General features: G+C 52.9%; 20 protein-coding genes and 3 long non-coding RNA genes across 69 annotated transcripts; 12 read left to right on the top strand and 11 right to left on the bottom strand.

The window, feature by feature from the left end:
• Positions 1-23,076: 23,076 nt before the first annotated feature.
• Positions 23,077-47,727, bottom strand: F11R (F11 receptor). 3 transcript variants are annotated; one of them, XM_045455255.1, is made up of 10 exons: positions 47,559-47,725; positions 27,824-27,892; positions 27,550-27,657; positions 27,216-27,362; positions 26,695-26,897; positions 26,200-26,302; positions 25,955-26,062; positions 25,723-25,735; positions 25,339-25,387; positions 23,077-25,205 (listed from the first exon to the last, which is right to left on the bottom strand). In XM_045455255.1, the coding sequence occupies exons 1-10, from the start codon at positions 47,617-47,619 to the stop codon at positions 25,170-25,172; spliced, it is 897 nt and encodes a 298-aa protein (XP_045311211.1). In that variant the 5' UTR covers positions 47,620-47,725; the 3' UTR covers positions 23,077-25,169. The 3 variants fall into 3 exon arrangements, 2 of the variants coding, with proteins under 2 accessions (XP_045311211.1, XP_045311212.1); XR_006706706.1 differs by lacking the exon at positions 25,955-26,062 and adding an exon at positions 25,836-25,906 and having other exon boundaries at positions 24,956-25,205; positions 47,559-47,727; XM_045455256.1 differs by lacking the exons at positions 23,077-25,205; positions 25,339-25,387; positions 25,723-25,735; positions 25,955-26,062 and adding an exon at positions 25,835-25,906 and having other exon boundaries at positions 47,559-47,727.
• Positions 47,728-47,843: 116 nt separating this feature from the next.
• On the top strand, positions 47,844-48,647 carry LOC123586255. Its single transcript, XR_006706707.1, has 2 exons — positions 47,844-47,944; positions 48,270-48,647. It is a non-coding gene; the product is annotated as an uncharacterized LOC123586255 (long non-coding RNA).
• Positions 48,648-66,164: 17,517 nt separating this feature from the next.
• On the bottom strand, positions 66,165-67,516 carry TSTD1 (thiosulfate sulfurtransferase like domain containing 1). 2 transcript variants are annotated; one of them, XM_045455257.1, is made up of 5 exons: positions 67,406-67,516; positions 67,120-67,242; positions 66,455-66,617; positions 66,251-66,360; positions 66,165-66,200 (listed from the first exon to the last, which is right to left on the bottom strand). In XM_045455257.1, exons 1-4 carry the CDS (start codon positions 67,479-67,481, stop codon positions 66,309-66,311), a joined length of 414 nt encoding a protein of 137 aa, XP_045311213.1. In that variant the 5' UTR covers positions 67,482-67,516; the 3' UTR covers positions 66,165-66,200; positions 66,251-66,308. The 2 variants fall into 2 exon arrangements, with proteins under 2 accessions (XP_045311213.1, XP_045311214.1); XM_045455258.1 differs by lacking the exon at positions 67,120-67,242 and having other exon boundaries at positions 67,406-67,512.
• Positions 67,517-67,771: 255 nt separating this feature from the next.
• On the bottom strand, positions 67,772-73,702 carry USF1 (upstream transcription factor 1). Of its 9 annotated transcripts, none has more exons than XM_045455252.1 (12): positions 73,563-73,702; positions 72,818-73,111; positions 71,723-71,815; positions 71,260-71,309; positions 70,743-70,858; positions 70,290-70,391; positions 69,843-70,038; positions 69,531-69,618; positions 69,337-69,395; positions 69,115-69,209; positions 68,736-68,864; positions 67,772-68,550 (listed from the first exon to the last, which is right to left on the bottom strand). In XM_045455252.1, exons 3-12 carry the CDS (start codon positions 71,728-71,730, stop codon positions 68,461-68,463), a joined length of 933 nt encoding a protein of 310 aa, XP_045311208.1. In that variant the 5' UTR covers positions 71,731-71,815; positions 72,818-73,111; positions 73,563-73,702; the 3' UTR covers positions 67,772-68,460. The 9 variants fall into 9 exon arrangements, with proteins under 9 accessions (XP_045311208.1, XP_045311209.1, XP_045311203.1 ...); XM_045455253.1 differs by having other exon boundaries at positions 72,818-73,018; positions 73,563-73,697; XM_045455247.1 differs by having other exon boundaries at positions 67,772-68,652; positions 73,563-73,691.
• A 959-nt stretch (positions 73,703-74,661) lies between these two features.
• Positions 74,662-91,230, bottom strand: ARHGAP30 (Rho GTPase activating protein 30). 2 transcript variants are annotated; one of them, XM_045455241.1, is made up of 12 exons: positions 91,017-91,230; positions 85,398-85,500; positions 82,529-82,673; positions 81,554-81,636; positions 81,288-81,395; positions 80,594-80,721; positions 79,683-79,854; positions 79,501-79,604; positions 79,334-79,411; positions 78,381-78,781; positions 77,341-77,430; positions 74,662-77,077 (listed from the first exon to the last, which is right to left on the bottom strand). In XM_045455241.1, the coding sequence occupies exons 1-12, from the start codon at positions 91,111-91,113 to the stop codon at positions 75,446-75,448; spliced, it is 3,141 nt and encodes a 1,046-aa protein (XP_045311197.1). In that variant the 5' UTR covers positions 91,114-91,230; the 3' UTR covers positions 74,662-75,445. The 2 variants fall into 2 exon arrangements, with proteins under 2 accessions (XP_045311197.1, XP_045311196.1); XM_045455240.1 differs by having other exon boundaries at positions 77,170-77,430.
• Positions 91,231-92,137: 907 nt separating this feature from the next.
• On the bottom strand, positions 92,138-110,228 carry NECTIN4 (nectin cell adhesion molecule 4). Of its 4 annotated transcripts, none has more exons than XM_045455244.1 (9): positions 110,080-110,228; positions 100,207-100,566; positions 97,646-97,936; positions 96,579-96,699; positions 95,543-95,691; positions 95,147-95,303; positions 94,667-94,754; positions 94,206-94,280; positions 92,138-93,916 (listed from the first exon to the last, which is right to left on the bottom strand). In XM_045455244.1, exons 1-9 carry the CDS (start codon positions 110,099-110,101, stop codon positions 93,692-93,694), a joined length of 1,488 nt encoding a protein of 495 aa, XP_045311200.1. In that variant the 5' UTR covers positions 110,102-110,228; the 3' UTR covers positions 92,138-93,691. The 4 variants fall into 4 exon arrangements, with proteins under 4 accessions (XP_045311200.1, XP_045311198.1, XP_045311199.1 ...); XM_045455242.1 differs by lacking the exon at positions 110,080-110,228 and adding an exon at positions 108,831-109,160; XM_045455243.1 differs by lacking the exon at positions 110,080-110,228 and adding an exon at positions 108,831-109,157 and having other exon boundaries at positions 94,679-94,754.
• LOC123586258 lies at positions 96,728-104,759 on the top strand. Its single transcript, XR_006706709.1, has 3 exons — positions 96,728-96,744; positions 97,421-97,425; positions 104,188-104,759. It is a non-coding gene; the product is annotated as an uncharacterized LOC123586258 (long non-coding RNA).
• LOC123586256 lies at positions 109,102-110,620 on the top strand. Its single transcript, XR_006706708.1, has 2 exons — positions 109,102-109,210; positions 109,766-110,620. It is a non-coding gene; the product is annotated as an uncharacterized LOC123586256 (long non-coding RNA).
• Positions 110,621-118,945: 8,325 nt separating this feature from the next.
• Positions 118,946-120,624, top strand: KLHDC9 (kelch domain containing 9). Of its 2 annotated transcripts, none has more exons than XM_045455259.1 (4): positions 118,946-119,463; positions 119,773-119,932; positions 120,026-120,224; positions 120,343-120,624. In XM_045455259.1, the coding sequence occupies exons 1-4, from the start codon at positions 118,946-118,948 to the stop codon at positions 120,507-120,509; spliced, it is 1,044 nt and encodes a 347-aa protein (XP_045311215.1). In that variant the 3' UTR covers positions 120,510-120,624. The 2 variants fall into 2 exon arrangements, with proteins under 2 accessions (XP_045311215.1, XP_045311216.1); XM_045455260.1 differs by having other exon boundaries at positions 120,347-120,501.
• Positions 120,625-120,833: 209 nt separating this feature from the next.
• Positions 120,834-131,611, bottom strand: PFDN2 (prefoldin subunit 2). Its single transcript, XM_045455271.1, has 4 exons — positions 131,506-131,611; positions 122,108-122,196; positions 121,873-121,996; positions 120,834-121,143 (listed from the first exon to the last, which is right to left on the bottom strand). Exons 1-4 carry the CDS (start codon positions 131,578-131,580, stop codon positions 120,967-120,969), a joined length of 465 nt encoding a protein of 154 aa, XP_045311227.1. The 5' UTR covers positions 131,581-131,611; the 3' UTR covers positions 120,834-120,966.
• Positions 131,612-131,625: 14 nt separating this feature from the next.
• On the top strand, positions 131,626-134,645 carry NIT1 (nitrilase 1). Of its 6 annotated transcripts, none has more exons than XM_045455262.1 (7): positions 131,626-131,731; positions 132,341-132,439; positions 132,693-132,947; positions 133,079-133,182; positions 133,392-133,525; positions 133,694-133,819; positions 134,104-134,645. In XM_045455262.1, coding segments are annotated over exons 1-7 (987 nt in total). In that variant the 5' UTR covers positions 131,626-131,729; the 3' UTR covers positions 134,371-134,645. The 6 variants fall into 6 exon arrangements, with proteins under 6 accessions (XP_045311218.1, XP_045311217.1, XP_045311219.1 ...); XM_045455261.1 differs by having other exon boundaries at positions 131,656-131,762; XM_045455264.1 differs by having other exon boundaries at positions 131,672-131,778.
• A 280-nt stretch (positions 134,646-134,925) lies between these two features.
• DEDD (death effector domain containing) lies at positions 134,926-146,539 on the bottom strand. 4 transcript variants are annotated; one of them, XM_045455267.1, is made up of 6 exons: positions 146,404-146,539; positions 144,557-144,589; positions 137,823-138,211; positions 137,518-137,625; positions 136,959-137,105; positions 134,926-136,116 (listed from the first exon to the last, which is right to left on the bottom strand). In XM_045455267.1, the coding sequence occupies exons 3-6, from the start codon at positions 138,145-138,147 to the stop codon at positions 135,740-135,742; spliced, it is 957 nt and encodes a 318-aa protein (XP_045311223.1). In that variant the 5' UTR covers positions 138,148-138,211; positions 144,557-144,589; positions 146,404-146,539; the 3' UTR covers positions 134,926-135,739. The 4 variants fall into 4 exon arrangements, with proteins under 4 accessions (XP_045311223.1, XP_045311224.1, XP_045311226.1 ...); XM_045455268.1 differs by lacking the exon at positions 146,404-146,539 and adding an exon at positions 146,245-146,347; XM_045455270.1 differs by lacking the exon at positions 146,404-146,539 and adding an exon at positions 146,092-146,179.
• An 18,720-nt stretch (positions 146,540-165,259) lies between these two features.
• UFC1 (ubiquitin-fold modifier conjugating enzyme 1) lies at positions 165,260-169,408 on the top strand. The gene is made up of 6 exons (XM_045455277.1): positions 165,260-165,919; positions 167,706-167,773; positions 168,014-168,077; positions 168,373-168,449; positions 168,675-168,765; positions 168,969-169,408. The coding sequence occupies exons 1-6, from the start codon at positions 165,797-165,799 to the stop codon at positions 169,047-169,049; spliced, it is 504 nt and encodes a 167-aa protein (XP_045311233.1). The 5' UTR covers positions 165,260-165,796; the 3' UTR covers positions 169,050-169,408.
• Positions 169,409-170,017: 609 nt separating this feature from the next.
• On the top strand, positions 170,018-176,140 carry USP21 (ubiquitin specific peptidase 21). Of its 5 annotated transcripts, none has more exons than XM_045455274.1 (13): positions 170,018-170,233; positions 171,050-171,673; positions 172,494-172,553; positions 172,723-172,843; positions 173,042-173,153; positions 173,328-173,483; positions 173,994-174,058; positions 174,297-174,400; positions 174,590-174,676; positions 174,957-175,035; positions 175,263-175,370; positions 175,478-175,592; positions 175,767-176,140. In XM_045455274.1, exons 2-13 carry the CDS (start codon positions 171,071-171,073, stop codon positions 175,855-175,857), a joined length of 1,701 nt encoding a protein of 566 aa, XP_045311230.1. In that variant the 5' UTR covers positions 170,018-170,233; positions 171,050-171,070; the 3' UTR covers positions 175,858-176,140. The 5 variants fall into 5 exon arrangements, with proteins under 5 accessions (XP_045311230.1, XP_045311232.1, XP_045311228.1 ...); XM_045455273.1 differs by having other exon boundaries at positions 170,026-170,233; positions 171,050-171,745; XM_045455275.1 differs by having other exon boundaries at positions 170,028-170,233; positions 171,050-171,412.
• Positions 176,141-176,873: 733 nt separating this feature from the next.
• Positions 176,874-180,581, top strand: PPOX (protoporphyrinogen oxidase). Of its 8 annotated transcripts, none has more exons than XM_045455279.1 (13): positions 176,941-177,057; positions 177,239-177,344; positions 177,483-177,617; positions 177,715-177,863; positions 177,985-178,117; positions 178,421-178,565; positions 178,673-178,863; positions 179,314-179,374; positions 179,557-179,675; positions 179,756-179,866; positions 179,966-180,115; positions 180,237-180,279; positions 180,363-180,581. In XM_045455279.1, the coding sequence occupies exons 2-13, from the start codon at positions 177,258-177,260 to the stop codon at positions 180,503-180,505; spliced, it is 1,467 nt and encodes a 488-aa protein (XP_045311235.1). In that variant the 5' UTR covers positions 176,941-177,057; positions 177,239-177,257; the 3' UTR covers positions 180,506-180,581. The 8 variants fall into 8 exon arrangements, with proteins under 8 accessions (XP_045311239.1, XP_045311240.1, XP_045311235.1 ...); XM_045455286.1 differs by having other exon boundaries at positions 176,982-177,057; positions 177,748-177,863; XM_045455283.1 differs by lacking the exon at positions 177,239-177,344 and having other exon boundaries at positions 176,874-177,057.
• Positions 180,582-180,676: 95 nt separating this feature from the next.
• B4GALT3 (beta-1,4-galactosyltransferase 3) lies at positions 180,677-186,383 on the bottom strand. Of its 5 annotated transcripts, XM_045455294.1 has the most exons (9): positions 186,254-186,320; positions 185,649-185,834; positions 185,308-185,453; positions 184,666-184,940; positions 183,894-184,129; positions 183,112-183,302; positions 182,856-182,978; positions 181,594-181,698; positions 180,677-181,463 (listed from the first exon to the last, which is right to left on the bottom strand). In XM_045455294.1, the coding sequence occupies exons 4-9, from the start codon at positions 184,925-184,927 to the stop codon at positions 181,190-181,192; spliced, it is 1,191 nt and encodes a 396-aa protein (XP_045311250.1). In that variant the 5' UTR covers positions 184,928-184,940; positions 185,308-185,453; positions 185,649-185,834; positions 186,254-186,320; the 3' UTR covers positions 180,677-181,189. The 5 variants fall into 5 exon arrangements, with proteins under 5 accessions (XP_045311250.1, XP_045311248.1, XP_045311251.1 ...); XM_045455292.1 differs by lacking the exon at positions 185,649-185,834 and having other exon boundaries at positions 186,254-186,383; XM_045455295.1 differs by lacking the exon at positions 185,649-185,834 and having other exon boundaries at positions 185,308-185,382; positions 186,254-186,376.
• Positions 186,384-194,635: 8,252 nt separating this feature from the next.
• Positions 194,636-202,808, bottom strand: ADAMTS4 (ADAM metallopeptidase with thrombospondin type 1 motif 4). Its single transcript, XM_045455278.1, has 9 exons — positions 201,666-202,808; positions 200,222-200,545; positions 199,847-199,979; positions 199,115-199,285; positions 198,107-198,393; positions 197,813-197,999; positions 197,411-197,586; positions 196,346-196,521; positions 194,636-195,843 (listed from the first exon to the last, which is right to left on the bottom strand). Exons 1-9 carry the CDS (start codon positions 202,287-202,289, stop codon positions 195,417-195,419), a joined length of 2,505 nt encoding a protein of 834 aa, XP_045311234.1. The 5' UTR covers positions 202,290-202,808; the 3' UTR covers positions 194,636-195,416.
• A 3,108-nt stretch (positions 202,809-205,916) lies between these two features.
• Positions 205,917-215,761, top strand: NDUFS2 (NADH:ubiquinone oxidoreductase core subunit S2). Its single transcript, XM_045455287.1, has 14 exons — positions 205,917-206,089; positions 206,911-207,017; positions 209,785-209,975; positions 211,941-212,061; positions 212,234-212,346; positions 212,610-212,684; positions 212,840-212,917; positions 213,094-213,179; positions 213,588-213,707; positions 214,385-214,514; positions 214,791-214,886; positions 215,066-215,149; positions 215,292-215,349; positions 215,542-215,761. The coding sequence occupies exons 1-14, from the start codon at positions 205,917-205,919 to the stop codon at positions 215,577-215,579; spliced, it is 1,470 nt and encodes a 489-aa protein (XP_045311243.1). The 3' UTR covers positions 215,580-215,761.
• Positions 215,762-216,300: 539 nt separating this feature from the next.
• Positions 216,301-220,347, top strand: FCER1G (Fc epsilon receptor Ig). Its single transcript, XM_045455303.1, has 5 exons — positions 216,301-216,457; positions 219,127-219,218; positions 219,390-219,425; positions 219,802-219,822; positions 219,959-220,347. Exons 1-5 carry the CDS (start codon positions 216,409-216,411, stop codon positions 220,019-220,021), a joined length of 261 nt encoding a protein of 86 aa, XP_045311259.1. The 5' UTR covers positions 216,301-216,408; the 3' UTR covers positions 220,022-220,347.
• A 1,976-nt stretch (positions 220,348-222,323) lies between these two features.
• Positions 222,324-235,334, bottom strand: LOC123586272 (apolipoprotein A-II). 4 transcript variants are annotated; one of them, XM_045455288.1, is made up of 11 exons: positions 235,140-235,256; positions 234,608-234,747; positions 234,051-234,181; positions 232,763-232,932; positions 232,408-232,547; positions 232,006-232,151; positions 231,793-231,909; positions 231,516-231,621; positions 223,797-223,900; positions 223,426-223,558; positions 222,324-222,556 (listed from the first exon to the last, which is right to left on the bottom strand). In XM_045455288.1, the coding sequence occupies exons 2-11, from the start codon at positions 234,712-234,714 to the stop codon at positions 222,439-222,441; spliced, it is 1,272 nt and encodes a 423-aa protein (XP_045311244.1). In that variant the 5' UTR covers positions 234,715-234,747; positions 235,140-235,256; the 3' UTR covers positions 222,324-222,438. The 4 variants fall into 4 exon arrangements, with proteins under 4 accessions (XP_045311244.1, XP_045311246.1, XP_045311247.1 ...); XM_045455289.1 differs by lacking the exons at positions 222,324-222,556; positions 223,426-223,558; positions 223,797-223,900 and adding an exon at positions 230,386-230,627 and having other exon boundaries at positions 235,140-235,334; XM_045455290.1 differs by lacking the exons at positions 231,516-231,621; positions 231,793-231,909; positions 232,006-232,151; ... (3 more) ...; positions 234,608-234,747; positions 235,140-235,256 and adding an exon at positions 224,029-224,087 and having other exon boundaries at positions 223,797-223,872.
• On the top strand, positions 226,447-231,448 carry TOMM40L (translocase of outer mitochondrial membrane 40 like). 5 transcript variants are annotated; one of them, XM_045455298.1, is made up of 11 exons: positions 226,458-226,597; positions 226,925-227,075; positions 227,366-227,433; positions 227,719-227,811; positions 228,097-228,198; positions 228,342-228,447; positions 228,633-228,755; positions 228,871-228,947; positions 229,159-229,261; positions 229,633-229,738; positions 230,853-231,448. In XM_045455298.1, exons 2-11 carry the CDS (start codon positions 226,961-226,963, stop codon positions 230,932-230,934), a joined length of 975 nt encoding a protein of 324 aa, XP_045311254.1. In that variant the 5' UTR covers positions 226,458-226,597; positions 226,925-226,960; the 3' UTR covers positions 230,935-231,448. The 5 variants fall into 5 exon arrangements, 4 of the variants coding, with proteins under 4 accessions (XP_045311258.1, XP_045311254.1, XP_045311255.1 ...); XR_006706715.1 differs by having other exon boundaries at positions 226,471-226,597; positions 226,825-227,075; positions 229,633-230,674; XM_045455299.1 differs by having other exon boundaries at positions 226,471-226,597; positions 226,825-227,075; positions 229,633-229,819.
• An 8,972-nt stretch (positions 235,335-244,306) lies between the features above and the next one.
• On the top strand, positions 244,307-269,451 carry PCP4L1 (Purkinje cell protein 4 like 1). The gene is made up of 3 exons (XM_045455305.1): positions 244,307-244,559; positions 267,718-267,772; positions 268,370-269,451. The coding sequence occupies exons 1-3, from the start codon at positions 244,551-244,553 to the stop codon at positions 268,510-268,512; spliced, it is 207 nt and encodes a 68-aa protein (XP_045311261.1). The 5' UTR covers positions 244,307-244,550; the 3' UTR covers positions 268,513-269,451.
• On the bottom strand, positions 263,001-263,544 carry LOC123586277 (60S ribosomal protein L32-like). The gene has a single exon (XM_045455304.1). It carries the CDS (start codon positions 263,483-263,485, stop codon positions 263,078-263,080), a length of 408 nt encoding a protein of 135 aa, XP_045311260.1. The 5' UTR covers positions 263,486-263,544; the 3' UTR covers positions 263,001-263,077.
• Positions 269,452-270,114: the final 663 nt, after the last annotated feature.

Below are 270,114 nucleotides of genomic sequence, written 5' to 3' on the forward strand. Positions count from 1 at the left end.
CGGCCATTGCTCATTTGGCCATTGCTCGGGAAGACCCTCCCGCAGAGGGGCGGAGCGGGTCAAGGCCGCAGTCCTTCAGAAGTAAGGGGCCGGGGAAAACAGCCGCGTCTGAGACAAAACTCGGGAGAGAGCTGCTGCCTGGGACCTGGTCACGGAGAGTGAAGAAGCGGGGAGTGGACGAGAGCTGAAGACAGAGGACAGGTGCACTGATCCAGAAGAACAGACGGGGTAGCTGGGTGGCGCCATTTTAACCGCTCCCGCACATGCGCATACGCACCTACCAGCACCGAAACACTCCACCCCAGTAGGCTAGCAGCGCCTTCTAGTGGAGACAGGAGCTGTTACACTGAGCCCCGCCCAACTGGGCCAACTTCACTCTTCAAGAACACAAGTCTCACCGCCGGCTTAGTTTATGGACTATAAAGCGCTTCATAGTCTGACAGCTACAGGAAAACAAAGTAATTTCAGTCCTATTTCAATCTGTTAGCAGGTCCATCTATGCAACTTTCTTTTTTTTTTTTTCTCTTTTACACTACTTTTCTTTTTCTTGAATACAGAAAGAGAAAAAATTCATTTTTATTTTCAATTTTTATTAAAAATATTTTTCTTTAATTTTCATTACTATATTTTTTACTTTGTGTAAATTTTTTCAAATCCTATTTTACTTCCATCATTTTATTTTAGTCAACTTCAGTGTATTCACCTTTTCAAATTTTCAAACGATTTCCTTTTTTTCTTCTTTCTTTCTCTTTTTTCCCTTTCATTTCTTTTTCTTGAATGCAGAAAGGGAAAAACTTCATTTTTACTTTCAATTGCTATTAAAAATATTTTTCTTTAATTTTTTTACTATACTTTTTGCTTTTATGTAAATTTTTTCAAATTCTATTTTACTTCCATCATTTTATTTTAGTCTACTACAGTGTATTCACTTTTTCAAATTTTCAAAAACGATTTCCTTTTTTTTCTTTTTTTATCTTTTAATTTTTTTCTTTTCTTTTTCTTGAATACAGAAAAAGAAAAAAATTCATATTTATTTTTAATTTTATTAAAAATATTTTCTTTAATTTTTTCTACTATATTCTTTACTTTTGTGTGTATTTTTTCAAATTCTATTTTACTCCCATCATCTCATTTTAGTCTACTTCAGTGTATTCATTTTTTCAAATTCTCAAATGATTTCCTTTTTTTTTCCCGCCCCCCCCCCTTTTATTCTCTAATCTGTCAAACCACTTTCAACACCTAGACCAAAACACACCTAGGATCTAGCATCATTTATTCGATTTGAATGCGTGTGTTTAATTTTTTAATTTTAATTTTTCTACCTCATTAATTCCTTTTCTCCCTTCAAAATGACAAAACGAAGGAATTCACCCCAAAAGAAAGAGCATGAAGAAACGACAGCCAGGGATTTAACCAACACAGATACAAGCAAGATGTCTGAACCAGAATTTAGAATCACGATAATAAGAATACTAGCTGGAGTCAAAAATAGATTAGAATCCTTTTCTGCAGAGATAAAAGAAGTAAAAAATAGAATGAAATTAAAAATGCTATAACTGAGCCACAATCACGGCTGGATGCCAAGTCGGCAAAAATGGATGAGGCAGAACAGAGAATCAGCGATATAGAGGACAAACTTACAGAGAATAATGAAGCAGAAAAAAAGATGGAGATTAAGGCAAAAGGGCACGATTTAAGAATTAGAGGAATCAGTGACTCATTAAAAAGGAACATCAGAATCATAGGGGTCCCAGAGGAGGAAGAGAGAGAAATAGGGGTAGAAGGGTTATGTGAGCAAATCATAGCGGAAAATGTCCCTAACCTGGGGAAAGACACAGACATCAAAATCCAGGAAGCACAGAGGACCCCCATTAGATTCAACAAAAACCGACCATCAACAAGGCATGTCATAGTCAAATTCACAAAATACTCAGGCAAGGAGAGAATCATGAAAGCAGCAAGGGGAAAAAAAGTCCCTAACCTACAAGGGAAGACAGATCAGGTCTGCAGTAGACCTATCCACAGAAACTTGGCAGCCCAGAAAGGAGTGGCAGGATATATTCAGTGTGCTGAATCAGAAAAATATGCAGCCAAGAATTTTTTACCCAGAAAGGCTGTCATTCAAAATAGAAGGAGAGATAAAAAGTTTCCCAGACAAACAAAAACTAAAGGAGTTTGTGACCACTAAACCAAGAAATTTTAAGGGGGACTCTCTGAGGGGAGAAAAGATGAAAATGGAAATAAATAAATAAATAAATAAATAAATACCAAAAGCAACAAAGATTAGAAAGGACCAGAGAACACCACCAACTCTACAAGCATCATAATGGCAATAAATTCCTATCTTTCACTACTCACTCTAAACGTCAATGGACTCAATGCTCCAATCAAAAGACATAGGGTAACAGAATGGATAAGAAAACAAGATCCATCTATACGCTGTTTACAAGAGACCCACTTTAGACCTAAAGACACCTTCAGATTGAGAGTAAGGGGATGGAGAACCATCTATCATGCTAATGGTCAACAAAAGAAAGCCAGAGTAGCCATACTTATATCAGACAATCTAGACTTTAAAATAAAGACTGTTATCAAGAGATACAGAAGGGCATTATATCATAATCAAGGGGTCTATCCACCAAGAAGACCTAGCAATTGTAAACATTTATGTGCCAAATGTGGAAATACCCAAATATATAAATCAATCACAAACATAAAGAAACTCATTGATAATAATACCATATTGGTTGGGGACTTCAACACCCCACTTACAGTGATGGACAGAACATCTAATCGAAAAATCAACAAGGAAACAATGGCTTTGAATGACACTCTGGACCAGATGGACTTAACAGATACATTTAGAACATTTTATCCTAAAGCAGCAGAACATACATTCTTCTCCAGGGCACATGGAACGTTCTCCAGAATAGACCATATACTGGGACACAAATCAGCCCTAAGTAAGTACAAAAACACCGAGATCATACAGTGCATATTTTCAGACCACAACGCTATGACACTCGAAATCAACCACAAGAAAAAATTTGGAAAGTTAACAAATACTTGGAGACTGAAGAACATTCTACTAAAGAATGAATGGGCTAATGAAGCAGTTAAAGAGGAAATTAAAAAGTATATGGAAGTCAATGAAAATGATAACACCACAACCCAAAACCTCTGGGACGCAGCAAAGGCGGTCATAAGAGGAAAGTATATAGCAATCCAGACCTTCCTAAAGAATGAAGAAAGATCTCAGGTACACAACCGAACCTTACACCTTGAAGAGCTGGGAAAAGAACAGTAAATAAAACCCTAAACCAGCAGAAAACAAGAAATAATAAAGATTAGAGTAGAAATTACTGTTATCAAAACCAAAAAAAAAAAAGAAAACACACACACACACACACACACACACACACACAGAACAGATCAATGAAACCAGAAGCTAGTTCTTTGAAAGAATTAACAACATTGATAAACCACTAGCCAGTTTGATCAAGAAGAAAAAGGAAAGGACCCAAATAAATAAAATCAAGAATGAAAGAGGAGAGATCACAACCAACACAGCAGATATAAAAACAATAATAAGAGAATATTATGAGCAATTACATGCCAATAAAATGGGTAGTCTGGAAGAAATGAACAAATCCCTAGAAACATATACACTACCAAAACTGAAACAGGAAGAAATAGAAAATTTGAACAGACCCATAACCAGGAAGGAAACCAAATTAGTAATCAAAAATCTGCCAAAAACAAGAGTCCAGGGCCAGATGGCTTTCCAGGGGAATTCTACCAAACATTTAAGGAACATTTAACACCTATTCGCTTGAAGCTGTTCCAAAAAATAGAAATGGAAGGAAAACTTCCAAACTCTTTCTTGAAGCCAGCATTACCTTGATTCCAAAACCAGACAGAGACCCCACTAAAAAGGAGAACCATAGACCAATTTCCCTGATGGACATGGATGCAAAAATCCTCAACAAGATATTAGCCAACCGGATCCAACAATATATAAAAAAAATGATTCACCACGACCAAGTGGGATTTATACCCGGGATGCAGGGCTGGTTCAATATCCGCAAAACAATTAACGTGATTCATCACATCAATAAAAGAAACGACATGAACCATATGATCCTCTCAATACATGCAGAGAAAGCATTTGACCAAATACAGCATCCTTTCTTGATAAAAACCCTCAAGAAAGTAGGGACAGAAGGAGTATACCTCCAGATCATAAAAGCCATATATGAATGACCCAACGCTCATATCATCCTCAATGGGGAAAAACTGACAGCTTTCCCCCTAAGGTCAGGAACAAGACAGGGATGTCCACTCTCGCCACTGTTATTCAACATAGTATTGGAAGTCTTAGCCCCTGCAATCAGACAACACAAAGAAATAAAAGGCATCCAAATTGGCCAGGAGGAGCTCAAACTTTCACTCTTTGCAGATGACATGATACTCTGTATGGAAAGCCCAAAATATTCCACCAAAAACCTGCTAGAATTGATTCATGAATTCAGCAAAGTTGCAGGATATAAAATCAACACACAGAAATTGGTTGCATTCCTATACACCAACAATGAAGTGATAGAAAAAGAAATCAAGGAATCGATTCCATTTACAGTTGCACAAAAAACTATAAAATACCTAGGAATAAATTTAACCAAAGAAGTGAAAACTCTATATGCTGAAAACTATAGAAAGCTTATGAAAGAAACTGAACAAGACACAAAAAAAATGGAAAAAGATTCCATGCTCCTGGATAGGAAGAGCAAATATTGTTAAAATGTCGATACTACCCAAAGCAATCTACATATTCAATGCAATCCCTATCAAAATAACACCAGCATTCTTCACAGAGCTAGAACAAATAATCCTAAAATTTGTATAGAACCAGAAAAGACCTCGAATAGCCAAAGCAATCTTGCAAAAGAAAACCAAAGCAGAAGGCATCACAATCCCAGACTTCAAGCTATACTACAAAGCTGTAATCATCAAGACAGTATGGTACTAGCACAAGAACAGACACTCAGATCAATGGAACAGAATAGAGAACCCACAAATGGACCCACAAACATATGGCCAACTCACCTTTGACACAGCAGGAAAGAATATCCAATGGAATAAAGACAGTCTCTTCAGCAAGTGGTGCTGGGAAAACTGGATGGCGACATGCAGAAGAATGAATCTGGACCACTTTCTTACACCATACACAAAAATAAACTCAAAGTGGATGAAGGACCTCAATGTAAGACAGGAAGCCATCAACATCCTCGAGGAGAAAGCAGGCAAAAACCTCTTGGATCTTGGCCACAGCAACTTCTTACTCAACACGTCTCAGGAGGCAAGGGAAACAAAAGCAAAAAATAAACTACCGGGACCTCATCAAAATAAAAAGCCTCTGCACAGTGAAGGAAACAATAAGCAAAACTAAAAGGCAACCGACAGAATGGGAGAAGATATTTGCAAATGACATATCAGATAAAGGATTAGTATCCAAAAATCTATAAAGAACTTATCAAACTCAACACCCAACGAACAAATAATCCAGTGAAGAAATGGGCAAAAGACGTGAATAGACACTTCTCCAAAGAAGACATCCAGATGGCCAACTGACACATGAAAAAATACTCAACATCACTCATCATCAGGGAAATACAAATCAAAACCACCATGAGATACGACCTTAAACCTGTCAGAATGGCTAACATTAACAACTCAGGCAACAACAGATGTTGGTGAGAATGTGGAGAAAGAGGATCTCTTTTGCATTGTTGGTGGGAATGCAAACTGGTGCAGCCACTCTGGAAAACACTATGGAGGTTCCTCAAAAACCTGAAAATAGAACTACCCTACAACCCAGCAATTGCACTACTAGGCATTTATCCAAGGGATACAGGTGTGCTGTTTCAAATTTTTTTTTTAACGTTTATTTATTTTTGAGACAGAGAGAGACACAGCATGAATGGGGGAGGGGCAGAGAGAGAGGGAGACACAGAATCGGAAGCAGGCTCCAGGCTCTGAGCCATCAGCCCAGAGCCCGATGCGGGGCTCGAACTCGTGGACCGCGAGATCGTGACCTGAGCTGAAGTCGGACACTCAACCGACTGAGCCACCCAGGCGCCCCAGGTGTGCTGTTTCAAAGGGACACATGCACCCCCGTGTTTATAGCAGCACTATCAACAATAGCCAAAGGATGGAAAGAACCCAAATGTCCATCCATGGATGAATGGGTAAAGAAGATGTGGTGTATATATATATATATAATGGAGTATTACTCGGCAATCAAAAGGAATGACATCTTGCCATTTGCATCGACGTGGATGGAACTGGAGGGTATTATGCTAAGTGAAATTAGTCAGTCAGAGAAAGACAAAAATCATATGACTTCACTCATATGAGGACTTTAAGAGACAAAACAAATGAACAGAAGGGAAGGGAAACAAAAATAATATAAAAACAGGGAGGGGGACAAACAGAAGAGACTCATAAATATGGAGAACAAACCGAGGGTTACTGGAGGGGGTGCGGGAGGGGGGATGGGCTAAACGGGGAAGGGGTACTAAGGAATCTACTCCTGTAATCATTGTTGCACTATATGCTAACTAATTTGGATGTAAATTTTAAAAAATAAAAAATAAAATTTAAAAAAATTAAAAAATAAAGAGTTGACAAGACAATAAATTTTTACATCGGCTACACATTTTGGCTACACACACCCAAATGTGTTAATTTCACCTGTTCCTTTGTGTTTTATTTTATTGCTTTTAATGTTTATTTTTGAGAGAGAAAGAGTGAGACAGAATGTAAGCAGGGGAGGGGCAGAGAGAGGGGCAGAATCCGACGCAAGCTCCAGGCTCCAAGCAGTCATCCTAGAACCCTATGTGGGTCTTGAACTCACGAACCGCAAGATCATGACCTGAGCCAAAGTCAGATGCTTAACCAATTTAGCTACCCAGGTGCCCCGGAAAATTGTTTTTATTCATCCTTATTATCTCTCAATTTTTTAAATATAATTTATTGTCAAGTTGGCTAACATACAGTGTATCCAGTGTGCTCTTAGTTTTGGGGGTAGATTCCTGTGGTTCATCACTTACATACAACACCCAGTGCTCATCCCAGCAAGTGCCCTCCTCAATGCCCATCACACATCTTCCCCTCTCCACCCCCCCATCAACCCTCAGTTTTTTGTCTGTATTTAAGAGTCTCTTATCATTTGCCTCCCTCCCTCTCTGTAACTATTTTTTCCCCTTCCCTTCCCCCACGGTCTTCTGTTAAGTTTCTCAAGTTCTACATATGAGCAAAAATAGATGATTCCTGTCTTTCTCTGACTGACTTACTTCACTTAGCATACTACCCTCCAGATCCATCCACGTTGCTGCAAATGGCAGGATTTCGTTATTTTTCATTGCCAAGTAGTATTCCATTGTACACATAAATCACATCTTCTTTATCCATTCATCAGTTGATGGGCATTTAGGCTCTTTCCATAATTTGGCTATTGTTGAAATCACTGCTATAAACATTGGGGTACATGTGCCCCTGTGCATCAGCACTCCTGTATCCTTTGGATAAATTCCTAGTAGTGCTATTGCTGGGTCGTAGGGTAATTCTATTTTTAATGTTCTGAGGAACCTCCACACTGTTTTCCAGAGCGGCTGCACCAGTTTGCATTCCCACCAACAGTGCAAGAGGGTTCCCATTTCTCCACATCCTCGCCAGCATCTGTTGTTGCCTGAGTTGTTAATGTTAGCCATTCTGACAGGTATGAGGTGTTATGTCAGTGTTGTTTTAATTTGTATTTCCCTGATGATGAGTGATGTTGAGCATCTTTTCATGTGTCTGTTGGCCATCTGGATGTTTTCTTTGGAAAAGGGTCTACTCATGTCTTTCGCCCATTTCTTCACTGGATTATTTGTCGTTCCAGTGTTGAGTTTGGTAAACTCCCTATAGATTTTGGATACTAACCCTCATCTCTCAATTTTTGACTATGACTTTTTCACACAGATATAATTATAAAATGGATGTATTTTGCATTCTTAATAGGTATATATGTAAAAATCATAAACAATATTCATGTTTTTACATGGTGCTCATAATTATCATTTTTAATAGATGCATAATATTTCATGGGCTTTTGTGTTCTAACTTAACAACTTGCTGATCGTTGAGACTTTGGTTTCTTGCCAACTTTTTACTCTTACAAAGCATGCGACAATGAACATCTTTCACACATATATGTATATGACCTCTTGCTTCTGTTTGATTATTTCCATAGGGTGGATTCCCAGGGGAGGGATTACTGACCTTCATGGTGTGAACATTTTTATGGCCATTGAAAGGTGCTGCTGTTATGTGTCCAAAAAAAAAAAAAAAAAAAAAGGGGTTGTAACCATTCACACCACACCACCAGTTCATGAATGTGCCGCTTCCCAGAATGCCCCTGCCTTCTTGAAAGAGTGTCTGGGTTTTGCTATAAAGTAATCAATGCAAAAGAGATTCTCAACGTAAATGCTGCTTATAATTTCCTGTTTTCTTTCTGCTTCCACAGTAGAACAGGCACTCTGGGGCATCTATCACAAGAACGATTCCTCGTCTGGAGCTCCCCATTGGAACGGAGGGACCGACCTAGGGGAAATGTAAGCTTCAGACGACTTCCACAGGAAACAGCCTTAGCTGTAGAGAAATGAATGAGCCCCAGCAGGGTCTGACTCCAAAACACAGGAGTGGAGCTCGATACCGGTGTGTGGGCAAAGTCAGACTGAGCTATGAGTCAGGGATGAATGGCAACATGGAATAATGCCGAGAGTGTCCTCCTGCCAAGTTCGGAGCGCGTTCTGTAGGCACCGTCCTTAGATACAACTGCACTGGTTTGCTAGAGCTCCCATAACAAAATACCCTGGGGGAGGCTTTGGTTCGGAGGCTGGAAGGCCAAGATCACAGGGTGTGGGCAAGTTTGATGTCTCCGGAAGCCTCTCCCGGTGGCTTGCACAGGGCCCCTTCTAGCTGTTTCCTCACATGGTGGGTCATCCCTGGGTCTGCATTTATATCCTAAGTTCTTCTTCTTATAAGAACTGCAGTCACATTGGGTTGGGGTCTACCCTAAAAACTTCGTTTGCCCTAAGTATCTCTTTAAAGAGCCCATCTCCAAATATAACCATATTTTAAGGGTCTGAGGGGTTACAACTTGTTTTGAATCGGATGGGGCGAGAGGAGGACACACGCACAGTCCAGCCCCTGACAGTTTCAGCAATATCTGTTGCAACTTGGTACACGTAAAAATTTTTTAATTGGTAAGGTTGGAGCTCAGTGGTTAAGCCTCCGGCTTTGGCTCAGGTCGTGATGTCGCAGTTCCTGAGTTAGAGCCCCCTGCGCTGACAGCTTAGAACCTGCAGCCTGCTTTGGATTCTATGTCTCTCTTTCTCTCTGTGCCCCTCCCCTGTCCGCGCTCTGTGTGTGTCTCTCTCTCAAAAATAAACATTAAAAAAAAATTTTTTTTTTAAGTTGGTAAGACTAAGGGCCCCCAGAGGGATAGTATTTACAAATTCACAATTAAGATGGGCACAAAATAATTAGGAAAAAAAAAATCCCTCTTTATAGTGTCCTGCAAAGAACATTAAACGGGGATAAATCCTCACTATCGCAAAGTCTTTTCGTAATCCCCTTTCTCCCCCCACTCTGTCCACATGCAGAAAACAACCTGCGCACCCAAGTTCCCCGCTGCTTCCCCGCCAGGCGCTTTGTGACGTGGGTTTAGTGAGCCCCTCACGCTCCCGGCGCGGGCTTTCCGCACCGGCCGCTTCTGTGACTCCGCGCGGCCGAGCGCAGGGGCCCGGGGCCGGGACGCACCGCCGAGCGCAGGGGCCTGGGGCCGGGACGCACAACCGGGCGGCGGCTGCAGGGCGGCGCAGCAGGTGTCGTGGGCGCGGGAGGCCCCCCGGAGCAAGGAGGCTGGCTGGGGGATCGGATCTGCCCTGGGGTCCCCGAGCCCGCCTCCGCATCCCCACCCCCACCCCCAAGAAGCCCAGCGTCCCGGGAGCTCCCGCCGCCTCCCCGGGGCTCCTCTCTCCGGAGACCTGGGGGCCGGGGGAGCCGCGGGCGGAGCCCTCCTCCCACCACGCCCGGAACCCGCACCTTCTCCGCGGACTGATCCCCACGGGGACCGATGTTGGGCACCACGAGGAAAAGAAACAGGAAAAGAAGCAGCCGCTAGATGTCCCCTCTGCCTCACCACAGAAACGCAGAGCGCGGCCAGCCCCCCCCAAGTCTCGGTATTCATTTGTCCCCAGCTGGGGCCGGGGGACGGGCTTCACGACCGCCCCCCGCCCGCCCCCAGTGGGAGCAAATTAGGGAGCCTGGTGTCCAGGCAGAGCCCTCAGCTAGCCCCCGACAAGTGGCCCCCGCGGGAGCTGGAGACCCCCTTGAACGCACCCCGCGACCTCACTGCCGCAGCTTCATCTTTGGGGGGGGAGGGTTGGAGTCAGACCTGCGTCCGTCCCAGGTCCCCAAAGGGACACACCCCTGGGACAGGAGAGCGGTCTCCGACAGAGGGGGAAGACTGTGTTGTCTCCATCCTTCTAGGCGACGAGAGTCTAGTCTTTCATTTTTGAAGTATTCAAATTGGAGGCAATTGATAGACGTGTAAAATTTACGACTTTCTCCCCTCCCCCAAATCAGTGTCACCACCACTTAGGATTCGTTTCAACATTCTTTTACTGCCCCTTTAATCCCCCCCCCCCCCCCGCGCCTGCTGGCTCAGTGGGAGTAGCCTGGGACTCTTGATCTTGGGGTGGTGAGTTCCAGCCCCACGTAAGGTGTAGAAATTACTTAATAAAGAAAAACCAGATAGATTTGTTTTTTCTATTCTCGCTTAAACCAGTTTTGCTGCCCCGCTTGATTCTCCCTTATGAGTAAAATAAGATCTTTAACCTGGGATCATTTTTATATCTTGTAGGGCATTCATGATTTTACCTTTTTCTGAAAATTATCTTTCAGCAATGGTAAAGGGGCAGATTCACTGTGATGTTTAAGGTTACGCCTCAGGACCTCTTCCAAGGCCTTCTACCTAATGCGTTATTTTTCTTAAGGAGCCTCCCTCCCTCACGCAACTTGTATAAACTAAACACCCACCAAATCTACATCCACACCTGCTACTGACTGCCAGCCCCCTCAGCCCCCACTAGGCAGTTGAAAGATTTTAATTGTATTATTATTTTTTTTAAGTCATCTCTACACCAAACGTGGGTCTCGAACTCACAACCCTGAGATCAAGAGTCCCATGCTCCACCGACTGAGCCATCCAGACACCCTGAAAGATTTTTTTTAAGTAAAATCATAGAAATATAAAATGAGCACATTAACAATTAGTCATTAATTACTCCTATAAAGCAAAAATGTAATCTATGGGATCTTCTTTCTATTTTTTTTTTTTTAATGTTTATTTATTTTTGAGCGAGTAGGACAGAGTGTGAGCAGGGGAGGAGCAGAGAGAGGGAGACACAGAATCAGAACCAGGCTCCAGGCTCTGAGCTGTCAGCACAGAGCCCAACGCGGGGCTCAAACCCACGAACCGTGAGATCGTGACCTGAGCCGAAGTCGGATGCTTAACTGACTGAGCCACCCAGAGGCCCCCGAATCATCTCCTTTCTCAACCGGAAGGCAATCAGATGGGTACCAGACAAAAGTCATTTGCGTTTCTATGAACATGGGTCATTTGCAACATCGGTCTTCTCGGTAAACTTCTCTCCCTACAGAGCTGCAAAACAGTCAGACAATGAGGAATGCAAATCCCCACAGAATCAGGAAACTCCACAGAGGGGGTCCTCCGGTCTAGAAGAATCCTAGTGTTCCACTGGGAAGGATGCTCAGTATTCGCGCATTTCAAAATCCTCCACAATTTTTCCTTAATTAACAGCAGGAGTTTGAGTAGCAAAAGTCACATGCTGTTTGTTATTTCCCGAGTGTATTGCTTCTCACGGAGCCTCCCTCCGTGTTCCCCTGTATCCCGATGGCTGGCAACTTGTGGAAATTCTCCCTACGGCCTCCAAAGTGGTGCTTGCTTTTGCCTGGTTGTTGATGCATGTTATGAACGGGGCCAAGAATCATGTGGATGAAGTTTTGGGGTGACAGTGAGGGGTTCAGAGCCGGCGGCCAAGAAAGAATTCTTGAAGATGTCTTTGGTGCAGAAAGGTGATTTTATTTTTTTTTTTTAATTTTTTTTTCAACGTTTATTTATTTTTGGGACAGAGAGAGACAGAGCATGAACGGGGGAGGGGCAGAGAGAGAGGGAGACACAGAATCGGAAACAGGCTCCAGGCTCTGAGCCATCAGCCCAGAGCCCGACGCGGGGCTCGAACTCACGGACTGCGAGATCGTGACCTGGCTGAAGTCGGACGCTTAACCGACTGCGCCACCCAGGCGCCCCTAAAGGTGATTTTATTAAAGCATGGGGACAGGACCCGTAGGCAGGAAGAGTTGCACTGGGGTCGTGACGGGTAACTCATTATATACCCTCAGGTTGGGAGGGCGTTAGGGACAGAGTAAGTCTCTAAGGCATTTTGGAAGCAAGGTTTCCAGGACCTTGAGGGGCTAGCTGTGCTTTAGAAAAAATGCCATTTATTACTGTTTAGTAAAACCTCAGCCATGAGACCCTTCAGATGTATATCAGGGGGTCATAAGCTTGGATTATGATTGCCAGCATATATCTTGGGGGAGTTGAGATGAAGTTTCCAAAGGAATTTTTATGTTGGAGTAGACTTACAGGAACCTCGAGGTTGGGATGACGTTAAGGTAAGATTCTCTTTTGCCCCTAGCAAAGTGTCATCATGGAGGCAGCTGAGCTTCTAGAAGGAGGTCACTCTGCCAGTTTCAAGGACTTGTCATTGGGGCCTGTAGGCAGTAAGGGAATTTAATTTTTCATTTGCCTTAGTTTCCCATATCACCATGGCAAGCACTCAAACCCCTTTTCTTTGTGTGTGGGTAGCTGGGAGTGTCTGAGGAATATCACACATATCCCATCTGGGGGGTGGAGCCGGGGGGGGGGTGGTGGGCAGGGAGGGTTGCTAGCTTGTACTTGGCCCCCAGCTTGCCACATGCTCCCTCATCGCTGTCACTGTTCACCTACCACACGCTGGCTCTGGGGCCTGAGACAGCACTGCCCACACAGGCCAGGTGATGCAGACTCTCCTTGACCAGACTCTACTGTGACATTCTCCCCCGCCCGTGGATTGCTTTCTAGTAAAATAAAGGACATCGAATTCATTACTAAATTGTATTATTTTTGCCATTTGAGACTCCTTACTTTCTAGTTCTCGGCTTCCAGAAACTTTTCCCTTTAGTCAAACACCTAGCGGTTTTTAGGTCCGGCTCGTCACCCAGCATGTTCAACGGTCGCAAGAAACACCTTCTCCCAAAATGTGCGGTCCTGACTTGAGACCTTTGCTTTTCTTTGTCTCTTTGAAGACTGCCACAGCTCCCGCATGGTCAGCCCACAGCTCCTTTCCCACTGTTACCAGACACTCCCATGTAATTCATCTTTTTTTTCTCATTGATTTATTTTTTTATTAATGATTTATTGACTTTCCAAATTGACATCCAAGTTAGTTAGCAAATGGTGCAACGATGACTTCAGGAGTAGATTCCTTAAGCCCCTTCCCCATTTAGCGCATCCCCCCACCCACAACCCCCCCCCCATCAACCCTCTGTTCATTCTCTGTATTTAAGAGTCTCTTCTGTTTGGTCCCCCTCCCTGTTTTTGTATTATTTTTGTTTCCCTTCCCTTCTGTTCATCTGTTTGGTCTCTTAAAGTCCTCATATGAGTGAAGTTATACGGTATTTGTCTTTCTCTGACTAATTTCACTTAGCATAATATCCCCTAGTTCCATCCACGTAGTTGTAAATGGCAAGATTTCATTCTTTTTGATTGCCAAGTGATATTCCATTGTGTATATAGACCGCATCTTCTTTATCCATTCATCCATCGATGGATATTTGGGCTTCTTCCCTACTCTGGCTATTGCCGATAGCGCTGCTATAAACATGGGGGTGTGTGTGTCCCTTTGAAACAGCCCAGCTGTATCCCTTGGATAAATGCCCAGTAGTGCAATTGCTGGGTCGTAGGGTAGTTCTGTTTTTAATTTTTTGAGGAACCTCCTTACTGTTTTCCAGAGTGGCTGCACCAGTTTGCATTCCCGTGATTTATTTTTTTAATGTGAAAAACATCAAGATGGTTCTGTTAAAACCATGGGCCCCAAATAGTGCCACCTAGGTTAAGGCCCCAGGTCGGTAAAACGAGACTTACTACCTAACCTCACTGTAATTTCAACCCCCTAAAATGTAACCTTTAACCAGTCAACATGGGATTTCCTGGTCAGCACTATGAATTTTACTGCTAGACCCCTCCTGTTCCTCTAAGGAGGGCGACCTCGCCTGAAACAATGGATTCCTTGTTATTTCCTTTTCCTCACTCTCTACCTTTAAAAAACTTGCCTTTTCTGGAGCTCCTCTCTACTTGCTGGATGGGACGCTTCCTGATTCCTGAATCGGTTAATAAAGCCCGTTAGATCTTTAAAATTTACTCGGGGGGCACCTGGGGGGCTCAGTCAGTTAAGCATCCCAGTCTTGGTTCCGGCTCAGGTCATGATCTCACGGTTCTAAGTTCAAGCCCCACGTTGGGCTTTGTGCTGTCTCTTCCCCTGGCTCTCTGCCCCTCCCCCACTTGTTCTCTCTGTCTCTCTCAAAATAAATAAATAATAAACTCTAAAAATTAACATAAATTTACTCGGTTGAATGTTATTTAACCGTTCCAAAAGTCGAAAGCAGACGAAACAGTATACTCCCAGGAGGTGAAACTTCATCGCCTATCTCTTTCACCCGGATCCTATCACCTCTTGTAGGTAACCAATCTCATTAATTTTTATCTTCTATCTTGTGTATGTTTCTGCAAAAACAATACAGTATGCTTTCTTATTCTATCTCCTTTTCCTACCAAAATGTAGCTTTGTGCTTTTTTTTTTTTTTTTTCTTCATTTAAAAATATGTCCCGGAAAATACTTCAAGTCAGTTAATACAATTAGGGGAAGAAAATTTTTTCCTTATTCTTTTCTAGGTTCTTTGGCTGTTCTAAAAATTAAATTGAGATTGAGATTTTTTGTGTGTTTGTTTTTTGAGAGAGAGAGCAAGGGAGAGGGTCAGAGGGAGAAAGAATCTTAAACTGGCTCTATGCTCACAGTACAGAGCCCGGTGCAGGGCTCGAACCCACGACCCTGGGGTCATGACCTGACCTGAAATCAAGAGTCAGACGCCCAACCGACTGAGCCACCCAGGCACCCTTAAGACAGGTTAACAGGAAAAAAATCAAACAGAAATTTAATGGCGTGTATACCTCCTGTATACAAGGGAACACCCAGGAAAACTGAGTAACTCCCTGAAAAGGCTGAAGCTGTTACATTAAAAACAAAAAAAGGTGTTGGGGATGGGGAGTCACTTACAGGAGGTGACCCGGAGAAGCACAGTAAACAGGAGTGAGGTTGTTATCCAGGTTTACTTGGTGGTCTCCTCCACTGAGAAGTTTCTAGAGATTAGGTCACCCTCCCCCCCCACACACACACACCCTCCTCCTGGTACATGGAGGGGGACAGTCTTCCAAATGGAGATTTCCCTTATGAATGCAAAGGTCTCTTACAAAAAGATCACTTCTCAAGTTTTCACAGCTTCTCTCTTGTCTGAGTTCCTTAAAAAAAAAAAAAAAAAAAAAAAAAAAAAAAAACCAGTTTAGGGGTGCCTGGGTGGCTCAAGCATCTGACTCTTGCTTTTGGCTCAGGTCATGATCTCATAGTTTGTGGGATCAAGGCCCGTGTTGGGCTCCACACTGACAGCACAGAGCCTGCTGGGGATTCTCTCTCTCCCTTTGTCTCTGCCCCTCCCTCATTCTCTCTCTCTCTCACTCTCTCAAAATAAATAAATTAAAAAAAAACAACAGGGGCCCCTGGGTGGCGCAGTCGGTTGGGCGTCCGACTTCGGCCAGGTCATGATCTCGCGGTCCGTGAGTTCGAGCCCCGCGTCGGGCTCTGGGCTGATGGCTCAGAGCCTGGAGCCTGTTTCCGATTCTGTGTCTCCCTCTCTCTCTGCCCCTCCCCCGTTCATGCTCTGTCTCTCTCTGTCCCAAAAATAAATAAACGTTGAAAAAAATAAATAAAAAAAAAATTAAAAAAACAAAACAAAACAAAACAAAAAACAACAGTTTAAGTATTTAAGCAATCAATATGCCAGAGGTGCATTTCGGGGTGGTGTATTTTTTCCCCTTCAAGATCTTCATTTTTTTTTTTTTTTTTTTTTTTTTACAGTTGCAACTTATTTCATCGTGTGAATATACCGGAGTTTATTGACTCAATTGCCTATATTTGAACTTTTGGGGGCAGTTTCCAATACATTGCAATGACAAAGAATGCTGCAAGTAACTTCGTGTATGCGGATGTTTGTATTGTCAGGGGTGTAGCCTCAGGGTCGATTCCTAGACGTGGGGTTGCCAGGTCAAACGTTACGTGTATCTGTGGTTTTGTTGAGATATTGCCAAAATGCTCCTCATCAGAATGACGCCCTTTTTTTGTGCCCGCCGCACAGTATCCACGTTACTCGTTCCCCACAGCCTTGCCAGGTGGGGAAGCAGAATACGTGACCCCGAAAGTGTGCCTCTTTGGCATAAGGATTATCTTGAGCTGGTTATCTTCAAGAAAACAGTGGATCCGGGAGAAGCTGTGAAAACCAGATGGCAGGGACCCTTTGTAAGAGACTTTTGCATTCGGAAGGGAAATCTCCACTTGCAAGGACGGGTGTCTCCCTCCCCGAACCCGGAAGAGGAGGAGGACCTGATCTCTAGAAATTGATGGAGAAGGTAACGACTGAAATCCGCATGACCTCCTCACCCTTGTTTACTGTGCATTACCTGAAAACCTCCCTTAACCGGCTCTCCCCCGCCCCCAACATCTTTGTCTTTAGCTAGAGATAATATTTAAGATGATGGCTGGGACCGTTTGGGGGAGTTACTCAGTTTTCCCGGGCATCTCATGCTTACGGGAGGTACACGTGTTACTGAACTTGTTTTTCTCCTGTTAAATTATCTTCTATGACGATGGGGTGGGGGTGGGGGGGGGTCTCCACCAGGAACCTACAAGGGTAAAGGACGATTATTTTTCTTCCCCTACACAAACATTTTAACTTTTGCCGATCTGATGGATGAAATTAACCATTTTTAATCCCTCCTTCTTAACCGAGTCTCCAGCAAACCACGCCTGTCATTTACCCTCAGGTTTGGAAGCGCCTTCCGGGAGGTTCTAGCTCCACCTGGCGGTGGCTTCTAGTCGCAGGAATTCGTGCCTTTGCGCTTACTTTTCCTACAAGAGCAGCCTGGAGGGGCGTCTGGGTGGCTCAACCGGTTAAGCTTCCAGCTTTGGCTCAGGTTCATGAGTTCGAGTCCCGCGTTGGGCTCCGTGCTGCCGGTCCAGAGCCTGGAGCCTGCTTTGGATTCTGTGTCGCCCCCTCTGCCCCTCCCCTGCTCGTGCTCTGTCTGTCTCTCTCTGAAAAAATAAATAAACACTAATAATGCCACCCCTTCTCAGCCTGGACATCCTTAAGGATTTCAACCTGTGTCTCGCGGGGTACTGCCCTCCAAAAAAAGACACTGAGACAGGGCAGAATATGCCACCCTAAAGACACCATTTTGGCATCTTGATCATTTTGAGCTGAAGGCAAGTAAGAAATAGGTACAAGAAAAGCTCTCTGCCCTTTCCCTATTGGCCTAAAAGCAGGACATCAAGTCATAAAGGTGACCCCCCGCAACCCCCCCCACCCCCACCACCCCCACCCCCACCAGGAAGGGGAGAAGTTAATCACTGGCAACAACTCTAGACCCTTAGTCCAGAGATTGTATGTAACAATCCTTACTAAGTAGATTCTATGTAACAATCCTTACTAAGTAGCCCTTACCAGAAGATTCCATGTAACAATCCTTACTAAGTAGCCCTTACCAGAAGATAACATGTAACAATCCTTACTAAGTAGCTTATTGGGGCGCCTGGCTGGCTTAGTAGGTAGAGCATGCAACTCTTGATCTTGGGCTCATAAGTTCAAGCCCCACACTGGGCATAGAACTTACTTTAAAAATAAATAAATAAGGGGGCGCCTCGGTGGCTCAGTCGGTTAAGCGTCTGGCTCTTGATTTCGGCTCAGGTCACCATCTCACGGTTTGTGGGTTCGAGCCTCACATCGGGCTCTGCACTGGCTTGGGATTCTCTCTCTCCCTCTCTCTACACCTCTCTCCCTCAGGCTCTCACTGTCTCTCAAAACAAATCAATAAAACCTGAAAAGGTTTTTAAATTTTTTTTTTCAATGTTTATTCATTTTTGGGACAGAGAGAGACAGAGCATGAACGGGGGAGGGGCAGAGAGAGAGGGAGACACAGAATCGGAAACAGGCTCCAGGCTCTGAGCCATCAGCCCAGAGCCCGACGCGGGGCTCGAACTCACGGACCGCGAGATCGTGACCTGGCTGAAGTCGGACGCCTAACCGACTGCGCCACCCAGGCGCCCCAACCTGAAAAGATTTTTAAAAATAAGTAATCACATAAGGACAAAGAAAAAAATATTTTTAAAAAGTAGCCCTTCTCATTCCATTTATTCCCCCCCCCCATATTTACTTTCCCGTAATTTGCCACCCTAGAAATTCAAGCCTTTTTCCTTTTTTCTTTGTCTTATCACTTCCCTAAAAATGTGTTATTCTTTTGTGAAGATGCCACAGAAGCCCAAGTTGTGTTGTTTTGTTTTTGTTTTGTTTTGGGCAACCTTTTCACCCAACATGGAGCTCAAACTCCTAGAAGCCTGAGTTCTACCCACTGTGAGTTACTCATCTCTGAGTGCTCCCGTGTGAACGCGCGACGCGTATGTTAGTATGCTTGTTCATCTGTCTTTTGTCACTCTGCTTCACAGTCCCCGACCTGAGAACCTACAGGGGTAGATGAGAAGAGAAAAGACTTTTTATTTCTTCCCCTACAGAAACGACATTGATTGCGGGTGTCGTGTGTGCAAACAATTAAAGTCACAAGCCTGTTAGGAATGTTGCTAAAACATTGGTGAGAATGGGTGAGGAAGGCCTGGGAGCCTTAGGAGTTGTCCCTGCTCCTTATCTGTTCCCCTGGCTGCACGGCCCGGCCAGGCTCCCTCCCAGGCAGGTGGAGAGTCTCATTCTCAGCCCTTAGCCTTTTTTGTGGAGGTTGTCTCCCTCAGGGGAGTTTCAGTGTGGTCCTTACTGGCCACCTCAGCGCCTTAAACCATGGGCTGGGCTCCAAGGTAGGACTAGGGCTGAAGCCAGGAGTCCAGCACCCTGGAAGGCACTCAGCATACCAGAGATAAGTAAATGGGCCCACTTAATCTCTTCTTTGGCCCTGCACCCACCTCCGCTGACTCCACTGCCCACATACCCAGAGGAAACAAAATGTTTGTGGTGCCAGCATTTAAAAATTCAGGAGGGGGGGGGCGCCTGGGTGGCTCAGTTAGTTAGGCTTCGGCTCAGGTCACGATCTCACGGTTTGTGAGTTCGAGCCCCCCGAGGGGCTCTGTGCTGACAGCTCGGAGCCTGGAGCCTTGCTTCCGATTCTGTGTCTCCCCCTCTCTCTGCCCCTCCCCCGCTCGTGCTCTGTCTCTGTCTCTCAAAAATAAATAAACATTAAAAACATTTAAAAATAAATAAATAAAAGTAAAAATTCGGGATGTGGGACCCCCTGTTCCCCCCATCCGTCTTCCACTTTTCACTTGGCCTGCACACCAATAACGAGAGGTAACAACGCTCGTGACAGCCCGTGACAGCCGACTAGCCGCAGCAGCTCCTAGGTTATCGGGATTTATCGCATTCGAGTTTTGTAAACGGATCCTTATTCATCACCATTTGTTGATGGGCACAGAGTGCCAGACTCTGGGTACATACAACAAACAGAACAACACAAGCTCCCCGCCCTTAAGGAAGTTGGTGACATCAGCTAAGGAGCAGATTTGTGGCAGAAAACTACTGCATGATTTGTACGTAGTTTAAAAGTTTTTTTTTAACGTTTATTTATTTTTGAGACAGAGCATGAACGGGGAGGGTCAGAGAGAGGGAGACACAGAATCCAAAGCAGGCTCCAGGCTCTGAGCTGTCAGCACAGAGCCTGACGCGGGGCTTGAACTCACGAACCTCGAGATCACGACCTGAGCCGAAGTTGGCCGCTTAACCCACTGAGCCACCCAGGCGCCCCGCCCCCGATTTCTACGTAGTTTAATGACCTACTGCGAATCAACTAGAAACAGAAACTGGGTATAAGTGTTGTTCTAGAATGACTCAGTGGGCGTGGGTCTCTCCTCCGGTTCCGTTTTCCCCCCTGCATCACTGCTCCCTGGCACGTTGGTTTTCCACCCACCCCTTTCTCTCCTGCAGTCTCTGAGGCTTTGGCCTTCATTCTTGTCTAGCTGCTACCACCCACTGTCTTCTGAGTTCCTTTCTCCCCGGGGATGTCCGCAGACATGACCAAAGGCATCTTAAAGTCTGCATCCGGGGTTAACACCTCTCAGGATGAGCCCTGAGTGATGTTGAATCACTCTATTACACACCTGAAACCAATGTAACACTGTGTGTTAACTATACTGGAATTAAGATCATTTAACTAGAAGACAAATGGGTTCGACTGCTTTCTTTTCACTCCAATGATGAGTCAAAACAGCCATTGCTCGCCCGCTGTTTTTGTGCAGCCTGGGATCTAAGAATGCTTTGTACACTTCTAAATGATTGGGGGGCTGGGGGGGGGCAGGGAATAAAAAGTTCCTTATTTCAGGACATGTGGAAATTATGAAATCACAAAGAGACCATGGACAGCTCTTGCGTGAGGTGACATAAAGTGCTTCCCAAATCTTGCCTCATTTGCTTCTAAAAACTTCATTGGGTGAGGCTTTTAGGTGACAGAGACTGACAGGAGAAAACCTTGCCAACATCAAAGGCTGGAATCAGGTGAGGTCTGCGACCTCAAAGCTGGCAGTCTTTCCAGTACACGACACCCTCTTGAGAGGTCTGAAGGGCACAGTCTGAATTATAACCAGTCTCCTTTGTTGTTGTTGTTGTTTTAATTTTTTAAATGTTTATTTATTTTTAAGAGGCACAGAGCACGAGCAGGGGAGGGGCAGAGAGAGAGGGAGACACAGACTCTGAAGCAGGCTCCAGGCTCTGAGCAGTCACTCAACCGACTGAGCCACCCAGATGCCCCATAACCAGTCCCCTTTGGACAGGCAACTGTTGGTCCCGATCCTCCGTGAGGCCATCCATACAGTAATCTTCAAATATCTACAGGCTGCCATTTTGTCTTGCTGGATCTTTGATTCTCAGCTTGACTCTTGGTCTCTTTACCATCGACAACACTTTTATGAACACGTTCCAGTTGGCCTATAATCGCTTTAAAGTGTAGCACCTAAAGCAGCCTGATACAGGGGCCCAGTGCCATGAGCGGACCGCCTGCCTCTCTAGGTCTAGACGCTCTATATCTTTCCATCTTTATTCATGACTTGTTGAACTTTTTGGACCCAGAGGCAGAATCGTCCACTTACTACTACTGAATTTTGGTCTAGAAGACGGAGTGTATCATTTGTGCTGAGATTTTTTAATTCCAGGGTACTTAACGGTGTCATAGAAGTTTAGGTGCGCAATGCGGTGGTTCAACAACCCCATCTATTACTCAGTGCGCTTCTCTTGGTCCCCCTCACCTATATCTCCCACCCGCCTCCCCTCTGGTAACCCTCTGTTTGTTCTATTGAGATGCTTGAATTCTCATTCTGCAGCCTAAGTTGCTGTTCTCTTTTGCCATCCACAAATACGATATGTATGCCTTCTGATTTTCACCTGGGTCACTGGCAAAAATGCAGTGGGCTTTACCCTTCCTTCCAGAAGGTGGCACTCATAGGCCCTCCATTTTACCAAGAGCTTCGTATTTGTTTCACTGCGTCCCCTGGATCCTGTTGGGGTGGCAGGCTCAAGTGAAATCACGGTTCAGAGGAAACCCCAGGTAAACATCATTGCTTTCAGTGTCCTCTCGGACACCCACAGGGCCACTTCGAAGGAGACCTTGTCTCCTCCTCCTCCTCTTCCTGAATTCTTTTCCATTCAGGGTCACTGAGAGTGGGACAGTCTATCTGATCTTCTCTCCCCAGCTCTCTCGAGCCCAGTCCTCCCACTTGTCCAGTACTGGTTGTGAATTTGGACAAGTAACTTGGCATGTCTGTGCCTCTTTTCCCCATCTGTGGCCTAGGGATATTAATAATAGCCAGTAAGTAAGTTAATGGGTGATGATAATCATTCAACAAGGTACCCCTCGAAAAAGATAAACTTCCATTTCATGTTAGATTTTTGTTCTGGGGGGGGGGGGGGGGGTACCTGGCTGGCTCGGTCAGTTAAAGCATCTGATTTCGGCTCAGGTCATGACCTCATGGTTTGTGGGTTCAAGCTCTGTGCTGACAGCATGGACCTCGCTTGGGATTCTCTTTCCGTCTTTCTCTGCCCCTCCCCTGCTTGCATGCATTCTCTGTCTCCTCTCAAAGTGAATAAACTTTAAGGAAAAAATTAGGCTTTTTTCCTTAAAGTTGTACTTTTTCACTTAACACCCCCCCCCTTAAGGTGTCCCCATGCCCCATAAAGCATATTCTCCCTTCATCCAGAAAGGGACCAAACCCATTTCCCCTCCCCTTGATCTGTAGATTCTGTTAAGACAGAACAAACACATCCTTGACAAGCATTTTATCCGCAATTACAGTGGGTTCGTGTCTCAAACCACGAATCTCCATAGAATTCCTCCCTCCATGTGTCACTTGAAAGAAACGTCCACTTGAGTCATTCCCATTCAAGCACGAGCCAACAGTAATTTTGGGAGAAAAGTTAACTATCAGTCTCCGTGGAAGGAGATCTCAAACCTCTTAAGACTATCGGGAAGGTTTTGAATCTCCAAATCCCTCTGGAAGTCCCAGCTCGTTTACCACACAGAACTTCAGGCTGTAAACAAACTCAATGTGAAAAATAAACATTTATTACAAAATTAGCCTTGACATTTCGAAATGAAAGCAGGCAGGGTGTTTTCCAACTAAAGGGGACTGTGGTAAGCTGGAGAGGTGACTTCCAAGGCTGGTCACGCATGACTTCTGTTCATCACAAGTGACCGAGAGGGTGAGGAGCCACTCACCTCAGACCTGACGGGACAATGAGTCACCTCTGCTTCCCTGTGGCCTTGTCTCCGCGTCCCTCCCACCCCGTCTCCCAACCAGGAGGCTGAAACACGCTTTAAAAATCTCTTTCTTACTGAACCATTTCATCATCTCTGCTTTTACTGTTTAATTAAATTTTATCTCCATCTGAAAAAGCTTTTTTTATTGGCCCATGACCCTTAACTGATGGTTTGGCTAGGCTTGTTTTTCCTCTTGGATTCTTGATAGAAAACTCAATTCTGTCAGGGGTTTCCAGATCAGGGAATAAGACCTGGCAAAGTGGGGCTTGGTGTCCCCCACAGAAAGAAGTTAAGCAAAATCAACCCTTGAAGACCCCCGTGTTCGCCCTCTCGCTCGTTAATAGACCGGGCGACTATGGTAGACGGGGAAACAGAAATTTAAGGGCAAAAGGGGCTGTCCAGATGCACAAAGGAAAGCAACGTCAGGCAGGCCTACCTTCCCAGCAGTCCCACGCGGATGGCCTTGCCACCTGGTCTCAAATTACCTTTCCTCTAAACAGCACCCCAGCCCCCAACTCCGCTCCAGTGAAGCAATGGTTGCTTTACTGCTCTGGGGCAGTCTGTTCTCCTTAGAGAAGTCTTTCGATGCATCTGGTTGGCAGAGGGGGGAGGGGAGGGTGGGCACTTTCTCCCCTCAGTGGACCAGACCAGCGAGAACCCCAGGGCACAGCATCGGCTTCCTCCGGGCGTGCTCCCGCAGCAGAGGGCACTCCTCCCGCCGCCAGAGGGCTCCGGAATGAGGGTCCCAAGCTCAGAAGCTCTGCCTTGAGACGGGAGCCAGGAAGGGGTGGGACAGGGGGCCAGGACCAACCCAGGTTGTTGGGAAGCAGGGTTTCAGGCGCCTTCCTGTTTGTACAAAGGAGCCCAGGAACTTCGCTTCCCCAACTTCCCGCGACGAGAGGCTTTGACAAACCAGCAACATCCGGCTACATCCAAACACACACCAATAGTCTCACCAAAGAGCGAAGACGCCCTGGACACACACCGCATTTCAGCAGAGAGCGAAGACCGAGCGCGCGAATGTGCACGTGCGCGCGCACGCACACACGCACGCGCGCACACACGCACACACCCCACAGCAAAGAGCTAAGACCACTGCGCACATCCGCACGGCCCTGCAGACACATCTTAAAAGGGTCCATCCAGTTGTTCCAGCCAAGGGAAGGGTGATGGTCGGAGCTCCCAGCGCCAGCTTCCTTTTCTTTAGATCAGGGGTTTTAAAACCCTTCCGCTCAGTGTCCCCTGAGAGCCCCCCCGACTATGCTCTCCGTAACAAAGCTCCGGTTCCTTTCTACAGGCACAGATGGTGTCTTTCTGCGTTCAGGCCGGTGCAAGAGGGTCTCGGGGGCACTTCCCGTGGGAAGACAGAAGAAAGTGGAGTGGGTTGCAGGGGCGGGAGAGACTTGGGGTTGTCACCCCACAACCTCTTCGGTGGCTCGGTCTCCAGTCCCCACTCTGGAACAGTGGGTCCCTCCTCACCACGGGAGGAAAGGGCCGAGGGACCAAACTCCAGATCCCTACTGGGGGGGAGGGGCCGCCGCCACACAGGGGGTATCGAGTGCCCCGCCACTGTTGCCACGTTCTGGGAAGGGAAGTCAAGGGGCGTGACGCTCAGGGCTGTTCCCTGATCCCTCGTAGGGATGGGGGACGAAAGCTTTTCAACAAGTCCCGGGCCACTGGGCAATGGCGGGAAAGGAAGGGCGGGATGCAGGGGGAAAGCATACACAACCACATCCTAACTAAGATAAACGTGGGGACCCCTGTGGGGGCTAGAAGACGCGTAAGGGACCCTGTGAAACTACAGACGCCACAGGCCGGAGTCTGGTAGCACCGGAAGAAGGCAAGCACGGAGGACAGGAGATGAGTCGGACCAGGGTCACACCAGGAATGACGAGGTCTGCCTGAATTCCCCCTGGAGAAATAAAACGCCCAAATCAACCCTGTACACTCTTGTTTAGCTGATAAGCTCCTGAACCTGTAAACACAGGGGAGGAGCCCCTCACTCCCGCAGGGAGACCCTCCCGGTCCCAGGGGAGCACACTCACTTCACTGCGGGCAGCGGGCTGGCTGTAAATCACCTTCTTACTCGAGGTCCTGCGGACAAGCCAGAAGACGGAGACGCTCAGCAACCACCACCCCCCCCCCCCCACAACCCGTGCTCTCTTTAACCTCTGCTGGCCAACGTTAGAGGCTCGACCGAGAACTTCACAGAAGCACAGAGCTCTCAGTAGGGAGGGGTGGGGGGAGGGAGACCCGACAAGTGCAAGGTCACAGGGAACGGGGAGAGGTAGACACACAGATGGCCACCCAACCAGGGTGGCCTCTGCCCCCAGCCCCTCCCCCCGGGGCCCGTCTCTGCTTCACACCACACGCATCCATGTCCTCAACCTCCTTTGGAGACCTCCCAGGACGGCAGGTGGCTCACTCACCCTTTCTTTGTTCCTGAAAAAGAAGAAAGGGGACCGTGAGCGTCAGCGGGATAGGGGCCGGCCGGGCGCAGAAGGCTGGGGGGAATGGCACTCAACAGGTCACTGGTGCTCACCCGGGAGAGAACCCCTGCACACGTGGGCTCACTATCAGGTCAGTACTCAGATGGCACCCAAGGACCGTGCCCTGGAATGGGGACGATACAAAGGAGAGCCGTTGAGGGCAAGTACTTACTGTCAAAGTAGCCTCGTCTATAGGCGAACCAGATGCCCAAAATCAAGAATCCAAGGAGAATGAGTGTGACAAGGACAGCTGCCACAATGCCCCCCACATTCAACTCCGCTGTGAGACACAAACGAGAGGTCAGTCCTCTGAGGGCTCACTCACGTGACTGACAACACCACCAAAGCCAGGGTGGAAAGCAGACCCCGGGCCCCACCCCAGGTCCGAGCTCAAGCCCCTGCGAGAGCCTTGCTCACCGGCTTCCATGCGCACAGCCTCTGACCTCATGGGCATCCCGTACCCGTTCCGCGCCTCACAGGTGTACTCGCCCGTATCCCAGGCTGACACGGGATCGAAGACCTGAAGGGAGGAAATCGGTTGGCCTCCTGCCGACAGAAGCCAAGCACCTCCTTCTGGTGTTTTGTCAGTAAGCTCTACGCCCGACGCGGGGCTCGAACTCACGACCCCCGACACCAAGAGCCGCAGGCTCTACAGGAGCACCCCCCCCCATCCTCGTTTTTAAATTGCAGTATCGTGGGCATACGCTGTTGCACTGGGGTTTCGGGTGCACAGCAGACGGATTCAACAACGGCGCACCTTATGACACCCTCATCCCGAGAAGCGTCCAAGCCCCATCTTTAGTCTTCCGACCCTAACGCCAAGTTCATCTTGCTGCTTGTCTTCCCCACCTTCCAGGGCTCTTTGGCCCTGCCCCCCCCCCCCCATACCCTTCCGCACCACCCCATCCCTACCAGCTCCCCTGTCTTTTCATTCAGGCTGTAGGAAGAGTTGCTGAAGGCGCGGTTGCCCTTGGGCTCCAAAGGCATCCGGACCCCGTCCTTGAACCAGTAGTACTCAGAAGGGGGGGAGCCATCCTTCTCTGAGCAGGTCAGCACTGCCCGACTCCCGATGGTGGCAGAGGAGGGGATGTGGACCGTGGGCTTGGATGGAGGCACTGCGAAGGGACAGAAGGGGCCCAGCACAAGTTCAGACAGCGCCGCCTAGAGGCCAAGCGGAAGACAACCCCATAGGTCAGCTCCAGCCTCCATCCCTTACCAGGCCCTCTGCTTCCCACTGTGGGAGGGGGGAGGGGGAGGGGCGGGGCTCGTCGCCTCTGCGGCGCAGAGACTGAAGCCCCCCCAATCCCCACTCCCCCCCCCCCCCCCCCCCCCGGCGCCCTGGCCATCAGTGAGCTCCAAAGCTCGGCAAAGCCCCTTGAGGACCTGGGAAGCAATGAATGCCAAACCCACACACAAAACGCGTGGGCACATACCAAGCACAGTGAGCTGGACGCTGACCTCCCCGTACGTGTTGCCGCCATCGTCAGAGACCATGCAAGTGTACGTCCCCGTGTCTTTCCGGGTCACCGAATGGAAAGTGATGCCACTGTGCGAGAAGGTGACTCGGTCTGCATAGGAGGCTACCAGGAGAGAGGAAGGGGCGGCCAGCTGAGTGCGCTGCGGGGCCACGAGAAGCTGGGTGGTGGCAGGGCAGGCCGCGTTAGAGTCCGCGGGACCTGGGCCCCAGGCTGCTCCTCTCCCCCGGGGGCCCGGTCCCGTCGACCCCTCCACAACCTAGGCCACCGGGGAGGAGCTGGGGCAACTCACCCGTGATCTTGTTTTTATAACAAACGAGGCTGGTGATGTCACCATGGGCGAACTTCCACTCCACGCGGGGGTTGGAGAAGCCCGAGTAGGAGCAGGACAACTTGGCGGCTGTGGGCAGCGCGAAAGTGAGCGGGACGAAGGAGCGGCGTTAAACGGAGAAGGAGAAGGGCCCCAAACTGCGTCGGCGGCTCTGCGCTGCCCGCCCTCCAGGCCCCAGGAGCACCTGCTTCCCCCCCTCCGCCCCACCCCCCCTGCACAGCCGCCCACGACTCACGTTTGTCCTCAGGAACTCTGACATCGGGCTCAGAAGTATACACTGCGCCCCTGCCCAACGCCAGGGAGCCTGAGGAGGAGAGGGGTGGGCCATCAGGAGGGGACACCGGGGCGGCCCAGCTGAAGGAGCTCCTGAGGCCCTTCCCGTGGCTTCTCCAAGGTGAAGAGACTCAGGAGATCCAGGCTCGTCCTGGGTCTCACGCCTCCTCACCAATATCCTAAATACCTTCAAATGCTTTTTGCCATAATCGCAGGCCAATACTTCCATTATCAATGGAAACAAAATATTTCTCTCAGATGTAATGTCTTTCATTTTTTTATTTTTCCCTCTGCAACTCCCAATAATCTAATTAGATTCCTAGTAGTCCAGGAACAGCTTCCCAAATGACTTTTCATGGTTCAGAGAAAGCTTCTCAACAAATAATTAATTGCAGTCACTTGTCAGACACTCCTGGCAGGAAGCCAGCAAAGCTGGAGGCAAGGGAGGTGGGTCAGGCAGGCAAGGAGGCAGGGAGGGAGGCAGGGGGGGCAGGGGGCAGGGAGGGACGCAAGGAGGCAGGGGAGGAGCAGTAATGAGGATAATAACAATACTCAACATTTGTAGGGCATTTTGTGCTTTTTAAAGTGTTTTCACCTACATTACGCTGTTTGATCCTCGAAACCAGCATGACAGATCAGCAGGACAGGTGTTATTATCCCAGTTTTACATGAGGAACCAAGCCCATGAGACGTAAAGAATCGTGCCTAAGATCACGCAGCTGGGTCTGAGCTGGGGTCGGGACCAGAAGTGGGCTAGATCCTCTCCTAGATCTAGAGACGAGATCTCCTCGTGCCCAGTGGAGAAGGAAAAGAAGGGGTGGCATGTGCTGGGGGCACAGAGACGAGGCTGATTGCACGACAGGGTCGCTGGAGGGTCCAGCATTCCAAACTAAGCACCAGGGCCTGGGCTCAGACAGCCGGGCTCTGCTATAAACCTGCCCTTGGACAGTCACTCCCGTCCGTGTTTTCCAAGTTCAAATTCACCACCTGGGCTTTCCTTATATCCCTAAGAGTCCCGTCTTCCTTAGATAAATGCAAGCACATTTTTCCTTTACGTAATCACTCACATAACTGAATACGGTCTCGTGACCTCTGAAGCACCCTCTTCTCACCCAGAACACGAAAGGTTTGGACTAGACGTTCGCTCAAGTCCTTTAGGGTTTTTGTGGGGGGTTTGGGGACGTTAATGTCTAACGAGGACTTTTATACATACATTTATATCTATCTGACACAACATTGTGACTCCGTCCAGGTACGTATTCTCTCTCCCACTTTACAGATGAGAAAATTAAGTGTCTAAAAAAAGTTCTGCATCTAGCCCCAAGTTTTCATAGCTATGAAATGGCAGAGCTGAGAGGAAAACACAGGTTCCCCCTACACCCCCATTTCCCTCTTATTATGTCAGACTTTTATAAACCATGCGGTTTCTCAGAGAGGCCGTGGCTTAATGGGGGGCAGACTATGTAATAAAATGCCATTCTTTTATCTGTGAGTTATTTATACTAATATTACTTTATATGTGTGCATTTGGCATTACATTTTAATGTCAAATGTATAATCAAATATAGTAACACCATAAGAAACTTAAACCAGATAGCCCTTCCTAAGTTGAAAACTGAGCCCATGGGAGTCTCTTACTCAGCTGTGAGGGGGGAAACGCGGAGAATGAAATGCTTTGATTTTCGCCCGGATCAGCTTTCTCTGCTTCAACGATGGGCACTTGTTTTTTAAGATCCTCACACTTTACAATTTGCTACCCGTGATGTGCAGTGCGATGCTCAAATGAGATCTCTCTTCAGGAATGAAGGACTGACTTGTTGTCATCCAGCCTCTGGGACTTCTGCCAAATCCAAGCCCTCAGCCTATCAGCCCTTTCGGGGACAACAGCCGGGACACTGCGGGGCCCGGGGGCATGTGGTCCACCCGGGCAGGGACAGGGGCAGCTGGCATCCAATGCCTCATCACTGAATGAGAGGAGGGAAGCCCCAGGGAACCCCAGGTCTACTGCCCCAATGACCCCACACCACCCCCCCCACCCCCAGCTCAGAACAATGCTGAAAGGCTATTCCCGCCCCATAAAGCTCCCTGGGGAATAGGTTGAAGCTACTCTGCAGCCCGAATTCTCCCTCTGCCCAACGCTGCTTCTTTTCCCTCCCCTGCCCTTCCCGAGCTGTGGACCCCAAGAGCCCTCTGTAATAAATGTCCTGGCACAATAAAGGACATCTCAGAGTCAGCTTCCTTAGAACCCAACCTATGACATGACCCAAATCAGGAAGAGCTTCTAATTACACTAAAAACTAGCGTTTGAAATAAAGGGCCGCCAAAAAAGAAATGACAGCACAGGAACTGGGTGATTGTTTCCACATCACTTCTGACGTCAGCTAAAGTTCTTTTGAGACCTCTCAGACCTCCGGATCTAAAACATTCAGGAACCACACACACACACACACACACACACACACACACACACACACGTCCTCCCCAGCTCCTCAGTGTCCTGACCTCCATTGGCTAGTCCAGGCTTCTCTGGTTTAAAACACGGGCTCTGCCCCTCGCCTGGGTGGCTCAGTGGGTTAAGCATCTGACTTCAGCTAAGGTCACGATCTCACAGTTCACGAGTTCGAGCCCCGTGTTGGGATCTCGGCTGTAAGCACAGAGCCCACTTTGGATCTTCTGTCTGCCCCCCTCTCTTCCCCTCTTGCACTCACTCTCTTGCTCTCTCTCTGTGAAAAATAAATAAATGTATAATAATAATAATAATATAATAAAATAATAATAAATCATAATAAAATATAAAATCAAAATAAAATTTTGATAAAATCATATCAAAATCAAATAAAAATCAAATAAAAATAATAAATAAATACACAAATAATAAAATAAAACAAAACATAGGGCCTGCCCCTCAATGCCCTCCCACCTCCCTCGGAGGCAGGACTGCAGCTGACTGTGGCCTGTCAACACTCTCACTCTATTGTGCCTGTGAATCGCCGCATGTGTCATACTCAGCCTCACCAGTGCTCCGTCCTCACCGTGGGACACCTCCGCCACCGTGGTCCGTGCCTCCCCCCGCCCCCTCCCACCTCGCCCCTGAATAAGCCTCTGGAACCAAGCTGCCTGATTCAAATCCCAGCTCCGGTACCTACTAGGCTGTGTGACTGGGCAAGCTACCTTAGTCGCTTTGAACCTCAGTTCACCCATCTGTAAAGTGGGGATAATAACAGTTTCTACATCAAAGGGCTGTGGTTGAGTTAAACAAGCTAATACAAATAAAGTGCTTTACAACAGGAAGCAGCAAACAACTATTATATCTTATTATTATTATTATCATCATCATCATCATCTGCCCATAGGTTCTTCTCCACACACTTAATTGTTGACTTTAAAACTTTCTTCAATAAGACATGTAAATAAATATAAACACTGCCTGAAAAATGCTTATGTTCCAGCCCACCAAACCACCTCTCCTCTATCATTGCAATTGTCTTGGAAAAGCTAACTCTTCTCTAGAACCTTCCCAGGTAGACCAGCAGAGCGGAGGGCTTCCCCTCACTGCACCTCATCTCCATCAGGACACCCAGGCTCTTGCCCATGGCCTTCATCTATGTTGTATTTCCCTTGCCTCCTCATCCCCCCACCCCCCAGACCTATACTCGGCTCAATGACACACACAGTAAACCAAAATAGAAGGAAAGTTCACCCTTTCACCATGATGCTTAATTTACTACAAGTTCGCAGTAAGAAAAGCCACAAAGTCAAAGGCATCAACAGATTTTCGACCCTTTCGTGTACAGAAAACCTGCACTCAATCTCGCACACCTCTCTAGAGGGACTCCTCTCCTCCCTTCCTCCGCAAACTTTTATTTGTTTGTTTGTTTGTTTGTTTGTTTTAGAGAGAGGGCACAAGCGAGTGAGGGGCAGAAAGAGAGAGAGACACAGACAGACAGACAGACAAGGGGGGCTCACCTGAGGCTCATGTTTTTTACCCAAAGCCAGGCCTGTGCTCACCCATTGAGGGGCTCAAACTCATGGAACTTGAGATCACAACCTGAGCCAAAGTCAGACGCTTAACATGAGCCACCCGGGTGCCCTTCCTCTGCAAACTTCTTCAAAGGCGTCTACACACAGTTTCCAGCCCAACACAATCACCGCCCAACCTACCGCAATATGTCTTTGGCTCTCACCTTGGAATGAAAATTGCTTTTACTAAGATCACCAGTCATTCGCTCCTCAACTCTATGATGCCCTGATTATACGATAGAACAGCGATTTAATAACAGCTCCTTGGGGGGTGGGGACATCATCTTAAATGTATAGTTAAGCTGTACGTCGCATCCCAATTTCCAAAACATTGAAGTAGTCTTAAAATTAAGGACAGCCACAATTGGCTTTTTCAGTTCCCTTCAGGGGCCCCTGTAAGAGGCCTGGCCCCGCCGACCACTCCCTTCCTCAGAAGTCACGCCGCCCCTTGGTTTCTGCGTGCCGCCCTTCTGGTCATCCCCACCACTGACGAGTTTTCTCATTCTCTCCCTTGAACCGTGCTTCCTCTGTGGATCCCTTAATATGAGTGCTCCCCAGCATTCTATCCTGGGCCTTTTCTCCTCTCCACGTTCTCTCCAGGAAATCTCGAACACCACCCCAAAACTCATCTGCACCCACACGCGGCCACCTCCAGTCCCCGCCTGGCCACCTCCAGTCCCCGCCTCCCACCTGAGCTGCAGGCTCCGGGTGGAGAAGCCTCCTGCCCTGGTCCCCGGAGTCCCCACACCCCTCCCCACCTGCCGCCCGCTCCCTCCTCCTCCTCCTCCCCCAGGTCGGTGGTGTCACGGTGTATTCCCATGTATTCCATCCGTCATCGTCGGTCAAACTGGAAGCCTTCCAGCAGCCGCCACGTCTCCCCTCCTCAAAGAGCGAGCATTGGCATCGTCCCCTCCCAAATCTCCCTCAAACTTTGACCGTCACTTCTTAGCACCATCATCGTCTGACGAACCACAACTCGTCTCTCAAGCACACTTGGGTGTCTCTGCCTCATTTAATCTTAACCCACTCGGATCCACCCTCCATCCCAGGGCTGGAGGAAGGGCTAGTATTTACTGAGCACTTACTCTGTGCCAGGCAGTGCTGCAAGCATATTACATGGTCTGTCTCTTCATCCCTGCCACCTCGGGAGTGGGGCGATACTGTTTACTACCCTCGCCTCTATTTTCTACACGGGGAAACTGAGGCCCCAAGCAGCAAAGTGCTGGTGCAGATTCCAATCCAGGCAATTCCTGAGGCTGTGCTCTGCTCCAGTTCACCACACAGCCTTCCTAAAAATGCCAATCTGACACTTGCTTCAAGCTTTCAAGGATTCCACATTGCCTCTCAGATAAAATTCAACGTGTTGGGGGCGCCTGGGTGGCTCGGCCAGTGAGGCACCTGACTCTTGATTTCAGCTCAGGTCACGATCTCATGGTTCATAGGATCGAGCCCACGTTGGGCTCTGCACTGAGAGCACAGAGCCTGCTTGGGATTCTCTCTCCTTCCCCCCCCCCCCACACCCCTCACCCTCAAAATAAAAAAAAAAAAAACCACCAAATTCTTCATCAAGGCAGAGGCCCAGCAGTACCGGACCCTCTGAAAGGCCGTCTACTCTTGGCGTGTTTCCCCCTCTAGCAGTACAGAGGACTTAAAATTCCCAGCAAAGAGCCATTTCACAACGTCTGCTTTGCTCCTGCCGTTCCAGCTTTGTAGAACACCCTTTCCTCTCTTTCTCCCTCTGGTCAGCTATTCACCCACGTTATTTTCCAGGAAATGAGCTACCCACCCCCGATCCTACCAGAGCCAGCTTCAGACCTCTTCCGGAGGCTTGAACTACCCCATGCAACACACGGGTGAAGTACTTCCCACGTTATAATGACGTCATCTGTGCACATAAGTCTCCCCTAGCAGACAGTAAACCCCCCAGGGAACAGGGACCATGTGTTATTTATTATTCTGAGTACTCCGCGCTCAGCAGAATGCCTGGTACAAGTTGACATTGAACAACACGGAGCCTTAAACAAATTAGGTCATAGCAGACCATTCACCATAACATCTACTGTTAAGGTTTATCTACAAAGATAACCCCAGTTTTCACCCTGGCAGATGGGGCACGCCCAAATGAGGAAAAAACAAATTTGATCCAAAGCTCAATCTTTTTAAAAGTTTAAGAAACTATGTTACTTTCGGGGGGGAAAATGACTATTCCATCAATCTTTTTGTAAAAACTTAGTTTCAGAACATAAAAATTAAGTGCTTTGTTTTTTGTTTTTTTTTGTTTTTTTTTAGTTTATTTTTGAGAGAGAGAGAGAGAGAGAGAGAGAGAGGAAGAGAGAGAGTGAATCCAGAGCAGGCTCCACACTGTCAGCGTGGAGTCTGGTGTGGGTCTCAAATTCATGAACCATGAGATTATGACCTGAGCCAAAACCAGGAATGGGACCCTTAACCTACTAAACCACCCAGGCACCCTAAGAATTGTGGGTTTTTTTAAAGATTAGAAAAAAAAAATTTTTACGTTTATTTTATTATTGAGAGACAGAGTGAGACAGAGCATGAGCATGGGAGGGAGACACAGAATCCAAAGCAGGTTCCAGGCTCTGAGCTGTCAGCATAGAGCTCGAAGCAGAGCTCGAACCCACCAACTGTGAGATCGTGACCTGAGCCGAAGTCAGACGCCCAACCGACTGAGCCACCCAGGCGCCCCAAGATCTTTTTTATTTAAAAAAATTTTTTTTAACATTTATTTATTTCTGAGAGACAGAGAGAACATGAGCAAGGGAGGGGCAGGGAGAGAGGGAGACACAGAATCCGAAGCAGGCTCCAGGCTCTGAGCTGTCAGCACAGAACCCAGTGTGGGGCTTGAACTCACGAACTGTGAGATCACGACCTGAGCCGAAGTCGGACACTTAACTGACTGAGCCACCCAGGCACCCCAAGATTTTTTTTATTTTTAAGTAATCTCTACACCCAACATGGGGTTGGAATTCACAGCCCCGAGCAAGAGTCGCACGCTCCACTGACTGAGCAGCCAGGCGCCCCCCAAATTAAGTGTTTTTAAATTTGCTTCATAGTTTTGTAATACAATCGGAGTACTCTGCACATGAGCAACTTCCAACTGGCATTTTGTAACAGGCACTAATTTTTTTTTAAGTTTATTAATTTTTTTTGAGAGAGAAAGAGAGTACACGTGGGGGAGGGGAAGAGAAAGGGAGACAGAGAATCTCGAGTAGGTTCTGCACTGTCAGTGCAGAGCCCCATGCGGCGCTTGCACCCATGAACTCATGAACGGTGAGATCATGACCTGAGCCGACTGAGCCACCCAGGCGCCCCGAGGGACTCGTTTCTCCGTGTGGGTTGCAGTGCTTACAGACTGCTTTCCTGCATCCAGGGAGGTGTGCAGAGACAAAAGAGGAAGTTGCAGGAGGTTTTCTGATGCAAGGTCTAAACCAGCAGCATGAAGTGGGGGAAGGATGTGAATCCATTTAAAACATCCCCACTGGGGGCGCCTGGGTGGCTCAGTCGGTTGAGCGTCCGACCTCGGCTCAGGTCATGATCTCACAGTCTGTGAGTTCGAGTCCCGCTTCGGGCTCTGTGCTGACAGCGCAGAGCCTGGAGCCTGCTTCGGATTCTGTGTCTCCCTCTCTCTCTCTGCCCCTCCCCTGCTCACGCTCTCTGTTTCTCAAAAATAAATAAATGTAAAAACAAAAAAATTTTTTAATAAAAATAAACAACAAAACTCCCCACTGTCTTCATGACCACAACAGGGAACTCCAAGCAGGTTCAAGTCAGCTGGGGAAGAGGCCTTGGCCAGGTAGGGCATTGCTCTCACTGCAAAGGTATCTTCAATATGGTGTACAGTTGTTATGGACCAAATGGTGTTCCCTCAGCTCCTATGTGAAAGCCTGAATCCCTGGTACCTCAAAATGTGACCGTATCGGGGCGCCTGGGCGTCTCAGTCGGTCAAGCCACCAGCTATTGGTTTCAGCTCAGGTCATGATCTCAGTTTTTGGGTTCTGAGTTCGAGCCCTGCATCGGGCTCTGCGCTACAAAGTGAAGCCTGCTTGGAATTGTCTCTGCCCCTCCCCTGTTCATGCTCACTCACATGCTTGCACTCACGCTCTCTCTCTCTCAAAATAAAGAAACTTAAAAAAAATGTAACTGTATCTGAAGACAAGGCCTGTCACAAGACAATTACATTAAAATAAGGCCCGTATGACACGCCCTAATCCAGTGTGACTGGTGTCCTTTATACAAAGAGACACCAAGGTGCTCATACAGAGGACAACCAGGGACAGAGTGGCTGCCTGCAAGCCAAAGAGAGAGCCTCCAGAGGAAACCAACCCTAACACCACACTGGTCTTGAACTTCAAGCCTCTAGAACTGTAAGAAAATCAGTCACTGTTGTTTAAGCCCCCACCCTCACTCTCCCCATCCCTGTCTGTCTGTGATACGTTGTGACCATGGCCCGGGCAGATGAATAGAAAGGTCTCAGCTGGACATCAGCAGTGAACATTCTGGCTGAATCCCCTGTAACTACAGCCTTGACTTAGGTAATTATGATGACATTTCCACACAATGGAAGAACCAACGTTCCGCTCTGCAAAGAAAACCATCAACAGAATGAAAAGGCCGCCTACTGAATGGGAGAAAATATCTGTAAATCACTCATCTAATAAGGGATTAATATCCAAGAAAATTGAGAACATACAAAGAACTCACAACTCACTAGTAAAACAACAAGGACAAAACACAATCCAATTAAAAACTGGGCAGAGGATCCATATAGATGTTTTTCCAAAGAAGACATCCAGATGGCCAGCAGGTACATGAAAAGATGTTCAACATCGCTCATCATTAGGGAAAGGCAAATCAAAACCAAAATGAAATCTCACCACGCATTATTATCAGAGACAAGAAGTAACACGTACTGGCAAGGATAGAGGAAAGAGAACCCTTGTGCATGCTGCTGGGAACGTAAACTGCGGTAGCCACTACGGAAAATAGTGTGGGCGTTCCTTGAGAAATTAAAAATAGAAATACCGTATGCTCCAGCAATTACACTACTGGGTGTCTATCTGAAGAAAAGAAAACCACTGCTTACGAAAGATATACGCACCCCATGTTCATTGCAGTGTTATTTACAATAGCCAAGATATGAAAACAACCTAGGTGTCCATCGATGAATGGATAAAGGATATGTGGTCCACACATGTAACAGTTTATTATTCAGCCATAAAGAAGAATGAAACCTTGCCATTTGTGTTAACATGGGTAGACCTTGAGGCCATTATGCCACATGAAATAAGTCAGACATGGAAAGACAAATACCATAGGACCTCACTTATATGTGGGATCTAAATTAAAAACAAAACTAAGCTTGTAGATACAGAGAACAGATTGGTGGTTCCCAGAGGTGGGGGATGGGGGGTGGCAAAATGGTTGATGGGGGTCGAAGGTTACAAACTTTCAGTTATAAAGTAAGTCATGGAGACGTAATGTACAGCATAGCGACTACAGTTAATAACACTATATTGCAGGGCGCCCGGGTGGCTGTCAGTCAGTCGAGCATCCAACTTGGGCTCAGGTCATGATCTCGCGGTTCATGGGTTTGAGCCCCACATCGGGCTCTGTGCTGACAGCTCAGAGCCTGGAGTCTGCTTCCAATTCTGTGTCTCCCTCTCTCTATGCCCCGCCCTGCTGTGCTCGGTCTCTCTCTCTCGAAAGTAAATAAACGTCAAAAAAATTTTTTTTAAATAACACTGTATTATATCTCTGAAAGTTGCTAAGAGAGTAGATCTTAAAAAGTTTCCATCACAAGAAAAAACAATTCTGTAACTATGTATGGGGATGAATGTTAACTAGATTTACTGTGGTAATTATTTTACCATCTATAGAAATATGGAATCATCATGATGTGTATCTGAAACTAATATAATGCTATGTCAACAAGAAAAATAAATAAATAATTAAAAGGAAAGAATCAACAGAACTCCTGAAAACCTTTTTATAAGACTTGTCCTATACTTTCAATTACAGGTGACCTTTGAATGACACAAGTTTGAACTTCACGGGTCTAGTTATACACAAAATTTTTCTAATACAGTACAGTATTGTAAATGTATCGTCTCTTACGATCTTAACATTTTTTTCTCTAGCTTAATTTATTGGAAGAACACACTATATAATACATATAACAAAATATGTGTTCATCAGCTATTTATGTTATCAGTAAGGTTTTCAGTCAATAGTAGGTTACTAGTTTTTCGGGAGTCAAAGAGTTATGCACAGATTTTCTTTCTTTCTTTTTTTAAAATGTATATCTATTTTTAGGAGAGAGAGAGAGAGAAGACAGAGTGAGCAGGAGAGGGGCAGGAGATAGAGAGAGACACAGAATCCGAAGCAGGCTCCAGGCTCGGGGCTGTCAGTACAGAGCTCGATACACGGGGCTCAAACTCATGAACCTCGAGATCACGACCTGAGCCGAAGTCAGCTGCTCAACTGACTGAGCCACCCAGGCTCCCCTGCACAGATTTTCAACTCCATGGGGTTGAGACCCCAAAACGCATGCGTCGTTCAAGGGTCGACTGTAATCATATCTAAAGTCTAGACACATATTACTGAACATGACCAAATGAATAAAGTAGGAGCAAGAATAAAATAATATTAGCAGTTAGCGTTTCTCGAATACTTACCACATGGCAGGACTCTTCTGAGCCCTTTACCGGATTAATTCATTTGATCCTTGCCATGATGCCATGAAATAAACATTACTGTTGCTCTCATCTTCCAGATGAGTTCATTGGGGCACGTAAATTAAGTAATTTGCTCAAGTACAAAGCTAATAGGTGCAGAGTAGGATTCTAACCCTGGTAATCTGGCTCCAGTACGATACATTATCAAAAACTATTGGGGCGCCTGGATGGCGCAGTCGGTTAAGCGTCCGACTTCAGCCAGGTCACGATCTCGCGGTCCGTGAGTTCGAGCCCCGCGTCGGGCTCTGGGCTGATGGCTCAGAGCCTGGAGCCTGTTTCCGGTTCTGTGTCTCCCTCTCTCTCTGCCCCTCCCCCGTTCGTGCTCTGTCTCTCTCTGTCCCAAAAATAAATAAACGTTGAAAAAAAAAAAAAAAAAAAAAAAAAAAAACTATGTAAGAAATACATATTGCCATCTCAAAGGTCAAAGTAGATCAGAAGTATGTCCAAAATGTACAAGCAATATGTAGAATATGACCCTATATTTATAAATAATAAAAACAATCTGAGTATATGCATAACAAAATCTCTAAGAATAGATTCCAAGCACTAGACAGTGCATATCACCTGAGACCGCAGGCAGCTTTTCTTCTCTATGTTCTATATCTGTGTAATCAGCAAGCACGGGATTAAGTGTTTTAATTTAGAGAAAAACGCGGGGGAAAGGGGATGAAAAAGGGGGAAAAGAAAATCAGATCACAAGAAGGAGAGAAGAAGAAACAAAGCCAAAAAGGAGAGGCAAAAACGTTGATTAAACAAAACCTTAATTTTTTCTAACGTTTATTTATTTTTGAGAGAGAGGGAGACAGAGCGTGAGCCGAGAAGGGGCAGAGAGAGGGGGAGACACAGAATCCGAAGCAGGCTCCGGGCTCGGAGCTGTCCGCACAGAGCCCGGCGCGGGGCTCAAACCGACAAACCGTGTGAGATCATGACCTGGGCCGAAGTCTGGCGCTTAACCGGCTGAGCCACCCAGGCGCCCCTGGTTAAACAAAACTTTAAAGGTGAAATGAGGTAATAGATGAGAAAGAAATATGAGAGTCCTATACCATTGGGATCCTGTACAGTGTCTGATAAATTTCAAGGAGAGAAAAAGGGCAGGAGGTAAGGAGAGCAAAGGTGACTTGGAGACACTGTAGTTGACAATGGGGAAGTAGATGGGCGGTAGGAGTGGCTCAGGGGGGTGGGAGCCGGGGAAGAGAAGTGAACCGGATAAAGAGAAGGGGAGATAGATTGTGATGCAGCCATTAATACTTAAATCAATCCCTACATGTTTTCATATGCTTCAGAAGAGAGTTGGTGGCGTAGAAATCTGTAAGACTGAGGATACAATTCTTGAAAATCACTACGTATCTGAATAATAAAACAACCGTGGCAAATTACTATTTTCCAGAAGCAGACGCACGGATCTATCTCATCCCACCTGGTTTTCTTACATTGTGACTGAAGTAGATTCTAGGTTTCCTCCTCTTGAATCTGGGCACTGTCTTGTGACTGCTTCGACCAATGGAGTGTAATGGGAGAAATGACACAGTGAGCCCTCCCATGAAGGTGGGTGCCATATGCATTGTCTCCTTAGATTCTAATTGCAAAAACCCCATGAGACACAAGTTCTATTGTCACCATCCCATGTTCCAGATGAGAACACTGAGCTTAGAACAGCTGCTCCAAATCACACAGCTATAAGCAGCAAAGTAGAAAGGGAATCTTGTTGTTGTTTGTTGTTTTTTTTTTTTTTGAGTAATCTCTACGCCCAACATGGGGCTCAAAGTCACAACCAACCTGGAGATCAAGAGTCGGATGCTCTACCAACTGAGCCAGCCAGGTGCTCCATGGTGGGAAGGGCATCTTAACCCAAGTCTGCCTAATTCCGAGGCTCTAAAACCATGATACTACCGGGGCTCCGTCAGTTAGTTGGCTCAGGTCATGATCTCATGGTTCATGGGTTTGAGCCCTGCATTGGGCTCTGCTCTTACAGCACAGAGCACGCTTCAGATCCTCTGTCTCCCTCTCTCTCTGCCCCTTCCCCGCTCACTCTCTCTCTCTCTCAAAAATAAATAAACATTAAAAAAATAATAATAATAAAGGGGCGCCTGGGTGGTTCAGTCAGTTAAGCATCCAACTTCAGCTCAAGTCATGATGTCACAGGTCATAAGTTTGAGCCTCGCATTGGGCATTGTGCTGACAGCTCGGGAGCCTGGAGCCTGCTTCGGATTGTGTCTCCTCTCTCTGCCCCTCCCTTGCTCGCGCTCTGTCTCTCTCAAAACTAAATAATCATTAAAACTCAAAATCATCATCATAATCATAATAATAAACTATGATGCTACAGAGCATCTCCGTCAGACAAGCAAGAAAAGTCTACTCATCCTTCAAGATCCTTTTCAAATGCCCCTTGACCCATTATGACTTTTCCCAGTCAAAATTAATCTTCCCCAACTTCTAGGAATGTAGCCTAAGAAAACACTCAAGAGTTAAGCTTAAAGATGGAACAATTTCTTGTTATTTAGCACAGCAAAGAAAAAGAAAACCTCAAAGTCCGACAATAGGTGAACAGTTCATTATGATACAGCCATACAGTAGAATACGATAGAATGGATTTTGTTTAAAGCATATTTTGCTTAAATATATACAGATACCACATTATTCATAAAGGAAAGACTACAATTAAACACCAACAGTAAGTATTCATCTCTTGATAATAGGCCTACGTGTGATTTTCTTTTCTCCATATTCCTGTTTTCCCATTTTTCTACACTGAGCACATATTGTGTCTCTCTCTTCTTTTTTAAGAAGTATATATGTATATTTTTTTAATGTTTATTTATTTTTGAGAGAGAAAGAGAGGCAGAGAGAGGGGGAGACACAGAATCGAGGCAGGCTCCAGGCTCAGAGCTGTCCGCACAGAGCCCGATGTGGGGCTCGAACTCATGAACTGTGAGATCATGACCTGAGCCGAAGTCGGACGCTCAACCGAGCCACCCAGGCACCCCTATTGTTTCTTAATAAAAATTTATTGGGGCGCCTGGGTGGCGCAGTCGGTTAAGCGTCCGACTTCAGCCAGGTCACGATCTCACGGTCCGGGAGTTCGAGCCCCGCGTCGGGCTCTGGGCTGATGGCTCGGAGCCTGGAGCCTGTTTCCGATTCTGTGTCTCCCTCTCTCCCTGCCCCTCCCCCGTTCATGCTCTGTCTCTCTCTGTCCCAAAAATAAATAAACGTTGAAAAAAATAATAATAAATAAATAAATAAAAATTTATTGTTTTGAAAAATTGACCTCTTCCCTTTTATGCTCCCCATTTTGTACTTGGAATGCAGCCGCTGGCACCCTCTTGTCAGTCTACGCCTGTAGTTCCTGGAGGAGAGAATCTATAGGTCCCCAGCTCCTAGCACGGTGCCTTGCCAGCGAAGATGCTCCATGACCCCTAACTGAAGCACGCTGTGAGGACAAGGTGGTCACAGAGGGCGGAGGCTTCCAGCTAACAGAAGCCAGCAAGCATCCCTGTACACGTAGACCAAATCCACCACAGAAAAGCTACTTCCTTCTACTACTTTATTTTTTTTAAACTTTATTTATGTTTGAGAGAGAGAGACAGAGTGTGAGCAGGGGAGGAGCAGAGAGAGAGGGAGACACAAAATCCGAAGCAGGCTCCGGGCTCTGAGCTGTCAGCACCGAGTCTGATGCGGGGCTCGAACTCGTGAACCACGAGATCATGACCTGACGACCTGAGCCGAAGTCAGACGCTCAGCCGGCTGAGCCACCCAGGCGCCCCTCCTTCTACTACTTTATTAAGAAAACTTTGAGGGCGCCTGGATGGTTCGGTCGGTTAAGCATCTGACTCTTGATTTCGGCTCAGGTCATGATCTCAGGGTCGGAGAGATCAGGCCCTGCCTCGGGCTCTGTGCTGCTGGTGGCAGAGCCTGCTCGGGATTTTCTCTCCCTCTTTGCCTCTCCAACCCCCCCCCCCCCAAAATAAATAAATAAACTTAAAAAGAAAGAAAGAAAGAAAACGTTGTTTCCTCTACACATCCTGTCCATTAGAATGTTCCTTAAGTTGCTTTTCTGCCATGAGTTTGTTTGAATTCTTTTTTTTTTTTTTTTTTAATAAAAGGAAGAAAAAGGAGGGAAACCAGCCAGCCAGTCTCTTTGGTCTTCTCTAAGAATTCCTCCGATCTTCCCCTCCAGGCATATGAGGTCCACGGGAGGTGGGGGGAGGGGGGGGCAGGAGCTGGAGAATGAGGGGGAGCCCTCACCTCCAAAAAGGTTACTCCCGGGTTTCCTGATGTGAGCCAATTGTTTCCAATACCCCCAGCTCTCCTAAGAACTTTTTTTCTTTTAATTTTTTTAACGTTTACTTATTTTTGAGAGAGAGAGAGAGACAGAGGGCGCACAAGTGAGGGAGGGGCAGAGACGGGGAGACACAGAACCCGAAGCAGGCTCCGGGCTCCGAGCCGTCAGCCCAGAGCCCGACGCGGGGCTCGAACTCACGGACCACGAGATCATGACCTGAGCCGAAGTCGGACGCTCAACCGACGGAGCCACCCAGGCACCCTAATGTTTTATTTTTGAGAGAGAGAGGGAGACACAGAACCCGAAGCAGGCTCCAGGCTCTGAGCCATCAGCCCAGAGCCCGACGCGGGGCTCGAACTCACGGACCGCAAGATCATGAACTGAGCCGAAGTCGGACGCTGAACCGACGGAGCCCCCCAGGCGCCCCATCGCCTCAGAACTTCCAGATAGCAGGTGTGGTCGCTGCTTTGTCCCTACTCTCTAGCACAGGGCTGGAACACGGTAGACACCAATGTTTACCGGATTAACAAATGAACTTGACAAAGCAATATACCATCAGGACCTGGCCCTAGGGCTTCCACCGCGGGTTTGCCCTTTCCTCCCCATCGGCCACCCTGCAGAGACGGAACTCGCTCCTGGGGGTTAGGGTAGGACGGATAAGGAATGCAGGGGCAAGAGGAAGGCTCTGTGAGCCCGACAGGCTGGGCTAAGTCTAAACAGCCCTTCTTGGCTGCGCTTAGAGTGACGTCAGTGGCTGGCCCGGTGGGTCCTCGGGAGGGCAGAAGGTGCGGCAGGCAGTGTGGGACAGGAGAGCTCTCACTGGAAGGCTCCCTCCTGACCTCGCTCGGCAGCATTCCCAGTTCTACCTGCTGGGCTCCTCCCCTCCCCCACCCATCTCCCCATGACAAGGCTGTGCCCGCCCACCCAGGGCTGCTCGCTCCAGGGGCCTGGCATCACACTTCCCGGTCGGCCAGCTGCTTCCTCCTGTCCTATCCCCACATTGCAAAACAAATACCACAGCCGGACTTTAGACAGAAACCCTGCTTATCAGGGAGTCCCAGACAGATGAACTCTGAGTTTTCAATGCCTGGCAAAGCCCAGCGCGCATCCACTCACGCGGCTTCCCCCCCCCCCCCAGCCCCCTCACAACGCCGCACCCTCGTCCACAATGACATCTGACGGGCCGTCATCCACATCTTTCCTGGACCGCGGCAAAGGAAGCTCGTCTGAGTCGGGAGGTCCCCAAGCAAGGTCTCCTCTCCTCGATGCTAACAGAGGCGAAAAACCAGGCCCACCATTTCCATTTGCGGCCACACAAAACGTGTGTAGCTTTTAAACCTGTCTCTGAGCAAGGGTGCCAGTGTCCACAGAACAGGTGTCCCTCGACCCGGTGGACTTGGGGGGGTGGGGAGGGTGGGTCCTAACGACCAAGGCCACGGCACCCAAAAGGAAAAGATCTCCAGGGTATCCCAAAGCGAATTAAACGAGGGGCCTGATGTAGTAGAAAATCTGTAGTGTGCCTCATTTGGTGTAAGGAAGGGCAGAAACAAATACATATTTATATGTAATTGTGCCTGTGTAACAAAACACTGGAAAGAGACATAAGAATCTAGGGGGGGGGGGGGGCTGGACTGAACCTTCTACATCCTTCTGATTCTCAAACAATGTATTAACCTGTTCCTTTTCGTTGCAGGAGCTCCACCCCAAACCAAAACCAGGCCGGAGACCCCTGGCAAACCAGTGAAAGAAACCAGACAGAAACATGCTGAAGCGAAAGTCTCCTGGGGCCCGGAGGTGAAGACTGAGGCAGAGACACTGGAATCCCATCCCCGCTCATTTCCTAGTTCCTAGTTCCTGCTGCCATCAGCCACTAGGCTTCAGGTTTCCAGGGAACAATTCTTTCCCGGGAGTGGCGACTGGCAGGCAGAGGGAGGGGAAAGGAGAAGTGACTCATCGACGTGGGGTTTGAGGTAAAGCTAGCAAGGCTCAACAGTAAAGCTGGAAGGGCTTGGGAGGGAACGGTCCCTGGAGAACACCAGCGCTCACAGGCGGACCCAGACACAGGGCCAGCAGCCCCTCCCTCCGGGAACGGCTCAGTGGGGACACCGCCCTCAAGGAGGGGTGAGGAGGAAGGACCAGGGTTCCAGCCCAGGTTCCCCTTTCTTCCCCGTGGTGACACCAAAAGCCATCCTCGTCACACAGGACCCTGCGAAGCAGAAACGCCTCTCCCTGCTTGGGAGACGGCTGGAAACTCCTAAGCGCAGGTTCCCCAGGGAGAGGAAGACCGTGTTCTCCATCACTGGTTGGCTTTTCCCAGGCCCAGTTCCCTCAGTGTTTGGGCTCCAATCCCTGGCCAACAGCCCGGGCCTTCCTCTCCACTGAGCTCCCCAGGCTGGGGCTGGACCTTTGCTTGACTTGGAGAATATCCCGCCCTTTTTCTTCTTCCTCTCTGATGGGCAGCAGCCCTGATGGAAGAGAGAGCATGTGGGCACCCACATATGATGCAGACATCCCAGGGTCACAGGACAGACCAGACACCCGAAAAACAGCCTTTAATGGAGTGCCTGGGTGGCTCAGCGGGTTAAGCATCCGACTTTGGCTCAGGTCATGATCTCGCGGTTCGTGGGTTCGAGCCCCACGTCAGGCTCTGTGCTGACAGCTCAGAGCCTGGAGCCTGGTTCTGATTCTGTGTCTCCCTCTCTCTCTGCTCCTCCCCTGCTCATGCTCTCTCTCTCTCTCTGTCCCTCAAAAATAAATGTAAAAAAAAAAATTTTTTTTAACGTGACATGGTCGGTTCCTCCATCCCCTGGACATGTTACTTCCCAGGACCCACAGTCCTGTCACGCTGATGCAACATCACATCAGGTTCCCTGCGAGCCATCTGGATCCCTGAAGAGACTGGAGGACGTCCCCAAGCTCAGGACGGTGCTCCCACAATCCTTTCGGTGCCAGTATGAGATTCCTGGGGGATGTCACGACGCACAACAGTAGGAAGAGAGAAAAGGGAAGAGGAAGAGGAAGAAGAATGTGGCTCCAGCAAGCTTGTGAAGCCGACACGCTCTGTCACAAATAGAGTCACCACTGAGAAACTTCTGGGTCTGGGGAAGGGAGAGCACTGGCGCAGCATGAGGCCAAGTACCAGTCGGGGCCCCACACGGAACCGGCCATGGAGCCCAGGCAGAAATGAAAAAGCTGGAGAGTAGGAAAAGACTGGAAACGGAGGCAAAAAGGAAAATGGAGGCATCGAATGAAGAAGACAAGTCAGAGACTCTAGGCAACTGAAAAGGTAAGAGCGGGGAGCCGGGAGCGTTATCCCAGGCTGATGTTTGAGGTCGCGGTTCCCGGGCCCCAGGGTGCTTGAGACGCGGACCCGGGAGTGGGAAAAGGAAAGGGACTCAGGAGATTTTGGTGCCATTCCCAGGTCCTTTCACCCATCTGGAAAAGTCATTTCCCCTCTCTGGACCTGTTTCCTTGTCTGTACAATAGGGCGAGGGTTAGACTTGCCTCTGGTCCAGTGCACCCCAAGGGCTTTTATGTTTTTGTGATGAGGGACAAAGAAATTGTCCATCCATCCGTCCAAGGGCAGGGAACCTATTTCCACGCTTCGCAACTGGGCCAAGTGAACCGCCGTATAACCACCGATGCTGATTTTTGTTTTTAATTGTTCGTTCCCTTCTCACTTCCTAAAGCTTCGTTCTTCAAGGGACCAACGAAGATCCCCCCACAGATCGCATACCCGCACCACGACCCACAGAGGCACAGACCCTCAAGACGCTGGCGGATCACGTCCAGCTGCTGACACGGGTCGCCTGAACTGAGGCCCAAAGCATCCACGCGGCCCGGCCCATAGGCCCAAACCTATCTCTGGACGGAGGCAAGCCCCAGCAAGTGAGTCTCATTGTTCCACAGGAAAGGGAGTTTACAAAGGAAACAAAAACTCTCAGAGGCGGCCAGGGGGAGGGCAGAGCCCTGGCTCTGAGAAGCCTCTAGCCAACCGACAGGCAGGTCCTTCTCCTGGGAATAGTCCCTCGGTCAACAACAGCCACCAAGGGCTCTCAAGGTAGCTACTCCAGAAAGGAACTTGAAGTGCTGTGTTCTGAGAAAGTTCAGATTTCGAATTGATTTCTTCTTCGGACTTTGCACCCAGACACTTCTCCCGGTGGTTTCCCACCTCACCTCCAGCAGGTCTGCCCTGCCGACCCTTCAGGAGCAGACCACCCAGGGGCCAAAGGAGTCAGGGGTGCGGGGCTCGGGGCTTCTCCCGGGTTGGGCGCGGGTGTCGGGTGCGCGTTGCGGGGCAGGATGGCCCGCCCCGGCGCGGGCGGAGGGGTGCGCCTGGGCGGAGGGGTGCGCCTGGGCAGAGGCGTGCAGGGCCCTCGCCGGCAAGTGAGGCTGTGAAAAGCGGGGCCACCCCCTCCCGGTGGGTGCCGGGGCAGGGGGTGGGGGAGGGGAGCCGGCCACCCGCCGGGGGTGGGGGGGGGAGGGGGAGGGGAAACAGGGAAGGGCCAGGGGTGGAAAGGCAACTCGCTGGGTGAGGCTGGCGGGTTTCTCAACGCCTCTCCTGCCGCGGGCGAGGGGCGTGGGGAGCGCCTCCCTCCAACCTCTGACCCGACCCACCGATTCCTCCCGAAACTGCGGGAACTTACTCAGGACGACCGACGTGAAGACGAGCAACTGTCTCCTCCCGGCTCTCGCCTCGGTCCCCATGGCGATCAGGACCCCGACGCGACGCGGCCGCTGCAGCCCCGGACCGAGTCAGAGACTCCCCCGCAGCCGCCCGCGGACTAAACTCCAGCCGCCAGGTCGAGCCCCGCCCGGCCCCGCCCTCCACGGCGATTGGCCGGCGCCCCGCCCCTGCGCGCTCCCATTGGCGGAGGGAGTCGCCGCTCCCGCTGAGTGATTCACCGTCGCCAGGTGCAACCTCGGCCCCCGGCTCCCCGCCCCCCGGCGCTTGGCGCCGGTCCGAGCCCGAGCCGCCTCCGATTGGCCCGCGGGCCCGTCGCGTCCGGGGACCAGTGCGCACCTTCTGCAGGTGAGGACGCCCTGATTGGCCGGCGTTCCTCAAGTAGGGACTTTCTGACTGGCTGGTTCCGAGTCAGGACGGGAGGAAGAGCCCGGGGGAGGGAAGGGAGGGACTTGTGCTGTGGGCCTCGTGGACACCCGGCTGGGTTTGCTTTCCGTGGCTTGGGTGTGGGTTTGCGGGTGCATCGCCGGGTGCTGCGGGAACCTTGGCCCTCGTCCTTTGGCAGGTGAAAGCCACACATTCATGGGGGGGGGGGTGGGGGTGGGGGGAGAGGGACCCGGAGAGAAGAGGACGCGAGCCCCAAAACGCCATCCTCCGTCCGCCCCATCCGCAGCGTCACAAGCTTCGAGAGGGGGCGCGCAGAGAGGAGGAAAGGGAAGGGAGCCCTCAACTCCAAGGCGGGAAAAGCAGAATTACCTTCTCTCAAGAACTTTAAACATCCGATGGGGACACCCACACCCGGATAATACAAGCTGACCCACAGACAGATGCTCTACAGACATCACCGTGAGGCCAGGATTTGCCCCTTACACACGTCCGATGTGTCAGCGAAACGCTGCGTTTCAAAATTGTTTATCCTCTCTCTGTGACTCACAGTCGGGTGCTGACTAAGCCCCTCTTGCTATAGACTATGTTAACACTCGAGCTTTCTGTTAATGTTTACATTGTTGGGTCATTTTCTTTTCATTGAAACTCACGCTCACCACCTTTACTATTTCTAGCTTTTGCTTTACCGTGATTTCATCTTAACTGTTCTTGCCAATTGGAAAACTTCCTGAACATGATTTCATTGAGTGAAAAGTCCACACCTTTATGCAAACCGGTAGGTAGCATTCTTTGACCTTCTGCTTCTTGAACTGTTGTTGCTCTCAGTCCTTTGTCCACATCACTTCTGGTCCCACCCAATCTGAAGCAATGGTTATTTAAGCACCTAGAGGATGCTGTAGGGAAAGACAGATCGATATAAACCAGTCTCTGACTTCACATGACCGACAGTCTACTCCCAAGACTGATACAGAAACAAGATATTATGTAACCAAAAGAAACTTCACGTTACTGAATTGAAACAAATGTTCCGTGCCTGCCAGGGGCAAAGTTCTCTTCTTTACCCTCAAAGGAATTTAAGGTCTTGGAGACAGAGGCAGATACAAGCAGAAGGATGGGCTAGGAGAAGGGATCGATCACTGCAGGGTTGGGAGTGTCAGAGAAAACTTTAAGGGTGGGGGGACTTGAGCAGCAGTTAAAGGAACTCTGACACTGGTCAGAAGTCTTTAGATGGAAGGGTCATCTTAGAGGTCATTTAGTTCATTCTCTTGCCCTACATAGGAAGGCTCATACAACCACAGAGAGTTTGGGGTTTTTTTTAATTTTTTAATGTTTATTTATTTTGAGAGACACAGCATGTGCAGGGGAGAGGCAGAGAGAGAGGGAGACAGAATCTGAAGCAGGCTCCAGGCTCTGAGCTGTCAGCACAGAGCCCGATGCAGGGGCTCCAACCCATGAACTGTGAGATCATCACCTGAGCTGAAGTGGGACCCCTAACCCACTGAGCCACCCAGGTGCCCCAACCACAGAGAGTTTATACATCCTCTGTTTAAACTCTAATAAAAATTCTCGAGGCAAACCATCCTGCTTTTTTGCACAGCTCTTAACTGTTAAAATATCCTTTCTGGGGGCACATGGGTGGCTCAGTCAGTTGAGCATCCAACTTCTGATTTCAGCTCAGGTCATGATCTCATGGTTGTGAGATCAAGCCCAAGTCGGGCTCTGTGGGGCTCCTCGGCGCTCCGTAGGACTCCACGCTGAGCATGGAACCTGCTTTAGATGCTCTCTCTCTCTCCTGCTGCCCTTACCACCCCTCATAAAAAATATGTATATATACTTTCTGGAATCTGCTTGCTGGTAACTTCCAGCCTCTACTCTCTGGAGTTACGCAAAATAATGTCATTATTCTTTGCCAATGACAGCCCTTCCTTCAAGTATTTTAATATACTTATTATGAGCCTCCTAAGTCTTTCCTTCTCCAAGCTAAACATCATTAAATCCTTCAAGAGTCTTCATATGGCATGGTTTCACAATCTTCCGCCCCCCTCTCCCCCCCCCACCCCCCCACCCCCCGCCAGGCACGGGAGAAACCATCTCTCCATGAGACAGACAGATCTCAGTTCAAATCTGGTCCCCCAGTTTCTAGCTAGTCCTTGGCCAGCTCACATCCCTCTGAAACTTCCTGCATCCAGAAGGTAGTTCTGACGACAATGATACCTTACAGCAAAAGCAAGGATTAAATAATATAACACACACCATATGCTAAGCACAGCACCTGGTCCATTTTAAGCACTGGGGTGATGGCTATTTCCATCACATGTACTTACAGCACAAGAATGCATTCACAAAATATAATAGCCATATTACACCACTGAGTTAGTTACAGCCAACTTGTGGCAAAGTCAAACCCACAAGGCGTTTTTTTCTTTTTTTTTTTACATAGATAATAACTTCTGTTGTCATAAGCTCATCTACATTTTCCTAACATTCAGGCTTTAACCAATCTTTTTTATTTTAACTTTATTTATTTATTTTTAAATTTACATCCCAGTTAGTTAGCATACGGTGCAACAAAGATTTCAGGAGTAGATTCCTTAATGCCCCTGATCCATTTAGCCCATCCCCCCTCCCACAACTCCTCCAGTAACCCTCTGTTTGTTCTCCATATTCAAGAGTCTCTTATGTTTTGTCCCCCTCCCAGCTTTTATATTATTTTTGCTTCCCTTCCCTTGTGTTCATCTGTTCTGTGTCATAAAGTCCTCATATGAGTGAAATCATATGATTTTTGTCTTTCTCTGACTAATTTCACTTAGCATAATACCCTCCAGTTCCATCCACGTAGTTGCAAATGGAAAGATTTCTTTCTTTCTTTCTTTTTTAATTTTTTTTAACATTTATTCATTTTTGAAAGGCAGAGAGAGACAGAGCGAGAATGAGGGAGGGGCAGAGAGAGAGGGAGACACAGAAACAGAAGCAGGCTCCAGGCTCCGAGCTGTCAGCCCAGAGCCCGACGCGGGGCTCAAACTCATGGACCGCGAGATCGTGACCTGAGCTGAAGTCCGACACTTAACCTACTGAGCCACCCAGGCGCCCCAAGATTTCTTTCTTTTTGATTGCCGAGTAATACTCCAGTGTGTGTGTGTGTGTGTGTGTGTGTGTGTGTGTGTGTGTGTACCAAGTCTTCTTTTTTTTTTTTTTTTTTTTAACGTTTATTTATTTTTGAGACAGAGAGAGACAGAGCATGAACGGGGGAGGGTCAGAGAGAGAGAGGGAGACACAGAATCTGAAACAGGCTCTGGGCTCTGAGCTGTCAGCACAGAGCCCAACGCGGGGCTCGAACTCACAGACCGTGAGATCATGACCAGAGACGAAGTCGGCTGCCTAACTGACTGAGCCACCCAGGCGCCCCAACGTCTTCTTTATCCATTCATCCGTCGATGGACATTTGGGCTCCTTCCATTCTTTGGCTATTGTCGATAGTGCTACAAGCTTTTATTTTCCATTGGACTACTATTAAGTCAGGTCTCTCACATCCTGTACTTGTTCAGTTGTTTCTTTTTTCTTTTATGTTTTCTTTTATTTATGAGGAGGGGAGGGGCAGAGAGGGAGACACAGAATCCGAAGCAGGGTTCAGTCTCCGAGCTGTCAGCACAGAGCCTGACGCAGGACTCAAACTCACAAACTGTGAGATCGTGACCTGAGCCGAAGTCAGACGCTTAACCAACTGAGCCAACCAGGCGCCCCAACAGTTGTTTCTTAACTATAGTACGTTTGCATTTAACCTCATTCAAGTTCATATTTTTTTGTTTTGAAAATGAAATATTCATACATACAAAAGTATACATGAAATAATGTTAATGGTTAGTGTTAATTGAAAAAAAGGAAATACAAATAGTATGCATCCCAGTTATTTCTACACAAAATATTTGTGTATACAAGTATAAAGCATGAACGTAATTTTACGGCATGCGAATGATTTTTTATTCTCCATATATTTATTTTTCTCATAAAATTGCTTATATAAACAAGTTTATAAATCTCATTGTCATTGACATTTGTTTCTGTTTTTTAATTTTCAATTTTATTTTTTTATTTGAGAAAGAGAGCTGGGAGAGGTCAGAGGGAGAGAAAAAGAGAGAGAGAGAGAAAATCTTAAGCAGGCTCCACACTCAGTGTAGAGCCTGACACGAGCTCGACCCTATGACCCTGGGATCATGACCTGAGCCGAAATCAAGAGTCAGACACTCAACCGACTGACCCACCCAGACGCCCTGACATTTGATTCTTATAGTCTCTTTAAAAAGGAACAGATTTGGGGCACCTGGGTGGCTCAGTCGGTTAAGGGGCCGACTTCGGCTCAGGTCATGATCTCACGGTCCGTGAGTTCGAGCCCCGCGTCAGGCTCTGGGCTGATGGCTCAGAGCCTGGAGCCTGTTTCCGATTCTGTGTCTCCCTCTCTCTCTGCTCCTCCCCCATTCATGCTCTGTCTCTCTCTGTCCCAAAAATAAATAAACGTTGAAAAAAAATTAAAAAAAAAAAAAAAAACTAAAACTAAAATAAATAAAATACTTTGTGTCCATTTTGAAATGTAGGGTTTGTGCAGGTACAACAAACATGCCACGGTAGGTACTGTGACATGCTTCCCTGCAGGAATAAGGATTTCCGGCCCCAGTTGTTGGCCTCTGGGAGTTACCTCCACTAAAGAGAGGCACCTAGGCCGAAGGCACACCCGCTTCCCCGGGGTCCCCTCTATCCAAGGACTGATCCCCGTGTGTCATTCCTGGGCCATCTTGAAAGAAGTTTCAATGGAGCAGCGGGGTGGCCAATAAAACGTGCATGCAGTGACTAAGGAGAGAATGTCAATTGAGGAAATAAAGACAACGGCTACAGACAGGTCAACTGAGATTTTGCTGAGAGGGCAGCAGAGAAAAGAAGCAGCAGCTGGAGGGCTGTTGGAGGAACGCAGAGTAAGTACTTTGCATGGAAACACTGTATGCTAATGGCAACGATCGAGCAGAAAGAAAAAAATCAGCGCTGTGTGAGAAAGAGGGGACAGCGGCACTTCCGAGTTCTTGAGGAGAGAGGGGATGGGACCCAGGGTTCAAGGTGGGTGTTAAAAAGGAACAGAGCCAACCATCCTCCGTGACAAGAGGGAAGTGATTGGTACAGCTGGTCATCCGTTACTCGTCTGCGGGAAGATGATGGAAATTCCGTCTGACTTCTGTTCTCAGTTCAGTAGGAGGCAAAGTCATTAGCAACAAATGCACAGGGGAAAGGAAGGTTAGGGGATCTAACTAGTGGGGGGACCTCCTGTGCAGGTAGCACCCTTGCAAGCACGGTGAGCCTTCCTAGAACCTGCCAGGCTTTCTGTGAGAAGTGTGGCAAGCGCCAGCCCACAAAGTGACACAGGACAAGACAGGCAAAAGATCCTCTGTAGGCTCAGGGCAAGGGGCATAATGACAGGAAGCAGGGTGGCCACAGTGGGCAGACTCAGATCATTTTCCAGGAAAAGGCTGTAACAGTGCGAAGCAGCTTGCATTGAGGTTTGAAGGTGTTGAGACCAGATGCAGATCTAAGAGAATGCTGGCTGTGAAGAGACACAGGCATTTTGAGGGCGCCTGAGTGGCTCAGTCAGTTAAGCATCAGCCTCTTGGTTTTAGCTCAGGTCATGATCTCACCATTCATGGGTTCGAGCCCCTTGTCAAGCTCCGAGCTAACAGTGGGGAGCCTGCTTCGGATTCCCTCTGCTCCTCCCCTGCTTGCTGTCTACCCCCCCCCCCACCTCTCTCTCTCTCTCTCAAAATAAATAAAAACATTTAAAAAAAGATGTGAACATTTTGAACTGTGAGGAGATAAGAGGAAGGGCCCTGTGATCCAGTCCCAATCCTCATATTTTGTTTTATTCTGAAGACAGTAGAATCTTGTGTTAAAAAAATAAATAAAAATTAATCAATTAATTAATTAAAGATATTTTTAAAAAAATGGGGCACCTGGGTGGTTCAATGAGTTGGGCGTCTGACTTTGGCTCAGGTCACGATCTCACCGTTCGTGGGTTCGAGCCCCGCGTTGGGCTCTGTGCTGACAGCTCGGAGCCCGGAGCCTGCTTCGGATTCTGTGTCTCCCTCTCTCTCAGCCCTTCCCCTGCTCGTGTTTGCTCGCTCTCCCAAAAATAAATAAACATTAAAAAAATTAAAAAATACAGGGTGGGGAGAAGTGGAGACAGGAACTGAACACACACTAGGAAAGTGTATCGGGACTAGTGAGCTGTGTCAACTGCCTACTAGATATTTCGGACACAAATTTAAAGAGAGATCCTTCACACAGGTGTGAGTTTTACCCCCAGCTGTTTGACTGCAGGGAAGGAGTAAACCGTTGGGTTTGACCATAGTTGGGTTTTTCCTAAGCAAGCGGATGGAGACAACAGCAAGGATGCAGAAGGGGTTTCCATCTCTTACAAGTTCTTACTAGTTCTGTGTCCTTCCAAGCCTTCCTTTTGTGAACATAAGCAATTACACGTAAGTAAGCAAATAAAGAAGTAAATGTGTGGATATACACACACAAACACATGTCCATATTATCTTACTTTTTTTCTTTCAAGATTTTGTTTAAATTCAAGTTAGTTAACATATAACGAAAGGCCTTTTTTCAAAGAGAGGGCACGCGCTCACTGTGTGCACATCCCTGGAAATTGGCAGGGGGAGGGGCAGTCTTCCGCAGATTCACGCTCAGCGTGGCGCCCAACCTGGGGCTCAATCTCATGACCCTGGGATCACGACTTGAGCCGAAATCAAGAGTCAGATGCTCAACTGAGCTTTTTTTTTTTTTTAACACAAAAGATAGCATAGTACCTTTTTTCCCACTTAACAATGAATTCTGGGAGATCCTGAGTACGCAGCGAGCTTCCTCGTTCTTTTCTGCAGTTCCGTAATATTCTGTTGTTTGCTTATAATGTTGCTGATTTAGCCAGTTTTCACTAAGAGACCCTTGGATTACTTTCAGTCTTTTGCTAACATACGTAATGAAATGAATAAACATGTACACGTATCATTTCACATGGGTGGAAGCTTATTTCCAGAAAGCTTCCAGAAATGTGAGTGCTGGGTCAAGGGTATATGCAGATACTGACAAAGAGCCCTCCCATAGAGTGTGTACCAATTTGTATGTACGTAATCTATTTTTTCAATCTTAATTTTATTTTTTTAAAAGTTTATTCTTTTTTTTTTTAACGTTTATTTATTTTTGAGACAGAGAGAGACAGAGCGTGAACAGGCGAGGGGCAGAGAGAGAGGGAGACACAGAATCAGAAGCAGGCTCCAGGCTCTGAGCCATCAGCCCAGAGCCTGACGCGGGGCTCGAACTCACGGACCGCGAGATCGTGACCTGGGCTGAAGTTGGACGTCTAACCGACTGAGCCACCCAGGCGCCCCAAAAGTTTATTCATTTTTGAGAGAGAGAGAGAGAGAGAGAGAGAAAGAGAGAGCAGGGAAGGGACAGAGAGAGGGGGACAGAGGATCCCAAGCGGGCTCTGGTGCTGACAGCAGTGAGCCCCTTGTGGGGCTCAGACTCATGACCTTGAGATCATGACCTGAGCTGAGGTCTGATGTTCAACAGACTGAGCCACCCAGGTGCCCCAACATAACTATTAGCATATCTGTTCTCCCATAGTCTTGCAAAAGAGTGTTTTCTCAGACATTTGAATATTGGCTAAACTGATCAATGTAGGGGCGCCTGGGTGGCTCAGTTGGTTAAGCAGCCGACTTCGGCTCAGGTCATGATCTCGCGGTCTGAGAGTTTGAGCCCCGTGTCGGGCTCTGTGCTGACTGCTCAGAGCCTGGAGCCTGTTTCAGATTCTGTGTCTCCCTCTCTCTCTGACCCTCCCCCGTTCATGCTCTGTCTCTCTCTGTCTCAAAAATAAATAAACGTTAAAAAAAAAAAAACTGATCAATGTAAATTGAAGTACAATTTACATTAGTGCATTTACCTGATTAATGTAAAATGAGTTTAGTTTTTTTGTGTCATTTTTAGTGTCTTTTCAAAATTTTATTTATTTACTTATTTTGAGAGAGAAAGAGAGTGTGAGCAGAGTAGGGGCAGAGCCAGATGTGGGCTTGAACTCAGGAACCGTGAGATCACGACATGAAGGGAAATCAAGAGTCAGAGGCTTAACCCACTGGGCCACCCAGGTGCCCTGTGTGTCTTTTTTTTTTTAAAGAGAGACATTTTTGGGATGCCTGGGTGGCTCCTTCGGTTAGGCGTCAGACTTCAGCTCAGGTGATAACTTCAAGCCCCGCATCAGGCTCTGTGCTGTTAGTTCAGAGCCTGGAGCCTGCTTCAGATTCTGTGTCTCCCTCTCTTTCTGGCCCTTCCTGACTCACACTCTGTCTCTCTCTATCGAAAAATGAATAAACGTTTAAAAAAATTTTAAGAGAGACATTTTAAAGGAGACATTCTATCTTTTTAATTTTTATTTATTTATTTATTTAGAGAGACCATCTTTTTTTTTTTTTTTTTTTTTTTTTTTTTTTTTTAGTTTACATTCAAGTTAGTTAGCATATGGTGCAACAATGATTTCAGGAGTAGATTCCTTAATGCCCCTTACCCATTTAGCCCATTTCCCCACCTACAACCCCTCCAGTAACCTTCTGTTTGTTCTCCATATTTATGAGTCTCTTATGCTTTGTCCCCCTCCCTGTTTTTATTTTTGTTTCCCTTCCTTGTGTTCATCTGTTTTGTCTCTTAAAGTCCTCATGAGTGAAGTCATATGGTATTTGTCTTTCTCTGACTAATTTCGCTTAGCATAACACCCTCTAGTGCCATCTGCGGAGTTGCAAATGGCAAGATTTCATTCTTTTTGATTGCCGAGTAATACTTCATTGTATATATATATACCACATCTCCTTTATCCATTCATCCATCAATGGACATTTAGGCTCTTTCCATACTTTGGCTACTGTCGATAGGGCTGCTATAAACATGGGGGTGCATGTGTCCCTTTGAAACAGCACACCTGTATCCCGTGGATAAATGCCTAGTACTGCCATTGCTGGGTCATAGGGTAGCTCTATTTTTAATTTTTTTGAGGAACCTCCATGCTGTTTCCAAAGGGGCTACACGGGTTTGCCTTCCCACCAGCAGTGCAAAAGAGATCCTCTCTCTCCACACCCTCACCAGCATCTGTTGTGGGAGAGACAATCTTCAGCAGCCTGCGAGCCCAGCATGGAGCCCAATGCGGACTCCATGTCAAAACCTTGAGATCAGGACCTGAGCCGAAATCAAGAGTTGGACGCCTCACCGACCGAACCCCCAGCCGCCCCGGGGTTTAGTGTAACTTGTGTATCTCAAAGTGAGCATCCCCATAACTTCAAGAGTCCTGTGTGTTGTGTGAGCTCTTCGTTTGTTTTTCATTTCTCTTCATATGTTTCACTCATTTTTTATTGGAGTAATTGTCTTTTTCTTGTCCATTTGTAAGGGCTCTTTATATAGTCAGGAATTAGACCTTTGTGTACACACTGAGTTGATTTCCCCCCCAGTTGGCTGCTTGTCTTTTGACTTGATTTCTGTGATGTTTGCCTGTCTTTGCCATGCAGGCAGAAGGCTTTTGATTGCTTGTGTTGTTTGTTTGTTTGTTTGTTTTTGTTTTTGAGAGAGAGAAAGAGAGAAGAGAGCACGTTTCTTGGGCTCCTCACTGGGCATGGAGCCTGCTTGAGATTCTCTCTTTCCCTCTCCTGCTCCTCCCCCACTCTCAAAAAAAAAAAAAAAAAAAAAGTCACATGCTCCACGGACTTAGCCAGCCAGGCACTCATGGACTTGAGCTTGAGTTTTCTTGATAAGTTTATCCCGGGTTCTGCAAAGGAACGGTGATAGCAATGACCCATGCGTAGAATCTACTGCATTAGGAGGAATACAAAGGCATGAGGAAATTAATAAATAGCAAAATGTTGGTAAGGTCGATGAATTGGATGACTTGGTAGGTTGAGGAACGTGGTGACAAATAGGAATAGGAATAGGAAGCAGAGTGAATGAGTGGGAAGGATGTCCCTCTGGATAATCTGACGACACCGTTTTCCTGACTCATGTTCTCTTTGGGGTCTCTAGCAATGAGCTTAACTTATGTTTTCTTTCAGTTTTAAAATCTGCTTTCCTAGGGGCGCCTGGGTGGCGCAGTCGGTTAAGCGTCCGACTTCAGCCAGGTCACGATCTCGCGGTCCGGGAGTTCGAGCCCCGCGTCAGGCTCTGGGCTGATGGCTCAGAGCCTGGAGCCTGTTTCCGATTCTGTGTCTCCCTCTCTCTCTGCCCCTCCCCCGTTCATGCTCTGTCTCTCTCTGTCCCAAAAATAAATAAACGTTGAAAAAAAAATTAAAAAAAAATAAAATCTGCTTTCCTAGAGTCCACTTTTTTTTTTAATTTTTTAATGTTTATTTATGTTTTGAGAGAGAGAAAGAGAGAGAGACAGAGTGTGAGTGGAGGAGGGGCAGAGAGAGAAAGGGAGACACAGGGTCCAAAGCAGGCTCCAGGCTCCGAGCTGTCAGCACAGAGCCCCACGCAGGGCTCGAACTCACAGACCATGAGATCATGACCTGAGCTGAAGTCGGACGCTGAACCGACAGAGCCATCTGGGTGCCCCTTCCTATAGTGAAGCTGGTATACTTGCACTGATATGAAACAAAACAGACTTTGAAACTAGATGAAGGGGACATAATGAGAAAGGAATCCAATCAGGAGGAAGCGTTACAGTTCTGTGTACAATCTAATACCACAGTCTCCAAATATACAAAGTAGAGGTGACAGAACTAAAGGGGAAATAGACAAATCCCTATCATAGTGACAGATTTAAACATACCTCTGTAAGAAGCTGAGAGGACAAGTAGACAAGAAAATTCTAGAGACATAAATAGATTTGAACAATCTATCAATTAATAATTAATTAATAAATATAATTATAATTAATAAATTGGACCTAACGGACATAGAGAGCACTGCACTCCCAAACTGCAGGATATACCCTCTTTTTTTGCAAATAATTTTTAACGTTTATTTATTTTTGAGACAGAGAGAGACAGAGCATGAACGGGGGAGGGTCAGAGAGAGGGAGACACAGAATCCGAAACAGGCTCCAGGTTCTGAGCTGTCAGCACAGAGCCCAACGCGGGGCTCGAACTCACGGACCGCGAGATCGTGACCTGAGCCGAAGTCGGCCACTTAACCGACTGAGCCACCCAGGTGCCCCTGCAAATAATTTTTAAAAATTTATTTGTTTATTGAGAGAGAGGGAGAGAGACAGGATCCCAAGCGGGCCCCACCCTGTCAGCACAGAGCCCAACGCGGGGCTTGAACCCACGAACCGTAAGATCATGACCTGAGCCAAAACCAAGTGTCGGGTGAGCCACCCACGTGCCCTTGTACCCTCTTTTCAAGCATTCATGGAACATCTACAAAAATTGACCATACAATTGGCCATAAAGCCAGTCACAACAGAGTTTAAGTTTGTACATGCAATGTATGTTTTCTGAGCACAGCGATGGCAAAATGAGTGAGTTCACTTTGCAAAAATTCATCCAGCTGCACGCTTATGAAGTCTGGCTCTTCTATTAAACATATTTTCTTTTTATTTTTTTTTCAACGTTTTATTTATTTTTGGGACAGAGAGAGAGACAGAGCATGAACGGGGGAGGGGCAGAGAGAGAGGGAGACACAGAATCGGAAACAGGCTCCAGGCTCTGAGCCATCAGCCCAGAGCCTGACGCGGGGCTCGAACTCACGGACCGCGAGATCGTGACCTGGCTGAAGTCGGACGCTTAACCGACTGCGCCACCCAGGCGCCCCAAACATATTTTCTTTTTAATATGACATACTTTCCCACAGCCTATCACACCTTCCCTCCCATCGAGTTTCGAAATACCTATGCAATTTTATTTACCTTCTTGTGTTTATTATTCATATATATCTCCACACCTTCTACATGGCAGGTACTTTACATGTGTTACTATTAGAAAAAAATCTTTTTTAATGCTTATTTAATTTTGAGACAGAGAAGGAGAGAATGCAAGCAGGGGAAGGGCAGAGACAGAGGGAGACACAGAATCCGAAGCAGGCTCCAGGCTCTGAGCTGTCAGCACAGAGCTCGACGCGGGGCTCGAACCCACGAGCTGTGAGATCATGACCTGAGCCGAAGTCAGACCAGAGCCACCCAGGTGCCCCTACATATGTTATCTTAATGAACTCCCACAACCGGGCACCTGGGTGGCTCAGTCGGTTGAGCATCTGACTTCGGCTCAGGTCATAATCTCACGGTTTGAGTTCAAGCCCCGCATCAGGCTCACTACTGTCAGCGCAGGACCCACTTTGGATCCTCTGTCTCCCTCGCTCCTTGCCCCTCCCCCGCTCACACGCTCCCTCGAAAATAAACATTAAATAAATAAATAAACTTCCACGACTATCCAAAGAGACGTGTTCTAACCCCCATTTTTACAGATAAAGAAAGTGAGGGTTGGAATAGTTAAAAAGTAGCTAGTGGTGACCCCTATTTAGCCTTTCCTTTTTACAGAACAACGTGCTACCCTTCATGAGTGTTAGTCCCAACTTTCTCCCCTTGCATTTTTCCCTCTGAGAGTTAATACCTGAGGAAAAATTCCACGTTTATGGAAGTACCTCCTACGAGCCAGGTGCTGGTTGAATTGTGGGCCACACAAAAATGGAGTCAACATAAGCAAAGAGCCATCCACGCAAGTTATCACACAGCATGAGAAGTGCGTGCCTCCTCCCTGTCCTCCTGGTCTCATGGCCTTTGTGGAATTCAGTGATACAATATCATCTACTTATTTTCCTCCCTCCTCCTTTAGTTTGAAAGCCCTCTGGATGAGGACAGCAAGTGTCCTGCCAAATACATTCTTCTAATTCTTGTGAAATTCAAAGTAATCACAAAACAGCCTGGAAGCTTCCCAAACGGGGGAAATGGCAAGCAGGCGCCACCACGGTGAGGAGGGAGTAGAGGCTGCTTAGTCCCCTAAAAACACCCAGCCTGGTGGGGGCAGGTGCTGAAGAGGAAGTTTGGAAAGGCAGGGTGACGCCAGATCTAGGCTACAGATTGTTCAGAAGGCCGGGCCACGATGCGTGCCCGAGCCAGTAGGCAACAAGGACTTCTTGTAAATTATCGACTCTGACTGATAAGATAAAATGTTATTCTTTTAATTTTTTTAATTTTGTTAATGTTTATTTATTTATGGGGGGGGGGAGGGTAAGAGAGAGAGGAAGACAGAACCCGAAGCAGGGTCCAGGCTCTGAGCTGTCAGCACAGAGCCCGACACGGGGCTCGAACCCACGAGCCGTGAGATAGGACCTGAGCCGAAGTTGGACGGTCAACTGACTGAGCCACCCAGGCGCCCCCTTTTAATTTTTAAAAAAATTTCAGGGGCACCTGGGTGGCTCAGTCAGGTGAGTGACCGACTTCAGCTCAGGTCATGACCTCATGGCTCGTGAGTTCGAGCCCCACACGGGCTTTTGCTGCTGTCAGCACGGGGCCCACTTCTGATCCTCTGTCCCCCTCTCTCGTCCCTCTCCTACTTGCATGCCTGCACGCTCTCTCTCTCACTCAAAAATAGAAGATACAAACATTAAAAAAATTTTTTTAAGAATTCATTTATTTTTAGTTATTTATTTTATATTAGAGAGAGAGAGAGAGAGAGAGAAAGTGCACCAGTGGGGTAGAGGGGAAGAGAGAGAATCTGAAGCAGAATTCAAGCTCAGCCCGACACGGTGCTTGATCCCACGACCCTGGCATCACGACCTGAGCCGAAATCAGGAGTCAGACGCTCAGCCGATTGAGCCACCCAGTTGCCACGAAAAGATTTTATTTTTTTATTTTTTTATTTTTTTTTAACGTTTATTTATTTTTGAGACAGAGAGAGACAGAGCACGAATGGGGGAGGGTCAGAGAGAGGGAGACACAGAATCAGAAACAGGCTCCAGGCTCCGAGCTGTCAGCACAGAGCCCGACTCGGGGCTCGAACCCACGGACCGCGAGATCATGACCTGAGCCGAAATCGGCCGCTTAACCGACTGAGCCACCCAGGCGCCCCAGATTTTATTTTTAAATGAAAAATAGTCAGTTGGGCGACTGAGTTCACTCAGGTCATGATCTCACTGATCGTGAGTTCGAGCCCCATGTCAGGCTCTGTGCTGACAGCTCAGAGCCTGGAGCCTGCTTCGGATTCTGTGTCTCCTCTCTCTCTGCCCCTCTCCCACTCACATTCTGTCTGTCTCCTTCAAAAATAAACATGAACAAAAAAAAAAAAAAATTAAAAAAAAAAAGATTTTATTTTTAAGCAATCTCTACACCCAAAGTGGGACTTGAACTCACAATCCTGGGATCAAGAGCCACATGGTCTTGCAGCTGAGCCACAGCCACACACCCCAAGGAACCAATTGTTGTTGTTTTGTTGTTTTAAGTAAGCTGCACACCCAACATGGGGCTTGAACTCCTCACCCTGAGATCAGGAAGTCGCATGCCCTACTGACTGAGCCAGCTGGGCGCCCAAAAATGTTATTTTAAGGTTGCTCAGCCAGCGGTGTTTCCAAAAGGCTGAAATCAGAAGATTCTGAACGTTGGCAGGGTAGTGAGGCTCAACAAATACCCACTGAGAACTCGCGTTCATTTGGGGCACTTCTGTCTTTAAGGAGGTCACACCGACTGGGAAGAGTTAACAACAAAAATGGAGTGTGACAGATATGACACAGGTATTGGTCCACACAACGTGGGGCAAAATTTGGTGAGAGGGAGGAGCCCAGTGGAGTCTGGAAACGAAGGCAGAAGGCAAGGGGACAGACAGCTGGTCCGCTCGAGCTCCCGGCCTCACCTGTTGAAATAGTTAGCTATGAGGAAAGGGAAGAATTAAAAAAAAAAAAAAAAAAAAAACAACCTTTTAATGTTTTTTAAATTTATTTTTGAGAGAAAGAGACACAGAACGAGCTGGGGAGGGGCAGAGAGAGAGAGGGAGACACAGAATCCAAAGCAGGCTCCAGGCTCTGAGCTGTCAGCACAGAGCCTGACTCGAGGCTCAAACCCACGAACCATGAGATCATGACCTGAGTGGCAGTCGGATGCTCAACCGACTGAGCCACGCAGGCGCCCCTGAAAGGGAAGAATTTTAAAGGGCAAAGGAATGGGTTGGAACAGCCATATCAAGTTTATGAACCAAACAGTTAATGAGGGAGAAAGAGGAAAGATCTCTTCATGATGACCAAGCCAGGGGGCATGGTCGGTCATGGAGAGCAGGCCACTTTACTTCCGGGGCCCTCTCTGACCCTCACCAGCTAAACTGAAGAAAGCAAATAATGTAGGTTGGCAGGCTGGGAAGGAAGCTAAAACACTAGTTTACGGTGATAGAAGATAGACAATGGTGCCTAGAAAAAGATTAAGGATGGAACTGACTGCAAAGGGGCCCCAGAAAAACCTCGGGGATGTCAGTGTTCTAGATCTTATCAGGGTGGTTGTTACAAGTGAGCATACGCTTGCCAAAACTCAATGAACTGAACATTTAAGAACTGTTCATTTTATGGGAGGTAAATTATGCTTCAAAAAAAAAAAAAAGGAAGAAAGAAATGCTATAATCAAATTACAATATTTGAGGAGGCAAAAAAAGAACACTAGAACAGTTGAGAGTCAAACAAGGAGGGAAATTAGACCCCAGGAAAACCTTCCAAGCAGTCTGAAAAGCAAAGGGAGGTGGGTGTTTGAGGGAAGAAACGGCAGGGACGATTTGCCAGAACTTAGCCCAGACTCACATGTTTCGATTGTATCTGTAGACCCAATGCTGTCCAGCTAAGTGCAGACAGAAATGAACTGTAGTTGGGGCACCTGGGTGTAGTTGTTCCAGGAGAATCATCCTGCACTGTCTGTCTCTGTCTCTCAAAAATAAGTCAACGTTAATGAAAGAAAGAAAAGAGAAAAGAAAAAAAGAACAAAGGAAGGAAGGTAGGAAGGAAGGAGTGGAGGGAAGGGAAGGAGGAAGGAAGGAAGGAAGGAAGGAAGGAAGGAAGGAAGGAAGGAAGGAAAGGGAGGGCGGGAAGCGTGGGAAGGGAGGGGAGGAAAGGAGGAAGGGAGGAAGGGAGGAAGGAAGGAAGGAAGGAATTGTGGTTAGCCCAGGGAGAATGGGAGAGCCATGACAGAGAAGCTGGAGAACCCAGACGAACAGATTTTGTGGAGGGGCACGGTAGGCTGTGACATAAGACACAGAGGGCTGGGTACAGCCCAGGAGGTAGAAGGGGAGAGAAAAGGAGGGAGAGGAAGGCAAGGAATGCAGGGATTTGAAGGCGTTTCTCCAGAAACTTGAAAAATCAGAAAATTGGGCCCAACTTCCTCTTCCACCAATAAAGGAACAGAATTGTATTATTTATTTTTTATTTTTTTAAGATTGTATCTTTTTTCATTTAAAAAAACCTGTTTATTTAAATATAATTTATTGGGGCGCCTGGGTGGCGCAGTCAGTTAAGCGTCCGGCTTCAGCCAGGTCACGATCTCGCGGTCCGTGAGTTCGAGCCCCGCGTCAGGCTCTGGGCTGATGACTCAGAGCCTGGAGCCTGTTTCCGATTCTGTGTCTCCCTCTCTCTCTGACCCTCCCCCGTTCATGCTCTGTCTCTCTCCCAAAAATAAACGTTGAAAAAAAAAAATAAAAAAAAAATAAATATAATTTATTGTCAAATTGGCATCCGTACAACACCCAGTGCTCATCCCAACAGGTGCCCTTCCTCCACTTTCCCCTCTCCCCCACCCCCATCCACCCTCAGTTTTTCAGTATTTAAGAGTCTTTTAGGGTTTGCCTCCCTTCCTCTCTGTAACTAAATATGTTTATTTATTCTGAGAGAGAGAGAGAGAGAGCACAGGGGAGGGGCAGAGAGAGAATCCCAAGCAGGCTCTGAGCTGTCAGCACGGAGGTCGATGTGGGGCTCAAACTCACCAACCAGGAGATCATAACCTGAGCCGAAATCCGGAAATGGATGCTTAATCAACCGAGCCATCCAGGCACTCCTCTTAAGTTTTCATTTATTTTTTTTTCAGGAATCATCCCGCCCAACGTGGGGCTCAAACTCGCAACCCCAAGATCAAGAGTTGTAGGCTCTACCGACTAAGCCAGCCGGGCGCCTCAAGGAATAAAATTTTAAGACAGCAAACTTAGGAAGTCAGAACTCTGGCATGAAAATATTTGAAAGGTCTGGAAGGACATGCATCAAACTATGCCCCGCACCAGAGGGGAGGCACATACACGCTGTGTTGAGTTTTGTCAGCAAGTGTGTGTTTCTCATTTTCCTTAACCAATTAAATTTTGTTCAGTCCAGCGCGGGATCAAAGGACGGTGTTGCTAGAAGCTGGGGCCTGTCTTTGGTGTAACCTCACACTTGTAACCTGTGTTTGACACACCTGTAGGCATGAAGGGTGACATCTGTTCAGTCCCTCACTGCCTGGAGCTGCCCTTTCCTTTCCTCAACCCAGTGACGAAGCCTGAGGGAGGGCAGGTGGGGGCTGGGGACAGGGGCAGGCAAACTATGGCCATCAAGGACTAGATAGTAAAAATGTTAGGACTGGAAGAACATGGAGTCCCTGTCACAACAATGCCGCCATTTTACACAAAAGCAGTCACAGACAACGTGGAAAGAAGTCATGGCAGCAAGGCCAAGCCAAGCCCCAGTCGGCCGCCCTCTGGAGCAGTGGTTCTGGCCCCTGACTGCACATTAGAATCACTTGGGGTGGGGGGTTGTGGGGGGGGGGGGGGGGGAGAGGGGCGCCTGGGTGGCTCAGTCGTTTGAGCATCCGACTCTTGATTTCAGTTTGGGCCATGATCCCAGCGTCGCGGGATCCAGCCCCATATTAAACAACACTTAAAAAATCACTTCGGGGGCTCATAAAACCACCACTCCCCAGGTCTCACCCCCAAGATTCCAAATCTGGAAGGGGACCCACACTTTTTTTTTTTTAGGTGCCAGTTGATTCTGATGTGCATCCTGAGCTGAAAACAGTTGTTCCAGGAGAATCATCCTCTCAGGAAACTGCAGGGGGTTGGGAGGTTGGGGTGGGGGGTGGGGGGGGGGGTTGGGACAGAGAATGCTGGAGAAGGACCCAGGGCTGAAGTGAAGTCTAGATTAAGATTGGGAGTGTTCGCAGTGCACCTGACAAACTAAGTGCTTCCAATGCTTCGAGTAAACGGTCTTTATTTGATGCTTTTCGCGCAGAGCACTGTAAGCAGTGCCCAAGCTGGGGAGTCAGACCCTCCACCACCCGCAGTTACGGTGGCCGCGGTGGGGAGGGAGAGGGGGCCGTCAGTAAGCCACCTTCTACCTAACCTTCTTTCTGGAACCATTCTCTATAGGCCCCTGCGTAGTTGCGAGCCCTGTGGAGACAAAAGGGGGAGGGGGTGAGGGAAGGACAGGCCCGGGAGGCAGTCCCCAGTCACCCCCAGCCGGCGATGCACACCTCCCCCATACCCTGTGTATCCAAGGCCCTGGGCCAGCTGCGTGGCCTGCAAACCCCGCTTGCCCATCTGGCAGAAGAAAATGAGATTCTCATCGTCCCGCTTCGGCTTCTCGGCGGAGTACAAAGCCTGGAAAGCGGCGGGCTCCATTTGCAGGGCACTTTCCAGCTCAGACACTGGGAGGAGTCGAGGGGACAGAATGGGAAGCCGGCGGCTGGCGATCTCAGGTTCACACCGGGCCCGGCAGGACTGGCTCCTGCGGCCCGAGCGCGTCTCCGGAGCGCCCCCAAACCACACCCGGTGACCACGCCACACCCCAACCTCAAGGACAAGGCAGGCCCGCCCGCGCAGGAAGGCGGCCGCACACAGCTGAACGGGGGCCACCTCCCCTGCGGCGAGGAGGAGCGGCGGGCGGGCGCCCGGCCTCGGGGAGGTCAAGCGCGGAGCAGCGGGTCCGCCCCTTCCTCGCCGCCTGCGATCCGCTCAAACTGGAAGGGCCGGTTGCGCTGCCAGGATCCGCCTCCCACCAGCGCTTCTCCAGGAAGTCGGGAGGTGGGTGGGTGGGGGCGGCTTAAGGCAAGGCGGGACCCCCGCAGCCGTGCCTCGCCCACGCCGCCCTAGACGCCCCTCCTGCACGGCCTCTAGGCCACCCGCGCGGGCGTCCCCTCGGCCCCCTACCCGGGATGTTGAGCGCCCCCGGGATGGTCCCCGCTGCCGCCTCCTCCCGAGATCTCACATCGATGAGCCGGGCCCGGCCCGAGGCCAGGAGCGAACGCAGTTCAGGGAGCGAGACCGTGGGCGCTGAGGAGGGAGGCACGAGAGCCTGGAGCGGAGCGCGGCGCCCCAGCCCGGGAGCGGGAGCGGGAGCGTGCGGACCTCCGCGCCCCCCGCCGCCGCGCCTCCTCCCGGGGGCTCCGCGCGCTCCCGGGGGTCGGGGCGAGGCCCCACGTCTCCCCGCAGGTACCTCCGGCCATGGCGCGCGCCGCGACGGCGAGCTGCAGGAATGCGGCCCCGGGCCGCCCCCTCCGTGCCCGCAGCATCTCCCCCGCCTCCCGGAGCCGGGACCGGAACCGGAAGCGAAGGCACCGCCTCCCGATCTGCCCCCTCGGCACCTGTTCGCGCGCGGTACAGCTGATACCCCCGCTGGCCCGAGATTCTTGCGACTGCCAGGCGCGGACGGTCAGGCTTGGCCCAGGCACCGGGACTCAGAGTCATGAACACGGGAGTGGCACCCCACCCTAACCTGGGCCGACCAGCCCTTACTGGGCAAAGTGCAATGTGCCCCCCCCCTCCACCCTGGGGCCCACAAAAAGGAAAACCAGGAGAGATATGTGGCTCTGAACATTTTATCTTTTAAAAAAAAAAAGAAAAGAAAAGAAAAGAAAGTAAAAGAAAAACCGTCCCCACAAGGGGGAAGGCCCCAAGTGGGCCCCTGTCTGTTGTTCTCCCCGGCTCCAGAGACTTCTGCATAGGCCTTAGATGCTTGCCGGCCAGTCTCCTCTTCCTGGGGGCAGCGGCCGCTGCTAAGCATCCTTTTCCCCACTTCTTGCTAAAGCCTGTTCCCCAGAGTCCTCAGGTGCACATCTGAGCTCCAGGGTGAGGAAGAACCAGTGGAAGAGAGCGCCAGAGTCCTGGGGCAGGCCAGAGCATCACTCGTTAGCGGACCCTCTGCTGGCACTCTAAGCGAGCACGGGGCAAGCTCCCCCCACCCCCGGTTCTGTGTGTCCAGTATCCAGCATGGAGACAGCACATGCATGCGCGAGAGGGGCACAAGGGCCCAGGGGCTGCATGGCGCGGGGCTGGGCAAGGCTGTCCGCGCCCGCCCACGCGTGTGTTTCACACCCCTGCAGGCTGCTGGATCACAGGGCCTCAGTTCAAAGCCACACCTTCTGACTCCCCCTGGTCCCACGCCAGAAGTGGGCAGTGAAGGAAAGGGGCACGGGGTTGGCCTGCTGCTCCTGGGCTGTCTGTAGTTCTCAGAAAGGGGCTGTAGGGCCCAAAGCCCCGGAGTCCCCATAGTTAGTTGCTGTCGTTCTTAATGACGACCTCTACTCCGTGGTGCCGCAACTGAGCTCGAAGCAGCAGGTTCTTGTTTTTGAGATCTTCCACCTGATGCGGAAAGGAGGCGATGAGGAGAGTAAACAGAAAAGTTGGCACTTTTCTGACCTTCTTCAGGCATCCGCTAGTGGGGGGAAGAGGATGAGGCCCGCTCTATGGACACCAAAGGAGGGAGTCCCAAACTGGCTCAGGGGCCCTGGAGTCGAGGAGGGCTGCACGGAGGACAGGGGTCTGACCTGCTGTCGAAGCACATCATTGTCCAGCTGCAGCTGGTCAAGCCCTTGCAGTTCCTCAGACAACCGGTGGTTACTCTGTCGAAGCTCCTGGATATAATCACAGGCTTTGGAGAGAATCCCACCTTTACTCTGCAAGAAGAAGCCAACAAACTGAGGACTAAGATAGGTGCTCCCAGCCTGGCCTTCCTAAAGCACACTCCCCCCCTGGGCCTCGTTTTCCCCTAAGGACGGTGGGGTAACCTTTCACAAGGACACGGGGAACCTCAGAGAGAGAGAGAAGCAAGGGTTCCTGCCACGTGTGCCCTCTCCACCATTTCTGCAGACGATACCAGGACGCAGAACCCAGGCATCCGGCCCACTCCCGGGGCCCTCCCGTGACCTGGCCAGACTTGGTGCTCTCCATGGAGCAGTCTGGGATGATCTTGGACAGCTGCACAATCCAATTGTTGATCTTGTCTCGGCGGCGGCGCTCGACTGTGGGGCAGAGCAGAGGTCAAGGTGACTCTGTGAGAACCGCCCCCCCGCCCCCGGCCCTGTCCAACTCCCCAAGCTCTCTCGCTCAGACACCACGCTGTCCCCAATGCCACCAAGCAGTACCCACCTTCATTATGCTGAGCCCTGCGTTTCTCATCCCGAGTGGTCCGCGGAGCTTCTGACTTCCTGACGACAGAGCCCAGGGCAGCCAGGGTAAGGGAAGGACGAGAGAGAAGATTGGAGGTGGGGTTAGGGGACGACACAGGAGTTGGCGGGGATCAAGAACACCACGGCAGCCGAGAAGAACCAGGGGTCACTCACGGGGAATAAGGGTGAGTCCTTGGGGCAATGGAGCGCTGGCTTCCTCCCTGCAACACTTCTTGTGGCGACATCATCACAAAGAATTGGCCTGTGAAGATGCGGGGTGGGTTCTGTCAGGACGTGGGACCAGGAACCTCATCAAGCTCTGAGGCCAAGGCCCTGGGGTCCTCTAAGAAGGGCACACTTCCTCCTGCTGGAAGGGCAGCCCCAGACTCACTGCCTGCCTGGGTCTTAGCGATCGTTAAGGGATCATGAGGAAAGGCCCCCCTGCCCCCAGCCTTGTCCCTCCAGCCGCACCCTCACACGTCTCACCGGTGCCGGGAGGGGTCGCCTGCCCCAGCAGTGCCTCTGAGCCCTGCGTCGTGACAACCGCGGCCGTGCTCCCCGAGGTGGTACCCGCGGCCCCATCGCCCACGGCAGTGCTGGGGAAGTAAGTGTAGTGCGTCTCGGCAGCTGTCCCCTCGGCGTCAACCGTATCGTCACTGGTGAATGCACCCTGGATCACCGCCTAGGAAAGGGAACATGAGAACAAAGTTCAACGACAGTCAGGTACTTCCCGCCGAACTACTCACTGCACAGCTCCTATCCCCGAGAGGAAGGAGGGAGAAATATCGAGAAAGGGAGAACCTAGCACCTTGGGACAAAGCAGCCCCAGGTGCCTCACCGCCCCCAGCCCCAGCCCCAGCCCCAGCCCATGGGCTCAGCTTCATTTTCCTCCGCGGAGCTCTGGGGCCCCCTCCCCAGCCCGTACCCTGGTACCTGGGTCATGGACTGAGTGGCAGGATAGCCACTGATGGCGCCAGTCCCCTCAGTCTGGCCATCCAGCTGCCCCTCAGACACCTGGATCACCCTGTACATCACCTAGAAGCAGGAGGAAAGGGAAGCAGTGGGGAGGGAGAGAGAGCAGGAGAGTAAATGCTGGGGACCCCAGGACCCTCATAAAGCTTCTCTCAGATAATGCCCCAAAACAAGAGTGCGTCAGAGACAGAGATTCAGCCACTCTCCCCTCTTTCCCCAGAAGTTTCAGCACGGCCCCCCCCCCACCCCCAATCCCTACTCCAAACCTCATCCTCCAAGCCCCTCCCCACCCCGCAGGGGTCCACACCTTCGCCCCACCCCCACCTCCAAGCCAGGTCTCCCCCTGAGGGTTCGATTACCTCCCTCAACCCCAACCCCAGGTAACACCTGCAGGTGCCTGGCCCCCTCCCTTACCTGGCCCCCATTCTCAGTTCGGAAGACGTACTTGACGTTGGGGTCAGGGAAGGTGGCAGCTGACTGGATGCTGGCAATGGCCACGCTGGTGGGGTCCTCCCCAGTTGCCACCGCTCCTGAATTAAAAGAGCGAAGGATGGGGCGCCTGGGTGGCGCAGTCGGTTAAGCGTCCGACTTCAGCCAGGTCACGATCTCGCGGTCCGTGAGTTCGAGCCCCGCGTCGGGCTCTGGGCTGATGGCTCAGAGCCTGGAGCCTGTTTCCGATTCTGTGTCTCCCTCTCTCTCTGCCCCTCCCCCGTTCATGCTCTCTCTCTGTCCCAAAAATAAATAAAAAGTTGAAAAAAAAAAAATTTTTTTTTAAATAAAAAAATAAATTAAAAAAAAAAAAAAGAGCGAAGGAAAACTCTGCGAGGTATGGACTTTCTCCCTCTGTTCCACGAAGGACAAGGGTGCACAGGAGGTGCGCCCGCGGTGGGGGGGGGGGGCTCTGGGTCTCAGGTCTGTTTCTACCACTCACCTTCCTGAATCTGCACTGTCCCCTCTTCCGCTTCAGCTGTTTTCTGCTGCCTGTTTGTGATGGGGGTGTGGGGGGCGGGGGGGAGGGGAATAAGGCAGGAAGTGAATAAAAAGCTCACTGACCCAGTTCCATGTGGCTCCCAAACTCCCATGGCCTTCCCAACAGATGCCGGGTTAGGTTAGGATAACAATCTAACTGGTATTTACTGAGTGTTTATTGTGTGTGCATAGCACTGAACTCAGCACTGAACACGCGTTATTTTAGCTCACACCAAGAAGAGCACGATGAGCTAAGCAGCGTCACTTGCGTTTTGTAGATGGGGAGCCAGATCACAACACTAGTAGGTGACGGAGCTGAAGCCGGAATCTAGGTCTGCCTGACTCCAGAGCCAGTGCTCTCGGCCGTTCTGCGTCCTCCCCGGCCTCCCGCCTCCCGCCCCAGACCCTACCTCTTCTTCACTCACCCCTTCATCTCTCTGTAAGGGGGCACATCCAAGGAACGGGTCCTTCTTTGGAAGCCTTTGTATCTCCCGCCTCACAGGCCAGAGTGTTAAGTCCTGGGAGAAATCAGGGAGTTTGCGGTGAGGCCAAGAAACTGAACAGCCTGTTTCAAGAAGCCGGGCTCCATGAAGTCTCGGCCAGGAACAAAGTGCAGTCAGCTACAGGGGACAGCTTCCTCCATTCTGATGCTGAGAGGTGGGCTACAGTATTTGAAAAAGTGACTCTACAAACAGTGCTCCTCGGCCCGCCACGATCACTCCAAGTCATGTGGGCACTGGTGCTTCTTCCCGCTTCTCAGCCACATACCGTACACCAAGAAATTTCTGTTTTCAAATCTAGGAAGGGGACACCTGAAACCCACTGCTATTGGCAAACCTCCCTGAACCATAAAGAACATCCGTGGCCCCTGGGCCTCATTCTGCTTAGCCCCTTGGGCTCTTGTTTTGGGGTGTCCAGATTTGTGTCACCTGTTAAAGACCCTAGAGTCCAAGTGTGTCCTCTACAAGCCCCTTCTATTTTCCTCACCAAGCCTTCCCGTGGAACAGCACGGTTGTTAAAATGTTGCCATGACAACTCCAAATCAACTGAATCCCAGCAAGAAGAGGGGAAAAAAAAAAACCCACTCCAGGCTCAAGGTTCGGGAAGGAGAGACAATGGAAAAGGAACTCATTTGCAAGGTGCCCGCCTTAGGACCCTGACACCCGGCCGGAGGGCAGGAAACACAAAGAGCGAAGAAGACAAATGTCTCCAGAAAGATACAGCTACACGTACAAAACGACAAAACGATCCCCGCACGACAGGGTAGGCTTTTTGGTCAAAGGTCCCCCAAACCTCTCCTATCCAAGGGAAATCTTCAGCGGATGATTGAAAAGCCCACATCGAAGGAAAGGATTGACCGAAAAGAGAAGAAAAAAAACCAACCAACCAAACAAACAAAAACAAAGGGCGAAGGAAAAAAAAAAAGAAGAACCGAAAGCGAAAGTGTCCGGAGGAAGCAGCGCAGCGAGAAGATCCCAGTCCCTAAGGGGAAGTAGGACCAGGGTTTCGGGACCACCTACCTGTCCATCCTCAAACCTACGGAGGAAGTGCCCCTCCGAGGCTTGCTGCGCTGACTGCAGGAGGAGGCGATGGAAGAGACGGCAGGGCACAGGAGGCGTCTCTATCGCCCACAGCTGTCAGCCAGGGGCAGCCTCGGAGGACACCCAGCAACGGGGTCAGGCCGCTTATTCAAATCTTAGTTGGACATCCGGAAGCATTTCCTGAGCATTAGGGGATGCGACACGGAAACGCGGACGGGATGTTGTGGCGTGCACGCTCGGGCCAGCAGGGCCCAGCAAGAGCCCCTGCTACGTCTGGACACAAAGGGGAGAACGACCAAGTCCCGAAAGAAGTCGGGCGCCCGACCTTGCCCGAGAACGCGGCGCGTCCCTGCAGGCCCCGCAGCCAGCAGGCGCGAGCCCGCGAGCCCGGGAGCCCGCGAGCCCGGGCGGCCGCCGCGCTCCCTCGGCGGCCCGGCGCTGCGCTCGGCGGCCCGGAAAGGGCGCGGGGCTCGGCGGGCCCGCGGTCCCGGCCCCGCGGCAGGCAGCGCAGGAGGGCGGGGACGCGCGCGCTCGGGGGCGGGGAGTGCGCTCGGCCCACAAAGGGGGGCGGGAGAGAAAGAACCGGGCTCGGCCCCCTCCCGCAAAACAAAGGCTTCCTCCCCGGGAGGTCCGCCACCTGAAAACGGGAACGAAATCCACGCTGCCCTGCCTGCCGGCCCACCCAGCCCCTAGACTCCCGGCTCGCGTCCCGTCCCGAACTCACCGGCCAAGGCCGCCTCAGCCGCCGATCTCCCCCGACCGTGTTCTCCCTCTCCGGACTCGGAGAGCTCCATGGACGGCTGCTCATGCGCACTCCCGGCCTGCGGCCATGTTGCTGAGGGGCGGAAGTGTCTCTCTCGACCCGCCCAGGCTCTGAGCGGCCCCACTTCCGGTCGTTCCCGCTTGAGGAAAGAAGCGGTTGGGTGGGGGTGTCGCCGGGGCAAAGAAGAAGTCACTTCCTGGGGTCCGGGGAGAGTAACACTGGAGTATTTGTGGCATTCGGCAAGAACGGGAGAAAGACGACTGATGCGTGCTTCCATCTTTCTGCTGGACAAGGCGTTTTTAGGGGCAGAAGGGAGGGAGGTTGGCTTAGATCAAGGGAGAGACGTCGGACGGAGGCGCCATCTTTAACAAGGGCTACTTGGGAGGCCATCTTGGGTCGGGAAGCTTTTTTGCTGTCCACTGGAGACGAAGATAGATTTGGGTATATTCCTTTGTAGCAGCGTCAGCAGTTGCCCACCCAAAGACCCTCCCCACCCCCCCACCCCCAGAACTTCCAGTTTTTGTGAGGCCCTCCGTTTCTGTGAGAGGGATCTTGGTTCCCATTCCTTCTTGGTTAAGACCTACTCTTAATGGATTTGGAGCAGTGTGGTGTGATCAGAAGAGTTTAGCCTCCGGAGCCAGACAAACTCGGATCTCAAACCTGCCTCTGCCGCTTCTTACCGCTGAGAACATTGGCAAGCCTTTTGACTTAATTAGCCTCAGTTCTCTCATCTGTAAAATGGAGACACCAATACCAAACTTACCGAACCGTTATACGGACTAAGTAAAATCAAGGGTATAGATGTTATGCTCGTAGAATACCTCGCCTTTACTGGTCGATCATGAGCATTATGTAAATAGAAGTTTCTCTTCCCCATTTCCTGACCACCATGAACCCAGCTCTAGTTTCTAGCCACAGGTCTCCATGACAACAACTGAGGAAGAGCACCCTAACAACAACAGCAAGAAGACATCTTGCCAAATATGAAAATGTAATACCCATCACCTAAGACTCTAGTTAAAAAAAAACAGAACAAAAAAACACGAGGCTTCACACTGTGTAGGTATAAAAGTACAACTTTTATTCCGAGGTTGCTTCTTACTAGGATGGAACATATGGCCCCAGCCTGTCTGGAGAAGCAGTCCCAGGGCCTGAGTTATGCTATTCCCCTTCCTTGAAATAGGAGGAAGTTATTCCAAAGGAAAAAGGAGAAGCCAGGGAGATCTGCAGAAGATCTCTCTTCCTAGAGGTGACTGGAGGCAGAGGGTGGGGATGCTGGAGAGGGAGCCAGTCCCTCCAACACACTTTGAGGACTTCAGAGAGCTTCCTTGACATGGTCCTCCTAATCTGGAGCTAGGAGAGTCAGGAGGTACCCACGGGTCCAAGAGCAGAATAAGGATGGGCCACTCAGAAGTGTTGATGTGTGATAGCCTCTGACCTGGCCCCACCCTCCCCTCCTCCACCCCGGGCTTCCATGAAGGGAAGTACACAGCCCCAGAGGAGGCAGGAACTTAGCTGGAGTTCCCTCTTCATTCTTCACTTTGAGAAACCTCTTAAGTTTTCTGCCTACTCTTTGTTCCCTTTGACCAATGACCCCGCTCCTTGGTAACAGGATCTCGGTGACTTTCTTGGGAATATCCTAAGGGATAAGTGCTTTGTGTCTGAGACAAGCTCAAGTAAACCAACGGAGGCAGTGCTTCCCACAATCGAGAAGAGAAGCTGGAGGGTCAACGCCTATGGTGTTGGACACTCCAGCTGCTCAGGCCGCAGGAGAAACAGCCGGTCTGGGAATCTGGAGATTCAAGACACCTTACTGTCCCCTTTGCCCAGCACTGTGGTCCTCCTCACAGTCCCTCACCTCTCCCAGGGTTAGCCTGTGTTTCAAACGCATATGATCGGCGCTGGGGGGACAGAAGAGGGTCGGGGGGCTGGGGTTCCCTGGGGGGCAGACTAAGCCGACTCCGGTGTCCAGACCCTTCTGTGTCTTCGGGTGGGAGCTCCAGGCAGCTAAATGGCCGAGAATAGGCAGGGATCACACTACACGGGGAGGTTCTGGGGATGAGGCTGTAGTCCCCACCCCCCGTACAGGTCTGGGTCCGCCGAACTCCCTGGGCCTCAGTCCTCTGGCGGTCCCGGGCCAGGGCCACAGCAGCATCAAAAGAAAGACTGCCCCCATTCCTCCAAGAGGAACGGGAGGCTCGGGACCCCCAAGCCCTTTCCCCAGGAGTCCCATCAAGCCGGCCAGGCCTCGGGCATGGGTTTGCAGGTGCCACGTGGATCTTGCTACACATCGCACTAGGCATCTTGGCAAATTGTGGTTTGGGGGGCACCACGGGCACAGAGCGGACCTGTTGGACCTGAACCAGGCTGGAAGCCAGGCGCATGCCCACACCACCCGCTGAGCCAAGAGGACAGGGACACGGGTTGCAGCCCTCTGGACCGAGCGGCCCCTCGGGCTCCATCTCCTGTGGCCGGGGTGGCTGCGGGACCGCCTGTTCTGCCTCAGAGGACTGGGGGTTGCCCTCTTCGGCACTGCCAACCTCCAGGGGCTCTGCGTGTGACCCTTCAGGAAGGGCGTCCTTCTCTACACGGTCACCTCCAGCACTCTGGTCTCCCTCACACTCCCCGTCCCCACTCTCCTGTTCCTTGCTGACCTTCCCTGCTCCTCCTTCAGCTGCTGCTTCAGGGCTTCTGCTGTCTTCACCGCCTCCTTGGGCTTCTCTTGCCCCTTGGTTCTCAGGCCCCTTCTGTCCTTTGGCCTCGTCCTCTCTGCCTCCGTCAGCCTCTTGTTTGTGTACAGCTTCCCAGCTCCCCTCGGCAACCTGGGTTTCCTGGGCCCCGCACTCCGGGTCCCTTCTGGCTTGTACCTGGGCTTCCTCTCCTTCCTCAGCCTCTTCCCCTCTCTCCCTCCTTTCTTTCTCCTCGTCTTCACCCTGCTCTCCTCCTGTTCCCACCGCACACTTAGCTTCCTCCATACTGCCCTCCTCCTGCTGACCACGGGACTCCTCTCCCTTGGCCTCTGGCTCTTCCCCACCCCCTTCCTTCACACTGACCATCATCTCCTGGCTTTCCCCAGCCTTCCCTCCTCCCTCACCTGCTTCTCCATCCTCCACCTCGCTCTCCGGACTCCCCTCAGCCTCCTCTGGGACGTCCCATCTGCCTTCAGGCTCAGCCTCCCTGTCCTCCCCACCTTCCCGGCATGCCTGCTCTCCCTCAGCCTGCCCTGGAGCCCCCTGTCCCCTGCATCCTGCTGCCTCTTCCTCCAGGCTCCCTGGGCCCTCCCAGTTTGGGTGTTTGGGCCCCAGAAGAGGACTAAGGTCATCGTAGGCACTCAGGAAGACTTCCTCCCCACTCTCTTCTTCTCCTTCAGGCCCGGGGCCCACAGAGTCCGGGGAACAGCAGCTGGGAGCCAGGACAAACTGTGCCTCATCCAGAGACAGGTCATCCAGGGGCGGCTCCACAGAGAACTCCTCCACCTGCGGGCATAGCACCGTGGCTCAGGACCAGGGGGCCCTGTCCGCCCTCTGGCCTCCCCGGCACCCCCAAACCCAGCACAGCTCCTTCTTACCTGAGGCCCGACTCTCAGGAGCTCCTCTAGGTAGCCCATCCCAGGGTCGTCCTCCCCAGGGGAGAAGGCTGCTCCTGCGGTTCCTGCCTTGGCCACCTCCCCATCTTCCACCCCCACCCACTCGGGCTCTGAGCTGCTTGAGTCCTCTAGGAAGGAGAAGGAATCCTGCACCTCCTGGGACAGGCAGTCCTCCAGGGCAGGGGCCACGTCCGCCGGGCCACAGTCAGCCGGGGGACCTGCGGCCGAACTTGCCTCCGACTTCTCATCTGCCGAGAGAAAGGTAGTCCCAGGAACACACAGGTCAAGACCAGCCTTGACCCTTTACAAAATGGATCTTCCTAGCATTGCTACCGTATCGGGACCAACGCCCCCGGCATAGATGTGGCCTGTGGCCAATGCTTTCAGACCAGCATCCCTACCTACTGGCTTATCGCTCCCGCCAGGTGCCAGGCACCATGCTGTACGTTTTACAGTGCGCTGTCTTATGTTTTCCCCCCACGACACAGCCCTATGATGCAGGGTATTTATCCCCATTTTACACACGAGGAAAGCGAGACCCGGAGAGATCTGTCCAAGGTCACGCGAACAGCGAGTGGCACGGCCCAATTTTGAACCCAAGTCTACTTAACTCTGTAGCCCGAGTCCTTCCCCGCTGCCCTGTGCTGCCTCAGTACTTCTCATCAGTGACACTTCAGAACCTCTGAACTAACTCCACGGCAAATAGCTTAACCTAGGTCTCCAGTCCCACTGCTGTGACAGAAGCATAGCCACAATGACGGTGTCATAAGATCGCAAGAGAAGAAAACAAGTGAATGCCTGCAAAGTCCTTAACACAGCACATGGCATACAGTAAACCTTCAATACATGTTAACTATTAGTGTTAAACCTATATTATCACCAGGATCTATTATACAGCCCCGCCTGGTACTCCGTGATCCCTACTGTCTGATTCTGACCCGGACTCCCAGTCTCGGGTATATCAGTGATCTGAAGACTGCCGGGGGTCCTCTCTCTGTGGATCTCACAGAACCTGATAATATTACTGGATTCCCCACCCCCCACCCCCAACCTGGAAGTCAGGGAGACAGCCGAAGGAGACCACCCAGAGCCTGAGGACTGAGGCGTCTGCCGTTTTCAGGACAGATACCTTGCATCAGAGCTTCAGCCTGGAATTCTAGTCCCTTCTCCCAGGCCTGGGAAATCCCCGGGGCCTCACCTGGGGGGCCGGGGCCGGGGCCAGGACCCGGGCCAGAGGCAGGGCTTGGCCGGGGCTGTAGGGCGGGGCACTCGAGGCCTCGGGTGAGCCTGGCCAAGGAGACGTTGGAGATGATGTTTGGGGGCACGTTGAGGATGGAGGTGATGTGCAGTGGGAGGTTGACGTTGTAGGGGTCCGAGATGTGGACTCCAGCACAGCGCTCTGCTCGGCTGCTGCTCCCAGCGCGGATCCCCGACCGGCCGGCCCGCGGCGTGCCAGGCTCAGAGTTGGTGCCGCCCAGCGCCTCCGGCTCCCGCTCCCGGTCACCCTCCGCCGCCTCCCCGGAGTCATTCTCCAAGCTGTCCTGCAGCAACGCGCTCGGCTGGGGATGGCTGGGTCCCGCCAGCCCCTCTGGCTCTGTGCGGGAGAGAGCGCAGGGCGGCAAAGGGGCCCGGACACCTCAGGAAGGCTCTGGAGAGCGGGCCCTGCTTTCTCAAGCCTGAGAGTTAGGACAGCCTGGAAGGCACCGGGCCCGGCTTCCCTTGGCCACCGCTGCAAACCTTCCACAGGGACACTTACTTAGGAACCCCCCCCGCCCCGTCCCTCCGGCCGTCCCTGCCCCCCCTCCCACAAACCCACACCCCGCTCTCTCCCCCTTTGTACGCTCATTTGAACACACCTGTTGATCAGATGATCAACTCACTATTGTAAACCCAACATCGGGTACTGTGGCTGGTGTGTAATAAGCACTCATTACGTATATATTTTTCTTTGAAATTAGCTAGCACACAGCCACGTGTACAGACACACAAACACACAGCAGTGCACACACAATGGTCTGTCTCATCCATAACACTGCTATTCCCTTGCAGAGACACCCACACACGCACACGCAGGTGTTCACCAGCCTCTGCATGCACGCGCGCACACACGCACGCACACACACACCACGTGCACACCTGTACTCACCATCACTGACCCCAGCCGCAGCACTCAGTGAGTCCATGCTCTTGGCTGGCCGCAAAGTCCCCTTATCGGATTTGTCCTCTGCAAGACATGAATGTTTGTAGGGCCAGGGTCCTGCTCGCCTTCAGCAGAGCACCCCACCCCCCCCCACTACGTCCCTCCAGACTCACCTCTGTCCTCAGCGCCCCGCGGAAGTTTACGCTTGGTCTCATGGCCAGAGCGACCCAGATTGAAGATAGATTTCCACTTCCTGACCTTCAGAGACCCTTTCCTCCTGGAAGGAATGGAGAAATCATTGGGGTTGGAGCCTGGCGGTCAATGTCGGGGAGGAGGGCCAGGAAGGAGACCTTACTTGTGCTCCGCAATTTCAATGATAGTGTGGTAGGGCCGCATCTGCGGGGGTCCATCACCAGCCTGCAGGATGTTAGGCAGATTGTAGGGCAGGGACCTGGGCATAAGGTCCTCGGGGCTGCCTGATGCCCGGGCCCCTGGAAGCGATCGCCATCCACTCTCCATTTCACCACCTAGGGAAAGAAGAGGAATTGGCCGGCCAAGAACAGAGATGACAGGGCGCCTGGCTGGCTCAGTCGGTTGAGCATCCGACTTCGGCTCAGGTCATGAGCTCACGGTTCGTGAGTTTGAGCCCCGCATCGGGCTCTGTGCTGACAGCTCGGAGCCTGGAGCCTGCCTTGGATTCTGTGTCTCCCTCTCTCTCTGCCTCTCCCCTGCTCACACTCTGTCTCGCTCTCTCGCTCTCAAAAATAAATACATATTAAAAAATTTTTAATAATAAATAATTATAATAAATAATAAAATAAACATTTTTTTAAAAAGAGTTGAAAGAGGGCCTCAGCTCCCTGTAGAACCCTCCCACCCGCCAACTAACCGCCAGGCTAAGGATATACTCAGAGGTCTTGGGAGACAGACCCTCTGTGTCTGGGCTCCTCAAGAGGGCGTCCTCGGGGACAAGGGTCAGGAGATCCCAGCACACCGGCCAGGTGGGCTGGGGTAGGAACCATCGGTCACTGGCCCCGGGAGCCAGGATGGTGATTAGAAGGTCAGGCTATGCAGGAGAGGTTTGCTCAAGGACGGACTAGGCCATCACCTCTCCAGGAGCTTCTCCATGTGACCACAGCTGTGAGTCTCACCTGTCTCATCTGCAAAACGGGGAGGCTGAACGAGGTGGCCTCTGAGGCCCTCTGTGACCCTGACATGACTCCCCAGACAGACTGTGGTGGTGTGGTGGCTGGGAGGGACACTCACTGGAAAGGGCGGCGCCCCCAAAGAGCTGGTCCACATGCGTGAGGATAAACTCGACCACGATGGATTGCACCCGCACCTCCATGAAGGCTGCTGTCCCATTGAAGCCCGAGGCCTCTATGTCCTTAGACCTGTGGAGACGTGGAGTTATTCCCCTCCAGCCCCACCACACTTCCCCGTCTGAATTCTCCCTAAAAATACCCCCACCCCCCCCCTCCCCTGCGTGCCCTTAACCTCGTCCCCACCTCTTAAACCACATGCGTGATTCAAGCCTCAAATGCCTTCCTTCAGGAAGCCCTCTGGGAATTAACTCCCGTCAGAATTCATCTCTAACCTTTGCACGCGAGGGTGCCTCGTTATAATGACCATCAGGACTTCTCACAGTCTGCCTTACACCACGGGGGGTGATATACAGGCCAGATCTCCAATAGACTGCGAGACGTTTGCTCAACACACCTTCAACAAGGACTCTGAGCTCGGGGACACGGCACCAGAGGACACAAGGCCTCGTGTCCAGTGGGTAAGCCCCGTCCCGCTCAACGTAATTGCGAAACCCCCTGTTTCTCACCGGGCTCTAGGAGGCCCCACCCCCCCTCCCCAGGGCACCCCCACAGCCACGCCCGTTCCTGGGGCAGCCTCTGGAGGCTGGGCTCTGCCAGGATCCGCCCCCCCCCAGGCTGCTCGCACATGTGCCCACCTCAGCAGGTTGGGGGCCCACACGATGGCCAGGTTGCGGGCGTGCATGTTGGTCTGAGCACTGAACGAGGCCATGTGGACCAAATGCCGCGTGAGGAACTCCAGGGTCCTGCAGAAGGGGGGCATTGTGGGCCGGGGGTCACACAGGGGACGCCCAGGGCCGGGGTAGGATTGAGGTCCGGGAGCCGGAAGGGAAGAGACAAATCGAGGCCCCAGGGTTTCGTGGGGCGTGGGGCGGCCCTCTGGGGAGGGAGGAACCCCACACACCTGTAGTTTGGGAGAGGGAGTTCTCCAAGCACCTCGAGGATCTTGACCAGACGCTCCGGCTCTAACTGCACAGCCACGGCCTCCTGGTGGGGAGGAAGGTTCAAGAACCGGGTCAGCCGGCCCGCGCCGCCCTTGCTTACTCCTCGGAGCCCTGAGCCCAACCGTCGGAAACGGCCTGTGCTGCACCCCACCCCATCCCCCAGCCCGGCTCTTCGGAAGCCACGCGATGAGCAGACAGAGCCCAGAGCTCGGGGCCCATGGCACCTGCTGCTGGGTCTCAGCCCCGCCACCCCATAGCTCTGCGACCTCGAGCAACTCCCTGCCGCTCTGCCTTGGCCTCCTCCCCCGGTGCCGCTCCGGTACAGGAATACCTCCGTGGTCCCTCCCTGCGGGTGTTCCAGGGGCCGTGGAGTTACTCCGAGGTGCCCCGGGAGGCCTGCGCCCACGCGGTCGGGCCGGCGTGGGCTGAACTGCGTGGGCCGCTGCTCCCGGCTCCGACAACCCTATCGTGCTCGACAAAAGGCAACTCACTGTTTAAACGCTACTGAACTCAAGACAGCATTTTTGTCCTGGGTTCCCTCACTCAAAAGCTGTCCAGCATCCAGTCCGCTGGTGGAGGCGCGCTCCGGGACAAGTTTTGACTTCTAAGAAGGGTTCTCCTTCTCTCCCACGGAGGGAAGCTCTGGCCCAGGTGATTTCCCAGGGCCCTCTGCTCTCCGCCTGGGTTCTACGTCCCCCAGCCTCGTCCCTGCATTGTGCGTGAGCCGCAGGCCCCAAGGGAAGGAGGGAGGCGAAGAGAAGAGGGGGGAGATTGGCGGGGGGGGGGGGGGGTCTTCCTTTTCACGTGGTCTCTGTCATTCGGGATCGCCAGCACTCTGTCCGGCCGTGAACACCCACTTGGGACATCGGCGCCAGGACGATCACCCCTCAGCCTCGTCTTCTCCCCCTCCCCCTCCCCCCGGCCTCTCAACTCACAGCAAACTTGTCATAGAGCCGGTACGTGAGCAGAGGGTCTGGAAGTTCCCTGAAGTAGGCCTTTAACAGGGAAGAGACACAATGGATGTCCTGCAGGTAAACATCTCTCCGCAGGTCCGGCTTCCGCTCTGCCTCAAACTCCTGCCTGGGGAGGTGCGGAGTGTGAGGAGTGGGGGAAGGGGGGGTGGGGGGGGCAGTGGGAGAGGCGGGGGGGGGGGGGCTGTGCCGGTGGGTCCGGGCAGGGTCAGCGGTCAGCAGGCTCGGGACTTGGGAGGAGGACGTTGGGGCGTGTGTCCGTGAGGCAGCAGACGCAGGTGCACCTGTCGCGGTGCCCGGGGGGGTGGTGTGCAGGCGGCCGGGTGGGTAGGGAGAGGGACCCGTGCGTGCGGGCACAGGGAGACGCGTCGGGGATGGAGCCGCGGGGGGTGAGCGGCAAGGCAGGGGGGCGTCCGAGCCAGTAAGGGTGGAGGGGTGCGCCTGCACGTGCTTCTGGGCTCGTGACAAGGTGGAGGGGACGCAGATCTTAGAAGGAAACGTAAGTGTAACTCTTCGTGGCCTTGGGTCAGCCCACAGGTTCTCAGATAAGACGCCAAAAGGGGCGCCTGGGTGGCGCAGTCGGTTAAGCGTCCGACTTCAGCCAGGTCACGATCTCGCGGTCCGTGAGTTCGAGCCCCGCGTCGGGCTCTGGGCTGACGGCTCAGAGCCTGGAGCCTGTTTCCGATTCTGTGTCTCCCTCTCTCTCTGCCCCTCCCCCATTCATGCTCTGTCTCTCTCTGTCCCAAAAATAAATAAACGTCGAAAAAAAAATTAAAAAAAAAAAGACGCCAAAAGCACAAGCGGCCAAAGGACAAACAGATCCACGGAGCGTCACGTGACAAACTTTTGGGCGTCAGAGGACAGTGTCACGAAAGCCAGGACAACCCACAGAATGGAAGAAAACACGTGCGAAGCACAGATTTGCTGGAGCGTTTACTATCCGGACCGTGTGAAGAATTCTTACAGCTCGAAGGAAACAAATAACCCAATTTAAAAATGAGCGAGGCGGGGAGGTGGGGGGAGGGGTGGCCGGGTGGCTCAGTCAGCTGAGCATCTGACTGTTGATTTCGGCTCAGGGGGTGATCTCATGGCTTCGTGAGTTCAAGCCCCGCATCCGGGTTTGCGCACTGACCACAGAGCCCGCTTTGGATTGTCTCTCTCTCTTCCTCTCTCTCTGCCCCCCCCCCCCCCGACTTGGGCTCTCTCTCCCTCTCTCTCTCTCAAAAAGTAAATGGATAAACTTAAAAAAAAAAAAACAAAAACGAGCAAGGGAGGGGCGCCTGAGTGGCTCAGTCGGTTAAGCACCTGACTTCAGCTCGGGTCAGGATCTCACAGCTCGGCTGGTAAGTTCGAGCCCCGCGTCGGGCTCTGGGCTGAAGGCTCAGAGCCTGGAACCTGCTTCGGATGCTGTGCCTCCCTCTCCCTGCCCCTCCCCTGCTCACACTTTGTCTCTCTGTCTCTCTGTCTCTGTCTCTCTCTCTCAAACATAACTAAGCCTCAAAAAAATTAAAAAATAAAAAGATCTCCAAGCGAATAAGAAGCACACAAGATGTTCAGCGTCGTCGGCTGTTAGGGAAGAGGCGAATCCAGGTGAAACGTGACTTCACGTCCGCTGGGACGGCCGGCGGGACGCGGGGAAATTGGAGCCCTCGTGTCCGGCTGCGGGGGGGTGTGAACTGACACCCGGCCACGGAAAACGGTCCGGCAGCTCCTTACAAAGTTCGACATGGGGGCGCCTGGGTGGCGCAGTCGGTTAGGCGTCCGACTTCAGCCAGGTCACGATCTCGCGGTCCGTGAGTTCGAGCCCCGCGTCGGGCTCTGGGCTGATGGCTCAGAGCCTGGAGCCTGTTTCGGATTCTGTGTCTCCCTCTCTCTCTGCCCCTCCCCCGTTCATGCTCTGTCTCTCTCTGTCCCAAAAATAAATAAACGTTGAAAAAAAAATAAAAAAAAAAGTTCGACATGCGACCCAGCAAGCCCGCTCCCACGGGTCTGCCCCAGAGAACTGAAGCCGCCCGTCGGCACCGACGCCGGTGGGCGAACGTTCGCGGCCGCGCTGTTCCTCGCAGCCGAGAGGCGCACTGTCCCTCGGTCGATGTGCCGATGAACCAGATGCGGTCGAGCCGGAAACGGAGAGGAGGTAGCGGCAGGTGCGACAACGTGCACGAGCCCCTGCAGACCCGCCACGTAAAGAAGCCAGACACAAAAGGGTACGTGATCCGGTTCCGTTTGTATGAAACGTCCAGAACGGGCAAGCCCGCGGAGCCAGGCGGTGGACCCGTGGCTGCCAGAGGCTGCGGGAAAGGGGAAATGTGGAGCGACTGCTTTGGGGGTTGATGAATGTTCTGGAATGAGTGGTGATGGTGGCATGCCTGGCCTTGTGAATATACTAAAAATCGCTGAGTCGTACGTATTTACTTTTAGTGTTATTTTTGTTTGTTTGTTTATTTAGTTTTGAGAGAGAGAGAGAGAGAGAGAGAGCGGGGGAGGGGCAGAGAGAGAGGGAGACCCCGAATCGGAAGCAGGCTCCAGGCTCCGAGCTGTCAGCACAGGGACCGACGCGGGGCTTGAACCCACAGACTGTGACGTCATGACCTGAGCTGACGTCGGTCGCTCAACCCACTGAGCCCCCCCCCCCCAGGCGCCCCTGCGTCGTACATGTTTAAATAGTGAGTTTTACGGTGTATGAATTATATCCAATTTTTTACAACTGGGTGGGCGTATATGGGAGTGGAGACATGCACCTCCTGAGGAGACTCCAGAGTCCACGCTTCCTTCTCCCCGCTTCCCTCGCCCCTCCTGGCCCACGGAGCCCTCCCCTCCCCGCCTGACTCACCGGAGCTTCTGGATGTTGGAGGAGACCCCCGAGAGGCGGTAGATCCCATCTACTATCCCGTATTCCTCCACGAACTCCGCACAGCTCCTCAGCACCTGTGGCACTGGGGACACAGACGACACGGAGAAGAGAGATCAGCAGGTCTGGGGGGACAGAGAGCGCAGGGGATCTGAGAAACGGAAGCATCGGGGACGGGGGTTTGGGGAGACTGAAGGCAGAGCTCGCGGAATAGCAACCTGTCACAAGGAGTCTCAGAGGGCCTCGGCCCCCGGTCTCTCCGTCCATTGGGTCCAGAGCCTCTGCGAAAATCCCCCAGGTGAGGGGGGAGCACACTGCCTGTCCAGACCACCCACTCCTGCTAGAAAGTTCTGCCTTTTGTTGAGCTGAAATCTGTCTCTCTGTAATTACTAGCTGCTACCCCAGAATCTTCGAAGGGTCAGCAGTCTGCTTGGAAGGAGACTCGGAGTAAAAGGACGGGTCTTGAAAGTGCATTTATTTAGGGGCGCCTGGGTGGCTCAGTCAATGAAGGGTCTGACCCCGGATTTCAGCCTGGGTCATGATCTCACGGTTCGTGAGTTCGAGCCCCACATCGAGCTCTGTGCCGACAGCGTGGAGCCCTCTTGGGATTTTCTCTCTCCCCCCTGTCTCTGCCCCTCCCCTGCTCTCTCTCTCTCTCAAAGGAAATACCTAAACTTAAAAAAACAAGGAAAGTACATTTATTTAACACTCTATAGAAAATGAAGGAGCATGAGTTGTCCGGACCCACAAGGCGCAGGGCTGACGGGGACTGTTGTCAAGCCAGGAGGCCAGCGCGTGCGTAGTAGGTCTGTCATAGGAAGGCGCACAAGATCGCGGCAAACCTGCACACAGGTCAGTGCAGGAGAGAAGCAGCGATGTGCCAAGCTCTGTGCATTAGGTATCCTAGTCCCCATTCTGCAGAGGGTCAGAGAAGTAACGAGTGCCCAGTATTACCAGCTAGCGCCAGGATTCCCATCCAGGGGTGCCAAAAGTTGCCTTCTCTTTCCCACCCTGGGCCCCCTCCCCTGTTGCCAGACCGTAAGCTCCTGAAGGACAAGATCTAAGTGCGACCGGTTCTGTGTGTGTGTGTGTGTGTGTGTGTGTGTGCACCCTCTCTGAGGCCCAAACCGAATGTTACTGATTTTGACATCCCTCCTGTTTTCTTTTTTCTTTTTTTATGTTTATTTATTTATTTATTTATTAACATTTATTTATTTTTGAGACAGAGAGAGAGCATGAACAGGGGAGGGGGCAGAGAGAGAGGGAGACACAGAATCGGAAACAGGCTCCAGGCTCTGAGCCATCAGCACAAAGCCCGATGTGGGGCTCGAACTCACGGACCGTGAGATCATGACCTGAGCCGAAGTCGGATGCTTAACCGACCGAGCCACCCAGGCGCCCCATATGTTTATTTATTTTTGAGAGAGAGAAGGAGAGAGAGAGAGAGAGAGAGAGAGACAGAGCATGAGTGGGGGAGGGGCAGAGAGAGAGGGAGACACAGAATGGGAAGCAGGTTCCAGGCTCCGAGCTGTCAGCACAGAGCCCGACACGGGGCTTGAACTCACGGACCGAGAGATCATGACCTGAGTCAAAGTCGGACGTTTAACCGACTGAGCCCCCCAGGCGCCCCAACATCCCTCATGTTTTCTGACATGATGTCTCAGACTCGGGAAATCTTCCAACGCCCTGTGTGTAACCCTGTCTCCAGAAGGTTTCTCTTGAGAAAGCTTTCCCTGCCTTAAATCTTCTGCTCCATAAACACTTTGCTTCACCCCAGTCTTCACTGCTCGGCCTACAGACGGAGGATAAAATAGAAACCCCTCAGCCTGGTGCATAAGGCCCTGCAAAGGCCGGGCCCAGCTGCTCTCCCAGCCTCGGCTCCGGTTGCCTCTCCGACAAGCCCTAGGATCCGGCTCTTTGCTGCTCCGTGAACACGCCTTGGCCCCGTAACTCGTGTCGTTCCCTTGCCTGGAAATACCCTTCCCTCTGTCTTTGTCGGGTGAACTCCGATGCGTTCGCCAAAACACGCCTCAAAGATCACCTCCAGCTCTGAGCCCCTTGCTTGTATCTGTATCGTGGCACTTACCACACACTTCATTATCACTACTTTCCTTTGTGTCTCCACCTCTGAAAACCAGTGACATGTTCCCCAGCATCTAGCACGGTGTGGAAACAGCAGGTGCTCAATAGTGGTGTATTGACAACTCAGGGAAGAAAGCCATCAGGTATGAGGATGACTAACATCCCCTGGAGGTTGAACTAGAGAATATTGCCCAAGACAAAACACTAAGTTCGATTCACCAAGACTTTCCAGAGAAATCCCTCTCCCATGTCAGTGTCACGAAAAGCTGTCTCTCCTCAGCCATCTGGTTTTTTTTTTTTTTTTTTCCCCTTATGGGCTTTATGAGTCTTAGACCTGATTATGTTCACCTCTTTAGTTACCAGGAAGTTCAGAACCCACATCTAGAAACCATATAGAATCACCCGATATGCACTTCTGGGCACGGATCTTGACCTTCCTCTCATTCCCCCTTCAACCCAATTCCCTCGGTCATTTTATTCTATGTTTTTGTAAAGTGTTAGCTTTCGGAATCATCCATGCCAAGTTCTTGGTGGGATGAAGTAATTAATTAGAGAAATATAGAGTGAAGGAAATAATCAATAAACCCATTATTCACTATTGTAAACCCTCCTCATGTGGCCTGGTGTCCACACCCTTTGTCCCCCACCCCCACCCCAGAGCCAGGACTTGGGTGAGACAAGGAAGGTGCAGGTGCGGAATTTACGGAAGCACCCATTCCTAGAGCTGTGCAAGTGCCAACTGTGCACAAACACAACCTTCAGAAGAGCATGGAACTCTTGATCTCGGGGGCATAAGTTCGAGCCCCACATTGAGAGTACTAAAAAAATTAATAAGTAAACTTTTTAAAAAAGGAAGGGAGGGAGGGAGGGAGAGAGAGAGAGAGGAAGGAAGGAAGGAAGGAAGGAAGGAAGGAAGGGGGAGGGAAAGAAGGAAGGAAGGAGGGAGGGAAGAAAGGAAGGATGGAAGAAGGAAAGAAGGAAGGAAGGTAGGAAGGAAGGAAGAGGGAGGGAGGGAAGGAAGGAAGGAAGGAAGGAAGGAAGGAAGGAAGGAAGGGGGAGGGAAAAAGAAAGGGGCACCCTGGGTACTGTGGTGGCCCTAGGTCGAGGGCTTCCTTAAATTTTGTGCCTTGGTCACCTCTCTTGCCTCACCTTAGTCCTGGCCCTACAGTTCACCATCCATCCTTCCACGACCTGTGCCCATTTGCCAGGGCCCCCTGACCTCAGGTTCCCAGCACTGAAGAAATGGGGTGGACCCTCCTCAGGTGCCTAGTGCCACACCAACTCTCTTGGCCGCCATATTACTCCATTGACTCATAGATAGTCCGCTGTCACCCAAGGCCTAGGTCCTTTTCACATGAACTACATCCAAGCCAGATCCTCCCCATCCTGCCCTTCTCTGTTGATTCTGAATCTCCAGAAAAGGCCCTTAAAGAAGGTATTAGAGAGCCTAAGGAGTCAGAGCCACGGAGGAGGTGGGTCATGGAGATGAAAGGAGAGATAACAGGCCGAGAGGCGAGGCGGGGGGTGGGGGGGGTGGGGGGGTGGGGAGCGTCAAGGAAATAGAGATCAGAGCCATGGCATCAGAGACGAAAGTAAGAGACAGAGCTGAGGTGATGGAGTCAAGGGCTGCAGACATCGGGGAATGGAGGCGGGGTCCGGGAGGAGGGCCCAGAATTTAGAGACTTTGAGGATCAGAAATGCTACCTGACCAGGGTAGCAAAGAGATAAACGTTAGGAAAAGAAAGAACTCAGTAGAGGTAGGGTTTGGGGAAGGAAGAGATGGCCCCCGGGGCAAGGAGCTGGGAGAGGGTGCTGAGACGGAGTGAAGACAGATGGAGAAAACCAAGATCCTCAGGGAGGATAAATGAAGCAGAAACACAGACCATGAGTCTTGGGCTGAAGAGAGAAGCCATCACCAGCCTCTCTCTGACCTTTCACCGTCCACCTGTCTGTGCCCAGGGAAGGGGTGGATAGGGAGGGGGGCCCGAGTTCACTCCACCCTTGGGCTCAGGTGAGGTGCTGGGGAAGGGAAGGGGGTGCTCCTCTCCTCCTCTGGGTCTCACTAGGACCAGGCCCCAGCAACCTTCCAGAGAACATGCCCCTCACCTGCTGGGAATGCAGACAGGCCAGGAGGGGATACAGGAGTGGGGTCTGGGCCGGCTGGGGGTTCCATGTTTCAACATGGCGCTGGCGGGGGCCACGGGGAAGGGCAGCCCCAGGATGAGGAGACTGAACTGAGGGTTTGCAGAGAACTGGAGGCACATCAGCCCCATTGGATCGTGTGGCCCTTGCTTGGCCTAGAAGTCATCATTCTCAAGAGGAATCCCTTGTAAAGGAGTCAGCCCTGTGCTGGCAGTCAGGCTTTTCACGGCGAGAAGAGAAAGGCAGAGCAAAGCCTTCGGGACTTCAGCTCTTGAAGACGCTCTGGGGCCCTGGGTTTCCCTGAACGGAGGCGGGTGGGGATGGGGGCCCCTGGGGGAGGAGAAAAGGGGAAGGAGGTGTCTGGGGATGAGGGGGCGGGGCTAAGAGCAGGAAATGAGCCGGGAACCACCATCACCCTCCCGGACTGAAGGCACCACAACTCAGAGCGGAGAAGAGGAAATGACAGATTGGGGTGGGGTAGGGTGGGGGGGGGGGGGGGGTGGAAATCGTGCCCTTCTCTGGGAGGAGCTCGGAGGGGCACAAACAAGCTGGGCTGGGCCGCCGGGATACCTATGTTCAATTTCAAATCAAGGCGAAGTTTGTGAGTGGCCACTCCGTGCGGGGATGAGCCCCGAGTGGGCCCCCGTCCTCCTGGCTTCCGAGCCCCTCCAGGGAACTCAGGGAGGCAGCCGACAGGCCCCACACCCACCTCCTTGCACCCTGCACCCCTGCCCTCCGACCAGCCTCGGGGCATCTCTTTGACCCTTCCGGCAGCCCACATTTCAGCCGCTTCTGCCCTCGCCCCTCCACTCCCAACCCAAACCCGCTCCTCCTTTGCACAGGGAGAGTCACAGAGACTGGCAGAGGGAGATGCCAACCCACACCCTCACCTGCGGCCCGGCAAGGCTGCAGAGGGCCCCGAGCGCTGCGACCACGGCCCCGGGGTGCTCTCCTCCAACCAGGAAACCCCCGTGCGCCCCAGCGCCACCCTCAAACTCTCCTGGCACCCTTCTCCTGTCCCCTTTCATTCAGACCCAAGGCCCGTCCACGGGCCCTTTCGCCATTCGTCCCCTGGCCCTGTCCCGCCGCCTCCCGTCCCCAGCAGTGATGCCTTCCCCTCTCTCTTGCCTATGCCTCTCGGTCTCCCAGCCCTCCGGCCTCCCCACCCACAGGTAGTTACACAAGGGGGCTCCCCTGTCTCCTCTGCCGCCGAGCCACATTTCCTGCCGCGCCTGCTTGACAGCCGCCTGGGCACTGACCCCGAGCCACTGCCCCTTCGCCACGGGCACCTGGGAGCTGCCTCCGTCCCTGAGGCTGGACCGGGCTGGAGAGGCTCCGGGCCCCCCACCCAACAGCAGCCCTGAGCCACCTCCTTACCCTCCTGGCCGGAACGCTGCAGCTGCTCCTGTAAGTCGCACCCAAACACCCTCTCCTTGGAGCTGCCCTTTTTCTTCCCTTTCTGCCGAGACTTCATGGCTGGAGCCCCCAGGTCCTGGGCCCAGCCACCTCTCTGCCCCCCAAGACCTTTGCCCTACCGGTCCCCCATAGGATCCCAAGCCAGTCTTTGGGCTTGGCCCAGCCCCAGGGGGCAGGGCTCCGAACCAGGGCGGGGTGGAGGGTGGCCTGGGCCACGGGCCGCAGCTCGCGCCTCTGGGGGCCCCGGCCACACGGAAGCGGCCGTGGAAGAGGAAGCCGCCAGGACCCTGGCAAGAAGCTGTGTCTCGTGGCCCAGGCTGGCACTCGCCCCTCCGGCCCTGCTCAGCCCTGGGGGAGCAGGAAGCCGTGTGGCTCCTCAAACCCGCTTCCTGTTAGAGCATCTTTGCAACCACAGGGCCTGGGGTGGGGGAGGCAGCCGACATTCACATCCTCAACCCAGCACTGGGACTTCGCTCATTGGTCAAGGGGAGGTGATGTCAGAGCCCCGGGGTGGGGTGGCGGCGCCTGGGGCGTGAGCAGGTGCCTGACACCCTCGGAGATCAGCATTCGGGGTTCCGAGGCGGAGACAGGGGGCCGGCCTGAGAGCTAGGTGGCACAGGGCCGTGCGGAGCCCCCAGGAGGATGCCAGGCTGGGCCCCTGGCGGGCCTGTGACGAGTCACATTACCTCGCTGAGCCTGTTTCCACACATGTGACAAGGAAGGGGGTGAACTAGGTGATCTCTAATCCTTCCAGCTCTTTCCACGGAACTCATTGGAGGGCCAGCTTCTTTGTCTGGAAAGAGCGTGCACAGCATTCTGCCTCCCAGGCCCATTTTGGTGACGCTGGGGCACGACACAGGATTGACAACAGGGCGCGCAAGGGCGCCGGCTGTCCCAGAAGGACCCGGGGACTCTGGGAGACGGCAGAGGGCCCGGCGGGGACACGTCTTTCCCCTTTACCTCCCAGCCACAGACACGCTCTCTCCTGCCCTACTCGGGGCCGCAGGGAGGACGACGCAGAGGGAGAATCGAGTTGTTCAAGGCTTACACAGCTCAGGGGCAAGACAGGAACCAGGCAGAACAGCTTTTATCTGTTTATTTAAAAACAGAATATCATTTTATATACAAATATGCACATATTTACACAAAATGTACACACTAGGACCCCAGATCTTTGGGCTCCACATCCAAAGTCCTGAGCTGGCCAGGGAGCAGGGGGTGAAATCCATCTGTTTCCGGGCCAAGTGGGGTTTGGGTACAAAATCTAGGCATTCTGGCTGAGTGTGTTTCGGGTGGGCAAGGCAACGGTGGACCGTATCTAACCCCAGCACCCCCCCCCCAAAACTGCCAAAAGAGCCCCAAGCTAGTGACCCAGAGTTCCCTGGGGGAAAGGAGACATTCTTGCCTCCAGCGGCAGCTTTGCCCCACCTGACCCCCCCCTCCCCTGGTCTGTAATCACGACCCTTCCTCCCTTACACCACCTCCGAACCAGGAGCCCTTGTCACCCAGTCCCCGCACCCCCCCCCCCCAAGGGACCACAAACAACTGGGGACGCAACTAAGAAAAAAGACGCGGTAGGGAAGGGACCGGGGAGCCTCTAGGGCCAGGGACCCCACCCTGTCCTCCTCCTGCAGCCCCTGACCGAGGGGCTCACACCGTTGACTCAGACTCCACAACTCCAGGCTCCCTCCCAAGAGGCTGCCTAAATTAAAGTGTCTTAGCAGGAACACCTTTCAGAACCATGGGCGTTGGCCCCCTGCTGGGGTCCGAGCACGAGTCTCTCGGGAGGGGGGTGGCTGACCAGTGGCTGACTCCCAGGGTTGTCGGCTAATCATACTCCAAGCAGTCCAAGCAATAACAAACATCCAGAGGCAGCGCAAATTTTCTTTCAAAGACAATTTGAAAGAAATTCAAAGTTTTGTGTCTCTTATTAAAGTATTCGGAGCAGTATTCCCTACAGAAACTCCCCCAGCAGGTCTGTTTATAGAAAATAGGCAGGTGCAGCAGGGCCCAGAGGCCACCAGAGGCCACCAGAGGCCACCAGAGGGCCAGGGGCTTCTTCCTGAACAGGGTTAGCCTGGCAGGCCCCTGAGCTGGCCGCTTCGCACTTGCCCCCGCTGGCTTTCAAGTGGAGGGAGCCCAGCTCCCCAACTCAGAGGAGGCCAGAATCCAGCTCCGGCCTGGGCACCTGGGTCTGGCCCACCGTCTCCACCTCTCGCCTCCAACCTCTGCGTCATTAATACTGCTCTGGGGTCCGAGGAGATAACCTGTGCTTACAGGTCGAGGTCACGCAGCCACACGACGCGCCAGCAAACCCACCGCAGTTCACTTGGACGCTGACATGAAGCACGGGCACCTCACCCCCGCACACGCACAAGGTCAGCGAACGCTCACACATGCACACGGTGATCTGCGTGCATGCACACACACACACACACACACACACACACAGGGAAGGACTCAACCAGCAGAGCCCCTCCCTTGGTCGAACAGAGGGGCTGGAGGAAAAGGTCGAGCAGTCGGGATGGGGAGCATCTTCCTGAAGAAATAGGGTGTTTAGAGAGCCCCCTCTCCCCGAACAGAAATCCCCAGGTCAGCAGAAGGAGCCAGGCTTAGGGGACGGAGGCAGGCCTGGGTCAGACCAGATGCCCCCGCCCATTAATGTAGATGCCATTGCCCGTGGGTTTGGCCCGCAGGGTCCCGTTCTCTTGGACGAAATGGTTCATGGCCTGTTTGATGCCTTCGTCCCGATCTTCCTCCTCCTCTGCCCGCCCGGAGCCTGGAGACAGCAGTTCAGTCTGGGTTTCAATCTCCCTCACCGTAGTCAGCGTCGAGTAACTACGGCCCTCCGGCTCTTCGCTCTGGACGCCAAGGGCAGAGGGCAAGTCAGGAACGGAGGCAGGGGAGCCAGACGGGAGGGGGGCCGGGTGGGGAGCCGTAGGGTCAGAGGTCAGGGGCTCAGACGCGGGGGCCAGGAATGAGCGTCAGGCGCGGAGGGGGGGAAGGAGAGCCACAGGTGAACAAAGGCACAGCCGAGGTGCCGGCCTGAGACAGGGGGTCTGGTGAGGGGCGGCTGGCGCGCCACATCCCCGAGCAGGAGAGGGGCCTGAGGACAGTGGTGGGGACGCCGGTGGGGCCGGGGGGCCTCACCATCACAGAGCAGCTACTGTTGTCCTTGAGACTATCGGGGTGGCCCTCGGCTCTCAGCCCTACACTCTCCTCCGGCTGTGGGGCCCGGACATGGGGGAGGAGTCAGAACAGGGCTCAGCCTCCTCCGTCATCACCTCTCCCCCCACCCGACCTGTCCACCTGTCTGCCTGTCTGCTCTCCCTGATGCCCGTCCTCGCCCCCCCATCCGGCCCCACCCTGGAGCCAGGGCTGATGGCGGCTTCCCTGAGCAGCCCCCGGGGCCAGTGCTAAAGGGGGGCCAGGTGGACCCAGAGTGGACCCCAAAACAGCCCTACCCCCAGCCCAGGCCGCGAGTCAGGGGCCAGGCCTGGCCGAGGGCTGTCTGTCCTCCTGGTCTGCAGAAGGGCCCCCCGAGCCCCCCTTCCCCCCACCTCTCTTCCCCACCCTTCCCCTCCCCCAACCCGCTCCCAGATGCACCCAACCTTGGCACACACCTGGCTCCTGGGGTCCGAGTGATGGGAGTGCAGCCTCCGGATGGAGTTCTCCCGGGTCAGGGTCAGCTCCTCCTCACTGGGAAAGACACGCCCTTGTTAGGAGCTGAGGGTACTCCCAAGGTGGGCAGGCCGAGAGCCTATGTGGGCCGGGGCTGGAGGGTGTGGGGGCTGTGCTGTCCCCCCCCCTTCCCCCCCAGTGTGAGTGAGTGGCTGCAGAGCGAGCGTGAGCCCCGCTAGGGTGTGTGTGTTTGGGGATACCCGGGCACGTGGATCCGGGCCTCCCCCCAACTCAGCTGTGGCCCCAGCCCCCCTGGCTCCCCGAAGGACCCTGCCCAGCTCCGGTCCATGAGCTCCCCAGCCGTCAGCCCCCCGCCCGCCTCCCCTCTCTCCTCGGTGCTGGCCCCCACCTCCTGCTCGGCCTGGCCGGCTTTGCTCCCCCCCCCCCCCACCCGAGCGGCCACGACTCACTATTTCTGGGTCATCTGCTGAGCCTTGCGCCGATGGTACCGGGACATGAGCACCACCACCACCACCAGCAGGAGGAACAAGAGCGCGGCGATCACGCCCACCACCACCACTGAGGCCGACACCAGGTTCACCTGCTTCCCGGGGGCCTCCTGCGGGTCTGCGGGAGACAGGCCTCGGTCTGGGGTGGCTGCCCACACCCCCGCCCTCCCCAACCCTGCCCCCGGGTCCTCCCAACACCCCCCCCAAACCACCCCCTCAGCCTGACCCACTGCAAAATACACGCGGTCCAGCCCCCCCCCCCCCCGCCCCCAGCTCACCCTCTCTGTCTGTCACCGTTGCCCCTCCGGGCTCTCGGCCGGGCCCCCCCCCCCGCCCCGTGTCTGCCCCGGTGCTCACCAAGGATGTCCACAGTGACCCGGGAATCCCTCGAAGAGAGCTCGTTGCTGACGTGGCACACGTAGATGCCGCTGTGCTCGGGGGTCAGCGGAGGAAAGCCCAGAGTGTCCCCTTCCGCTCGCACCCCGCTGGGCAGAGGCCCGTCCAACCTGGACGACAGGGAGGCTGCGGCGGCCCGAGGCTGCCCCCACCCAACGTGCCCGGGCAGCTCTCCCCTCCCGCCCCCGTGACGTCACCCGAGCCGCTGGCTGTTCCCACGGTGCCCCTCCCTCCCCCGGGCAGGTCTGGGCAGAGGCCCCTGCTCCCTGCCGCCCAGGCTGACCCGGGCACCCCCCCCCGCCACACACACACACACGTCACCTGGCACTGGGTACCAGGTAGACACGGTATGAGGTCCACACCGCAGGACACCCCGTCCCTCTCTGGGCTCAGACGGACTGGGAGAGTGTGACCGCACGCCCCAACACCCACGACATTGCGTGGCAGGGGTCCTGAACGGAGCCCGGGGCACACATGAGGCCACACGCACGGTTCATCTGCTCACGTGTGAGAATGTGCCTGTCGGGGGCTCACGCACGTGTGCACCTGACCCCTCCCCAACCCCCTGGACACCTGAGACCCGGGAAAAAGCCAAGGAACCGGCAGAGGCGGGCGGCTGCCACTTCTAAGGTGCTTACGAGGGTCTTACAAGATCACAGCCGTGCCTTTTTGTCCTCTCCGCCTCAGGTACTCACGTAAACATATAAAACATTAATATTTAAATCTTGTGCTATGTCTCGCGCTTGAAGAGTTAGGGGGAAAAGCCAAGGACTTACTAGCTTGTTCCCTCCCAACGACCGCGTGCATCGTGGGCCCCCGGGTGCAAGCCAATCGTGATATTTGGTGACCACGCGTATTCTTGAGTGGGCCTGAACACGTGCCCCACTTTATCCGGGGTCCAGAATATACTGTCCCAGCCCCTAATGACGACACGGCAGCCCTGCGAGGGAAGGACCCTGGCCGCAAGCGAGGCCCTCCCCCCGGGCCAGGCCCTTACCGTGTCCAGTTGTACGAGGGAGAAGGGTATCCCTCGCTCAGGCACTTGAGGGTAGCCCCTTCTCTGCCCACCTGCCACAGCTTTTGGTCTTCGAGGCCCCTCACGGAGGCCTCGGTGAGGACTGGAGTGGGAGGAGGGAGGAGGAAGAAGGGGAATGAGGCTTTCCGTCATCTGCTCCTCCAGGGGCCCCCTGCTCGGGCCCCACCCTGCCCTTCTCTGTCCTTCTCATCTGCTTCCAAACCCAGCCCAGCCCAGCCTGGCCGCCGGGTCCTGGCCCCCCGGCTCCCGTGTGGAGCTCTGAGCTCAGAGCCCACTGTGGTTTGTCTGGGCAACGAGCCTAGAAGTCCCTCAGCAAAGAGTCACGCTTTTTCGGAATCCCCTGCGGTCCCCGGCATAGTGCTAGTCACGGAACAGGTGTTCCGTCAATGCTCCCTGGTTCTCCAAAGACGTAACGATCCTACTTGTCTGTACATTTCCTTGACAAACATTTGTCGAGGGCCTACTTTGTGCCAAATGCTGGGTTCGTACGAATAGAAAACAGCCCTGTGCCCGGAGAGGCTCTGAGCTTAGTGCTGGGAAAACGGTATCTGCTGCGGACTGAGGACCATTCAAGCACTCAGCGTCGTGTGAGATGCTTTGCGTTCGTGGTTTCTAATTCCCATCGGAACCCTGTAAAGTTCGTATAATTATAATTATACTCCTGCTGCTGAGGAAAATGAAGACGGACAAGATTGACTAACAGCCGGTGCACGGCAGAAATAGGGCTTGTCCGACCAGAACCAGGGTCAAGCCGTGGGGCCCGAAGCTGTCTCTCTTCGTGTGCGTCACAAAGTGCTTTCAAGTCTGTGTTTATACCGGATTCTCCCAACAACCCTGTGGCGTAGGACAACCCCCTTCGTAAACAGGACACCAAAGGCCAGAGAGGTCTGAGTGATCTGTCAAGGTCATCCGGGACGGCCTCCTGGTCTTCTACCTTTGCACTAGGGGTCTCCCGGCCACACAAGGCCGCCTTTCACGATCCAGCCTGGCCAGACTGGTGAGTCTCTACCCAAGACCCAAGTACTCACAGGCCACTTGGAGGATGTGGGTGATCCTCTGGTCCTGCAGTAGGCCAGGATGGGACACCACGCAGGTGAGTGGCTGCCCATTCATGCTGCGGCTGGGCACCAGGTGGAACTCCGAAGTGACAGCAGCTGAGCGGGAGTGCTTGAAGGAGCGGCTGGTCGCGGTGCCCTTGACCTCTGTGTCCCAGGTCACGCTGGGGGCTGGGCTGCCCTCTGCTGTGCAGGAGGCTGCCAGCGTCAGGCCCTGGCCTTCTTCTAGCGCCGGACCAGGGTTCAGGGAGGGCAGGGGAGGCACTGCAGGGGGAGAGGAGGCAGGGGTCACGGTCTGCACACCCGTCCGGAGGCCCTGGCCCGTCCCAGCTCGGTCTTGCAAGGAAACATTTTCAGGCCCTGTTCGTTGTCTTATCTCACCAACGCGGACACCACCAGATGAGTGGTAGGCTTTCAGCTTTCTCCATTGTTTTGATTTTTATTTATTTTTTTATTTTATTATTTTTTTTAATTTAATTTTTTTTTCAACGTTTATTTATTTTTGGGACAGAGAGAGACAGAGCATGAACGGGGGAGGGGCAGAGAGAGAGGGAGACACAGAATCGGAAACAGGCTCCAGGCTCTGAGCCATCAGCCCAGAGCCTGACGCGGGGCTCGAACTCACGGACCGCGAGATCGTGACCTGGCTAAAGTCGGACGCTTAACCGACTGCGCCACCCAGGCGCCCCATTGTTTTGATTTTTAAAATTTTTTTTACAATGAGCAGGGATCATTTTTTAATAAAAAATGATGAAGTAGGGGCGCCTGGGTGGCGCAGTCGGTTAAGCGTCCGACTTTAGCCAGGTCACGATCTCGCGGTCCGTGAGTTCGAGCCCCGCGTCAGGCTCTGGGCTGATGGCTCAGAGCCTGGAGCCTGTTTCCGATTCTGTGTCTCCCTCTCTCTCTGCTCCTCCCCCGTTCATGCTCTGTCTGGCTCTGTCCCAAAAATAAATAAACGTTGAAAAAAAAAATTAAAAAAAAAAATGATGAAGTAAATAGAAAGCTGACCAGACAACATCTCTGTCCTAATAATAATAGCCAGCACTTAGTGAGCACTTATTATGTGCCGGGTATCGTGCTAAACACTCGATCAATGTTATCTCATTAATCCTGCCGGCCTGCGGGCCAGCGAGGTGGGCATCCCTACCCCTGTTCTACAAGTCAGGACACCGGCGCGTTGGGGAGGTTAGAGGATTTGTCCCAGATGGTCAGCTGTTGGAGGATGGGGCCCAGATTCACACTCAGGATTTTCACCCCCAAGGCTAGTGTTACTAAGTTCCACGCAGATAAAGGGAAACTGAAGAAGGTTCTTTATTTCTATCTTCTTGACATGAACAGCTCAAGCACAAAATGCAAAAGCCTTAAGTAGACCATAGGTCTAGGGCATCCATCGACCACAAGAGCCCACGGCGCAAAATGGTGGTTTGAAAGAAAGGTGGGGGCGCCTGGGTGGCTCAGTCGGTTAAGCGTCTGAATTGGGCTCAGGTCACGATCTCACTGTCCGTGAGTTCGAGCCCCGCGTCGGGCTCTGTGCTGACAGCTCAGAACCTGGATCCTGTTTCAGATTCTGTGTCTCCCTCTCTCTCTGACCCTCCCCCGTTCACGCTCTGTCTCTCCCTGTCTCAAAAATAAATAAAACGTTGAAAAAAAAATTAAAAAAAAAAAAAAAAAAGAAAGGTGATGGTGAGAGGCGCCTGGGTGTCTGAGTTGGGTGAGCGTCTGCCTCTTGACTTTGGCTCAGGTCATGATCTCACAGTCTGAGATCGCGCCCCGCATCAGGCTCTACCCTGATGGTGCAGAGCCTGCTTGCTTGGGACTCTCTGTCTCCTCTCTCTGCCCCTCCCAGGCTGGTGCACGCGCTTTCTCTCTCTCTCTCTCTCTCAAAATAAACAAATAAACTTAAAAATAAAATAAAGTAAAATAAAAGGGGATTGTGATCTCCAGCCACATTCACTGAAGGTCCAGACCAGGAAAGGTATGAGCCCCACTGGTCAGGCACAGCCACGCCCGTTGGGGGCTGGGTCCCCGTGGTCCATATCTCGGCCCCACATTTTAAAACCGTGGATGGCCAGGGAGGCTGCGAAGGAGTGCCTTTGGTAGAACCACTGCGGGAACCAGCAAGTGTAGCTTCCAGAAGAGGAGACTGGGGGCTGGGGTGGGCGTGGGGAATGGCAAAGGTCCTCAGCTCTTTGAAAGGCTCGCGGCAGAGGAGAGAATGAGCCTGTGCCACCTTGCTTCGGAGGAGGACAGCGACCGGGGAGGGTGGTGCAAGTCAACAGAAGAATGTTCTATTACGGGGACTCTTCCCCCAGGCTGACCGCTGTGTGCGTGGCAAGCTGCTGAGGTCACTGGGAGGGAATTTCTGGATTGGGTGGGAGGATGGACTGCGCCGGGCTCCCTCACCCCTACGGGACCCCACCTCTTACTCCCGCTCGCCCGCTGCCCCACGCCTCTCGGCGCCCCCCACCCCTGCTCTCGCCTGCGAAGCCGCGGGCGAGGGCCTGGTGGCCCTGTGCGCCCCGCACCCCACTTACCCAGCACGCGGAGCCGCAGCCGCGTCTGGAAGCTGCCTGCGGGGAAGGTGCTGACGCGACACTCGTACTCGCCCTCGTCGGCCTGCACCGCGTTGCGCAGGAGCACGGCGCCGTCCAGGGGGCTGCGTGGAGGCGGCGGCTGCTCCACGCGGCCCTCGTAGGCCGCGCTCACGTGCAGCCCGTACTTGGAGTGCAGCAGCGCCAGCTCCCGGGCGCCCTCGCCCGCGTCCACCCGAGCCCACGCCACCTGCCCCACCTGCTCGCCGGGCTCCCCTCGGTAGAAGCAGGGCAGCTTGGCGTCCTGGCCCAGCACCACGGTCACCGGGTCCGAGGTCTCCAGCTCGCCCGCCCGGCAGCGGCCTGCAGGGGGCAGACAGGAGCAGCCTAGATTAGGGGCGCGGCGGGAGCCCGGGGGGGAGCACTTCCTGATGCAGACGCCCGGGGGCGAGGAGGCCACCGGAACTCCTGGAGCACTTTCTGCTTGCCCAGCGCGTTCAGTCCATTACCTCATTAGATCCACACAGCATTCCCGAGGTGGGCGTTATTATCGCCATTTGACAGATGAGGAAACTGAGGCCCAGAGAGAGGAAGTGACTTGCCTAAGGCCACGGGGACGCCGGGTGGGAGAGCCACACCCTCTCCCAGCCCAGGCGTGAGTCCTGAGCCACGGAGGGAGGCTGCGGCTGGAGAGAGCCAGCCTCCGCCCTCAGGGAGTTCCCAGTCCTCTCACGGAAATGGGTTTTGGGCGCAGAGACCGGGGAAGCCCTGGGCAAACTTTCACAGAAGGTTCAACCCAGCAAGGAGGGGGCGGGGGCGGGGGCGAAAGTGAACGATTTCAGGAAGTGTGGCCAGGAGAGGAGGCAGGGATGGAAAGCAGCTGGCGGCTGGGATGGGGCACGTAGGGGGCCAAGGGGCCCTTCGGAACATTCTTTTCATGGCTTCAAGATGACCCATCTGGATTCCCAGAGAGCAGGCCTTCTCTGTGGGAGGAATGGCCGCAACGGAGGCTCGGAGACAGGAATGACAAGTCACTGAAGACAGAAAGGCCCCAGGTCAGAAGCCCAGAGAGATGAGGTCAGGGCAGACACCCAGCGACAGGGTCAGAACGGTGGCAGGCCACCCGGAATCAGAGAGGCAGAGACGGGGACCAGCAGGGAAGGGCGAGCGTTCTGTGCATCGACAAGGACAGCACGCAGCACCCAGGGGCATCTATCAGGTCACGTCGTTTTCAAAGAAGGATCCCTTTCTTGTCTTGTCCTCATGGAACCTGAGGTCTGGAGACACATTTTGCGGACGCGTATGGAAACGCGTGACGGTCTCTGATTTAGTGCTCAGGGGTGTGTTGCAGGCCACTTGGGGGATGGGACAGTCACCGTGGACCCGAGTCCTGCGGGAGGGCCTCGTGCATGAGCTGGGTAGGACCAGGAGGGGGAGACCCCGGAAAGGGATTCCAGGTGAGGGACCCAGAGGGGTGGAGAGGCTGGTTGGCTCAGGAAGCAGGGCGGAAAGAACGCACCTAAGGCAGGCGGTGTGCGTCCAACAGGACAGGTACAGGGAAGGAACTCATGGGGAGCCATCACTGCGGCAAGAGGCCAGTGGCTGTGTGCCCTCCGGCTGGAAAGCAGGGAGACTGAAGCCCCGAGACTCTCTAGGAACCCTTCATGCTGTGGGACAGGGAGGAGGGGACAGTCCTGGAGGACCCTCGGCAGGATTTGATCACTGACCAGAGAGAGAGAGAGAGAGAGAAAAGAGAGGCCGGACAAAGACAACTCCTACCGGTTCCAGGATGAGTGATGTAGGAGGTGGGGCGGGGCCTGGGGAAACTCATGGTCCAGGAGGAATAAATAAATTCGTGGAATAAGGCATGTGAAACGCAGGGCTGGGGGCAGAGGGAGGGTTCTCTCTGGGAAGCCAAGCGCTCTCTGCCTTGGGATGTATATCCAGCGACTCCCCGCAGGGCGCAGCCCCTGCCTCTGGCCACACATGCCTGGCTCACCCGGGCCCCTCCCGGGAGGCGCTCCTCCCGGTGTCTGGAGGGATGACTCCTACTCAGCCTTAGACTCCGCTTAGACAATGCTTCCTCCGCCACCCCACCCCCACCTCAGGCAGAATGAGGGGCCCTCGCTCCCTCCTGCCCTAGCGCCCTGCTCTGACCTCACCACCGTACTGTATCCCCCCTGGATTGCATTTGGGCACTTCCCGTCTGCCTGTCCCGCCGGACGGAGCTGCCCAAGAGAAGAAGCTGGGTCTGACATCACATAGGGAAACACGGTTTTCTGACTTAGGGCTCAGTGGCAGGTGGTCTGCCTTCTTGGCACATAAGGGGACCTCGATGAATGTTTACTGAGTGAATGAATGAATGAGAGAGAGAGAGAGAGAGACAGGGAGAAGAAGGAAAAGGTAGAGCGAGCAGGAATGAACCTTGGGCTGGGCTGGGCAGACAGGGAGGGGGTTGGCATGGCAGCCCGGGGTGGAGGCAGGCTGGGCTGGCTACCTGGGTTCGATGCCAGAGGGAGCAGCTCTGACCGCGCACAGGGAGAAGGCCGGGGCTGGACGGGGCGGTTATGGAGGGAGGAAGTGGTCCACTCGGGTGGACCAGAGGGCTCCGGGGAGGCTGAGCATAGGCCAGAGGAAGGGGGTCCCGTGACCCTGTGAGCAGGGGCGGAGGGAGGGAGGGTGCTGTCGGGAGCTGGGAGGACCCGAACGGGACGGGACAGACCTGCAGGGCCAGATACCGGGGCCCTGACCTGCCTAAGCTGGTGTCGGTCCCACCCAGCCCGGCCTGGGAGTCCGGCTCACCACCCGCACCCCTCCTTGGCAGGGAGCAGGGCTGCCAAGGAAGGGCTGGAGGTGGGCTGGAGATGGGGGCTCAGCCCCCAGCACATCCTCTGCTTCAAGCACTGGTTTCCACAGGCACAGGGGTCACAAGCCCTGCTCCGCTGGGACACTCAGACCCTTCTACGGGACACCGTCGGATGGCCTATTTCCCATCCCTATCCCTATGCTTGCCAACCATCCGGCCCCTCTCCACAACGCATCACCCACATTTTCCCCAACATACGTCTCCCTTAGGGCACAACAGACCATATGCCTGCGTCGCGGTCCTCTGCGTCCCTCCCCGTAAGTCCAAGATCCCCACCGCCGAGCAACAAGCCCACGCTTCGCAGGATGAAGAACCCAGCAAAACAGCAGAGCCCTTTCAGGACCTCTCCCACAGCCCCCCATTGTCCTAAGTCCCCTATTCACCAGGAGCATCACAGCTTCGGGCAACAGCCCCTCACACTTCACACACACACACACACACACACACAGGGGCTGCGACAGAAGGAGGAGAGAACTTGGGCTCTAGAATCCCCATCCTGGACTAAACTGGACCCAGAAGCCCAGACTCCCAGGCCAGGGCAGGCCGGCCCTGCCTCCTCCCTCTCTCCCCCACCCAGTGCCCGCCTGGCGTCAGCATGATGATGTCACCAGAGCGAAGGAGACACGCCGCCCGCCTGGTGAAGTCACCCCGCGGGCATGTAGTTGCCAGGCCGGGCCAAACCCACGGACCCTTCTGCTGCGAACTGTTCGCCAAGGCTGGTGGACTCTGCTGGCTGGGCACTCCTCCCTCTGACCGTCCCCACCCCTCCTCCCGGGAGCACAGGACGCTGGTCAGGAGCCCTGGTGATTCAGATGCCGCCACAGAGCAGCAGGCCCAGCCACAGCCGCCACCAGCCACCACCTTGCGCAAGGAAAGAACAGGCCCAACTGGCCAGACGGGATCCCTGCCCTCGGCCTCCCCCACCCCTGGCCAGGCCCCCACGGGCCTCTTTGGGGCCCTGCCCTCTGTGTACCCCGCCCGCTCCCAGACAGGCCCTCCATTCCTGGTCTGGGTTGGCTGCCTGGGTCCCAGCTTTCCTCTGTGTGGGGGGCCTGGCCTCCGATCTCAGGAGGGGAAACTGAGGCTAGCAGCTGCAGATAACAGCGTCGTTGGGGAAGGAGGCTTTCTCCCTCAGTATCCCTGCACCTAGGGGTCCTGGCGACGAGTCTGTGCATGGGTCTTTTGCGTGTGAATGTCTGATGACTTTGGGAGAGGGCCTGGCGGGTGTAAGTGAGGCCGACTCCTTGCTGAACTTGGGGGTGTTTTGCACTTCGAAGCGCTCACGTGTTATCGTTAGGAAGGTGTCTGTGCTCGCCTGCCTCCAGAGACAAGAGCCACGGAGTGGCCTGTGTGCAAGCGTGTGCGCGGACACTGTTCCGTGTGCGTGTGCGCGTGCGCGCTCCCTTCCCGCGGGACTCTGAACGCTGGGTAAATGTTTTGATGCTGGTCCCTCCTGGCTTCCACGTGTCTGTCTGTCTTAGCTGCCCGTGGTCAGTGGTGGGTTGGCTCTGCCCCTTCGCCTCTGTGGCCCGTCTGGAGCGGAGCCAGGCACCCCTCCCCACCTCACCCCAGACTTGAGGGCAGATTCATCTCAGGTGGAGGAACCCAGAGATGAGGTCACTGTCCCTCCAGGTGATGGGAAACTGCCGTCAAGGACTCCTCAGCAGAGCAAAACAGAGGCTCACCCTCCCCTGGCTCCTCAGGCTCCTGCTAGAAGGACTCCCCCCCCACACCACCCCCCAGCGTCCTCCCTAGGCCCCCCAGGAGGCCTCTCCCTGGGAATCTCTGTCAGGCCTCTGCTGCTGCCACCACCAGAAAAACCAGCTCTAGCTCCGGGCCTGGGGTGAGGGTTGTCTGGTGTGGGTTTGGTGGGAAGGGGGGGGGGGGGGACTCCTGCTTAGGGCTAGGGGGAGGGGTCCAAGCGGTCCAGGGGCTCAGGCTCCTTTGTTAACTCTTGCCTCCCCTCGCCCCACAATGGCAGCCTCTACCAGACAGAGCTGGAATGGGTGGGAGTGTTTGGGGTAAGAAAGAACCTGGGGGGAGCCCTGAAGCCCCCCATTCAAGACAGGTGACATCAACCACCCGGCAAGCCCTTTTTTCTTCCACCCTTCCTCCCATAACCTTGGCCTTGGAGGTGCTAAGGGGCCTGGAAAACCAGGAGACTCTCCGTCTGCCTTCATCCACGTCCCTCACTTGGCCCCCATCGTCCTAAGCCCCCCAGCTTAGTGACAGCTTCCCAACCCGGGCAAAGTGCCCACCCACAGATTAGTGTCTGGGGAGGGGGGCCACACCAATCACAAAGGCAGCTGAGAACAATGGGGGGAGGACAGGCCTTGAGGCAGCCCGGCTCTGGCCCAGACACAGCTCCCAGCACAGATAAGTCCCCTAAACCCCCCCGGAGCCAGAGTCTGAGCCCGGCTGAGTCACCACAACAGCCACACTGTGGGTGGGAGACCCAGAATTCAGCTTCTCCCAAACTCCTGAAATCTTAGCCACCCCGCACCCCTAAATCCTGCCAGCCACCTCCCCCCAAAGTGGGGGCCAGCTCTGCCCCACCCCAAATCAACCCAGCTCTCAGGACACCAGTTACAAAGGCAAGCGAGGAGGGGGTGGCCAGAAAACTCTGGGAAAAGTTCCTGGGGCCAGAGGCTCCCCGTCCCAGAGAGAGAGACGATCCAAACCACCTCCTTCACAGCCCTCCTCTACGAGGCTTGGTGGCCCGGCCCCAGTTCTGAACTTGACCTTCGCGTGCGGTTTTAGATTCAGCCCCTAGGCTCCTGTCCTCCCTTCCCTCCTGACTCAGCTCCCCACCCCACCCCCAGCCTTCTACTCTGCTAGCCTTTGGTCAGTGCTAGAGTAAGCTTTGGAGGCCGGAAAGCCCAGGCAGTCTCTCCTCACGAGGCCTAGCTCCCTACAGTGGCTGTCCTCCTCAGCCTGGAGGACTCCAGGGCCCCGAGATGATGCTCCAGAAGCTGGGACCGTGCGCTGTGCCACAAACTCCTCACCGCCATCTCTGTAGCTGGGGTCCTCTGAGCCCAGCGCCCGCAAAACACCAGGGTGGGACCAAGGTCACTGGGGCCATGGGGCTTCCCTTGTGATTCTCCTAGTCCCCGCTACCTTGGGTGGGGAAGCTAGCTTCCCTTTCTGGCTTCCCTGGGTTAGGGTAGGTCCTGCAGGAAAGGACCTGCCCCCCCTCTGTAAACAGGAACAGAAAAGCAGGGATGGGGGCCCCTCCCTTTCTAGGAAACTAACCTCAGGTAGAAAGCCGATCCTAATCCTTGGAGGGCACAGAATTCAGGGCAACCCCCCCCCTCCCCCCAACACTCTGGCCCTACAGGACCCGATTGGGTCCAGACAAAGAGCTAGAAACTAGCATCCCACCGGAGGGGTGTCTGTAGATTTGAGCCCGTCGGCTGCAGGACAGGAGATGGAGGGAGTAGGGAGGGGACCTTACCCGGAAATTCATCCCATTAAGGAGAGACAAAGAACTGTGGTGTCAGACGCCTCCCAAGCCTGGGCTCCTCTCCCTGTCAGGGGTGGGGCAGGGCCCTGGGGCTCAGAGCTCTAATGACCCAGGAGTTGGTGGGGGGGCACTGATTTGCAGCAGGGCAGGGGCGGAAGGCAGCATCCGGCATAAAGCTACCTTGGTCCCCACTGAGAGATGGGCCAGGACCCTTCCCCCCGCCATCACCGCAGCCACACTGACCACCTCTTCCTGCACCCAGCACCTCCCATCGGTCAGCGGCTGGACAGGCACACCGCCACAGGACTGCAGAGCTGGAAGGCCCATAGAGATCCCGGGGTCCCACCTCGTGGGCTGCCGAAGTCTACGTTCTTAGTTGCCAAAGGTCCCCTAGCAAATGGAGACTAGAAATGGGGCCACAACGAAAGCCTCCTGACTCCCAGCCCAAACCTCCTTCGGAGGCAAGACCTCCGGCTTTCTGGGGGCTTCCACAGAGAGGAGCCAGAAGGGGGGCGGCAGTGGATGTGGTCATCAGGCTGGGAACCTAGGGCCCGCGCTGCAGGCCTCAGAGAACTCTCCAGCTATGTGCAGGTCCTCGCAGCCATGGGGGGGGGGGGGGGGGGCTCACCGGGCCCCAGTTACCCCGGATAATTCTGGAGTTAGGGTGCCCCCGTAGCCATGGCACCTGTCCATCGGGCATTGGGCAAGGTCGGGGTGATGCCCTGACTGCAGGAGGTCTCCTCTCCCCTTCCCTGGGCTTCTCTTAGAACAGCCTCACGTCCTGGAAAAAGAAGGCAGGACCACGTCCTGTTTGCCACCGCATCTCCAGCATTTAGTCCCCTGGCTGTGCCCCGTGCACACTCAGACCTACTAGCCTTTAACAGACTGGAGGCTGGGAGACCCGGACACTCGCCCTGGTCTTGCTGCTAACACGGAGTCGTCTTGAGACGTCGCTTGCCTGTTTGTCTCAGTTTTGCCGTCTGTAAAATGAGGCAGTTAGAGCGGTGGCCTCTCTGACCCTTTCCATGTCCTGAGACATTGTGGCTCCAGTCTTCAAGGGTGGCCAGGTCCCCCAGAGAAGCGGCTGCCGAGTTCTCTGGCCCCAGCGACCAGACCCCACCCTCTGGGCCTGAGCAAGTGAGGAGGGTTGTCTGGAAGATGGGAGTTAAGGCAGGGGTGGGAAGCAGAGGGGTTGGAGCTCAGGACCCTGTGACTAGAGACTGGCTGATGCCCTTGCGTCCCCCTCCACCATAAGATCAGACAGGAGCAGTGCCCCCCCCCCCCGCCCCCCATCGGTGCCTCATGCTCCTGACAGCTTCAGCGGGTGACGGAGAAGGAATCCCTGCCGGGCCCTGTGGGACAATGACACTTCCTTGCTCCTGGGCCTATCCAGGCAGGGCTCTGTCTTCCCAGGGCAAAGATTCCTCAGCTGCTCATCACTCTGGAAGGAGCCTAAGGAATCCCACTGTGGTGTCACTGTGCATACACATGCTTAGACACACGCACACACACACATTCTGTCCCCCCCTCTGGAGATTGTCAATTCCTGTAATTTACATCTACTACATACACATTAGACAGGAGTGACAGAAGGCATCCAGTTGAGAAAATGAGGGGACAGGGAATAAACAAAAGGAGACCACACCCTATCTAGAAGATACGCTACCCTAGACCTCCCCTCATCTAAGCATCACCGCCCCCATTAAATAGTGTCTCCAGGGAAAGAGAGGGGCCCGAGGGAAGGCGCCCCAGCTCCCCCCTTGTCTCCCAGCAGGCGCTCCAAAGCCGGTGCTGCAGGACCTCATAAAGAGAAGGGAACAGAAGGGCCCTGTCCTCGGTCTGGGCATCAGGCTCCCTGCACCCTGATGACTGCTGACACCAGCTCCGCCCTGAGTCAGCCCAGCTCCAGTCAGCACTTCTGGAGCCCCGGGAGCGGGCGAAGGAGCCTCCAGGAAACCCTGGGGTGAGAGGGTCCCCCACCTGTGCCACCTCCCTGCCCCACCTCCCCGGGCTGAGGCAAGGCTGTGGCAGAGGCGGTCAGGGCCCCCAGACGCAGGGCTGTGGCCTGGGGCTGGAAGAGGGCGCGAAGGGAAAGAGTGAGGCTGGCCCTTCTGGGGGCGCCATCGGCAGTGGGGGGGTGGGGGTGGGAGAGAGAGATTGGTTGCTCAGTCCAGAGTCAAAGGGAAGAGAATGTTTAGGTGTGCGTGTGTCCGTGTGTGCGTGTGCGTGCGTGCGTGTGCGTGTCTGTGCTGGCTCGGGCTCAGAAGCAAGGGTCCCGATGGTTCGGGCAAGTCCTACCTGGAAACGATAGCAGCAGCAGCAGCAGCAGCAGCAAGGCCTCGGGCCCCCGCATCTTGGCTCCCAGGGACAGGGGCATCGGTGGAAAGGCAGAGCCGCCCGGTGTTTCTGACGGTCCCCTGAGTTCTCCCTGGGAGCCGGCTCTAGAGCTGGGTAGGGCGCGACCCGGAAGGCAGGAAATCGCGGAGTCCTCAGGCACTGCCTCGCCTGCCTATCCCTCCGGGGTCTCTGCTGGGGACCCAGCCCTCCTCTACCCGCCCAGCTCCGGCTACCCCCGAAAAGCCGAGATCGGGAGCTCCGAGCTCCCCCAGAGCTGCTTCCCACGCCGTGGCCAACGACGACGGCAGAAACCTGGGAACCTGCTCAGCAGGTCGGAACAGGTGCGTCTCCGGGGGTTGGGCCTGGCACGAAGACGTACCAGCCACCGCCCCCACGGCCTGGGCTAGCTAATGGGCGCCAGGGAGGGAGGGCAGGAGGGAAGGACCCGGCGGTGGTGGTGGTGGCGGCGGCGGCGGGGGGGTGGGGTGGGGGGGATCCCATCGTCAGCTCCAGGCTTCACAGGGCAGTGTGGCAGGGGCTGGGGAGGGAGAGGCAGGGTGCGGGGGGCGGGGCAGGAAAAGGCCCAGGGTGGCTCAAAGAGGGAGGCACCAGGCCAGGAGGAACAGGGGCAAGGCCCTTGTGGGTGGAAAGGAGCCCAAGCATCCCACACCCCAGCCAGCCTCGCTGCCTCCCCGGGGGCCTTGCCAAGTTCCCCAGTCTCCCGCAGGGGCTCGGCTTTGAAGCTGAGAACCAGAGAAGGGCCAGAACTGGGAAGTAGGGGACTGGCCCATGTACCTCTTGCTTTAGGTGAGAACAGAGGCCCAGGGAGGGGAACGGCCTTGGAGGACACACAGCTTAGGTAGGAACACGGCTTTCTCAGACGCCTGTATCCTCAGACAGGGGGCTGGTTCCAAGACGCCCGACAAGGAGCTTAAGTGACACCGTCCCCACTGCCACCGTATATAGAAGCTGATGGACTGACCAAGAAATGAGCCCCACGGGTTCCTGGCCTCCCTCGCTGGATCCTCTCTCCACGTCAAGGCCTCCTCGTTACCTGGCCAGGAGTCCCCAAAGGGCACCAGCCCAACACTCCACGGTCATTTTACCCTCTTATCCCACGGTCATGGAACAAGACCACATGTCTGGACTTTGCAAGGTCAAGCTCGATTTCAAATACTCTGCCCCTGTATCCCTGTAAGTTTATTCTTACCTGTAAGCCCCTGGGTTTCCATTCCGGATGCACACAATATAACCACCAAGTGACACAAGACCTTCCTGGCCAATGTGGGATAGCCAGAGGACGGGGGCAGGCTCTGAACTCCCTGAAAACTGAGTGACGAGGAGCCACCAGCTCACTGTCAGACTGGGGCAAAAAAAAAAAAAAGTAAATACTGAGCTAAACGTGAGGAAAGAAAAAAAAAAAAAATATATATATATATAGGTTACAATTTGCAGCAGGACCCTTTTGTCTGGCCGGAGGCAGGAAGCGGGGTTCAAAGGCAATAAGGGAGGGTCACTTTGCTGAGACCGTGCTCTCCACACCCCACACCCCCAACTCTGTCACAATCTTATTCATCTTTCAAAGCTGCCCTCACAGGCCACGTCTCCCGTGGGGCTTTCTCAGCGCCTCCCACCCAAAACGAATCTCCCTCTGTCCTTCCCCAGCCTCTGCTGGTCCCTTTATTATAGCCTGTGCGCCCATAATTTGTGCACATCTTATCTCCTTGACTAAATGTAAGCTTCGGTTTCAAGACACATGGATTGGAGCCTGCTGCGTGCCAGGGACTCAGTTAAACGTGTGAAACCGGGGGCCAGGACGGGCCGCTGTAGTCCGTGAGCTCCTGGAAAGTCAGGCCTGTTTTATAACCTTTGTCGCAGTCGCCCAGGCCCACACGGGACACACTTCCGTCGAGGGCGCGCGTTTGTGAATGAATGGATGTCAGTGTGGAAAGGGTGGTCAGGGAGGGCCAGGGAAGGGGACACCCCGACTCTCCCGAACCTGAGCCGTCACCCGGACTCTAACCCTGGCCTCAGGACCATGACCCCAACTCTTGGCAGTGACCTTGGTAGTGACCCCTTCTTCAAGGGCTATTTCCGGCAGGCCCTCCTCAAGGGCCAGGCCAGATGCCAAAACTCCCCAGCTCCTCTCCACCTCCACCTTGGCAAACCCCTTCCCCTCTTTAGGACTCAGGTCCCCACCTGTGCCAGGGGAAGCGGCCTCACCCCGATGCTGCTTTGAGATGCAGTGTCGCAGGGGTGGGGTAGGGCCAGGGGCTATGGGAGGGGGGAGCATCCTGTATTATAATTATAATTATCACACCTCGGATCCTATCGCACGGTTTCCTTCCCACGGATTCACCCCTCCTGGTCCCGGAAACCACCAGAGAAACCGAGGCATGGCGGGGGGGGCAGGGGGGACAGCAGTGGGTTTCCAGTTCTGGTTCCCGCATCTCCTCAGCCTTCCCATGCACCATACGCCCCCAACCCCGCCACAGTGCAACCAGTCAGGGAGTCTGTGAGCCCCTCGTCCACTCACCCCCAGCTCCAGCCATGTGGAGAGCTGACGGGAGGCGGGACTTGCCCGAGGTGTCGCTGGGGCCGAGGACCCAAGGTGGTCCAGCCAGGCCTCTGCTTGAAGTCGAAGTGTTGCCCTCCCTCACCAAACAAATATCCGTCTCCAAATCTCTCTGCTCCCTGGGCCATCTTGCGTGTCTCACCAGGGCCATGCGCTTGGGGGACAAGCCCTCATACGCAGGCCTTTCTGTCCCTCTTTTGGGATGAGTCCTGCGGAAAGCAGAATCTAGGGCTGGGGCTGGAAGAAAATCCTGGCTGCGGAAGCCTTTCTAGAGCAGTGCCTGGTTTCCTGCCCTCCGTTCTTTGCTCCCCGTCGAACCCCCATTCCCCTCATGCCTCGCTACCTACCTTCCTCCCACCCACATTCTGGGCCCGAAGAATGGGAACAATTCAAGCCGCGGTGGCGTCGTTAACGTGCGTACGTGTCTGAGCGGCGTCACCGGGCCTGCCTGCCTCAGTTCAATTACGGACACTTAGTGAGCACCGCTGAGCACCAGGCTCCAGGGAGGGGACGGGGCCGCAGAACACACGGCCCCTGCCCTCCGCGAGCCCCTCCGTTGGGGGAGGGGGCCGCGTCGGCCGGCAGACGCCACGTCCCGCCACCGTGCGTTCCCTTCGCGTCCTCGTGCACGTGCCGCGTCCAGGCTCAGGGCTGTTTCCGCGAGCGGAGCTGCGGATGCTTACCGTCCTGTGGCCGGGCACCCGCTTGCAACTCCTGTCTGTCCCCGCGGCAGGCTGCACACCTAGGCCAAACCGGTCGGGGTGGGTCGTGCTGAAAGTTTTGTTTGTGTCAGTGGGACTGGGAGGTGAGTCAGGGAGGGACGAGGAGGGGTGGGGTGGGGTGGCCAGGAGAGTGAGAGCGAGGGTCAGGCTGAGCGAGGGGGAGGAGGAGCGGACACGGGGGTGGGAGGGGGGGGGGAGAACCTTGGGCTTTGGGAGAGACGGGGTAGTCCAATCAGAGTGGACCGAGTCGGAGGCACGAGGGTGGACGGCGTGTCTGCGACCCAGTCCTGCCCGGCTGTGTGGCCCTGCGCGACACGAAGCTGCTTCCGAGGCGCTCGTCGCCTTGGCTTCTGCAGTTTGCACAGAGAGGCTCTGGGGGCGCTGACCGACACTGTGGCAGAAGATTCCCGACACGGGGTTCGATTCCGTCCCCCGGGGACCGCGGCTCCTTCAGGTAGAGGCTTCAAGCTCATTTCTGCCCCTTCCGGGGCTGCCCCCCTCACACAGAGGGTCCCGCACAGAGGAGGGGTTCCCGGAGCTTTTCCGCCACGGAGACACCCCTTCGCCCCCCCACCCCTGCAGCCGGAGCTTCTCTGTGCCCACTGTTAGGATGGTGGCACCCAGTTTTCCGGAAGGTTTCATCTAAACGTTCCATCTGGCACGTGCTCTGCTGTCCCCATTCGCCCCGTTCTGCAGGCCCAGGGATCCCGGGTACCCAGCCCCGGTCCTTCAACGACAACCACACTTCTGGTTGCCTCACAACATCCCTCGGAGCCCAGGGGGCTCGGTTCGTTTGCCGCTAAAGAGGTCTAAAGCTGGGGTGACCCACCCAGGGGCGACGGCTCAGCTAGAGGCGCGCCCGTGGGCCCCGTTTCTCAGTAGGCCTCCGCGGGCGCAGCCCCGCCTGCTGGCTGTCACCCCCTGGACCCCCCAAGCGTCTGCAAATACACGACCGTGAACTCCGGGACCTCCAGCATGGGGTAGGAGACAGATGCCCTTATTCTTTGACCCCCTGTCTCTGGATGCGCTGGCCCTTTTAGAAGGCTCTAGAAGTGGGTGCTGGCAGGTCTAGGACAAGAGTCGGAGCCCTCACGGAGAGCAGAGTCTTTGGAGCAGCAGCGAGAGATGTAGCAGCAAAGGAGGAAGTAGGAGCAAAGGCAGGCAGGATCCTGAGAGCTCGGACCCCAAGCGGTGCTCCCCATGCATCCTCCCAGTCTCCATCCCAACCGCGGAGGCTCCTCCTGGGAAGCCCGGCTGCCGGGAATCATGGGGGGAGCTCCCCAGGGGCCAGACGGGTACCTTCAGGTGCTCCCGGCCTTTGGGGCTTCTGCTCCCCTCCAAACAGCGGCCCGGATGCCCAGGGCAAGGTGCCTGTCCAAACCAGACAGCCACCCCCCCGCCATCAGCCTGAGCCCCTGTCACCACCCGGCGCAGCTGCCCCAGGGGAAAGCAAGCCTCCAGAGGCCCTGCCATCAAGTGTCCGCGTCGGACCAGGCACTGGGGGCGGCAGGACAGCTGCAGAGCGGAAAATGGCCCCGCGAATCCAGGAGACCAAAAGGCCCAGCGCGGGGAGAAGCCTGGAAGGGCTGGGAGCTTCCAGAAGAGTGGAGAAGCCCCTGAGGGGAAAGGGGGATGTTCTCGAGGGGACACAGGAGCAGAGAGGGGCCGAAGCTGACAGAGCACGGGGGGCCAAGGGGGAGCGGGGCACGGGGGGCGGGGAGGGGGGAACGGGGAGGAGCTGGGGACTCCCCGTAATTTGAGGGCACATCTTCTTTTGAAGTTTGTTGGCATAATCTTCCTTCTGTGTGGCCTGGGAACATTCACCTGTCCGTCTTGTAAATCCAAACTCCCTCCTCCTCTCCCCTCCAAGACCCAGGCGGCCTCACACCTGCGGCCCGGCCTGTTTCCATGGCCAGCACTCAGCAGCCGCGTGGCTGCCCTGGTCAGAGGCCAGGACGCGTCACAGCCGTCGAGGGGCCCAGTCCCGGGCGCCCAGGTTCCATCTTGGTCTGCGCCCCCCACCCCTCCCCGGCCCCCAGGAAGCAGGGGCCAGGACTTCCGGTTTCCGGCCGCCCCGGGGCAGCACAACTCGTTCTTGGCCTTGCTCCCGCCACACTTGGGAGACCTGGACTCTATCCTGCATCGGTTTTCAGCCCCACACACAGCGAGGTCGGGAGCTTGAGAAGTCCCGGGAGGCAGAGGTGCAAGGCCCCCCACTCCCCTGCTGGGCATTCCCCGCCCCCCACAGCCCCGCACACCCCAAGATGCACGCGTGCCTTCCCCTTGCAGGCACCCCTAAGTGACTGCCCTCCAGCATCACCCCGAAGCCTTTTTGAACCCCCGTTGCTCCTTCATTTCTAGAAGTGGCATAAAAAAAGGACTAGGGATCAGGAAACAGAGCGCGAGTTCCTTCCTGCGACAGTTTGCAAGATCAGGTCCCTAAAGGAAAGGTTAGAGGAGTAAAGACCGGAATCTGTCTCCGTTTGCGTGTCAGCTTCCCTCCCTGGGCCTAGGCCTCCACCCTCCAAGGTCTCCTGTGGGGAAATCCTACTCCCTGAAAAGGCCCCGGACATCGAAGCTCCCTCGGGTCCTCGTTAGTCATCAATATACCCTCTGACTGTGCCCAGGGACCCCACACTGAGTGTACAGTCTAGAGCACAGCCAAAGGGGAGAAGCCTGGTCACTCCTGGAAGGTTCCAAAGCTCCTTGAAGGAAAGTCAGATGGTTGCCTCTGTTCAGCAAGGGGGGGGGGGGGGGGGTAGCGGGGAGGGGCGGGAAGAGCAGACTTGGAAATGGTGACAGATCTCAAGGCACAGTGAGACCAGGTAGAAACCTGGAGAAAGAAAGGAGTCGGGGCAGAAACACACACACACACACACACACACACACACACACACACACACACGGAGTAACGGAGGGGCGTAATTCAGAGACAAAGACGCTGAGACAAGGCCTGAAGCAGAGACACAAAGACCCTAAAGAGAAGTTTCTGAATGCCTAGGTGTCCTCATCTACCTCAGTTTCAGCCACTCAACAGTGGGACCCAACGACGTTTCCTCTTCAATACCGCCAGGTCCCTTAAATATTCAAAATTTTGGGGGCACCTGGGTGACTCAGTCAGTTAAGCGTCCGACTTCAGCTCAGGTTCATGATCTCATGGTTCGTGAGTTCCAGCCCCGCATCGGGCTCTCTGCTGTCAGCACAGAACCTGCTTCAGATCCTCTGTCCCCACCCTCTCTCTCTCCAAAATAAACATTTAAAATTTCTTTTTCAAAAATTCAAGATATTCCCCATCCTTACCCCATCTCTCCACCAGTCTCCAGTTAGACTGACGCTGCCCCCCACCCCCCGCTCCATCTGCTGACAGGTCCACCTTTTCTCAAACCCCTTCCAGCTCATGTCACAGTTACAATCGGATGAGCTGTCAAGATCTGGCCTCTTGCCGTCTCTTTTCCCGGCCATTCCTCTGCCTTTCTGTTTATCCGTGTCCTTATTCTGGCTGATCTGAAAGCAAAGCACCAGAATTTGGGCCAGGGAAGCAGGGAGCCAGGAAGACAACTGGCCAGAGTGAGCTGTGGGAAAAAATGTAGAAAGGTCAGAGGACAGTAGAAGAGGCAGTGTGGGCCGGCCTGAAGGGTGGCACAGCCTGGGACACATCGGCAGAAGGAACTGAGCAAGTCCTGAGCGGGCGGTTGTGTCCTGAACAACGCTGAGAACCAGGGATGGCTCCAGGGCCAGACTGAATTTAAGGGAAGGAGAAAAGAGAGTTTCCTGAAGACAGATTGGGTACAGATTTGGGGCTGGGACAGACATCTGAGACTGGGAAGCTGGGCAGTGGGCATCCTTGTACCAGAAATGGCCAACTGGGACCAAACTCATGGGATCGTGTCAGGACTGTGAGACTTTGAGAACGATCTGCCCTAGCCCCCAGCCCTGGACAGACATTGTCCCTGGATATTATTAGCAGGTGAAAGCAGGTCCAGAAAAGGAGGGGCCCTTCTGGCTGCCCTTCTCCTGTTCTCTCAAAGTCCTTTGTCAGGCCTACCCTTCACATTATCCTAATGCCCCTTCAGCTTCTGGATCACTGACAGGGTCATCATAGACCACTTTAGATGCTGCTCTGGGTATAAAATAAGTCATACAAAGGCAGACTGGCTTGTGTTTTTTCTTTTCTTTCTGTCTTTTCTTTCTTCCTTCCTTCCTCCATCCCTGGCTCCCTCCTTTCCTTCCTTCCCTCTTTCTTTCCTCCCTTCCTTCCTTCCTTCCTTCCTTCCTTCCTCCCTCCCTCCCTCCCTCTCTCCCACCCTTCTCTCTTTCTTTCCCCTAGACTCTTTTCTACCTCCTCCAAACTATGGGCTCGGTTCAGACTAACCAAAGGAGGTGGGAGTCCTGAGCAGCTCCTCCCCTGGGTCTATGTCTGGAACAGCAGTGGCTAAACACAAGCTTCTAGATGGCCCTGAAGGGGGTACCACCAAGGAGGATGTGGGGTTCAGGCTCTACATCCAAGCGAAATGCAAACCGCTGAGGGCTCAGAGCCAGGGTGGAAGCTGAGGGAAGGAACACAAAGCTGTGAGAGAGAAGCTGGAAAGGCCCCTGGGGTGGGGAGTTCCCGGCTCTACCCAGGAGAGGCAGAAAATGACTCTGGCAAGGGGCGCCTGGCGGGCTCAGTCAGTAGCATGTGACTCTTGATCTTGGGGTTGTTAAGTTCAAACCCCACCTTGGATGTAGAGATTACTTAAAAATAAAATCTTTGGAGGCGCCTGGGTGGCTCAATCGATTAAGCATCTGACTTTTGATTTTGGCTCAGGTCATGATCTCACGGTTTGTGTGTTTGAGCCCAACGGTTGGGCTCCATGCAGGGCATGGAGACTGCTTAAGATTCTCTCCCTCCCTCTCCCTCAACTCCTCCCCTGCTCTGGAGTGCACGCTCTCTCTCTCTCTAATAAAGAAAGAAAGAGGAAGGAAGGAAGGAAGGCAGGAAGGCAGGAAGGAAGAAGAAGAAGAAGAAGAAGAAGAAGAAGAAGAAGAAGAAGAAGAAGAAGAAGAAGAAGAAAGGAAGGAAGGAAGGAAGGAAGGAAGGAAGTTAAATTAGATTAAATGTTTGGGAAAGAAAAAAAGAAAAGGAGTCTGGCAAAATGGACATATAGGCCCACAAGGCTTAAGTGAAATGGCCACCCCGCCCCCCTCATCCCAGGCAACTCCTTGCCTGAATCCTAGCTGGTTGGAGGCTAGCCAGTCAGAGCAGTCTTAGGGAGAAGGCTGGCTTTCAGATTTCAGTCGGGGATGTTAGCAGTTGGGGATTTTCTAGAGATTTCGTTACCATGATCTGGCAAAACTGAGGATCATCTCCGCCAGACTCAAGGAAAGCTGGAACTGGGGGGGACGGGGACTTTCGAAGCTCTTACTGGTTCTCGGCTTCAAGGACAAGTGGGAAACGGGTCTCGTAACCTTCCAGTCTCTCCGCGCCTTCCCGCACATACTGTCGCCATGCTGTGTGCTCAGAGGACGCGCACCATCAGTCCCCTGAATCACAGGTCCTCCCCGCCCGCAGTACTGGTCTCCCTCTGCCTCCGTTTCTGGTGCGTGATGGGGAAGGAGCTGATGTGTGGAGACCACAGGCGACAATAGCAGCCATCACCCGCATTTGCAGCCCAGGGCTGGGGACACACGTCCGGTTTCTGTGCTGGGAGCAGAAATCTGTCTGCATTGGCTCCTGGGGCCCAAACTCCTCAGCTTGGATCCGGGCCCCTTGGTCCCTCACTGGGTCCTGGAGGGACAGAGTCAGGAGGAAGGGCAGGGGACCTGGCTGGAATTAAAGGGAGATACCAGGGAGTAAGAGATGTTTGTTTTTCTGTTCTTCTCCCCCCTCCCCCACTACGCCCCCCTCCAGCTTCCAGGGCTGGGCAGCTGCTGGCCTGTATCTTCTCGGGAGAAACTCCCTGCCCTTAACCTCGAGTTCCAGATGCCACAGCACCTCAGTTTCCTTGCGAGCCTATGAGGCGAGCTGAAATAAGGAATTATTCTTCCCAGGACACCGTAGTGGAAAGTTCTCCAAGTTTCAGGCATTCCCCCTCACCCCCAACCCAACCCCGCCCCCCAACGCGCGCGCGCGCGCGCACACACACACACACACACACACACACACACGCACGCACACGCACGCGCGGTGTGCCCTGACAGCAGGCTCTACCACCCTCTAGTGGCCAGAACAGAAAGGACGCTCCCACCCAGCCAACCGGGATCTTCAGCCTCTAGCAGGGAAAGTCGTCTGCCAGACGCCTGAGACAGAAAACCCACAGCACAGTTTATAAATGAGAAAGCTGAGGGTGCCCGCGGTCACCCCGAGAGTCAGGGGCACGGCTGGGACCAGAACCCAAGTCTCCTGACTCCCACTTTCACGCCCCCTCTTCCCCTCCCCCAGACTCATCCTGGGGGAGGACAGGTGCAATTGGAAAAGGGTGTCCCTCGTCGCCCCCCGCAGAGCCACGCCTGCACCTCAAATCAGCTCGCGGCTTTGATAACGGGGGTCCGTCTGAGGACCTGGCCGCCCTCTGACAGTCTTTCAGGATTCTTCTGGACTTCGCGCAGCTCCCGTCGCCGCGGTGACAACACCGTCCCTTCCCGCAGCTACCCGGGTCTCCCGGTCTCCACGGTAACCGGTGCTTTGCGACCTTCGGCTTGCAGCCGGTCGCGCTGCCAGTGCGGCAGTGGTTGCTGGGCGACGGCGGCGCGTGGCAGGGACCCGGGCGGTTCCTGGGGGACAGGCGGGGGGAGGGGTCATGGCGCTCGCGGGGTCCCCGGGGGGCGCGGGCTGGACCTGGCGGCCGGTGGCCCGGGACGCGCTCCTGGCGCGGGCCTTCCATTCCTGCACTGAGCTGCGGGGACGCTTCTACCTGGTGGGGGGCCTCCCGGCCGGAGGGGCGACGGAGCCGAGCGGCGACACGGTGGTCTTCGACCCGGCGGGGGGCCAGGCCGTACGGCTGGGGCCCCGGGGCGGCCCGCGGCGCAGCCACCACGACGCGGCGCCGGTGGGCGGGCGCTGGCTCTGCGTGGTGGGCGGCTGGGACGGGTCGCGCCGCGTGGCCACCGTAGCCGCGCTGGACACGGAGCGCGGAGCGTGGGAGGCGTGGAGCGCGGCCCCCGGCAGCCGCCCCCCCGCCGGCCTCAGCAGCCACACCTGCACCCGCGTCTCGGACCGCGAGCTGCGGGTGGCCGGCCGGGAGGGCGGGACCCGCACCCAGCGTCGCTACGGCAGCGTCTACACGCTACGGCTGGACCCCGGCGCCCGCACCTACAGGTATGGCACCCCGGGCCCCGCACCGTCCCCCGTCCCTTCATCTGTGCTCTGGAAAAGCGCAGGGGAACAGAATCGCAGGCACTCTGGCCACAGCCGCACCCCGGCACCCGCCTCCCCCCCGCACCCACCGTGACTACGATAGCGAGCTCGCTCTCTGCCGGTGCTACCCTCTCTCTCTCATCCGACCGCTGCTCGGTCCCTGCCTCCTTTCCATGCTTGGCACCACAGAAAGGGGCTGGGGAAAGGGCAGTACAGCGCTTGTATTTTCCAGAAAACCCAACTCAGGCCCGAACTGCTGCATATCCACAGCTATAAGGAAGAGGGCTGTCACACAGCCTCACGCTCGGGTCACTGCGCTGCCCTGCTCCAAACTCCCGGGCCCCGCCCAGGCCACCAGCTCCTGCTCTTTGGGGGCTGCAACTCGGCTGAACCAGAAGTAGCCGGGCACTGGAGTCACGGGAAGCTTGGGGTACCTGTCGACTCACATCTTGTTAGGGTGGAAAGGGGCAAAAACTGTGAGGCCCAAATCCCTCCAGCCAACACCCCTTCTTTCTCCCGCAAGGAGGAACCACCTGCTGCCCCCCATCTGAGGGAGCAGCTTGCCAGGCTTGTGACCACTGGGCAGGGGTCCCGGCAGGGGCCCCGGGGCCTGCGGCATCACTCGTGCTCCGTGGTGGGGCCCTTTGCTGTGCTGTTTGGCGGAGAAAGTCTGACCAGAGCCAGAGACACCATCTGCAATGACCTGTACATCTATGACACCCGTGAGGGCCGGCTGGTTGAGGGGGGGAAGAGGGTGGGGAGAAGGTGGGAAGAGAGGAGGAGCCCCATGGTGCCAAAACGGTACCGCCTCAATAAGCACCCTCTGCTCTCCCCCAACAGGCAGGTCTCCTCCTTCGTGGTTCCACTTCCCCTGCGCAGACCAAGGGCTGAAGCGCGTGGGCCATCGCACCTGCCTTTGGAACGACCAGCTTTACCTGGTTGGGGGTTTCGGTGAGGATGGCAGGACGCCTAGTCCACAGGTTTGCATCCTGGACCTTTGTATCTAAAGAATATGCCAAGACACATCGCCAAGCCCCCGTTTTGTTGCAAACTCGAAGCGTGTTACCACCAGAGCAATCTGCCTCATTTCACCTGCTTATTAAATTTCAATCTGAGAGTCAACATTTGTCTCTGAGTCTTTTGGGGGGGTGGGGGAGGGCAGTGAATAAGGAGATACATCTTTATTTGCAAGGGAAAGGATAAAATATGGGGGCTCCTCTGAAACTGTGAACCATTAGTCTGATGGAGCCAAACCTCACAGATCATGGGCTTTTTTCCATGCCTCATCCAGATCCCGCCCCTAATATTGGGAGAAAGCTTGAGGCTGGAGCTGAGCATTCTGACCAAAACATTTAATTAACAAAAAAATATTACAATAGCAGAGAAAATAATAATAATAACAATAAAGAGAAATCAGAAGAAGTGGGAGTCAGGGTAGAAAAAAAAACGCAAAGGCCTTGGTCCCTAGGAGACCAACACTCCGGCTGAGGTGGACTTGGCCCCAGCCCCTTCGGAGTTTTCCTTGGCTGCTGGCTTGTCATCTTCCCCCATGAGACGAATGTTGTGCTTTTCCCGGAACTCATTTAATTCTCTTCCCTTTGCCTGAAGCTGCTGTGTAAGTGTCTCAATGATCTTCTGTATCTAGAGGGCCAGCGATAGGATTACATGAGGATTTCAGGAACCACCTTCCCCTACCTGGGATGGACTATAGTCGGGGGACGGGAAGGAGAGAGGACACCTGTAACCTCACCTTTTACCAAGTATTAATAGTAGAGCCGAGACCCTAAAAGTATGCCTTTCTCAAACACAACGGCGTATGAGCTTTAATGTACGTTAAGAACCACTTGGGCTGTTTATTTTTAAAATGCCACTCCGTGGGGCGGCTGGCTGGCTCGGTCAGTAGAGCATGTGACTCTTGATCGTGGGACTGTGGGTTCGAGCCCTGCGTTGGGCGCGGAGGGGACTTTAAAAAAAAAAAAAAAAGGATGCCGCCCCATAGGCCCCCTAGCCAGTTGTTCTGAATCAGTGGGTCCAGGCAGCTGCATTTTGGGTCAGGCCTCCAGGTGACCTGGATGCAGGTGTCCCCGGACCACACTGTGAGAGACCCTGCTCTCACTGCCGCCTCTCCCCCTTGGGAGAGCCAGGCTTGTGAGCCAGGTCACAGAGTGCCGGGGCAGAGGCCGCCAGCCAGCAGTCCCTCCTGTGGGAGGAGTTAGACTTTGCACAGCATAAAAAGCACAGGCTAACAGGCTACGTGTGCCATCTTCAACATGGGTGCCCACCCACTTCCTCCACCACGCTCCCCCAGTCCTGGCCTCCCTTCCCTCACCCCTCGGCGCCCAGAGCTTGTCCGCAGGGACTCCCGCTCACCTGCTCCTTGTTGCTCTCCAGGGCCGGCAACACCTCCTTGACCGTCCGCTCCACCAGCACGCCTCCAACCATGCGGTAGCACTTGCGGGCTTCGTCCACCTCCTTCAGGGTGTCTATCACCAGGCTGGGGTGGGAGGACAAGGCCGCTCGGAGAATCCAGCCCCGCTCCAAGGCAGCCCGCCCTTGCAACGTGGCCTGCCCACCCCTCCTGTCTGCGCCTCCCCAACGCCCTCACCTGTGCTCATTCAACTCCATCTCTAGCTCGGCTGCCTTGGATGCCAGACCCCGCTGTTCCTGTCGAAGGCGGTTGAAGCCAGCAATAACCTTAGAAGGTGAGAAAGAGTTCGGTGAGAGAGGAGACAGCGGGCACGGCAGAGGGTCAAGACACAGCACAGGATGGCGAGCTTTGGACACCTCCCTCAGAAAAGGAGTAGAACCCACGTCTGCCAATTCGACCTTCAGTCTGTCCGGAAGCCATTCACCCTGCACGGAGAGCCTGCACTGTGCGCGAGAGAGCTCTGCTAGTCCCTCTCGCAGCTTCCCGTGTGGTGAGGAATAGGAATAGGCACGTGTACCTCAGGATGGGGTGGAGAGCTACTGGGGCGCCTGCAGAGAGGCTTAGACTTGCAGGTAAAGAAGCCTGTTCGGAAAGACTCTAGTGAGTTAACTCCTGTTTGGACCTGCCCAGCCAGCATTCTTCCCACGGGGGAGCCGCCCCTCCTTGGCTCAGGGGGTGCTTGTGGGGCTACCATTCACAGGACCCTTGGCCCTTGACCACAAGGGCAGTGACCTGTTGTTCTATACCAGAGTCTCTGTACAGGAACTGATTTTGGGGGTAGAGGGAAACAGGTACGGGAGACAGGTGCAGCGAAGGCAACTGCTTGTCCCGCAGAGACGATCCTCCATTCCTCCTCCTGAAATCCCCAAAGCTGCCCTAGTTCTTGACCTTGGTGGGACTCAGTTATTTAACCTTTCTTTTCATTGTGTTCAATTCTGTGAACTACCCGCTATGCTTCCAAAACACGACTTCAAAAAAGAAAAAGTTGGTCAGAGTCCACGTCTGCAGCCTAGAAACCCTAACTAACATAGGCTTCCTGAGAGACACGGCCTTAACTGAAGCCTGAAGGATGAGAAACTGGGGGAGGAAAGGGTGCAAAGGAGGCATAAGAAGTAACACACGTAAAGGCCCAGAGAAATGATTACTACCAGCTCCTTGTTCCCCAGACACAGAACAGGGAACCTAGAACAGCGTGAAAGCCAGACCGGGTACTAAAATCACCAGCTCCGTCACTCTCAGTACAGGGCTCTGATGACTGTGTTTGGAAAGAAGTACCAGATGAAAGGCGGAAAATGTAATGAGGAAAGAAAATCGTGGGGGTGTGTGGGGGGGAAACATGGGGCCCAGAGACAAAAAACCAGGTTCAAGTTGGTCTCTGCCATATATTGGCTCTATGGCCTCGGACATTTAATCCGATAGTTCTCAACCCTGGCGCCACGTTAAAGTCCCCAGGAGAGCATTTTCAAAACATGAATGGTGGAACCTCAGAACAATGACACAATCACTGGGTGAGGCCCCTGGGATCTCAGCACTTCTAACACTCCCCCATAATTCTAATGTGCATCCAGAAAGGAGAACCACGGGGTTTCCCCCTCTGGGCCTGAGTTCCCTCACCTGTGACACACACAGGGTCACCTACTTTATAGAACTGTTGTATGGTGCCGGCCAGTAGGAAAGGGCTTCGTAGGCAGGCAAAGTGCATTAACTGCTGTCATGGCCTTCTCCCCAAGCCCAAGTGCCCCCTTGGCCCTTCCTGATCAGCTGAGGGCCGTGCGCCCGCCCACGCTCTCGCTCCCAGCCATATCCTGCCCAGTCTCATGCTACTGGTGACCGCCTCATCTTCACTAGGACCTTTTATCCCGTACCTCTCTCCACAAGGCTCATCTACAGCTGATAAGACCCTGCTGGCTGGCCTGTGCCACCCCTACATCTCTTTTCCTGCTCAAAAAACCAAGAAATAAGTCTGACTAGGACGCCGTCGCCCCAGTCGTATGCTGCCTCCTCCCGGCCACCAACCTTTGATCTCCGTGTACTTCTCACACTCATGCAACAAACGCTTTGAAACCTAACTCCACTACCTATCCCAAACTATTCCATTTATGGTTAGCTTTTCCTTCACTATCGATGTTACAGATCAAAGTAATTTCATCTATGGAAATTCCACAACGAAACCAGATTCTAGATGCTCTCCCAGCATCCAAATGACCCTCTCTTCTGGATGTATTTTGTTGAACACATCAGTGAAATCAGCTTAAGAGTCTAACATTTCTGAGGCCTACACTTATTTTCCTTAGTAATCAGTAGGAATCTACTTTTCAACCACCAATTTAACACAACTAAAGGCAAGAAGAGGTTTTGTTTTCAACTCCAATTTTTCTTCAAACATTATTGCTAATTAACAACCCCTACTTCCTCTTGGCCCAGTTTATGAACTTTTAATCAAATGGCAAATTAAAATAAACCTATTTCAGTGTATGAGTTATCTACAGTTATTATGGAAAATTTCAGCCACTGGTGCACTTAAAGGAAATGAAATCTCTTAGCAGCTAACCGTAACCTAACTGTAAATTAGATGCAAAATAAGCCCATAGTAGCCTGCCAATGAAGACAGAAAGGCTGTGATGTATTCCCACATTCTTCCTCTGAAAATACTTTTCTAATGGTCTTTTCCCTTATGGCCAGACTTATTTTCCTTCTCTTTCCCTTATTCCCATTCTCCTAAAGTTGTCTGGCGTGAGAAGGGATGGTTAGGTCAGTGTTGATTCCCTCAGCCCTACTAAAATGTTCATCTTACATGTAAACATCCCTACTGAAAAAGAATCCAATTAAATTAAAATACCAACTGTTTATCCTATTCAAAAGTAACTTCAATCCTGGCAACTATACAGAGCTCTTTACATTCTCGGCACAAACAATTTTATACAGGACATGGTTTTCTACCCCCGCCCCCCCAGCTTTACTGACATAAAATTGACATATTACATTGTGTAAGTTTAAGGTATACATTATGATTTAGTGTATGTATATATTGTGAAATGACTGATAATAAAGTTAGTTAATACATCCCATATGTTAACCCTCTCTGTGTGTTCACATATAAATGCATATCAATTCCTTAAATTTTTTGGTAGAAAAGCTTTCCAATTTTAGTGCATTTCTAATTTTCAACTATGCAGGCCTGCCTTCTAATCTTTACTGTTGTCTTCTTTGAAATTTTAAATATGCAAATGCAACCTCTTTTAAAAAATTTTTTTAATGTTTATTTTTGAGAGAGAGACAGAGACTGAGCAGGGGAGGGGCAGAGAGAGACAGAGGGAGAGGGAGACACAGAAACTGAAGCAGGCTCCAGGCTCTGAGCTGTCAGCACAGAGCCTGACGTGGGGCTCCAACTCAAGAACCGTGAGATCATGACTTGAGCCGAAGTCGGACCAACTGACTGAGCCACCCAGGCACCCCTGCAACCTCTTTTTAAATACCTGTTTTTTCCACAGTCCTACAATATTGCACCTTCCGCCCAAGGTTTGTAAGGAAAAGAACACTACTATATGCCAGGCACTCTGCTCGACTCTATCTCATTTAATTCTAAAACAAACAAACAAAAACATAGTATAAGACCTGTACCTTCATTTTATGGGTCAGTAGACCAAAGATGGTGGAGAGAGAAAGAGGGAGGAGGGAGGAGGGGAGGAGAGGGAGAGGGAGGGGAGGGGAAGAGATAGGCAGCAGGGGAGGGGACAAGGCAGCAGGGGAGGAGGAGGGAGGGGAGGGAGGGGAGAGGGAGAGAGAGAGAAAATGTGTAAACACAGCAAGCTGCAGAACTGGTACCTCTACCCAGCTCTGTGGAACTCTAACGACCCTTTTCTAACTGATGTATTATTCCTGGCTTGTCATACGTCACCTCTCATAGAGGTCAAACTAGGGGGTGTCTGGCTGAGACAGTTGGAAGAGCATGTGAATCTTGACCCAGGGATTGTGAGTTCAAGCCCAACACTGGATGGAGAGATTACTTAAAAAATAAAATCTCAAAAAAAAAAGAAGTCAAACTAGTTTTGTATGATTTATTTGCCTGTTTTATTTTTTCTTTCTTTTTTCTTTTGTTTCATCACTACCGTATAGTTTTGGTAACTTTACAAAAAATCTGCAATCAATGCCTTTATCGCCAAAATGTCCTTTGGTCTTTTTTTTTTTTTTTTTTGTCCTTTGGTCTTCTTACCTACATGATATTTACTCTTATTGGTTCACTGAAGAATAGAATAACAGGTCAAGAATTACGACTGGATGCGTCTGGAAAAGCATTTTATAGGGTATCACTCACTAAATATCTTCTTTTCAGTTCAGTGCCCTCTTTTCCTGACAAACATACTCAGCTGTCAAAGAAAACTTCTTTGACCTTATTACTCCAACAAATAATGGTTCTAAGACCTTCTCTTCATCTTTTTTTTTTTCTTTTAAAGTAGGCTTGCCGCCCAGCATGGAGCCTGTTGCGGGCCCCAAATCACAACCCAGAGATCAAGACCTGAGCTGAGATCCAGAGTAGGCCACTCAACTGCCTGAGCCATGCAGTCGCCCCTTCATCATGTTTTTAGGACTAGTCTATACTCACCGCCTCGACTTCCTCACCTCCCATTCATTCCCAGCCCACTTTAAATTGCTTTCTATCTATACTAGTTATTAAACTATTACTATTTATTAAACTAACTTCTCAAAGATCATGAAGGGCCTCCCCCCAACCCAACAATTTTTTCTCAATGTTCACTCTGCTGCTTTGAAACTCTCTTAAGTAGCACACGGTAAGGTGGAACTAGCCCAAACTTCTGAGTCTATTGTGGACGGGTTCACATCCTCGTGTGTTTACTGTTTACTTGCTGTATGACCAAGCTACTTAACTTCTCTTGGTTTCCTCATTTATAAAATGGAGTTAATACACCATAAAGCAGGGTTTCTAAACGTCAGCACTACTGAAGTTTTAGGCAGGAAAATACTTTCTTGTGGGGGGCTGTCCTGTGCATTGTAAGATATTTAGCAACCTCCCTGATTCCACCTACTACAAGCCAGCAGCAACTCCTACTTGTGACAACCAAAAATGTCTCCAGGCAATGCCAAATTTCTTGGGGGGGGGGGGGGGGGGGAGTCCCAGCAAGCGGAGAACCATTGTCTCAGGGTAGCAATGAGGACTGAACTGAGAGGCCAGTGTAATGTACATTCTCTTCTCACTTTTAGCTTCCAGGACCCTTCAGTTCCTTGGTTCTCCAACCCATCTTAACACCCCGTTCCCCTTCCTGAAGTTCTTCCTCTCATCCCAACAGTGGAGAAGGATCTAAGATTCTTTTCATAGCACTTCTCCCTTTATTACCTATACTATTTCAACTGGTATTCTTAGCTACCTCTGTGGTTCCAACAACTGCCTTCATTTGACTGCCTGCAAATCCAGGCCTCAGAAATTCCAGACCCAAATTTCAAGTTAGAGGAAGGCATTCGGAAGTCAGTCAGAAGTGGCTTCAAAATCTGTGAGCGAGTTACCCCTTTTCTGAATGTCAGTTTCTTCACCAAGAACATAAGGGTAGTATCAGTCTCCTAGCATGTTTGTGAAGATCAATTAGTTACATCAAGAACTTAGGACAATATCCAGCAGAAAACAGATTGTCACTAAATGGTAACTATTAGCACGGAACATTTCCACTTAAATGTCCTACGGGTACCTTCAACTCGGGTCATTCAAAGCTGAACTGATCATCTTTTACCCCGCTTTAAACTGTTCCCTTTTCTTGTCTCCCCTAGTTCTGCTAATGACACCACCCTGGCCCTCCAGGTAGGAAACCCTGGTCTCATGTTTGAGCACACCTTTATCGCAACAAGTGCCAAGTTTATTGCATCAACCTCAGCAATTTTTCTTTGGCTCACTGACATCACCCTACTTCGAGCCTTCATTATCTCTTGTCTAAACTACTCCTGTCATCTTCTGAATTATCTCCCTAGTTTTGGACTCTCCAAATTCATCCTATATGCTGCTGGTAACTTAATTTTCCTAACACTTGGATGACACAGCAAACTGTTCGTGACATATTAGGCTTACAATGCAGATTGCAAAATGGTATATGTTGTACAATGCTATTGTACTGGACGAATATTATAAAGTATGCAAATATGTAAAGAACACACATCCTCCCTTTCCATCTACACATGCATATACAAAAACATAAAAGAGGGGGAGAAACCTCTTTTGGAGCATATCAAAGGATATACTCCAAAATGGTAATAATAGTTATCTTTTGGAAAGTAGGCTCATGGGTAAATTCACTTATTTTGTACTTTTTCCTGTGTTTCCCGCATTTTCCATAATAAACATGCCTTATTTTAGGTAGCAGAAAAAAAAAAACACAATAGTATACCATATATCCTTCTGTGACTCGGGCACTGCTTACATTAAAGAGTTCCAAATTCTTGGGGCGCCTGGGTGGCTCAGTCAGGGGAGCATCTAGCTCTTGATCTCAGTTCAGGGCATGATCTCACAGTTCATGAGTTCAAGCCCCCGCATAGGGCTCTGAGCTGACAGTGCAGAGCCTGCTTGGGATTCTTCTCCCTCACTCTCTGCCCCTCCGCTGCTCGCTCGCACATGCTCTCTCTCTTTCTGTCACACACACACACACACTCTCTCTCAAAATAAACTTAAAAAAAAAAAAAAAAGGTTCCAAATTCTTTGCCATGCAAAGACTCGGCTTGCTTGAAGCACCACAACTTTCTTATACCTTGTGATTGAGCTAAACTAACCACTCACTGTCAGCCTGTGCTTTCCCTAGGTCTCCTCTTCTCATCCTATTCCCTACATTCTATTTCCATTACCACCTGTTCAAATCTATCCAATCCTTCAGGCCCAGCTCAAATATCTTTAATACGGTCGTGGTGTAAATGGAAAAATAGGTCTGTCTGATTCTCAACTCGCTCACTCAGTTAAAAGCCCCACCCTTCCAGTTACTGACTTTGGGTGAGTTAACCAAAGTCTCTGAAACTCAAATGTCCTTACCTACAATATACGTAGGTAAGGTATAGGAAGACAACATAACCTACCCAAATGGCATAATAAATTAACAGAAGATAAAACAAATGCCTAGTACAATGTTACTTCCTTCTATCTTGTTTATAAGAGACCTATGTAGCTCACGTTTGCAGCAGTGATAAATCTCTCACACACACACACACACACACACACACACACACATCTTTAAAGTAAGCTCCAAGCCCAATGTGGGGCTTGAACACATGACCCTAAGATCAAGAGTCACATGCTCCACCTACTGGGCCAGCCAGGCGCCCTGATAAATCTTATGTTTTTTTACCCAGTGTTCTCTCTAGAACACAAGGACCACAGAATGTTAAGCAAGAACAGCCTCCGAACTCAATTATCACAACCGCTCAGCCCTCTTTGAGGGGTTCTTTTCTTTCTCCACAACCCCTTAAATATTGGCTCCACCCTCGTTCTGTTTCTTTTCTCACTTTCTGTACAAACCCTAGAGGGTTTCACCCACAACCATGGCTTTGTCTACCGTCCATAAGCTTGTAATTCTCTAATCCGTATCTCTGATTCAGGTTTCTGTAACTCAAGATTTATAAATCAAACCAACTACTAGATGTCTCTACTTGACCGTCCTACAAGAAACCCAAACTCAACCCCCTAAAATAAACGTATTTTCCCTCCCAGACATTTCCGATCTCCCTACATTCTCTACGGCACCAGCATCCATCAAAGACAGAGATCTGAGAAATATCCTAGATCCCTCTCTATCCCTTTTCCCCCACATTCGAGTCTTGCACCCCATGCCATACTTTGTCTGCCTGCACCCTAAACATGCCAGGCAGTTTTATGCCTCGGTGCTTTTAAGTACCTTATTCCCTCTACCTAGGAAATTCCCCACTTCCTTCTTTGCCTGACTAACTCCTCTCATCCTTTAGAATTCACTGGAAGGAATATCTCTTCCAGAAGGGGAAAGAAGAAAAACAAAACAAAACAAAACAAACCTAGCATTTATTAAGCACATACTATATTCAAATCACTGTGCAAAAACACTCTGGATACCTTTTTTGGCTAATAATCAAAATAGTGATGAGGTACGCACCATTATACATAATTTTTATTTTAGAGCGTGTGCACATACATGTGGGACAGAGGGAGTGACTGTTAAGCAGCCTCCACGCCTGGCACGGAGCTCGACTTGGGGCTCGATCCCACGACCCTAGGCTCCTGACCTGAGCCAAAATCAAGAGCCGGATGCCCAATAGACCAAGCCACCCAGGCGCCCCTGCACCATTATATTTTTACAGGAGAGCAAGGTGAAAGAAGTCACCTATACAAAATAAATAGCAGAAACGTGGTTCAAACACAGATCTGTCAAACCCAAGTGCACTTCTTCCGCTCTTAGCCACCCCACTATACCACAGCTTCCCTTTCCCACCCGTTCCTCGAATCTCATAACCTCTTGCTAGGGGGTCCCTCCTTTAGCTACCGTAAAGAGGGGCCCGTGTGGAATACTGTACACTGAGTCTGTGAGCTAACTTGAAAACAAGATCTAGGTTTCCCTATACACAGCAGAGGGTCTGGCACAAGGCAGACCCTCAGAAAGTATTCGGTTTCTTTTCCCTTCCCTTCCATCTCTCTCCCCCCTCCCCCGCAGAAACTCTTTCTCCCCCCCCCCTCCCCAAAACCCCACAGCACTTTATACCTGTTAGAACACTCACCTTCTGCCTCATATTAGCATTTTGTATGGGTTATTTTACTACAGGCTCTTTGCATGGGGCAATTTGAAAAACCCTTATGCAGATACCTTTGCCTGTAGCAACTGTTCCACAAACAAATGATAAATGAACCTGTAATTAGAAGAGCTCTTGTTTATGTTTTCCTTTCTATCATGGAGATTTCTTCCCACTCCCATTAAAACACTAGCCTCACTATTAGCAAATGGCTCCCATGCCACAAAAGGCTTTCTGAGTTATTTATCAAACATCTCGCGATGCCAGAGACTGGGGGAAATGCAAACTCGGGTAAGGAAAGGGTTTCTGGTCGCTAAAGAAATTCAATCTTACAATGAGTCCCGAATCAAAACAGTATGGAACACTAGACTGTTCGAGTATGTGAGTCACGTGGCTCTGCAGGGTGAGGGCGACCGTCAACGTGGTTTCAGGGTCACGTAACAGACCACATACAACCAGCCCGTTGACTAATCCCCTGGGATTCGTTACGAGCTGCCTTGCCCAGCCTATCCTGTTTGAGGGTGCGGAGAAGTGGGGAAAGTGACGACCTATCTCCCCTCACAACTGTGCATGCTCCCACACCCCGCATCTCGGGGCTCTCGCCTCCCGCTGGCTCACCCAACACCCCCAAGGGAGGCGTGGCCTTCACCTACCAACCCTTTGGCTCTCTCCTTGGGGGCTCGGCCAGCGTCTCCAAGGACCCTCCCCTCTCTGGGCGGCCTCGCAAAGGTGGGACTGGAGTGAGGCCTGCACCGGCCACAGGCTCCCCCCCTCTCTCCGCATCGACTTCGGACCCGGCCTGGCTGCCCTCCTTCGCGTTCTCCGCTCCTCACCTGCTCTGCCGACACCGCCCCTTTCCCCGCGCCGCTGCCGCTGCTCTTGCCGGCGCGACCGCTGCTCTCCGCCATCTTCGCCGCCTGCTGGGCTTCCGGCCTGCGCAGCCCCGCCCCGCCGTGCGTCACATCCGGTCTGGGAGTTACCGCCCACTCGCCCCGGTGCCTCTGCCTCCAGGCCGCTCTTCGGTTCGGATCCTGCGGATGGTTTTGGCTGTGTCTTCATGTAGGACCTACCGTCTGCCCCGCCGGCCGCGGTGAATTCCGCCTGCGGTGCTTTAACTTGTGCAACAGAGACACTGCCCCTGGGAGAGGGGCAGAACCCTTTCGGACGGGTTAACCGGAGAGTGGGGGCGCGGGTTGGGATCTGGGTGCCAGTGCCCTCTGCCCAGCACGGGGCGGTGGGAAAGGAGGGAAGGTGAATTTCCCCTCAGAGATTCCGGGGTAAGGGGGGGGTGGGGGTGGGGGAGATATGTTTTGAGCAGCAAAGCTGTGCAGGTGTGCAGTCAGGAAGAGAGGCTGGGAAAAACAAGGAAGTTTCATGGAGATGACTTTTGAAGCGCGGATAGGTTTGGCTGAGGAAAATGGCTTCAGTTTAATATGAGATCACTGGAAGTCGAGGTATTCAGGTGCCCAGTAAAGCCCTTTCCTCCATCTTCCCACTTTATGATCTCTTCCTGTAGCCCATAATTACTTACAGTAAGGAGTGTTTTGAAGACTTAGGGGGTGTTACTGGCAGGGCCCTGATTCGGCCCCACAGTGTGAAAAGTCAGAGAAGCCTAGAAATGTACTCCTTGAGGGAGGGGCCGGTGTCCTGATTTCTCACCATCTTCAGGCTGGGCTTCATCATCAGGCCTCCTCACCAGCTCCTGTCCCTTCTTTTGTGTCCTGGACTCCGGATCCCTCGACCGTCAGTACTTTGTGCACAGCCCAGGTAACACGTTTTGTTCTGTCCTCAGTGCCTCAGTAGATGCTCAGTAAATGTTTGTTAAATGACCAGATGGTGGGAAACACTGGGGTACCAACCATCCACAGAACATTTCATCAGTGGGTGGTTGTGCCCCGTTAAGAGCAAGCACAGATCAAAGGGCAGTCCAGCCCTCCCGCCTCCCCATTTGAGACCCTTATCATTAAACTGGGATTTTCCCGTGCTGGGAAATCAGAGTCCTGCCTTGTGCCATTCACAGGCCCAGAGCCATGGCCATCTTCTCTTCTTCCTGGGAACTACCGCTGGTGGCTGTGTGCCAGGTAACCTCAACCCCAGACAAGCAGCAGAACTTTAAAACATGCGCAGAGCTTGTTCGAGAGGCTGCCAGACTGGGTGCTTGCCTGGCTTTCCTGCCGGAGGCATTTGACTTCGTTGCGAGGGACCCTGCAGAGACGCTCCGCCTGTCTGAGCCACTGGGTGGGAACCTTTTAGGAGAATATACCCAGCTTGCCAGGTATCAGGGCAAGGGGGAGGAAAAGGTAGTTTCTTTGTTGGGCACTTGTCCCTGAGTTGCCAGGTGGGAGGGTAGAACCTTGAGAAGAGTCGTCCGTGTCGCCTCCTCCCCCTGCCCCCCTCCTCCCCCAGGGAATGTGGACTCTGGCTGTCCTTGGGTGGTTTCCACGAGCGAGGCCAGGACTGGGAACAGACTCAGAAAATCTACAATTGTCATGTGCTTCTGGACAACAAGGGTGAGACTTCAGAACTCTCCAGCCTCCCGCTTCCCAGGCTTTGCTACCTAAAGTAAGATCCTCCAGAACTGTTACGCAACTCTTTGCTTGGTCAAGGGGCATTTGTACTTCGCATCCTAGCTTATAAGCTAGCTCCCTGGGAGGAGAGGAACGAAGTTGGGTGCTTCTAGGGCACCAGCACTGAGCACTCCTTCTCCATCTTGCTCCAGGGTCAGTAGTGGCCACTTACAGGAAGACCCATCTGTGTGACGTGGAGATTCCAGGGCAGGGGCCTATGCGTGAGAGCAACTCTACCATTCCGGGGCCCAGTCTTGAGTCTCCTGTCAGCACACCAGCAGGCAAGGTGGGAGTTGTGAGAGGAGGAGATGCGGGATCAGGAACACGAGGGAGGAGAGTAGGAACACTCTGAGGTGGTAACAGAGGCTGGAAAGCCCTAAGGAGCGGGGTAGGGAGGTAACGACTAGATGCTGTGACGAACAGAATAGGGGTGTCAGGCTCTTTTTCATTGCAGATTGGTCTAGCGATCTGCTACGATATGCGCTTTCCTGAACTCTCTCTGGCATTGGCTCAGGCTGGAGCAGAAATACTTACCTACCCTTCAGCTTTCGGATCTGTTACGGGCCCAGCCCACTGGGAGGTAAGAGACCCTCCCTTCAAAACCCAAGGGCCTCCTCTAAACTTCCTTCTCCACCCTTGGCCCTACCAGCCGAAGAAAAGATTTTCCTCCCCTTCCCACCCAGGGGGAAGCATTCATTCCCTAGATTGCTGCCCTTCACGTTAGAGAACAGATAACAGTAAATCATTCCTAGGCAGTTATCAGAATGGTCACAAGGAGCAGACTGGCCTGTAACATCCGTCACCTATCAATGCCCCACCGGACGTTCCATGTACGTAAGTGAACTCACGTCTCCTCATCCCCAGGTGTTGCTGCGGGCCCGTGCCATTGAAACCCAGTGCTACGTCGTGGCAGCAGCACAGTGTGGACGCCACCACGAGAAGAGAGCAAGTTATGGCCACAGCATGGTGGTGGATCCCTGGGGGACAGTGGTGGCCCGCTGCTCTGAAGGACCAGGCCTCTGTCTTGCCCGAATCGACCTCGGTTATCTGCGACAGCTGCGCCAACAGCTGCCTGTGTTCCAGCACCGCAGGCCTGACCTCTACGGCAGTCTGGGCCACCCACGGTCTTAAGACTGACTTCTGTGAGCTGACACTCCCATCGTGAGCTGGCGTTGCCGTGACTTGATGGCTGGACCCAGGCGCGGCTCCCCTCACTTGGAGAAGCTCGACTGCCTTGGCGGAACACAGGCTCAGCTTCTCGAGAAAGAAGAAACTTTCGCCTGAGCTCCCATTTCAGTTTCAGAAAGGTGGAATTTTCTACAGTCACTGTTTATTTCATGAAAACCGAAGTTATGCGGAGGGCTGAGCAGCACTGGCATTGAAAAAAATAGAATCATCAGAAAGTCTGTGTCTGGACATCTCCTTTGGGAGCTGAAAAGGGGAGGTGGGGTCGTACCAGCCGGACGAGGCTCCGGTTCTAGGCCTTCTGGCTCCTTCGACAAGCCTCCCTGCCCCGATCAAAGTGCGACACTCAGTGCATGTCCCGGCCCCACGCTCCCAAGCTTGAGCGTGGGAGTGGGGTAGAGAGTGGGGGAGGAAAAAGGAGAGAGGGGTGGGTACTGAATGACTTCGCTTTCACCTAGACTGCCCTTCGCCCAAGCCAGAAGAAAGCAAAGGGGAAAGGGCTGCAGGGTACATGATTTATTTTCACTTGAACATGGAAGGGAAGTCTCACACTCCCCCTTCCCCTTTCCAGGGGGAGTGTATTTTTATCAGCAACCCCTTTGCCATCCGCCCTGTGCGGGAGCAGGGAACTAGGCTGGCCTAGTCCTCTTACCTCAGACTCCCTTTCGGAGGGTTTGACCAAAGGGGGAAAAGGAAGGCGCCACACCAGGCAGAGGTTTCAAGCCATGGAATGGAGGAAAACGAGGCAGAGAGGAGCAGCACCAGAGGCCGGCAGAGAGTGGAAAGGGCCACAGCTTCTTTGTTTTTTAAAAATTCTATAATTTGGGAGAGGGTGGTGATTAGTTTCCAAAATATGCTTCAGAGTCCCACCTTCCACACAGCTCCCTCACTCAGCCCTTTGGTTTTTGCAGACAAAATTTAAGAGCCCTCAGAAAGCCAGAAGTACTGATGACCCCGCAATGCACCCGGAAGCAGTGTTCACTTCGATCCCCTACAAAGACTATGTTCTATAGACTTTGCTTCTCCCTCTACGTTTGTCTTACGGCTCAGTGGCAAGGTGGCTGTAGACGCACATCAGGAGGAGGGGACGTGGGAAAGGGAAACAGAGGGGAAGCCCAGGCACGTGGGTGCAGGGAGGGGTGGGGAACACCGCTTCCATTTTCCTTTGTCTTTTCCTTTAAAAAAAAAAAAAAAAAAAAGGCAGGGGTGTGATTGGTCGGAAGGGTAGAGAACAAACCCCAGAACAGTATGTGAGCTCCAGAGGTGGGCGGGGGGGGAGCAGTCCCCCGAGAGGTGAGAGGTGAGAGGGGAAAGGTCAGGGCAGTGCCTGCAGCATCAAGTTCCTCAGGAGTTTCTGCCGGCCCAGCTCGTAGTCCTCCTCGTCCACATTCACCAGCAGCTTGATGGCTTCGTGGCCCACAGCCTGCTTGAGGGAGTCTGTGATAAAGACACCTTTGAGCGCCTCTAGTAGCGAACCGTTGATGTAGTCGCGCCAGAAGGCGTCGAGGTAGGTGAGCTCGGAGAACTTGATGTCACAGATGATGGAGCCCAGGTCCCGGGACTTGAGGATGGTGTTGGCCTGGTTGAAGCGCTCAAACTGCCGCTCCAGTGGGTCCTGCTTGTTCGAGAACACGTTGCCTTGCAGAGCGGTCTCGTGCTGGCAGTATTCGGCCCGAACCCGCAGTCTGATGTCTGTGGGGAAGAGAAGACACGCACGAGCGGTTGCGGAGGGGGCGCGGACAAGCGGGCTCGGGAGGCTGGAAGACCGGCGGAGGAGCAGAGCTGGGAGCGTCACCTGACAGCTTTCCTACCTCTCCCCCGGGACCAGTTCTTTCCCAAGCACCTCTGAAATCCTCGCCTGAACACACGAGTTTCCTTTAAACGGGCCAGGCCCAGACCAGATCACTGCCATCCCTCACAAGGAGCACCCTGCTTCTAGGCAGTATGTTCCTAACAGGCACAAGTTCATTTAGTTGTTTTCATTTTGTTTTTAATATATTTTTTAAATGCTTTTTTTATTTTTGAGAGACAAAGAGCATGAGTGGGGGAGGGGCAGAGAGAGAGATATACACACACACACACACACACACACACACACACACACACACACACAGAACTCAAAGCAGGCTCCAGGCTCTAAGCTGTCAGCACAGAGCCCAGCGCCGGGGCTCAAACCCATGAACCTTGAGATCATGACCTGAGCCGAAGTCCAAGGCTTAACCGACTAAGCCACCCAGGCGCCCCCAGGCACACGAGTTCATTTTAGTATTCGATCAAAACTTGGTCCATCCTACAATAAGGATGTTGTAACAGCATCCCTTTGATCTCGTATTAACTAGAAAGACATGAATTGGACTCTGCCACAAAGACAGAGGAATTCTCTCCCCACAGATGAGGCAGTTCAATCCCACTAAATCATTCACCCATTCAGTGCGAGCCTGGCACTAAACAGCATAAACTGCCCGGGGTCTCAGCCCTTCTCTGTATTTCCCCCTCCCATCTGCTCCACCTCCAGAACCCTTAAACTTCCTCACCACATGTCTGCTTTTCCTTGGGATCTGGTGTTACTGACTTCCGGCGTTTTCGCTGGCTCCCGAGTGTGGCTCTCCCTCGAGCTGGCCGCTTGCTACACATCTGAGGGCCCGAAGTGGGGCAGCACACCACAGGATAGTGGGGAGGCACTGGCCAGAGGGGAAAAGGGGAAAAAACATAGTAGGGGAAAAGTAGAAATACAAACCGATCTCTTGGAATGAGGAAGGAATCACTTAAGACTGAGACTAAAAGCCTGCGGAACCTGAAAAGGGGATCTGAAAAGAGGACGCACGATGTGGGGACAATCACAGGACCCAGGTGAAGCATTAACACCCCACCTAATTTTTATAGGGCTAGATGCTGGGGGGAGCGGGGGTGAGAGAGACCCAGTGCCCTTTTCATGCAGGCTGGCGAGGCTGGAAAAATGACGAGTTTAGGGTCTTTTTTTTAAGTGAGCGCTATTCCCAAAATGGGGCTTGACCTCACAACCCCAAGGTCAAGAGGGCATGCTCCGCTGACCGAGCCAGCCAGGAAAATTCAGAGGAGTTCCTATCTTCTTACCTGTTTTAGGGGATTGGGGAGGCCTCGGTTCTGGATCGCTGAGGGCTCTGGGGGTCACGTAGCGAATTGACGTCTCCTCCAGATACTTGTCTACAAGATCGGGGCACACTATAGGAGGGGAGGGGGTCCTTCAGGAAAAGATGCACCCCCCCGCCCCCGGTCCAACCCTCCCACGGGCCTCCTAACTCCTCCTAGGTAGCCCCCAGAGTCATCGCCTCCTCCCACCCGGGCTCCTGTGCTGCCGGCTCCAGGCCCCCCACGACTGGTCCCCGGGCCCTGCGGTCTGGCCCCTCGTGCACCCTCACCGGCCCGTCTCCTCTTGAGGGTGACGTAGGGCAGCAGGTCGTGGCGAGTGATGATACGCAGCAGCTGCAGCACCTGGCGGAAGTTACTCTCATCACAGCGGCCCTGGCGCTCCAACGCCAGCAAGAAGTCACGTCCGTTTCGGATGAGGCCACGCTCGTGGTCATCGATGACGTCGACAAAGAGGAAGGAAAGGACGCGCACGTCCCTGTGTGTCAGGTGGGCGCCCACGATGTCAAACATGCGGTGCAGGCTATAGAGCCCGTGCTCCTGCTCGCCGCGTTCTTCGGGCCACACCTGGCCGGCCCGCCGCTTCAGGCCCGCCATGCCGGGGGCTCAGGTGCGCGGCGCGGTCCAGAGTCCCCGCTCGGCGGCCGCGGGCCCCGCTACACTGTAGGGACGAGGAAACAGAGCCTGTGAGCCACCCGGTGGAAGAACTGGTCTTGTTCGCTCCCGTACCCCCAGTGCCTAACGCCGTGCCTGGCGCACGGCAACACTGAGGGTTTATCACGTTTTAAAAAGTGATTATTGCAAAATAAAGCCCAGAGCTCTCCACATCCAACAGCTGTTACCTTAAGTCCAGACCCTACTGGAGAAACAGGGTCGCGTTCCCTGAGAGTGTTATATGCAACTTCAGGCTGCAGACTCAGCAGGAATTGCTGTTAGAGGTTACCCCGATTCTTCCCCTGCCCCCCAAATACTGCTTTTGGTCCCTTTGTGCCCTCCCTCCTACCCCCAACCATCTCACCTCTTAAAGGTAGGCAATCCTGAGAAAAGTAGAGAATTCACTTTCTTTTTTTTAATGTTTATTTATTTTTGAGAGAGAGAGACAGACTGTGAGCCAAGGAGGGTCAGAGAGAAAGGGAGACGCAGAATCAGAAACAGGCTCCAGGCTCTGAGCTGTCAGCACAGAGCCCGACGCGGGGCTCAAACTCACAAACTGTGAGATCGTGACCAGAGCTGAAGTCAGATGCTTAACCCACTGAGCCACCCAGGCGCCCCAAGAATTCGCCCTTAACTAATATGGAAGCTGCAGGAGACAAACCTACAGACGGACAGTAGGGAAACTGAAAATCTTTAGATAAGACCTAGTTTTCATTCTGCCTGTATCATTAACAAGCTAGCTGTGTAGCTGTGTGACTTCAGGCAAGTCACCTCACTTCAAAGTCGCACTGTCCCCCATCTACAAAACATGAAGGAAAGAAGCTACTCCTCAGACTTGTTAAGAATCCAATTAGAAAATACATGCGAAACTGCTGGGGCGATGATTGTGAAAGAGATTTCAAAGAGATAAGCACCCCTGACCTCTGCAGCCCAGAGCCACCCCCTCCCCCAACCTTATCCTCATACTTCCTGCAATCCAACCAAGTTCAAAAGCCTAACTGCACAGGAGGCTAACCAATAATGTTCACCCAAACTCATGGATTTACATCAACGAACATTACTACGTTGAGCACGCTCATGACCCTCCTATGCCAGGTGAACTCACCAATGATGTTCACGCACCATTTGGATATATGCCCTTTCTACTCCTTCCTCGTGGTTGTCATTTCCCCACCCCCTTGCAATGACCCACAGCAGCCGACACTCGTTCTATAATTTGGCATTTGTGGGTTTTTTTTTTAATATTTATTTATTTTGGAAGAGAGAGAGCACGAGAGAGAGAGAACGAGGAGAGGGGCAGAGAGGGAGACAGAGAATCCCAAGCAGGCTCCACGCTCAGCAAAGAGCCTGATGCGGGGTTTAATCTCACAGTCGTGATCGTGACCTGAGCCAAAATCGAGTCAGACGCTCACCCGACTGGGCCCCCCAGGCGCCCCCATAATTCAGTGTTTGGTTCACCAAGTTTCAGCATCAAGCTGGGCAATGTCAATGACCTGTGACCAAGCCTGAAGTCCACAGGCTTCCACATCCACACTTGTCACACACACGTGCTACCCAATACTGTTCCACCAAACCACAGCTCCAATCACCTGTTCCATTATATATTCCTATTGAAGCCACTTCTAAATATGTCTCCAATCACCTCCACCGCCACTGCCCTGCTTCAGGTCCTGATGATCCCTCACTTGGACTATGGCAACAGCCTCTCGAGGGCTCCCCTGCCCACCAATCTTAACCCACCTAAGTCCGTCCCTCATATCCAGCTGAATTCGCTATCTAAAATGCACAACTGAGGAGCGCCTGGGTGCCTCAGTTGGTTAAGCGTCCGATTTCAGCTCAGGTCATGATCTTGCAGTCTGTGAGTTTGAGCCCTGTGTCAGGCTCATGCGGACAGCTCAGAGCCTGGAACCTGCTTTGGATTCTGTGTCTCTGTTTCTCTCTGCCTCTCTCCCACTCATGCTCTGTCTCTCTCTCTCTCAAACATAAACATTGAAAAAAACATTTTTGGGGGGCGCCTGGGTGGCTCAGTCGGTTAAGCATCCAACTTCAGCTCAGGTCATGATCTCACAGGCCGTGAGTTCGAGCCCTGCATCAGGCTCTGTGCTGACAGCTCTGAGCCTGGAGCCTGCTTCAGATTGTGTCTCCCTCTCTCTCTGCCCCTCCTCTGCTCACGCTCTGTCTCAAAAATAAATAAAAACATTAAAAAAACCCCCACATTTTTAAAAATAAAATGCACAGCTGACCACATCACTTTTCTGCTTAAGACCTATCTAACAGCCCCCTCCTTACCTAGAACACTCCAGACTCCTCACACCACACACCAAGCCTTCTGAGATCAGGCCCTGCCTACCTTTTCAACCTCATAACCCACTTTTGATTCTCGACCGTTATCAGTTTGTTTATAACTCACATACAGCAGGCAGTTCATTTCTCTGTCCCTTTCTTCAGGCTACTGCCATTGCCTGAGTGCCCCTCTCCCTTCTCTGGACCCTACCCCCCTATACCACTCCTCTTTTTCACATGGCTAACTCCTACTCATCCTTTACAAGTCAGCTCAGACACCACCTTCACGTTCATTCTCCACACCTCCATGCTGGGATACGTAATCTTCTTCTGTGCTCCTGTGGAACATCATGCGTATTTCTTTTAAGCCCCATTTGTGTATTTATCACCCCAGCCCATCTTAAGCAACTCGTGGACATGGACTAAGCCACATTCACCTTTATATTCTCAGTGCCTAGCAATGCATAGAGGTTGGTACACAGTACTCACAACCTACTGAACCGAGCTTAGTCTCCAAGAGATCATCAAAAGCAGCATCAATTAAGAAACAAACCCACACAGGGGCGCCTGGGTGGCTCAGTCGGTTGAGCGTCTGACTTCGGTTCAGGTCAAGAGCTTGCAGTTCGTGAGGTCGAGCCCCACGTCGGGCTCTGTGCTGACAGCTCGGAGCCTGGAGCCTGCTTCGGATTCTGTGTCTCCTTCTCTCTCTCTACCTCTCCCCCACTTGCACTCTGTGTCTCTCTCTCTCAAAAATAAATTTAAAAATTAAAGACAAAACAAAACAAAAAACAGATACACACAGCCTGGTTACCACGCATACACTCTAGCTAGCCGTAGCCTCCCCTACGCTGCGTGGAACTACCCATACCACGGCACCCTACTAAGCAAGAAGATTGGTGGTCCCGTTTTATACACCGAGACACTGAGGCTAAGTTACAAAAGAGAATAAGGCGCGCCAGGGTGGTTCAGTCGGTTAAGTGACCGTCCGACTCTGGACTTCAGGTCAGGTCATGATCCCACGGTTTGATCAAGCCCCGGGTCAGGCTCTGAGCTGACAGGATGGAACCTGCTTGGGATTCTCTCTGCCTCTCCCCTGCTCACAGTGTGTGTGTGTGTGTGTACGCTCTCTCTCGCAAAATAAATAAAGTTTAAAAGAGAGAGAGAATAAAATAAGCCATTTCCAAAGAGCCAAGTTGATGGGGTCTTAGAAAACTGCAGAGCAAGTGAACCCAATCCTCCCTTCCTCAAGAACCTAAAAGGGAAGCAGAGACTCATACCCATAAGAAAAGGGGAGCTCTATCCCGCACTCACTTAGACCCCAGACATGGGTTTGATATACGAACAAGAAATATGGCTCACAGCTACTTAGGAGAGCCCAGATGCCCCCCACCCCCCACTCGCCTGCTGAGCATGGGAACAGCTGGGAAAACAGCTACCCAACTACAGGGTAGTTTTCTCTGTATCTTCCTCTCACCTGTTGTACTTACTGGGTACAAATGGGGGCGGGGTGGCGGGGGGTGCTGAAGGAAAGTAACTCCTTGCTCATAGCAGGCAACATGAGAAAACTGAGCCTCCTTAGGCGTCTCCCTGTTCCCTGTCCCACCTGTTCCTCTTGGCCAGCTGCTGATTATGAGGATCTCAGAAAAAGCAGATGGGCAGGTTTCACATTCAACCAATCCTAAAAGCAGGTTGCTAGAGAGCTCCCTAATTCAAAGTGTTCTGACTTTAAGTCCCCGGAAATGAAGAAATATGGTCCCTACATACCTCGCCCCTGGAAAATGAGGCAAAATGCAGGAAAGCATTATGGTCCTAATTATTATATATCAATGGATGCAATTCTGTAACAGACCTCAGTCCTCTGAGGGTTAACTCCCTAGATAGGAGGGAAGAAACAGCCACCTTAAGTCCTAGACCCCAGGCTGGATCATTCAAAGTGCCAGGAATTATCAGCGCTTCTAGGTCAGTGGTTCTCAACCACGGAGGACGCTGTCCCCCCCCCCCCCCCGGACATCTGGCGATGTCTGGAGACATTTCAGACTGTTATGACTGGAAGGGGTAAAGGACTGTGCCAGTGGCATGCAGTGAGTAGAGGCCACGGATGTCTCTAAACATCTCAGAATGCCCAGAAGAGCCCCCACAACAAAGAATTATCCAGCCCCAAATGTCAATAATGCTGAGGATGAGAAACCCTGTTCTCGATGGACCGTGACACAAAGGGGCCAAAGAAGAGAGACAGTATGTCACCTTCCCCCTAGATCTAGAGACGGAAGCCATTGGGTCCCTCTGACCCAAACCCATCGAACAGTATTTCAGAAGAAAAGCAAAGCCGGTCAGACACAGACTATAAACTCGTAAGTCCAACGAACCCGAAGGAGTCCCACCCACTCCAACCCTGGCTTCTCTAACACCTGCGGCTGCCATTCAGGTGAGCAGCAAGCCGTGGGCCTACACTCTCTTCGGCCCCATCCCAGGAGGTCGAATGTGACCCAGTTCAATCTGGATCTCTATGAAGATAAGAGAAATGACATCCTCTGCAAGACAAACAAAAAGGATCCTGCCCTTAGGCCTCACAGCCACCTTTCAAGTCCTGAACCTAGAGTTGCAGACCCTTCCTTATTTGACTGCTGATCAGACCTCCTGCTTATTCTATGAAGCAAAACGTAGAAGAGGCTAGAGTTTCCCAAGGCCGTGTCCTTGAGAGAACTGTCAGGAGGCTGACGGGCAAGCTAATACGCAGCCCCCCCACCCCACTTAATTATCATCTGGGATGGTGAGTTCACTCAGTTAGCAATCCAGATGGGGTTCCAAGAATCGATCTAACTTCAGTGCTGAAAGAACATGCCCAACTTCCTCTTAAACCAAAATATACTCGGCTTTCTGTGGCAGTGAAGCTTGGGAACACAGCTTAAATTATACAGAGATCCTAGAGATATCAGAGTCGTGAGGAGAACGTACCCCCTCTAAACAACAGAATTAAGAGACCTTCTGAGTCCCGGTATCTGAAATATTGCCAGATAACAAGAAACAGACCAAACACTCCGCTCAACGAGAGTCCTGATCCCGCGGGCTGCTTTGAGTCCACTGGAGAACCTAACAGGGGTCCCCCCGCTACAGTTCCCCAAGAATAATTCTTTATTCCGAGGAACTGCCGCGTTTCCTGGAGCTGTAGTTTTTTGCTAGTTTGTTTTCTTTAGGGAGGCCCAAGCCAGCCCAAGGCCAACAGACCGTGCCTATATACCTACAGAATTGTCTATCTGGTTTCCACTTCCAGGCAAACTCTAGTCTCATCCCAACCAGGAATGACATCCGTATTTTTTGAGGTACTTGGCTCTCTCAGAAGCCCTTAGAGGACAGTCACGTGGAGGAAACAAAAAAGAATGATCTCTCGAAAGGAAGACGCAACTCTGGTACCATCGCAACAAGGATGCCATCTGTATTTTCGTAGAGCTAGAGGTATTTGACTCTCGCCGAAGCCCTGAGGGACGAAAGTCATGTGGAAGAACTAAAAGAGTGAGGTCTTGAAAGTTGGAATGAAAACAGCATGGAGAAGCCTGAAGAGTGCAGAAAGAGTTTTCCTGCTGGGGGGATAGGGAAAATGTAACCAAATATCTGGAAGTCAGAATTACACAGTATGTTTTCAAAAGGAAGATTCCAGGAACCCTGAACAACGAAAAGACAAAGGTGAGGTGCCTCAGCAGCCCTCCAAGAGTAACATGCAGAGACACTGTACTAGAGTACTAGTTCTGTATGTTAAAAAAAAAAAAAATGTGTCTCTCAGAGCTCACCAAGAAGACTAGATAATGACAAACCAAAGCTGGGGGCTTGCCCCCAAACACCTGATTTCTGCTCTCCTTTTCCTCCTACCAATTTCCAGTTACCCAGAGACACAGTGACTGCAACAGGTCTTATGCACTCAGCTGGGTAGGTGAAAACACACGTTCCCTGGCCTCGAACCCCTTACTGGGCTCAACCCCAATGCATTTCTCTTGCCATTCCCATCCCCTTCCATTGTTCAAAACAACAACAACAACAACAACAACAACAACAACATAAAAAGTTCCAGACTTACCTTTGCAAGAAACTTAATTTCCCAGGTCTCTTCCTAGCACAAGGTTGGAAGCCAGCAGCAAAACAAAAACAAATGAGGGGGAAAGAGTCAATTTTCAAGCCTGATTTTGAAACATCAAAGGCCCAAAGAATTAGTCAGTCCCAGTTCCAAAAATACACAGACACACCTAAAGCCATTTCGATTAAAATGATCCACGGTGAGCTAAAGGGGAGAACTCACTCCCAACCAAGTCCCCAGGCCTCCCTAACGCTCTACTGGCCAATTCAGGAAACAATACCAACTCCCAGAATTTCCAGCCTGGGTGGCTCATGGCAAGAAAGGTCCCAAATTCAACAACTTGCGGGAAAACCAATCATCCTCTGATACCTTCTCACCTGACTCCTCAATGCCTTATGAGACCCACGTATTTCGTTACATTTTTGTTACATTTTAACACTGACTTTCAACTTTAGGGAGAACTGGAGACAGGGAAATGATTACAGCCAAAGAAGGCACTTTCTATCCCTTAGCTTATCAGACCAGAGCTAGCCTCCAAATTCTGTCTTCACCCTTTCCCTTTACACACAGCGAAAACAAAATATCCACTGAGGCCCGGCTTCCTGATACATCTACATTTCACCAGGGAACCTTTCCTATATGTGAACGCTGACCCCTCCCTCTTAGCACTTAAACAGAAAAAAAAAAAAAAAAAGTCTGGAAACTAAAGCAATCATTTAATTATCCAGGCTGCCCAGATGCCATCCTGTTTTCTGTTCCCTTTCTCAGACTTCCAGAGCCTCCACCCTGGCATGTAGGGCTCCAAACCAGCATGGCTGTTTCCCCATTCTTACACTGCTAATTGCTAGAAACTAGAAAAGTCCTTTACTCCTTCTACACTTCGGTGGCGGTGACACCGGCTTCCCCGTTCTCCCTTCTTTCCCTAACCAGAAAAACAAGGGAGCAGTAAGTCAGGGAGCCTCGGGAAAGCAAATCCACTTGAACCCTCATCCGTTCTCCAAATTCCCTAATTCTCCCAATTCCCCATTTCTCCAAACCATTCCCTTCTGCCCTTCCCACCCTACTAAAAGCTAAAGGCCTGGCAATTAGAATTGGTTGCAACTGAGGCTGCTTAAGTCTGCTCTCTCTTCCTTTCCACGGGGAAAGGGAAACCCCCAACCTCTATCCCCCGTGCAGCTCCACTGTCCTATCTCCCAGCCCATTCCCCTTCCTCCCAAACTTTCCTCTTAGTCTCTCACTTTCCCCATTACCTCGTCACACCGCCACGCTCTCCATTCCCCCCAATCTCCGTGCTCTCCTTTTCCACCCAAATGCTCCCCTAGGCCCTTCCCCCTCCCACCTCCAATTTCACACTTTCAAAACCGCCCCCCCACACGTCTGAAGTCCCCTCCTCACCCTCTCCCACCCCCTCCCAAGACCGCTCTCCAGAGTCCAGTCCCTCCCACCACATGCCACCAGCCTCTTCCCCTCCGCACCCTCGGCCGCTCCCTCCCGCGCCCACCGCCCTCGATCCGGCGGGATCGCAGCCTCACTCCCACCTCGGCCGCGCCAGCACCCCCGGCCGGGCCCGGCCCGGCCCGGCCCGGCCCTTGTTTACGCCCCTCCCCGCGCCCAATCCCCCGCCTCGCCCCTGCTCTCTCCCACAGTTGCCACCTCCCCCGCACGCCCCCTCGGCCGCTCCCCTCCCCCACCTCGCAGCGTCCCGTCACCTCCCTCTCTCGAGGTTCTCGGGCTGGACGTCGCCTCCGCCTCCCCCTCCACTTTCCTTCCCCTAGCCCTCCGCGGCCCCGCCCGGCCCCGCCCCGTCCCGCTCGCCTCCCCCTCCCCACCCCGCCGCCCCGCCGCCTCACTCTCGGCTCAGGCTCGGCGCCGCCATGTTGGATCCATCCGCGCCGCCCTCCCGAGCCGTCGCACGCCGCCGCATCCGGGCTCCGGCCGCCGCCGCCGCCGCCGCCGCCGCCGCGGGCGCGGGGGAGGCGGGGGGGGCGGCCGCGTCCGGAGCAGCGCCTCCCGGAACCTGGCCGGTTAGCGGCGGCTTCGAGACCATAGTGAGGCATGAGCCGGGGTGGCCATGCTAGGTGTGGGCAGCCTGGCAGCGGCATTAACCGGGGCGTGGATAGCTTCACTTTGGGTCGAGAGACTAGAGACTGGCAGCCATCTTGCTTTGGGGCAAGCGGGCAACGCAAGTTCTTCCCGACGGCGGCTTCGGGGCCGTCACGAGGAGGGAGTGCGGGTTGCGTCCTCGAGTGTGAGGACGTTGGCGGCGCCGGAGCCGGCCGGTGTCGACTTCAAGACCCATCGAAAGACTGGGACTAGCAGCCATGACTCATAAGGGCGGAATCTAGCAAGGGTCGGACTGCCCCGCGAACTTCGGGAAAGGTTCACGATCGGGATTTGACCTTTGCCCTGAACTTCCGGTAAATCCGGACTTTCCGTAAACCGCAGTCCGGAGCCGAGAGCGCTGCTCGGATGCCCCCTCGGATTTCATTCTTTGAGCATTTGCCTTTTAAGCGCCCGCTTCCTGAAGGAAGTGTCGCCAGAGCCGAACCTTGGACTGGTGGGACTTGGGGCTGGGGGGGCCGGATACGTTCTGGAGCTGTCAGCAGCCTGTGGGTTAAAGGAGAGGTAACAGAGGAGGCCTGTGAGAATGGGAGGGGCCGATTGCGCAAGGCCTTGTAAATTAGTTGATTTTATCCGAAGGGCCGTGATTTTATTCGAAGAGCCTTGGCCGAGAAGGGAACAATTGTGTTTGCATTTTTTAAAGATCGCTGGTTGCAGTAGGGAGAATGGATAGGAGGGAACGAAGTTAGAGGCAAGGAGACCAGTTGGGAAGTTTTTTACCCAGGCAGGAGACGGGGGTGGTCCGCCCTAGAGAAGGGCGACTGCAGGCGGAGAAAACTAGATCGGAGATGGGGATGAGGCCGAGGTTATTTCCCAGTGCTCTGACTTGGACAACTGGGGGAAAGTGATGCCATTTTGTGTTTTGTTTTGGGGGAGAGAATGAGTTTTCGGTGCCTGTGGGATGCCTATCAGACAATTGAATATTCGGTAACGTGGATTGGAAGCCCGACAGAAAAGTGTGAGGTGTGCGTGCGCGCGAGCGAGCGTGTGAAGGTCGATAGTTGTTGAAGCCGGGGAAGTGGATAAGACGGCCTGGAGAGGGATGTCTGCGTCTGAAAAATGAGATGAGGGAAGAGAACAGGAAAGGGGGGCGTTGAGAAGGGGCAGACGAGGGGAAGAAGGAATCCAGGAGAGAAGTATCAGGGAACCTGGTCAAAGTGATAAACGTAAGAGATTAGGTAAACGTGGACTAAAATGTGACCAGTGGGTATTGCAAAATTGCCTTTAGTAATTTTGAAGCACCTTGTTCCAGAGATGCGGTGGGATAGGAACCAGAATAAGTTGAATTGAGCGACTGGAAAGGGACAGTGTAGACCGTTTTCTCACGGTGTCGTCTGTAAAAAAAAAAAAAAGGGGGGGGGGGCTGGCAGTCGAGTGTAGCCCGAGGCTGAATTCCAAAGAAAAGGAAGGAGTTTTCGCTGCCTGTGGGATGGCCAGAACTACCAATGGCGATTGAATATACAGATCTAATAGTAGAAGTAGATTAAATGGAAATTACTACCTGGGGGAAAAAAAGCAATGCCAGAAGAATCCACACAGCACATTTACACAGGCATTCAAAAATTGACCATGAAGAGTGTGGGCCTGAGCAGGGTGGAATTTATACTTTTTATTTTAGATCCGTCTTTACTGTTTGAATTTGTTTTCCTATGTACATATGTGGTCTTTACAGAAAACTACTTTTTTTTTTTTTTTTAAACTTTAGTGATATATAGGTCAGAAATTCGGAATTACGAACATTTCAGTGGCAGTTGAAGCTATAGATTTGGGTAAACTCCAGAGAACAGCAGAGGGCTAAGGAGAGTGCTTTGGGGAGAATTCCAACATTTAAGGTACAGGTAGAGGGGCACTGGATGGCTCAGTTGGTTGAGCGTCTGACTTCAGCTCGGGTCATGATCTCACGGTTTGTGGGTTCGAGCCCCACATCGGGCTCTGTGCTGCCGGCTCAGAGCCTGGAGCCTGCTTCCGATTCTGTCTCTCTCTCTCTCTCTCTCTCTCTCTCTGTCTCCCTTCTCTGCTTGCTCTCTCTCAAAAATAAACATTAAAAAAGAAATTTTTTTTTTTTAATTTTTTTTTTTTTTCAACGTTTATTTATTTTTGGGACAGAGAGAGACAGAGCATGAACGGGGGAGGGGCAGAGAGAGAGGGAGACACAGAATCGGAAACAGGCTCCAGGCTCTGAGCCATCAGCCCAGAGCCTGACACGGGGCTCGAACTCACGGACCGCGAGATTGTGACCTGGCTGAAGTCGGACGCTTAACCGACTGCGCCACCCAGGCGCCCCAAAAAAGAAATTTTTTTTAAAGTCCAAGTAGAAAAAGAGCCCTCGGAGAATCTTTGAAGAGGAACAGCCGATGAGAAAGAGTAGAAATGGGGTGATAAGTGGTATAGAATCTGAGGGAAGAGAGTGAGTGTTTCAAGAGGATCACAGTTGTTAAAAGTGTCAGATGTCCTCGGAAAGGCACCTAACAGGAAACGTGCTTTTAGTTCCAGACCTACTTTTTCTGGAAGCTTGGCACAGAGGTCACATGCAGATCATGAACCTTCCCCCAGATATGTGGAATCTGATCCCTTTGCTTTCCACCCTTATGCATCATGGCTGCTAGCCCCATCTCAGAATCTGGTTCTGACACCACCCGTGTTTCCACACTCAGCATTGCTGCCTCTCCCGTTCCTTGCCGTGGCCCTGAAGCTGCCCTCCAGAAAAAACCCGTGTTGGGGCACCTGGCTGGCTCAGTGGGTAGAGCATGCGACTCAAGAGTCTTAGGGTTGTGAGTTCAAGCCCCACAGTGGGTGTCGGGGTTACTTAAAAAATAAAATTGGGGGGCGCCTGGGTGGCTCAGTCGGTTAAGCGGCCGACCTCGGCTCAGGTCATGATCTCGCGGTCCGTGAGTTCAAGCCCCGCATCGGGCTCTGTGCTGACAGCTCAGAGCCTGGAGCCTGTTTCAGATTCTGTGTCTCCCTCTCTCTGACCCTCCCCCGTTCATGCTCTGTCTTTCTCTGTCTCAAAAATAAATAAACGCTAAAAAAAAATTAAAAAATAAAATAAAATAAAATTGGAAGTGGATTCTCTCTTTTAAAAAAGGAAGAAAGAAAGAAAAACCTGTGTTGCCGAAATGGTGAAGATAAGGAAAGTAGGAGTATAGATTGGAGTTGAGCAAGTCAAGAAGTAACTGGGGGGGGGGGGTAGGGGGGGTGGGGACGACTCATTAAAAGAAAAAGAACTAACTAGAGGTCGCGTGGATTTTCCTAAAACCACCCAGAACGATAGGGGAGTTGGCAGACAGAGGTTACTGAATAGGCGCTGGGCGTCCTCAAAAAGCAGGAGGGCTGAGGCTTCAAGGGGGAACGGGTTTTAGCAAGATGATGAAAGCACAATCCTCTGAAGATGAACAGCCTCTACTTTAGAAGGTTGAAAGGGGGGCGCCTGGATGGCTCAGTTGGTTAAGCCGCCGACTTCAGCTCAGGTCATGATCTCGCGGTCCGTGAGTTCGAGCCCCGCATCGGGTTCTGTGCTGACAGCTCAGAGCCTGGAGCCTGTTTCAGATTCTGTGTCTCCCTCTCTCCGACCCTCCCCTGTTCATGCTCTGTCTCTCCCTGTCTCAAAAGTAAATAAAACGTTAAAAAAAAATTAAAAAAAAAAAAGTTTGAAAGGAATGGAGTGGGGCGCCTGGGTGGCTCAGCCAGTTGGGCGGCCGACTTCGGCTCGTGTCATGATCTCACAGTCATGTGAGTTCGAGCCCCGCATTGAGCTCTGTGCTGACAGCTCAAGGCCTGGAGCCTGCCTTGGATTCTGTGTCTCCCTCTCTCTGCCCCTCCCCTGCTCATGCTCTGTCTCAAAAATTAAATAAATAAATAAATAAAATAGAAAATAAAATAAGAAGAGGGGCACCTGGGTGGCTCAGTCGGTTAAGCATCCGACTTCGGCTCAGGTCATGATTTCCGCAGTCCGTGAATTCGAGCCCCGCGTCGGGCTCCGTGCTGACAGTTCAGAGCCTGGAGCCTGCTTCAGTCCTGTGTCTCCCTCTCTCTCTTTTCCTCTCCCCCTCATGCTCTGTCTCTCTCTCTCTCTCTCTCTCAGAAATAAAATAAACATTATCAAAAAAAGAAGGTCGAAGGGAAGAGGTCTCCCTTAGAAAAAGCCAAAAATTTCTACCCCACTCATTTCCCCCTTGAGCCCATGGGAACTCCTCCTTTGTTAACAGCCTCCTCTCTCACCTCATTTTCTTCATAGATTGCTCCCTCGCTTTCCCTCGAGGAAGACTCATCAGGACATAGGTAGCTGTGATGTCGGGGGGGGGTGCCCCCAAATACGTAAGTCCCCCCAAAAGAAAAACAGGTCTACTACTAAAACTAACCTCACGTTCTCTCCATACCCACATCCTGAAAGTGGCTTGACATGCTGGCGATGTGGACGTCATGGCAGTAATTCCTCTCCATGAGCCCACCCGTCCTCTCCAAACTTAGTGCAACCGCATTGAGAGGAGCGGAGAGGAAATGGCATGCTGAGGACGGCCTTCTCCAATAGTGTGGTGTCCAGTGTGCCCATTGAAGCGTACGGGGGAGAAACCACAGTGCCTCTAAGCTCAGAATGGAACACGAAAGGGAGGGCTGGGGCTCCCCTTCAACTTAGCAACTGAGCTTTACAAATCCCAGGGCCTGGCCGGCTGTCCCTAAGCTAAGTCAATCCATTGGTGGCTGCATCTGTAGGAATGTTTTGTTTGGGGAGCCTTGGAAGTTCACTGTCTCGACATGAAGCCTTGAGATGTAATAGGTGTTGAAGAGATCGTAATGGCCACATCAGAGCTGAGCAGATTTCCTGAGATGAGCTGTAAAAACACGAGCTAAAGCAGAGAGACCCGTGTGGAAATGGGCACTGTCACACCTGTCACCTGAAAAAGTGCTTCGAACACATTAAGGTTTTGTGTTAGCCATAGCTAAACCATTTCCCCCTTGGCTTAACCTCTCCGTCATCTCTACAGTGAAAGCAACAACTTCGTCCCTTGTCTTATGATCCCTTTCTACTCCCTCCTTGCTTCCACTAGAAATTTGGGGAAATTGGGGCACCTGGGTGGCTCCGTCAGTTAAGCATCCGACTCTTGGTTTCAGCTCAGGTCATGAACTCGGGCAGTCCTGAGACTGAGCCCCCCTTTGGGCCCTGTGCTGACAGTGCGGAACCTTCTTGGGATTCTGTCTCTCCCTCTCTCTGTGTCCCTCCCCTGCCCGTGCTCTCTCTCAAAATAAATAAACTTCAAAACAAAACAAAATTCTGGGGTGCCTGGGCAGCTCACTCAGTTAAGCGTCAGACTTCAGCTTAGGTCATGATCTCATGGTTCATGGGATCGAGCCCCACACTGGGCTCTGTGCTGACGGCTCAGAGCCTGGAGCCTGCTTCCGATTCTGTGTCTCCCTCTCTCTCTGCCCCGTAATGCGCATGCACTCACTGTCTCTGTCTCTCTCTCTCTCTCTCTCAAAAATGAATAAACATTAAAAAAAAAAAACCCTCTTGACTCTTCCGGGACCACTCTGATTCCTGTGTCCCTGCCTGGGCTTTACTCTTGAATGTTGGCCCTTCAGCGACTTGTGGACCTGACAGTTCTCTCTAGTTCTTGGGTCTGTTAACTGTAATCTGTTCATGTTATTCTTTTTCAGCCAGACATCTTGTTAGCTCCTAGTTTCATTTGAACTTCAAACCTAACTATAAGCCCTTAGCTAGAACTCCAGTATCTCCTGGCTTCTGAATGGGACCGCAATCAGTCATGAATCCTAGTGACCTGTGTAAAAATCTCCTTAACCTGTTCCCTTTGCTCGTTCCCCTGCTCGGACTCACTGATAACGACTTTGGGCAAGTTCCTTCGCTTCTCTGAGCTTCTGTAAAAGGGCAAATATAACATCCACCCCATAGGTCACTGTTTTAGTGATTCTATTAAGTTAATATATATGAACTGTTAGCATAGGACCTAGCCCATGGTAAGTGCGCTATCGATGTTACCCAGTACTTATGGACTAGAATTTTCAGCAGGTTTCAGAAATCCCTGGGGTTCTTTACCAGTGCTCTCTGCTGCCCCCATGTGGATGACTTTTTCTAAGCCACTGGGTATCCTACAGGCCATGACCCAAAACGGCCCTGTTAAACCAGCCTCCCCAGCTAGCTAATTAGAGAATCAATTCTTTGGTTGATTGTTCAGTCAAATAAAAATGCTTCTATATTCTAGCCCATTCTCTGTTTAAAGGAACGTGTCAGGAAACCTATGTTTTTCTGAAAGCAAGATATACCATCAGGGTGCCTGGGTGGCTCAGCCGGTTGAGTGTTGCCCGACTGTCAGTTTCAGGTCATGATCTCACAGTTTTGTGGGTTCGAGCCCCGCATCAGACTCTGTGCTGACAGTGCAGAGCCTGCTTGGGATTCCCTCCCTTCCTCTCTCTCTCTGCCCCTCCCCACTCATGCTGTTTCTGTCTCTCTCAAAATAAATAAATAAACTTGAAAAATAAAAAAAAAGATATACCGTCTGTGACATTCTCCTAGTTTGTAACAAAGTAACACAGGCAAAGAATGTCATTTAGATTTACTTAACTTGGAGCGCCTGGGCTGGCTCGGTGGAGTGACTCTTGATCTCAGGGTTGTGAGTTTGAGCCCCACACTGGGTGTAGAGACTATTTGAAAATAAAATCTTTAGGGGCGCCTGAGTGGCTCAGTCAGTTAAGTATTCACCTCTTTGGTTTCGGCTCGGGTCATGATCTCACAGTTCATGAGATCAAACCCCACGTCAGGCTCTGCTTAGGAGTTCCTCTCTCCCTCTCTCCCTCTCTGCTCCTCCCGTATGTGTGTGCTCTGTTCTCTCTCTCTCAAAATAAATAAAACATTTCTAAAAATACTAAAATAAAATCTTAAAAAAAGACACAGGTAGGTCTTCATGGAGCTCACTGTTTACATGAGCATACAGACACTAAGGAAAGAAAATAAATATTCTAAATTGAGAGAGGTGCTAGGAAGGAAAAGAAGTCTGTGACAGAAAAATGAGTGATCAGGAAAAGTCTCCCTCTCTCTCTCTCTCTCTCTTTAAATGTTTATTGATTTATTTTGAGAGGGAGAGAGTGAGAACGAGCAGGGAGGGGCAGAGGGAAGGAGAGGGAGAGAATCCCAAGCAGGCTCCACACCATCAGCACAGAGCCCGATGCGGGGCTCAAACCCACGAACCGTGAGATTAGGACCTGAGCCAAAACCAAGAGTCTGACGCTTAACTGACTGAACCTGCCAGGTGCCCCAGGGAAAGTCTCTCTTTGAAGAGGTGACTTGGAAACTGAGACCCAAAGGCCACAAAGCAGCTAACCACCCTGCAGAGAATAGGATACTCCTAGGCTGAGGATACCTAGGCAAGAGGACCAAAGGCGAGGAAGCCTTGACATCGCGTAGTGGATTGCGGTAAACGGCTGTAGGCATCTGGGGACCACAGCCTTCTTTTCTCGGTGCGCATAAATCCCTTTTTTTTTTTCTTTTTTAGTTGACATGTAATGTAATGATGATTTCAGGAATCGAATTTAGTGATTCATCACTTACATATAACCCCCAGTGCTCATCCCAACAAGTGTCCCCCTTAATGTCCCTCGCCCAGTTAGCCCATCCCCCCTCCAGCAACCCTCAATTTGTTCTCTGTACTTAAGAGTCTCTCACAGTTTGCCTCCCTCTCTGTTTTTATCTTCTTTTTTCTTCCCTTCCCCTGTGATTATCTGTTATATTTCTTAAATTCCACATATGAGTGAAATCATATAATATTTGTCTTTCTCTGGCTGACTTATTTCACGTAGCACATGAAATATACATATTTCACGTAGTATATATATATATATATATATATATATATATATATACCTATACCTATATATACATATACCTACACATATACCTACATACATATATATATGTATATATACATGTATATATATATATACATATATATATGTAGGTATATGTGTAGATATATATATATATCTTTAATATATATATATATCCCACATCTTCTTTATCCATTCATCATGTCCATATCCTTGATGGACATTTGGGTCTCTCCATCCTTTCGCTATTGTTGACAGTGCTGCTTTAACATTGGGATGCATGTGCCCCTTTGAATCAGCACTCTTGTAGCCTTTGGACAAATACCTAGCAGTGCAGTCGCTGGGTCGTACGGTTGTTCTATTTTTAATTTTTTGAGGAACCTCCACACTGTTTTCCAGAGTGGCTGCACCAGTTTGCGTTCCCACCAGCAGAGAGAAGTGTTCCTCGTTCTCTGCATCCTCGCCAACATCTGTTGTTCCCAGAGTTGTTAAGGTTAGTCATTCTGACAGGTGTGAGGTGATATCTCATTGTGGTTTTGATAAGCCATTTTTTAATACACGTTCTAGAATTTTACTTAGAATCAATCATCTGTTTTTCAGTTTCCAGAATTCACCATCTAGAATTTCACCCTTTGAAAATGTGGACATTTGCTGTATTGTGAGTTCTTCAGATTATGTAAAGGGGACAAAATTTCACTTACATAATACTTCTGATTTCTAGAATACCATGTGTCCAGGGGCTGAACTCATTTAAAATGCTAAGGATCCTGTCATTTAAAATGCCAAGGATCCTAAAATACTGTTTTAGTTGATCATTAATGAATTTATAACTAACATAAAGAATTTTCCTCACTCCTCATTTTACATCATTTCTTCATGTTCCAAGCTTTAGCTATTTATATACATTTCCATACCGTTAAAATAATAATATAATTAGCATTATTACAGAAGATATCTTATTTACCTAGATCACTCATGAGAATCAACTTTAAAATTACAGCAAATAATAGTAGAATTTAGTAAAGTGGGAGGAAAGCAACATGTAAAAATAAATATCCTTTATATATATAAACACTAAGTTAAAGATGTAATTAAAGAAAAGACTCCATAGCAACAAAACAGATAAAATGCCTAGGAATAACCTTAACAAGAATGTGCAAGATCTGTATGAATTTTAAAATGCTACCCACATAAAAGAAAACTTGAACAAATGGAAAGTAACATCATGTTCTTGGATAGAGAGAATATATAATGATGTCACTTTTCCAAAGTTGTCTATAAATTTAATATGATCTGTAGAAAAATATTGGCAGGAGTTTTTAAAATTAAACAGGCTTATTTTAAGTTTACATGGAGAAATAAAAGAGGATTGAAAGGAAAATCCTGGAAAAGTAACAAAGAGAAGCTGGCCCAGCCAGATTGAAAAATGTATTATAGGGGCTCCTGGCCAGCTCAGTCCATAGAGCATGTGACTCTTGATCTCGGGGTTGTAAGTGTGAGCCCCACACTGGACGTAGAGATTACTTTAAAATAAAAAGCTAGGGGCCCCTGGGGGGCTCAGTGGGTTAAGTGTCTGACTTCAGCTCAGGTCATGATCTCACAGTTCATGGGTTTGAGCTTCACATCAGGATCTCCGCTGTCAGATCCTCTGTCTCCCTCTCTCTCTCTGCCCTTCCCCCTTTAACACTCTCTCAAAATAAATAAATAAACATTAAAAAATAATACAATTAAAATCTTAAAAAAAAAAAAAAGAAAAAATATTATAAAGCGACAATAATTAAAGCTGTGGGTGATGTCCTGTGTGTGAACAACTCTATGGAACAGAATAGAAATGAAAAGAGACCCAAATACATGTAGAAATTTTGTATTGATAAAGGTTTGCATTATTGAATTCATTAATTACTTTTTAAAATGTTTATTTGTTTTGAGAGAGACAGAGACAGAGAGCGAGCGGGGTAGGGGCAGAGAGAGAGGGAGACAGAGAATCCCAAGCAGGCTCTGCAGCTGTCAGCACAGAGCCTGATGCGGGGCTCGAGCTCATGAACCAGGACATCATGACCTGAGCCGAAATCAAGAGTTGGATGCTTCACCAACTGAGACATCCAGGCGCCCCAAGAATATGCGTTATTTAATGAGTGGTGTTGGTGCAACTGAATCAACACCTAGGGGGAAAATGTTGGGTCCACACCGCATACCCTTCATCCAAATCAATCCCATATAGATGAATATCCAATCCTAATTAATGTAAAATACTAGAAGCTATCTACACTTAAGGGCACAACAATGCTGAAGTAAAAGAACGGATGGGGCACCTGGGTGGCTCAGTCGGTTAAGCGTCCGACTTTGGCTCAGGTCATGATCTCACAGTCCATGAGTTCGAGCCCCGCGTCGGGCTCTGTGCTGACAGCTCAGAGCCTGGAGCCTATTTCAGATTCTGTGTCTCCCTCTCTCTCTGCCCCTCCCCTGTTCATACTCTGTCTCTCTCTGTCTCAAAAATAAATAAACGTTAAAAAAAATTAAAAAAAAAAAAGAACGGAAAAAGGCATACCACGCAAACATAAACCGAAAAGAAAATTATGTGAAGTAGATATAGTAGACTTCAAGGCAAAAAGCATTACTAGAAATAAAGAAGGGCATTCATATCAATAACTCCAACTTACCAGGAAGCTGTAAATTTGTATATATTTAATAACAGTCTCAAATTACGTACAGCAACAGAGCTATAAGGAAAAAATAGACGAATTTATAGTCATAAGAGGAGACTGAACTCACCTCACTGTAAACAGCAAAGCTAAACTGATAGAGAGTATCTCTTTCAGAATCAGTAGACCCCCCCCCGCCAAAAAAAATCAGTAAAGGCAGAAAAAAACTTAAATAATATGAGGATCAAATGGAATTCAGCAAGCACGTATAGTCCACTATACCTAACGACTGCAAATTACAAATTATTTTGAAGCACACTTGGGACATTTTATTACTATTATTTTTAATGTCTATTTGGGAGAGAGAGAGAGAGAGAGAGAGAGAGCATAAGCAGGGGAGGGGCAGAGAGAGAACGGGGGACAGAGGAGCAGAAGCAGGCTCCATGCTGACAGCGGTGAGCCCGATGCCGGGCTTGAACTCACCAGCTGTGAGATCATGACCTGAGCCGAAGTCACACATGAGATCGTGATGTGAGCTGAAGTCAGACGCTCAACCGACTGAGCCACCCAGGTGCCCTGCAGTTGGAACATTTAAAAAAACGACGGTATTGGGCTGTAGAACAAATTTCAATGGATTGAACGTATACACAGCATGTTTCTTGCTGTCATTGCAGGTAAGCTAGAAATCAGTAACAAGGTAACTATAAATTCTGTTTTACAAATTAGGAAATAGCTTCGGTTAAGCATCCGACTTCTCATCTCAGCTCAGGTGTTGATCTCGCGGTTCTTGGCATTGAGCTCCATCGGGCTCTTCACTGACGGCGCGGAGCCTGCTTGGGATTCTCTCTCCTTCTCTCTCTGCCCCTCCCCTGCACTCTCTGTCTGTCTCTGTCTCAAAATAAATAAATGAACAAAAATGAAATCTTGGAAAAAAACACCCAATTATAATTGGAGTTAGAGGATAATTTGAACTGAATGATAATAAAAATAGTACATGCCAAAATTTACAGGATGGGGCTGAAGCTATGCTTTACCAAGGAAATGTATACTAAATGCATATATTAGGAAAAAAGAAAAGCTGACGATGGGTGAGCCTCGTGTTATCTCAAAAACCTAGAAGTAAATTAAACCCAAAGAAAGTAGAAGAAAGAAAGTGTGCGTGCAGAATGTCGGGAAGGACATATACTCAAAATAATAAAAGTTTTTAATCTCCTGGGGTAGGATTTTGAATTAATTTCACTTTTCTGTATTGTTTAAATAAGCTACAACGAACAAAGCCATTTTCACGTTAGGAAAGAAAGTAGTAGAGGAAAACACAGGATAATCTTTTTGTTGTTGTTTTTTAAGTAAGCTCTACACCCAGCGTGGGGCTTGAACTCATGACCCTGAGATCAAGACTTGCGCGCTCTGTAGACTGAGCCAGCTGGGTGCCCTGGCTTTTTGTTTTTTGTGGGTTTTTTTGCATACATATATTTTTTTTATTTAATTTTTTATTTTTTTAAATTTACATCCAAATCAGTTAGCGTCTAGTGCAACAATGATTTCAGGAGTAGATTCCTTAGTGCCCCTTCCCCATTTAGCCCATCCCCCCTCCCACCACCCCTCCCGTAACCCTCAGGTTGTTCTCCATATTTATGAGTCTCTTCTGTTTTGTCCCCCTCCCTGTTTTTATATTCTTTTTGTTTCCCTTCCCTTATGTTCGTCTGTTGTGTCTCTTAAAGTCCTCCTATGAGTGAAGTCATAGGATATTTGTCTTTCTCTGACTAATTTCGCTTAGCATAATACCCTCTAGTTCCATCCACATAGTTCCAAATGGCAAGATTTTGTTCTTTTTGACTGCCAAGTAATACTCCATTGTATAGATATACCACATCTCCTTTATCCATTCATCCATCGATGGGCATTTGGGCTCTTTCCATACTTTGGCTATTGTCGATAGTGCTGCTATAAACATGGGGGTGCATGTGTCCCTTTGAAACAGCACACCTGTATCCCTTGGATAAATACCTAGTAATGCAATGGCTGGGTCATAGGGTAGTTCTATTTGGTTTTTTGAGGAACCTCCATACTGTTTTCCAGAGTGATGCACCAGCTTGCATTCCCACCCTGGGTGTTGTTTTTATAAAATAATCTAGACTCTTGTAGCGACAGACCAGAAGCCATATAAGCAAAAAGACTGGTACACTCCACCTCATGCATGAACATTTTCTAAATGGTTAAAAATGCTGTTAAGAACAGCAAAGAGGGGCGCCTGGGTGGCGCAGTCGGTTAAGCGTCTGACTTCAGCCAGGTCACGATCTCGCGGTCCGTGAGTTCGAGCCCCGCGTCGGGCTCTGGGCTGATGGCTCAGAGCCTGGAGCCTGTTTCCGATTCTGTGTCTCCCTCTCTCTCTGTCCCTCCCCCGTTCATGCTCTGTCTCTCTCTGTCCCAAAAATAAATAAACGTTGAAAAAAAAAATTAAAAAAAAAAAAAAAAGAACAGCAAAGACTGACAGTAAACTGGGAAAATTATTTATAACTCATCACAAATGTCTAATTGCTTTCATATGAAAAAGGAAAGAAAGAAAACAATAAGCCTTCACATAAATCACTACGAAAAAAAATGAATGGTAATTTAAAAGAGGCAAAGGCTATAAGGATTCACAGAAGACGAAAAAGGAAATACAAATGAACGCTAAGCATATCAGAAGACATTTAGCTAACGGCGCCTGGCTGGCTCAGTTGACAGAGCATGTGACCCTTGATCTCAAGATCCTGAGTTCAAGCCCCACATTGGACACAGAGCTTCCTTTAAAAAAAGAAAAAAAAATCAGCCTTACGCTTCATAAAAGAGGTAGATGGACATTAAAATTGTTCTGAGATTCCATTTCAATCACGGAATTAGCAAAAACAGCTCTTTTGTTAACCATGACCTGTTTGGGGGTGGGGGGCGGGGGAGACCTTGTTGTTTCATTTATTGCTAACGGTACTACAAATTGCTTTAATCTTTCTGGACGGTAATTTGGCAATATTCAGCAAAACTTAAAATGCACACATCTTTGGAGGCAGCAGTTCCATATATGAGTATTTATTGCACATGTACAAAATGGTGGATAGACCAGGCTATTAATTGCAGCACTGTTTGCAACAGCAAAAAACTGAACACAATCTAAATATCTCTCCATGAGGGTCTGGTTGGAGAAGTTATGGCGAATTCCTACCATGGGGGGTATTTCCTAAAAAGGAAGAGGGGGAGAGAGAAGGAAAAGAAAAATGAGATAGTTGTATATGCATTCTATTAATTATTGTATATTATATTATTATATTATATATTATTATAATATATAATATAATAATATATATAACTAGCTGGAGGAGAGGGCCCCTAGAGAAGGGAACTAAGCTGCCAAGGAATGAGGTTAAGAGGGAGACTTAACGTTTGACTCTACATCCTTTTGTACCTTTTGAATTCTGAGCAGGTGCATGGATTAGCTATTCAAAAGCAAATATTTTTGAACTCCAGGTATATAAAATTTTGTGCTCTGATGTTTGTCTCATAACTATTTTCATATAGCATATCGCATAGAATTAATATAACATTAATGGTTCCTACGAGCATTCTCCCCCTTCCATGATAAATAATGATCTTTCCTCGTGGCTTCCTGCCTCACTTGTGCTCTCGGTCTGCCTAGAACGCCATACCTCCCCTGCTCTCTCCTCGCCTGCACATCCAGGGGATTCATCCTAAGAGTTGGGGTTCAAAGGCCATCAGCCTTACCCTGTTCTCTCAGGCATTGGCGCTTAGACAGTACTTTGTCCACCTGGGGAACAGAGACTTTTTTTGATGGTAATTGTCTGCATGTTAGTTTCTCCTCCCCAATGAAAAGAGGTCTTTTCATCTCTGTTAACCAGATCCTCTGGCGCCCCCAGATCTTCCGGAGAGAGAGAACTCCAAGCAGGCTCTGCACTGTCAGCACAAAGCCTAACTCGGGGCTCGATTTTACAAACCGTGAGATCATGACCTGAGCTGAAATTAAGAGTAGGACTGACTGAGCCACCCAGGCGCCCCAGGGCTTTCTTTCCTGGAGCCTGACTGTGCCTCACTTTCTTCCGATGTAAATGAGGACAACGAGAGTACCTGCCTTGAGGTTGTGGCCAGATGTAAGGGAGTTGATTTTGCAAAATGCTTAGGACAGTGCCTAGCACATAGTAAGCACTATATAAACGTTAGTTGTTGTGGTTCTCTTTACCAAGTGCTTCTAAGTGTGGACCTGATTTTTCCCACGGCATAACGGAGACAATGTTATAATTTATGATAATTCTTTGCTAGGCAATAACAGAAAAATTTCCAAAATTGGCTGCCCATCTGCACGTATCCTCTTTAGGGTGGCTCCCTCCCTCTAATAGAGCCAGCATTCCCTTCACCATTTTGAGGTGTCTTCCAGCATATTGGAGTCTGGACCAACCCCATAAAGACCAGAGCAGGGAAAACTTTCAATTTCTTCTCTAATCCGTGGTCTATTTCTCCTTCTGTCCAGGAGCTACCTTTTCCTATGATGGCGGACAATGGGACTTTCAACTACTTTCGGGGCCTCCCCTATATACCCAACTGTACTATCCCATCAAAATAAAGGTCTCACATCAGTGAATTTTCTAGACTTGAATTATCCAATCAATCCTGATCAATTCTTTTTTATAGCTGTTTTAGGGTCATTTCCATGAGGACAAGGACTCTGCCTGCCTTGTACATGACTGCATTTCCAGTGCCTGGAGGTAATAGGGACTCCATAAACATTTGCTCATGAATGAGTTCTTCCTTTGAAAAAAAGAAGTTCAGGCCTACATAGTCTTCTCTCAGTTTTCTAGGTCCTAGCTTTTCATCACTTATCAGAATTACACAAAGCAAGAATGAGCTTAAGTCCATAATTTAAAAATAAATATTTCACAAAAGTAAATATACCCTACAGAGTTGCAACTATGCCTACAATAGGGATGGCTCTTTGTACTTTCATACACATTATGAACTCTGCTTTTTACTAAATGGTCTAATAAGGTAATTCTCCAACACAATTAAACAAAAATAAGATTCAGATTTTATTTATTTATTTATTTATTTTTCAACGTTTATTTATTTTTGGGGGGACAGAGAGAGACAGAGCATGAACGGGGGAGGGGCAGAGAGAGAGGGAGACACAGAATCGGAAACAGGCTCCAGGCTCTGAGCCATCAGCCCAGAGCCTGACGCGGGGCTCGAACTCCCAGACCGCGAGATCGTGACCTGGCTGAAGTCGGACGCTTAACCGACTGCGCCCCCCAGGCGCCCCAAGATTCAGATTTTAAAAGACAGCTTTTTTAGTGCTTACCTTACCCACTAAGATTTTCATTCATTTTATTTATTTTTTAAATATTTATTTATTAAGAAATCTCTACACCCAACATGGGACTCAAACTTATAACCCCAAGATCAAGAGTCACGTGCTCTTCTGACTTAGCCAGCCAGATGTCCCAGATTTTCATTTATTTTTAAAAATACTGATTGAGCACCTACTTTGTGACAGGCACTGCGGTACATTATTACATTTTAGAAATACAGCAACGAACCAGATAGACACACAGTCCCTACCTTGAACTTCCAGTCTTTTAAGACAATTAAACAATTAACAAAGTGTGATGAGTCCTTAACATAGGGGAAGTATTCTAAGGACTAGAGGTCTGGCTGCAGTTGAGAGAGGGCAGGTCTGCATTGATCGTTTTTGTATTTTGAGATTCCAACTCAAGATTTTGTTCGTAAATTTGGCTCTGCTACTACAGAAGGTTTGAAAATTACTGCTATATATTTAATCTGAATTTCATCCTGAAAGCCTATTATGTGAATGAATGAATGAATGAATGAACAAAGAGACATTGCATTTATAGTTACAACCCTATAAGCATTACTATCCTCCTTTTAAAACATTTTTTCTTCAGGGGCACCTGGATGGCTCAGTTGGTTAAGCATCTGACTGTGGCTCAAGTCATGATCTCACAGTTCATGAGTTTGAGCCCCTTGTCGGGCTCTGCTTCAAATTCTGTGTCTCTCTCTCTGCCCCTCCCCTGCTTGTGTGTGTGTGTTTTCTCTCTCTCTCTCTCTCTCTCTCTCTCTCTCAAAAATAAATAAATAAATACTTAATAAAACATAGCAACAGAGCTGTAAAAACAACAACAACAACCAATAAAACTTTTTTTTTTTTCAGTTTATTTGTTTGAGAGACTGAGAATGGGGCAGAGAGAGGAAAGAGAGAATCCCAAGCAGGCTCCTCTCAGCAGGAGCTGGGATGCAGGGCTCAATCTCACAAACTGCAAGGTTGTGACCTGAGCTGAAATCAAGAGTTGCGGGCTTAACTGAGCCACCCAGGCACCCTACCATCCTCCTTTTGCACGTGAGAAAATACTGTTTGCACAATTACTCTCCAAAATCTTTTCCCCCCGACTGTATTGAGGAGTAACTAACAAATATTTTTGTATATATTTAAAGTGCTGATTTGATATACATGCATGTATATCTATCATAAACATATACACATGATGATTATAAATACATATACAGGGGCGCCTGGGTGGCGCAGTCGGTTAAGCGTCCGACTTCAGCCAGGTCACGATCTCGCGGTCCGGGAGTTCGAGCCCCGCGTCGGGCTCTGGGCTGATGGCTCGGAGCCTGGAGCCTGTTTCCGATTCTGTGTCTCCCTCTCTCTCTGCCCCTCCCCCGTTCATGCTCTGTCTCTCTCTGTCCCAAAAATAAATAAACGTTGAAAAAAAAATTTAAATACATATACATTGTGGAATGATTACCAAGATCAAGATAATGAACACATGCTTCACATAGTTGACTCACATAGTTAATTCTTTGTGTGTGTGCGTGTGTGTATGTGTATGTGTGTGTAGTGGGAATGCTTAAGATCTACTCTCAACAACTTTCAAATAAATATACGATACCATATCATCAACTATAGTTATCATGCTGTACATTAGATCCTTGGAATTTATTCTTTTTATTAGAAAGTTTTCACCGTTTAACCTACATTTCCCCATCGTCCCCTCACCCCATCACCAAAGTCATATGACAATTAAATTGCAAAGCCTCATTCCTAATCTCTGTAATCTGTACCACTCCACAGTGCCTACACCCAAAAGGGAATAAATCTTTACTTCCCAGAGAAGAGAGGCTGCTAGTAAAGTATTGCAAGGCTTTGCCTTAGCTTTATCCAATATGTAATGTTTTTTTTTTTAAAGAAAGAAATATATGGCATGCTAATAAAAGACAAAAACCACATTATTATCCTAATGAACACATACAAAAAAAAAGCATTTAGAAAAAACCCAACATCCATTCATGATAAAAAACCCTCAACACCACAATAGAAGGGAACTTTCTTAACCTCATAAAGGGCCATCTATGAAGAGCTTACAGCTAACATCATAATGAAAAAAGCCAACGCTTTTCCTCCTAAAATCACAACAAGACAGGGATGTATGCCCTCAAAACTTTTATTCAACATTGTACTGGAAGTTACAGCCATTAGAAATGAAGATATAGCATGCTGATAATTAAGATATAACTTTGTAAATGGACGATAGAATTTGACGAATCTGATTCAAAATTACTGCCACAGGCTGATTAAGGGAGTAAACACGATATATAAATTAAAGCCAAAATTGTGTTTGGGTTGAAAAACCAACAGGAAGATACAAAATTCTGCAAAAGTATGACCAGATACCTACCGTGTGCCATGCACCAGAATCCTTCCTGGGTGATTTAAATCCAGATCGAAAAATGTCTAGGCTAGACTAAGGCAAGTTTTCCTGCGATCTTTAAATTTTTTTTTTCAACGTTTATTTATTTTTGGGACAGAGAGAGAGAGAGCATGAACGGGGGAGGGGCAGAGAGAGAGGGAGACACAGAATCGGAAACAGGCTCCAGGCTCTGAGCCATCAGCCCAGAGCCTGACGCGGGGCTCGAACACCCAGACCGCGAGATCGTGACCTGGCTGAAGTCGGACGCTTAACCGACTGCGCCACCCAGGCGCCCCTCCTGCGATCTTTAAACTGCTTGGGCACTTATTAAGAATTCTCTAATTCGATTGTGTTAATTCTTCAGGAATTAATTCTTCAGGGTGTGTACACTTTGATTCCCCATGGTTTCCAATCATTATCACGAGTTCAATATCCTTCTGTTGGATGACTGCTTTGCTCCTGCTACCTGAACCGAACTACATGGAAGCTAAGGAAGCTTATCCAAACACGTGAACAGCGCGTTTCAGGAAGACAGTGCCCCGCACAGTGCCTACACCAGCCTGAAATTCTAACAACTCTCCCAAGTTTGGGAAGGCGGCCGAGTTTTCTGAAACTCCTTCTCTGAGCATGAGCGGAAGTCACCCTTTGAGCAATCTGCGGGTTTTTTAAATAATAGGTACCATATTAAGAAGCAATCCGTTACGTTCTCTTTTTTCCGTTGCACCCACAAGCAAGTGACCAGGTGACAAATTTGTCTTCGTTACAAGAAAATAAAGACCGCACTCAAAGAAGTCCGAAGGCAGCCCAACAGCCCATCTTCCCACAGTAAAGATGGCGGCCCCCTAAGTGTAAACTGCAGGCAGTACCACTTCCGCGTTTCTCTGGCGCCCTCGTCCAAGATGGCGGACGAGGCTACCCGGCGTGTGGTGTCTGAGATCCCGGTGCTGAAGACGAACGCCGGACCTCGAGATCGTGAGTTGTGGGTGCAGCGACTCAAAGAGGAATATCAGTCTCTTATCCGGGTTAGTTGTGCTTCTGCGGCCGACCGCGTCGCCGAAGGGTTGCGGGTAATCGGGTGTCCTTGAGAATACGCTCCGTGTGGAAGCCGCTTCCGGTTATAAAGTTTAAGTCCCAAATTCAGAGAAACTGGACGATTGTGGGGCTGGGGGGGCTTAGGAAGGTATGGTGGGGAGGGGGCAAAGGAAACTCATTTTGGGAGCCCAGGCGGGGCCAAAGCAGCAGTTGTCTTAGGGATACGCCTCCCCGGAAGGTGACGTGTCCCTCCTGGATGGAGGGGAGGCAGTCAAAAGGTGTCCCCCTCCTGGATGGAGGGGAGGCAGTCAAAAGGGATTCCTGGGGCTCCAAGTCCCTGGCTCATCGCTCTGCTCCTTCCTTCACTCTTCCTGAGGGAGGCACAGGCTAAGGCTGAAAATTCAGGCGTTAGTTGCCAAGAGTTGAGGAGTGAAGCTCACAGTCAGGAATGAGCTATCTTCCCGGCTCATCTCTCTTCTGTGGAAAAGGAAGAAAGTTTGTCTTCCTTGCCGTGGCCTCTGTTTCAAAGGGCAGCAGCACGTTATTCGCTTAAAAAAAAAAAAAAAAAAAACCACCACATTTATTGTACACCTAGCACCTAGGAACGGGATCCAAAGCCGAATAAGCTGGAGCCTGCTGAGATGGATAGAAACAAATCATTACAATTCGTTAAGGGGCGGCAGAGGGGGAGGGAAAGATTGCTGGGATGTTTTGAGAGCAGAAGGTGAGATACCTAATCCAGCTTGGGTCTTGTCCGGGAGGGCTTCCTTGAAGAGGCAGTGCTTGAGCTGAGCCTGAAAGGGTAAACATAAGTTAATCTGATCAACATGAGGATAAGAGAAAGATGTTGACGGGAAAAGAAACAGCACGAGCAAAAGCATAGAAGCTAGAAAGGGCACGATGCCTATGAAGAAACATAGAAATGGAAGCAGTTCAGAGTTGCTGAAGCATCAAGTGGATGGCGGGGAATGGTAGACAAGGCTTGAGGGATCGGCTTGAGCTCTTGAAATTTCTGTTGTAGGCACTGCGATACCTTTACAGTATTTTAAGCTGAGGGATAGCATGGTCAGATTGGGGTTAGGTCAATCACAATGGCAGTGGAGAGGAAAATGGAATTGAAAGAGAGGAGATTGAAGGGAGGAAGCAAATTTAGGAGGCTGTCATTAATCCAGGCGAAAGAAAGGTGATGATCTAAACTGGATAGGTATAGTTAGGATAGAGAGAAGAGATAGATTTGAAGAACCTTCAAAGGGTAAAATCAGCAGGACATCGTGAAGGTCTGGGGAGAGGAGAGGAGAGGGAAGGTCAAGGATGATTCCCAGGGTTTGGTTTGCATGACTGAGTGAATGCGGTCATCGAAATTGGTGCAGTGAAGAAATGGTCTGAAGGACCAGGGGGAAATGCTGAGTTTGAGGTGCCTGTGAAGGGAAAGTAAAAATTTCAACTTACAGGGGCACCTGGGTGGTTCAGTTGGTTAAGCTTCTGACTCAGGTCACGATCTCACGATTCATGGGATGCAGTCCGAGTCAGGCTCTGCGCTGTTGGCGAGGAGCCTGCTTGGGATTCTCTCTCTCTCTCTCTCTCTCTCTCTCTCTCTCTCTGCCTTTATCTCTCCTCCTCCCCCACTTGTGTGCGTGCTCTCTCAAAATAAACGAGCTTTAAAAAAAAAAAAAGTTGGGTACACACTAAGAAAGTAACCACACACTTTTCTGTTGAGGGAAGAGGACTGCCCTTGGCCTCAACTCCCTCCTCAAAGACCTCATTCTCTGCTTTTAGTACGTGGAGAACAACAAGAATGCCGACAATGATTGGTTCCGACTGGAGTCCAACAAGGAAGGGACTCGGTAGGCAGACCCTCTTGGTCGTTTGGGGGGGTGGGAATCTTACGTGGCTTGAGCACTTTAATGTCCCAAAGCCCACTGCCAGGCCTTCCCTGCCTCCTGTTAGCTGTCTCCCGCCCACAGTTCCAGAGTGCCCCGGTTCCCATCCCATGAGTCTCCCAGGCTGATCACCTAAGCCAAGAAGATGTTATTTGAGCATGAGAAGAATGGGCAGATTGGACTGAGGCTTGGTCTTTGTTACAGGTGGTTTGGAAAATGCTGGTACATCCATGACCTGCTCAAATATGAGTTTGACATTGAGTTTGACGTAAGTCTGATGGAATGGGAACTATGGAAGTTAGTGGAAGGGGAGGGATTAGGTGGCTGTTAACAAGCTACCCTTTCTTGGAGGAACCAGAGAAAACTTTCAAAATGGGAGGGAAACGCTAAGGATTGGAGCAAGCATAGAGGACAGCTACTCCTCTCCATGTCCAGCATCCCTGCGTCGGCATGCTGCTTGGGGGGTTTGTCGCACATTTCAGTTCAACCAAGAGATACGTGTGATTAGATTAGTTCCTTTCTATCCCGAAGCTTGTGTCATTAAGGCCTTATATTTCCTCCAGATTCCTATCACATACCCCACTACTGCTCCAGAAATTGCAGTCCCTGAACTGGATGGAAAAACAGCAAAGATGTACAGGTAGGACTCCAAAGGAGATGGGAAAAGGTCTAAGAGGCCTTAGGGAAGACCTCTGGGAGACAACAATTGTCCTCCAGGCTCCCCTCTACCGCACCTGGGCAAAGTACTCAGCTAACCTTGGGCCTAATTCTGATCACTGGCTATCATCTTGTGCTTCCAAGAGGCTGCTATGCTTTATGGTAAACCTTGCATGTCAACACCTTCTTCCTCCTGTCCCTCTCATAGGGGTGGCAAAATATGCCTGACTGATCACTTTAAGCCTTTGTGGGCCAGGAACGTGCCCAAGTTTGGACTAGCTCATCTCATGGCTCTGGGGGTAAGTTTGGGATATTTGGCATATTAGGGGAGGGAGAGGAATTAGGCACTGAGCAATGTAAGAAAAGTAACTGAGAGTAAACAGGGAATAACAGTGTTTTCCGTGGGCACGCTCATAAAAATCTGTCTAGGAAGGAGCTTCTGATGGGACAAGAGGCACTGACTCGGTGGTAGTAATCTCACAGGGTCTCCCTTGTGTTGCAGCTGGGTCCATGGCTGGCAGTGGAAATCCCCGATCTGATTCAGAAGGGCGTGATTCAGCATAAAGAGAAAGGCAACCAATGAAGGATCAAGCCACTGAGGCAGGACAGAGGGACCTTTGACGGGCTATGTTCTGTTCCTGTTTCTGTGCCTCACTCCTACTCATCCACCTGCTTCCCCCCCCCCCCCAAGCCCCTCCACCCATAATTGTTACTAAGTAGCCGCATCAGGCATTGCTGAAAAAAATAACACAATCGCCACTGAATTTCTAAGGCTACACAGGGAGGGGAAAGACGGGGGCTTTGGAAAACCAAGGCAATTCATATCCCTTCCCCAGGTGGAACAATGTGAGATCCAGGAAGGATGGGAAGCAGGCTGGAAAGTGGGTGCATAGTCTTTTTGGTCTCTGGAGATAACTCCTCAATAAAAGCTGCTTCCTCTGATGACCCGTGGTTCTCTTTGGTGACTGTGAAGAGACGGTGAGCCGGCTGAGACCCAAGGCACATGTACAACGACCTTAGTGTGGAGGGAGGGGAAGATGGGGGGTGCTGTGGTGAGGAGCTGGGAAATGAAAGGAAATCTTGACTGCTCTCCCTCCTGCTGAGATCTGCTTGCAGAGATCTGCTGGTGTCCTTTAGCGGGGTGCCTACTGCTTTGGTCTGCAAGATGCTTGAGGAATGGTTTTGCAGGACCAGCGTTCCCCGCCCTCCAGGGATCTTCCCATCCCTGTGTGGAGTGCTGGATGCTTCTCCACCGGTCTGCGGGCCGGACCCAAGCATCGCAGCTTCCCACACTGGCACCCGGGCTCCCCGGCAAGGATCTGTCTGCAAGCCTGGGGGCCATACTACGACCCTCGGATCTTCATCCCTATGGTCACAGGACCCTATGGCTGCAGGGACTTGCTTTGGAGAGACGGTTTAAAAACCATTCAAAGCAGATCTGGGAACCGGCGGTCCTAAAGTTGGCGGCGTTTCCATGGTGTCGGCGGCAGAGCCAAGGGGGCGGGTTCACGCAAGCGCCGAGGAAGGAGGTGGGTGGATTCCGAGTGTGGGTGCGCAGGCGCCGTGAGAGGCGGTGAAGCCGGTGGCCGGTGGCCGGGCGGGACCAACAAAGATGGCGGCGGCCCCTGCGGCGGGAGAGATCTGGGCAACAGCTGCAGCTAAAGCTGCAGCCCGGCCCTCGGGGGGGCTGCACGGGGGTAGTAGGGGGTGGCCCTGAGCTGGGGCTTGGCCCCGGCTGGCCTCCCCCGTCGCCTCACCGGGGGACAGGTACGGGCCGGGGCGCTATGGCGTGGGGGGGAGGGCCGCGGGAAGACCGCTCCAGACCCGAAAGGACGCCCTCCACAAAGGCAGGGCGCGGGGGGCCCAGCAGGCCTGGGGGATCCGGGCTGGAGGGACAGCATCCGTGGACCGCAGGGACTACGCCGCCGGACCCCGTAGCCAATCAGCGGCCTCGGCCTTTCTGCCCTCGAGGGGGGCGGACCCGGCTGAAGCCCTGCCGTGGTGGGAGAGGTGCGGAGATGAGGGTCTTGTTCGACCTCCCTCCCCGCCACTGCCCCCGAGCCCCAACACCTCGTTGCAGCTCCGAGGTGGGGGAGGGAGTGATTCGCAAGGCACCCGTTTAGTCCGCTTCAGTGCAGCCCGGAGGGCAGGCAGGGGTTTGAGGGTGGGACGCTGTCTTTGGGGCTGTTTTCCTTACATCCACACCCTCGTTTGTCCAGAGGTTCTAAGTGACCCAGGGCACCTCCCGTTGACTAGCCGGGTATGGGGGCCCTCGTCATGAGCGTTTAGATCATAAAGACCGCCGAGATCGAGACTACCCTTGGCTTTTCAGTCAAGCTGTGTTCTGCAGGAAGGGGACGAGGAATACAGAAAGAGCCAACGCGGGGGGCTGCTGTCATTCATTCACTTACTCGACGGATACTGAGTATTTACTTTGTGCCCAATGCGATGCGAGGTGCTGGGGATACAGTGACTGACATGGCAGACGGGGTTCCTGCCTGTGGAGTATGTAGAAGCTAGTGTGGTAACCTAGGTTCCCACCTCCCTCCACATGCAAAGACTGACCCTCTCTTCTCCTCCCAGGTCCAGCCTGTGGTGTCCACAATGCCCCAGGCCTCTGAGCACCGCCTGGGCCGGACCCGAGAGCCACCTGTTAATGTCCAGCCCCGAGTGGGATCCAAGCTACCATTTGCCCCACGGGCCCGAAGCAAGGAGCGCCGAAACCCAGCCCCTGGGCCGAACCCCATGTTAAGACCTCTGCCTCCCCGGCCGGGGCCCCCTGAGGAACGGCTCAAGAAACTGGAGCTGGGACGGGGTCGGACCTCAGGCCCTCGTCCCAGAGGACCCCTTCGGGCAGATCATGGAGTTCCCCTGCCTGGCTCACCACCCCCGACCACCGTGGCTCTGCCTCTCCCTTCCAGGACCAACCTAGCCCGTTCCAAGTCTGTGAGCAGTGGGGACTTGCGGCCTATGGGGATTGCCCTGGGAGGGCACCGTGGCGCTGGGGAGCTCGGGGCTGCGCTGAGCCGCCTGGCGCTCCGGCCTGAGCCACCGGCTTTGAGACGCAGCGCTTCTCTCCGCCGCCTCGGGGGCTTTCCCGGTCCCCCAACCTTGCTCAGTATACGGACGGAGCCCCCTACTTCCCATGGCTCCTTTAACGTCATATCGGCCCGGCCCTCTGAGTCTTTCTACTCCGATGACAAAATGGTGAGGACTTGTCCGGCACCCGTGGCCTTCTGTGCCCGTGCTCCTCTGTGCCTCCAGCTTTCTTGCCATCAGGTGGCTTTCCTTTCCCTCTTTTCCCCGAGTTCCTTTCCCAGTCCCTCATTGCAGCAGCTGGGACTCTCCTCTCCCTTACTTGAGTACCCTCGAGCCTCGCAGACCTTTTTTGCGGGGTTGTCTGTGAGTCCCCAGCACGGTGTGCCATTTCAGTCCCCAGAGAATTAACCCAACCATTTGGAATTCTTCTCCGCATCCCCGGTCCCCGGGCCCTTACTCTCCCTTGCTTCCCCTTCTCTCCTAGGATGCTGCCTGGGCCTAATTAATCTCTGGAGCTGAAGAGAGGCGGGCTCAGAGCATCTGAGTTAGGGTGGTTGTCCATTTCCCAAGCTAAGTGAGCTAGGTTGACTGCAGTTGTATCCATCAGGAGAGGGCTCAGGAAGGGGCCCTGGGGGGGCGGGAGTGGGGGAAGCCTTGGGGGAAGCAAGGTGGGCATGGGGAGCGGCTGGGCAGCCATGCCCGTGCTTGGGGAGCTGCCCCAGGAGCTGCAGCGCCGGCCAGCTGGGCAGGCGAGTAAGTGGGGAGCAGGTGGGACGGCCCTGGCCGAGTCCATGCTGCGCTCAGCTGTGATGGGCTTACATGCTCATGGCCAGTGAGGTAGGGGAGCCCCCAGTACCCGGTGGGGGAAAGAGGGTGGAGCTTGGGGGTGCAGTGCAGGGGTGGGGAAGCGGTGGGCGGCATGCTGTTGAAAGGTCGGAGTGCTGGGCGGGAGAGATGGGAAACCGCTGACTCCACTCTGACCTTCCAGGCTCATCACACACTGCTCCTGGGCTCTGGTCACGTTGGCCTGCGAAACCTGGGGAACACGGTGAGAGCCAGCCTCCTGTCCTTCCTCCCTAACGGGAATGAGAAATGGTGCGGGGTGGGGCTGGCGGGGGGCCGACCTGGGGGCGGTGGGGAAGGAGCGCACTGAAGCCCTTCTAGGCGTCAGGTCAGTGGTCTGCAGCAATGATGGCCGTGTCTCTCGCGCCTCCCAGTGCTTCCTGAATGCAGTGCTACAGTGTTTGAGCAGCACTCGGCCTCTTCGGGACTTCTGTCTGCGGAGGGACTTCCGGCAAGAGGTGCCTGGAGGGGGTCGAGCGCAAGAGCTCACTGAAGGTAGGGCAACACCTCTTGCTTCCCCCTTTCCGGGTCCTCTCCCCGACCTCTGGGTCCGCCTGCCAGTCGTGGCGTTGCATCTGGCCATCTGTTTTTCCCGCTGCCTGCTTCCCTAGAGGTGGTTCTCCGCCCTCTGAGCCGCCCCTGGCCCGCCTCTTCTAGTCGCTAACCTTGGTCTCCCCACGCCTGCCCCGACAGCCTTTGCGGATGTGATCGGTGCCCTGTGGCATCCTGACTCCTGTGAAGCTGTGAATCCCACCCGATTCCGAGCTGTCTTCCAGAAATACGTTCCCTCCTTCTCTGGATACAGGTGGGAGAGCCGGAGGGGAGGAGGCTCCTCTCTGGGCCGAGCAGGGACCCTGGCAGCGTTGTTCGGGGCCCTCGGATGTCCTTCATCCGAGAAGTGGGGAGCGACGCGCGGGCGGGGGGTCGTGTCTGGGGACCAGGTGGGGGTCGGTGGCCCACACCCTGTTTCTGGCCGCAGCCAGCAGGATGCCCAAGAGTTCCTGAAGCTCCTCATGGAGCGGCTGCACCTCGAAATCAACCGACGCGGCCGCCGGGCTGCACCGATCTTGGCCAGTGGTGCAGCTGCCTCTCAGCCCCGCCGCGGGGGGGCTCTGCTAGAAGAACCAGAGCTGAGGTGAGGTCCCTCTCCCTCCTTCACCTTCCCGTACACGCTTGGCAGCCTTCACCCCACACAGAACTGGGCTAGTCCGGATGGAGGATGTAGGGTCCAGGGAACCGCTTAGCCCCGAAGCTGTTGGAGAGGCAGCGAAGAGGTCGGAGGAGGGAGGGAGGCCAAGGGTACGGCTGGAGGCAGAGGGCAGTGCTGGGATGGCCCTGGGTTGAGGCAGAGGGGATAATTTACAACGAGGGACCTAAAGAGTTTCAAGCCAGGTGAAGACAGCTGCTCTTTCCCTGTCCTTCCTTATTCCCTTCTTTTCCCTCACCTTGGATTTCCCCGGAAAGCCGGCTGAGCCTTCTGAAGCGTTACTCCCTTGACCTACTCCTTTGACGCTTCTTTGAAATGCAGAGAAGGAGCTGGGGGTGGGTGGGGTGCAGGGCTGCGTGAGTCGTTTCCGTGGTGTTGGGGGGCCCCGGCGTCCCCGCCGTCTCATGGGTGCTCCTCGCTTCCCTTGACCTGTGGTAGTGATGATGACCGAGCCAACCTAATGTGGAAGCGGTACCTGGAGCGAGAAGACAGCAAGATTGTGGGTACGGAACCGGGCAAAGCCACGCGGGCAAATCAGCGTGGGGGCGGGGTGCAGGCTTGGGAGAAAGACTGATACCATGAAGGGGTGTGGGAGCGAGACTAGAGGGTGAAAATGCGGAGAACGAGGGGCGAGGGGGTTAGGAAAAGAAGGGTCAGGAAGAGGGGTGGGAAGAGAGGAGGGGCCAAGGGAGCACCTCTGGCATCCCAGAATGACTGTCCCGCCTCTTCGCTTCTGTCTAGACCTGTTTGTGGGCCAGTTGAAAAGTTGTCTCAAGTGCCAGGCCTGTGGGTATCGCTCCACGACCTTCGAGGTTTTTTGTGACCTGTCCCTGCCCATCCCCAAGGTGGGAGTCTGGAGGATTCCAGGGTTGGATGGGACATGGGTTCTGCGACCCGTCCCTGCCCACCCCCAGAGCGTGGGAGGGAACCCTGTGGGTGTCTGGAGAAGCACTGAAGCCTGGATTGATGGAGACGAGTTGGAGAAGCAAATCCAGAACCTGCTGACCTTTCATTCCTGTTTCCCCCCCCCCCAGAAAGGATTTGCCGGGGGCAAGGTATCTCTGCGGGATTGTTTCAACCTTTTCACCAAGGAAGAAGAGCTGGAGTCAGAGAATGCTCCAGTATGTGGGGTGCCACAAGGGATACAGTAAGGGTGGGAGGCCTGTGGAGGGGGCCCATCTGAGTAAAAGGGGTCGCACGATGCTTTGATACGGGCATGATATCTGTATGTCTGGGTTTGTGTTGGGCTCTCAGATACGGCCTAGGAATCCTAGGGCACAGGGGAGTGGCCCCGAGGAGAAGGGAGTAATGGGAAGCGTGGTAAATTTGTGAGTTAAGGTGTCAGAAAAGCCGGCTGAGGGGCGGAGCACGTTAACACGACGTTATTTGACATTCATGCAGGTGTGTGATCGATGTCGGCAGAAAACACGAAGCACCAAAAAGTTGACAGTACAGAGATTCCCCCGAATCCTCGTGCTCCGTATCCTAATCTTCGAATTCTTATTTGTCCCATCCGGTTGGCCCCCCTCATTTTCCATGTCTGCCGAGGCTGGCCGTTTGGCAATTGAGTTTTCCTTAGGAAAAGCCTGCCACTCCGCCTTTTCCTGCCCTGCTCCCGGAGGGGAGTGGACAGCATTCAGTCCCCTTCAAATGCCCTCTGCCACCCCACCCCACCCCCGATGCACATGCTCCTTAACCAGGGCTTAGATCTTAATCGATTCTCTGCCTCCCGAGGCTCCATCAAGAAAAGTTCAGTAGGTGTAGACTTCCCGCTGCAGCGACTGAGCCTAGGGGACTTTGCCAGTGACAAAGCCGGTAAGTCCGGAAGGGAAGGTCCTGAAGAGCTCCTCTGAAGGGGAGGGAGAGCGGGCGGGAGTGGGCCCAGCTCTGGCCCTGGAATGTGGTCGACTCTCACCCTACAGGAAGCCCCATCTATCAGCTGTATGCCCTTTGCAACCATTCGGGCAGCGTCCACTACGGCCACTACACGGCCCTGTGCCGGTGCCAGACTGGCTGGCACGTCTACAATGATTCTCGGTGAGACCCGCCCCCCCCCCCATTCCTGCCCCATCCCCAGCGCCGCTCCCCTGTCCCCCATGTGAAGCCCCAGAAGGGCAGGGTGCTCTTCCTAGATGCCCCAGGTTGATCTTGCGGGGAGGAGGGAAGACCCAGGAGCGGTCACAAGCCCCGTCCCCTCTCCCCTCCTCCCAGTGTCTCCCCTGTCAGTGAAAACCAGGTGGCGTCCAGTGAGGGCTACGTGCTGTTCTACCAACTGATGCAGGAGCCACCCCGGTGCCTGTGACACCCCCTTTACGCCCTGGCACCTGTGACGCCCTTTCAACACCCTTAAGCCCCAGGCTCCCCATTTACCTCAGAGACGTCTATTTTTGTGTCTTTTTAATCGGGGAGGGGGGAGGCGGTGGTTGTAGCTCCCGTTATTTTTTTTATTAAGAAGTACCCTTCCACCTGGAGGCTCCCTCGTCTCCCAGCCCCATGTACAGAGCTGCCCAGGTCCCTGCCCGTGTACAGCCCCCAGACCCTCTACAACCTCACTTTTTGTGAATAAATTTACTAAGAAAAAGTGATGTCCTTCTCTGTATTTGTGCTTAGGGGGCAGATAAGAGAACCGGCGGAACGGGAGTCCCCCTGGGACCCAGTTCCTTCTCTGGACAGACGGGGGCGCTCTCGGGCGGAGGTGGGGGTGCCCGACCCGGACACGCGGGTGCCAATGTGGGGGCAAAGAGGGAAGGCACACCTGCGACTCGTGAAGCTACGGGGAAGCCAGTGCAAGCTCAGGGCGCCGTCTTCTGCCCGGAACGGGGCTGCCCCTCGAGGGCGAGGCACCCGAGGACCCCTGTTGACAAACACGGGGCGCGTTGCCGGGCGGCCCCGGCTCCCGTAGGCCCGGGCTGTTGCTAACATCAAGGAGCTGTTTACGGAGCCGCCTCCCCACGGAGCGGCCCGTGTCCCTGTCCGCTCTCCCTGCACCCAACGCTCGCCTCTCTCCCATCCCCCCCGCCTCTGGGCTGTCACCGTCGCCGGGCCTGGGAAGCCTGAGCCGGGGCCCGCTGACCGGGCTCCAGCCCTCGCCGCCGCAGCCCCGGGGGAGGGCAGGGCCCGGCCGGCCGCCCTCTCCAACTGGCACCTAAGCAGTTAACCGCCGCCCGGCGCCGCAGCCTCACGCAGGGCCGGCCTCCGCGGGGCGGGGCACGGGCGGGGGGGGGGGGGAGCCACCTCCGGCTCTGTGCTCTCATTGGTGGGCGTGATCCGGGGCCTCCCAGGGCCCGCCAATCCGGACGCGGGAGGGCGTGGACGCGGAGTCGGAGGGCCGGAAGGGGGTGGCCGGGGCGGTGGCGCCCGAGCCGCGGGCCTGGGGCCCCTCACGGCGCCACGAACCCTGCGCGGGCAGATAGCGCGGGCGGGGTCCTTATCCGCCTCCACGCCGGGCGCCGGCCGGGGAACCCGGAGACCTCTCCCTCCAGCTCCCTCGGCCCTCTCGCGGGTGGGTCCTGGGCCCTGGGCGGGGACCTCACCGGCCCCACCCCGTCCGCGGGCTCTGCGGGTTTCCCCTGGAGCAGTGGCCCGGACCCGGGGTGGAACGTGGAACCTGGGGGGCTTCCGCACAGCAGGTGCAGCCCCGTCAGCCTGTCCGATCCCCCTCCCCCACCGCGCCCCCTACCCAGGCTACGCCCAGGCTTCCTAATGGGCCGGACCGTGGTCGTGCTGGGAGGAGGCATCAGCGGCTTGGCCGCCAGTTACCACCTGAGCCGGGCCCCCTGTCCCCCCAAGGTGAGTGCCCCGTCGTGCCAGAGGGAGGCTGCTTTAATACCCTCCTCCCGTTTCCAGCAAAAGGGAGTGCGCTGCCCTCTTCCCCTGCAGACCATTTACCCCGAGGCTATGTAGGCCGTGCCGCCCTCTTGTCCCCAGGTGGTCCTGGTGGAGGCCAGCGAGCGTCTGGGAGGCTGGATCCGCTCAGTCCGAGGGCCAGGTGGTGCTATCTTTGAACTTGGACCTCGAGGAATTCGGCCGGCGGGAGCCCTGGGGGCCCGGACCCTGCTCCTGGTGAGAAGGCTATGGAATCCCTAGGAGGGCTTGCGGAGGGCCCTTCACTAGAGGACAGGCTTGGGAGGGAGCATTGGTGGGCCAGTCCTTTCCTTAGTTTCTCCTCTTCCTGAGGATGTGTGGAGAGCAGGTTTCTGAGCTTGGCTTGGACTCAGAAGTGTTGCCTGTCCGGGGAGACCACCCAGCTGCCAAGAACAGGTTCCTGTACGTAGGTGGCGCCCTGCATGCGCTGCCCTCCGGCCTCAGGTAACGCCGTCACCTCCGTACTGCACCCCTGCCCGCCTGGCTCTCACCCCTTCCACGACTGTCAGCACTCCTGGCAAGAGGAGCCAGATGAATGGAAATGACTATGCCTTCCTCAGTGCAGGGGGCTCTTCCGCCCTTCACCGCCCTTCTCCAAACCTCTGTTTTGGGCTGGGCTGAGGGAGTTGACCGCGCCCAGGGGCAAAGACCCTGATGAGACTGTGCACAGTTTTGCCCAGCGCCGCCTTGGACCCGAGGTAACGTGGCCCCAGAGGCCCCGAAACCCCTCCCCTCCTAACCAGCTGCAGCGCCCTCCACTCATACCTGCCACCTAGGGGGGCTCTTCTGTAGGGCTTAGGGACGCCCCCTTCTCTTCACATCCAGTAGTCCTCAGAACAGTCGGGAGTGGATGCCCTCCGTTGCTTCCCATTGTTTTGCTATAGCGGGACTGCTCCCCAACCGAAACCCTACCCCACCCCTGTTCCCTACCTAGCAGGGCCAGCGGGAAGTAGGCTGTGCGGCTTCTTCCTTGGCCTCTCAATCCTGGTCTCACCCTTAAGGTGGCGTCCCTAGCCATGGACAGCCTCTGCCGAGGAGTGTTTGCAGGCAACAGCCGAGAGCTCAGCGTTAGGTCCTGCTTTCCCAGTCTCTTCCAAGCCGAGCAAACCCATCGTTCCGTTTTACTGGGGCTGCTGCTGGGAGCAGGTGAGTGGGGATTGGTTCAAGGGGTGAAGATATTAAGGACCGCCAGAGTAAGGGACTGGAAGCCAGGGTGCTGTTTTAATGATTCTTCCCTGCCTCCTCCTGTGCAGGGCAGAGCCCGCAGCCAGACTCCGCACTCATTAGCCAGGCCCGAGCCGAGCGCTGGAGCCAGTGGTCCCTCCGAGGAGGGCTGGAAACGTTGCCCCAAGCCCTTAACACCCACCTGACTAGTAGAGGAGTCCGTATTCTCAGAGGCCAGCCCGTCTGTGGGCTCAGCCTCCAGGCAGACAGGCGCTGGAAGGTAGGAGAGGCCCCTGGTGTGGAATGTGTGTCTAATTAGAGTTTCCATCTTTGCCTCTATGTTTTAACCAGGCCAGGGTGGGCCAGACTAGTTATTCGTGGTTTTCCTAGATGCTGTTTAAGTACGGGCCACCCCAGGGTCTTAGACTTTATTTGTAGAGCTTCCTCCGAGATCTGCTTGATCCAACTCTAGACAGAAGTAGTGCTTGTAAGTGGCTTAGATAGGGGAAGGGCCAGCCCAGCTCCATTACACATCCCAGAGAGGCCACACTGGCTTGTCTGGTCTGCTTCCTGGAGTAACGGGGTGGGGGGGGGGGGGCGGGGGTTCTGTGCTGATCGCACAGTCTCTTCATCCTGGGTCAGCACTCAGTCTCTCCTGCCCGTTTGGTGCCTGGGAAAGTGGGGCAACATTCCCATTCTCTCAGTCCCTCAAATGTTTTCATCCCGTCAGGTGTCTCTAGGGGACAGCAGTCTGGATGCTGACCACGTTATTAGTGCTGTTCCAGCTTCAGGTAACGAGGTCGCCACCGTCCCCTTCCCCGGCGGGAGTGAGGCAAAGTTTAGCTTCCGGGACCCACGGGACCATCCTGTGCCCCCCGAACTGGTCATCCCTGTGGGGGTCTAACCCCGGGGAGGGTGGGCGAGACTGGTGGGAAGGCCTCCTGACGCGGGCCTCCGCCTGCTCTCCCCCCAGTGCTCGGCAAGCTGCTCCCTGCGGAGGCCGCGCCTCTGGCCCGGGCCCTGAGCGCCATCACTGCGGTGTCTGTGGCTGTGGTGAACCTGCAGTACCGAGGAGCCCATCTGCCCGTGCAGGTAGCTGTGACACAGCGGAACGAGAGGCACGGGCTCAACCGGAACCTCTCCTTCCTGACCCGGTCTCCTCCTCGCCCCAGGGATTCGGACATTTGGTGCCATCCTCAGAAGACCCGGGCGTCCTGGGAATTGTGTATGACTCGGTTGCTTTCCCTGAGCAGGATGGAAGCCCCCCCGGCCTCCGAGTGACTGTGAGAAGCGACAGCTTTGCTTAGCGGGGGTTTCCAGAGGGCTCCTCCGTGCCCAGCGCAGGCCAGGCCAGGCTGCTCAGTGCCATATCCTCTCCCTAGGTGATGCTGGGAGGGTCCTGGTTACAGACGCTGGAAGCCAGGGGCGCCGTCTTATCTCCGGAGCTGCTCCAACAACAGGCCCAGGAAGCAGCTGCCACCCAGTTAGGACTGAAAGAGCCACCCAGCCACTGCTTGGTCCATCTACACAAGGTGAGTGGAGCAAACGCTCCTCGACTCCCACCGAAGGCAGGAAGCGGTGGATTTGTCACCGTCTACCTGGGCTTGGACATCAGCAGCAAAAATTTCCCCGTATCCCCTCTTCTCTCCCCAGAACTGCATCCCCCAGTACACACTAGGCCACTGGCAGAAACTGGGTGAGTTGGGAGAGCGAGTGTGCTGAGGAGGGCAAGGAGACCAGACCCCCAGCTGTAACCGTCCTTTCATCTTTTCTTTCCAGAGGCAGCTACGCAATTCTTGGCTTCTCAGAGGCTGCCCTTGACTCTGGCCGGAGCCTCCTATGAGGGGGTTGCCGTCAACGACTGTATAGAGAGCGGACGCCAGGCAGCAGCCCGGGTCCTGGGCTCGGAACCGGACAGCTGATCCCCCAACTCCCACCTCCTCCCGGCCCCGCTGGTGGCAGTTCTTGACCCACGAGAATAAAAGTTGCTGGAGCTTGGCTGGATCTGGTTGTTCTGTCACCTACAGGCACGAGGCGGCAGGGGGGCAGGTCGCAAAGACAGGCACGAGGTGCCCGGGATGCAGCAAGCAGGAGCAGAGGCAAGACAAAGTCCTTTATTAGAAAATATATCAAAATCCCAGCCCCCTGCGCCAGGTCCAGAAGAGGAAGCTACTCCAGCACTGGCAAAAAAGTACCCAGGGAGGGGTTTCCTTCACCAAACATTACTTCCTCGGAACCATAAATAGAATAAATATTCACAGAGGTCCCAGGAAAAGCCGGATCTCTCTTCTCTCCTGGAAGAGGAAGGGACTTGGGGCCCAGCCCTGCTCTTACCCCTGGGGCCGGGGACTCTCAGGAGTCATCACATAAAATCATGACATCAGGGATTCACAGTCATAAGCCCTGGCAGGTGACCCTAGAAAGAGGGACCCCCGGGTCTAAAGGAGCCCAGCTCCAGTCCAGCAGTGAGGAGAGGCCCTTGCCTCCAGCCCAGCACTGGAGTTCAGTTCCCCCACGTCCCCTCTGAGAGCAGTGAGGAGCCGAGGGCGGGGAGAATACGACCCCTCGGATTCAGTTTCGTGATTGAGGTGGGCAGGAAGGAGGAGTCAGTGTGAGCCCTGGGGGGCTGTGTGGTTGGCAGTAGGCAGAGGGCCAGGCCTGGCTGGGGGCCGGCGCTGCAGCATCTCTTGGCGGAAGGCCTGGGAGGAACCAGGTGGGTAACGGGGCCCAGAGGGAGTCCGGGGACCCCGAGGGTCAGTTCCAATGTCTGCTGTGATGTTGGTATAGAGAGGGCCCAGCTCTCGAGCCAGCAGTCGGTATGTCAGTGAGTTCATCCCGTCTTGTGTCCAAGAATTCTGGGTACGGACCAGGAGGTCAAATCTGAGGGTCAGAGGTTGGAGAACTAAGGCCCAGAGAGAAACAGCCGGGGACTTAGGGACCTCTAGGCGTTTCCTGGCTGGGATGCAGAACCCTGAGGGCCCAGTCACCATTCGCGGGCGGTCCTCCCTACCTGTGGGGGTTTTCCTCATTTCCCTTGTCTCCTCGGTGCTTCACCATCTTATAGTGCCCCACGGATGTCGGGGGGCGCGAGATCTTCATCCCAGCCAGACGTACCCTATGGGAAAAGTGAGGGCACCGTGGAGAATCCGGAGTGGAGGAAAGCTCCTGACAGGCCAACAGGAGCTACGTCCGGCCAGCAAGGAAGCGATTACGTGTTTCTGTACACAGAGAGCCACTCTCACCGGTTAGGCAAAAAAGTGCCACGTACTGGAAGAAGAAAGTCAAAGAGAAAGAAGGAAGTGGCACAAGAGAACGTAGAAGCTGGATGTATCCAAAGCCTGGGGCCTCGTTAAACAACGGGCAGAGGTGGGGTCGCACGTCCCACCTTTGCTCCCTAAGTGGCTAACGGGAAGCGCCCTGGCAGTCCAGGAAGGGCAGGGAGGGGAGCCATCTGATCAAAAGGACAGGGCAAGACCGAGAGTTGCGGACCCAAGCTCAGCAACTCTTATCTAGAACGGCGGCCGGGCTGCCTCAACTCCCTCACCCCGACCCCTCCACCTGTCCCCGTCATTAGGAAAAGAACGGAACCAAACAATCAGGACCTGGAGAGAAAGAAACCCCATCTGGGACACACAGAAGCAAGACCTGAAGATGGCCTGGGAAGCTACCGAAAGCACACATACGTTTAGAAACTGCTGGGTCCTTCACACACATACAGAGGACAAGAATTCAGAGAGCTCGTCCCGGAGGGGCCAAGGGGGGAGGGGACGCAATGGGTCTAGCACAGCAAGCCCAAATCCTCACGCCACAGATAGGAAACTGGGTCAGCTGAGGCTGAAGGTCAAAACATTTCGCAGGCTAAAAATGAGCTGGCACCGTGCCAGTGACACGGACTCCAACCAACAAAGTGGTTCTGGGCTCTCTGGAGCAGAGCCCCTCCTCCCCTGCCCCACCGGAAGTGGTCTGGATGCAAGCCTGGCAGCAGGCAGGACTGAAGTGTCACTAGGCCCTCTTCCGACTCTGGAAGGAATCCCGTGATACTGTAGCCTCTTGATCTCATCGTCTCTCCCAGAAACATAACTCATCAGGATCTAGGAGACCGGGGGACGACAGAACGGGGACCGGCACGCAAAGCCTGACCCGGGTGGACTGAAAAAGCTAAGGGAGAAGAATGGGCACGGTGTGGGTCCGGCTCGCTAGAGTCAGGCGTGGTCTCCGACGACAGGCCCCCAGGCTGAGGTGGGGGTAGGGAGTGGTGGCAGGAAGTCTGACCTGGTAGCAATGTCGTCATCCTCACCGCCCCAGCCCCAGTATTCATTGGGGAAGCCATTCATCTTCAGGTACTGGTCAGGAGTGAGCGCCGAGACTCCTCCAAAGTACTGGGGGTACGGGAGGCTAGGGAGAGAAAGGTGCCTGGATTCCACAAGTCTTTGGGGGAGACATCCCCACCCACATCCCCTTGGCTCTCCCCCCAGTGGACGGTGGGTGGGGTTCCCTACTTCCCCGCGCCCTCTCGTGCCCTCTATACCTGTATCCGAACTTGTTCATGGCGACAGCGACGTGCCGGGGTCCCCGGGGGTCACACACATACAGGTTGTGGTCGTTCTCGGGCAGCAGGTCCACGTCGTGCAGGAACAGGCAGTCCCATTCCTCGTCACGCAGGGCCTCCCGCACCCCAACGTTCAGCAGCTTGGCCCTGTTAAAGGTCCCATTGCCAGCCTGGAAGGTGATGGAGGAGAACCAGACCGTGTCTGTAGGCAGCATGGAGAAGAGGGGCCCAAGTACAAAAACGAAAGGAGGGAGATCAAAGGCGGGTGAAGGGAGGGTGGCGAGCAGAATGGAGAGAAAGACAAACGTTCATTTTTCATTCAGCAAATACTTGTTGAGCATCAGTATGTGTCTGATACTTACGTGCCGCTGTCTAGCATTTTCATCCTGACAACCAATAGCCACGGAAAACAGGTGTCTATTAGTTTTCACTCTTTGCCTCATTTTAGGGGGTTAAGAAACTTGTTCAAGGTCACGTGTGGGACAAATGGCAGAACTAACGTTAGTCCAGGTCTGGCCGGTTCCAAACTTGCACCACTGCAAGTTCAACAAAGGAAGAGATCACGGAAGACCGTGGGAACAACACCCTAGACAGAACCGGAGGAGTTACGGGGCTGACGAGCTGGCCGAGCAGCGCTGCGTGTCTCCCCACCTTCAACGGCCTGACCCCCTCAGCACTGTTCCAGGGACCTACTACGTGCGAGTGGGGGGGGCAGGGACCCGAGGCTCCGTCACAGAGAGAGCCGGGCGGGGCCCGGGTACCTGGTGGATGACGTAGATGCCGTAGGCAAGCTGCTGGCGCTGCAGGAAGGGGTGCAGGTGATAGAGAAGCAGGCGCAGGTGGTGCTCCCGGGCACGGTGGGGCACAATGATGGCGGTTCGGGAGCGGGGCTCACACCCTGCGGGGCGGTACCGACCCCCCGGCTCCACCCGGGGATTCCTCTCCACAATCTCCGCCAGTGACGGCACTGGGCTAAAGGACACGGACACAGGACCCACTGCAGGGAGAGAACGGCACGGTCAGGGATGCGAGGGGCGACGAGAAAAGGACCCCCAGGCCTGGGAACGCCTCTGGCCCTGGCAGTCTGGTGCCGGGGCTCAGCTTTCCCAAGGGCTCGTTAGAAACCTCACAAGCCTCGCGTATGCCGTCACTGGGACAGCTTTACAAAGTCTGGAAGGTACAGGCTCTCCACCCGGCCTGCCTCTTTTCACGCTCCCTCTCTCCTGCCTCGCTAGGCTGGAGGCTACCGTTAGAAGATGGAGAACACGGGACTTGCAACTAACTAAACCAGAGCTCGTCTACAAAGGAAGCAATTCCCAGCCCAAGACAGGGAGAGCACGAGAACGGCCAGGCGATGGAAAGCTGTGGCTCGACCCAGGAGCCCAATCTAAATTCCAAATTCGGAACGGGCTCCACGTCAACCTCAGCCCACCTTTCAGGTACTTTAACATCGTCCAAGCCCCACTCCTGCCGCCCTAGCCCTGTCCCCACACCTTGGCCTTCCCTTTACTTCCTCCTCCTTTCTGCACTCACCTAAGAGAGGAGATCGTTCTGGACAGTAGGGCAGACCTTGAGGAGCTGGAGGACCCCCTGGGGCAACAGGGGCCCCAGGTAGGTGACTGAGGTTACTGTAGACATCATGGGGATGAGAATAGTCAAATGTCGGCCCCTGCTCTCGGCCAAATAGGGCACTGAGGCTTCGGAAGCCCCCCAGGGACAGGTACATCATGACAGCCAGCTGGGAGCCCACAAGCAGGGCCAGTGTGCAGGGCCGCTCCAGCAGCCTCCGCAACATCCTGGGGTGAGGTCTGAGGAGGGAGAGAGGAGAGTTCTGGGGGCCAGGCAGGCAAGGGGCAAGCCAGCAGAGAGATCCTCAGTTAAGAATGAAGACGGCGCCGCGAGTTAAGAGGAAGAAGAGACAAAGAACAACGTCGCAGAAGGGAGCACACAGGTGAACGGTCAGGCACAAAAAAGAAACAGAATGTAACCGCCAGCAGCCCTACCACCTGCCATTTCCAGCCCAAGTTTCACTCTCCTCCACCTCCTCCCCAAACCACTCAGCCAACTACTCTCGGTCCCCACCCCCAAGAATGCTTACATCATTCAGGTCCCATGTCCCTTTCGAAGGAGTCCCTGGAGAACCTCCCTTCCAATTTTAGAGGGGGACAGACTCACCTAGGTTCAAGCTGTCTTCTTCGGGGTCATGGGAGCTTCGGGGGGTCCCGGCGGGGCAGAGATGTGAGGCATTATCTAAAATTGGAAATGTCACAGAGGACAGAGAAGGGCTCCATCCAACATTCCAACAGCGATCCTGGGGCCAGCTGTAACACAAGTGGTCAAGGATAACCACCCACCCAGAGGGGCAGAGCTCAACATCAGGGTGAAACTGGGAAGGGAGGGAAAGCGGTTGGAAAGACAAGGGGAGGAGCCAGGGTAGGTCCCTGGCCTCTGCCCCGGCTGCCCTAGAGTGTTGGGTTCACGCTTACTTAACCATACCCCACCCCAACAGGACCAACCTGTTTGGGGAGTAGGGACAAGGCAGCTAATGGAGCCATTATTTTCGCCAAGGGGTGAGGCAGTCACGACAGGATTGTGGAGTGGCCTCAAGAGGACCAAGGGCGGAGTAGGAAACAGGCTCCTTTCCGTTCTTCACGTGCCTGGGAGCTAGCTCCGCAGGTGCAGGCAGCGTGACCACCTGGGAGCTGCAAGCAAACAGCCCCGGAGCGCGGCGGGGAGGAGGGTGGGGGTGGCCTCCTCTACCTTTTCTACCCCATCCCCTTCCTAGCGGGGGTGGGGAGGAGGGTTACGGCTAAAAGTGAGGCAGGGAGAGGGAGGGCTGGGCAGAACCTGTCGGGGATACCTGGCCCGGCTCATCGAAGGGGCGTGGCCAGCGCGTTGCAGAGAGTCACAGACCAGTTCTTTCCGCGCACCCCCATCCCACCCCAACCTCCTCTTGCATTTGCAACGTGAGCCCACCCGCCTCTGTCCGAACGTCCACCTGGGACGCCCCCCCCCGCCCGCGCTCAAGCTGGTCTCCAGCCTTTGCCCAAAACTTCCCAACGCGCCAGTCGCCCGAACCTTTCTCCAGGGCCTCTCGCCCCATCACCCCCAGCCCACATACCTGCTCTCCAGCTTCCCGTCGTCACCGCCACCCGGACTGCCTGGCAGGCATCGCCGCCGCCATCTTGGAAGCGGGCGCCGAGGGGCGGGGCCTGGCGTCACGGGGCGGGGCCTGGCGTCACGGGGCGGGGCCTGGCGGGCGGGGCGCCCGAGACAGAGGGGGACAGAGGCCGACAGAGGCCCGAGCGCAGGCGGGCGCGCCTGGGGCGCTCCGAGAGCCGGTGGGGGGCTCTCCTTCCTGGACGCGCTCCGGCCCGGATGCCATTTCCCACCCCTCAGACTGGGAAGACATCAGCTGCCACCAGGGCTCTCTTGCCGGGCCGAGCCTGACCCAGAGGCCAGTGCGACAGTTTCTGGCGCGCCCCAAGACCTGTCACGGCGGGCCAGCCCCTTCCCGGCGTGTCCGTGGTGCCCCTGCCACTTAGTGCCACTTAGTCTCACAATTCTTTCTTGCTCAGGGTATCTCGTTGCGACTGCTCAGGCGCATTTTTGTATCCCCAGGGTGTCCCGCGACCTTGAAATAGAAACGGTTAGTTAATAAAACAAGGAAACATTGAGTGAAGAGGGAAGCGCCAGCTTCAATGTAAAACTGCGTTTTCCCAGATATTAGAATAAAATGGACGCTCCATTAGTACCCAATATGTTTATCTTGCGGCTTCCACTACCCTCTTAGCGTGTTATGTTCCTAAGAAGCTGCTGCTGTTCAGAGCCAGGAAACTTGGCATAAGTCACGATGTCTGCCTCAAAAAGTTCATGAGCGTGTATGGGAGGAAGGGAAGGATATAAACAATATAGTGTGATAAACACGATTGCCCAGAAATTGCAACCCATTCTCACGTAGAGACTCGGGAAACACTTCCCAGAAGTGACGATCCTGCTGCTGCCTTACGAGATTCTGTTTCCATGGGAACTATTTTACAACTCTGTAGGTAACTGATCCCACGTGCAAATTTTGTCCCAATATCAGGTTCGATTAACCCCCTATTCCCCACATCACACAAAACAAACAAACAAGCAAACAGTTTTCGCCTCCATTTTCATATGCAATTCTGTACTCTTGATCCGTAAATGTCTGTTCTTCAGATTTTCTTTTAAACTAGCTGTACCATCTGCCAGTTCCCTCGTGAGTTAAATAACATCTTTCACACGTGTTCATTTTTATTTAGATACTGACAAAGACTCTCCTCGACCAAACTTCAGACGGGCTCCTCTGAGGTTTCTTTTCAAATAGGCCTCATCCTTGGACCACCAGCCACTTTCAGCAAGAACCCTGCTAAGTCAGTTTAGCCAGGATCTCCTTATCCTTGATGTAATTTTCCATCCACTGACCCTCTCATACTTCTCATTGGCTCTAAATAGCCCCTTGTCCTTATTGTACTCAGAGTGGAGCCCAACCTCTCTGGCTGGGATAGTCTTTACACTTATCACAATGGTCCTGAAAAAAGTCTTCCTTACCATTTGAACAACTGTCGTCAGAATAAATGTTTCTTTAGCAGCATGACCGTCATCATTTTACCTTTTTCGGAAAACTGTATTTTTAAAATTTTTTTTTAAGTTTATTTATTTATCTTGAGAGAGATCACACGACCTGAGCTGAAACCAAGAGTCACATGCTCAACCGACTGAGCCACCCAGGCGCCCCAAGACTCCCCGATTTCTCGTGTGGACCGCCGGGTGCATGGTGGCATCATTCAGTAAGAAACAAAACTTAGAAGAGGCACGTTTGGGCGAAACAGTAGAGATGACCAGTTAAACTTTGGACGTCATGAACTGGAGATGCCTGGGGAGGTTCAAAATGAGATGATGGTGGGTTTCAGCAGAATCACCGGCTTTTGATCATACACGCCCTGGCTGTGTGATGTTGAACAGTACACTTTCTAGGTTTCATCTATAAAAGGAACCCCATCGTAAGGGGTTTTGTGATACTGTGAACTAGGGAACAATGCCAGCAGAAGTAGATATTCAGTCTATCTGAATTTTGAGCACAAAGCAGGAACAGAATAAAAGCCCTGATTGTTTAAGGAGTTCACGGTGTAGTGGAAAAGACAGACTCCTAGAGAAAGTGGAAATGTGGTTCACTCACAGGACCCTTCCCCTGAGCCTCTCTACTCCTCCATGGTGTTCAGTTTTTGAAAAACTGAACTTCATCGTCTATCCCACATCTCCACCTGCCGTCTGCTGCACATCCCCTGCATTAATTCGCAAGCTTCATTTTCAAGACCTTGCACCTCTATTCCATTTCACCCTGGCCACACTCCAGACTTGATCATCACCTAGAAATGCTACGTCGCTGAAAACGTAAATTCTAATATTGCTGGTTTCTACCACAGTATCCTGTCTTTCTATGTTCTGAATAAATTCTGGGAGCTCAGTTGGTTGAGGATCGGACTCGTACTTTCGCCTCAGGCCATGATCTCAAGGTTTTGTGAGTTTGAGCCCGGGGGGGGGGGGGGGGGGGGGGGCGGGCTCCATGCTAACAGCGTGGAGCCTGCTTGGAATTCTCTGTCTCCTCTCTACCCCTCCCCCACTCGCACAGTCTCTGTCTCTTTCAAAATAAATAAAAACTTAAAAGATAATAATAATACAGACTTCAAGCTGTATTACAAAGCTGTAATCATCAAGACAGTATGGTACTGGCACAAGAACAGACACTCAGATCAATGGAACAGAATAGAGAACCCAGAAATGGACCCACAAACGTGTGGCCAACTAATCTTTGACAAAGCAGGAAAGAATATCCAATCGAATAAAGACAGACTCTTCAGCAAGTGGTGCTGGGAAAACTGGACAGCGACATGCAGAAGAATGAACCTGGACCACTTTCTTACACCACACACAAAAATAAACCCAAAGTGGATGAAAGACCTACATGTAAGACAGGAAGCCATCAAAATCCTCGAGGAGAAAGAAGGCAAAAACCTCTTTGACCTTGGCCGCAGCAACTTCTGACTCAACAGGTCTCCAGAGGCAAGGGAAACAAAAGCAAAAATGAACTATTGGGACCTCATCAAAATAAAAAGCTTCTGCACAGCGAAGGATTCAGCAAAACTAAAAGGCAACTGACAGAATGGAAGAAGATATTTGTAAAGAACATATCAGATAAAGGGTTAGTATCCAACAACTATAAAGAACTTAACAAACGCAACACCCGAAGAACAAATAATCCAGTGAAGAAATGGGCAAAAGACGTGAATAGACACTTCTCCAAAGAAGACATCCAGATGGTCAACCGACACATGAAAAAATGCTCAACATCACTCATCATCAGGGAAATACAAATCAAAACCACAATGAGATACCACCACACTTGTCAGAATGGCTAAAATTAACAACTCAGGCAAGGACAGATGCTAGGGAGGATGAGGAGAAAGAGGAACCCTTTTGTACTGCTGGTGGGAATGCAAATTGGTGCAGCCACTCTGGAAAACAGTATGGAGGTTCTTCAAAAAACTAAAAATAGAACTACCCTACCACCTAGCCATTGCACTACTAGGTATTTATCCAAGGGATACAGGTATGCTGTTTCGAAGGGGCACATGCGCCCCAATGTTTATAGCAGCACTATCAACAATAGCCAAAGTATGGAAAGAGCCCAGATGCATCGATGGATGAGTGAATAAAGAAGATGCGGTATGTATATACAATGGAGTATTACTCAGCAATCAAAAAGAAGGAAATCTTGCCATTTGCAACGACGTGGATGGAACTGGAGGGTATTATACTAAGCGAAATTGGTCAGTCAGAGAAAGACAAATATCATGTGGCTTCACTCATGTGAGGAATTTAAGCTACAAAACAGATGAACATAGGGGAAGGGAAGCAAAAATAATATAGAAACAGGGAGGGGGACAAAACAGAAGAGACTCTTAAATATGGCGAACAAACGGAGGGTTACTGGAGGGGTTGTAGGAGGGGGGATGGGCTAAACGGGTAAGGGGCACTAAGGAATCTACTCCTGAAATCATTGTTGCACTAGATGCTAACTAACTGGGATGTAAATTAAAAAAAGAAAAAATAACAATAATAAAAATTTTTAAACCCTAGGGCCCCTAGTGGTCCAGTCATGACACACAACGCAATAGAAGAAATCTGGTCTCGTTTTCAAAATGAATTTAAAGGCATATAAATCTCTATTTAGTTTCTCAAGGAAACATCAGAGGCATTGGGAGGAGACAGCACGGACCAGGAGCACATTTTATGGAACAGCCCAATGTCTTTAAAATCTTCGCTCTGCCATTCAACGTTGTCCACTGAGATGTAGCTTCTAACCCCAACCACCCCTTCCAACCCTACTGGGCCACTTACAATATTATCCTGCAGCTTCAAAGCTGTTTGTTTTACTTCTCTTTGGTTTTGCATAACAGAGAAGAACCCTTGAGCTGCCCTCCGGAGCAGAAATTCTTTCTTCTTCCACCACCCGCTTACTCTCCTTGGGGGCCCTGCAGTCTCACAGCCTTCTAGAAGGGGAGGCAGACACCTCCTCCAGGAACACTTGTGGCCCCATCTTCTATGCTAGGTGTCCCTCATCTCATGGCATCTGTCACGGGGGTCTGGCATTTTGGTCTTACTTGACTGTCTCAGCCACCAGACTGTGAACTCCAAGGACGGGGACCATGGCTTCCTTTTATCATCCCCTAAACGTAACCAAGAACTTGTAGCACAAATTCTCCAAAATAGCCCGTCTTATATCTGACCTAGACAGTTCCTCGGTATACTTATTTTCTCATGCTAATACAGGAGTGGAAAGAGGGGGCGGGCAAAGGAAGAGATCCGAGGGGAAGAGAATCAGCATGTACTGACACTTACTAGAAGCCAGACACAGGGCCAAACACGTACACCATTATATTCTTCTTTTTTTTTTAATGTTTATTTATTTTTGAGAGACAGAGAGAGAGAGAGAGAGCAGTGGAGGGGCAGAGAGGGAGAGAGGGAGAGGGAGCATCCCAAGCAGGGCTGGAACTCACAAACCGTGAGATCATGACCTGAGCTGAAATTAAGAATCAAACGCCCACCGACCGAGCCACCCAGGCGCCCCTGCCATTATATTCTTAAGTTCTGACAACCTCTCCGTAAGGCAGGTAGTAGTAATACCCACTTTACAGATTAAGAAACCGAGGGTCACCGAGATCAAGGAATTTCAGATCACATCATCACGTATGAGTAGCAAAGCTTAGATTCAGTCTGACTCCAAAACTCGGTGTCCTTTCCGGATGCCGTGAGAGCGTGATTCTGACTCCCGTTCATAACCCGACGGCTTAGTTACTGAACAAACGGAGAAACAGTCAGTTCTCCGTAGGAAGTGATATTTCAATTAATATGTTTTCCTCTGACCCACTTTCAGGCCAAAATTCTCGTATTTGCAGCTTCTCGTTGCTTATACGCCTCTACATTATCAGGAGGATGTGCTGATACATCTCTGTGAAGCTGGACAGGCCAACCTCAGGGTGCGTCCCTGGGTTTGTAGGGCCGAGTGCTGGTTTCCCAAAGACCATGAGGGATGTCTTAAACATGCTTCCTCTCCTCCCTTTCCTTCCGAAGGCTACTTAAGTCCTCTGGGCCTGTCCCTATACAAGGTCCTTTCTGGGGAAATTGTTCAGTAATTCCTCTCTGCCACCACCCACCCGCCCCCCCCACCCTCCCGCACCCCTCGGGCTTCCTCTCAGCATTTTTAGAACTGGTGGTTTCCCTCAGCTGTCAGCTGGTTGAGTCTTGCTGCAAATGATTTTGGCTTACCCCTCTAGCAACAGTCAATGGGGAAAGTATTCAATTGGTTCAGAAGCATCCTCTTAGCCAATAAAATGTTAATACATCGAATTCCACTTTCTTCCCCCGCCTTCCCCCCCAAGCCCTGACCAATGAGCTGCTGGGTTTTGTCACTGACTGTCAGTCTGGTAGTTTAGAAGGCCAAATACTGTAATACTACGAGAAGATTAAAGAAGAGGGGCTGGGGCTGGGGTAGACGTGTACGTGAGCAGAGCATCCCAGAAACCTGGCTTTCCCACCCTCCACCACGAACATCGTGGCTGGACAAATGCCCGGATTTCCTCTGCTCTAACCGCAGAGGTGGGAGATCTGAGGGGCAGAAAGAGCTTTAAGAAATTGGCTCAGGGGCGCCTGGGTGGCGCAGTCGGTGAAGCATCCGACTTCAGCCAGGTCACGATCTCGCGGTCCGTGAGTTCGAGCCCCGCGTCGGGCTCTGTGCTGACGGCTCAGAGCCTGGAGCCTGCTTCCGATTCCGTGTCTCCCTCTCTCTCCGACCCTCCCCCGTTCGTGCTCTGTCTCTCGCTGTCTCAAAAATACATATGCGTTAAACAAAAATGGTTGTCCAAACTCTGCTTGAACTTCTCCAGGGACAGGGCGCTCGCTGCCCTCGTCCTCCCACAGTCACAGACTCCCTTTCATCAGCTCACTGTTGTTCTCGCTTTTTCCCCGCTAAGACCAGATACTGGAGCTCGGTGTGCAGAACATAACTTCCTGATATTCCTGTTTCTCCTCCCGATTGCTCGCCCACAATGTAGCACAGGCCCAGGAAGGCAATAAGTAGGCAGACTGCAGAGACGAGAGCCCATCTGGCTCTTACAAGAAGGTATGAATTCCCCCCATCCCTGGCAAGAACTCGCTGGACCCCTGAGGGGGGCATCAGGCCAGTCTATAGCCGAGGTAGGGGAAGGGTGGGCTGGAGAAGAGCGTTCCAGAAAGGGGTCGGGCCTCGCCCGGGATTGAGGGCCGTGGTGCCCACTACTCGTCTTTGAGAGGCTAGCTCTCTGTGTCCTCCGTTTTCACGCCCACCCAATCACAGACATGGTCCCTAAGCTCATTCCCTCTCTGGGAAAAATTTCGTAAGTTGAAACCAAAATGTTTTGTAATGTTTTATTTATTTTTGAGAAAGAGAGAACAAGCAGGGGAGGGGCGGAGAGAGATCGGGGGGGGGGGGGGGGGGCGGGAGGCGGGCAGAGGATCCAAAGCAGGCACCACCGTCTGTGCTGACAGCAGCAAGCCCGCTGCGGGGCTCGAACTCCCGAACTGCAAGATCACGCCCTCTGAGCCGGGAGTCAGACGCTCAACCGACTGAGCCACCCATGCACCCCTGAGAAAAGTTTCCTCTTTATGCCAGGCAGAGCCCAACGCAGTGAGGGAAGAGCCTCCTGTTAAGAGGCTGCATGTGAAGGTGACTTTCAAAGTGTAAACTATGGCGAGCACGACGGAAAGGCGAGAAGGCCGTCAGGGTGGCCCTCTGCTCAGCCCAGCCTGAGACTCACCCTCCTTACCCCTCACAGCCCACTGAGTCTGGGCTCAGGCTCTATGGCTTATCTGGCCCTTATGATGCAGAGCTTTGCAACGTCCTGTTGTTTCCGATGGGTGAGCCCCGTCAGTCACACTGTGTGTGTGTGTGTGTGTGTGTGTGTGTGTGTGTACCTCGCACAGACTTCGCACAGGGCTCTGCCTATCGTTCCGATGCACCTGCCACCCCTCTTCCAACCGTGCGTCCTCCACGACGCACACAGGGTTGCCCCGGTTCTTTCTTAAGCAAGGCCACCTGCTCGGAAGGAAAAGTACAACTGTGTCTGGTGACCTCCTGCCCCTCGCGTCTGTGTTCCCTGCGTCGACCTCCAGGGAATACCTGGCTGTCCGCCCCACCCCAGACCCGCCTCCCCGCCATTCTCCTTGCCCGCTGGACTTCCCAAACCATGCCCTGCTCTCTGTTAAATGCCGTTCTACCCTCACACCTTCAGAGACGTCTGCTGTGTTTGCCCCGGTTGATTCTGGGGGCTCCTGTCCTAATCACTCAGCAGTCACAAGGGTAACCTCTCACGCGGTTCGGCCTTTGCTGTTCTGAAACTGTGGTTATCAACTGTTTCCAGAACAACCCGGTGGGGACGGGAATTATCAGCCCCCTGACGCCTAAGAGCCGCCGAAGGCTCAGCACCAGTGACTTCCCCAACACCACTAGCCGGCAAGACTGAACCCCAACTCAAATTCACGCCCGGGGACTCCCTCTCCAGTGCCCTTCCTACAATGACATCCCCACCAGACCCCACGAAGGGCCTTCAGTCCTAAGTGCCTGTTGGTGTGGACGGAGCTGTTCTTGTTTTCCTTTGCGCCTTCTTGTTCTTATCAGCTGTGTCTGGGGTCGAGTGTTTATTCTGTCTCTATTGACTGGGCGTCTCCAGGGATCAGGGACACAGCTGTCCTTTCTCTGAGAGTCCCTCCGAGTGCAGGACGGCGTTCTGCCCACCAGAGGAGCGTGGCCTGGGGGCTGAGGGTGGGCACCGCTGACGTGCTCTCCGCCACCTCCGAGCCCCTGGACGCCGGAGGCGGGCAGAGCGGCAGTGACACCAACCAGAGGCAGCGGCCACCGCAGAGCACTTGACCCAGCGCCGGGCACGATGCTAGTCCTTTATTTACATGACTTAGTCCTCACAACAATTTCCAAGGGAGGTATTATTATTGGCAACTGAGGAAACGAACGTTCGGAGGTGTGGAGCCGGGGTGCAAGCCCACATGTGTCTGACTCCCAAAGGAGCACATAAATAGCAGAATTCAATATATATTTAAAAAATATGATAATCCCTTACTCCCTGAAGGCCTATCCTCCCCTTGGCTCTCCCTTTCCCAGAAAACAAAGTTCAGGGAGAAGAAAGCAGGGCAGGATGTACCTTATACGTGAACACACACACACACACACACACGCGCGCACGCACGTGCACACACGCACACACACACACATACACACGGATCAGTTATGCCTATCACCACCACCCTGGATTTCCTAGCCGGGGTGAGGGTTATGAGGGGCGGAAGTCAGTTTCCCCAGGACCCTAGCCCTCGTCCCCTTCCCTGGTGCTAAATAAAAGTGAATAAATACTAAATAAATACAACTGCCGCCCCCGGCTTCCCCCTCCCTCCTGTGACCAGCAGGGTGGAGGGGGCAGTTTAGATGGGGGACTGTCCCCAGCCCCCTTCCATCCACCACCCGTCACTGCCGTCCAGGGCAGGAAACCAGGGCAGGGCCAGCCTGCGCATCAGGGCAGGGGAGGAGGGCAGGCCTCACAGTCTCAGCCCCTCCCCGCCGTGGCAGCGTGAGGCAGCCGCGGAAGCCCCCCCCCCCCCCCCCACTCAGTCCGAGGCCCCGGTGCCCGCGGAGGGCAGCGGGGACGATGAGGTTATTTCCTGCCCGCCCAGGGGCGCCGCCGGAGGATCTCCAGGATCTGTGCCTTGCGGTGCAGCCAGTCCTGGGGGGTGGGACGCGGCGTCGAAGGGGCCGGCTGGGGCACGAAGAAGCTGTACCGCAGGCGAGCGTTCTGGGGGTTGCTAGCCACCAGGACCTGCAGCGTTAAGGGCTGGGCCAGCGGCCCGTGGCCTGACAGTGTCTCCGAGGCCGCGGTGGCCCCGCTGTAGCGGAGACTGACCGCCCCGGGCAGCACCACATCCGTGGCAGAGGGCATCAGGGTGTATTCACCGTTGAGGGCGTAGGAGCCGTCCTGGAGCTTCAGGGCCAGGTAGAGGCTGCGGACACCGGGGGCCCCCTGCTGCCGGACGAGGATATGAGTGGCCCCCGCGGGGATCGTGACCACGTTGTTGTACCCGTACCTGCGTGGGAGGAATAGAGGGGGAGCTCGGCATCTTCCGGAATCCCTCCAGCTCTTCTGAGCTGTGTTTGTACGGCCGTATGTGTGAGTATGTGTGCAAAGAGGGTTGGCCCCCTAAAGCTGTGTAAGGGATCCGCCTAGACCTGAGATCCGAGAGTCTCAGGTCTGTAGGTCTGAGCTGTGTGCAAGCGCGCCTCCCCCCTCTTCTCTCTAGACCTTTGCATCCGGTGCCCCCTCACTGAGGTGCCCCTCGAAGCCCACCTCTTCGATGCCGGCCCGATTCCCCCTCTCCCTCCAGGAGCAAGTTACCTCCTGGGGAAGCCCTCCCTGAGGCCCACCAGGGCCCTCACAGCAGCCCAGGCTGCCACCTGCCCAACACGTGGAACCCTGGCTACTCATCTGTCTCCCCTGCGAGACAGGAAGCTCTTTGAGGGGAGAAACAGCGTTAAGTTCATCCTGGCAACCCCAGGGGCCCGAGGGGAGGAAATAAATAGCGGACAAACCTGAATTTTCTGAAGGAGCCGGACTGCTTTCGGCAGCCGGAACCATCCCCCCCGCACACCATGCACTTGTCAAACTTCTTTTTGGAGCCGATGACACGGTCACAGCCGGCGTGGATGCAGCGGCCCTGCACACAGACCGAGGAGCTGTCCGGGGAACAGGGCGTACCGTCTACCACCTGCCAAGAGAGGAGCAATGCCAAGTCAGGAGGGATTGGGTGAAGCCAGATCCCGCCAGGAAGGGGCCGTCGTAAAGGCTGGGCAGGGGGGGACGTGGACGGGGTGCGGCGTGAGCCCCGCCGCTGTAAGGGGTGATGAGCGTGGCGACAACAGAAATTTAAAAATCTACCGTTTTCAGAATACTCCCTACGGACCAGGCACTGTGCTACGTGCTTTGTAAACAAGAACGCAAATCTCACACGCACTCCTTGAGGTTTCCAGAGATGGAACCCTGAGGTTTCAGAAAGATGAGTGCACAGTCTCCCAAAGGGGAGACAGCTGGCAAGCAGAGGGGCCCAGGCGGACACCACACGTCCGTCCGAGTCTCAACGCCAGCCCTGAACCTCGAAGGCAGTGACCCACATGGACGCTAGGGGGCGGCCGACGTGTACGAGTTTTCCCCAGGGTAGGGGTGAAAAATCTGCCAGGGCTCCTCCCTTCGGCCTTCAACAAACCGCCCTAGCGCAGGGAGGGAGTGGGGAGGCGCCCCAGTCTCCAAGAGGCCTGTCCAGTGACGGACTGGCCATCCGCGAGCTGAACGAGGCCACCCCTGGAATTCAGAGAGGAGCCCAAGGAAACGGGGTCAAAGACTTGCCCAAAAGGCCACATCCCTTCTCACGAAGCAGAGCCCAGGGAGACGGGAAGAGAGAGAAAAAGAAACCACGGGAAACTTATCTAGAGTCTGGGGCTTGTTTTCCAAATACCCGGGGGGACAGAGGAGCCTGACCGCGCCCGGGGCTGGCCCGGCACGGCTATGGGCTGCTTTGGGGGAACTGTGCCATCTCAGCAGGTAGGGGGGCTGCGGGAAAGACCGAGAACGCACGGCGCCCGGGGGCGTCCGGCTCTCACCCGTGGCTCCAGCACGTAGTAGTAGCCCAGGGCCCGGGCCTGGCAGGTGAGTTTGCACTGGTCCCGGGGGGCCACCCCCGTGTAGCGCGGGACCCAGTCCATGGGCCCCGGAAAGCTCTTGAAGAGGTCGGTGCGGTGGTTGTAGGCGGCGCACTGCTCTTCGCGGAAGGTCAGAGCTGTCGGGGTAAAACGGCCGGTCAGGGTCCTCTTTCCTTGCCACGTCCCACCGCAGCCCCTCCGTCCCAGCCCCTCAGGCCCCTGGACGGCGTGGCACCGCTCTCCCCCCACAGACTGCCAGAGGAGGTCCCTGAACGTGAGCAGGGGACGGTCCCTACACTCAAGGGACGACCGCCTCAGCCCCACCGTCCCCGCCTGAAGGCCTCTGTCTCTCCCACTCCTCACCTGACCCCGTTGGGCAGTCCTGGGTGTTGCAGGAACGGAAGCGGGTGCGGCGGCCCTCACAGTACTTGCCGCCATTGCGGGGGACCGGCCGCGTGCAGTCCCGGGAAGAGAACTGGACGCCGCCCCCGCAGCTCCGAGAGCAGCCGCCCCACGATCCCCAGGGACCCCAGCCGCCAGCCTGTGGGACCTGCAGAAGCAGAAAGGGTGCTCTGCCAGTAAGCACAGTCTCCCAGGCCCAGGGCCAGTCCCCACTCCCCCCGGCCCCCTGCTTGCACCCCTGCCCTGGGACCTCACGTTGAAGTCCTGAAGCTGGTCCACGTGGAGGCAGCGGCCACCCATGCAGGCCTGCGCCGGGCCGCAGGGGGTGCCATCGGCCCAGGGCGAATGCTTGGTCTGGCACATGGCATGGCCGTTGAGATGGCCGGAGCACCAGAGGGCAGCACAGGGCGGAGGCAGCTGCGGACAATGGCGTGAGTCAGGCCCGAAGGTCAGCTGGCACTGGCGATCAGCGTCATAGTCCTTGCCGGGGAAAGTCACAGGCAGACGCAGGGGCGCCTCTGGCTTGTCTAAGAGACAGTGCCCTGGGAAGGGGGTAGGGATGTGAGGTCAGCAGCGGGCCGAGGGAACGCTCTAGGTTGCCGGCTGAAAGCTTGGACTCCCTGGGGCCTGAGGGATCCTAGAATCCAAATCCCGAGGCCAGAGAAAGCTTTCAGCAGCAGAGGCAATTGACTGGGTGCTTGTTATGTGATGAGCCTCGGCTAAATGCCTGAGCGACGCTCTCTCGTTTCACCGAGAGACCTGCTTTACAGATCAGACGCACAGACGCGAAGAAACTCACCCTCACACATCTACGCGTGTCTAACGAACAGCTTCAGGACAGGAACCCAAAGCCCTGAGTCTTCCTACCTGCTCTAAGCAACGACAGGACTCTGGAGTCTGCTTCTTATCAGCAACCTGCCGAGTAGCAGGCCGTCCCGCAGGCTTGCACACCTCAAGTGACGGGCGGTCACCTCCCTCACAGCGGGCCCATTCTAGTGTGAACAGGGCTGACCCTTAAAAGGTGAGATCTAACTCTACGGCACCAAAAGTTGCCTGCCTTGGCTGTGCTATTTATTCTACAGGAAGTGGGAACCACGCAAAGACAGAAGCATTTCTCACCCCGTCCCACGCTGCGGAGGAAACACATTTGAAGGAGTCAACTGGGCCCGTGCAGAACGTAGCAGAAGAGAGAGTATGGTGGGGGGTGGGGGGTGGGGCAGGAGCCCAGAGCCGAACAGAGAAAGGGGTGAGCCATCCGCTTACCATAGCCATTGTCCAGGAAGTCAGTGATGAAGCGGGCACTGCAGGGGGACCAGGGCTCCTCGGGGTCCACGTGAGCCATCACAGGAGCCATGACATGGCGGGAGGTACTTCCGGGCCCATTCAGACCAACACATGACTTTGAGTTGTCATGGAGCATGTTGAAGACATGGCCTGTGAGAGCAGAGGCCTGGTTAGGGTCCAAGGGTCCCCTCTCTGTGCCCTCAGGGGGCTTCAAGCCCATGATAAACCTGGTTCCAGCTGTGGATGGTCAGATTCTCCCCGCATCCCACACTGCCCCCGCCCCCGTCTCCTTCCGGTGCTCCAGGGTTCCTCCATATGTAGCCCCATTTCTCTGTCTCCCCTTCCCCCCAAACACACTCAGGGCACCTCCCTACCCCCTGTGCCTTGTAGCCAACGTTCCCAACATTCTATCGCTGACTCTGACGAATAGTATCTCTCTCAATATTGTGCCGTCCCCAAACACACACACACACACACACACACACAGAGTTCACGGTAAGTTTCCACACGCTATCTCATTTAATAGAAGAAGCTAAATGTTTGTCTACATCCACAGCAGAGAAGGATAACGGCCCTGGGCCTAGGCCGGGGGGGGTGGAGGTCACCTTGTGACCCCTACTCGCATTCTAGTGAGCCCATTGTCCCCTTTCCCCGGGGCCTGCTACCTCTCTCATCCATCCCGGGTGCCCCACAGCCCCACTCCCACATTACCCAGTTCGTGAGCAGCGGTGAAGGCTGACTGGAGCCCATCGTCCTCCACAATAGCACAGCTCCGAGCCGGGTCGCACACGGTGCCCACGTCGGCCATGCCCAGAGTGTCGCAGGTGGAGACCCCACACAGGTCCTGCGGAGAGGGGTCACAGAAGACGCATGAGGAACCAAGACCCCGGGGCCCGCCGGGACGAGAGATCTAGGTTAGCTGGGCCCCCAGCACCGTCGGGGCCTGGATGGCCTCGGCCGCGTGGCCGGGGCCGAGGCGACACGTCGTGCGGCTCCAGGGGCGCCGTTTACGACACGGTTTCCACGGTGCCGCTGGTTGGGGAGTTAACGCAGCGCGTGGCCCGTGGGGGCCGACTGGGGCCTCACCTGCCGGGTGAACAGAATGGCTGTGTCAAAGTGGGCCGGGTCCGAGTCCTCGGGGGTGTTGAGTCCTCGCTGCCAGGTGCAGAAGCTGCGCAGGGTCTGCGCGGCGCTGGGTCCCACTTGGGGCCCTTCCTCGCCTGGCCCCAGAATCACGAGGCGAGTCACCACCAAGCTGACGGGGTTGCGGATGCTTGGGTGCTTGAAGGCCTTGGCCGTTGCCGCCATCACCGTCAGCAGGTAGCGCTTTAGCCCCGCGCCGTGAAATGCTGCCATCTTGTCGTCGGCCACCACCAGAGTCTCCACAAATCTACTCAGTGAAGCGAAGCGCTGGATTGGAAAAGAGGGGGGGGGGGCGCCCTGAAACAGCCGCCCAGCCCCGTGGATCACTACCCCCCACCCCCCTTACTTCCTGGGTCTGGAACTCAGCAGAGCCAGCTGCGCCACACTTTCCCCACGGGTCTCGCCTGGGCCCTCCCCCCAACCCCAAAGTCCCAGGGCTTTTGTGGTAACTCTGAGAAATCAGCTGTCGGTTCTGAGAAGGGGAGGGGATGGGGGGGGGATGCCACGTCCCAGGGCTGCGCGAGCCCCAGAGGCGAAAGCGCAGTGAGAATGCCTCTGGGAGGGGTTTGGGGGTCCCCCAGGCCCGAGTGCGACGGGGCCTGCAGGCCTGGAGCTAGAGGGCCGGGCTGCAACGTGTCTGCCCTGTGTGGTTGGAGGAACAATTCAGTCAGCAGCTAGGGCCAGGGCCAGATCTCAGCGTGGCGGGTGTGGAGGGAGAGCGGCTGGTCTGGATTAAAGCGAGAGAGGGAGGGAGGGGAGGGGGGGGGAGGCCGGCAGTGGGAGGGAGGGAAGGATGGAGACTCAGGCCGCCTTGCAGTCAGTCCCGCAGTGCTGGAAGGGGACTGACCAGGTACGGGGCGCCTTTCCTCCTCGTCCACTTCGGCCCTAGTTTGCACTTTGCCAGAACTATCGTGAAGGCAGCACCAGAAGCCAGAGGCCGATCCTCACTCCTTTCAAACCTCTCACTCCTTTATAGTTGGTGGGGGGGAGGGGGGGCGGGTAGAAATCAAATTTGGGGCGAGGAAAGTTTGGGACGGCCAAGGGGCCGTCAGGATAGCCTTATCGCAGGAGATGGTACCAGGAGGATGCTGTGGCCAAGCGGGGTTGGGGTGGCCAGAGGGGAGGTCACTCCCGGCAGAGAACCCCGAGAGCCCTCCTCGGGTGGGATCAGCTGGGATCAGCAGTCTGGCCGAGAGAAGGGATGGGGCAGGGAGAAGCCAGAGCCTTCCCGAGAAGGGAGGCTGGTGGGAAGAGCAGAGGCCGACAGAAGGCAGGGGAGAAGCAGAATGGCCAGCAATGGAAGTGGGTGGAGAGAGCGTGAATGGGGGTCAGTAGGACAGACATGGCGGGAGGACGCTGCAGGACACAGACTCCCGGGCTTGCCTACCTTGGCTCTTCGGGGGCTGGGGCTGGGGTCCCCGGGGGGAGCCTTGACGTTGCACATGGGGCCCTGGCCGCTGGCAGGACTCTTCCGGCGTAGGATGTGAGCCCCGGGGCCCCCGGCAGAGTTAGGGGTGCCTCCCTCCAGGGGCTGGATGTGGAGCTCGGTCCCCCGATACTGCAGCACCCCTAACAGGGCTCCCCCGTCCCAGTGCAGAGATGCCACCGACTCTGGGTCTCCGTTGACGGTGCCGGTGAGGTAGGTGCCCGGCTCTGCCCCTCCCAGCAGCTCAGGTGCTTGGCCCAGGTACTGCACCGTCAGCCCCTCGACCCGCACGCCGGGGTCCTGCTCCAGCTCAAGCAGCAGCGTCTCCCCAAAGGCTGGCAGGCGGTACAGAAGCCTGGCAGGGGCGCCCAGACCCGGCAGGATGCTGCCGTTAAGCTTCTCTGGAAACACGATCTCCTCCTCCCGGGGGAGGGGGCTGGCCGGCCGGGCCGAGGGCAGGAGGGAGGCCAGCAGTAGCAGCGGCGGCAGGGAGACGGGCGCAGGGGGGAGCGGCAGGCGGGGTCGGGCTCCCCACGGCCAGCACCCCGCCAAGCCCCTCCTGGGATGCCGGTCCGTCCTGTTCATGGCACTGGTGCCGCGGCCGGGAGGGATTGAGGCCGTCTGGGCACCAAGTCCTCCCCGCCCTGGCTTTGGAAAGCTCCTCTCTGCAGCCTGGGGGCTCGGACTTGTGCCAAGGTCAGAGGCAGAGTTTTCAGAGGGGCCGGGGCCGGTCAGAGGAGATGGGGAAAACTTGGCCCTTAGGCTTAGGAGAGGCGCCTAGTGGCCTGGCTTCCCCCAAACTGTCCTCTCACGCCTCCTCCTCTCCTAGGTCTTTGTCTCTCCCTGCCTGTGTCTTCTTTAGCTTCCCTGGCCTCTCCTTCTGGGCTCCCTCAGGCTGTCTGGCTTTGCCTCTGTGCCTGCCCTGTCTCTGGCTCCTTCCGCTGTGCCTTTGTCTCTGTCTCTCCTCCTCTCTCTCCCGTGTCTATGTGTCTGTGGGTCTCCCTGTGGGTTCTTCCCAGCCTCTCTCCGCGCCAGCTCTTTTAAGCATCCCGAGCTTCGGCGATTGGCTGAGCTATAAGCCATTCAGACAGGAGCTTGGTTGGTGGAACTCAGATGGGTGTCTCATTGCTTCCCAAAAATCCTAGTTTTTGTTTTCCTTTAAAAAAAAAAAAATGGGACTTGCCCAGGGGAGGGGAATCTCTAGCAGCCGGATGGATCATAGGCACCGGGCCAGCTGATGACATAGCCTTTCCCCAAACCCCAGAGTCGGCTCTCAGCTGTCTCTTTCCCTTTTTGGTGGGACAGAGCCCCAGGAGGGGTAGGAAGTCAGGGAAAGGGCCCGGTCAACACGCACAGAAAGGCCACGGTCCCGGGAGAATTCTCGCTCCCGTTCTCTCATCTGGCATGGCCTCCCTTTTCTCAGGGCTCCCTCATGAGCTGCCCTCTGCCCCTAGAGGCTGCTTTCCAGAGCTGAGGCAACTGAGAGAACTGCCCGGGGTGGGGGAAAGGCAGTGGGCAACAGGTAAGGAAGCACCGAGAGGGCAGAACAAAGGAGGTGGTGGGCCTTTGGCTCAGGATGGGAACAAACAGTGGGAGAGAGGCCGGTCGGCCAGGCGGGAGATGGGGCAGGCAAGGAGACAGCCATCAGGGAATTTACTGCCCAAAGGTAGGATGAGTCGGCTTGGAATGGGCACGGTGGAGCAGGCAGAGGATAAGGCAGGAGGGGTTAACGACTTTTCCTTTTATAGAAGGAGGATCCAGGGTGGCACCTCCTCTTCTCTAACACTCCCTCTCTCCCTCAGGCTCCCCCGTTCCTGAGTTACCACTACCCACACTCTCCAAAGCCCGGAACAGCCATTCCGCCTCCATTCCCCCCAGGGCTCCCCCTCCCCACTTCCTGGCTCCCCATTTCCCTGGCCCAGCTCCCAGTAGCTTCCCCCAGGCTCTTGGCCCTGTTCCTGCCCACTCCCAACTGCCCTAAAACCCTCCCCCAGCCCCAAGTCAGCCAGCCCCCAGCACAGAAAGACTTGCTCTCTCAGGAACCCAGATGCACCCAAAGTCAACCCATCCTGGGGAATCCCCCCACCTGGCTCCCTCCTTTGGCCTCACATTGCCCCGAGAACACAACTATTCCCAGAATATCTAGTAATCTTTTATTTCTCACTGCCCATGAGACACGGACAGGGTGGAGGCAGGACTGTGTGTATAGGGAAATTAGGGTACTGAGAGGAACAGGAACCCGGTGCCTGGGGTGGGGAGAGTGCCTGGGGAGGAAGGGGCAGCATTCGGAGAAGGAAGTGGTTCTAGACGGGAGAGAACTCAGCAAAGAGGTCTTGGGGGGTGGACTCTGGAGGCAAGGAAGCAAGGGGTACAGAACGAGGGAAAATTTCTGCCCACCCCATGCTGTGGCCACTCCTTTCCCCAGGATATCCCCAGGAAAGAGAATGCAGTCGGCCGTGCCTTTCCTTTCCCAGAGGCAGATCACCTGCCCCTGCCCCCATTCCCCTATCCACTCTCTGCCTTGTCACCTCCTGTCTCCCAAATCATATCCGCCAGAACACTTCCTTTCCCCCTCCCTTCCTGCTCAGGTCACTAATACCTGCCCTGGTGCCCACCACTTCCGGAGTCACCCACCACATGCCCTGACTCTGGCCCTAACTCTGGAGGGGGTTGGGGCTGCAGGAGTCAGACAAAGGACAGGAGACCAGAGGGGGCAGGGGCAAGAGGAGCCATCACCAGAGGTCTCTTACTGCCCCTTTCCACCCCCCCCATCTGAGATGAGGACAAAGGGGGTGACTAAGCAATGAAAGACAAAGGGCCTCAGAATCAGAGCAGCAGCGTGTGGGGGTGTCGGCCGCAGGGAGAGGGCACAAAAGATGTAGTGTCCTAGGTAGCCCCCCAGGAGCCCTCACCCCGGTGCCAGCTCAAGTTGCCTCCAAGGCCAAGCAGCCCAGACTCGACCCTGACTTCTCCTGGGGCTGGATTAGGGTAAAGAAATGCAGTTCCCCCCCCCCAACACATTCACTGTGTCCAACTACAGGGGAAGAGAAGGCCCAGGGAAAGGGTGGGGGGGGGGGGGGGACGAGGGAGGCAGAGCCTCTGCCTGGCTGCCCAGTCCACCCCGGGGCCGGGCCCAGTCAGTTCCCACAGCCAGGGATGTGGCCCCACCCTTTGGTATGGTTCCCATTAGGTCAACTCCCAGGCTAGAAGTCTGGCTTTCCTCTCTTTCTCCACAGCTAAGAATTCCCTGCCTCTGCCACTTTCCTGGTCCGTCGGCCCCACCCTGCTGCACTGCTGGTGGGCTCTCAGGGACCCTGGTGCGGGGAGGGGGAGAGATTTGGGGAAGGCCTCTTTCCAGGCTCAGAGTGGGAGGGATGTGCAAACTCAGCGGGTGGCCCAGCGGGAGCTGGGTTTGGAGGCACGAGGGGAGGACAGAACCGGCCTCCAAGGCTGCAAAACACTTTGTCTGTTCCATACGGGACTGGGATCGGACTCCCGGTGGTACTACATCTCTACCCCGTCGCCAGGGGCCAGGACTAAGGCGGGGTCGGAAAGACCGGAGGGAAAAAGGGCTGACCCCCAGGGAAGTGGGGTGTGAGGCATCTCTCAGGTCGCTTCCTGGGTCTGCCATTCTGCAGCTTCTGGAAGCCTGGCAGACATCAGGGTCACCCACAGGGGGCCTCCCCGCCTCTTGGCCGAGGTGGCTCCTACACACCCAGCAGCCCACTCCAGTGCTGGTGGCCTTGGCGTCCTCCTCGTTTTTCATTTGGGTTTGGCGGGAGCTCTCGGGCCCGCCCAGCCCCGCTTGGGCCCCCTCTTCCCTAACCCACTCAGGCCGTCTGGAAACGAGCTGGCTTTCTCCGCTCCGAATCTCTTGGCAAAGCCTGGGGGTGCCCCGGGAGGGCCGTGCTCAGAAGCCGTCATCGGGAGCGGGGCTCGGGCAGGGGGCGGCCCCGGCGGGGCGCAGGGAAGCACCCGGGCGGGCGGGAGAGCGAGGGAGAGCCGGGCGGGCGGCAGGGCACACACAGAGGGTCCCGCGGGGGCCGCAAGCTGCTCCGGCTCCCGCCTCGGCGAGTCAGCCACGAGCGGCCAGGTGAACCGCGCCCCGCCGCCGCTCTGAGAGCGAAAGTGAAGCCCTGGCGCCGAACCCGGATGTAGTCGGCGGGCGCCCGCGACCCTGCCAGCTTCCAAGAGGGCGGCCCCGTGGCGCCAATGGGCGGGAAGCCCGCGAGGCGGCGCGCAGGAAGCACTTCCGCCCGTTCTCCTTCCCGCAGTCCGCGGCGGGGCAAGATGGCGGCGCTCAGGGCTCTGCGTAGCCTCCGCGGCGTGGCGGCCCAGGCGCTGCGGTCCGGGGTCGGGGGCCGGCTGCCCGTTCAGCCCAGCAGGTGAGACTCCGGGCAGCCCTCCACGCGCAGCCCCCGAGGCCAGGGTTTCTCGGGTCTGGGGTCTCCGTGGGCCCTGTGACCCCCCCCCCCCTCCAGGAAAGAATGACCCAGGCCGGTGACCCCCCTCGCCCAGGCCTTCTGTCTCGGGCTCCAGGATGCAGTGGCGCCCGCCCTGGCCGAGGGAGGAAAGAGGGTCTCGAGCTCTTTCTGCCAGGGGTGAAATCAGCGGAGGGGCGCCCGTGCCCTTGAACGTTAGTGATAGTGTCACCTTCCCCTTGTGCCTTGCTGCTTCTCCCGAACCTCATCACGGGTGGCGTGTGACTGCTAAAAAGTCTCGTTAGACGAGAAGAGGGAAGCACTGTTGCTGGAGATAAAGGAGGAGCACAAGCCAAGACACCTCCCTTGTCCCCGCGTCGGTCCCAGGGCATCACTCGGGTCTTAACCTGGGCCGAGCCGCGGAGCCGGCATGCCCCTCCCCCGCCACGCACCGGCCCGGGACACCTCTTAGTCTTTGGTTGACCGTGAATAAGCACCTTTCTTGCGTTCATATTCACCAAGGTGGAAAGAAGAATATGATGAGAAGTGGAAGATTGAATTAGGATCCCTAACCTTGCATGCCCAGGAGTGACCAGGAATTAGGCTGTTAGTAGCAATGGAGCCTCTAGAGGTCCAGCTCGTTCTGCCTAAGCTCTGCTGTGTGTCAGTCACTTGGCTTTGGAGAATCCCAGGCACTTCCCTGGGCCCGCCTGAGAGTGAACGGGAACAGAGGAACCAAGCCCTGTTGAGGCCCCTGTGTCCAGGATCTGTCTTTAACTCCCTAGAGGTTCTCGGCAATGGCAGCCAGATATGGAATGGGCAGAGCAGTTTGGGGGAGCGGTCATGTACCCCACCAAGGAAACGGCCCACTGGAAGCCTCCGCCTTGGAATGGTGAGTTCCCAGAGCTCCTGTCCCAACTCACACCCATCCCTGCCCCACGCTGTTTTCCAAATGCTCTTGAGCTCTCTGTCAAGGCAAGTTTTAGCAACCCCCCTGCCCTGTGCCATTTTTGCTGATTTTACTAGCAATGCCACAGACACGATAACGGTGATAGGAGGGCAGGTATTTGTCAAGCAGAGAAGGAAAGGAAGAACATTCCAGGAGAAAAAGAGTAGGTCCCAGTCAACCCTTGAAGGTCCCTACCAGATTTATCTTTCTCACTGCAGCTTTTTCCAGAGGTTCAGTATATTTCCATGTCCCTTGGTAGCCAAGGTGGTTTTTCAAACCTTCAAAGGCACTGCTAGTTGCTTTTCAAAAACGTCACGGTAACAGTAGCTGAGTGCTTTCCAGGTGTCAGGAGTTTTGTATGACTTATTGCACTTAGTCCTTGCAACAACTCCATGAGAATGATGCCAGTATCGTACCGCTTTGGAGGAAATTATGGTGCAGGGAGATTAAAACTTGATCAAGGACACATAATTGGATTTGTGTCTGGGTCTGTGCGACTCCAAAGCTCATGGTGAAGGATTTGCGTTGCAAAGTTAAGCTCTGGCTTCAAACCTCAACTCTCCATTTACCGGTGAGTAAAGCGGCTATCTCACAGCATCACTGTAAGGATTAAGTGAGATTGTAACGTGGACCAGTTAGTGTAGTGACTGGCACATGGTAAGTTCCTCCGTTAAGTATTGTCATTAACGGATACTGATAATTGAGCCACTACACCCTACTGCCTGCCAGCACTAATCTGTCTCTGTGTAGGTGAGAGTTTCACAGATACTTCCTTGTTCCTGAGATTTGATCTTTGTTGATTCCATAGCCTGGGATGCTCTTCTCTGCCTATTTGAATCATTCCCTGTATTTAAGAACCAGCTCTTGGGGCGCCTGGGTGGCGCAGTCGGTGAAGCGTCCGACTTCAGCCAGGTCACGATCTCGCGGTCCGTGAGTTCGAGCCCCGCGTCAGGCTCTGGGCTGACGGCTCAGAGCCTGGAGCCTGTTTCCGATTCTGTGGCTCCCTCTCTCTCTGCCCCTCCCCCGTTCATGCTCTGTCTCTCTCTGTCCCAAAAATAAATAAACATTGAAAAAAAAAAAAATTAAGAACCAGCTCTTGGGGCGCCTGTGTGGCTCAGTCGGTTAAGCCCCCGATTTGGGCTCAGGTCATGATCTCACAGCCTGTGAGTTCGAGCCCCGCATCGGGCTTTGTGCTGATAGCTCGGAGCCTGGAGCCTGCTTCGGATCCTGTGTCTCCCTCTCTCTCCGCCCGTCTCCCACTTGCACTCTGCCTCTTTCACAAAGATAAATAAATGTTAAAAGTTAAAAAAAAAAAAAAACAAAAAAACCCAAAAACCAGCTCAGATCCTGCCTTAGTGAATTCTTCACAGTATTCTTTTCTTCCTTTAAATATTTAACCGCTAAGCCACTTAGTTGGTAACCCCGTTACTAGTTTCTCACGTGTACTCATTTCCCAAATTAAATTGTATGCTTTTTGAGGGTAACAGCTGTCATTCGGTGGTAGCAAGAACTAAATAGACATTTCCTGAGTAGTTGGGCATTCCTCAGATCGATTTGGAAGGCAGGGTATCATGGTGGTTAAGAGCGTGGGCCCTGAGGGGCGCCTCAGTGGCTCAGTTGTTTGAACATCTGACTCTTGACTTCCGCTCAGGTCACGATCTCACGGTTCGTGAGGTTGAGCCCTGCGTCAGGCTCTGCGCTGACAGCGTGGGATTCTCTCTCCTCCTCCTCCTCTTCTCTCTCTCTCTCTCTCAAAATAAACATACTTAAAAAAAAAAAAAAAAAGCTGAACGAGCTGAGCTAAATCCTGGCTCTGCCACTTGCTAGCTGTCTGAGAAATCATTTATCTTCTCTGGCCTCAGCGTCCCCAACAAGATAAAGATAATAATAGAATGTACTACTCGTATGGTTATTAGGGGAATTAAGTTAATGAAAATCAGTGAAGGGCTTAGGTTGGTGGTTGGTACCCAGTAAGAGCTATACAAGTGTTATCGGTATTATCTTTAAAAAGGTCTGGGCGGGGGGGGCACTTGGGTGGCTCAGTCTGTTAAGTGTCCGACTTCGGCTCAAGTCCTGATCTCACGATGCGTGGGTTCGAGCCCCGCGGCAGGCTCTGTGCTGACAGCTTAGAGCCTGGAACCTGCTTCAGATTCTGTGTCTCCCTCTCTCTCTGCTCCTCCTCTGCTCGTGCTGTCTCTCTCTCTCTCTCTCTCTCAAAAATAAACATTAAAAAAAAAGGAAAGGACTCTGGGAAACATGGAAGGGGGAGATTTGGGTGCCTGGGTGGCTCCGTCGGTTAAGTGTCCCAACTCTTGATTTCGGCTCAGATCATGATCTCACAGTTTGTGAGTTCAAGCCCCACTTGGGCTCTGTGCTGGCAGCATGGAGTCTGCTTGGGATTCTCTCTCTCTCTCTCTCTCTCTCTCTCTCTCTCTCTGCCCCTCCCCCACTGGTGCTTTCTCTGTCTCTGAAAAGTAAATAAACTCTAACAGAAAAAGAAAGAGCAAGGTTTGTGCGTGGTCCCCCCTCATGAGAAAATCTCGATCTCCCTTCCCGTTTTTCCGTGTAATGGTCTTCTTCCCCGTTACGTTGGCAGTTGGGAAGTTAACAAGGTGTGGATTGGTGAGGTGAAAGAGGGACGGGGAGAGGCTGACTCCTTGCTGTCTCCGGGGAGTCACCATTTGGCTCTGAACTATTTCCCACTTCTCAGATGTGGACCCTCCAAAGGACACAATGGTGACGAACCTGACCCTGAACTTTGGGCCCCAGCACCCAGCAGCCCATGGAGTCCTGCGACTAGTGATGGAGTTGAGTGGGGAGATGGTGCGCAAGTGTGACCCCCACATCGGGCTGCTGCACCGAGGAACTGAGAAGCTCATTGAATACAAGACCTATCTGCAGGTGTGAGGGCGAACAGGGGCCTGCTGACGGGACCTAGGCATGCTGTAGCCTGGGGCATTGCCAGTTTGCTGCCCCCAAAACCCCCGGGGGAGGAGGGTGTTGAGGATGCAAGGACCGTTTTGGTTGGAGGACGGAGGGACGTCGCAAGGGATGTTTGAAATCCATCCAGATCTGGTTTATCCAGCAGAAATGCTTTGGAGCCGGAACTACACCACCGGCTTTTCTCCGGCTGACTTTTGGCTGACCCCTTTCCCCTTTTTCGAGTGCCTCAGTTTCCCTGTTCTTATCATACCAATACGTCAAAGCCGCGATCCCTGGGGGCAGGGAAAGGGGGGAGAGACGTCAGTTCCCTAGGACGAACAGCCGATTCTCGTATCTTCCGGCTGTCTTAAGTTTGTTTTCGAAACACTCAGTGAGTCAGAGTGACCGAGAGAGAGTTTGTGGCAGTGTGCCGTGTTTCAGGAGAGCTGTGTGACCCCCAGTGGTGAGGGTCAGTTTTGAAGGAATCGGAGCTGGGGTGAGCATCTGAAAGTTTTGTCTTAGTGTCATGAGGAGAGGGCTTGATGACACAGGGTGACGGGGTTAGGACAGAGCCAGCTGACTAGACTGCGCTGCCCCCGAGAGTCTAGGCACCGATGGTTTCTGGTCCCAGAGACCGTGGAGCTAAACGGTGCGGCACTAACCCGCGTCACAGTGACATCAGGACAAGAACTGGCTGTCCCCGAGAGGGCCGTCGTAGCCCCGCCCCCTTCCTGGAAGCTGAAGCTGGTTCAGTGGTTCGGCAGACAGCTAGACTTGGCTTTCCTGGTGTCCCGGGGAAAGAACCCTTTCTCCCCAACTGTTCCCGCCAGAAGCCACTCCAGTCCTTCTCAGGGCCCTGTCTTCCTGAAATCTCTCACTCACCCGATCACTCTGGCAGACTTGTGGGCCAGAGGAGCGTTGGCTGTGGTGTGCCGGGGCCAGCTCAAGCCTGCTCGCCAGAACAGAGTGTTATGTTTCCGGGCATTTTGTGAGCCAGTTGTTAAACGTAGCCATTACTGAAAATTAAATGATCTTGGCTTACAATTGATTGATTGATTGATTGATTTTTTAATAATTTTTTTTTAACGTTTTATTTATTTTTGAGACAGGGAGAGACAGAGCATGAACAGGGGAGGGTCAGAGAGAGGGAGACACAGAATCTGAAACAGGCTCCAGCGGGGGCACCTGGGTGGCTCAGTCGGTTAAGCGGCCGACTTCGGCTCAGGTCATGATCTCACGGTCCGTGAGTTCGAGCCCCGCGTCGGGCTCTGTGCTGACAGCTCAGAGCCTGGAGCCTGTTTCAGATTCTGTGTCTCCCTCTCTCTGACCCTCCCCCGTTCATGCTCTGTCTCTCTCTGTCTCAAAAATAAATAAAGGTTAAAAAAAAAAAATTAAAAGAAACAGGCTCCAGGCTCTGAGCGGTCAGCACAGAGCCCGACGCGGGGCTCGAACTCACGGACCGTGAGATCACGACCTGAGCCGAAGTCGGCCGCTTAACCGACTGAGCCACCCAGGCGCCCCTTGGCTTACGATTTAATAAATTATATCAAAAGCCAGGGTAAGAAGTACTCAAAGCTCATCATTTTCTTATTTGACTCCTCTGTGCTCCTGAGTGATTGTATTGTCTCTGCATGGCAGAGACTGTGCTCCCCTGCCCAGTGCTGTGCTCAGTTGTGTAACGTTGGTAGCTTAAAGCTGGCCCTGCTGGAGTATTTTCACCGTGGAAATGGGCACACGCAACAAATCACCCCTTCAGAGATTTGACTTTTAAAGAAACATTTACCAGCATGCTACTGGATATCGGGTACTGCCTTGTTTAGCTCCGGAGACTCGAAGGCTAATGCAGCGTTGACTTTTGCTGCCCACTGAGAGCAGTGGTTTTTGACAGGCAGCCTGAGGGCTCCTGGCCTGTCGGGTGTGACCCAGGTTCTTCCTTCTTCCCAGGCTCTTCCATACTTTGACCGGCTAGACTATGTGTCCATGATGTGTAATGAGCAGGCCTACTCACTGGCTGTGGAGAAGTTACTCAACATCCAGCCTCCGCCCCGGGCACAGTGGATCCGAGGTATGCCCGTCTCCTTCCCGTGGCCCCGCTGTGAGCGCAGCCTAGTGCCCCTCCCGCACCATTCCCATCGTGGGAGCATCCGACCCAGGCTTAGTTTGCAGACCCTAGACGCCGCCCAGAACTGCTGCGTCCACTCGCTGTCGATCCTCTCGCCGTCTTCCTGTCTCTACAGTGCTGTTTGGAGAAATCACACGGCTTTTGAACCACATTATGGCTGTGACCACACATGCCCTGGACATTGGGGCTATGACCCCTTTCTTCTGGATGTTTGAAGAGAGGGAGAAGGTGAGAGAAGGAGGAAAGGATAGGATAGGCAGGGAGGTACAGGAAGTGGAGAAGGTAGGAAGGAGCCAAGGGACGGAAAGGAGACAGAACGAAGAACATGTAGAGGAAGAAGGTCTATTTAACTTGGCTTCTGTCCTTGCGGAACTCTGTGTCATGAGGGGTTGGTTGGGCACAAGAAGGCAGAGGGCAGGGGAGTGGACCACCATGTTGCTGGACTTAGGGGCCCAGGACTTTGTCACTAATTCCCAGTGTGTCCTATCAAGATGTTTGAATTCTACGAGCGCGTGTCTGGGGCTCGGATGCATGCTGCCTACGTCCGGCCAGGAGGTGTGCACCAGGTGAGCGGACTCCCCTGCCTTCTTGAACTTTCAGTCCATGCCTGTATCCTCTGTGGCCACTGGAGGGCAGCCCCGGCTGATGGAAACGCCAACCCTGTAGCCCTGGGGCAGGGAGGCTGAGCTGTACTCTCTGTCCTTCTCCGTTTGGCTTCTAGGACCTACCCCTTGGGCTTATGGATGACATTTATGAGTTTTCTAAGAACTTCTCACTTCGGATTGATGAGTTGGAAGAGGTAAGGTAGGAACTGGTGGGAAGAGTCCCTCTTTTCCTCTCAAGAAAGGCTTGTGGGCTTTAGTGTATGTGCTGCCAAAGCAGCTTGTGGGTTTTAGTCCCTAGTTGTAAAGAGATACAGAGGCATTTGGAGGGCGGTGTGGAGGGTGTTCACGCTCCGGTTTTCTTGATCGATAGATGCTGACCAACAACAGGATCTGGCGAAATCGGACAGTCGACATTGGGGTCGTAACAGCCGAAGACGCACTTAACTATGGATTTAGGTGGGAGGAATGACTTCTCTCCTTAGGGGGCGCCGGGGGGGGGGGGGGGGGGCGGGGCTCGGTCGGCTAAGCGTCCAACTCGGTTTTGGCTCCAGTCACGATCTCACGGTTTGTGAGTTCGAGCCCCGCATCGGGCTCTGCACTGACAGCGCGGAGCCTGCTTGGGATCCTCTCCCTCTGCCCCTCCCCTGCTCTCTTGCACACTCTCTCTCTCTTTCTCTCTCAAAATAAATATTAAAAAAAAAAAAAAGACTTCTCTCCTTGGGCACGGGGTAGTTCCAGCCTGATATCTTGGCTTCGGGAAGGTGTGGCGCCTTCCGGGCCAGGCTCCGAGCGTGGGGGCTGAAGAAAGCGTGCCTCCTCTCTTGGTCTGTGGAAAGTGACCCTTGTTCCCATCGTGCCCCACAGTGGCGTGATGCTGCGGGGCTCAGGCATCCAGTGGGACCTGCGGAAGACCCAGCCCTATGATGTGTACGACCAGGTGGACTTTGATGTTCCTATAGGCTCTCGAGGGGACTGCTACGACAGGTAAGGCCCATGTCCCCTCGGCTCGTTTTCCAGCTGCTTCCCCTCGTCTGACTTGTCTCTTGGCTACTTTCTTTATGCCCGTATTTTCCCATATCTGCTGGAGCTCTTGTGTCTGTTAAACAAGGTGGTTTTTTGAAGCACTTTCACGGGTGTACATCTTATTTTGCCCTCATCCTCGTGTTTTAGATGGAACTAGTTTTGGCTGAGAAAGCCGAGGCGTAAAGAAGGGAGCGATCGGCCTGGATTATCCTGTTAGTGGGGGTTGAGACTAGAATCCTCCTGACCCGGGGCTCTTGCCACCAGAGTCTAAGCTTCACGTTCCATTCTTGTTTGCTGACCCTGAATGAGATTTGCTTGTTTTCTTTTCGAGTCAATTTGACCCTTACCCATTCTGCGGCCCGAGAAGTGTCTAAGAGGGCAATTGAAGAGGGAAGTGCTGCAGGGCACGGTAGGGGGAGAAGGTCAGGAGAGGACAGGGGGCAGGAGCCAGTACCGGAACCAGAAGACTGTAGGTTTTACCTGGGGCCAAGCCAAGCAGAGATCCCGCACTAGGAGAAAAGAGGAAGGGGAAAAAGTCAGCCAGCCCTTTGCGGGTCAGCCACGGGCGTCCTTCCCGGCCTCACGTCCCGTGCCCTGACCGGTCCTCTCTCGCTCTGAGCCTGTCTCCTCCACCCCAGGTACCTGTGTCGGGTAGAGGAGATGCGCCAGTCCCTTCGGATCATCTTGCAGTGTCTCAACAAGATGCCTCCTGGGGAGATCAAGGTCGATGATGCCAAAGTGTCTCCGCCTAAGCGAGCAGAGATGAAGGTTGGCCCCGGGAAGAGGGCAAAGGGAAAGGGGCCAGCAGCCAGGGAGGGGTACCCTCAGATGACCTCCTCCTCCTCAGTTTTCCTTTTTGGAAGAATTCGCCATATGAGTCTCAACCTCCCGTAGCCTCCTCTGTCCCTCTGTCTTCTCTGCTTTCTCGCTCGCCGTGTGGGTTTTAGTTTCCCCGAGGATAGAGGTTATTTTCTGTGCTGGGGAGGGGGAGGCCCGGGAAACCTTTGGACCGGCTTACCGATGCTCCCTTTTTCCTCTTTCCAGACTTCCATGGAATCACTGATCCACCATTTTAAGTTGTATACAGAGGGCTACCAGGTTCCCCCGGGGGCCACGTACACCGCCATCGAGGCTCCTAAGGTGAGGAGGGACGGGGAAGGATAAGGCTGGCTGTGCGCTGGGGGACCGGAGACAGATGTCCAAGTAGCTGCTTGGTCGCCAGCGCGAGTGAGGACACGCGGGCCGATAGAGAGGTTTTTCTGGGCAGAGGAGAGCGTTCTTCCTGTTAACGGAGGCAGCGACCTTTCTTCCTTGGACAGGGAGAGTTCGGGGTGTACCTGGTGTCCGATGGCAGTAGCCGCCCTTACCGATGCAAGATCAAGGCTCCTGGTTTCGCCCACCTGGTAAGAACCGACCCCGGTGACTCTCCCTCCAGTAGAGGAGTCCGTGATTTCTGACCTTGGTTGAGATTTTCACGCACTTTCCTTGCTTCTCCTCCCACCCTGCTAATCTTGCCTAACACTGTTGCTGTCTCCATCTCTCCAGGCCGGTTTGGACAAGATGTCAAAGGGACACATGCTGGCGGACGTTGTTGCCATTATAGGTACGCGGCCTGTCTTGTAACAGAGATGCCACAGACGAGGGAGTTCGGGACTCTGATTCGGGGCGGAAAGCGAACACTTCCTGTTCAGCACAGACAATGGGCCCAGAGCCACATCCTCAGTCTCCTGGGCACGGTGATGGGTTCTGGATTTTGGGTAACACCGCGTTTTTCCTCCTCCCGTCGGTCTCTTAGGTACCCAAGATATTGTGTTCGGAGAAGTGGATCGGTGAGCAGGGGAACAGCGTTTGATCTCCCTGCCGGTCTGCTTCCTCCTCGGAGCCTGGCCGTCTCTGGAAAGGGACTCTGTGTGTGTGTGTGTGTACACGTGCGTGAACATTTAGCTGTCAGGCTTTCCGTGCATGTACCAGAAAAGGAGAAATTATAATAAATAAGCCGCCTTCTGGCCCCTGTGCCCAAACTTCTGGTATGTCTTCCTCAGTATCTTACTGCCTTTCACTTTGCTAGGAAACTCAAGAATGTTAATTAATTAACCCTGCTCTTCTCTCTGAGACTCGGTTCTTGACAGTCTTTCCTGTTCCTCGCCACCCCCTTCTCTGACTCTTGTCCTTCCCACTTCTCCATTCCCCGTTTCCTCTTTTCCCCTCGGTTCCCCCCTGCCCAGAATTCGCTGCCTACGCAAATTGGTAAACCCCTCTGCCTCTGCCCAAGTCCTGGGTCAAGCGTCATGTGCAAGGGAAAGGGCTGTGGTGGGCTCTCAGGGAATTTGAAGGGACGGTTTATTCCAGATGTGTCTGAACAGGGCGGGGGTGACGGCGGGTGGACGTGGTCTTTCTCAAGCGCGGGAGTCCCCCTTTCCCCTGGTAGCAGGGGCCTGGTCGCTGAAGGCCTGAGGCGCGAGAGCCCATATCAAGCTCCCTCCGTTGGCCCTTCCGGGAGCCGCCCGGGCTCTAATGCAGGAAGGGGAAGGGGCCGAAGCTGGGGGAAGGCGGGGCAGGAAGGGGGGAACTCTGTGGTCAGGGAGCCACTCGCTGAGCACAGCTGCACAGTGCTGGCAGCGCGTCTGATCCCCGGCTCGCCGCCCTTCAACTCCGGCCCAAGATGATTCCAGCTGTGCTCTTGATCGTCCTCCTTTCGGTGGAACAAGCAGGTGAGCGGGTTTGGTGCGGGTTTGGTGCGAACCGGGCTCCGGGCTGGGAGTCAAGGGCACGCGTCTGGGGGCCAAGGCAGGGGCAGAGGCGGGCTGGCGGCGGGCAGGTGGGCGCGGGGCTCAGATGGACACCGAGACCTTGAGGCTGGTCCCGTCTGGTCCCCATCGGGGTGCGAGAGTCGTGGTTCCCTCCCTTGTGGTCTGGACTCCTTCAGGATCGATCGCGGGCAAGGCTTCAGCGTGGCAGGGAATGGTTGTGTGATGTAGGGCCGGTCTGGGGAGAAGCTCCCTTCCCCATGATCAGCATTTCCTGTGTGGTGTCTTTGGGCCGGTCCGCCGGGAGGTGATCTCTAGCTGGTTAACGATACTGACAGAGCCCCTTCAGGAAGGCGGGAGCCCGTCCTTAGGCTTGGGAGTGAGGCAAGGACAACCAAAATAGACCCGTGTTCTGCCGCCGTGGGCCATCTCCGGCGTAGACCATTCTGCCAACAGCCGCCATGAGTGTGGGCAGCACTCGATGCCCGACTCCGGAGGCCTGAGCACCAGCCAAGAGATGGGGGCAGATGTGGGGAGTTCTCAGCAGCTCTAGGTTTCCGGTCACTCAGTGTTCGTTCTTTCTCTCTCTCTCTCTCTCTCTTTCTTTCTTTCTTTCTTTCTTTTTCTTTCTTTCTTTCTTTCTTTCTTTCTTTCTTTCTTTCTTTCTTTCTTTCTTTCTTTCTTTCTTTCCCTCTCTCTTTTTCTTTCTTTCTTTAATGTTTATTCATTTTTGAGAGACAGAGACAGAGTGTGAGCAAGGGAGGGGCAGAGAGAGAGAGGGAGACACAGAATCCGAAACAGGCTCCAGGCTCTGAGCTGTCAGCACAGAACCCGACGCAGGACTCGAGCTCACAAACGGTGAGATCCTGACCTGAGCCGAAGTCAGACGCTCAACCGACCGAGCCACCCAGGCGCCCCGGTCACTCAGTTTCTTGACTCGCCACCCCTTGCTCGCTTTGGGCCGTCCGTGTGTATGGTTTTTGAAGAGGGTTGCTGCTGAGGCTTGGGGAGGAGGGGGTGAGTGAAACGTCAGGGAGATGGGACATTGAAAGATTGGGGGGGGGGTCCAGCAGCGCCCCTGTGCAGCGGAGAGAGGGAGGGATTCCATGACTGCCAGCATGCTGCTGTGAGGCGAGAACAGAGCAGGGGCACTGAGGCAGAGGGAGGGGCAGGAGCTCTGACAGCAGAGAGCCTGGAGTTGAGCTCCAGCTCTCTCCCTTCATCCTCTGGCCCTCCAGGAGTTAACTTAGCTCTCCCCAGCCTCAGTTTCTTCATTCGTAAAATGGCAACCACGGTGTCTCCCCCCCCGCCCCCCACCCCACCCCACGGGGTAGTTTTGAGATTTAGGCGGTATTGCGTGAAAGCGCGTCAGGGCATAGAAATTACTCCACTGACCTCACTCGTGTGCCCACGAGCCCTTCAGATAGGGGCTGAGGGCAGACGGGGGCTGGTGCTCAGACCCTGTTTGTTTCTTTTAAGTTTTTATTATGTATTTTTGAGAGAGGGAGACACACAGAGCATGAGCAAGGGAGGGGCAGAGAGAGAGGGAGACACCGAATCCGAAGCGGGCTCCAGGCTCCAAGCGGTCAGCACACCCCGACACCGGGTGCGAACCCGCAAACCTTGAGGTCATGACCCAAGCTGAAGTCAGACGCTTAACCGACCGAGCCACCCAGGCGCCCCCTCCCCAACCCTTGTTTGATTTTTGTTTTGAGTTTCTGTATTTATTTTGAGAGAGAGAAAAAACCCAAGCAGGTTCCCCACCACCAGCACGGAGCCCCTTGCAGGGCTCAAGCTCCCCAACCGCGAGACCGTGGCCTGAGCCGAAATCAAGAGTCGGCGGCTTAAGTGACTGAGCCACCCAGGCGCCCCGCTGTTTGGTTTTTTTGTTTTTTTTTTTTTGATTGCACAAAACTTCCTCTCTCCGCGGCCCAGGGTGAGTGAGTAACAGGGCAGAGTGTCCGGACACGGAATCCAAGCCTGCAGTCATCCCGCCGAGGCTGGGCCGAGACGCTCTCCCGGCCGTGCGCAGAGCCATCGGGATCTGTGAGGCCTAGGAGAGCAGACACCTGTTTTCCCACTTCGACGTGTCTGGCGGTGGGCCCGAGGGTGATGAGGCTGGGGCTCAGGGATAACCAATAGCTGCCTTCCCTCCCTTCCCCGGCTCACATCCTTCCTGTCCAGCCCTCAGCCACAGGTCACAGGACTCAGCAGAGACACTCCTGTGGTTTCTTCAGTGAAATTTGTCACCGCCTGTCCGTCACCCTGCCCCTCTGGGCTGAGGTTTCGGTCTCAGCCCAGTGAACTCAGATAAGTCCCTTGAGGGCTGTGAAGTGCTCAGTGGCGCCCGAGGAGCCGACAGCGCGAACCCAGGGGGCTCGGCTCTTAGCACCCACCTGTAGGGCGCCATCGAAGTGGTGCCCTCCGTGCTTCCTGTCCTAGCCCTGCCCTAGTGCGAGGGAGAAGCGGGTAAGCCGAGAGGAATAGGATCCAGAGAGCAAGCTCCAGTGTCTCTGTCCTCGGAGCCTCCCCGCCAGGCCCCGTCCTACCTGCCAGAGGCCTTTCCCTTCTGTCCCCTGGATGCCAGATCTTCCCTGATGCCCCGACCCCTCGGGCCCCCTCTGTCCCCTCAGCCGCCCTGGGAGAGCCTCAGCTCTGCTACATCTTGGATGCCATCCTGTTCTTGTATGGTATCGTCCTCACCCTGCTCTACTGCCGACTCAAGGTAAGGCTGGGGGAGGCTCGGAGTGGGGAGAGGGCTGGCAAGAGGCATGGGAGGGCCGGCCGAGCAGCAGGGCTTCGAGGAGCGGGAATGGCAGGGGCTCCCCACGAAGTTAGGAGGGACGGGGTTGGGCCACTAACTCCGCCGTTACTGACTACCTTTCCCCCACTCCAGATCCAAGTGCGGAAGGCGGCGATAGCCAGCTATGAGGTATGGACCCTTCCACGCGTGGGGGTCGGTTTGACGGCCTCTCGGCCTCCGGGAGGGCGTGAGTCTTGGGTGCCGACCGGCACGAGCTTCAGAGCCCCCGCCCCCACACTCCATCCCTAGCCAAGTCACGAGTGGAATATTCGGCGGGTGACCAGGGAGGGTCACGTGGAGAGTGACCATGAGCACGGGCGGGTTGGATGTGGTGTGTTATGTGCGTTGGTGGCCATGTGGGCACGTGGCGTTCCCGCCCTGGAGTGTCGCTGCGAGGACCCTCCCGCCCCGGGGGCCTGCCACCTCCCCGGGAGGGGACGACGCTGCTGCGGGACCCTGAAGGAGGGGCGGGTCTCTCATGCCTTTGCCCCTTTTGCCTCCGCAGAAATCAGATGGCATTTACACGGTGAGTGACCCTGTCTCCCTCCACCCCAGCCCCGGGAAGTCGGCAGAAGAGGGTGGGATTTTGTGTGACTGTTGGAAGACACGGGGTCTGTGGGGGTGGGTGGGAGCCCTGACCATCCTCTGACCTCCGACCCCAGGGCCTGAGCACCCGGAACCAGGAGACTTATGAGACCCTGAAGCATGAGAAACCACCCCAGTAACTTTAGGACAGATGCCCTTGGCCGCATCCTTCCGCACCTGTTCTCCTAGCCCTCATGGTCGGCGTCACACATGCCTCCCGTTAATGCCAGCTGACCCCGTCTCTGCAATGATGCTATGCCCGCCCCCCCCTCCACCACCCCCCCCCCCCCGGTTAATGTGCACACCGGTTCTTCCTCCCCGTCGAAGACCTGTGCTCAGATGCTAGTCATGAACGTTTATATTTTCGCTTCCCCTCCTTTCCTCCCCCTTCTCTTTCCCATCTCCAACCCCCACTCGACAATGACAAGAGAGGACCACCAATAAAGCCGCCACAGACTGGACCCTATTCGTTCATTTACCACGTATTTATTCAGCCTCCACCGGGCACTAGGCTGGGTTCTGAAGATACCATTTTTAAGTAAACAGCCCCTCACCTTACAGAGCTCACAATCCAACAGACATCAGGCTGACCCTTGCCTGGTCAAAGGGACGAAAGCTGACTGTGGTGGCTGGGGCCGAGGCCGGGGGGTGGGCAGGAATGAGACCCCCGGCCCCAGGTTCTCTGGCATGGAGCTCGAACAGGGAGTGAAGTGTTGGGAGTCTGGGCCCATTTAGAAACATTGGAACCCAAGAAACGACGCCCGCACCCGCTTTCCGTGTCTGGCAACTGAACCAAGGTCGGGTCGTGGAGAAGCCTGGCTATCCAACCCTCCCCCCGCCACCCCACTCCCCCCAGATCAGAGTGGGCTTCAGGGAACAGCGTGGGGACAACCCGCAGTGCACACATACATGGGCAGTGGCATGGCTGAAAAGCCAAAACCAAACATGCAGGATAATGGTGTGACAGAGCCTTGGAAGGTTTCACGGGAACAGTGGGTTTTCGGTGCGTCTGGGGCAAGAGGGACCTCAGAGGGCCGGGCCGGGGGTGTGGGTGGGTGAAGCAAAGGGGGAGCAAATTGGGTCTAGATGGGGGGAGGGCAGCTCCTCCGAGCACGTAGGTGGGTGGCCGGGGCTTCACCCTTGTCAGTCCCCGTCCTGCTTGTGGCTGTGCCAGGAGGGCAGGATTTCCTGTGGTATCTGAATCCCACCAGATGCTGCCACTCCTACCTGTGACCCGGAAGCCCTGTCAGAGTAGGACTACCCCTGGCACTCCCCGTGTTGGGGAAGACTGTGCACCACGCGGCGACTCACCCTGTTGAGAGTGTTTCCCAGCTTGCTTGTAGTATTTCATCTGGTCAGTAACCCGGTCGGGGGGGGGGGGGGGGCGGGGGCGGGGAGGGGTTTCAGGCTCTTTGAAGGTAATTAACCTGTCCGAGGTCATCCTGCAAGTGACAGACTGAGACCTCTTTGTCCCCACACATCTTACCCCGTGAGAAAAAACCAGAAACTGGGAAAGAGAGGGAGGAAAATAAGCATGAGTGGTGAGGGCCTCGAAGGCCAGACTGAAAAGGCTGATCAACCCGCAAAAGAACGTGGAGCCAGCGCGGGCGTCTGGGGAAACCGCGATCTCAGAGGAGATGCGAGAAATGAGCCACGGCCGGAAGGTAACTGTTTTACACGCCAAGTGGGAGCGAACTTTTATTGGAACGTGCCTACTTTTCGTTGCCCTGCATTCTGGTGTGTGAGTGTCCCCCGTCGGCCCGGCCTGATTTCCACCCCATTTTGATTTAATCCAGGAGACCTCAGCTGGCTATCCTGTCTGCTAGTTTCAGTTCCGGCTACCTGGCCAGTTCTGTGAACGGCCCCCCGGGTAATAGTGGGGGAGGGGTTTGGAAGGGCTGTTCCCCAGACAGGGGGTCTAGGTGAGAGATTTTCAGCGGAAGGATTGGGGCACTTTGGGGGCGTGGGGGGCAGGGGAGTGAATGCGGGTATTTTCTGCAGGAGTATTCCCCTGGCTGAGAGGGAAGGGAGCGTCTTGGGTTCATTTTTGGGAAGCTGTCTCCTCTTCATAGAATGGTCAAGAGGAAGTTCTGGCGGGGGCAGAGTAGGGGGCAAGTGCCCTCTTTTCCTGTGACCGCCAGGAGTCCAGGGACTCAGTTTGTGAATCTTGCCTGCCTTTCACCGTCCCTCGTGCCATGCAGAGGCTCTTCTGTCTGCTGCAAAGCAGTTCCCAGGCTTGTGGGCAGAAGAATCCCAGACAGAGCTCCCCCCACCACCACCCCACCCCCCCCCCCGCCCGCCCCGCCCTTTGTCTCCCTCTTTTGTCTCTTCAGCCCTCCTCTCCTCTCACCGAACCCCTCTCCCAGTGGGAGCCCATCTCTCTGTTCTCCCCTCACCGATTCCCTGACTCCTCCCGGTCTCCCAAAGCACCAGGCTCGCACCTGACCCCTTCAATATTTATTGTAGAAAATAAGGGGCGGGTTGGGAGAGGGCTCTAGGCCCGGCCAGTGGGAGTTCCAGGGCCCAGCTGGGGGTGGAGGACAGTGGTCTGGACACCTCACTGGGTGGTAGGCTGTGTTTTGAGGTCCATGAAGTTGTTCAAGAAGTTAATCAGGTCAGTTCCAGCCTTTTTGACCAGGGGAGTTAACTGCTCCTGGGTCTTCTCGAAGTAAGCCCTGTGTATTCAGAGGATTAGAGGTCAGTGTGAGAGACCAGGGGCCTTGTGGGTGGTGGGAGATGAGACCCAGCTCCCCAGACTTTAGTGCCTGGTCCATCCTGTCATGACCACCACACTCGGAGGAGGAGAGACAAGCCCTCCCTCCCCTGGGCAGAGGAACAGACCCTAGAAATTGAAATTCAAAGCCTGTCCAAGAGGTCCATGGGACCTATGAGGTGGTGAAGGAATCTTTCCGTCCCACTTAAACCCCCTCCTCCCTGGGGCGCCTGGGGGGCTCAGTTGGTTAAGCATCTGACTTTGGCTCGGGTCATGATTTCACAGGTCGTGAGTTTGAGCCCCACGTTGGACTCTGTGCTGACAGGTCACAGCCTGGAGCCTGCTTCGGATTCCGTGTCTCCCTCTCTCTCTGCTCCTCCCCTGCTCGCACTCTGTCTCTCTCTCAAAAATAAACAGTAAACAAAACAAAACAAAAAATTAATCCTCCCTAACTCCCATCCTTGAGCTCAGTCTTCTGTGCAACCTTTGATCTTCCCTTCTTTCTCTCTATAGCTCCCTGGTTCCTGACCACCACCACCCCCTCCCCCGCCTTTTTTCTTTTCTTTTCTTTTCTTTTCTTTTCTTTTCTTTTCTTTTCTTTTCTTTTCTTTTCTTTTCTTTTCTTTTCTCTTTTCTTTTCTTTCTTTCTTTCTCTCTCTCTCTCTTTCTTTCTTTCTTTCTTTCTTTCTTTTTCTTTTTTTTTTTAAAGATTTTATTTTTAAGCAATCTCTACACCCAATGTGGGGCCTGAACTCACAGTCCAGGGACCAAGACTTGCATGCTCTCCTGAGTCGGCCAGGTGTCCCCTGAACCTTTTTCACTGAAACTTACTTTGCCTGGGCCTGAAGCTCTGGGCCCTTGGCCTTCTCCACCAGGTCCTTGCCATAATCAGTCACCGTCTGGAAGTACTGAGAGACCAGTCTCTGTAGACTCCGCTCCTCCGCCTGTCTCCTCACCAAAGCCCCTGCACGCACGGAAACACACGCACGCACACATACCTTCTTAGCCGGATACCCATCGAGGAGCTCTCAGGCCCCTCCCCAAACAGGTACCCAGCTCCGGGAGCTTTAGAGGAGGAACGATCTGATCTATCTTTTGAGCTCTCTGGTGGCTAGAGCGGGGCATAGGAGCGCAGCCAGATGGGTAGCTACGACCCCCAGCACCTTCTCCTTCTTTGGGACCCCTCTCTCTACCACACCCACCTTCAAGGCTACAGATGGTGAGGAGTAGCACAGCCATTGCCAGCAGCTTCATGGTGGTGACAGTGGGGAAGGTGGCCTGGAAACAGGTGGGGGTAGGGGAGGGGCTGAAGCAGAACGAGCTTCATTCAGTTTCAGCCCCTCCCCGGAGATGGCTACTTACTTAAGTACCCACTCCGACCTGGTTCCCTCCCTTCCCACAATTAAAACCTGGCCTTTGGATCCCTTACCCTACCGGGTCAGTGTGTGTGTCCTCGTTGTCTGTGCCTGCTGACTGGGGAGACAGGGGCTATATATATATGGGTGCTTCCCCACGCCCCCTGTCAGGTGATAAGGACTGTGGAAGGACCCGATGGGGCAGGGGCCATGTTGGAGTAAACAAGTCAGAGAAATGGGGGAGGAGAGAACAAGCACGTGGGGGACTCATGGTGGGGGGGGGGGCGGGGCATGGGGAGGCAGGCCTTAGTGGAGTCCAAGGGGATACACTCCAGGCTTATTCAACATTCACTCTTTTGGGGTCTGGGGCTGGCAGCCCTCGGAGTTGAATACTGCAGGGGGGCCCCTGGGTGGCTCAGTTGGTTGGGCGTCTGACTCTGGCTCGGGTCATGATCTTGAGGCTTGTGGTCCCGACGCCCACCCCCGCGTCAGGCTCTGTGCTGACAGCTCGGAGCCTGGAGCCTGCTTAGGATTCTGCGTCTCCCTCTCTCTCTGGCCCTCCCTCCCTCGTGCTCTGTCTCTCTCAAAAATCAACATTACAAAAATGTTTTTAAAAAATGAATGCTGGGGCGCCTGGGTGGCGCAGTTGGTTAAGCGTCCGACTTCAGCCAGGTCACGATCTCGCGATCCGTGAGTTCGAGCCCCGCGTCAGGCTCTGGGCTGATGGCTCAGAGCCTGGAGCCTGCTTCCGATTCTGTGTCTCCCTTTCTCTCTGCCCCTCCCCCGTTCATGCTCTGTCTCTCTCTGTCCCAAAAATAAATAAAAACGTTGGAAAAAAAAATGCTTTAAAAAAAAATGAATGCTGCAGGAAGGGTTCCTAGTCTCCCCTGCGAAGCCCTGACATATGAAGCCCGCAGCAGCCGTGGGTAACTTTGTCCCATTGTGGGTAGATTTTCTCTCCCCAGAATCATCCCCTTCACTGTAACTTGGCAGACCGGAATTGGGAACAGAAGAAAGGAGAAAGGAGTAGAAATCAGGGGATGGGGTGAGGGGAACGAGGATTAGGAGAGTCTTGTGACGGGCCAAAGGGCAGGTATGATCGCATCTCTCCAGTGTTCAGTTAATGTGTGACAAGAAGGGAGAAAACACGAGAGCCCAGAATGACCCTCCCGAGTGCTGATAAATGAGGACACCCCACCCCCAATAAAACAAATTCAGAAAGTAGCCTCTGCCTTCTCCTTCCCAAACGGCGGGCCCTGGCAAGAAAGGAAGTGAACGAGAGTCCTCTACCAAGGATAAAGGTCGAAGTTCCCTGGTCATTCTCAAGTGGTGGTCAGCCAATGTGAGTCAGCAGGGGCCACGGCATCCCTCGGACCAAGGCCCCAGCCCCCGTGCCAGCTCTGATTGTGAGGGAGGAGAGAAGGGGTCGGAGAGGTGAGGGCTAGTGGGGGAAGTGACCGGGGGCCCCAAATTCTTACTCCATCTTCAATTATTCCTCTGTGGAATGCCTAGTACTTGAAGAGCCCTCCATGGACTGTCCCTGGCTGTGGAGTGGAGTTCATTTGGGGACCAACAGATTTTATCTGCCAACAACACCTGGGCCACGGGGGGAGGGGGGGATTAACCCATAAGGGGCAGCTGTTTTAGGGAATAGTTTTTTTTTTTTTTTTTAATTTTTAAAAATGTTTTATTTGTTTTTTGAGAGAGAGACAGAGACAGAGCGTGAGCGGGGGAGGGGCGGAGAGAGAGGGAGACACAGAATCGGAAGCAGGCTCCAGGCTCCGAGACATCAGCACAGAGCCCGACGCGGGGGCTCCAACTCACCGACCGTGGGATCATGACCTGAGCCCGAGTCGGACGCCTAACTCAGGAAATGGTTTCGTTAGTACGAAGGCTGCAGCCCCTGCTCCTTCCACCGCAACCCCCACCCATTTCCCTTCCGCCAAGAGAACTAGAAGGTGAACTTGGGGAGGTGTAGACCTCCAGGTGTGGGGCCATGTTCTAGGGAGAGCAGTACTCGCGAGCAGTACTCATCTGGAGGTGCACCGTGTACTGTGCTGTACTGGGGAGGGCTGTCAGGAGTCCCTAGGGGTTCGAGGTGGGGGCACCCAGGAGCCATAGGAACCAGGGTCCGAATGAAGTCCTCACAATCATTCCGTCCGCCGCCCTTCACAAAACGGGTCTCCAGGCCGTAGGGTGAAAGTGGCCCAAGTTCCAAGATGCTCCCTCTAGTGTCTTGTACACTCACAGCTTTTCTCCCCCCGACCTTGTAGACGCCGGGCGATCTAAGGCCATCCACTTGAGTAAGTCTAAGGAGCTACCAATCAAGTCCCGCCCGCCTCTGCAGTGCCTGGGTTGGAGCTCCCTGGACCTGCGTCTGCCACTCCTCCGCTTCCTCCTCTCCCATTGGCCGCGGGGAGAGGGAGGCAGCTTTTTTTTTTTTTTTTTAATCGATTGGGCGGGGCCCAATCAAGGGAGGGTCGGTCGGATCTTTGATGTCTTTTTTTTGCCCGATTCCAAGATGGCGTGGATGACCACGCTGGGAATGCAGCGTGAAGCCGCAGTTCTGCCATCACTCAAGATGGCTGCCCCCATCAAGATGACCGGGGTGTGCCGGGGGAAAGGGGGCAGCAGGATAGTCTGAGACGGTAAGAGCTACTGCTTCATTGCAAGCCTCGCCTTGGGGCCTAGGAATGGAGAGCAGAAAGACTGGGAAGCTGGGTGAGGTCTGTGTGGCAGCTAGGGTTAGAGAATGGGGGAGGGGAGGGGAGGGGGTGACAGGTGGGGGTGAAGGATCGAAGATGGGACGGGAGTGTGGGGGTGTCTGGGGTTCAATCTCCCCACCGGCGCCCTCTCCCCACTCTTCCTGTTCCAGGTGTAGCGTCGGACCATGTGGAAGTTTCTGGGACTGGGGAGTCGGATGATGGGGGGTGGGGCCCGTGGGGGGTAGAGGGAGCAATAGCGTCCTTTCTCAGGCTAACCCCGGCCCCTCCCCTGTCCTCTGGACTGAAATGGGGAACACACTGGGCCTGGCACCGATGGGGGCTTTGCCCCGCCGGAGCCCCCGGCGAGAGGAACCTCTGCCCAACCCTGGGAGCTTCGATGAGCTGCACCGGCTATGCAAAGGTGAGAACTTGGCATGTGGGTGTCTCAAGTCGAAGGGGCAGAGCAGGGGAGGGTCCTGAATGCTGGGTGTCCAGTGGTGGGAGCAGGAAAGGGAGCTCACAGCCGGGGCGTCCAGCCCCTGGGAGGATCCCGTGCCTGAATGGAGTGGAGCATTTGGTGATAGGACTCGAAAGGAGGTCAGATCCTCCAAAGTGCTTTCTATGGGATTGGAAGGGGAGACTTACCTCTGGGGGTAGGGGTGCCTTGTCTGTGCTTATTCCTCCCCTTCCCCTCCCCTCCACCCCCTTCAGATGTGTTCCCAGCACAGATGGAGGGAGTGAAGCTCGTTGTCAACAAGGTTCTGAGCAGCCATTTCCAGGTGCTCCCACTTCTCCGGCCCTCCTCACCATCCCTCCCCGCCTATCCCTGGATCCTCTCCTCCTTGCCTTTGTACTCAAGCCTTAAGCAGGCTCTATGGGACAAATGAGGGAGGATGTGGGGCTCTCCCTGCTTCCCTTGCCCGTGGGACTTGTTGCTTTTTGTCTGGTGTTGGCTATGTGGAATCTTTGGGATTCTTAAAAGGCCATCTGGCTGGGGAGCAGCTGGGGGGGAGGGGGTTGAAATCGCCAGGAACGCTTTTCTCCAGTGACTTCTCTTTCCTCAGGTGGCTCACACCGTGCATATGAGTGCTCTGGGCTTGCCAGGCTATCACCTCCACGCGGCCTATGCGGGGGACTGGCAACTTAGCCCCACAGAGGTGAGGACTCCTCACGCCGGGGTCATCTCCCTGAAAGCCCAGCCGGGACTCGGGCCTAGAGGAGGAGGAGGAAATGTGTGTGTTATGGGGAAGAGCGTACAGGGCACCTGCTTCTCTGTGTTTCCTCTGAAGGGGAGAGAGTGGGAAAAGGTGGCGCGAGAAGAAGTCTATCTCTGTGGCTCCACCAGGGGGCGCTGGGTACTGTTAAAGAAATCCTAGCGAGTTGGATGGAGGCGGAGCGGTGCCCCCCACCAGCTGGGTCTTACTGGGGACCCTCTCCAACAGGTGTTCCCCACTGTGGTAGGGGATATGGACAGCAGCGGCAGCCTCAACGCCCAGGTCCTGCTCCTCCTGGCAGAGCGGCTCCGAGCCAAGGCTGTCTTCCAGGTGACCCGTGTTCCCGACCTCTATCCGCTGAAGCCTGTCCTCCTCCACGGGTGTCCTGCTCTGGGGGCTCCAGCGAGAGGAGCGGAGGCCCCGGTGACCGCAAAGGAGGAGGAAGGCTTCACTCCTTTTTCTCCCCGCTGCAGACGCAGCAGGCCAAGTTCCTGACGTGGCAGTTCGATGGCGAGTATCGAGGAGACGATTACACAGCTACTCTGACCCTGGGGAATCCTGACCTGATTGGGGAGTCGGGTGAGGCATTGGCACCGGGTTCTTTTGATCTTGGCTGATCACTTGCTAACGTTGGCTAGGCCTCGTCGTCGTCGTCGTCGTCTGTGCAGATCGGGGCCTGGCAAGTTCTTGGGTGGGCCGGGGCGGCGGAGCAGGCCTGGACGTTGTCCCTGTGACCGATGCCATGTGTCTCCACTACCCCGCAGTGATCGTGGTCGCTCACTTCCTGCAGAGCCTCACCCATCGGCTGGTGCTGGGAGGAGAGTTAGTTTATCACCGGCGGCCAGGAGAAGAGGGGGCCATCTTGACCCTGGCTGGGAAGTACTCGGGTATGGGGTGAGGGGGGAGCAGCGAAGGGGAGGGGAAATGCCGGCCTGGGCGAGGGCTCCGGCCCGTGTCCTGCTACAGTAACGCCCCTCGTCTCCTCCCCTTTGGTTTCGACAGCCCAGCACTGGGTGGCCACGTTGAATGTGGGATCAGGTGGGGCCCATGCAAGTTATTACCACAGGGCCAACGAACAGGTGAGATTACCGACGCCATCTCCCACCCCCGCAAGTCAGTCGTGAGCTCTGACCCCTCCAGACGACCACGGGCCCCGCCGGCCTACTGTTCTTCCTACCCACACGGCACAGACGTTTCCCCCCGCCTGCCTTCATCCCGCGGGTCCCCCGTCAGGGCTCCTCGAGGCCTCACTGAGACAGATCCTTCTCCCGCCCTTGCCCTGCTTCTCAGGTTCAGGTCGGGGTGGAGTTTGAGGCAAACACGAGGCTACAAGACACAACCTTCTCCTTTGGTTACCACCTGACTCTGCCCCAGGCCAACATGGTGTTTAGAGGTGAGGGTCATTCGGACGGCATTCGCAGGTGCCGAGGGCTTGGGGGGACCGAGGGAGGGAAGGTCCGCCTTACTTCTGACCCCTTTCTGCAAGCCTGTTAAATAACCCGGTCCAGGGGCACCTGGGGGGGCGGGGGGCTCGGTCGGTTCAGGCGTCCGACTTCGGCTCAGGTCATGATCTCGGGGTTCTTGAGTTCGATCCCCAAATCGGGCTCTGTGCTGTCAGCTCAGGGCCTGGAGCCCGCTTCGGATTCTGTGTCTCCCTCTCTCTCTCTCTCTCTCGCCCCGCCCCCCCCCCCACCAGATAAATAAACATTAAGATAAATTAAAAAAATAAATACCTAACCCGGTCTACATTCCGTTCCCCCACAGGCTTGGTGGACAGTAACTGGTGTGTGGGTGCCGTGCTGGAGAAGAAGATGCCCCCCTTGCCTGTCACCCTAGCCCTCGGAGCCTTCCTCAACCACTGGCGCAACAGGTTCCATTGTGGGTTCAGCATCACTGTGGGCTGAGGTTGTCCCAGAGCCGGCACCCGCTGAAGCTGGAGCCTCCGAGTCAGGTGCCCGAGGGCCAGAGACTAGGCCCCTCTCCAGAGCCCACCCTGCTGGGTGACCTCTAGGTCCCAGGAGCAGAGTGGGGGACAGGGCCGTGCCCTCCTCAGAACTGGGGCTGCCGCAGGGGCGGCTGCCGAGGGGCTGGCGTGAGGCTCCGACCTCTGCCACCAGCCCCCCCCCCCCCCCCCCGCCCCCGGCGTCCTCTTCCCGTGCTCTTGTGGCTCTGGACCGAGGGAGAAGGATTAGGGGGTCTGTCTGGCTGACTTCTCTCCCCTCACTCCCCCCCCCCTTCTACATCTCCCTGTCGATTAAAGCTCCCAGCGTCTTCCTCTTCAGAGCAGAAAAGTCTGCATGGGATCAGCTCCCCGTCCTGTTTTCCATCCCAGAGTCTCCCGAGGGCTGAAGGGCTAAATCTTTGCCCTGGGAAAGTGGGCCCCCCCTCACTTCCCGGAAGGCGCTTCTTTACCTCTTCGCCCCGAGGCTCCCTCCTTCCTCATTTTCTGTGCTTCCGGAGAACAACTCTGTCCCCGCGGTCATCCCCCAAGGCCCCCAAGACTGCATGAAGAGGCAGTTATCGCTTTGGTCTTTCATTGCAACCACTGGGCTCCCTTTCTACCGGTCCCAACCTCTGGCCCCAGTATTTCCCCCTTCCCCAGTCCCGTGTGTCCACATGGGCTGGGGCCTCAGCTGCAGATCTCCTGGAGCAGTGGCATCATGGCGGCCAGCCCCCGGATGTGCCGGATTTGGTAGCCAAAGGCGTTGTTAATGCTCCGGAGCTCGGCCAGCAGGCCCAGCAGCTTCGCATACAGAAACCTTTGGAGGAAGCGGTGGGGTCACCGGGGAAAGAGGAGGAAAATAAGGTAGCTGAGAGTCTTGCCCTGACGTCCTGAGCCCCTGAACTGTCCCTCGGCGAAGCTAGGTCTGACCCCTAGAGAAAATCACGCTCTGGTAGGACAAATTTATCCAGAATTCCAAAAGGTCCCCGAGGGGGTCCTCTGACACTTTCCTCTCTCACCATGCCGTATTTCTTGAACCCAGAGGTCTGAGGGCCAAGTGTGAAGAAAGCCCCAGATGTGGCCAGGACGTCACCTGTGTGGAGTCTGTGGATCGGGTCTTCTAGAGCAGGTTCTAGAAGGTGGGTGCGTCCTATGGTGTAAAGCATCCCTCTCCTGGCCAAACCGGCTCATTGAGGAACAGCCGAGAACAAGGGGAGTGTCCCTCAGAGCCTGACTAGATCACGGACTTTTGGGCCAGGGGACCGGCCTGGGCCATGAAACTGAACGACCCTGACTTCAAGGGGGAATGAATGAAACATTAATGGGCCCAACGGAGAGAAGGGGAAGGGCCAAGGAAAGAGAGCGAACGAGAGACTTGGCCGGCTGCTTGAGCCTGGAGAGAGGACGGGTGAGACAGTGGATGTCATCAATCTCAGGAATGCTGTTATACAGAGCCTGCCAGCTCCTACTTTGCATCTCTACCGAATAAAAAAAAAAAAAAAAAAAATCTGGAAAAAATCAGGTGAAACGCCCGTAGGAGCACTTTGGATGCCAGAAGTAGACGAGGCACGAGGGAAGGACGCGAGCCCCCGAGGGACCCGGTTTCCCAGAGGAAGGGACAGTAATAAGCATTCCCCCCGAGCTCAGCGTTTCCCTCGCCTTCGTGCCCTGGCGTAGCCTCCAGCCCCCCCGGGGCCCCCCGTACCGACTCCCAGGCCTTGGCTGCTGGCCTTCGATGTAGCTCTGCAGGGTCAGGGCCATCACCTCTTGCAGATGATCAATCTGTTCCCTCCGGGTAACCCCAGGCCTGTCTGGAAGGAGGTGGGGGTGGCGGGGAAGGACGGGTGGGGTCGGGCGCGGGCCTGCCATGCGGAACGGGCCCAGGCTGGGTTTGAAGACAGAGCCCCGGTCGTGGGTGGGTTCACGGGGCTGGGAGTGGGGGCAGAGGCGGGGGCGCCCCTCTGGGCTTTGGGGACGCTCACCGGGAGAGAAGAGGGCCGTGGCGGCCATAAGCACATACTCGGGCTCCTGGAGCTGGAGTCGTCTCAGGGTCCCGTGGAAGCGGAAGAGCAGCTCCAAAAACTGTTCCTGGAAGCCCACTGGGGGAGACGCCAGGCTTAGGATCCGTCGGGTCACCTGGCCGCACGCCACACCTCGGAGGGCACGTGCCCTCTGCGGTTCTAGCGCCGTCTCACCGTGGGCTCCGTCCTCTATCGCGTAGTGGAGCGGCCCACAGAGGAAGTTTTGTGTTTGGAGGCAGAAGGTGGTGTTGAGGGCGATATGGCAGATCTCTACGGCCGCTCCCTTGAGAAGGGAGATCTGGTCCTCCATGGGCAGGGACCTGTGGGGAGCAGGGGATGAGAGCACCTCAGGCTCCACCCTGAACTTCAGACAGGGAGAGGAGCCCCCCGCCCCGGTTCTGAGGGAGATACTTAAAAACAAAGCTGGGGATTCACGACCTGGTCCTGGTGCTCGGACAGGAGGCAGGGTGGGTGAGGGGGGGGTCGGTGACCTTTTTTTTTTCCTTTGGCGTGCGTCTGGGGATTATGACTTCCTGGAGTGTTTTCTTCCTGAAGGGTAAAGGGGAGGTCACGTACCGGAAGAGGGGCAGATCCTTGGTGAACTTGATGATTTGCTGCACCATGAAGGTGTTGATCTCTGCGAAGTGTGTCAGCAGAGGCGGCACGGGGACCGAGACGGGCAAACGCTGGTGGCGGGCGAACAGATGAGCGGGAGGCTGCAGAGATCAGAGCCTCAGTGAGAGGCTCTGTTTTCGGCCGCTCCGGCCCTGGCTTGGAAGGGCGCTGGGCTGAGGCGTCTGTCTACACCGGGGGTTCTGGAGAAGTCTCGTCCTCCGTATCGGTGCCTGGAACACAGCCCCCTCCCTCAGGTCAGCCCCCCCCTTGGGCACCCTTGGGGTCCCCTTCCGGCCCGAAGCCTGTCAAGGCTCACCCTGAACTGCACAAACTGGTCAAACATGGTGCCCACGTGGCGGGTGTGGGCCCCCAGGAGAGTCCGGACCAGCTCTTTCTGCTTGTGGCTCAGCTGGCTGGGTGCTCGCTGCACGCGCCGCTGGGCCTGCTTTGCTCGCCGCAGCGCCAAGGCCTCTGCCGACAGGATCACTGTGTCCGGGGAACACAGATGACAGGGCCACTGAGACCAGCCCAGAGCACCTGTCTCTGCCAGCCCCGCGTCCGGGACCCCTCTGGTACCCAGCAGGGTGAAGGATGTGGGGCGGGAGGGCTTGGCTGAAATCCTCGAGGCTCCGGGCCGCCGGGGATTCCTGGCCACTTTTCCATCCTGCCAGGCCCTGCGGCAGAAAAGAGGGCACCGCGGCGGAGAAAGGGAGGGTGGAGGGTAAGGGGGTCGTCGTGAAGGGAGATGTTTGGCTCCTGGGCCAACACTGACGAGGGAGGGCCCTGGATGCCTAAAACGTCACCGTATGTTTCCATATAGCGCTCTCATTTCAAGGGTTCTGAGGTTAAATCTCCCTGGATGCAGTAACCCTCTGGGTAGACGGGGCGGGTGTTATTATCCGTGTTTTTCAGAGACATGAGCGGGCTGACACCCCAGTGACAGGTCCAAGGTCACAAACACTTAAGTGACGGAGCTTGAGTTTTTTTGTTTGTTTTTAACTTCCACGGTTTCCTTTCCACTGCTCCGTATGGAAAAGTCGTGTGATGTCATGGAAAAAGCAAGGCCTTGGGAGTCAGACAGAAGAGATTAAACACAGATGGTGTAGCTTTGTAGCTGAGCGAACCCGGGGCACATTGACTTCTGCGAGCCCCGGGGAGACTATCTGTGGGGAGCCTAGCCTGGGTATCTGGCGCGGAGAAATGACAGCAAGTGATTAACGGTCATCAAGTACCTACTGAGTGACAGGCACTATATGTGAAACATAGAAGAGAAAGGTCAAGCCACGTGAACATCTGGGGCAAGCAGATGCCTGGTGGAGGGGACGGCAAATGCCAGCCCACGGGTCCCGAGGGGTGTGTTTGACTCAAGCGCTGTGTGGCTTGAGTGTGGCCGTGAAGGGCTGAGCCAGGCGGAAAGAGTAGGAGGGAGAGGATCGTGGGATCACGGACCGTAAGGCGGACGAGGAGCCGCTGGGGTTTTGGGCGGACTAGTAACATCGTCGGACTTGTTTCTACTCTTCTTGTGTGACGTACACGCTGTGGGACCAAGGGCAAGGCCGAGAGACCTGGTCCATGGATGCTCGTGTTGGGAGGGGCCAACTCACTGTCCTTCTTCATGCCAGCATCCAGGCACTTCTGCAACCTGCAGGCTGGGCAGTGACGTCTCTGGATCTTGTTGACCTCACAGCGTCCAGCAAAGGGGCAGGTGAGACCAGTGCTTTTGGTGACGGTTCGTCTGTGGGAGACAGAGACGTTTGGGAGGGCGGGCGGGGATGGCAGCGAACGGGTGGCGACGTGAGGGTCCGAGATGACGTGGTCTAAAAGGATCGGCGGTGACGTAGGCTAATCTGAGCTGTGCCCAAGGGTCCCTGGGTGGGGGGGGGGGGGTAGGGTACAACACAAGCCTCTCCGTAGGGCACGGGATCGGCACTCTCGACTAAGGGGTTGCGTCCATAGCACAAACCTTCGGCCTTCCCTCTGTTATCGTATCACCTGTTGGCTCAGTGTTGAGGTTGGCAAGATAGAGCATGCTGGCCACGGGGTAGTCGGGCTCTGGGATGCAGGGGGGTTGTAGCTGGACAAGCTCGCGCACGTGCTGGGGCTTAAAGGCTGCCCGGCGGGCGGTTTGGGAGGTCGTTTCTACGGGGAGGGGGGCTCTCACCTGAAGAAACCCTTGCAGCCCTCACAAGTCAGGGCACGGAAGTGGTAACCTGTGGCTCGGTCCCCGCACACCGCACAGTTCCTCGGCTCGTCTTCCCCACTGGCCATGGCTTCGGACGTTGGGGTGGCCGTCACGGGCCCCTGAACGTGGGAAGGGCCAGCGGTCAGCTCCTGGTACCCTTGACCCCCTTCTCCCCCTCTTAGAGACCCCCTTCCCGAACCCGCCCTGGATCTGACCCTCTGCATTATCTGTACTTTATTGCTTTTATGTATTTATTTTACATTTACGTATTTTTGAGAGACAGAGAGAGAGACAGAGCACAAGTCGGGGAGGGGGCAGAGAGAGAGGGAGACACAGAATCCGAAGCAGGCTCCAGGCTCTGAGCTGTCGGCACAGAGCCCGACGCGGGGCTCGAACTCACAAACCGGGAGATCGTGACCTGAGCTGAAGTCGGCCGACTGAGCCCCCCGCCAGGCGCCCCTGTACTTTATTGCTTTTAGACTCTGCCCCCCGCCCCCCAAAGATGTCCTACCTGCTACTCTTGGGCCAGTCACCTGCAGGGCTCAGCATCTGGTGTGGGACACCTCTCCCCAAACTCCCACACTGCCAGTGTCTGGAGTTAGGGAGTATGGCCCTCCACGCCTGGAAAACAAGGCACTTCTGTTGTGGGTGGCCTCCAGTGGGTCCCAGCGACAACCTAGATAGGGCGCAGACTCTGGACCCAGGGCAAAGGCCTGGGTGGGAGGTTTTCCCAGCATGCCCAGGGTGCAGGTTGCTGGCACATGGGGCGGGACGCTGGTGGGGGTGGGGACCCTCACGACTCGCTGGAAGCTGCTTCTCATCAGACCCGAGGAGATCTTCCTTACTAGCTAGCTTCAGGCTAGATCTGTAAGCCGCCCCTGAACGTGGATCTTGGACAAACTGGGAAGGGAGAGGGAGAGACAGAGCACGCTTTTTCACGTGCAGTATGACCACGGTAAAGGAGTGGGCGTAACGGTGGCACAAGGCTCCCAAAATGAAAGTTCTTAAAAAGAGACCAGGGTCTGATGAAGAGTGTATGCAAAGAGCTAACGAGGTCCATGCTTCCTAACTAGGGAGGGCTGAGAATCAAATCAGAGTGGCCCCTAACACAGTAGAGGTAGTAGTTAGGGTTGATTTGAGGACCCTTGCACCAGAGCTGGCTTCATGGGCATGCGACCTGTGCAGCCACACAAGACCCTGGGCTCAGAGGAGCCTTGGGTTTGGTTTAACGCTCTGCCATTGCTGTCTTGAGGTTCTTAATGATTTTTGAACAAGGGGATTTGCATTTCTGGTTTTTAGTGGGTCCTGCGAATTCTGTTTTCAGTCCTGTCTGGAGCCAAGATAAAGGACGACTTCTCCTTCTCCTTCTCCTTCTCCTCCTCCTCCTCCTCCTCCTCCTCCTCCTCCTCCTCCTCCTCCTTCTTCTTTGTTTACTTATTTATTTTGAGGGGGAGGGGAGAGGGAGAGAGCATGTGATAGGGGGAGGGGCAGGGGGAGGGAGAGAGAATCCCCAGCAGGCTCCACACTCAGCACGGAGCCCAATGTAGGGCTCAGTCTCACAACAGTGAGATCAGGACCTGAGCTGATCTCAAGAGTTGGGTGTTTAACCGACCGAGCCACCCAGGCGCCTCCAGATGAAGGACTTCGAATTAATAAGTTTAAGAATCAAAAGTAGGGGCCAGTCCCACCTCTGGGAACCTGCCCACTCTCCCACCTTGAATATATTTTTTGCTTTAGTAAACTGCTGTGTAAAAAATAAATAAAAAAGAGTCACAAGTCGGAGCCTTCACTGGAGTTGTCTGGTGCTCCATCAACATTGAAGAATGTTTTCGGGGCACCTGGGTGGCTCGGTCGGTTAGGCATCTGACTTCGGCTCCGGTCACGATCTCACAGTTTGTGAGTTTGAGCCCCGCGTTGGGCTCCGTGCTGACAGCTCGGAGCCTGGAGCTGCTTCGGATTCTGTGTCTCCCTCTCTCTCTGTCCCTCCCCTGCTCGTGCTCTGTCTCTCTTTCTCAAAAATAAATAAACATTTAAAAAACTTAAAAAAAAAAAAGAATATTTTCGCAGGTATGAACAGTGTGTGTGTGTGTGTGAATAAATATATATATATGAATAAATGTATATGTATATACACATACTCCCAAGATCTATGATGACTGAGATGTTCTGTCCTCATGGAGTCTACATGTGCTAGTGAGGCAGACAGACCCTTGCACAGATAAAGCGAAGCGTAGTCAGAGCAAGGACGGCGCTGTGCACAGAGCATATGGGACCACAGGTGAGGGGCACCTAAGTCCGCTGTGGCAAAAAGGTGCTGAAGAGGAGGCAGGAAAGGTTTCCTGGAGGCGTGACAACTGAGCCGATTTGGAAAGGGGACTGAGGAGTCAGGTGACAGCAAATGCAGCTCAGGCAGAGGGCGCAACCTGCGGAAGTTCAGGAAGCCAGACACAAAAGTGGGTGTGGCTGAACCTCAAATGTCTCCCTCTCGCGGGAGCCTAGCCCTTCAGATTGGAGGTGGGAGGAGAGAATTCTGGAGAGGTGGGCTGGGAGGCTGAGACACAGGCAGGGCCAGTTTGCAGGGGACCTCCTGTCTCCCAGACTAAGCAGCTTGAGTCCGCCAGACAGCTTGTATTTGTTGGTTTATTATTTGAGAGAGGGGCGCCTGGGTGGCGCAGTCGGTTGAGCGTCCGACTTCAGCCAGGTCACGATCTCGCGGTCCGTGAGTTCGAGCCCCGCGTCAGACTCTGGGCTGATGGCTCGGAGCCTGGAGCCTGTTTCCAATTCTGTGTCTCCCTCTCTCTCTGCCCCTCCCCCGTTCATGCTCTGTCTCTCTCTGTCCCAAAAATAAATAAAAACGTTGAAAAAAAAAATTAATTATTATTTGAGAGAGAGAGGGAGAGAGAGAATCTTAAGCAGGCTCCACGCTGAGCCCCGACATGGGGCTCGATCCCACGACCCTGAGCTCATGACCTGAGCTCAACCAATAATCAAGTGTCAGATGCTCAACCGCCGGCGCCACCCAGGTGCCCAGAGTCCATCAGAAAGCTTTTAAAGGGGAAGCCGAGAAGTGACATTAGGCTATCTATTCTGGATAGATCTATCTTATTGTAAATATCTTTCTTTGCTGGCTGTTTGGAAGATGGATTTGACGGGGCTGGACCTGAGGCAAAGAGACCAGTAAGAAAGCTATTGTTGTCCCGTAACTGGGAGAAGATTACGCCTGAGCTAGGACAGTGGGAGGACGTAGAGGAAGAGAGGGTTTTGAGAAATTCCCAGAGGTGCAATCATTGGAACTTGGTGCGCTAGACTGTCTGCCCGGAGAAAGAGGAAGGGGAGTTCAACAGAACTTCAGGTTTCTAGCACCAGTGATGAAATGGATGCTGGTTCCACCCACTGGGAAAGAGATGGCTGGAGGAGGACGGGGTCCTGCGTCCTGGGCCTCTATCCACCTTCTACAGCTGGAAGCTATTAACTGCCCACTCTGTGGTGACACTTTATTGGGACTGACAAAAGAGAAGGTCCCTGTTACTGAGGAATGTATTGTCTAATTATGGAGCGTGCACGAACAAATTGAACTCCTACATCTTACAGGAAAGAACCGAGCTCTAAGTTGTGTGATAAAAATTATATAATAGGCTAGGCATCCATCGCTCCATTAATTTATTCTCAGTGAGCGTTAACTCTACCAGATAGATAATATCACCATTTTACGGAAGAGAAAACTAAGCCTCAGAGAGTTTAAATAACTTACAGGAGGATCAGTAGACCCACCAGTTTATTAGATGTCTTTATTTGGGTGTCACATGGGCATCTCAAATTCAATAGGTCTTACAATGGAGCTCTACGATACCCAAGGTACAGGCAACAAAACAAAAAATAAACAAGTAGGACTATGTCAGCTAAAAAGCTTCTGCACAGCAAAGGGAACCATCAGTAAAATGAAAAGGCGACCTACACAATGGGAGAAAATGTTTGCAAAGAACACATCCCGTAAGGGGTTAATATCCAAACTATATAAGCAACTCAATAGAAAAAACCCTCAAATAATCCAATGAAAAATGAACAAAGGACCGAGATAGACATTTTCTCAAAGATCAAAGAAGATATTTAAATGGCCAACAGGTACATGAAAAGGTGCTCAGCATCACTGATCAACAGGGAAATGCAAATCAAAACCACAATGAGGTATCACCTCACACCCGTCAGAGCCAACATCGAAAAGACAAGAGACGACAAATGGTGGAGAGAATGTGAAGAAAAGGGAACCCTTGTGTGTGGGAATGTAAATTCACAGCCACTATGGAAAACAGTATGGAGGCTCCTCAAAAGATTAAAAATAGAACTAGCATATGAGTCAGCAATTCTATTTCTGGGTATATAGCCAAAGGAAACAAAATTACTGTCCTGAAGGGATACAGGCACCCCCTTATTCATTGTAACATTATTTACAACAGCTAAGACAAAAAAGGTGTCTATCACTAGATACATGGAAAATGATGTGAACACACACACACACACACACACACACACACACACGCAGTGGAATACTATTCAGCCATAAAAAGAAGGAAATCTTGCCATTTGTAACAACATGGAGGGAACTTGAAGGCATTATGCTAAGCGAAATAAGTCAGAGGAAGACAACTATAGGATCTCACTTACCTGTGGAATCTAAGACAAACTCATGGAAACAGAGATCAGATTTTTAGTTGCCAGAGGTGGAGGGGGGAGGTGGTGCGGGAATTGGACGAAGTTGGTCAAAAGGTACAAACTCCTAGTTATAAGATAAAAAAAAAATTCAAAGGATGTAATACACAGCATGGTGACTATAATTAACCATATGGTACATTTGAAGGTGGCTCAGAGAGTCGATCTTCAAAGTTCTCATTACAAGGAAAAGAATTTAGAACGCTGTCGGGTGAATCATTTCACCATACGTGTACGAAGAAATCATGATGTTGTGCACCTCAAATTTATACAAGGTTATCTGTCAATTATATCTTAATAATACTGAAAAAAAAAAAAAAGAAAATCATTGTCGACTCCCACTAACTTCTATGTTACCTAACTTGGTGGCTATCCTAGCACGAGAAAGTGGAAAGAGCGTGAGTTTGGGCATCATAAGACTTAGGTTCAAATTCTGACTAGGCTCATGCCTTAAGGTCTCCCCCACGGAGCAGACTGAGGCTGGGAGCCGCTGTGGTAGGCCCCTCACATCCATGCTGAGCAGACTTTCAGGGTTAACTGGGGTCCTTACCCTCTTCCCACATTCCTGTCCCAGGGACTGAAAAAAAAAAAAAAAAAAAAAAAGCTCTGCTGGCTATGACCTACTGGGCTAAACTCTCTGAACTTCAGTCTTCTTATCTGGAAAAGGGGGCTAATAACGCCCACTCGCCAGGTCTGTTGTGAACATGGAAGGACGTTGACACAGAATCGTCCTCTTCCCCTCCTTCTTTCCTTCCTCTCCATTGCCACCTGCTCCCAGATGCCAAGCCAGAAGCTGGGGAGTCACCCAGCCTCCTTTCTCTCCCTCCCTCCCTGAAAATGATCACATGCCGTGCCGGTCATTCCTGTCTCTTGACCTGCCATGCCCACTACCTCGAAGCTGAGTTCAGACCCTCATCACTTTCTATTCATTACTGCGGTAGCCTGCGAAATTATTCTCCTACCCCCAGTGCCATCTCCTTCTAGCCCATTCTCTATGCTGTTGCTATTTCTAAAATGCAAATTGGATCATGTCTCTTTCCTGCTTAAAATTCTTCATTTGCTTCCCATCACCTTCAGGATAAAAGCCAATCTCTTTAGCATGTCACACACAGTCCTTTGCGATCTGGCCCCTGTTTGTCACTCTGGTCTCATCTATTCCAACCCCACTTCCCTCTCCTGATCTAACACATCACGTTCTGGCTCTAGAGGTGCTTGAACACTTAGAGATCCCTGAACAAGCTGGGCTCACTCACCCTGAACACGAGCCCTTGTTATTCTGTCTGGTTGGAGTTGCCATACACACCTCAGCTTCCAAAGCATCACCGTCCCCCCCCCCCCCCACTTCCCTGATCCTCCCGATCCGCGTGGCCCTTCAGGCCCCCGAGCACAGAAGATTGCCTTTGGGAGACTGCGGGTCAGAGCTACACCTCTGCACACACTTATCTGTCACACCACTTACACATTGCTGAGCAATTGTTTCTTTCAGATTCTGTCAATCAACTGTGAGTCGTCGAAGCCAACAGCGGCCTCTTTCTTTCGTTTTTCAGACCCTGAGGGTTTGTATGCGCCAGGCCCATATAATAAATGCTTATGGAATGAAGAAATAGGATATGCATTACGGTCTGATTCCAAACTCACGCTCTTTCCACATGTTATTATTGGTGACTGCATTCACTTAGCAGGTATTTAATGGACACCCACCTTATACTAGGCATTTTCTAGCAGTACAGGTTCCATGATGTCACCTGGACACATTCCTGTTTCCCTTTTAGTCACTGTCTTTTACAGCTAATCATCCTTTGCTATCCTGGTTCTCCGACGGGAAACTCATTAGGCTTCTAGTCTGGTTCCTGACTCCATTCTGGCTTCTGAGCCGTTCCTACCTGCCATGTTCGCAGCTGACATGTGGCTGACCTCACTCAGGTGTTCAGGTTTGAGCCAAACCTCCAGTCTCAGTCTGCTTTATTCTGTTTGGTCCCCCAGGTTCCGGTTCCAACACTTCCCTTCTCTTCTGTCACTTTCCCTACACTCACCCAGACTCTTATACTTTGTCCAACTGCAAAAGCCCCATCTTGCTCTCCCTGGTCCTCACCTTTCTCTTGCCAGATCAGCCTTGTTTCCTCTGGAAGAATAATCTAAAAATGCTGTTTGTACAAAGGTCAGGTTTAAATTCCTTATTCTGATATTCAAGGCCCTGCACATCTCCTATAGCTTCCCTCTTCACCAACCAGTCTTTTTTTTAAAAAACAAACAAACATGCCACTGATGAGTTTTCAAAAATTTTTATGTTTGCTTATTTATTTTGAGAGAGAGAGAGAGAGAGAGAGAGAGAGAGAATCCCAAGCAGTCTCCTCACTGTCAGCGCAGAGCCTGATGGGCGGCTCAGTCTCACAAACTGCGAGATCATGGCCTGAGCTGAAATCAAGAGTTTAGTGCTTCACTGAGCCACCCAGGTGCCCCTCATCAACCACAGTCTTATTTCATTATTTTTCTCTTGTTAACACCCAGAGGCCAGATAGATACATCTTTTTTTTTTTTTTTTTCCTTCTTTCCATTTCCTTCCACTATTTGCCTAAATATTATCCTTCCCTTGAGGCCCAACCCAAATCCCATTTTCTGCAGGAAGGTTTTGGTCTTTTGGTCCTGGACCATGTCTATCTTCTTTGATCTATTACTATTTACTATGATGCAACTTACTGTTGTACACACTGTTGGGTATGTAATCATCTAAGTAAGCCAGATCTGGCCTCCTGCCTTTTTTTTTTTTTTTTTTTGCAGAGCCTATGAGCTGAGAATGGTTTTTATATTTAAACTTAAAAAGAAGAAAAAGAATATTTCACCACACGTGAAAATTACGTGAAATTCACACTCCAGTGTCCACAAATAAAGTTTTATTAGCATATGGCCACCCTTATTGTTTATGACTGCTTTCAGGCGGTGGCGGGAGACTTGAATCATTTTTTTTTTTTTTTTTAATTTTTTTTTTTTTTTTTCAACGTTTATTTATTTTTGGGACAGAGAGAGACAGAGCATGAACGGGGGAGGGGCAGAGAGAGAGGGAGACACAGAATTGGAAACAGGCTCCAGGCTCTGAGCCATCAGCCCAGAGCCTGACGCGGGGCTCGAACTCACGGGCTGCGAGATCGTGACCTGGCTGAAGTCGGACACTTAACCGACTGCGCCACCCAGGCGCCCCTTGAATCATTTTAACAGAGACCACGATGCCTGCAAGGCTTACAATATTTACTCTCTGGTTGTTACAGAAAAAGCATGCTGATGATCTCTGACCTAGGACCTTAAATTCTCTTTATAATCTTCGCAGAGCTGTTTAAGAACTTGGGAGAGGTGTGCTTCGTTACAGGCAATCTTCTCAATACTAATTAACCATTCATTAGAAAGGTGGGGGTAGCCAGAGGAGCAGGTTGCATAGAGTGAGTAGGAGCCAGCCTGGTTAGAAACTGGGTAACTTAGGCAACCAGATTCCCATTGGTAACTGAGTGTCAGAGGATCTCAGGTGGATGGGGGAAAAGACGTGATCTTTCCCCTTCTTCTCTGTTTCTGACCTAGCAGAGAAAGTGTAAAAGCACTTTGGTCATGGATAGAATTGTTGAATCATGACATTGTACACCGAACCTAATATAACCCTGTATGTTAACTATAATGGAATTAAAATTTTTTTAATTACCAGGGAGTAAAAAAAAAAGTGAAAATGTGAAAGCACCGAGGATCCAGCTAGAGAAAGGGTATTGAGGTCTTATCTGAATCTGGTTGTTGGAAAGAGATCAGTGGTTCTTGGCTGAGAGTAGCCCAGCTATAATGACTCAGTTGCTACAGGCCATGAAGGAAACTATCAAAAGGATGTCATAGCTGAAGCTGAGAGAGTTTGGTTTTGGCACACTGAAACTCTATGGAGGCTTTACATACACCTAAAAGTTTCTTCAATTGCTTTACAGTGCCTAGAAGTATCTAGGCAAGAGGATTTGAAGGATTTCCTTAAAGCAGAAATGAAAGCTAGATATTTAGATAAAAGGGAGTATCAGTGGAAGTTCTTGGGGAGTTCATGACTCTCGCCTCTGTGTTTGACTTCCCTTCATCTTGCTCAAACCATATTTTCCCTCTGAAACTTAGACGACATAATTATTGAGTAAAATTCCATCTTCTTGAAAAACCGTCTATGCAGATTGGACCGTGGGCTTCATCTTTCACATCTGCTCCCTACACCCCACTTGGCTAGGGGACTCTGGTACTCAAACAGGAACCACCACATGGGCAGCTACCTAAATTGCAGGAAGACACAGGCTAACGGGACTTGCATGTTGAACCCTATTTCAATGGCACCAATAGGGGCAAAGTCATATTAAGTGTGTCTCCTTTTTTTTTTTTTTTTTTTTTTTTTGCATTATATGGGAGGTAAGACAGGTGAATCGTAAACTCTCTACTCCTAAGATCTAGAATATTCTCAAACAGGCACTTCCCAGCTCTTTGCCATGGAATACGGTCCACTTGCTTCTGTCTCTGAGTCTCTCCTCCCTCCTCTCTATCTCTCCCTCTCTTCCTCCTTTGTTCCCTTTTCTTAATCAGACTGCCGTCCTACGACTAAATCTTAATCTGCAACAACTCTTGGCTCTACCCCTTTCATTCGGATACCCTCTTGATTTCCTTCCAGTTCTTTCTCCGCTGTCTCGAACTCCCGCACTCCTTCCTTCCCTCTCCCTCCTCCCCTCCCTCGTGTACCACTCCCTCCTCTCCCTCCTTCTTTGCTCCCGCGACTTCACTTTGCGCGCTCTCTTCCCCCGACGGTCTCCCCCTCCTTCCCGCTCTCGGACCTTCTTACCCTAGTTTGGAAATGCAGCAGACCGCTGGGCCCGCCACCATTGGATGCGCCGCGCCGTCACTCTGCGGCAGGAGGCGCTCCTATTGGTGGGGCCGGAGGCGGGTGCGGCGCCGACTATAAAAGGAGCGCCCGGCGGAGGCGCGCGGAGCGGCTCCGACAGGACGGGGTCGGGAGGGGACCGGGCGGCGGGCAGCTGGTCGCCGAGAGACGGGGTGCGGGTTCCGGAGCAGCGGCCCCCCCCCCCCCTCCCCGCACCAGCCTCTGCTCCGCTCGTCGGCCGGGGCTCCCGCCTCCGAGCCCCGCCACCCGCGGCCGTCGCCCGCGCAGCCCCGAGGGCCCCTCGCCTCTGCTGCACGTGCCGCGCCCCGTCCGGCCGCCGCGATGAGCGAGGTGAGCTCCGGGCGAGCCTGCGGCGGGGAGGCCGCGGCGCGGGAACCCGGGAGCGAGGGAGGGCGCGGCAACCCCGAGTCCCCGAGCCCTCCGGGGGCGCCCCACTGCCCCCACCGGGGAAGCTCCCGCCCCGGGCGCTGGGAAGCGACTGCAAGACGGAGGCTTTCAGCCCGGCGCTTTGGATGGAGCTTTTGGGGGGGGGGGGCGGGCGGGGGGACTGCGGTCTCAGGTGATAAGTCGCCTCCTCGGGATACCGCTCTCTGCATCTGTCTTAGCGCTGCGAGGTCACTCGGGCTTCCCTGCACTCCCCGGACTTCGGAGAGAAAGGCTCGCCTGTACCCTCGCTTAGGTAGCATTCAGCCACAACCCCAGCCCTCGCCCCCTGTGGGCGTCACCTCCCCCCTTTGGGGAAGGTGGCATCCCCCCCGCCCCCCATTCAGACAGGAGCCAACCATTGGAGGGACCGGTTCTGCTATTCCGAAGCCCCTGTCGTGGGGGCACGTCCATTCCTGGAGCCACGTCCCCTTCCGGAGAGGTCTCCCTCTGCAGTGTTACAGCCTAGGTCTTTCTGGCTGGCTCCGTGGCATCCATCTGAGACAGAGCCAGTCCATCAACTGGGATTTTCTCTTTTCCAAGGACACTGTCCCTAGGTGGGGGTCAAAGCAGAGACTTGGAAAGACCTCTCCCGTTGTTTGAATGCATTTGGAGGATCCAAAAACCAGGATCTCCCTTCCCAAGTGAAGTCACTATGGGCTAAGTAGCATCGCAGGCTTGCCCTCTGCAACCCCCTTTCCTAGTATCCAGGATCTTGTGATAAATCCAGCGTCTCAGCCACATGCCAGGGCCCAGCCCTACGACTTCCTAGCTATGTGGTCTTAGGCAGGTCACTGGATCTTTCTCTGCTTCGTTGTTTGATCTGTAAAATTGGGGTAATACGGATCGTTCAAGTGATTAAATGAGATAATATTATGCAAAAGACTTAGAACAGTGGCACAGAGGAGGTCCTCAATCCACATTAGCTATCTATCGTTACTGTCTCCCCGTTTCTGTTTTGGAATATTACAGAAAATGAGCGTGAGAATTCTCAAGGATACCAGGTTAGTGAGGGGACAGGACCCTGGAACCTAGGTCTCAATTTAGATCTTGATCTCTAGTAGGAGCTCTACTAAAAGTTGTCGTCCAGGGAACCAATTAGTGCCAACGGCTGTGTTGTGTTGGTTGCTATGTCCACTGAGTTTATCCTGGAAAATTCAGCTAGTCTGGGGGCTGCAGATGAACCAAAGTGGCTCCAAGTCCCTCACCTAGTTGTGACTGTGACCAGGGCAGCCTTTCAGAAAGAGAAGGAAAGAAAAATTGTTCAATCTTCTTTCCACTTCTTTCTTTCTTTTTTTTTTTTTTAACATTTAAAAAAATATTTATTTTTGAGTGAGAGCGCACAAGCAAGCAGGGGAGGGGCAGAGAGCGAATAGAGACGCAGAATCCAAAGCAGGCTCCAGGCTCTGAGCTGTCAGCACGGGACTCGAACCCATGAACCGTGACATCACGACCTGAGCCAAAGTCAGATGCTTAACCGACTGAGCCACCCAGGTGTCCCCTTTCCTCTTGCTTCTAATGTGAGCAGCCCTGATATGAGAAGAGAGGTTTCCTTTGCCCTCTTTTCAGTGAGCTCTGGAGTTCAAGGCCCCCTCTAGTGTTTCTAAATCTGAAAGTTGCAATTCAAGCCGTCCCCTGGGAGACTGTGACCTGAAGGCTATGCCAGCGTGAATATGTGTGGTTAGCCTGTGCTTTGGGGGGGGGGGGGGGGCAGTGCACAGACTCTCTGTAGGGCACGCTACAGGGGCTGGCATTTAGGGTGGCATTTGGTGGAGGAATGAAGCTGTTTCGGTGACCAGGAAGACCGTTTGGTGTGTGAGGGGAAAGTCAAACCTTGACTTCGTGGCGGAACTTGGCTAGCCTCACTCAGGAGCTCGCTCGGTAGAATGATGACTGTAGGATCCTCGGATGGGGACTAGCTGTGTGTGTGCGCAGGGGTGCCCAGGCCGTCAGAGTGAACTGGTTCTAACTAGCAATTTAGTTCTCAAGGCTGCCTTCTAATATGGAGCTGAGCCTGGCTTCAGGGATGAGTATTTATAAAATCCAGAAGCAGCCACCTGGGTCTACGCAGAGACTAGCTCTTTCTGAACCAGATCCCCAAGGGGTCCCTGCTCCCTGAGAGGCCAAGACCCGGCCTGTTTTCTTCCTCTGGTAGGAAAAAAAAAAAAAAAAAAAAAAAAAAAAAGACGATGAAAAGCGGAAGTATTGCCCAGGGCTCTGGATCTCCAGGGAGATGCCAAACCTCTCCACCTCTCCCTGGGCAGCCCCAAGGCTCTCCACCTCGGGCTGCCCAGGAAAGCCCCGTGCACCCTAAATCTTATATAAGCTTCACCCCCCCCCCCCCACACACACACCATCTGTTTATTTTCTTGCTTCAGAGAAACTGCCTGAAACAAGAGGATTTGGGATCTCCTTACGAGATTCCCATTTCAACTGAAGAACCAAGACCGGAGAGCAGTCTTCAGACGTAGTGCAACCAAAGAGCAGGGGTTCCGGTGGGGCTGCTGGGGACGATCTCCAGCTCCTCTTTGCCTCCATGGCTGTTTGCTGTCCCTCAGTACTGCAGCAGAGCGTTTCCCCATAAACGTACTTGTGTGTGTGTGTGTGTGTGTGTGTGTGTGTGTGTGTGTGTGTCCATCCATGCACAGGGGAGCTGCAGGGGACTCAGCTCCAGCTTGCTGTATTCACAGCTGCAGGCAGGACTTGATTGGTGTGAATCACGGTCTATCTCTTATAGTTTCATAACTTTTCGCTGGTTTCAATGAAGGATGGGAATGGGAGATGCACGCCGTCCCTGGGGGTTCTGTCCCATAACCCCTCGTGACACTTCTACGGTGTAGCCGGCTGCTTACAGCACAGATGCAAGTTCTTCTGTGATCCTGTCGCATTTTTTCAACTGTGAGGAGCCCAGCTGGTGCGATCCCTTGGTCTGGCCATCATTCTGTTGAAATGGGGGTCGTGGATGCCTGGGAACTGTGCTCACAATGTCTGTCTTGTGTTTTGGCTGGCAGGGGCCAAAAATCCGTTAAACCTCGCTAGGAGAGAGCTCAGAACTGGTACTCCCTCCTTTATCCTCCTGCTGGCTCTCGTCTTAGGTACTGGGAATGGGATGTCGCATTTGGGAGATCACGTTCTCGTTCGTGTGCATATCTGTCAGAGTCTGCAACCTTCCCCACAACGGAAGCTTGGGCAGGCTGATACCATTCTGTTGTCTTCTGTGAGCCAGTTGTTAGGGAACCTGGAAGGGACTTGGAGGAAATCCAAGTTTCCCTCTATTATTATTATTTTATTATAATTATTATGGTTCTATTGGACATATAAAATAGAAGGGCTAGCTACTTAATATTGGAATGCCTTTCACTTCTGAAAATAATCTGTCTTCCAAAGCGAGGGAAATCAGAACTTGGTTCCAGAACTTCCTTTCTCAGTCACCCATCCAGGTCGTTGGCTTTAGCTGTTTGAGTGGGAGCCTCTCGCTGGTAAAAGTGGATGACTGTTATCTTCTAGCCAGGAATTGGGACGACTGTTTTTCCTAAGCCGCAGCTGTGATCTGTTGCATCGTAGAATGTCACGGCTCTATAAGGGCAGGCACCCATAAGCAATGTGGCTGGAGTTGAAATATGCAAACCTGAGGCATCTTTCCTGTCTGTCTGTGGAGGGTCTTCAGGAATGCAAGTGATGGAGATAGGGTTGAAGGGGGAGAAGAGGAAGAAGGGTCAGGTGAGTAATTGTCCTTTCAGAGCAGTGGTTCTATGAACGCCTCTCCCTGTTTTCTGTTTCTCTATAGTCCCAAATTGCCCTTCATGAGTTTCTTTTCTCATGAAAAAAATTTTGGGTGCTCGGGTGGCTTGGTTGGTTGAGTGGCTGACTCTTGATTTTGGCTCAGGTCATGATCTCATAGTTTGTGCGTTCAAGCCCTGTGTTGGGCTCCACACTGACCGCACAGAACTTGCTTGGGATTCTCTCTCAAAATAAATAAACTTGAAAGAAAAGAAAAGAAAAGAAAAGAAACAAAGAAAGAAAGAAAGAAAGAAGCTTGGTTTGCAAAAAATCTTCAAGATAGAAATACAGATATATCTTTCACCAAGAAAATCTCAAATAACCAAATATTTTATTACTTAAAAAACATTTTTGTAACTAGGCTTCATGCCCAGTGTGGAGCCCAGCACTTGAACTCACAACCCTGAGAGCAAGACCTGAGCCGAGGTCAACAGTCAGATGCTTACCTGACTGAGCCACCCAGGCGTCCCTGTCCAAACGTTTTAGTGATATGATTTTAGATATGTTAAGAAGCCCTAAAGATCATCTGATCCCATCTTCCTGTCTTAGAAATGAGGAAACTGAGGCCCAAAGCTGAGCTAAGTGTACACAACACTAGAACCAAGACTAGGGCACAGACTGCTCATTCCAGAAGAACTTTCCATATGAGCCCTTTAATATGTTACCCCAGCGAGCATAGAATGCTGTGATTTATATGCAACCTTTAAGGAATACGTCACAAGTACTTTCTTTTTTTTTTTTTTTTTATAAATTTTTTTTTTCAACGTTTATTTATTTTTGGGACAGAGAGAGACAGAGCATGAACGGGGGAGGGGCAGAGAGAGAGGGAGACCCAGAATCGGAAACAGGCTCCAGGCTCTGAGCCATCAGCCCAGAGCCTGACGCGGGGCTCGAACTCCCGGACCGCGAGATCGTGACCTGGCTGAAGTCGGACGCTTAACCGACTGCGCCACCCAGGCGCCCCATTACGTCACAAGTACTTTCTACAGGAAATCTAAGCAATGTGATTTCATACCTGCTGAGCAAGAGGGTGGAGGGAGACGAGAGATCCACGGGAGATAATATTTATCGACAGGGTACATTTTGGTAGGATACGAGGCAGGGCAACTACTGTCCCTAATGCAGGATGTGCAGTCGCCCTGAAAATGGGTGCAGTGAATGTGCTCAAGTGGCTCAGGCAAGCTAACAGGAGAGACGGTGAGGGGACGCCTGGAGGCCCCCCTTTTCCTGGGATCTTAGTTTCTGGTGTCCATCATCGATCCCCGGAACTGCAGAGCATCAAGGGCCAGAAGGAGCGGTTTTCTGTCTGAAAAGAAAGAAACGAGAGCAATTCTCTGACGTCTGCTGAAGTTTCGACTTGGAGGGCCCAGTGCAGGACAAAAGATCTCGCAATAAAACTGGTGTACCTGCTAACCCAATAAGGGCCCTTTCATTTGGGCCACTTGACTTCCAAGAAGAGTAGTACAAAGGCTTTGGGAGGAAAAGTCTCAGAAGGGGGAAAGAAGAATGTGTTAGACCTGCAAAGTAAGTGTTAGCAGCCTACTAGGATTCCAGGATCCGAAGCGCGTGCTTTTCGAAATCCATGCTCCAGACCGGCTGCTCAAAATGCCTTGACTTGCCCCAGAATTATTTTACCCGAGGGAGGAAGCCAAGTCGGAAGCAGATCCCAAACCACTTTTTCCAAGAGCTCCGCATCCCTGCGGGTGCCCATGAGCAGGTGCCCCAAATCCTGGACCTTGTCACATTCTCCTCCCTGAAGCCTCATTATTGCTTCGTTCTAGGCTGACTCCTGAAGGCATGCCCACCTGGGTTTCCCAGCAGCGCCCCTCCCCCCACACCCCAGGGAAAAGAGGTGCCATTTCCCCCTCTGTTGTCCTTGGTGCCGCCTCCCTCCCACACAAAGCCCTCCAGCTGAGTGTTTGCTTTGTAGGCTGTGGGGGGATTAATACGTTTATTTTGGGACATTCACGCCATGGGTGGGATGCACATTGAAGATTATAGTAATAAATGATGCCTGGCGCTGCTCGCTCTCCCCCACCCCTACCCTCAGTGTGGGGTAGAAGGCACAGCTCCAAGCTGTGTGCAGGGCACCGCAAAGAACCGCTCATTAAACTGTGGCAGCCCATGCTGGGGGGACGGCGGGGCTGTTGACTCACCGCATACCATGAGCTAGCCTGGCCCGAGGAGTTCTGCCTCTGACTCCGGTGGGGGGTATGCTATTCCAGGCACCAGGGCTGGGGTGTCTGAGGGGCCGGGGGCAGAGCGGGGGGGGGGGGGGGGGGGGGGGGGGAGCTCGGGAGCTCCGACCGCTCAGGTCCAGTTCCTGTTTTAGGAGGCATCTGGGTTCCAGGGTATTTGGTTCACATTCCTTATGTGAGGAGAAGAATGTGTGTGTGTAGGACCTGAAGTAAGAATTCCCAGTTCTCCTTCTGTTGTTATCTTGAGGGTGACCTTGAACGAGTCTTTCAGAGGCTGTTTGAAGACTGCAGCCGGTTGCTGCACTGAAGGAATTGAACCGGTTCCAACAGTGCTCCCAACAGCAGGCTAGGGTCTCGCAGAGGCACCTGGTCATCCCACGGGCCTCTCTGAAGTCCTTCGGCAGCGACCTTCATCTAGCATTGGGGGAAGATACGTCAGCAGGGGTACAAGGGTCCCTGGGGACCCTCTTTGTCACCACTTGGAAGCAGCTGCACGAACTCCTGCCTCCCGTCCCTTTCTGCACCTCTAACGCAGGCGGGGAGCTTACGGAGCCTGGGATTTATGTCTATAGCAAACCAAGGAAGGGGTAGGGGTCTTTTGGGGGCTCCTGTTTCGGAGTTTGACGATTCAGGCCCTGTTGAGGTTTCCTGCCCTGGGCTGTAGGGCAGGATGCTGAGTACCTGTGCTTTTTCATCTGAACTCTGCGATTGCAGCAGCACGAGAACGTGTAGATGATGTGTTTTCATGTGCAAAGCATCCCAGCCGGATCGTGCAAATCCAGGTATGGTGAGGTCCTCCTTTGTTCCTTCTGTTGCTGCCCTGGACAACCTCTTTCAAGAGCCCAGAGGGAAGAGGAGTGCGGGGAAATCTGGGTAGTTTGCCTTCTCCAAGGTTGGCTCTAACTTGCTGCTTGGAGCAGAGGGGGTGACACTGTCTTGCCTATTCTGGTGACAGTGGTTGCCGTGGCAACGCCATTACAGAGGAAGAAGACAAAGAAAGGAAGAAACGCAGCCCTTGAAGGAGGCAGAGGGAGTCAGGCCTAAAGTGATAAGGTACCTACTCCCCAGTGGTGGCAGGAGGGAAACGGCACTTAAGTCACCACCGGTTTGACTGTTCTCAGGCGTTTTGCCAAGACAATACTAACAAGCCATCCTTCTGATTGAGCAGATTTGCAATGAACAGATTTGCACGATCATCGTTTGGATTAAAAAAATAAAATGCGTGTCTGTGTCTTAGAGGTTTGGTTTTTTTTTTTTAAGTGTATTTATTTATTTTTGAGAGAGGGAGTGTGTGCGTGCACATGTAAGCAGGGTAGGGGCGGAGAGAGAGGGAGAGAGAGAGAGAATCCCAAGCAGGCTCCGCACTGTCAGTGCAGAGCCCAACACGGGGCTCAAACCCACGAACTAGAAGATCATGTCCTGAGCCAAAATCAAGAGACTGATGCTTAACTGACTGAGCCACCCAGGCGCCCCTAGAGTTCTTTGAAATGAAACGTGAACAGGGGCACCTGGGTGGCTCGGTCGGTTAAACGGTTAAGCGTCCAGCTTCGGCTCAGGTCACGATCTCCCGGTTTGTGAGTTCGAGCCCCGCGTCGGGCTCTGTGCTGACAAGCTCGGAGCCTGGAGCCTGCTTCGGATTCTGGGTCTCCCTCTCTCTCCGGCCCCACCCTGCTAATGCTCTGTCTCTGTCTCTCAAAAATAAACAAATGTTAACAAAAATTTTGAAACAAAACGTAAACACTTATGGAGGTGCCGTATAGGACCCCCTTCCTGTGTACCCGGGAGTGGCTCCAGGAGTCTCCAGGACTGCAGACCTGGGCAGCTGCTGCACGGAATACGGTTTCTGTCCACGCAGACTATTGTTGGGCCCTTTATCAGAGTTTAGAGCCATCGTCAGCATTTCTGGGGACAAACATTGGGAAGATGGAGATTTTGATTTCCAGCATCGGTTTAGAGTAAAAAGAGCTCCGTTCTGAAGGTCCTGTGGTTGGAGAATAAGCCTCAAGTTCCCTTAGACCAATCCTGGCATAGTCTTCGGCCTTCAGTTCTCTTTAGGGAAGATAAACTCTGTAGCAACTTTAGTCCTTGATTCCAGGACTTTAACCAGGCAATTCCCCAGTAACTTGACCTATTCTTGTATTTAACCCAGGATTATATTACCTCAAAATACTAACTATTTATTTTAATACATGCTAGGCATTTTACATACATTTTCTCGTTCTTTTCACCCTTCAAAATAGATACTGTCTCTTTTCTGCAGGTGAGAGGTCTGAGCACAGCAAGGCTAAGTGATTTACCCAATGTCACACACAGCTAGGAATGGCAGAACTGGGATTTTTTTTTTTTCTTTTTTTCCAGAGAGAGCGAGTGAGCGAGCCAGTAGGGGAGGGGCAGAGAGAGAGGGAGACACAGAAACCGAAGCAGGCTCCAGGCTCCGAGCCGTCAGCACAGAGCCCGACGTGGGGCTTGAACCCAGGAGCCATGAGATCGTGACCTGAGCCGAAGTCAGACCCTTAACCGACCGAACCACCCAGGCGCCCCAGGACTGGGATTTGAAGATAGTCAATGCAGACCCAGGATATGAAACCAGATGTGTCTAGCTCCACCTACTATGCCATAGCACTCCTTCCGGGAATTTGAGGCTTGAGAAATTTTTAGTTCACGTAAATATCTGTTGGGTACTTCTTCTGTGCAAGGCCTAGGTTGCAGTTACTGCGACACACAAATGAATGGTAAATACGGACTTTGCTTTCGAGGAAGTGGAATCTGGTAGGTGGTAAGGGTGGGGGAAGGGAAGCCAAGTGCACAGTAGCTGTTGTACAGGCGATAGGAGATATGCTTCCAGACAGGTTCTCCTTCGTCCTCAACTCCTTTTCAGGCACAACGTACCGACTCGAGGACAAGCAGTGACCTGGCTTCTGATACTCTTAACAGCCTCTGAACTAGCTATAGAGTGGAGGCCATCAGCCAGCTGAAAACAAATTTGATTTGAGAAATCTAGATGAGGTGGCGAATAGAGCACAGTGGGAACTCTTTCGTTCATTTGACAAATCCTGAGTACATGAAGGCCTTGTGCTAGACCCTGGGGGTACGGTAGTGAGTAAGGCAGGCACTGCCCCCACCTCATAGGAACTCACACCCAAATGGAGGGGACGTACATTCGATATTTGACCACAAAATTATGATTTAGTTACACGAGTGATAAGTGCTACCAAGAGGAAATCCTGGGCGCTAATTAAAACATAATGAGCGGTGCCTGGGGGGGCTCAGGCAGGCGTCCAACTCTTGATTTCAGCTCAGGTCATGATCTCACGGTTCGTGGGTTTGAGCCCGGCGTCAGGCTCCACGCTCACAGTGCAGAGCCGGCTTGGGATTCTCTCTCTCTTTCTCGCTCTCAAAATAAATAAATCAACAACAACAAACATAACGGGGGCCCTGGCCAAGTCTGGGTAGCCAAGAAGAGCCTCCCGGAAGAAGGACCCCTTGAAGGGAGCTCTGAAGGATAAGCAGGAATTCATTAGATAAGGGAGTAAAGGTGAGAGAATCCTGTGCCAAGGTCCTGAGGTAGGAAGGCATAAGGTGTGTTCCAGAGATGAGGTTACTGAGGCAATCAGAGGCTGCATAATATAGGGGCCTTTTGACCACAGTAATGGTTCTATTCTTCATCCTAAGACCATCGGTAACCACTTGGGCTATTGCAGTGGCCCACCTAGGAAGCAACTGCATTAGGGCAGTAGCGGAGATAAAGTAACTTAGGAGATAAAGTTAACAAGTGTTCATACTGAATCGGACACACAGTGTGACGGAAAGAAGGACAGTCGTCGGGGACAATTTCCGGGTTTCTGGCTTGTGCAACTGGATGAGATAGAGAATACTTGCAGAAGACAAGGTTGGGTAAGTAGGATTATGAGTCCGGTTTGAGATGCATAGAGTCTGAGGTTTCTGGAGGCCATCCGGTGGAGGTGTTCTGAAACCCACAGGAGGGCTCTGGGACAGAGATGTCCACCGGAGTCGGCAGTGGCCGTTCAGAATGGCTGTTCAGAATGGCAGCCACTAGGCACATGTCGCTCTTTAACTTATTAAAGTTAACCAACGCTTGACAACTAACGCTTAACTTAGGAATTAAATAAAGTTATACATTTTATTCCTCGGTTGCACTGGCCACATTACATAAGTACTCAACAGCCACATGGATGCCGTATACCAGACAGCACAGATCTAATACATTTCTATCATGGGGCGCCTGGGTGCGGCTCAGTCGGTTAAGCGTCCGACTTCAGCTCAGGTCACGATCTCACCGTCCGTGGGTTCGAGCCCCATATTGGGCTCTGTGCTGACAGCTCGGAGCCTGGAGCCTGCTTCCGATTCTGTGTCTCCCTCTCTCTCTGCCCCTTCCCCGCTCACGCTCTGTCTCTCTGTCTCTGAAAAACGAATAACCTTTTAAAAAAATTAAAAAAAATAAATAAAAACAAAACATTTCTATCATTGCAGAAAGATCTGTTGCAGTTCTTTGGCAAACTTTTTCTGTAATGGGCCAGATACTAAATGTATTTGGCCCTGTGGACCATATGGTCTCTGTTGCAACTACTCAATTCTGCTGATGCAGAGCCAAGGAGCCATAGACAACATGTAAACAATCGGTGTGGCTATAAAACTTTATTTACACAAATGGGCTACAGATCAGATTCGTCAGGGAGACTGTAGTCTGCCAACCCCCATTCTCCGGGACGGTACATAAATGATGACTGAAGTCAGAGGTACGGATATGATCCTCTAGGAATAAAGAACAGAAGGAGAGTCTGGCTCCAAACCTTGAGAGTCTCCAATACTTAAGCATTGGGCAGAAGTGCCCAGAAAGGAGAAAAACCAGGAAAAATCATGATGTCCCAGGAGCCAGGGCAAGGATGTGGGTCGAGAAAGGTGAAACGATTGCGTGTCGAATGCCTCAAGTCAAGCCAAATGGAGTTGGCACCTTTGCATTGACTTGGTATCATAGAGTCATTGCTTGTCCGAAGAGTCATTTCACTGGAGTAGGAGGGGCAGAGGAGGGGTTGAAATGGGTTGGAGAGTCTGGAAGGTGAGGAGACGGAGACAGTAAGTGTTCAGAGAGCCCTGCTGTGAAGAGGGGAGCCGTGAGAGGCCCTGGGCCCACCCCCTCCCCCCAGTCTGTCTTACTACCCTGCCTTTTTTTTTTTTTTTAATGTTTATTTATTTTTGAGAGAGAGAGACAGAATGCGAGCAGGGGAGGGGCAGAGAGAGAGGGAGACACGGAATCCGAAGCAGGCTCCAGGCTCTGAGCCGTCAGCATAGAGCCCGACACGGGACTCGAACCCACGAACCGTGACATCATGACCTGAGCCGAAGTCGGACGCTTAACCAAGCGAGCCACCCAGGTGCCCCCTACTACCCTGCCTTTCTCAGTGCTCCTTCTCAGTCGTTGCTAGCTTCTTGACCTCCCCTTAACCCTTTTCCACACTGAAGACATTAACATAAAATTTCTACGCAGTCAAATGGACCCTTATCAGTGTGTAGGTCTGTGAATCTTGACAAACACATGTGGTCACGAAACCACCACCACAATCAAGATACGGGTCAGTTTCATCATCGCCAGATCCCTCCTTCCCCTTTGCCACCACCCCTCCCGTGACCTCAGCCCCCACTGAGATGATCTTTCTGCGTTCCGTATAGTTTTGCACTTACAAGAAATGTCATATCGTTAGAATCATACTATGTATATGTAGATTTTTGGGACTGGCTTCTTTCACTTAGCCTAACGCTTTTTTTTTTTTTTTTTTTTTTTTTTTTAAGTGAGCTCTACGCCCAACTTGAACACAAGACCGTGAGATCAGTAGTCACACGCTCTATGGACTGAGCCGGCCAGGCGCCCCCTAGCCTAATGAATTTGAGGTTCATCCATCATGCATATCGTCGTGTCAGTGGTTTAGGCCTTCTTTTAACTGCTGAGTAGTATCGCAGCGCGCGGACGGACCATGCTTCGTTTATCCCTTCCCCACGTGAGGGACACGTGGGCTGCTTCCAGTTTTTAGTGGTGACAAGTAGGGCTGTTACAGGCATTCACTTCCAGGTGCATGTGTAGGGGTTTTCGTCTCACTGGGAAAAATCCGCAGGAGGGGGATTGCTGGGGTCAGCAGTGACGGTGCCTGCGAAACCGCCAAGTGGCCGCGCCATTTTGCATTCCCAGCAACAGTAGACAGCGTTCCAGGCGCTCTGGGTCTTTGCCAGCACGCCGTGTGGTTAGAACAAACAAACGAAACGAAAAAAACCAGGAGAGTAGTGGCGTGTAATGGTACCTCGGTGGGGTTATAATTTGAATTCCCCAAACGGCTAATGATGTTATGTATCTTCTGTGCTCATCTGTCACCCATGTATCTTGTTTGGCAAAGCGTCCAATTATCTCGCCCATGTTTACAAACTGCATTCACGTTACCGAGATTTGAATGTTGTTTATGTATGTGGGATATAAGGCGTTTGTCAGACATGTGATTTGCAGACATTTTCTCCTAATCTGTGGCTTGCCTCTTCAGTCTCTTAGGAGTGTCTTTCTAAGAGCAGGTCTTACTTTTTTTGTTTTAATGTTTTATTTATTTGTTTTTGAGAGACAGAGAGAGAGAGAGAGAGAGAGAGAGAGAGAGAGAGAACACAAGCAGGCAAAGGGCAGACAGAGAGGGAGACAGAATCTGAAACAGGCTCCAGGCTCTGAGCTGTCAGCGCAGAGCCTGACGGGGGACGTGAATCCACAAACCGTGAGATCATGACCTGAGCTGAAGTCGGACGCTTAACCCACTGAGCCCCCCAGGCGCCCTTCAGAGAGCAGTTCTTACTTTTGACGAAGTCCAGTTTATAATTTTTTTCTCTTATGGATTTTACCTGTGGTATATCTAAGAAATGTTTGCCTACCCCAAGGTTGGAAAGATTTTTTTTCCTATATTCTCTTCTAGAAGTCTTATAGTTTTAGGCTTTATGTGTGCTTGGAGTTAATTTTTATGTGAAGTGCAAGGTACAGATGAAGGTTTTTTTGTTTTTCGGGTTTTTTGTTTTGTTTTGTTTTTTTTGCAATATTTGTATTTGTCGAAAAGATCCCTCTAACCTTTGAGTATTGGGGTTCCTCCAGGCATGGTCCTAGACCTGCTGCTTTTCCCTCTAATGGTAGTTGAAGAAAGAATTCAGCTCGAGGAAGTCTTTTTTACCCCTTTTTTAAAGACAGGGAGGGTTTTTATATATAAGAGAGTGAGGGGAGTTAATCGTAAAGACTCCCGAGAAGGAGAAAGGAGGAAGCTAAATGGAAGAATCGGGATTCATCTGAATGCTAATGAATGCCCCGGGAGGAGGTATCACACTGGGAAAGGGAGGCTGTTGCCTTGGCAGAATCCTCTCTGCGGTCTCAGAGCCCCAAGACCCCTAAGCGAACAGGCCTGGCCTCTCCTTTTCCTCCTTCCCCAGGGGAAGGGAGGGCCCACAACTTTGAACTGCAGAGGAAACAAGAATATACTCATGGGGAACTTGGCAGCTACCGCCAACGTGACAGAATGGAACTTGGGAGTACGGCAGGCCCAGAGGTGAGGGGAAGAGGAGTGCAGGGAGGTAGGCAAGGAAAGAAGTGGGACCCTCTGGGGAAAGGCGAGAGTTGATGGCCTCACAGTTGCTAATTAGCGTTTGGTGCGTGTTGAGAAGTGAGAAACATTTCGTCCTGGTGTGGGCACGGAGGCTGAGCCGAACCCAGCTCTAAGCGCACCGGAAACACAGAATCGCAGATCGAATGTAGGCGAGGGAGTCCTTCGAGACGGAAACCAGGGCGATGGCCCCGCACGTGGAATTCTCGGCATCTGAAGGGTCCGCTTCACAGCGTCACCGCGAGTAGAGAGCGCACGTCGGGTTATAGCTGGCCCCCAGAGGTCAGCCTGCTGTGTGTCAGGTGGCCCACGGAGCACACGCTGAGATAAAAGCCAGAATCGGGGTGGTCAGGTCAACTGGCAGGGCTGGAATCTGAGTCAGTACACACGCTCTGGGAGCAGGTCGCGTAGTAAGATTTCCCCACAGTAGGAGGGGGGGTGGGGGGACGCACCTGGGTGGCTCAGTGGTTAGGCGTCCACCTCTTGATTTCAGCTCAGGCCACGAGCTCACGTTTCGGGAGTTCGAGCCCCTTATCGGCCGGCGCGGAGCCTGCTTGGGATTCTCTCTCTCTGCCTCTCCCCGCCTCAAAATAAATAAACTTAAAAAAAAAAATAAATAAAGATTTCCCCACGATGGGAGCACGCGATACTGTTCCCCATGTTCCCTGTGGAGAGTACGTGAAGAAAGTTGCTGGGGCCCGCGGATTGAGAGACTGACCTTGACCATGGCTGCCTGTGGGAATGATTAGGATTTTCCCTCCCACTTTCCTTCCTTGGCTAGAGACGGGAGAGTGGTGTTCACAGCGTGGTGTTCGGAAGCCTGGACTCTGGAGTCAGACTGCCTGGCTCCGTGTTCTGGCTTTGCTACTTCTTAGCTGGGTGCCCGTAGGCAAGTCACTCTCTTGACCTCAGTCTCCTTCTCTGTGAAACGAGAAGGGCAACAGTAGCCATCTGGCAGGGCTGTTATAAGACCCCTCGTGTCCATGCTCATAACGTGTGTGGAAAGGTGACTGACACGGGGTAGATATGACATATGTGATGACCAGTAAGGCAGGGTGACGTGACGCGGTCCTCGATTTCTCCTCGTTCTCCTGCTGCGTCCTGTAAGGGAGAGGATTCGCGAAACCGTTTCATTGCCGTTACTGGTCCGAAGCGCTCAGGATTGAAAGAAAGAGAAGACCACCCGAGGGTTTGTCGCGCATCCCTGGCCGGGATGTGAGGTGGGCAGAGGCTGAGAAACGCTCACCTGTCACAGCTCTTGTGGCTTAGCAGATGTGAGTTCTTGGGAGAGAGACTCTTACAGAGCATGTGGTTTCTGGTTCATCCAGAGTGGACCCCTCCCCCTCCCCGCCACGCCTCCCTGGTTTATCTGAAATGCAGTTAGTCACCCTGCTTGCAGGTGATATACCAGGGGACCTTGATTCATCGAAAATTGCTGGGATTCTGGAGAACAAACAGGGGAGTTGGGGCAGAGACCAGGGAGCAGGAAAGGGCCCAGTACCGTATGGCGTGTGGGAGCTGACAACCTGCAATCTAACTGCCCCCACCCCCCAACCTCAGCAAATCCCAAAAAACGAAGTTGAGAAATCCAGTGTTCAGAGCGGCTATTTTGAGAACTGGCTGGAAAGGGCCGAGGGAGGAGGCCAGGAGGTGGGAGACTCAGCCCCCTGCTTCTCAGCGGAAGGTTCGAGGGGGGCGTTGGGAGTGATAGGGCCTTTCTCCTCCTTAGAGCAAGCACCCTCTCCTGGTCTCCCCGGTGACCCCTCATGAATTGAAGCCACACAGAGCCGGGAACCCCTGGGGGACCAGACAGCAACTGAGCCACGGCCGCGTCCCAGGGTCGGTCATCTCCGGAGAGACTGAGGCAGGGCAGGGCAGAGGGGAAGCGGTGGCCGGCGTAGGTCTGTCCCCACACTTATTCCCGCTCAGAGAAAGTTCAAGAGTAGCCAAGATGAGAAGCACAGTAGAGGAAAAGCTAGCCATCTGAGGAGAGATGTTCAACATTGGGCCCTGACTGTCCTCCAAAGAGGGAGGCGCTAGGGTGAGAGAACTCTAAGGGAACAGGCTTAGAGTCAGAGGGATAACAGTTAAAGCAAGGATCAGAGCCGGGGATTTGCTGGCGATAGAGAAAGTAGGATTTGAACTAGGAGGTCATGCACTCGCCTCTTGACCCATGACCCTCTTGCCTGGACTGTTGACTGTTATCCTGTTACCGTCCCCGCCCTGCTTTTGCAGTGTGGACGAACCGCTCGTGATGACGGCGTACCAGAGGGCAACGTGTCACATAGGCAACTACTGGGCCATTGTATTGATCGTGTGCAAAAAGATACGGAAATGAAAAATAAATTTGACCACAGGAAGATCATGGGGAGAGAAAGCAGTGACTGGCTGTTCCCCCAAGAGTCTCAGAAACAACGTTTCTTTTCACGGGCCCTTTCTTTTGGTCAAAGGGGGACTAGCCAAGGAGTCCCTGGCTGGCTCAGTCAGTAGAGCACATGACTCTTGACCTCAGGGTCGTGAGTTGAGTTCAAGCCCCGTGTTGGACATGGAGCTTACTTAAAAAACCAAACAAAACAAAACAGGGGCGCCTGGGGGCTCAGCCAGTTAAGTGTCAGGCTCTTGATTTCGGCTCAGGTCATGATCTCACAGTTTGCGGGTTCGAGCCCTGTGTCTGCCTCCATGTTGACAGCACTGAACCTGCTTGGGATTCTCTCTCCCTCTCTCTCTGACCCTCCCCTGCTTGTGCTCTCTCTCTCAAATAAATAAATAAACTTAAAAACAAAATGAAAGGGGAACTAGCAGGAATTCTGTAGAGTTTCAGGAACACTTTTGTGAATGTTCTTGCAGATTTTTATGATTTTTATTCATTATTATTAAAATGTTTTAAGCATTTATTCATCTTTTGAGAGAGAGAGAGAGAGAGAGAGAGAGAGAGAGCATGAGTGGGGGGAGCGGTAGAGAAAGAGGGAGACAGGGAATCCGAAGCAGGCTCCAGCCTCTGAGCTGTCAGCACACAGCCCAACACAGGGCTTGAACTCATAAGCAGTGAGATCATGACCTGAGCCGAAGTCGGATGCTTGACCAACTGAACCCCCCAGGTGGAGAGAGGGAACACAAATAGGAGAGGGGCAGAGGGAGAGAGAGAGAGACAATCTTAAGCAGGTTCCACACCCAGCACAGAATCTAATTCAGGGCTCAATCCCACGACCCTGGCATCATGACCTGAGCCGAAATCAAGAATCAGACCCATAACTGACTGAGTCACCCAGGCACCCTATTATCATTTTTTAATTTTTTCAGATTTTATTTCTAAGTAATCTCTACACCCATCATGGGGCTTGAACTCCTGACCCTGAGATCAAGAGTTGCATGCTCCTTCAACTGAGGCAGCCGGGAGCCCTTCTTTCAGATTTGTAAATTGAAATGGATAGAGAGATAAACAGTCTATATCTTTTAAAAAAAATTTTTTTTAATGTTTTATTTTTGAGAGAGAAAGAGACAGAGTGTGAGTGGGGGAGGGGACAGAGAGAGAGGGAGACACGGAATGTGAAGCAGGCTCTAGGCTCCGAGCCATCAGCACAGAGCCCAACGCGGGGCTCGAACCCACGAACCGTGAGATCATGACCTGAGCCAAAGTCGGACGCTCAACCGACTGAGCCATCCAGGCGCCCCAGCAGTCTATATCTTTTACAAAAATTGGGCCATACCAATTTATAGCCTACTTAAAAATTTTTTTTTAACATTTATTTATTTTTGAGACAGAGCATGAACGGGGGAGGGGCAGAGAGAGAGGGAGACACAGAATCGGAAGCAGGCTCCAGGCTCCGAGCCATCAGCCCAGAGCCTGACGCGGGGCCCGAACCCACAGACCGCGAGATCGTGACCTGGCTGAAGTCAGACGCTCAACCGACTGAGCCACCCAGGCGCCCCTATAGCCTACTTTTAAAACATGTCTTAGTAATTTTTGTTTTACTTCAAATTATTATTTTCTGGGGCGCCTGGATGGCGCAGTCGGTTGAGCGTCCGACTTCAGCCAGGTCACTATCTCGCGGTCTGTGGGTTCGGGCTCCGCGTCAGGCTCTGGGCTGATGGCTCGGAGCCTGGAGCCTGCTTCCGATTCTGTGTCTCCCTCTCTCTCTGCCCCTCCCCCGTTCATGCTCTGTCTCTCTCTGTCCCAAAAATAAATAAACGTTGAAAAAAAAAATTAAAAAAAAAAACAAATTATTATTTTCTTATTTCCCCCTAACTTTTTATTAGAAAAAATGATCAGAGTTGAAAGAACAGTTCAGTGTGCATCTATGTGCTTTTCACCCAGATTCGGTCGTTGTTAGCATATTGGCATATTTGGGCCAGCGTGTGACAATATTCCATCCTGTGGAAACAGCAGAGCCTGGTGGTTGAACGTGGATTGAACGTGGAGTCTGCCACTCTGGGTCCCAAAGCCAGTTCCACTGTTTTCTAGCAGTGTGGGTTGACCTTGGACAAGACCTTTAACTTCTCTAAGCCTGTTTCCTCAACTCTAAAATAGGGATGACTCCTCAGAAATTTCAGAGGATCCAATGAGATCCTGTTTGGCACCTAGAAAGTTCTCAGTAAATACCGTTTGGGTGCTCTTCACTCAGCCTGGAAGCTGGGGACACTATCTGAATTGGTTTCATTTTGAATCCGTGTCCATTAACCTCAAGTGGGCCCTTAGTGCTGCGTGGTGACCCTACCACATCTCATTATTCGCTCTCTTACTTTCTTTTTTTCTTTCTTTTTTTTTTTTTTAGTTTTATGGTTTTATTAACACAAATATGATGTGCACATAAACTGTCTATTCATTTTCTTCGCTGCGCAGTCTGGCATTGGGATTCGTGACTCTGATGGCCAGCTGGGCTGCTCTTTCCACAATGGCTTTACGGTTCTTGGAAGAGACATTGTGAGCAATCTCTGCACAGTAAGATTTGTTGCACATCAGCAGCACCTCAAGCTCCTTGACATTGTGGACTAGGAACTTCCGGAAGCCACTGGGCAGCGTGTGCTTTGTTTTCTTGTTGCTCCCGTAACCAATGTTGGGCATCAAAATCCGGCCCTTGAATCTTCTGCGCACCCTATTGTCAATGCCTCTGGGTTTCCGCCAGTTGCGCTTAATTTTGACATATCGGTCTGACTGGTGCCGGATGAACTTCTTGGTCCTCTTTTTAACGATCTTGGGCTTCGCCAGAGGTCTGAGGGCAGCCATGATGCCGAGTTACAGATGGCTGCCACCTCCGCAGGCAGCGCCGAGGAAGAGAGTGGAAGGTCGCGCGCGAAGGCTGATGGGACGTCGCTCTCTTACTTTCTTACGTGATTATGTCACTCCTTCTCCTTTCTCCTCAAACCCTTACTGCCTTGTGGCCCTTCTTCGCTCTTAGCTGACAACCGTGCTTCTTGTTTAACCGAGGAAATAGAAGCAATCAGAAGAGAACTTTCACGCACTCCCATTACAGGTACCATCTTGCTTGCCTCCGTACCCCTGTTGGTTGCCTTCATTCCCGTATTATGGATGGACTGTCTATATCTCTGAGGCCAACCCCTCTCCTTGTGTGCTAGGTCCGTTTCCTTTTGCCTGTTCAAGGCACTGTTCTAGCGACTATGCTCTCTCTCTTCTGCATCATCAAGTTTTCCTTCTCAACTCACTTGCTGAAACACTCTCCCACGACTCCGCCTTCTTCCCCACCTTCTGTCAAACTTCTCTGCTGCTCTTAAAGCAGAGCTCTTTGGAAGAGCTATCGTTACACACACATCCATCAAAAGGTCCCATGGATCCTACCATGAAAATTGTCTCAAGTCTGAATACTTCTCATCACCTCCAGCCCTCTTCCAAACCCCCATGATCTGGCCTCTCCACTCACTGGCTTATCGTCCTCATAATTCTTTCCCCTGGTTTCTCTCTTGCCTCTCTAGGGCCTGTTCTCTGAGCAGCAAAGTGATTCTTTAAAAATATATCAGGCCATGATTCCCTGTGCCCCGAACTTTGTAATGCCTTTCCATCAACTGAAAAAAAAAAAAAAAAAAAAATCCAAAGCCTTTGCCCTGGTCCAGAGATATTCATATTCTGGCTCCCCACCCAGCTTAATTTCTTCTACACTCTCCCTCATTCACTCGGCCCCAGCCATGCTGGTTTTCTTACTCTTCCTTGAACACAGAAGGCACAAAACCTGCCTCAGGGACTTTCCACCTGATGTTTCATCCGCCTGGAAGGCTTCTCTCCCACACGTTCACATGGCTGGTTTTTATATGTCATTCAAACTTCTGCTCAAATGTCACTCATCAGAGAGCCCTTCCTAGATACGCCGCTTCATTTTCCTTCTTGGAACATGTCACTAACTGGCATAAGTGTTTAATGAGTTCGGGAACTTTATTTTGCTCACCGCTTCATCCCCAGTGTCTAGAATGATGCTTGGCATGTATTAGGCAGCGATACGTTTCTTGAATAAATGAATCTTGTGTTTCTTCTATACTCCATTAGGGCGTAGAATCAAACATCAGTAAGTGGTTGATAAATATTCATCAAAATAGGGTATAAATGGCATAATCTACGTGTCATACACTGGGTTCTTTCTATCCGCTCTTAAAGCAGAGCGCTTCTATCTGGCAGTCATTCAGCAAAGGTTTGCATTTGCTAAAATGAGGGATAATACTGGAGACTCCACTGAGCTATCCTATGGATGAGATGACAGAACCTTCGTGAAAGCACTCGATTCCTGTATTTTGGGAAATATCAGGTATTCGATTTGGAAATGAGCCCGCAGACTCCAAGGGTACCCGGGAGCCCACAGGCATGCCTCTGTCTCAAGATGAATTGTACCTTGCGATAGGAATGTCCAGATGAAGCAGCCCCGGTGACATAATTCTGAGGAGGGGGAACTACTATTATTTTGAATTTAACTCTCCATCTGGGCAGAAAGGCCAGAGAAGAGCACACGTATCGTTGACTAATCTTATTTCAAATTCATGTCCTTGGCCTTAGGAGGGGCCCCAGTTGCTTCCCAGCAATGCTGTTACTGTTTCCTACTTCAGTCACTTTCCTGCTTCCCTGGATGAGTGTTTCATCCCTTCTTTCCCTGCTTCCTTCCTTCAGTATCTCTTCCCTCCTCCTCTTGGATGATGACCATGTTACCTGTTTTACTTCAAAAACAGACGCAATGAGAGGCACCTGGATGGTTCGGTTGGTTAAGTGTCCGGGTCTTGATTTTGGCTCAGGTCATGATCTCGCAGTTCGTGAGATCGAGCCCCGTGTCAGGTGAGCCATCAGCCGCTTGGGATTCTCTCTCTCTCTCTCTCTCTCCAATAAATACATAAATAAGCTTGAAAAGAAAACCCAGAAGCAATGAGAAGAGACCTTGCAAATGTTCCCACGTGTTGCCTCTGGACCCGTAAGCTCTGCCTTCCCTCCAGTTCACCCCCTGTTCAGGGCCACCTCTACTTACGCACTAGACCTCATCCCCTTTCTCCTTCTCCAGCCGCGAGGCTCTTGTAATACTGTAGTGTGTCCTTCTCTACTGAGTTATTTTCATAAAGACACAAACATTCTGTCATTTCCGCCATCTTAAGGCAGATCTTCTCGTGAGCCGTATCCCCCTCAAACCACACACCCCCATCCCCATTTTTTTGCAACGCCTTCTGCATTTGCTGCCTCAATCTCTCCTCCATTTCTTTCACGAACCCACTATAACCAGACGTCTGCTCCCTTCCTCCACTGTGACCCTCTTGTCAGGGTCACCAGGTCAGCCCCCGTCTTCATCTTACTTGGCTGGCCTGCAGAATTGGACACGGTTCGTCACTCTCTCCTGCGTGAAATAGTTTCTTCACAGGCCTTCTAAATTACTATAATCTCTCGGCTTTTCTCCTACCTGACTTCTTCTCAATTTCCCTTGCTGATTTTTCCTTAGTTCTACAACCTCAAATCACTGGAATGTCCCAGGCTTTGACTGTGTTCTCTTTATCTGATAGTGCTCTCGTGCAGTCTGGCAGCTTTAACATTTTTTTTTTTTAATGTTTTTATTTATTTTTGAAGGAGAGAGAGGGGGAGACACGGAATTCGAAGCAGGCTCCAGGCTCTAAGCTGTCAGCACAGAGCCCGATGCGGGGCTCAAACCCACAAACTGTGAGATCATGACCTGAGCTAAAGCTGGACGCTCAACCGACTGAGCCACCCAGGCACCCCTGACGGCTTTAAATGTCAGCCCTATGTTTAACAACTGCCCAATTTATACCTCTGGGCCAGGTCCTCCTCTTGGACATCCAGCAGCTCGTAGAAGAATCTCCACTTGGGTAATTAGTAGACCTCTTGGACTTGTCCGAACACAAGCTCCTGACCCTTTTCCTAAAATCTGCTCCTCCTGCCGCCTTCTCCACTGTGGGAAACGACAACTCCATTTTCCTCACTTCTTCAGGCCACACACTCTGGAGTCATCCTTGACCCCTTTCTCAGAAGGCCACTCATCCAGTCAACCGATCCCTTGGGTCATAACATGAAAATATACCCGGGATCGAACTCCTCACCACCCTGACCCAAGCTACCCCTATCTCTTGCCTCATTTTCTGCAGGAAACACCGCCCCCCCCCCCCCCCCCCCCCCGCCGCCAGGTTTTCCTGCTTCCTCCCACGTGCCCCTTTGTGCCTTCTCATCTCACCTATAAAAGGGAAAATCCTTAAGGAGGCTCTCCCAAGGCGTGGGCGCCTGGGTGGCTCAGTCAGTTAAGCGTCTGACTCTTGATTTCAGCTCAGGCCGTGATCTCACAGTTTGTGGGATCGAACCCCTCATAAGGGCTCTGGGCTGACAGCGGGGAGCCTGCTTGGGACTCTCTCTCCCTCTCTGTCTGCCCCTCCCCCCACTCTCCCACAAAATAAATAAATAAATAACCCATTTAAAAAAAAAAAAGCTCCCAGGTCCCCCCATGGTCGACCCACCCCAGTTCATCTCTGATCTTGTCTCCACCCCCCTTTCTCTTGCTTCCCTCCTCTTGACGGCTCATCTCACTTCCACTCCTCAGCCATCGGAGGGTCCCTTATCTCCTTCAGCTCTTGGCTCAAATGCTACTTTCAGGGAGGATTTTCCCGACCACTCTGCGCACAACTGTGTTTCTCCATTCCCACCCCAGCCCTCGCTACCCCTCTGCCTGTCTTCTGTCTACAGCACCTATGACCACTTCGCACACTAGCGTAGTAGGTCTATCTGTGCACGAGGATGTAAAGCCCATGAGCACAGAGCTAGTTTGTTTTGTCCTCCACGACTTCCCTAGCGCCAATAAATACTTGTTGAACGAGTTTTGACAACTTTCCTCCCTCTCTCCGATCTTGAGACCTGCTTCTTCAAAAGCCTAGGGGAAAGTGCTTGGTCGGAGGACCTCAAAGTGTTGACAAGGAGTCTGAGGGGATGGCACCTTAGTGCTTCTGTGAATATCTAACATTCTGATTTGTCTTTTCCAGCTTAATACCAAAACGTCCCCAGCAACCAACCAGGCACCTGGCCCAGAGGAAAAGGGTGAGTGGGGTTGGGCTAGGCAATCTGTAGAGCGGGTAGATACACGGACATGAAGACGGGTAGGGCTGTGAGTCTGGAAGCTCCCGGAGCCAGACGTAATCGGAATAGGAACGTGGATAAGTGAAACAAAGCACTAGGTTAGAACTCCTTCCACTTTTTCCTCAGAAGGAAACCTACCGGCATTGCCTCTTTGATTTTAGAAACTGGCTCGGGAGTGCTTGGGAGCAGGCACTGTGAGAGGAAGAAACTCGCCAGGTAATCGGGCCACTGGGTCAATGAGAAATTGAGAACAAGCTGGGGACAGTGAACATGCTCTGGATATGAAGCGCGGGGTTTAGGAATGAGTGGTGACAGAAGACATTTGCCATCTTGGTCTAAGAGCAGCAAAGCTCCTACGTAGCTAGAGAGAGCTCTCAGCCTCCGTCCCCTGACTCAAGTTTGCAGGAGACTTACCGGGCGTCCTTAGTCCTAGCAAAGACTGGAGAACCCCACAGAGCCCAGCAGGAAGTGGACCCTAACCGCTGCATTTGGGGGTCTGGAGAAAGGGGCGGGGGCAATGCCCGTGTACCCATTTATGAGTCTCTCAACCCCCTGCAGGGAAGGCCAACAGTGCCAAGAAGGCTGAGGAGGAAGAGGAGATTGATATTGATCTGACAGCACCGGAAACAGAGAAGGCTGCCCTTGCCATTCAGGGCAAGTTCCGGAGATTCCAGAAAAGGAAAAAGGATCCTAGCCCCTGAATAACCAGGCTTGCCCTCCCCCCCTCTCCCTTCTCTCCCCTCCTCCACAGTTCCCACTCCTGTGTGTCCCTCTCGCCTCTTGTCGAGGCAAGTTCGACCCTTAGATATTATTTTCTCTGATCGCCCCCTCCAGCCATCGCCACAGTGGAAGCACGAGGAGCATGGGGAAGATGGAGAACCCAGTTGGCAGCCACCTGCCTGAGGTGGACCGGTTTCTCCTCGGGATAAGCCTCCTTCGTCGGTACCTGTGCCTCGCCTGTGAGGTTGAGGGGCAAGAGGCTTTGAGGCTGAGACAGGGGCCCCTGCCAGCGTGGGAGGGAGGGGAAAGCCTTCAGAGCAGGGCGCCGACGGGGGGGGGGGGGGCACCAGCACCGTTCTGCCAGCTACAACATTCACACTTCAGGTAACGGGTTTTGCCGCTCACATCCTTCTGGGCCACCGCATCCACCCACCCTCTTAGGAGCTGAGTGACAGTGGGGACTGGAGCCCCCCCCTCCCAGGGAGACCCAAATCAAGCACCTTCCACGTTATTGCATGCCGAGTAGAGGAGTTCCCAGGAAGGGACCCTTCATCATCCAGTCTGCGACCATAAAAGGCAGAGGCAGAGGCAGAGCGGGTTCCGAGGGTCAAGGGCAGGGAGATGGGACTAGAGCCGATCTGGAGAGGACAGGAGCGTGGGGGAGGGGGGCCTTCTGGAGACTACTGCTGGTAGATGTGTACCCAGATGAAGGATTTCCGGGACTTTGCTAACCTGCCTACCTCTAACCTCCCACATGTGGCCATCCCTGAAGGCCGCCAAACCAAGTGACCCCTGGAGTCCCCACCTACCCCGCCGTGGAGTCCGAGCGGAAGTGACATAGCCCCTCTGTGTGACTTTAGCATGTTTAATGATGATTAAAGAAAAAAACCAAACCCTCCAGTGGGGTCATTCAACCTCCACTTCTGTCTTTTCTTGGAGGGGATGTGGGTGCGAGCCTGAGCTGGCCTGGGGCGTGGGGGTTGGTGATGGAGAAGGTGCAAGGATTATGGTGCGGTGGCACAGGAAGTCAACGCTGCCTGAGCAATTAGACTGAGCCCCCCTCCCCCGCCTTCTTCCACCTGACCTCGCCCTCACCTTGATTCGCCGCCCACACCGGCTCTTTCTCTGCTGCTGTCACCACCCCGGTGCACGCCTGCAGGGTGCTCGCCTCCCTCCCTGCCGCCTTCCGGCTCTGAGCGCACTTGGGGTCTATCCCTGGGAGAACAAGCCCGGCCTTCCTTGCTGCCCATCCCCAGGTGACCTACCCTTGCTGTCCCTCCCACATGCCCCCTCCCTCCCACTGTGTGTCTCACTTAGGGGCCGGAGAGGAAGGCTCTGGCTCAGGAGAGACCACCGCTGTCGCGCTGCAGATTCCAAACCATGAATTAAATAAAGTGATGGCGCTGAAGCGGGCTTGCACTGAGAATTAACCTCTACACGCTGAAACCAGAAGCTGCGTGCCTGAAGGTCAAGCCAGGAGGGCTCGATCTCACACCCCTGTTCACTTAGTATTCACCCCCCTTTCTTGAGTCCAGAATACAGAAGTTGGGGCGCCCGGGGGGCCCAGGCGGTTAAGCGGCCGA

This window comes from Leopardus geoffroyi, chromosome C3 (genome assembly GCF_018350155.1).
Source record: "Leopardus geoffroyi isolate Oge1 chromosome C3, O.geoffroyi_Oge1_pat1.0, whole genome shotgun sequence".
NCBI lineage: Eukaryota > Metazoa > Chordata > Mammalia > Carnivora > Felidae > Leopardus > Leopardus geoffroyi.

Coding starts and splice junctions, on each gene's coding strand:
- F11R (XM_045455255.1), bottom strand. CDS start 47,619: ATGGGGACCGAGGCGAGAGCCGGGAGGAGACAGTTGCTCGTCTTCACG. Junction 27,658..27,823: donor CAGAGTTCCTGAGGACAAAC/GTGAGTCGTGGG, acceptor CGCTGCCCACAG/CCGCCAAGTTGTCCTGCTCC. Junction 25,206..25,338: donor AGCCCGCTGCCCGCAGTGAA/GTGAGTGTGCTC, acceptor TTATTTCTCCAG/GGGGAATTCAGGCAGACCTC.
- TSTD1 (XM_045455257.1), bottom strand. CDS start 67,481: ATGCTGCGGGCACGGAGGGGGCGGCCCGGGGCCGCATTCCTGCAGCTC. Junction 67,243..67,405: donor GGCGCGCGCCATGGCCGGAG/GTACCTGCGGGG, acceptor CTCCCTCCTCAG/CGCCCACGGTCTCGCTCCCT. Junction 66,361..66,454: donor CAGGGCCTTGGATACACAGG/GTATGGGGGAGG, acceptor TTGTCTCCACAG/GGCTCGCAACTACGCAGGGG.
- USF1 (XM_045455249.1), bottom strand. Junction 70,859..71,259: donor GACAGTGCAGATTCAGGAAG/GTGAGTGGTAGA, acceptor CTTTTAATTCAG/GAGCGGTGGCAACTGGGGAG. Junction 69,619..69,842: donor GGCGACCCCTCCCGGCACCG/GTGAGACGTGTG, acceptor GCATCTTCACAG/GCCAATTCTTTGTGATGATG.
- ARHGAP30 (XM_045455240.1), bottom strand. CDS start 91,113: ATGAAGTCTCGGCAGAAAGGGAAGAAAAAGGGCAGCTCCAAGGAGAGG. Junction 81,396..81,553: donor CTCCCTCTCCCAAACTACAG/GTGTGTGGGGTT, acceptor CCCCTTCTGCAG/GACCCTGGAGTTCCTCACGC. Junction 79,855..80,593: donor TGGGGGCGCCGCCCTTTCCA/GTGAGTGTCCCT, acceptor TTCTTTCCCTAG/GTGGTGAAATGGAGAGTGGA.
- NECTIN4 (XM_045455242.1), bottom strand. CDS start 108,909: ATGCCCCTGTCCCTGGGAGCCAAGATGCGGGGGCCCGAGGCCTTGCTG. Junction 95,304..95,542: donor GGTCACTGTGGACATCCTTG/GTGAGCACCGGG, acceptor TGTCTCCCGCAG/ACCCGCAGGAGGCCCCCGGG. Junction 93,917..94,205: donor ACAGTAGCTGCTCTGTGATG/GTGAGGCCCCCC, acceptor CTTGGCGTCCAG/AGCGAAGAGCCGGAGGGCCG.
- KLHDC9 (XM_045455259.1), top strand. CDS start 118,946: ATGGCGCTCGCGGGGTCCCCGGGGGGCGCGGGCTGGACCTGGCGGCCG. Junction 119,464..119,772: donor CCCGGCGCCCGCACCTACAG/GTATGGCACCCC, acceptor GCATATCCACAG/CTATAAGGAAGAGGGCTGTC. Junction 119,933..120,025: donor GGAGTCACGGGAAGCTTGGG/GTACCTGTCGAC, acceptor TTCTCCCGCAAG/GAGGAACCACCTGCTGCCCC.
- PFDN2 (XM_045455271.1), bottom strand. CDS start 131,580: ATGGCGGAGAGCAGCGGTCGCGCCGGCAAGAGCAGCGGCAGCGGCGCG. Junction 122,197..131,505: donor GGGCGGTGTCGGCAGAGCAG/GTGAGGAGCGGA, acceptor TCACCTTCTAAG/GTTATTGCTGGCTTCAACCG. Junction 121,997..122,107: donor ATGGAGTTGAATGAGCACAG/GTGAGGGCGTTG, acceptor CTCCCACCCCAG/CCTGGTGATAGACACCCTGA.
- NIT1 (XM_045455261.1), top strand. CDS start 131,710: ATGGTTTTGGCTGTGTCTTCATGTAGGACCTACCGTCTGCCCCGCCGG. Junction 131,763..132,340: donor CGTCTGCCCCGCCGGCCGCG/GTGAATTCCGCC, acceptor CACCATCTTCAG/GCTGGGCTTCATCATCAGGC. Junction 133,820..134,103: donor CGGGCCCAGCCCACTGGGAG/GTAAGAGACCCT, acceptor CCTCATCCCCAG/GTGTTGCTGCGGGCCCGTGC.
- DEDD (XM_045455267.1), bottom strand. CDS start 138,147: ATGGCGGGCCTGAAGCGGCGGGCCGGCCAGGTGTGGCCCGAAGAACGC. Junction 137,106..137,517: donor TCCCCAATCCCCTAAAACAG/GTAAGAAGATAG, acceptor CCCTCTGGCCAG/TGCCTCCCCACTATCCTGTG. Junction 136,117..136,958: donor CAAGGAAAAGCAGACATGTG/GTGAGGAAGTTT, acceptor TCTTCCCCACAG/ACATCAGACTGCGGGTTCGG.
- UFC1 (XM_045455277.1), top strand. CDS start 165,797: ATGGCGGACGAGGCTACCCGGCGTGTGGTGTCTGAGATCCCGGTGCTG. Junction 165,920..167,705: donor AATATCAGTCTCTTATCCGG/GTTAGTTGTGCT, acceptor CTCTGCTTTTAG/TACGTGGAGAACAACAAGAA. Junction 168,766..168,968: donor CTCATCTCATGGCTCTGGGG/GTAAGTTTGGGA, acceptor CTTGTGTTGCAG/CTGGGTCCATGGCTGGCAGT.
- USP21 (XM_045455272.1), top strand. CDS start 171,071: ATGCCCCAGGCCTCTGAGCACCGCCTGGGCCGGACCCGAGAGCCACCT. Junction 172,844..173,041: donor AGCGCAAGAGCTCACTGAAG/GTAGGGCAACAC, acceptor CTGCCCCGACAG/CCTTTGCGGATGTGATCGGT. Junction 175,593..175,766: donor CACGTCTACAATGATTCTCG/GTGAGACCCGCC, acceptor CCCTCCTCCCAG/TGTCTCCCCTGTCAGTGAAA.
- PPOX (XM_045455279.1), top strand. CDS start 177,258: ATGGGCCGGACCGTGGTCGTGCTGGGAGGAGGCATCAGCGGCTTGGCC. Junction 177,618..177,714: donor GGGCCCGGACCCTGCTCCTG/GTGAGAAGGCTA, acceptor TCCTTTCCTTAG/TTTCTCCTCTTCCTGAGGAT. Junction 180,280..180,362: donor AGGCCACTGGCAGAAACTGG/GTGAGTTGGGAG, acceptor TTTTCTTTCCAG/AGGCAGCTACGCAATTCTTG.
- B4GALT3 (XM_045455292.1), bottom strand. CDS start 184,927: ATGTTGCGGAGGCTGCTGGAGCGGCCCTGCACACTGGCCCTGCTTGTG. Junction 183,303..183,893: donor GCATCTACGTCATCCACCAG/GTACCCGGGCCC, acceptor ATCACCTTCCAG/GCTGGCAATGGGACCTTTAA. Junction 181,464..181,593: donor AATGAGGAAAACCCCCACAG/GTAGGGAGGACC, acceptor TCTGACCCTCAG/ATTTGACCTCCTGGTCCGTA.
- ADAMTS4 (XM_045455278.1), bottom strand. CDS start 202,289: ATGAACAGGACGGACCGGCATCCCAGGAGGGGCTTGGCGGGGTGCTGG. Junction 199,980..200,221: donor CCATTCTGTTCACCCGGCAG/GTGAGGCCCCAG, acceptor CCCTCTCCGCAG/GACCTGTGTGGGGTCTCCAC. Junction 198,000..198,106: donor ACCAGCTTCAGGACTTCAAC/GTGAGGTCCCAG, acceptor CTGCTTCTGCAG/GTCCCACAGGCTGGCGGCTG.
- NDUFS2 (XM_045455287.1), top strand. CDS start 205,917: ATGGGCGGGAAGCCCGCGAGGCGGCGCGCAGGAAGCACTTCCGCCCGT. Junction 209,976..211,940: donor AATACAAGACCTATCTGCAG/GTGTGAGGGCGA, acceptor CCTTCTTCCCAG/GCTCTTCCATACTTTGACCG. Junction 213,708..214,384: donor CGAGGGGACTGCTACGACAG/GTAAGGCCCATG, acceptor CCTCCACCCCAG/GTACCTGTGTCGGGTAGAGG.
- FCER1G (XM_045455303.1), top strand. CDS start 216,409: ATGATTCCAGCTGTGCTCTTGATCGTCCTCCTTTCGGTGGAACAAGCA. Junction 216,458..219,126: donor CCTTTCGGTGGAACAAGCAG/GTGAGCGGGTTT, acceptor CTGTCCCCTCAG/CCGCCCTGGGAGAGCCTCAG. Junction 219,823..219,958: donor AATCAGATGGCATTTACACG/GTGAGTGACCCT, acceptor CTCCGACCCCAG/GGCCTGAGCACCCGGAACCA.
- TOMM40L (XM_045455298.1), top strand. CDS start 226,961: ATGGGGAACACACTGGGCCTGGCACCGATGGGGGCTTTGCCCCGCCGG. Junction 228,199..228,341: donor GAGCCAAGGCTGTCTTCCAG/GTGACCCGTGTT, acceptor TCCCCGCTGCAG/ACGCAGCAGGCCAAGTTCCT. Junction 229,262..229,632: donor GGCCAACATGGTGTTTAGAG/GTGAGGGTCATT, acceptor GTTCCCCCACAG/GCTTGGTGGACAGTAACTGG.
- LOC123586272 (XM_045455288.1), bottom strand. CDS start 234,714: ATGGCCAGTGGGGAAGACGAGCCGAGGAACTGTGCGGTGTGCGGGGAC. Junction 231,622..231,792: donor CACGGCCCTCTTCTCTCCCG/GTGAGCGTCCCC, acceptor ACCTCCTTCCAG/ACAGGCCTGGGGTTACCCGG. Junction 223,901..231,515: donor CAGCCAAGGCCTGGGAGTCG/GTACGGGGGGCC, acceptor GTTCTGCTTCAG/CCCCTCCCCTACCCCCACCT.
- PCP4L1 (XM_045455305.1), top strand. Junction 267,773..268,369: donor ACCTGGCCCAGAGGAAAAGG/GTGAGTGGGGTT, acceptor AACCCCCTGCAG/GGAAGGCCAACAGTGCCAAG.
- LOC123586277 (XM_045455304.1), bottom strand. CDS start 263,485: ATGGCTGCCCTCAGACCTCTGGCGAAGCCCAAGATCGTTAAAAAGAGG.